Source organism: Vanacampus margaritifer, chromosome 4 (assembly GCF_051991255.1).
Source record: "Vanacampus margaritifer isolate UIUO_Vmar chromosome 4, RoL_Vmar_1.0, whole genome shotgun sequence".
Lineage (NCBI taxonomy): Eukaryota > Metazoa > Chordata > Actinopteri > Syngnathiformes > Syngnathidae > Vanacampus > Vanacampus margaritifer.
The window spans coordinates 23062553-23347970 of NC_135435.1; the positions used below are offsets into that span (position 1 = coordinate 23062553).

The 285418-nt window shown below is 39.9% G+C and overlaps 1 protein-coding gene and 1 long non-coding RNA gene across 13 annotated transcripts; both read left to right on the forward strand.

Moving 5' to 3' along the window:
* Positions 1–26054: 26054 nt before the first annotated feature.
* Positions 26055–213891, forward strand: celf6 (CUGBP Elav-like family member 6). Of its 12 annotated transcripts, none has more exons than XM_077563750.1 (13): positions 26055–26343; positions 41636–41718; positions 143570–143618; positions 158671–158799; positions 166904–166983; positions 181597–181770; positions 183185–183332; positions 187407–187553; positions 190418–190480; positions 191973–192053; positions 195012–195155; positions 202656–202805; positions 211477–213891. In XM_077563750.1, the coding sequence occupies exons 1-12, from the start codon at positions 26091–26093 to the stop codon at positions 202781–202783; spliced, it is 1479 nt and encodes a 492-aa protein (XP_077419876.1). In that variant the 5' UTR covers positions 26055–26090; the 3' UTR covers positions 202784–202805; positions 211477–213891. The 12 variants fall into 12 exon arrangements, 10 of the variants coding, with proteins under 10 accessions (XP_077419876.1, XP_077419878.1, XP_077419877.1 ...); XM_077563752.1 differs by having other exon boundaries at positions 191976–192053; XM_077563751.1 differs by having other exon boundaries at positions 183188–183332.
* Positions 213892–237864: 23973 nt separating this feature from the next.
* On the forward strand, positions 237865–248652 carry LOC144050946 (uncharacterized). The gene is made up of 3 exons (XR_013293969.1): positions 237865–237955; positions 245463–245537; positions 248451–248652. It is a non-coding gene; the product is annotated as an uncharacterized LOC144050946 (long non-coding RNA).
* The last annotated feature ends 36766 nt before the right edge of the window (positions 248653–285418 follow it).

The window sequence follows — 285418 nt, forward strand, 5'->3', positions numbered from 1 at the left end:
TCCCAAAATGTGATTGTTTTCGGAGAATAAAGAAGAAGAAGAAGAAAAAAGAAGAATTCTAAAAAACAAAAACAATAGTGACCTCACAGCGGTCGCTGCTCAAAAGAGACAATTACGGCACATTATTAAAATGTTCTACTTGGACACATTCGTACTGATGACTGCGTGATGGTTGGCCAGTTCATTACACTTGAGGAGAGCATACTTTGTAATGGCATCTCGTGTATAAATATTATGCAGAGAGTGGTAAATAATGGAACTAAAAAAAACAAAAAACAAAGCAAAGTCCTAATAAACTATGCTGAACTTGGAGGGCGACGCATGAATGAGTGTTCATGTGAATGATGTCATGACTGTTGCTGAAATAGCAATTGGAAATCTTACAGACGAATGGCATCATGTTTTTTGTGCGTATTAAAATGCGCATTATTAGGGACCAAAATTCCGCTCTGACAGAATTGCAAATCCCTCATCCTTGCAAATGTGTAAGCTGGACAGAACAAGCCCATCAATCACGTCAAACAACATCCTTCATTTGTTATTACCTCTGCTATGATCGCAGCTGTTGCTTCATACATTCCCCGGGCATTTTGCGTTTCTATTATTATAAGTTGTCAATTAAAATGTAGATATATAATTGTTGTGACAAAGCGTCCAACAAGGGGGCTGTGCCGTTGACAAATGGATAGCGACACGAAGAAGCCTTTCTTTACTGTCGTAGTGCTCCATGCTTAGCGTTGTAATCACTGCCATATGTTTCCATTCATAAGTGAGGCATAAAAATGATTGGTAGGAAAAACTAGTATGTTTTTGCATGAGCACAAACTGAAAGCTGCAGAAAATAACCTTGCCACGCACAAACCAGTGTTGTGATGCTAAGTCAAGGACATGATCGCAAACATTCATCCATGTCCTTTACTTTAAAGGAGACATAATTATATGCATGTTTATCACAATTCAAAATTGTTACCTGGTGTCTAAATAAAACATCCGCTTGTCTCACCCTCCTTGAAGTCATTCAGTTTTGGAGCATTTTGCGCAAATGCTGAGTACGTCTTTTGTTACCATCACAACCAGGGCGGGCGCTAGGCCATGTGAGAAAGTTAGTGCTAACAACTTAGCAACTTTCTTAGTTTATTTGTTTTTTATGGTGACTTTTCTGATCCCTTGAGTGACTATTTTTTTCTATCATAGCAACTTTTTGGAGAATTCTGGAAAATCCCGCCAATGTTGCAAAAGTTCACCCCAGTCTGCAAATACAGTAAATGGCTCATGTGCAAAGTCACCACTGGCTAATTTATTCCATACCATATTTGCATACCTTAATCCACAAATTTGCAGCTCCTGGCACTCTTCCATATATATATATATATATATATTGATAAAAAAACGGGACTTAGGCAATTATTTTAAGAGGGTGACAATTTTAAAATTAAAATATGACCATTAGCACTCTTATATATTTTGAACTACTTTGGGGTTTTTTTTTGTGCAAAAAAAAATGTTTTTATGAATAGTTTATTTCGGCTGTATACTTTACATGGTACATACAATGGAAATACAAAGATCATTTTGAACAAATCAATTCATAACTGAAAAGGAATATTTTTTAGCATAAAATCTGAAAGGGGTTGAAAGAGAGTAACTTCCTGGCTTGGTCTGTAAACAATCCGTTTCGAGTAAAAATAGACACAACTCGCATTCGTCTCCTCGTCTTATTAATTACCACAAATCCACAATATGATAAATACATACACAATACTACTTTGCTTACATTGAAAAAAAAAAAGAGTAATTCTTACGAATTCTATAACGTAATTTGAAATCCGACCAAACGTACATAAACATATTTTTCTAATGACATTATAAAGAAATGTACTGATAATCTCCCCAAAACTGGCACAAGTCTACCAAGTACAAACGTCTTGCAATGTACTCCAATAAGCGTGTGAGGTTTAAATGATGATTACATTTACAAGGATTCCACTGAGTGCCTTATAAAGAATCCAATTGGTGATTACAGCCTTCTGCTTTAAATGCAATGGCTGATAATGGACCCATATACTGTATTTGGGACAGATGTTTGATGAGAATGCCTGTTTAATAACAAGCGTCAACCCTGAGGGGATATTCTGTCCTCTCCTTATAAAAATGGAGGTCTACAGAAGGTTTTTCTTAGACTTTCTGGTAAACAAACTCTTAGCAATGTGCAGTTTAAATGCTACACATCATTAGGATGCAAATCGTGAGCTCAGCACTGTGTTTAGACAGCACCAGTGGACCGTGTCTCATTTGATTACATGATGTCCCTCACATTGCTCACCGGGCCCACGGGCCTTTCATCTGCCCCGTCGTTGACCCTCCGTTTCCCTCATACGACCTGGCCGTGACACGGCGGCGGTTGCTTGGCCCTCCGCTCTCTTGTTGCACCAAATTCTGACAATCCCCAGTTCTTGTCATCCCTTACATTTTCTCTGTTCTCTCTCTTGTGGGGGTCTCAAATGATGCAGAGCCAGAATAACCTTGAACCCCACTAATCAAACCCCATCTTCTCTGGTTTGGATTAATAATATTTCTTTCCAGTCAATGGAGAGCGCCAGTACAGATCTCAAGGGTTGCATCAGGAATGGCATCTGATTCTGAAGTATTCGGCTTCGGTGAACGGTATGGGATTTTTAATAGGTTTTAGGTGAATTAATGAGTACATACTCACGCACATACAGAGCGAGAGCAATGATGATGACATGTCGAATCGGTAAAATTACTGAATGAACAACAATGAGCTCTCCAAAAAAAAAAATAAAAAATAAAAAAAAAAATATATATATATATATATATATATATATATAAATAAAAGAAATGACATCTGGCACAAGAAATGAGCTGAACACATTGCACACATTGCAACATGAATCCTGATGATTAGGCAAAAATTGGTGCACGTAAGGAAACAGTCAGGTACTCTGGAGACATCATCTATAAATCCATTGCAGGGTTGTTGTGGGTTCAAAAGATACTTACACCCTCAAGATATGCCAAATCACCCAGTGGGTTTAACCAAGCAGATTTGGAATTTAATCAAATTTGGTGTACTTGTTGACAGTGATGGAACAACACTAAATCTCAAATTTGAGGTCAATTGGAACCGGGGTTTGGACGCTACGGCCCACCAGATTTTTAAGATTTGTCCCAACCATTCGAACCCTTATATCTCAGGAACTACTGGCTCATTCTTTACAAAAACAGTTATTGTTGGAAAGGGAATTCAACACGGGTTCATTGCAGCCCGGTCATCTTGGAAGGAGGAGTTCTAAATTTGCGGCGCCTTCTCAAGGTTTCTTATTTTTTCTCTGATGTTGGATTTGTTAATATTTATCAACTGTGGGCGTGTGAAGTGATTTGAGACCTTTTTGTGACTAAGGGCTACTAAATAAATAAACTTGACAACAAATTTATTGTCATGCTTTCCTTGTTGCAATTTTGAAATTTATGCATCGGCAGCCATTCCACACTCTAAAAACAGTTGTGTCAAAAGTAACCAAAATCAAAAATGGACCAATCCACTTTATGGGTCAACTTTCTGGGTTGTTTTATACAAAATGGCCCAATTTTTTGACCCAAGTAAAGGATCTGACCAATAAAAAGATTTAAAAAAAAACAAATGTGAAATAGATTTGTGTTGAGGTCATTTTTCTGCCACTAGATGGCATAATTGTATTTGTAAGACATTGATCACAGCTCAGTGCATTTTTCTTTATATCAAGAGCGTTTTAATCTTTAACATGAAGTAACTTGTGTTTTTTTTAAATGTTTTAGTCTCCACAAATATATGCATTATTATTAAATTTATTCCTGCTAAATTGTGACGTGGATGTGTCTGCTGCATTGCGACCTGGAATTTCCCCAGTACAGGCTTTCCAAGTAAGGGGCAGTCAAAAAAAATAATGGCGTTATAGGAACTTTAAATTAACGCACTAATTTTGACACCCCTAAAATAAATAAATAAATAAAAATAACTGTCTCTCATGTAATATGTTCCAATGCGTTTTCAACAATTCCCTACGAAGGCTTAAACTGTCCTTCAATCACGTTTTGTGCTTGGCGGAGGTAATGAGGGAGACATGCCCTTCCAGATGAGCGGCGTAAACCCTCCCCGCGTCTTTCACTCACAGCGAGACTGCGTCATCGCAGAATCAATTTGCGGGGGGCAAGAGAAACATTCATTTGGGGAGGGGATTCTCGGCATGGGCTTTGGTTGGCTTCCTTGGCGACAGCTGAAAATCGGAAGGACACAAAATGCCCGCTGGGCCCCAAGATAATGGTCCTATGCACATAAATTATGTCAGAAGCAGGATGGCATTTGACAAGCAGCGGTAACTTACTATTATTGCCTGCAACCCATGATGACAATTCCCGCACTAGCCAACAGGTCGGGGCGATGTAATATGCATGGGATTCATGCAAATGCTTCCAACACGTGTCAGAAATATTGCTGCCACTGGCTAGAAGCCTTGTATCTTGGAAAAGCAGCCTCATTTTCATACCGACAACCATGCATCATTATTGTACTTTATGAATAGATTTGGAGATCCCCCAGGGGTTGGGTGGGGTCGCACAGCTGGCAACCTACTATAAAGAGCCACATAAACTTTGCCGCCCAGGTAGACGCCTGGAAATTACAAGCGGGGCTTACGAGGGTGCCCTGGAACAGCAGGGATCTAATCTCCCAAAGCCAGCGTCGCCGCTCCCATGAATAGTCAACGGCATCACAATAAAAAAGTGGCATCATCTCCGCCGAGCGCATTACAGCTTAATGGAGACGCATCACTTACATTCCCTCCACAATGGGGACTCCTAACCTTGTGAGGAGAGTTGTTTTCTTCTGGCTATTTACGCCCCACTTTTTTTTCTTCTTTTTTTTTTGCGCACGGCTAGACGTCGATCCTGAAGAGCCGTCATGGCACGCCACCGCCGATATATTCCCAGCTAATGGCAAAACGGCGGGGGCACCCTGACACCCTAATGGTGTTGATGGTTAATGTTTCCATTTAGATTGAGAGGGAAAAGTAGTAGTCACATGCAAAGGGCATCGAGTCTGAAGACTTGTTTCAACAACTGCATTCATGCAGAGCAAAAACGGTCACAATGTGGCTCTGTGAATAGATATACGGATGTTTACATGATGTGTACATGAACAGACAAACTGATGTGACCGGTGTGTATGTAATTAGGCCAATATTTACATTATGTGTGTATGTAAATGGAAAGTCTGATCTGTAAATAATGAGCCTGTTTCGTAAAAATGGGCATATCTTCATTTTTGTGCCGGGGCAAGTCTCGTCACCGTGTTTGGGACCGCATTGCACCTTGCTGGGCATTCTGGCGCATGCGGTGCATTTTGCAATTCGGTGGCAAAAGGTAGACTAGATCTTAGACTCGGAAAAAGCAGGTCTAAGTGGTGGCGCAGGTGGTGTAACGTGATTTTGGTGGATTTGATCGAGGCGCAGGAAGGCATATTCAGATGTCAGATGTGTGTGGAGGAAGTCAACACATTTTATTTATAAATTTTAAAACAGTGTTGGAAATCCCACTGAATCATTGTAGAAATCAATTCATCAAATGAATTGTTATCATTATCACATTAAAAATACTAAAACATATTTTAATAGCCTCCCCTTGACCACGCGTCACAACTCTGGGGGAATCACACATACTCTAGATGCACAAACGGGGGTGCAAGGTGGTCTCCGATTGCCCACGTCACATGCGCAGCCGACGACATAATCCACAAGTCAATAATTGCTCCCGAAATGTCTGTCATGGGGGAATGTGAGTGGATGAGGGATGGTGGACCCAAATGCAGGGAAACAGGAGTCAAGTGCAATGTGTGGTACGAATAGTGGGAAAGGTGAGCAGACAATCATGACTGGACTGATCGGCATGACTGGATGGGACGTGAGCAAACTGGTCGCCATGACTGGACGGGACGTGAGTAGACTGGTCGCCATGACTGGACGGGACATGAGTAGATTGGTCGTCATGACTGGACGGGTTGTGAGTAGACTGGTCGCCATGACTAGACAGGACGTGAGTAGACTGGTCGCCATGACTGGACGGGACGTAAGCAAACTGGTCGCCATGACTGGACGGGACGTGAGGAGACTGGTCACCATGACTGGACGGGACGTGAGTAGACTGGTCGCCATGACTGGACGGGATGTGAGTAGACTGGTCGTCATGACTGGACGGAATGTGAGTAGACTGGTCGCCATGACTAGACAGGACGTGAGTAGACTGGTCGCCATGACTGGACGGGACGTGAGCAAACTGGTCGCCATGACTGGACGGGACGTGAGGAGACTGGTCACCATGACTGGACGGGACGTGAGTAGACTGGTCGCCATGACTGGACGGGATGTGAGTAGACTGGTCGTCATGACTGGACGGAATGTGAGTAGACTGGTCGCCATGACTAGACAGGACGTGAGTAGACTGGTCGCCATGACTGGACGGGACGTGAGTAGACTGGTCGTCATGACTACTGTAGAAGGGACGTGAGTAGACTGGTCGCCATGACTGGTACGAGCGTGGCGTGACAGGACCTGATTTGCCTTTGACTTGACTTGCTGTGGAGTGACTTGACTTGGCTGGGGCTGTAGCTTCATGGCTGTGACGAGGACGACCCACACCGAGTGGACAAACACAACAGACTAAGGCCCCCGTCCACACAAAAGCCAGTTTGAATGTAAGTTTCTAACCTTTTAAGCCGTTCGTCCACAAGACGGCGCAGTTTCTGAGCTTGAAACCGATCACTTTTGAAACCGGACTCCAGAGTGGAAAGATTTCAATACGCGCCGCGTACGCGTCCGTCTCAACATCAAATGCAGGAAACTCCTCCAGCAATGACGTAATGGTCGCAGCTCGATGACGACGCGTTAGCGCAGATTGATGACATATGCGGCAATTCTCGCGTGTCTGCGCGCAAACCGACAACAACAATGGCGGATAGCCGTGTCGTAGTCGTTGTGCGCAGCCTCCTCTAGCTTGCTTATGCTTTTTCAGCAAAATATCTTGCTTCTTTATTCCCACGTTCAACAAGCGGTGTTGTACTTGAATCACCCGCCATTGTCACTTCTCCTGTGCTCGTCTTTTTTATGTTGTTTTGATACATGCAAAGCCATGTTTGTTCTGTAGATTGGAATAAAGTAAAAAAAAAAAAAAAAGGGTGTATGTCTTTTTCACTGATTCTTCTTCTACGCTTTCCGTTAACTCCCTGTGGCTGCGCTACAGCGCCACTCCAGACTTGGCATATACATTACAGCCGTTAAACGTCCTCAGCATCTTCTTTTGGACACACGCAAGTCTTGAAATGCTTCTCTGTGCACGAGATTTGTTTGAGGAACAAAGCCGGCTTTGCTTCCATCTAGACGGGGTCTAAATACACCAACACTAATGAGACACACCTGGGGAAGGGAAAGACACACATAGGTGGACGTGGTTAGACATAACGAGACAAGGGAAGAAACCAAGAACACAAGACAAAAAATACCAACCACAGACAAAAACAACAAAAACACCCATAGCAAAAAAAAACCCAACCCCCACAGAACCGAAATTTGACAATGTCAAGCACTGTGTGGGCTGCCACCAACCTGATTTTAACGGGAATCAGTGGAGTCGCTTCCATTGGCTGGGAGTCGATGAACCCCCCACCACCACCACCCTATTCTATATACCAAAAGAAAAAAAAATGACTGTGCACTGGGCATGAAAATAGTGCCCGATGTGTATGTGAATAGAAATGTTCACTTTTTGTGTGAATAGACTTGCATCCATTTACATGATGTTTGCGTGCCATACATACATACATGACGTTTGTTTACATCCTATGTGCATATAATTGAACAGACTTTTAAAGTGTGTATGTGAAAGGACGTGAATGGACTGCCTGGACCTGTGTGTGTGTGTGTGTGTTTTTCCTATATCATCATCTTTACATTGCTCTCCAGTCTTTATGCTACCTCATTATTTGTCTGCAGGGTTTTCATTAGACTCCCCAACTAGCAATTAGCGCTCCTCTCCGAAGCGGAGGTGAAACAGTGGCACTGAATGCCCCTTGCCTTTATTGCATGGTTAAGTAGCCTTCATGTGGCTATTAATAACACGGCCGCTATAGCTTACAAAAATATGCACTTTGGCTAACTAGGTTACTGCAGTGTTTACTTTGCCTCAAAACATCACAATGAACAAATGTACCTCCTGTTCTTTTACTCTTATTTCCTTCCTTCTCCTCTTTCCTCACTTTGGGCACAAAGAGATGCAGAGAGAGGGAAGTTAATTAGAAAGACGTCCACAGAGGGGAGAAGGGGAGTAGGGGGGGGGGGCGTATTTGGTAATGGAAAAGGGGCTCTGCATGGAAACAGATGGGCCAGAATTTATTAACTTGCCGTAACGCTAGAAGGAAGCCGCTGTGACCAGACCAGACGCCGGGCCAGTCAGTGTCTCGACGCTCGTAGGAGGTTGGCTGCAGGTTGGGGCTGTCTGGGACCCAAAAATAGAACGCAGATTTATCTCTGGATTGTTGCAAATGACCCGCCAGTGCGGAACAATGGATGCAATCCGGCTCACTGGTTGACATCTTTTAGTACACGGCTTGACAGCGAAGACGAATAATGGAGTCTTTATTGGCTTCAAAAGTTAGTTGTGGAATGTGAGGGGACTCTCAATTTTTTACAGACTGGATGCGATAAACAAACACTCAAAGACGAGATATATAGTCATGCAATTGGGAGCGTGGAAGTGAGTGAGTGGGCTGTAAACAAAAGAATACCTTAAACAAATCACAGGTGCTTGGGGAACTTTGGCAGCATTCGGAGATCGACTGGCACGACTCCAGCCGATCTTGATGCACTGGCCCAGACAAGAACCAGACACCCTCAAGTACCAAAGCCGAGTCTGTAAAGACTGAAAAGACAAGAGGACTCTTACCTGCATACTCGGATGATGTCACGCTTTGTGAGTATTTGGGCTGCAGGATGGAACATATTCGCCTCACTGTGAAAACTTCTGGGTTTGAATCCCGACTCTGACCTTTCTTTGTGTCTGAGTACTTCAAATTCCCTAACCGTTGTTAATCATCCATTATCCATTTTCTAGTAGAGACAGACAACCAGTTCCCAGAGTGGGACGTAAACGATAATCACTGCCACCAAATCTACACCATTGGTAATGTTTATTGAAGATTTGTGGTTAACTGAAGACTCACGTCAAACTCAAGGCCAACATACGCCCTGTTTCATCATTTTACATGGCCCGTAAAAGCCAACAATGTGCATGTTCTTCATGTTTCTTGCTAAAATATAAAAACTCTAAATTGTCTTCACTTTTAACTCATTTGTTCAAAAAAACGTATAAATACGTTCTATTTTAAATGTTTTAAGTGTCTCAACGATGTATTTATAAATTTGTAATGTTTTTTTTATGCTAGAACATACAGAAGGCTTTGATGCAGCCTCTGAACTGCAGAAAACGGGTGAAGCAATGGTGGTAATTACAAAAAAGGCCAGCAGGTGGCAGCAGAGTAAGAGATCAACCAGGCCATTTAAAAAAAAAGCTCATTTACCCAGAGTTCTAAACAGTTTTGTGAATAATGATGACGCTTAGCTATATTCTAATGCTAATTGCTGCAAAACGGAAACAGGTAGAAATGAGACTCTATTCTTTTGGTAGGTTCCATGTTTTTATAGCAATAGAACACAATATTCTGTGGGCCTTGCAAAATCAGTCAAAATCCAGTAAAACAGCTGGGAGCGAAGTGGGTTGCTTCAGTGAAAACGGCTGGGAGTGAATGAGTTAAGAGCACTGAGATGCTGCAAGCATTTTTGTTACCAATCAATTTATATGGGTTCACAGTAGCGATGTATCAGACCGATATCTGTACGAGTGGTTTATGATACCGATCCCAATACCTTTTGTTACATAAAATGTCCCCAAAAAACAATGACAAATCATTTTCAACAAAGACCTATCTATCCCAACATAGCATTTGTCCAAAAATTGCACGAAATCAATGGCAAATTTCTATTCTTCTCATTTGTATTTTCTAGATCCTGATCGTAAAAGATTCTTTTTTTTTTTTTTTTTACAGGAGAGCTCAGTATTGTTCATTCGATTTGACATCATCATTGCTCTCCTTTTTAAAAAAAAAAAAAAAAATCCAACAAATCAATTAAAAAAAATATATATATATATTTTTTTTTTCGTTTTATCGTAAAAGATTCTGAATTCAGCCTTTGCCACGAGTGCCGACACCTTGAAATAAGGCCAGGTATCGGCCCAATAGCAATACTGGTATCGGTACTTGCCCATACCGAGTTCACAGTCACAGCGGCCCTCCGAAGGAAACCATAAGTATAAAGTATTAAATCTATTTAAAAAACACATAATGAAAGCAGTCACAACAATCTGAATAAAACTAAAATAAGCGGTCCGGAAAATGTGTGGATGTGACATATTGTTGGAAAGTTTGTATTTCAGAGTCAAGTATAACAACACATGGAGCCACATTTGCCTACTGGTATCCTGTAAGTAGCCGTGTACTGCATATTTATAGCTGGATACTGTCAGTAGTTGTAAAGTTTGGCAGAGGTCCTGCATGCGCTCCCTTGACGCTCTTACTGTTTACATTTGGCAGAGTGCTGGAAGCATTTATCGGCACACGCTGGCCTCAGCTCCAAAGTGTGCACTTCTACTTCCCATTTTAACTCTCCTCACTTCCTGTAAATTAGACGGCTCCACTTGGTGCTGGTCCAAGCCTTTGCCATTCGTTTTAATTGCACTTGCCTACCCATTGTATGCGAATATGCTAAACAATGAAGAAAGAAAGGTGCTGTCCTAGAGGGATTTAAAAAAAAAAAAAGCACACAGTGGAAAAACATGTTATCTCACAAGAAACTGGCTGCTGCTCTTATAAGAAATACGCGGCAGCCTGCAGCCTGCTCGACACAACAACACTCTTAATTGTAGCATCTCCAAAACATCATTTTAAGTCAATCTTATTGCCAATTCCGCTTTCGCCTTGGGTTACACATTAGCTCATCACTTCATGAAACACCCAGCGGAGCAATTGGTGTGTAATTTGCTGCCGTGGCAAGGTGTGAGGTGCTGAATTATAACCGTAATTTAGCAACACTCCAGCGACAAATGGAGTTCAATGATCTATTATAAAACTATATGTTTTGGCTTGGCACCTTTCATCAGGCGTGGAGGATATGAAAAGAAGGCAAATAAAAATTTCATAAAGAGTGAAATGTGGAAAACGAACGCTTTTTATGACCGTACGTGTGTGTGTGTGAATGCGTCGGTGAGTTTTAACAGGAGTCCGTTTAGAAGTGTGACAACCCACGTGTGTGTAAAATACATCTATTCGACAGCGAAAACAAACACTTTCAAGCTCAATAAAGACTATGCTGGATGCAAGCACGCTTCTGGGATGTGAACCATGTTTGACAAGAGGGAGAAAATGGAACGATTACGGTACACTTCTGTTTAAATGGCGGGTTTTTGTGATATCAAATTATAAGACCAAGATACATTTCAAAACAATATGTTTTTTAAAATCAGAATTTAAGTTGAAATAATGTGGTTGCAAAAGTTTGCACACCCTTATAACTGGGGATGTGGCTGTGTTTAGAATAAACTACTCACATTTAATCTTATGTTAAAGGAATACTTGACTCATTGAGCCAATTTCAGCAGTAAAATACATTTTGTCCAGAATGAATTCACCTGTTTTTTGGGTTTGGTCAGCAAACTGAGCCTGAGGTGATGTCATCTTCATTCGACAGCAAGTGGAAAAAATTGTATTTAAAGGTTTTAATTGTACATGAATAATAATCACATTAATTATAGACAAAATATGAACTTTTTGCTGCTAAAAATGGCTCATTGTGTCAAGTATCCCATTAAATGGGAGTCAGCATACGTCAGCCAGCAATGCCGGAATAAACTTCAGATGTTCTTGTAGGCTTTTCCTGCCGTTTTTGATGTTACATCTACAGTAGAATGATCCGCAGAGAGATTCTATAGCATCAGAGGTATAACATGCTTAAAGCAGGGCTCTCAAACTGGTGGCTCGGGGGCCATTTGCAACCTGCAGGATGATATTTTGCGGCCAACTACTTAACATCAAAGTTTAATGTTAGTGCGGCTCCCATCTATATTTTCTTTGTGGTTTCCCCGTGCGTTTTATGGATGTTGTTTTTTTTAAATCACTAATAGTCTACCATTACTCAGGCTCATGACAGTTTTTGGCGAAATCGAATTCTGAAGTGACATCACGTATAAAGAGAAGATATGCTGTCACCCAGTCCTCGTCATGTTTTTTTTCCAAACCTGCCATGAAGAGAAAGGTTGGTGACGAGAACAGCTCATTTCAAGTAAAACAGGGGAGGGATTTTTTTTTTTTTCGTTGAGCCGACATGTCTTGAATGCACAGTGAAAGTTGCGGTGCTCAAGAAATCAGACATTGCTACTCAACCAGACATGCTCAGAAGTATGCAAAATGTAGTTGACCCTGACTCGATCTCCAGTGGCCTCCCACATTACTTAAGTGTGAGACCCCTTGCTTAAATGAATCAGCCAAGCAGTGGGGTCCAAAGGGCATGGGTGAGTGAATGGTACTGTATGAATACTTACAGTTTTGTAGCGATACAAAAAACAAAACAAAAAAAACCTCTAAATTGCATGTCTAAGTTATATGAGCATTAACGGATTGCTTAAGCTGGAAAATAGTAAAGTTTGTGGTAGAACCTTGAATAAGTCTGTCAAGAAAAATGTCTATAGGTAAAACCGCATTTTTCGTCATTTCGATTCTATGAAGAGGCAGCTTAGACCGAGTGTTTGTAATTTCCCACAAAAAAGAATCAATTTGTCGCCAATCAGAGACACTCCTCTCATTCCCTTTGAATTTAGTGCAATGACAGTTTCCAATGGAGAGTGTGTGAAAGTACAATCAAGGATTTGAAATTTCTCACAACATTAAGCCTTAAAGTTAAACAGCCCCATCATTACCAACTGACTTGACATTTCTCACACACATACAGATTTCAACAACAACCCAAAAACCCTTGGACCATTTTAACTCTGCCATTTATCAAAATAGACGGAAAACATATCCAACTGACTTGAAATTCTTCACACAATTTCAGTGCTTTACAAAGAAGCCTATTGAAGTTTAGCATTTTTTAACAGCTTTTCCTTCCACTTCTATTCGAATCATCACTCCATCAAAAGCTTGGATGGCATGCTGTGCATCAGCAGCTCTTTTTTTTTTATCTCTATGAGATAAAACACAGCAGTCAGACCAGTTTAGTCGCTTCATCCCATTTTTAGCCTTACTAGGCATTTTGTCGCATTTAAGGTTGTTCGCATTCAATTTTAGGGAACATTCACGCTCCCACTCTTCTTTTGTCTAAAATTGTTGCAAAGTGTCAGGTGAAGAGATGAGCAGCCCCTCCGGGCACCGGCAGAAATATGTTGTTTAATGGCGGGTCTTTATGGCACCACAGCGTTGTCACCACCGTCTATTTTTACTTCGGCGGGACGAACGCCGCGACATCCAAAGCTCACGGCGTCGACACACAAACGTTGACGCTTCACATCGCCTTAGCGAACGGCTCACAAGCTGCTCTGCCTTCCTCTCACGGCGCTTGGCAGAGCCTTAAATAAAGCAAGCAGCTCCACTCTAAATCTATTTTTCATTAGCTTTTAGCACTGTGTTGCGCGCGTTGTTCGATTCCGTGCTGCAGCTATTGGATCCGCTCATCTACACTCGTCGTTTGGACGACGACAGTTTTCTTGGATAGAAACCTTTTCCACGCATATTGTGTGAACATAAAAAGAAGATAACCAGTTAATGGTACAACATTTTAACTATAAGGTAAAATCCTATCTAACATTGTCTGATTACAACATATTCCTTTTGTATTTAGCGATTTAAAAAAAAAGTTAATTGAATTCAAATACTGTAATAAAGAAGTAAAATAAACAATTGTAGATTATGTGCATTTTTTTTTAAATTGGTTAATTATAATAATTATAAAAATGGGTATTGATTATTATTTTATGACTGGAGGGAACTATTTTGCATATTTTTATATACTTTTTTTTTTATTTATTTTTTTTACATCTCATCTTTTTTTTATATATATATCTCATTTTATACCTAATCTGCAAATGCCCTGGCACTTTTTTTCTGTTTTAAAAGCCAAATGTCACTTGAAGACAAAAGTTTGCCCACTCCTGGTCTTAATTATCAACACCAGGAACAATACCGGACAAGACTGGATTGGACTGGACTGGTACAAGCACACAATCCCCACAATCACACAATAGTCAGGTTTCCATCCAATTGTTTGGAATTCTTTAAGTGAATTTAATGAAAATGCGCAAAACGGACATGCGACTTATGCCCGTTTCCTTCTGTTCTTCTTTTACGAATATTGAGAGAGGACTCCGCCGCTGTAGGTGGCGTTATACACCATAGAGATGGGATCCACCAGTAATTTAAAAGAAGAAGAAGCGACTGCGCTGTTGATGACGTCGTATGAGTGTTCTTTTGTAATTCTTGATAAGCCGTAGCATTTCTAATATTGCATTAATATTCGCTTCTTTAATTAATTCCAAAAATATTTCTGTTTCGTGGTCCCCCCAAACATATGTAACTTTATCGTCCGCCATTGCTTTTTGACTAACCGACTAACCATGACGTGTGACGTAATATCCGGTCAAAACGTGACGTGTATCTGGTCTTGCCAGCGGTTATTCGCAAAGACTGTTTCCATAGCCAAAATTGGAATTTTCCTTTTCCCTCTATGCATAAAAACTTTTTGGCGAATTTTGGGCCCTTTTTCAAATTTCTAGCGTTTCCATTCAGTTTTATTTGAGCATTTCTTGAAAATTTGAATAAAAATGGGTGTCCTTGTTGCCTGCACAATCCACAGTCGTGGTTCCACTTAACAAAATTGACACATATCCAGAACTCAGCCCAACACACCCACAACTCAAGTAGGCCCAACTACTAGATAATGCATTTTTCTTTGCCATTGCTTAGGTTCTATCATCTCTGAGCACTGATTTGCATTTGCTAGCAAAGAGCCAATCAGAGTGATTGTCACCAACACCACCGCATCTGCCCGCTGTATCCGATGGCCAGTCCAGCACTGCTCCATACTGTAGGTGTGAATGTTTGTTAGCAACCATAAGTAGCCTGTGGTTCTGTTCTAAAAACAGTTCATTGTGATTTCCTAGGAATGTAAAAGGAATCATTTGAAAATGGTGACACAGGCAGTGTTGCATATTGATATGTTTCGTAATTATTGTGAGAAACCATCGGTGTCCAAGCTATGGCCCAGGGGCCATTTGTGGCCCGCGGTCCATTTTTAAGCAGGCCGTGGCATTTACTAAAAATGACTACAGCTGCTAAATAATTTCAATATTTTCAACTAAACTAGTAGCGACATTTCTCTTCATATCACTGGAATGAATAACGAGAATTAATTTTTACAAGCAAAAATTGTTTCCTCCACTTTCAATGTCCAAATGAATGGTTCCCAAGTAACTGCTTTGGAAATGACTAGCTTACAACAGAATACTCTTGTTTGGTTCTGAATGGAGAGATGGGATTTGGCTGCTGTTCAATACCCGGGTTGATATTTTCTGGTGGTTTCCAGGGTGATGAGAAAATGAAGCTTCATGAAGCACTTGCATATTTTTTTTTATTCCTCTAGATGGTGTTCTTGGTTTAAAGAAGGGTTAGTCAGTGCAATGGAAATGGATTACAAATCAAAATGCCACTGCAACTTTAAACCAAGAGTACCATCTAGAGGAGTTTAAAAAAAAGTGCTTCATGAAGCTTCATTTTCCCATCACTATTCTCCACCACCCCAAAATATTGTAAAAAAAATAATAAAAAAATTGCCGTTTGTCTTCAAAAGTTTGGACACACCTCATACACAGGTAATGACATTATTAAAGGTACAGACGCTCCCCTACTTACGAACATTCGTGTTACGAACAACGGTACATACGAACATGTCTGCGCACATGCGCGCATGTCAAAAAATGTTCGGAAAGAGATGCTGTAAGTTAGATTTTTTATTGCGCACCTTTTTCCGAGTACTGTAGTGCTTCTTTCCGCCGCTAATACCGACGCTTGGCGCTGTGAGAGCTCACCCAGCATTGGAGGCTCAGCAACGTGTCGAGGAGGAGGAAGAAGAAGAAACGCCTGTCGCTCATAGATAAAGCCATCGCACTCTTCGAGCAGCAAAACCCAAATATTGAACGTTGCACAAAGGTTGCAAATCAATTGAATGATACCATAAAGTGCTACCGCATCATTTATGATGAAAAAAGAAGAAAACTATGCAATCGTAGTTAGATCGCTTCTTTCGGCCAGTTTCTAGTAAATCCTCCAAGGAAGATACTCATCAACCCTCATCTTCTTCTCCGCGACCCTCAACTTCTTCCTACATTGAAGTTACGGAGGAGGAAGTAACTTTTGAAGCCCATTCCAGCGACGACGAAGAACCTCTCATGATATAAAATCCTCCTCTTCCTCCTCCTCCTCCTCCATCAAATCCTTAAGCATCGAGTACATCTTCCAAAAGTAAGTTAAACTTCATTTTATTTATCTTATTACGTACATGTACATACTGTGTGTGTCTCTCGCTCTCTCTCTCTCTAACATCCGTAGCACAGTACTGTACGTATTCTCTTTAAACATCAATTATAATACAAAATATAGCACTGAAGCAACTTACGAACAAATTCACCTTACGAACGATCGCTCGGAACGTAACTCATTCGTAAGTTGGGGAGCGTCTGTATTAGGCGAATATGCTATTTCAGAAATGTGTATCAAACTGGTAGCCCTTCGGATTAATCAGTACTCAAGGAAAAGCTCTTAGTTTCAAAGTGGTTGGCGACCCGAGGTCGACTCTCTGCGTGCCCTGCAAAAGACATGGCAACCATTCCAGGTGTACTCAGCCTATTGATCCTAGTCAGCTGCTCCATTTACTCGTGACCCCGATGAGGACAAGAAGTATAAAATATAGAGGGATGTCTCCGTTTAAGATTTTAAGAAGTATCTTTTTTTGTCCATTGGGTGCGTGTCTGCGTACATTTGCATGCAGTTGAGGCGCCCGGCCCGAGTGTCGCCGCTAGTGCCGTTGACCCCTCGCTCCCTCGCCTCTGTGTAAAACTTTGTAAGTTGTCAACGTCTGTGCACCAATGTCACCAAGACAAATCCCTCTACATTTCCATTCGCAGCCTGCGGGTCTGAAAACCTTTGTACTCATAAAACTGCGCAGCCAGTGAATGCGATGCTTTGTGACTGTAAAGGCAACGGCACGGGTCCTCCAGAGGTCCTTTTAGTCGCCGTATTTCATTATTGTGTAATGATTATGATAAACAGAAAACCGACGCTTCCTCTGCTAAAAGAAATAACAGTCGATTTGAAATCCAAGGACACTGCGGTGTCTCTCCATATCGCTTGACTCTAATTTCATAAAAAATAAAAAAAAACATCTGTTTAATGATGCCTCTGCAAATTGAAACAGCCATTTTATTGGAATGCTCTGCGAATGTCGGTGACATTGCGCTGATGTTAGTGTTGGTAATGGCGAGCTCAGTGGGGTGTTTATTTGAGGAGCGCTTGGCCTGACAGCTCTTGGCAAGTGCTCTTTTTCCAAGCTGTTGTTTCCCAGAGGTTGGCCGGCGACCAAAAGAATTAAAGTCCTAAGCGACTGTATATTCAAATAAAGGCCTTGATTACAAGTACGATTTGTCATCCTGATTAATCTTTGCATGCAGTGACTGGAGGAACATGTTGTGTTTATTACATATGGTGGTAAAGGTGACGGTTGGTGGCGTGGTTGTCTTGTTGAAGCCGGTTTGTCCTGGATGGATTCCAGCTACCAAGGGCGAAGATAATAAACAAACTACAGTAAAAGATCCAATCAAAACTATCATTGGCATTTAATTGTTGCCTCTGTCTAAAAATGTATTGAGCCAATTACAACAAAATTCAACCATAGCAATATACGAAACTAGGGGTGTCAACATTAGTGTGTTAATTTTGAGAAAATTCAAAGTTCCCTTAACGCCACAATTTTTTTTAAATACACGATTAATGACCGCCCCTTACCTGGAAATCCAGTACTGGGGGAATTCCACTTGCAACACAGAAGACAGCAGTCAAAATTTAGCCGTAATACATTTTATAATAATGCATATATTTCTGGTTGTTGTATTTTACAATTTTAAAAATGTGCAGAAGTTACTTCATGTTAAAGATTAGGTAGCTCTTAATACTGTATGAAAAGAAAAACGCACTGAGCTGTCGGCAATGTCTTACAAATGCAATTATGCCATCTAGTGGCAGAAAAAGGACCTCAACACAAATCAGCATCACACTTGTGTTTTACAGTACAGTACATCTTTTTCCTTTTAACTCAATTTTAGGAATTATTATGAAATTATTGTATCAATGACTAAAAGATGCTGCCATATTTCTATTTGTTTAACATTTTTTTCCACTTTTATGTTAACAAGAGTACGGGAAAAAAAAATATTATAATTTTATTGTACATTTAGAACAGATATAAAATGTGCAATTAATCGTGAGTTAACTATTGAAGTCATGCGATTGATTACAATTAAAAAAAATTAATCACCTGACATCCCTTGACAACACAGAAATTAATAGTCAACCACTGTCCATTGTGTAATACAGTTACAGCAAAGTTACTATGGATTTTTCTTCTTCTAGTTAATTATAGACATGTTTTACTATTATTTTGTCAACCTTGGTTTGAAATATTTTGAGGATAAAATAAATCCGATCAAAGCAAGGCTATGAAGCAAGGCTCAATACGAGCGACTATGACAAACAGAGACGCAGCAACAATTTAATGCATCCCTGATATATTACACAACATTCCTCCGAGATGTTCCCTTTGTGAGTTTTGTTTATAATGCGGTTATAAAACACGGTAGGAAACAAAAAAAGGTTTAAAGAAAAAGTTGTGTGAAGTAAAGTTACAGATGCTGCTCGTAACGCAGCCGTGGGTACTTTTCAAATTCGTATCAGGGGAATTGAGGTTGACAGAAAAATGCCATCAGTTTTGCAACAACAGCCTCAGGGAAGGGGACTGGGAGGAGTGTGTGAGCTTGTAAAGGCAAAACGCACACAAAGCATACACAAAACACAACGGTGGGCCTGCCTGCTTTTGTTTGTCAGTTAGGATTATATTATGTGGTGCTTAAATATTTTAGATCTTTTTTTTGAGTGTAAGGAAAGCAAATAAGATGACCCCAGTGACTGTAAAATGTATAAATGCTGCATGTCCTCACTTTTCTGTAATAGTCGCCATACCACAGTTAGCTGCAGAATGTCATTAACTCATTCACTGCCATTGACGGCTATAGTCGTCAAAAGTTTATTTGAACTATTTCTATTAGTTTAACATTTTGTTCCATTTTTTGTTAACAAGAGTATGAAAATCTAGAATTTTTTTAATGTCCATTTAGAACAGATATAACATTTGTGATTAATCGTGAGTTAACTCGTGAAGTCATACAATTACAATTACAAATTTTAACCGCCCCTAATTTTTAATCATCTTTTCTTTTTTTAAATCGCGTGAGGCGATAGTTTTTTTTTTATTGTAATTAATTGCATGACTTCAATAGTTAACTCAAGATTAATCACAAATTTTACATCTGTTCTAAATGTACAATATTTTTTTTCTAGGTTTTCATACTCTTGTTAAGAAAAGTGGGGAAAAATGTTAAACTAATAGAAATAGTCCAAATGAATTTTTGACGTCTAGAGCCGTCATTGGCAGTGAATGAGAAAACATACAAAATGAACATGGGAATGTCTATGCTGAGACTTGAACCCAGAACCCCCTATGAGGCAGACATGCTAACCACTAGCCTTAACTCTATGGGGTTCCATGAGTATGTGCCAAAAATAAGTTGTTGCGCCTATGTCTTATGTCTATGGGCGTGTGACATGACATATGTCTGTGTTTATCAAACGTTGAACTATCCTTGTGTCCATGCTAGATGTATATGTACGTGCCTATGATGGGTGTATATGCTAGGTGTATATGCTACATGTATATGCTTCTACGTGTCTATGTACGTGTCTATACTACGTGTACATGCTACATACATATGCTACGTGTCTATGCTACGTGCTCATTATAGGTGTATATGCTAGTTGTATATGCTACGTGCCTATGCTAGTTGTATATGCTCCATGTTGTTGGACAATGTTGTTGCTACTTGTTACCTTGTGTCCTCTGGATGTGCCGTTTTGACAACGTGGTTATGCTTTGGTACCGCGGTGGCACCAGGCGCAGCACCCGTACTGGTAATCTAGCTTCCAGATTGGCTCGGAAAGCTTCGTTGCCCAAGGACGGCATGCTACGCTAGCTCTAATCGATAAATTACGTTACGTTAAAGTACGTTAATGGAAATTAACGTACTTTGTAGATTGGAGCTAGTGTAGCATGCCATCCTCGATTCCTCGGCACGTAGCATATACAACTAGCATAGACACGTACATAGACGTAGCATATACACGTAGCATATGCTAGTGCATATCATAGGCACATACAAATACACCTAGCACTGACAGAAGGAGAGTTCAACGTTTGATAGACACAGACATATGTCACGTCACGCGCCCATAGAAATAAGACATAGGCGCAGCAACTTATTTTTGGCACTCATGGAACCCCATATACTCCATCCATATCAGCAAAACTTTTAACTGAAAAATGTTTATGATAAAACACTACAAATGATCAATGCGTACAAAAGAGAAAAACATGGTAGTAAATGAGCAACGTTAACATTCAGCATAAAACATGAGTGAGCACATGTCGAGGCATATCTAATTTCAAGTCCAAACAGTGAGTGAGTAGTCAGAGGAGGAATGAGCATTTGTGTTTTGGGGATTCATTAGCAGCCAGGAAAAGGATGTCTCACTGCGATCCGCTGACCTCTCATTTGTTTTTTTTCCTTCCATTTCATTTATTACCCACCTTGCAATCACGAGCCCATCATTATTCACTGGAACGTGAACAACACACCACACAGAGCATCTAGATGAGGCTCCCCCAAAAAAGTCCAAACAACAAAGAAATGGGAGTTCATTTGTGAAAACACACTACTGCCCCAAGAAGAAACAACATCTTGTGATTTTTTTTTCATCACAAATGATGGCATCTGAGTGAGAAGTATTACATCTAGTCGTACATACGCAATGAAAAACATACCCCCCACCCCTCCCTGGGACTACGAGCTTTTCGGCCCTTCTGTTACTACAGACACTTCCACACAAAAACTACTGTTAGACCCCACAGTGCATGCGGCGTGAATATCAATTATTGCCCCTCCTTTCGAACCCAGGGCCAGTGGTAAAATGCTCGTGTATGACGACGCACCACCTGGTACCCCAGATCCATATTTCCACTTTAACGCTATAATGAAAACACAGTATAAAGGAATTGTCCGTGACACTTAGCGCATATATTGTGACGTTACAATAAGTCACCTTGACGGCACTGTGAGTGATTCTATTAATAAACACGGCGGAGTTTCGCATATTGCCAAAACGTTTTTTGCCTATGAGGCTAATGGCCGAATGGAAGTTTTCCATCCAGAGCTAATTTGAGTGAAACGCGCCTCTCGGTGAGCAGGCGCCTCGTGGGATTTCTCTTTCTTTCCATGTCAAATTCATACAAGCGTTCCGAGTCCTCTTTTTGAGGCAGAAAAGGGAAGAATTGGCACATGAAGAAGCCTAGAAAAAGAAGAAGAAGAAGAAAAAGACACGCTTGCTCGTGTTCCAACAAAGATGACACTAACACGACAGCCGCAATTGATGAGCAAACCTGCAGCTTCAAAGTCTTCACAGCTGTGAGGCCAAACCAAACTGCAGAAAGGGGGGAAAAAACAAAAACAAACAGAAAACATGTTAAACACAAAAGGGGGAAAAAAGCACAGAAGTCGTTTTTGGAGCTGCTCTACGAAAACATAATTGCATAGAAAATGAATACATTTTCAAAACAAAGCCATGGCCAGATGTTAGTGTCGCTCTGAGACTACTGTCATCCCGAAAGGCAGCTCACATTGACAGCTGACACACACACACATGCACATGCACGCATATACTAGCGTGAAATTTCATTCCAAGACACTGATTGGAGTGCAAATACCCTTTTACTTACAGGAAATGAACCCTCGTTATCTTTCTGTCTTGTTTGGTTCGCTGCGTAACAAATGGAAAGTTTTCATGGTGTGCATCAAAGCAGGGCGTGCAGGGATCACCAAAGTATTCATTTTCCAAAAACAAAAAGGCACTTTCCAATAATGAAAAATTCTACACAAACAACCAGGGAACTAAATACAAGCAAATTGATGAGATGAGGTAAACCTGGACAAGACATGAGTTGCTTGAGGGAGCTGATAAGTTGATCTAAGTGACTGGACTTGACGAGAATAGTTGGAAAAAAAACCCTAACGGGCAAGACAAAACATGACACGAAAGTCAATCGAATCAAAAGTCAACACAATGCCTTTAGGTTTTCACGTGATGCTACGCAGCTCAAACTAACACGCTTTGTGTCAGCAGTTTTTTTTTTTCAGTTATACCAAAAAAACGAATAAGAAAACATTTCGTGCTCTATTAAGTCTCCGCTGTGACTACAGTATAGATCAGAGGTGGGCATCAAGGGCCGGAGTCCTGCAGGTTTTGCATGTTGCCCTTCTTCAACACAGCTGATATATGATCAGCTCATCAGCAAGCTCTGCATAAGCCTGATAACGATCCTGCTGATTGGAATCAGCTTGTGTTGGAAGTGAGAAACCTCTAAAACCTGCAGGACTCCGGCCCTCGAGGACCGAGATTGCCCACCTCTGGTATAGATTGTAGGGATGGGTGAATACCGATACATATCGGTATGGGGCCGATACTCAGCCTTACTTCAAAGTATCAGTACTCGTGATGGCGGCCTATACCGTGGCCGTTTTATGATCAGGAAGTAGAAATTAGAATTTAGAAGAATAGGGGGAAAAAAAGCCATTTATTTCAAGCAGTTTAAAGAGCGAGGAGGCCGAGGTAAAGTCCAAAAACAAAAGGGTTTTATTAATTACACAAAAACAAGGTGGTGCACAACGTGCCGACAAAAAACAATAAAGTCCTAAATCAAAGCAAACTCAAGCGGCATGACAAAGAACTGGCAAGACATGGAAGAAACGACAAAACTTGGAAATGACAATGAACCGACCCAGACTGGACAAACACAACAGACTAAATACACCGACACTAATGAGACACACCTGTGGAACACAATAGGCTGAGGGCACCGATTGGTCAGACACACTGGGAAGGGAAGAAACACAGGTGGACGTGATCAGACATAACGAGACAAGGGGAGAAATCAGGAACACATGACAAACACCAACCACAGTCAAAAACAACAAACATACCCATAATAAACAAAATCCAACCCCTACAAGACCGAAACCTAACACTAAAACTGAGTCATTTTGGTCCCACTATAAATAGAGTCAAACTTACTCTCCAGAATTTACTGTGTATAAGTCCACATCTACGTAACATTATATCCTTATTAATATTAAAGAAAAGAAAAAAGAAAAAACATATTGTCACAGAAAAGATTTGAAATGTATTAATTTGCCTGAAAAAAATGATAGTGCCACTGCCACCTACTGTAGTGGATGTGTAATTACACTTCATTCTTAGATGGCAAAAACAAAACAAAAACAAAACACACAGTGGTACCTTGACTTATGATTTAATATATATAATCCTTTGTTGTCCTTTTCTTGATGTAAGACGTCTGATGTTAATTTGTTGCCTTCAGCGGGTCATTTACCAAATGATGACAAATAGATTTACAACTACGTCAACAAAAGAAATGTCCGCATTTGCATATGCATATAAATGACACGTTTAACGACGCAAACAACGGACAAACAAACTCAAGGATATTCAAACATCGCACATCAGCGCTTTGTAAGCTAGCATGCAACCCTCATTAGCAGCACTCTTAATTGACTTGCGACATGCAATCAATTATTGATACATGATACCAGGCCATCGCATCTAACTTAATTACCCGTATCAGCGTGGGGGCCTGGCTGCCCTTGTATTGACGCCACATTCCCGACTGTGCTAATTATTAAGCCTCTCCATGTGCGGCTCGTGCGCTCACACTGACGGGTCACGTGTCAATTTATATCACTCACTAACAATTTCTCTTGACACCATTGGAAAATAAAGCTTGCCCGCGGTGATCTCTTGAGATTTAAATAAAGGTTTGCAATTAAAAAAAGAATCATATACAAGTAAAGGTGAGGAACATATGGTCACGGCCCGACACAGCAGATGATCCGGTCCACCGTGCAAAGCTAAAAAGACGCTCAGAGGATTCTTAATTGATTGTATACAAATAGGTGCACATCCATTAAGTGGAATTTGGTGACTTGCTGCCTCCATGATTGAAAATACAATCAATGCTAGACTGGTGGCTCAGAAATTCACCTATCACCCCCTTTTTAAAATGATGACCTCTGTACAGTGAGATTCCTGTTGGCATCAAGTTATTGTGTGGTAACATTCTGGCACTCTACCCTAAAAATGTGATGCATTTTATGTGCAAACCCTCCAGGGTATGTCATTTATGAGCTCACCTTGGCGCCCAAAGTGGTCCAAACTCGTGTCTGTCTCCTCCCCTGTGGGTGTAAGCGTATGAATTGGTGTGCCACATAACCTCTGTCTTTATTTTCATTTGTTTTTAGGGGGAGCCCACGTCTGCTGGCTTGTGACTCTGCTTGCTGTGTAAACAATTGATCCATCTTTGCTTGAGAATGTCATATCAAATCCCCCAAAGACTTACTGTGTATTAAAGTCTTTTCAAAATTGTGTTGGTCCAGTCAATTGTTTATTTCAAATATCATAAAATGGCATATGGATGTTAAATATATATATATATATATATATATATATATATATATATATATATATATATATATATATATATATATATATATACACAAAATGTTGTGTGAAACACAAACTACAATCAACTCAGCAACAATATCTTCAAAATTATGTAACAAATAACTAAATGATTTGTTTTTATTTTTATTGTCCTGTCTTTTCTAGAAAAGCCTTTCATTAAGCTCACAATTGTCAATCATATAAAATATTTACCTATACTAACTGTCTTTCTATCTGTCTGCTGGTCTGGCTGTATGTTTTTGTAAAGAACACACAACAGGGTGCCAGTTTCATGAACATAATACATACTGTATACAACATTAAATACCAACTGATTAATTCCACCACTGATTCATCTGACTAGCCAACAATTTATCTATAGGCTTAAAAAAAAGATAATTTATATTTAAATTAATAAACCATTGCCAATCCTCATGTGAGGTGCAGGAGTACTCAAGCCCATTAAATCAATGTAATACTTGTATAATACAAAAACATTGTACAACAGTGTAAATGGTGTCTAAATAAATAGTTTATTGATTTTATTGTGAAATTATTATTTTTGATTTATACACATCAATAGTCTAAGGCAATAAATGAATCAACCTTTTTCATATATAAATGAAAAGAAAAGTATTTTATGCTGTATTTCAAAAGAAATGTACATAATATACAGGCGGTGGAAGTTTACACTACTGTTTGCCTTCTGTGCTAAGCCCCGCCCCTTGTGGATCCTTCCTGCTCTCCTATTGGCTCAGGAGGCGGGTGCTTGCTATATGCAAATGAGACGGTGGGTGGCCGCGTCTGTTTGTAAAAGTGACGTCACAAAAAACGACGAGGAAAAGGAGTAGGAGAGGGGAGGGGCGAGGGGAGGAGAAGGGGGGCTTGAAATGTAAGAAGAAAAACGAAAAGAGAGAGAGAGAGAGAGAGAGAGAGAGAGAGAGAGAGAGAGAGAGAGCGCCGAGCCCCGCCGGCGGCCCATTGAGGAAAGATGGCCACAGTCAGTGCAAACGGAGTGCTGCGGGAGAATGGATTCAGCACCACGGACAGCGGCGGCAGGATGAACGGGCTCGGCCTCGGTAGTCAGAACACCATCCCCATGAAGGACCACGACGCCATCAAGCTCTTCATCGGCCAGATCCCCCGCAACCTGGAGGAGAAGGACCTCAAACCGCTCTTTGAGGAATTCGGCAAGATTTACGAACTCACAGTACTGAAGGACAGGTTTACCGGGATGCATAAAGGTTGGTTCTGGACGCTTTTACTTCTTTGCCATCTTTGGCGTAACTGTGCAAACAGGAAACTGTGACCTCATTTTGTTTTTTTTTTGTTTTTGGGTGGGGTTGTAGTGGGGGGGAGCGGACCGAACTATTTAACACACGTGCATGTGGTTTTGGCGCGTGTTAATTGCACGAGCACGTGAATGAAGCAGCTACTACACCCCTTTGTGCGTGCGTGCGTGCGCGTGAATGTGTATGTGTTGTTTACATTGACAATCATGAGTGTGGAAGGGGGCGGGACCCCGCTGAGAGGCTCGTGCGGCTTCAACAACACGTAGCACACAAAATACATCAAAAATGGATAGTGGTGAACTTTTAGGACAGGGGTCCCACTGTACAACCATTTTTCGCCCCGCATACTAACACGTAGAAACGCATGCACACGCACGCACAATGAGTCAAAAATGGATGGTGGGTGAACTTTTAGTGCGGGGGGGGGGGTCTCACAACCTTTGAGTTTTTCCCCCCAGCACAAGCACACACAAACACATGCTTTTTGCAAGGCAGGCATTATGTACAGAATAAGTAGATAATCACGAGTGATCATAATGCAAACGTTATAATTATGTAATCACAATGAAGTCACTAATAAAGACAGATATTAAAGAAGAAACAATTTTTTCGGGCAAATAGCTTGACTTTGCCTGCATGGCATAAAGCGACAGAAAATAATTAATTTAGGTGTAATATTAAAAAACGACAAGTGCATTCAAAATATCAAATTAATATTAAGAAAACGATGTTAAAAAAAGAAAGAAAGAAAATGTCCACCTGTGCCTTTCTACCCGGTCATTGCAGACCCCTGTTTGAGGGCACAATACTTCCTCATATCGTGACCGCAGGTGTTCATTTACTCAACTGCAGATGGTGAAGGCATCTCCGAGGACAAATGCTTTTATTTTCATGCATTTGTCTATGGAAAAGCACCGAGAGGCAGACTGGGTGGAGCTAATACATCATGAAACTCCCTGCAGCATAAACCTGTACACACACAACGTTGTGGAGTGACGATATATACTGTTACTGTCTCTACATGATGTAAGATCACTTTTACTGTCGAGAGGAAAAGACAAAGAAATGGCAATGACTGGGGCAGACTGGGCAGTTCGAATAGGTCACGTGACTCTCCGTAACATACACATGGACACACACAGCATTGTGGAGTGAGCGAGGGAATCAGATGACAGTTAAAGGTGCCTTCTCAACTTAACATAAGACCAGGCGAGTCAATCCACACTAAAATTCAGCAGAGACTCGTTTGCACATCAGTAAGTGCTGCTGTTTTGGCTAGCAACAGCGTTCAAATTAGCTTAGCTTTGTGTGAATTTAGCATCCGAGATAATTAGACTCACTATTGTTATTTTCCCTCATTTGGGGTGTGGTATTTACTTGTCCCCTATTAGCACAGTGGCCACTATTTGATGAATGTTACACAGCACCTTGACTGTTCAGCAGTGAAGTGCTGCAAAACAGCGGCGACGCCTTCTGCTCACCGTCCCTCCCGACTGAGAGATCAGTAATCACCTCGTAATTACGACGACAAGCCGCTGATTACGCAGAGATCGATCACTTCTTAATGATAACCAAAAAGCGAGGGTGCGAGACTTTTCTAGGCACAGGGAGCCATTAAGTCCAAAGTCCATTAGGCGGAACTTTAATTGCTTTCTGCACTTTTCCTATATGTTCAACGCACGTCTTCTGCCAGGATGAATGGAATGAATGCGTTTGTTTCACACCGAGTATTGACTGGAATACATTTCGCGATTGTTTCTTAATTTAGTTCCAGTTTAAAAAAAAATATGTATATATATATATTTTTAAAATATATTATATATAATTATAATACATTTTCATTTGATATAAATATGCTAAATTTATTATAATTGTCACATTCCTTTGTTGGTTATAGGAACTCATTTGGTTCTACAGTGAGGTGTTTCTTCTGACTCAAGTTGCTAAATATAGTTAAAGAGCTTCTTATATTGAGGACATCTGCCGGGTCCTTTATAGCAGATAATGACTTTACAGGCTATAGAGCTCCAATAAATTACTGATTTACATGAAAATATACAGTCACATTTACAATTTTGCTTTATCATATTGCAAAAGATGGAATCACACTATGATACAGTAGTAAGTAGGATTTGTAAATGTACTGTTGAGGGGGGTATAAATGAAGGGAAATTGAGCCCATATATTTGACTTTATTTCAATAAGTGAATAGTTAAGGCAGATACTTATTTGAAGTAGTAATTAGGTATGTGTATGTTCTCAGAAATTAATCCCCTTTTTGAATGAGAAACTTGAAGCATTTTCAAAAATGCGCTAAAACCATATTCCCAGTTATAATTTAATTTATAGAAAGTAATTAGACTTCTTATAAATAACTTTTCTTTTTTGATACATCATTCCAATCCAATTTCCATTTCTTTACTTATTTTGCATGTGGACATTTTGATACATCAAGGTCTACAGTAGTACCAAGTTGTTATGATCAAAACTTTTATCATCATTGTATGCGCCGATGAGGAGTTCCTGTCACAATATGTGCCAAATTGGATTCAAGTCAAGGTTGCATGCAGGCTACACAGCAAGAGTGTTGAATTGATTTTAACTCCTGAAGTGTAATTTGAAACATTTTCAGAGTTAAATGGTACAGAGTAGATGTTATTTCACAGAGTTGATCACATTGTTAGATTAACTCTGCATTTAGCGTTTTCAAAAGTGTTGTTTTTGCTACATTTAGTATGGGCAATATAAACACTCTCGAAGAGTCCTATTTAACCCCGTAGGCGTCGAATGAATACATTTATTTTGCTGTGTCTGTGATTTTGAGCCAACAGGTTATTAACACTAACACTTAAATGAACTCCCCAACATTTTGTTTTTTATGAATAGGATGAATAGGACAATATTCATTTTTAATTATTAGAAATATTTTTCTTTGCCGATTGGCTAAGAAAAATCACCCGGTGAGGCGAGACTAAATGTGGTCCGTTGCCCTAAAATGGCTACTTGTCAGTCATTTATACATTAGTATTGGCATTAGCATTCACCATCATAGCCCCTCAGTGCAAGCCGTCAAATTATGTATGATATGTAAGTCGGTGGCTACAGTTCATGATCTTATTGATCGCATTGAGATGAGTTCAGCTCAGGCAGCCTTGAAAAGTCTGCCCCACCTCCCTCCCCCGCACCACCTGTTCCTCCTGCGCTCCACCTCTTTTCCCGCCGTGATCGATTAAAACAATTTCTCCTGTTGCCGTTGTTTACGCACCGTCCTCGGCCATCCCTGAATGTCAACACTGAGGATGAGGGAGGTCCGACTTGCGAAGAGAGGGATAATCCTGTTCCGAAGACCGACCTACCCCCCCCCCCTCCCAATCACCCACCCGCCCACGCTGAGGCCGCTCCCAGGCAGGCATTCATTCCTGCCGATCAGTCCCATGTGAGATTCAAAGTCACTTTGTGTGCACTTTTAATGAGATTTCTCCAATGCATTACAGGGATGAGTTTTTGCTCATGTAACACGTGTTCATGTGCTAGTACGGACCCGAGCAGGATGCAAGAAAATGGGATTAGTGTCATTAAGGAAAACCAAAGTAGGTGAAGTGAATCAGCAGCTGTGTCGCCCCAAGGGTGGGGCGCCCGCTAAGGGACAGACATAAGCTCTCATTGGATGAAAGCAATGACACTTGTAGAATACATATTAAGACCTTTGGTGTACATTCAGAGTCTCGCCAGTCGTGTTCAGTATTCAGCATTTTTTTTATTCATTTGAAATGTTGTGCCGCCCATTTTTTCCTTTTAACCTTGAAGAACTTCATATTCACTTTACATTTTTATCCTATAATGTCCTAGGTCATAAGGTGGCACAGAGCAGGTTTGAAGTCAAATTTCTTGTACATTGTAGGACCCATGTAAATGTGCTAAAATTTGAGGATATGACTAGTGAAGACTTTTTTTTTTGTACGTCTCGGGGTGCTACATATACCTAGACAGTAAATTTGACTATTTAGAGTGGCACCAAATAGACTCGGTTTTAGAGTAGTCTGATATTTATACTTGGGAGAGAGGGAAATAAAGAATTGGGAAAAAATCTAAATAAAAGTCAAGCAAGGGTTGAGGAAGGAGCTCACAACCTTCAGCTTGGGAGACTGCTACACTACCACCTGACCTATGCTCCTCCTCCTTTTTGTTTATCTCCAAGAGGAGACCAAAACATATTTTTTGGTCTATTGGAGTTAGGAAGATTCCAGCCGACACGAGCAATATACTAACACATAGCAGGAGCTGCGTGGCTTGGGGAGTAGATCGGCTGTCTGGCAAGCTGAAGGTCGTGAGTTTGTTCCTCAACGCTTGAGTGACTTTTATTTTATTTTATTTTTCAATGTTTTATTTTACTCTCTTTCAAGTGTAAATATTACTCTGAAACTGAGTCTATTCGGTCCCACTCTAGAGTCAAACTTACTCTACAGAATGTAACATTAAAATAATAATAATAATAATAATAATAGATTGAAGATTTGGGCCATGATTCCAAAAATATGTTAGGCTCAAACACACCACCATCACCACTCATAACCAAAAGAACACCTCACCTACATTGAAATATGGCATATGAGCATATGTATTTTTTGAAGCCATGAAAAGCCTACTAGAACAGCAGACATTTGGTGTTAATCAGAGGCACTTGCTTGTTTGAATGTGACCCGTTCATTCTGGACACAGCTACAACGCCGTTTATCAGCGGGCTAGATTATGCAGACTTGTTTTTGAGACTCAACCTTGTAAGGATTCTTGAGTACCACATAGTTGACCAACAAAGACACTAGAATACAGAGGACATGCAAAAGATAACTGTATAAATGTGATTAAAATAGTAAAACCTCATAGTTGGCAGGGGAGGTGCGTCCAAAATGAGTAGAGGGTAGTAAACCTAACTCAACTCAATTCAAATTGATTTAATGATTATTGGAACAAATAAAGATTAAAAATAAAATATAATGATGATAATGATATTATTATTTGTCTCCACTGTGTTTTTAGTGGAGGCCAAATTCTCATCGTCCTTTTGCTGGCTTCCTGTTGTTGTGCCAATGGCCTGTTGGTGGTCTCAAGCTGTGTCAAGTTGTGGTCAGATTCCCCAGAGGGGGGTGGGATTCGGGGAGTAAGAGCTGCATGCTTCCTTCACACTGTCATAAAGGAGATGCAGAGCTGTATGTAGTCCCTCTTTTTTTCACTGTGTACATGTTGTGAAGTTGTCGAAGACAGAGAGGAACATGGGTGATGGGAAAATGAAGCTTCATGAAGCACTTGTGATACTTTTCTACTCCTCTAGATGGCCCTTAAAGAAGGGTTAGTCAGTGCAATGAAAATTGATTAAAATTACCCTGCATCTTCAAATCGAGAGTGCCATCTAGAGGACTAAAAAATAATAAGTAAAAAATAAAAATAAATATACAATAAAAAAGTAAACAAACAACAACAACAACAAAAATATATATATAATAATAATAATAAAAATAAAAATAAAATAATAATAATGAAAAAAAATAATATATAAAAAAAAATTGCAAGTGCTTTTTGAAGCTTCATTTTTCTATCACTAGTTACAAGGGAAATAAATGGCACTGAAATTTGGGATTCATATGATTTTTTTTAATGTTATCATTAAAAAAGAGACAACATTGACAACTACGGTATATACACTAGAGATAAAAAGTTTGGATTCAAGATATTTTCTTTTTTTTCAACTATATCAACAATGTCGATACTATAGGTGAAAATATGCGATACAGAGAAACCATAAAAATAACCTCCTGTTTTATACGTGCTTTAAAGACATTTAAAGTTGTAAACCTGCATAATGACTGCGTACAACATACATGTATATTTATAATACAGGTTTGCCCTTCTCCCAGTTTTGAATAAACAACTGAAAAGTGCATTAGCAACTGTGGCTCTCCTTTCCCACATGTTTTACAGTGTGAAAAAAAAATCACTATAAATAACACTGAGTCTTCTATAATAGCCAGACTGGATGATGGACATATGAATAAAATTATTATGAAAACGCCATTATATACCATCAATCAATCAACAATTACAGATTTATGTAATTGTTATTATTAACTCATTCACTGCCATTGACGGCTAAATATGTCAAAAAATCATTTGAACTATTTTTATTCAATTTTTTTATTTTTATACTTTTGTTAACAAGAGTATGAAAACCTATATTTTTTTTATTGTACATTTAGAACAGATATAAAATTTGGGATTAATTGTGAGTTAACTAGTGAAGTCATGCGATTAATTACGATAAAAAATTTGAATCGCCTGACGCCCCGAAATTTTCATACTCTTGTTAACGAAAGTGGAAAAAAATGTTAAACTAATAGAAATAGTTCAAATGATTTTTGACGTCTATAGCCGTCAATGGCAGTGAATGAATTAAGGATGTTCGATACCACTTTTTTTTCAGACTGATACCACTACAAGTACTCAACTCTTGAGTAGTAACCGATACCAAGTGCCAATGCCGCTAACACATTTGATACACAAAAATATATATAAATAAAGAAAGACGTGTGTGTTGTCAAATATCTCATACAGTAGTTTGTAGTGTGTGTGTGTGCGTGTGTGTGTGTGTGTGTGTGTGGGGGGGGGGGGGGGGTAGACTTCACACTCCTCGAGGGCATGGCGCTCGTCAGACCAGGTTGCGCTGTTGAACATCCATCATTTTGGCCCGACACTACATTATCATAACACTTAGTGTCAGCCATGGAGCCCGTGTGCGCCCCTCAGACATGCTGAATGATGGCGGGGGGCAAATCCTTTGCTTGAGTAGCGTTATTTATCAATCCGTCTGCGATGCTGAGAGGAGCCGCACCGCACAGCACATCACAGGAGGAGCACATACAAAGAGAGCCTAAATGTCCTCATCCATTGTGCGCTCATTGGAGGGTCCACGCATGCTATAAATACACCAAGAACCGAACATAAAACCCTCGTAGGCGTACCATTAATAAAATATCACCTTTCAAAAAAAGTCACCGCATGGAATGTTTAGTTGGTGCTACTTTTTGATTCGGTGATTGACAGACGGCAGCGCTAAAACTGGAAGCGTGGCGAGTGATGGGTCATGTATGTTGCAGTCAAGTGAACTGTGTGCGAACCAGACCGCTCGCGTTATAATGCCCGGAACAGATTGTTCTAGACTGAATGATGTAAAAACACTCCACGGGCGCCGCATCACCGTCTCGTGAACGTCTGGATCTCAGCGGCCATGAGTCGGTCACGGCCATTTAAGAAGAATACGGTTAATACAGTATATAACGGTCGGCAACTAACTACTACAGACAGTACATACATTGTAACAAATTTCTGTCAAATCTACAGGAAACAAATTACAGCATTTTCATGTTTTTTTTATTTTTATTTTACAGTATTTAACTGAATACAGCAATGCATTATGGGTAAAACAAAGTGCATTATTGATCAAAACAAAGTACAGTAATTTGCTGTATAATTAGCGGTAAAATAATGTATATTTTACAGCAACTACGGGAGGGAGAGGGACAGGAGAGAGGGAGAGAGCGAGGCAGAGTGAGAGAGAGAGAGAGAGAGAGAGAGGGAGAGAGAGAGAGAGAGGGAGAGAAGCACAGAGCGAGAGAGAGCGCGTGCACGCCAGCGCGAGTGAGACCGTTGCTACAAGTCGGGGAGGTGGGAACGAGTAGTGTCCTCCACACGCGGGCATTTTGAAAAAGCTTCACGGACGGGAGGAGGAAATGACGACCGGTATTCACTGGAACTTACTCGGAGCGAAAGTTTGACCTGAGAGTCCAGAGGCATGCTACGCGCTGTAGCTTCTTGCTAGCTAGCCCGCTAGCCTACAACCATAATGTGAGTTACACCTTCCAAACAAATCTTCCTCCCACCAATTCACTATTCACTAACATCATACACAACATATATACGGCTAAACTTGTGACTGGGATAAAAGTTAATTTTGCAGTTGATGTTACACATCGTCATCCTCATTGGATGACTGACTATCCACCCATCCATCCATCCAGGTGTGGTTGCTTTCAGTGACAGTTCGAAAACAGCAAATGGCCTTCAATCAATCAATCAATTAATCAATCAATCAATCAATCAATCAATCAATAGCTGACATGCTTTTTAATTACACATGGATTTTTGCTATTTGTAGGCTGCCCGGGTCTCTATCACCTGCAAATAGCAGGGGCACATTGTATATAATATATATTGTGGTGATATTTATTTTTATTTTGTCTTCAAGAGCATACTCAATATTGGAGTAATCCAAAAGTAGGAGGTACATTACTTTAATATTATGGTACTTGGATTACGTTACTAACTACATTTTTTTTTTTTAGCAGTTAACTTGTAACTGTAATGGATTACATTTTAAAAGTAACCCTCCCAACCCTGTGCCTGTGTTGGATTTCTCCAGGTTCTCCGGTCTCCTCCCACATTACGGTTAATTGAGCACTCTACGTTGTCTCTAGGTGTGATTGGGAGTGTGGATGGTTGTTCGTCTCTGTGTGCCCTGCAATTGGCTGGCCGCTTGTTCAGGGTGTACCCTGCCTACTGCCCGTAGCCAGCGACCCTTTCGAGGAATAAACGGTTAAGAAAATGGATGGATGGATTTTACAACGACATACTACATTATGTATTTACAGGATTTTACTGGCAACTTTAGTACAATAAGTAACTGTAATTTATATACAGCAAATACTTGTAAAAAAAAAATACAGTAATGTACCGGGATTTTACAAGAATTAGCTGGCAACTTTTTTGCTAATTTGATTTTCTTCATTCTGTAGTCTAAGAATGTCCCCTGTACTACTGTGGAACGCTTTGTCACAGAGCTCGCTGCCAGCGACATTACCGTAATGCTGGCACCGTTTGTCCTATCTGAAAAATGTCAACAGTTACTGTTATTACGGTAATTTCAGTTCTGCCTTTTCACGGAAGCCAGGGAAATCACAATGAAAGAGTGCAGAGAGAAACACAGCGGGGGAATTTCAGATGTCACATTTCTACATCAATTTGACCTAAAAAATTTAACAAGATGGTATATATTCTATATCGAGACATGGTGGCTTTTTATAGAACCGTTCACCAAGTGACTTTGTAGTACGTCCGTATGTGTGGCAACCCTAGTACATAGCGTAGTAGTAGATGCTACTGCTTTGATTCCCGGCCAGTGTTCGAGTGAGTACCCAACCACCCAAATAAAAAATAAGTAGTTTGCATCAGAAAGGGCATTCCACGCTAAACTGTGCCAAACAAATCATTTGAGTGACTCACAGTCATGACCCCAAATGGGACAAGATGAAAGTCACAACAATAACAACCACTAGTAAGATACATCTACAATAAACTGGAATACTAAAGTGCTGATTCCTGTTTACTAATAAACACTATCCACCTGATGCCTTCATCCTTTTCAATATTTGTCTAAAAATCCTAAAAACAAACATACTGTGTTTTTTGCAACTTGGGTACCAAAAAAGCTTGCTAAGGGCAGGGAAAGATGACAGGAAAGGATGTGAAAAGGTGTATCTAAGTAAAGTGGAACCTCGCCGACATCCAGTTTGTTTTAATGTCACAATTTTCCCAGAGGAAATAGCTGAAAATGAAAAACTACTGATCAGACCATCATGGGGCATCATCGTAAAAGTAATTTAACTAACGGCTTAACATTCTTAAAGGTCATGCAAGTATAAATAGATGACTACTATTAGTGAAATGTGGAAAAAAAACAAAAACTTTCCGAGCGATCCTTCCATGATTAACTGGACCTTGAGATTTTGAATTAAAGAATGAATCTTTATTGACACTGTACATGCTCAAACCATCCAAGAAACATGAAAAACAATGATCAACAGAGGGAGACAGGCCTTTTGGTACTCGCTAATCAGCGCCCTGAGATTAAAAAGGGAAGACGTTAGGGAGCGGGAGGGGAAAAGGCTCGTGCCTAGTACATTACTGATTACTTCATTGTCAAAGTAAAATCTTTCAGTCATCTTTACTGGACAAAAACGCAAAGTAATGGCAATGCACCCGTTTGTGGAGCTCCTCCTGCTTCTTCCATTGTTTTGGCCGGACTCCGAGCGCTTACACATGTTGTTACACGTGAACTTTAATCAAATTACTTGTTTGGAAATTAGAACGCGTTGGATTACTCGGTATTGAAAGAAAGTAATCCGATTACAACACTTTTTATGGCCAAAAGGTTTGATACAACCCAAAGAGACCCAATGTTTCCTTTCTATTGCTTTCATTTGCATTACCTTCTCCGCCCGGAGAATACTGCAAAAAGCCAAACAAATGGGTCTTTATATGTTACTTAAGCAAATTTCAATTTCAATTACGGACACCTGCTGTCTTTACAAAAACATATACAATGTAATTACTAACTACTGTGTCTGCATGGTTGTAATTGCGAGTTCATACTTAGTTTCCATTTTGAAAAACAAGCTATTAGGAAGGAACATTTTGAAAGTAATCAAACAAATCATGTTGGAACTACTTCACTTTCCCATTTAAATACAATTTGTGGGACTTTCGTTGGAATGATGGAAAAGTAAATTGTCCCCACCCCACTTAACCTGCTCATCACAGGACGCCGCCACTTCCTCTGTTGAACAACCGCCACACTTTATATCCCTCATTTCCCAGCCTTTGTCCATTTAACGCCACCAACTTTCACGTCTAATTGCTTCACAAACTTTCAATATTGACGTGAAATACTGCTTTTTATTGCATCTGGTAGCTGAGAGAGCCTTTCCAACATATGCTTATACAATTAAGTGATTATTTTTAGTTTGGAATCAAGAATAACAAGTGTCTTCTTTTGTTCTCCCCCCTTCCCCCCAGTTTAAGGTTCTGTCTTACGAGAAATATGTATTACTAAATAGTGGAAAATAAGGGGTAGGATCATTATAAGTTCTCTGAACTTCTACCTACTCCTTTTGAGTACCACCTTTGGATAGCTTTTGTTGAAATTATTTGTTTTTTTAACTTGATGTTACTCAAATAAATGGAGAAAAAAGTGAATTACATTAAATCCAAAATAGAAAAAGAAATAAAACATTGTGTTGAAGTACTCCTCACTATTCACCATTTATTTTTATCAGTACAATATTAAACCATGTTGGACTCACTGTTTATTAATTTGCATATGATGAGTATGTTGTCTTTTGAGGGCCTAAACATGTAAAATTTTAAAACGTGTGCAACCTGGTGAAAATGTTTAGAAGAAAAAAAAAATTGGAGGTCACAAACATGACCGTGAGAATTGGCCCAAATAATCCCCAATCGGAAGCAGGCAACAAGTACTGACACTAAATTAGGTTTTCGCCTAATTAGCTTGAATTGTTTGATCCAAATAAGATCGTTTTTTTAATAAACCAACATTCTAACGTATTGGGTAGCATAATCCAGTCTACTGTATAATTGAGCCACGAGGATGTAGAGAGGGATAATTTAATTTTTGTCATTTTGCAGAGAGAGTTAGTTAACATTTTATGGCTGCAATCACATCTGGGGGATTTATATCTCGCTGATTTATATGACAATGACTACTTGTGCTGGATACTTGATTTCTTCAGATTTTGACTTTTGGTCAAATTTATTACTCAGAATTATTACATTTTTTTATTTTTTATTTTTTATTAATGATAATTATTTTTATTCTTAATAATAATAATTATTTTTTAAATTATTAATTATCAAATTAATAATATTATATACAAGAATTCCAGATGCTTTCAATGCGGAGGTCTTGTGTTATCATGAGCAATACCATGTGGATTTTATATGACTTTATGACTTAAAAATCCCATTATTATTATTATTATTATTACCAAGAGTACTATGTAATGAGATTCAATAAGGACAAAAAAAGAAGCACAGCTCCAACACTGACAGCCAGATGTGACCTTTCCACAACTAATATATATTATCATCACAGGATACATATTTACCTGTTGGAATTCATCCCGACGTGTCAGTTGTTGCTGAGGCATCGTCATTAGTCAATTCACACGTTTTACGCTGACAGCGACAACCTGCCGCCAGCTGCTCTACTCCACTTAAATGTCCCTTCTCTTCCCATCACTTCCCAAAACAAGCCTTCTCAATCAGAGTCCTTTGGGTTTAAGATACCACAAGCAGAACCACAGAACATAATGGACATGAATCTCACTGGAAGCCTTGCAGATGGTCTGAAAATGTAAATACTTCATACAAGAAGAATTGAAAGTGACATAAGAGGTAGGAAAATGATAATAGATATGGTTTGTGGTATAGTGGAGGGAATGTTCTGGAATTGCTGTTGTATATTAAATCAAGAATGCTTTGAATTTTTAATGAAGATTCAGAGAAGGTCTCAAAAGCATTTAGAGTTAATTACATCCAGGGCTTAAAGTTCAATTGATTTGGAATGATATGCTATCAGGACATTGTTATGTTGATGTTCGATACCCTTTTTTTTCCAGACCAATTTAACACAATGACAAAACATTGTGAACAAATTACAGCTGTCAAACAATTTTATTTTTTAAATCAGATTGTTGATTGATTGAATGTTGATTAATCATGATTAATCACTTATCTTTTAATCAACATTTTTCCCCCGCCAAATTCTTTCTACATTTAATGTTATAAGGATGTCTTTCTCATTTTTTGATCCACTGCACGCTCTCATCCTCCTCTTTTTCTAATCAGTTAATTACTTGCATAATTCCAAACGGGGAGAAAAAAAATGACCCTAATAGTTTGTCTAAAACAAATATGTATGTCAGACGCTAACCTTGTCAGCAAACTGAATTCTCGCGGTATTTGTGGGTCCACAAACTCCGGAGAATACATCTTGCACCGCAGCCGACCTTTTTTTTAGGTTGGACCAATCAGGTGTTGTTTAGAGCAGGACGAAACCAAGAAGCGTCGATGGCGGGTGGGACAAACAGACAAACCTAACAGACGAATGGACGCTGCAATTAATTCTGTTCTCGCAGAATTACTCACCGCTTCTTTGTTGAATGTTGAACAGCGCGAGGCACTTTGTGCATTTTTATCAGGTAAAGATGGGCGTGACAATCAGTGGTACTTTAACCTTTAAAGTGCTTTATTTTGCAGTAAAGCATATAGTTACTGTATGTTTATTGCTCAAACCCAACCTGTGCTACCTTCAACGTAACCATCTGCTGTCAAGCTTTAAAATTTGCGGGGCGCTCTTGGTCTTTTGAGCAATTTGAGCTGCCTGACATGACATTTTCATCAGTGATCAACATGTGAATCCCCTCATCGGCATGGCACGCTGATATTTACGGGTTTGTTTGTTATTCCCGGGTTGAATTCCCACCCCTGAAGTGAGGCGCGCCCTTTGATGCGTTTCCAATCATCTTATTATTGCTTGTGTTTGTCAAAGCGAAGCACGTGTGACACCAAGAGCCGGAAATCGCCTCCCGAGACGCCGACACGCCCACCCCGCCTCATCCCGAGGCCTCGACTCACAGTTTTGTAACGTGGAGGAGGATGAAGATCGTTTTCCTCCCCCCCCTGGGTGCCTCCCAAACTTTTTCCGCTTTGCTCGTACGGCATGCTGTTTCATCAGTGTCTCCCGGGGTGATTTTTCCTCCTGACTAAGTGCCCGGTAGCGGGTGAAGGTTGTCGTGAAAGGGAGCGCTCTTGGCCGGGTGCCAGTTGCTCGGCTTCGGGGGCGACTATATGCTGTGAGCGGGTTATCATCGCCGTGTGTGCGTGTTGGCGCATGTGTGTGTGTGTGTTGTGCTCCTTCTTCTCTCGTGGGAATGCTTGGCAGCCACTGTGACATGTAGTAATGGGAAATTATGCTGCACGGTGCAAAACCTCAAGCTGAATGGGGTCACCCACTGTCAGATGTGCACCCAACACACACGACACGCTCCCTGACGGAAGCTGTCGCACATTTGTTAGCGCCTTGTTTATCCGTGCATGTTTACCTCCTGCAACTTTTTTTTTTTTTTGGCTGACAAGTCTCAGGATGCAAGTTTCATGTCACAGCTGTTTTTTTCTCTATCTTATATAATGACTCATGTGTTTGAAACTACAAAGGGGGGGAAAAAAGCCAGATCTAGTTTGACCCAGTATGGAGTTATAAATAAAGCTTAAGCTCGTTATATGAAGTTATGAGGGGGTCAAAAATCAGCAGTGTGACTCACCAGCAGAGATGTGAGACATTTCTAGTATAACTTGCCCTTTTGTGTCATACAATCTATGGCTGTAACAAAAACAGCCCCAGACTATGCTCTTAGGGAGGAGCACACATAGATTTAGGAAGAAAAAAAAAGACGGACAAAAAGTATAAATCAGTTTGATACTACTGATAATTTCTTTCTTTGGATTTCATTAATTTCAGGGAGAAGTCGACCTTTACAAAAATATATTCTATGTGTCTTCGCTAGTCTAAACACAACGTTCCGATTACTCTTGCATTTGTGGATTGGAGCTTGAGAACGTCACAGGTGAGCCGTGATTAGTCGTTACCTGAGCCATTAGAAACTGTGATGTCATTTTCAATTGACAGCAAGTGGCAAAACGGCCGCCCCCTCAGGTAGATAAAAACAGGTGGATTCTGCTGCTTAATTCATATTCCTTAAACACAATATTAATCAGAATGCCATATTTATACTAATGGAGGCACATAAAACATATTATTATAAAATAAATTTTGGCTTCCCCTTTGGAGAATGATAGGAATTATTAATAATCAATAAAATAATTATATTGAACCCCAATTCAAAAGCAATATCTGATTTACATTAATTTTAATTAAATGTGTATTTCTTCTTCTTCTTCTTCTTCTTCTTCTTAGTAATAATAATAATAATATGTGTGCAAATTTAGCCTGGGTTGCTATTCAAAGTGACGGAGAGTCTTCGCCTCACGCATGCACACGCACATTTTCTCTAAATCAACCATTTTTTTCAGTTAAATGTTGTAAGATGAGTTTGAAATGATATGAAACAGTTTTGGGATCACAGTTTGTGGTATGTATTGTTATGGGTTAAACTTTTAATATAGGCTATTTTAGGACATAGAAAGGGCGTTAATTAATTAAAAATTTTCGCTATTTGTGGCAGGGCTTGACAAATTTGATGACAATGCTGCAAAGTGCATTCTTGATTTTTGATCCAGTCCTTGAAATGTTGGAATAATATTTTTCTTTTCTGTGCAGGATGTGCCTTTCTTACATACTGTGCCAGAGAGTCAGCACTGAAAGCCCAGAGCGCCCTCCATGAACAGAAGACTCTGCCAGGGGTAAGTTTATCCTCCCGCCTTATCGTCCGTGAACCTCGGGCCGAAACCCTCCCAGAGTCCCCGGTTGGCCAGGTTGACATGGCGACTTATAAAAACATCGAGCTATGTCACCCGCATAAGTAGGAGCGGTCTACCTCACCTTGTGGGCTCTTACACTAAATGATCAGAGTGAAGATATTTGATCAGCGCTGCTTCATAACATCCGTCCTTCCCCACGTCCTCTCACAATATGGCAGCCGCAAACACTAATTGCCTTGAGGAATCCCTCTCTCATTATCACATATAATCAAACAGTAAGTATAAACAATTATTTTAACCGTCTTTATCGCCATCTGCTGTTTTTGTTCTCATTTATTTTCTCCCTTCGTCCTCCCTCCGTCTTGTGTTCAGCGAATGGATAACTTCCCAATTCAAATGGATGAATGACGAAAAAGGTTAAATAAAAAAAAAAGTGCCTCTTTCAGCCGCCCTCGATGCGGGTTGTGTGTCTGCACTCGCGCGAGGACACCGCATCAGGGGAATTATCGAGGTGTGATTGAATTACGCCCGCGAGTCTTAAAGGAGGAGACGCCACCCAACCCCCACTTTTAGCCTCCCTGCCAGGTTGAGGCTTTAATCAGAGCCGTGGGATCTTAAACCACCAGGGGGCTGGAGGAGGTTGGGGACCAAAACCAATTGTGTGCAAAGAAGGGGGCCAGAGGTGTTTGATGGACTTGGGGAGGGGGTCGTCTCTCTCCTGCTTTTGGGTTAATCACATGTTTGCACTCAGCAGCGTATCGCAGGTACTTCAACCCGCAGCCCAAGAACACCCCTGGGAGGGGGCGGGGGGGACTCGCTTCTGCTGCCCAATCTCCCCACCCCATGTGGCTTTATAATGAGATGATTGTCATGATGGTTTCTGTCTTTATTGGCCTCAAGACGGGACACTCTTGTTTGTCTTCTATCTCAAAAGAGGTTAATGGCCTGCTCTGCCAGCTTTGGGTAAACATTGGCCCTGTACACAGCTCAGTGAGGGGTCAGTCCTGCAATCTCATGCAGAGCTCAGGCTGCACACTGAGGGCTAATAAAGATGTCCTGACCTTCTCTGTGTTTGTGTGTGTGTGCTGTAAAAGTAAGGCCATAAACATGGGGAGAAAAGACGAGAGGACTTCTCGACAAGCCTGATTGTTATTGTCCTGGCCTGATGCTTTGAGATGGTCGGCGCTTCAGTGGCTTCTCCTTACAGAGCATGATTGAGTCTGCTTGTGTGTGGTTGTCAGTCAACACAAAAGCCTTTTTTCCCCACACTCCCGCCTGTCATTGAACATTTTGTGAAATGAAAATAACCAGCAGTGATTTTAGTGTGATTGGCAGCTCTACTATAACCTCCAGATGTTATTATACTCGGAGTTAGTTAGCAAGTTTAAGCTAGCATGCTACTTGACTGATCTATGGAGCATTAACTCATTTTTTAAAAACTTTTCCCCTTTCGTCCTACTAAATGATGCATAAATTTTAAAGCCAGTACACAATGGCCATCTAAGGTCTGGTATACATAAAGACTTTTGTTCTGTTTTTGTCCCTGTTTTGCCTCATCCCGTCTAAGGACGCTTTTAAAAATTATCCCATGAAATAATGTTGCACTTCTGTCTGAGGTATGTTAGGAGTATATTTTTCCCCGATAATAGGATAGGCCAAGAATCTTAAATATTAAATGTGTCCAATATTTCTGACAAACAGTTCTCATATATGTGGAGAGAGCCGCCGTCCTCCTGAGTCAATGGCAGATTGTCAATATGAAGAACGCAGAATAAAGTCTTGTGAACTGGCCAAGTACGGTCTTCCTAAATAACCAATCGATGCATCTTTGGTTTGAGCTAACTGACAAGAACACCATCCGAGTGTTCCTTACGTTCCAGGTTTATTCGTAATTTCAATTGGAGCAGTACTTGAGCCGCGACTGTTGACGTTTCACAAGATCACAAGGACGTAAGAACTGAATTGAGAAACTGCTAATGACTTCATGAACTGTGATGTCAACAGAATGTAGCCAATCAAAGAAGCACCCCGACTGATTATTTCCAGCGCTTTTTGGAATCGAATGTCTGTTACTTATCTATCGCTGTCTTAGATCACATGAGATTTCTACCTTGGGGGACATCTGTGATTATACAGCTAATCGTAGCACACCACAGAGAGTACGACCAAAAACGGATTTTTAGTCTTTATGTGTGGGGGTCTGTAACCGATAAACAATCTTTTAAGATCTGAAAAATCTGTGTGCGCCTCAGACTTTCCCTATTTTGTTGTCTCGTGTATATGGTGGTATATGGGGCGAGCGTCTGTTGAAGTTTATTTGCAAAATTTTCATGCTTTAGATCTAAGCAAAATTGATGTTTACGCTGACACATTCAGAAACTGATATCAAAGAAAAATAAGCACCAACTCTACTGTTACACCTCCCATACGCTAATTTTGTTGGGAGAACAGTGTGAAATTGGCCTTGTTTGGGTACGCTACATGCAAATAACCTAGTCGATATGTTTTTGTTTCCATGTTTTTTCTTTTTCTTTTTTTAAAATAAAAGTTTAATCGTGTACAAGTGCCTTTCCTTCCGAGTCATGTCTAAATATCTAGAGTAAAATCCACATTTTTTGTATACTTTGATGACGGATACATTTTGTCAATATTACCTTCCAATAATATTAGTTTAATACGTTATGAAAAGAGCCACTGAATGTAACCGGAAATGGCCTCATAATCTCATTTAATACAAGTTTCTCTCATCATACTTCTCTATTTAGAAATTGGTGCTGTGCTGTGCTATTTTCTTATTAGCACTTTGCACGCCTCTCACAATATTTGAGGCAACTTTGGGCCAAACACTGAGATGGAAAAGAAGCAGATATATACAGTGTGCATGTACGTGTGCGTGTTTGAGTGTGTGTGCTGAAATTTGCAGGAAGTCACGATTATTACATCATTGCCATACTGGCTGAGATTCTTCAAGTTTTCCTTAATCTTATTTACTTAATCTCGCACTGTTGTGGGAATCGCACAAGTGGGAATGATGCTGGTTCTTTTGCAGCAAACTTCATTAGCGTTATTTGATGAGTTTTATGTAAAGACCATCATGAACAGTGTTGAATGAATAATTAATGTATTCAACAGTGTAGTATATAATGTTTTAAAATGTTTCTGCATTTTCTGTCTCTCACTCAAAACTGCCCAAATTAAAAATAAATAAATGACTAAAAGTGAAAATAAAAATGGATATAAAAAGTAGAATTAAAACATTTAATATAAAAAAAATATAAATGAAATAAAAACAAGTTATCTCTCTCTCTCTCTCTCTCTATATATATATATCCCTAAATAAATAAATAAAAGTAAAAATAAATGCAAAACTAAAAACGAGATTCAAAAAATACAAATAAATATACAAATAAATGTCTAAATAAATACACAAATAAATAAATAAATAGAATTAAATACCAAGCAATCAATAAAACCGCTCTGCTCTCACATTTATTTATTTCATGCTGCAGATGCTCTGTCAGGTCGAAATGTTATTCAAATGAGGGGGCGGTCCTAAGCGTGTCTTGAGTTGGGCTCTGCTGTTGCATTAGTATACCAGCTCTACTGATAACTGTAGTTTTACCCAAGCCACAACTGCAGTATTGCTTGGTATGCTATGTGAAAACCTTTATATCTATTTTGGTGAATATATCTCTCAAAGGACCACAAGGACATTAGCACTGAGTTAGCAAGCTTCTTTCTTCTTCTCGGTGATCTACATAGAATGTATGGGGCGATACGTAACTACAGGTTTGTGTGACTGATAACGAAAATGCTAAGAATAAAACACATTTGACATGTTTGAAGTCTATTTCCCCCTCCAAGTAAGTCCCAATGCCTTTTTGATTGCCCAAACATTCTACAACAATCATATCCTCTCATTCGCAACGCCATCTGGCCATAAAGGCGGCACGGAAGTGTAACTAATATTTGCAGTTGCCGCTGCACTGAAATGTTTCTTACAAGTGTTTGCCAAACACCCTCCTGACATTGGAGGAGCTAATCTTCAAATGAATGCTGCTCTCTCCTCTCGGGGGCCACGCCACCCTCTCCTCTCGGGCCAATTAGCTGCTAGTGTTTGCGTGTAACAAGCATGCTAATTGGGTGCGAGTGAAGCCCAAAAGCCAATTATAATGTTGGGGGATTAAAAAAAAAACGGCTTCTCTTTGTCTGTCTTCCTCCTCCCATCATGCATAATATCTCTTCTGCTTTTACTTCCACCCCCTTGCCTCACTTCATACTCTGTGTAATGTGATGAGTTCTCATACATGTAGAGTTGTCTTTGTTGTGGTGGGAAGCTGGGGGAACTATAATCAGCACCTGTCTGCTGTGTTGATGATGAAACCGCCAAATGAGCACACCGCAGGGGGAAATGTGTCCCAAAATCTCGGGGTTGCTTTTTTTCTTCTTCCCCCCACCATGGAAAATTCCAAAGATTGACTCATGTATGCATCATACGAAAATGGGGTCAGGAGGAGATTGGGTGTCGTCCCACAGCTCCTGTAATCATGTGCGCTTGCTGAAGAGCTCTTGGCATGTGTGCTACTGTATTTCCAAATGTCATTGTAATTGTCGTATTTTGGCTATATAATCTTACTTATTTTCATTCATTATAAAAAACATACAAATAAAAATAACATGCTCCTGTCAACATAGAACAGGTTGGGTGAATGATCCTTATATAAAATGATGTTTTAGTTTTTTGTTTTTAAATATATTTCTGTAGATAAACTTTTTTTAATTTATTTAATACAATCAATTAGATTTTTTAACAAAATATAGAATATTTAATGTACAAGAAACATGTATCATGTTAAGTTAATGGGCTACTCATGATGTTCTTGGGGCTAACTAGTACCAGCTGGCATTTTTTTATGTTGTATTTTACAAAAATTTTTTAGGGACAGTGCACATTAAGCAGAGCAAAAAAAGGCATCTGTGTTTGTAGTGTCCCGTCTTGCTCCTTTCCTCCACAGTTACGCACTGAGAAGGAGAAATACAATAATTAGAGGCTATTAACTTCAAAGGGATGGCAGGCAGCCAATCAAACTGTGCCCTGATTTGAAGTCCTCTCAAAAAAGAAAAGAAGAGCTCATTGCCAGTTATAGCCAGTATTAGAGGTTATTGAATGCTTGACTTTTAAAACCACGGTAAACCGCCAAACCGGCAATCGGACCATGCCTAGCCACACCAAAGTGGATAAGTACTAAATGTCCTGATTGATGGATTAAAATTTCTGATCTAGTATTTTGCGTGGTTCCCAAAATGTGTGAGAAAAACAAACAAACTTTTAAATCAACTTAATGTTAAAGGGCCCCCCTCAAAAAATAAAATAAATAAATAGATAAAAACCACAACAAAACAAAACCTAATGTCATTCATCTTGCCTTATGGGAGCAATTTTATCAAAACTGAAAAGAGGATTGTTAATAATTTTAGCTGTGATTTAACATCCATGATTTAGCACAATGAAACATGCAGTGTCAGGTTTCTTGTCTACAGGCTTCCAGGTGTATGTTTTACACAGAGCTCCAGTAGATCCATTTTTCCTCTTTACTTGGACACCACAAATCCTTTATGTATCCTTTTATGGGACTAATTGTGTCTGCTGCTGATCAATTTGTCCTTAGTGTGAGATTATTCCACCCCCGGAGCCCCCTGAGCAGTGGCAATTATGCTACAAAAGGTCCAGTTTAAAAAAAGAAAAAAAATGTTGAGAAACTGGATGCGAGAACTCTCCAAACGATCCCTGTGCTCTCCTAATCATCAATTAAGTCGGTATCATTTCCCTTCTACTGTCCGCTTTAGAAAAGAAATTAAAATGGCCTATTGTCTTTCTTATCCCAGCGGGATGAAGGCATTTACTCCGTCGTCGCGCTGTGCAGAGCCATTCCGCCTATTTCGGGAGCGAATGGACTCACAATTACGGTACGAATTCGGCATTGTCCCCTGTTATGTGGCCGGTGGCTCTCCTTATTGTGCAGAAATTAATTAATTAATTTTCAACATTGGAGAGTGTTAAATGGTAATCCTGACAAAAAATGGATGGGGGAGGGGGCATGACTGTTATTTTTATTTTATTTTTTTATGACAAAACAGTTGATTTTTAGAGGCAGCCAGTAAATGTGGCAGCCCCAAAGTACTGGACAGACGAGGGGGACAGATAGCGGTTTTATAGGCTTCGAGGCTGAAGAACTCTCGGGCTGGAAACGATATAGAGCCCGTACAGTAAATCCTCTTGGGTTAAACAAATGCGGAAATGAACAAGACCAATGTTTCTATTTCCACATACTCTCTCTTTCTACACCATTGGACAGAAAGCTGATAAAACTTAATGGCTATGCTAAGGAAGTATGAAGCCTTGGTAGAGGTACAAAACAGAGACAACATTAAGTGTTTTGCTGACACAGACTAGTTAGTAGCATGAATGATGTGCGATGCCAACTGTGACCTCAAGGGCCATTTTTTATGTTCTTTGGCCATACTCGAATAAAGTGTAATTGCACCTCCACTACAGTAGGTGGCGGTATTCGCTACTCACCAGAGATGTACTTATAACAATTTTGTAGAAACATTTTGCTATTTATAGTTGCGGTGGAAGGATGGCGGGGGCGCGAAATATTTTCTTCTCCTTGGGGAGGGCACAACAAAAAATAATTGAGACACACTGGATTAAACTAATCGAAACAACACCATGGATGTTTTGCTAACAACTGTTGGTGTCCATCTTCTTGCAGGAACATTTCATGAGATTTTAGAAGAATTACAAGATCTCGTGAGACTGGACGTTACGAGAATTATGCCTCAGAAGCAAAGACTAGAAATTGTACTTGATCGGAATTTTTTTATTTAGCAAAAACTGTAAGGGAAACCTTACTTATACTGTCGTATAGAAAACAAATTCTCTCAAATAAATTATAGCATCTCTCTCTTTTTTTTTTTTAATTTTCAATTTATTTTACATTATCTCCGAATCATCCCATTTTTGTGCTGTACTGTCCTGGCATTAAAATATTAAAAAGGATTCTGATTGCGAGATAGAAAAGCCCACATGTAATGTCCTTGCATAAAGAAGCAGGGTCGCAGCAGGTTAATTTATGACAAGTTCTTACCCTGCGCTTATGAGACCGACCTTCCTTTTCCCCCCCGAAATGACCGCAGGGACAAATTAAGAAGGGATTATCGACTAAATCTTTCAAGATAATAAAAAAAAAAACTGGGCCAGACACTTTTGATCGGTCAGCAAATATTGCCTCTGCTGTAGAAACGTCGCTAATAATGAAGCAGACGCTGGAAGATGAGAAGCCGGCCGGGTTTGGTTAATAAGCGTGTTCAAGTAAGCGCTTCCTTTACCTTCCCTCCCCTTCGTCGCCACCCTCTCTTCCCCTGGCTGACAGGTGCACGCTCTCCTGCACTAATTTAGCTGCTTCTTTAGCTGTAATGAGGCAGAACTGGTAAATGTAGGGGGGACAGCATTGTTAACATCCCCGCTTCACAGAGAGAGAGCGAGAGCGAAAGAGCGGGGAGAAGGCTGACAAATAGCGATGAATGGAAATGAGAGTGTGGGTGCTGTCATCGTTCCAGGAAGGAACGCTTCGAAGTTTCGTAACTTTACTTTTGCTCGGGCTGGGCCGCTGCTTCTAAGCCGGGCTGCCAGCTGGGAGAGTCCACTTCCTCAAGCAATTAAAAATCAAAGCCCGTGCTGCAGCAAGATCAGCCGGTTGTCAATAAATATGAAAAATAAGGACTTTTTATTTCTTTTCCGGCTGGAAATAAACTTGCTGATTAAGGTGAACCCAGAATCTCTTGAATCTGAGACATGCTAGCAGCATCCATGCTAACGCGCCAGTGAGATTGTTTGGTAAACTGCTGAGTCACAATGAGAGAAAGAAAATATGAAACATAATTATGAGCACAGCATCACCGGGACAAACTCCTCCATCAGCTTGTCCGAAGGATTAACCACATGCACGTTCCTCTTATCTCCCGCCGTTCATAGTAAAAGGAAGACAATGACCTTGCGCTTGTTTACGTGCTGATTAAAGACAGGAGGGCAGACAAGGAGAAATGGCGGGAAAGTCAAACGGTAATTGGGAGGAAGTCTGTTCGGGAAGTCAGTTTGTGCGGCGGCACAGCGAGCGGCCGCAACATACAACATAAAAAAATAAAAAAAGAACGCTGCATAACGAGCAATGAGTGGGCTGGGACGAAGCGCGTGTGTGCATCTGTGTGTTGTTTGTGAAAGTTGTGTGTGTGAGATTTAAAAGAAAAAAGAAAAAAAAGAAGTATGCTTTGTGTGTGGGTGGTTCCATTAGTTAGTCTGCCTGTTTTATTGCACGGGGAATAACTGCTGATGGTGGGCTCATATGAGTCACACTGTACACTACACTACATGCCAACTACAGTGTGTGTTCGTATTTCTTTCCTTAAGCACATCAAACTTTTACAGGAAAAAGCAGTTTTTGTATGTAACAGTTTATTACATTTTATTCCTTTTTATTGGGCATATAAAAATAATATATCATGCAATAAGATGAAAAAACTGCTGATAATTTGTGTGAAAGATTAGCAGGTCTGAATGAATTGAAAAGTAAATTCCTTAATCCACTCCCAGCAAGATAAAGAAACAAGTCTATCAAAAATTGTAATTTTAATTAATCGCATGGCTTTAATAAGTAGCTCGCGATTAATCACAAAATAAAAAATATTATTAAGGGGTTATTTAAAGAAAAAAAAAGAAACGTTTTCTTCCATGTATCAAAACAACATACAATAAACACTTTGAAAAGATCTTCAAATATTTCCGTACATCGGGAGTTTGAGTTTGAGAAAAAAATACAACACATCCATTTCGAAATATTCTACTTCTAATATGATGCAGTTATTTTTTGTATGGTTCATTACTTTTGTTCTCAGCATTCTCAAAAAATATAATTTTATTACAACACAATATTACAACACCATGTCCAATTGTCCACAATTGCTTGTGTGTTGCTAAGATTGTTTTGCAAGCTTAGGAATGCTAACAAAGCGTCATGTTATATGAACATGATCTGATTTTGTGCAATTTTCTATTAAATTCCCATTCCTATTCATATGGAAGTCTGTGATTCATAAACAAATAGCGTGTTTAGATTAATAGGAGCGAACATGACATTTTTTTTTTTTTTACTTGACTTCCCTTTTAACTCTTTGACTGCCAGACGTTTTCAGAAACGGGATGTCGCCAGTGCCAGCCGATTTAAGCATTTTGACTGATCTTTCAAGGTCCACAGAAAATGTTGTGTTTGGACTATGGAAACACACATACTACCAAATGAAAGATTGGACTCTCATCTTTCATCATAAAAAAAATGTTTGTTTCTACCTTATTCCGTTCTTCAGAAATCAACAATACAAAATGGTTACTTTCACCGAAATTCTCTGTTTTGAAACAAAAAGCGGAGAAAAAGAGCTTTTTGTGAAACGATGTTATTTCATGCACTCTAGTGAATTGTACACTTCTTTTTGTCCATGAATGATGCCACAAACACCTAAATAGTACTTTACTTCTGTAAAACGCTTTCACCAACAATGAAAAAGTGTTTTTAGTTTGCAAATTATGTTTATTTCCATTCAACAGTGTAACAATTTGACAAAACAATTTCGCAAACTATTTACAAATGTGTGCAACTGTGGCACTAGTTACAATTATGTGGATGTTTCAAATACAGTTTTTCTTTTTATAACGCTCTCCTGCATGCAAGGAGAGGGACCAGGATTCGCACACCAGATTAGTTTCACTTTCGCTTTGTCCGTTTCGCGTGCAGACATTACACTTTCTTGACGGACTTTTTTTCCGGGGAATGAATAGCGAGTAGCAGACTGTACACACTCCTCCGATGAATATGCATTGGACACGGGGCACTCTTCGTCGTCCGATTGAACGTCCGCCTGAGCGTTGTGCTCCGTGTATTCCGGTGTCAGCATCGCTCGCCCGCGAACCATTATAACGTCGTCATAGCCGCCGCGTCAGCGCTTCCAACTTCGGCGTCAACCTCGGAGTCACCACCATCATCATCGATGATGATCATCGTCGTCATCAATGTGCTCTTTATCGTTGGTCGATGTCTTTGAAAAAAACGGATCGACCGTGAGCTGCTTGCAAGCGGCCGCCATTATGGCTTCTTCAGCCAATGTCCCCTCAACACTCTAGCCCCGCCTCACGTCTTCTACTGACGCCCACCCAATCTTGTCAAAAGAGAGTCATCGCTGCCCTCTAGGGGCCAAAAATAGTCATTAGGCACAACAGACTTGCTGGAAACTTTCACCACAGATGCAGAAGGGTTCCCTCTACCCGTTTCTCCAAAAAATTTAAAAAAAATCGGATGACGTCTTTTAACGTCATTGGCGGCCCTCCGTAGGTTTTTACTTGACGTCTTTTAACGTCAGTGGCAGTGAAAGAGTTAAAATGGAAGCCAACCTTAAACATTTTTTGATAATAATATGTTATAGGCTATGCGACCTCACGAGTCTAAACATGACATTCTGAATAATATTACATTTGTGGAATATGAGTTACGAAGCAAAATCCAGCTGTTTTTAACCATTTTAGGGGGCGGCCATTTTGCCACTTGCATTTGACTGTAGATTACATCATAGTTGTTCAGGGCTCTGGCAACGGCCAACCACAGCTCACCTGTTTTCTCTAAGCTGCGCTGTGATTGGTTGTTGCCGGAGCCCTGAGCAACATTGATGTCATCTTCAGTCGACAGCAAGTGGCAAAATGGCCGCCCTCTGAGATGGATAAAACCGGCTAGATTTTGTGTCATAACTCATATTCCACTAATGCAATATTAACCAGAATGCCATATTTAGACTAGTGGGGCTGCATAGAGCATATTATTGTTAAAAATACAAAAAAGTGATTTGTTTTCTGTCTCCATATGTGCCCAATGATTGACTGGCGACCAATCCAGGGTGTACTTGCCAAGACATTGAACAGGATAGTAGAAAGTGGATGGATGATAGTAGTGTAGCGATACACACAAACTACTTTGGTGGATTGATTTTCAATGTCTGTCTAATATGGTTTGTGATTGATTGATCACCAATCCTGGGTATCATCTGTCTTTTGCCCCAAGTCGGCAGAGACAGATTCCAGCTACCCTGAAACAGGACAATTGGTAGATGGAAGTTTGGAGGTCTTGATGGATTGACTAATTTGACTCAATCGCTAGATTTGCACATTATTGCGCTCAAGTTCATGTTTTATTCCAATCTGAGTAAAACTTTCCGTATCGGAAGGAAAACTCTTTACCTTTGCCTGAAATCTTTTGCGAGATGGAGGTTGCAAGGGTTCGGCACATGGAGTCCTTGGTGGCGACAGAAGCTCCTGCTTTTCCATTTAAACTGTATCATTAAAAGGGGAGACGGCACCTCCATAGCTCATAAAGTGTGAGTGCCACGGCAGCCGAGGAGCCACGCACGGATGCTTTTACAGCGAGCCAAACACCCCCCACCCCCGCCCCCGAGCCCACCCCCCACTCTCAAATCGCTTTCATGGCGATGCGTTTAGATGATATTACTCACTCTCCGTTCCCCTATTTTTGTGCCCCTGCTAAGTATTGACCAATATCTCAACTGCCCCTTTTAGAGTGCTGCCTTTTTCGCTGTCAAATTTCCCACAACGAGGAGTCAGAGCGTAACATTGAAAGGGTATAATCAAGGTGTGTATGTGTGTGTGTGGTTGGGGGGATGGGGGGGGGCACCCAGGGAGCCCATTTGAAGCATGCTGCAGGGCAGAGTTGATTCAAGGGTGTAGATTGAGTCAAGCCTCATTTCGCATCCCCCCAATTAGTCATCCAGCTTGTGCCCTCATCTCCCCCTTCCCTCAGCCAGACGTCCTCCCATTTCACACTAACCTACCGACGAGTTTTATTTGAGTTATTTTACCGTGCAATAAGACATAGGCGTTTAGTTCCCCTCCTCCCGTCTCACCTGCTTCTCACCTTCGCCGGGATAAGCCGCAGCAAAACCCTCCTTCTCCACAAACCCTCCTTGACTTCCTCCTCGTTCGCTCGCACCTCTCCAACTTTTGCACCCTGCCACTCGTTCTCCCTCCGCCGTAAATCTCCACTCAAATCCTACTTAAATCTGCATCGGCAGCTGTCCTTAAAACTCCATTATCTACAATTACTCCAGCATTAGGGATCCAGAGCACTCCTGCCCCCACATAAAAGCGCCTTGCTTTACAAAAAAATGAAGAAAAATATTAAACCTGCCCAAAAGGGATTTTATGTTTTTTTTCATTATTTGTAGTACCTGGGCTGCAGGCGCCCCCGCGGCAAAGCTCGGTAACAGAAAAAATGCCAGCAGTTGGGATTAGCGTGGTGAGGAGTGGGTGGGTGCATGAGTGTGCATGCACAAAATTTAATAGGGTGTGTAGTGGGGAGACATGCACAAAACTACAGACCATAGAAAAATCAAATTTGTTTTCAGTTCAAAACGGACAGATGGATTCCTTTTAATACTTTTAGGGGTAACTTGCAAATAGGGATAGTAGCGCCGATAGTGGGCATTTTGACGAATATCGGTATTGGCCTTTTTTTCAAAATCTGATGGCCGATAAAAGGTAAAGCTAAAACCATTTTAATCTCAGGGAACTATTTATTTAAATTTTCAGTTAACTTTATAAGAGATGCTGCTGACCCTGAGAACCTTCTGAGCATTTTGTTTTTGTTCGATATTAAAGAAATGTGTTTCTAGCCTCCATTTAAGTTTTTAGGATGTACTGAATATTTTTTGGGGAAATTTAAAATGAAGTATGTTCTCTAAGGTTAAAAACAAAAACTTCTACGTTTTTGAAGTCTGAAAAATTGTTCAATAAGAATTAATGCTTTAAGACATTACAACAAAGTCCAGATTGGCATTTGTATTTTTTTTATTTTATTTGATGCCAATATCAACCCCCCCCCTTTTTTTTTCTTTTTTTTTTTTTACTGAAAATGAACATCGGCTTCAAATCTCGGTTATCGGCCTCCTTGACCAATAATCGGTATCGGCTCTGAAAAAAACATATTGGTCTATCTCTGCTTGCTAACTATATTTTTGTATGCATTTCAATTACATTATTCCTATTTTGCAAATTACATTTATTTTTCATTGATATTGTAACACCCTTGTATAGGGTTCAAGGACAATACAGTTGATGCTCTTCAGTCGCTTTATTCCCACAAATGGTAACAGAATGCACATTCATCCAATAGCCGCTACCAGCCACAGCTGACGCAAAGTCACTCCGCACATTGACTGCCTCTCTTAGGCCAACATTCAAGATTATATACCGTATTGTAGCACTCATACCCTTTCATCTGAAAAGGTCCTTTGATCATTTGATCCTTTGATCCTCGTTCCTTTTGCTCTTCCATCTCTAAAGACATCATATACACGCTTATGACAAAGCAAATAATGAGCAACTTTTAACTTATTACGATTATATACGACTATTTCAAGCATGCTGGGAAATATGTGGCTTCGGCATTGCGACAATATATTATACGTAATACGTGAAAGTTAAACACAGTGCTATAAAACTGAATACAATTTAAACTATTCCGTTTTTGAAGACGCCTTACAGATACGTAAGAGAGAAAGAACAAGAAGGTGTCACTTTTACAGGTATTGCTAGAATAAAAACAATAATAATAATAATGTAGAGGTGTATGCAGTATTGGGGAGTTTGTTGTTTAAATAAGTGATTGTTGTGAAATACACACGGGCCCATAATAAGTTTTCTTTTCCCTGTTAGATATTAGCCATTCTGCTTTCGGCTACCTGTTGTTTTCATTAACATGTTTGGTAAAATCAATTTGCATTAAATTGCTCTGATGTCCTGGCGTACACAAAAAGTTGTCTCACATTAAATTAATAACACACAAAGCAACCCCATTTTTTGGTGCTGCTTAACTTTTTTGGGTTAATTGCATAACCCAATTAATCAAAAATGACCCAACACATCTTAATGAGCTGTTTAACCCAAATTATTGGGTCAAATTACATTAATACAAATTACATTACCCATTTCAGGGTTGTTTTGTGGGTTATTCATTTGACCAAAATTTTGGGGTCAGTAACCCAAAAAGTTGGATCGGCACCTTTTTTGACCCAAGTTTAGGTTAACTTTGATCCAACTGTTATTAGTGTGAAATTTTCAGCCAATAACTAAGGAGAGGTTCAACAGAAGAAAATGCCTATTGGTGAATCTGTGATTAGCAGACCACAAATAAGCAAGTGTACATTGGACATGAAACCATTTTTAAATTTGTAAAACCCAATTTCAAAATGTTGGCAATGTTCAAAAACACCATTGTTGTGTTTTTTTTTTTTTGTTTAAATCCTTGTTCAATAGAATAAAGTAAATAGACTCTGCGGTGGTCAGGTGGTCTGATCTGCTGCGATTGACAGCAATGGTAGATAAGAAGCAGAGTGCAAGCAAAGATAACGGCCAAGATTAGCACCCTTTACCCCTCACACACACCCACAGGGCGGAAATGTCCACATTAAAAGTGACAGATTGAGATGTCGATGCAGAAAGGTCTTGCCTGGTGAACGCAACATCATGCAAGACTTTTTTTTTTATTGTACACGTGTGCTATTGTGCATCATCAGATTGTTGAGTGTTCGCTCTGAGGAGGAAAAAGAGGCTCGCTAATGAGCTCATAATCCAAGCGGCTGCCGTTTCCTAGGCAACGCTGCTGCACACTCATGAGTAGCAAACAGATGCGCTCACTCTTCTAATTCTGTCTCCTCGTGCCCCCCATCCCACTCAACCACCACCACCACCCTTCTCACCCTGTTGCTTCCTCCTTCCTGTCAGCGCAGGCCCTCCTGTCAACTCTAATTCTCGGCTTCCTCCGTCATTCCTAATGTCTCTGTTCACTTTTTCCCCTCTCCCATTCGCCTCTCCTGTGATCACAGAGGCCCCCGAGCTTGCCCTCGCACTCCCACCAATTTCCTTCCCCCATCAAAACAGGCCTCTCACCGGCCTAATTCACCTTTTTCTTCCTGTATATACTCTTTTGTCTTTGCCTACCTCTTGTCCGAGGCTGGCTGTGGCTGTGCAGGGACGCTGGAGGCATAGATGAAGGCTCACTGGGAGATGATAATGCGGTCAGGGCCCTGCAGCCTCCTCCCCCTTCCTCCCCTCATGCCCCGCACCGCTGGAGCTCAACTGGGCTTCTATTTAGCTTATTGTGTGCATGTATGCAGCACGGAAAGTGAACTTCATTTTTGCAGGCAAAATCAAACAAACATTATTTTATTATTTGTAAATGTGAGCGCAAAAAGATGCATGCTTATGCTTGGGTTGTTGAAAGGTCAGTAGATTTGTTAAGGACGGGTTTAGGTTCTTTTCTGTTTTGATGAATATAGAGATGCAAAGCATATTTTCAATGTCCTCTTGGCCGCTTCAGTCCGATTAAATGCAAGCAAACACATTGACCCCAAAAGCTTTGTTCATTTCAAATTGCTTACTCACCAGCTAAATGAGACATTTTTGATGACATGCATGTATGTTAGGGTGACTTTAAAAAAAAAAAAAATCATGAAAATGCCCTGTTTTCATTGCACGATAAATGGGAGGCGAAGTGCTCTGCGTTACCGCAACTGGTAGATCGTAGACTGCTCCCAAGTCGATCGCGAGAGGTGGTGGGGGGAAAAAAGTCGGATTTCGTGGGTGCATGTTATATATTAATTCATTCACTCCCAGCCATTTTCACTGAAGCAACCCCCTTCGCTCCCGGCTGTTTTACTGGATTTGGACAAATTTTGCAAGGCCCACAGAATATTGTGTTCTATTGCTATAAAAACATGGAACGTACCAAAAGAAAGATTAGAGTCTCTTCTTTCATCAGGAAAAACAAATATTTCTATCTGTTTCTGTTTTGCAGCAATTAGCAGTAACAATATAGCTAAGTTTCATCATTATTCACATTACTGTTGAAAACCCTGGGGAAAAGAGCTTGTTGCAACAAGGCCCTGGTTGATCTCTTATACTCTGCTGCCACCTGCTGGCCATTATTTGTAACAATTAACATTTCCTTAAGCCACCTCTTCATGTCAAAAGCTGCATCAAAGCCTTCTATATGCTTTGCTCTTGCATACCACCCATAAAAAACGTATGAATACGTTTTTGGGAGTGAAGGACAAAGTATTAAAAATCGTATTTACACATTATTGGGTTTGAATTTGTTAATTTCTAAGCTTTTTTTTTTTTTTTTAAGAAAAAAGTAGGTCAGCTTTTTATGTACCTCAATTCTTAAGCATTCAAATAGGCCCAATGCTGTGCCGGCGGCCCAGAATTTTAGCTTACTGCTAGCACTCACGGCACAGGTTTGAGTATTTTACAGGAGACGCTCCGATTGGTGTGTTCCATATTTTGTAATCCATTACATTAGATTAGATTGAGCTGGCCTACTCTGCCATGAAACATCGGAACTGTGGTGTAAATACAAGTGATATATCGTGACCGTGTTGTAGTCAACTAACTGACCTTCCATTTTTCCTCTTGGCCCAATTGCACTTTGGCCTACGGAGTAACAGCAAGCAGAGGTTGGGCCGAGCGTCGGGTGCCACACAGAAAATCGACCGTCTTTACGGAACGAGTAGTGGACATGAAAGGAGTTTGATAAACGGCCGGCTATTTGGCCTCTAATTGCAGCCCTTTAAAACGTCTCGCCGGTGATTGGAGAGAGCTTTGACTCAAGTTAGCCAGATCAAAGAAAAGAGGGGAAGATTAAAACACGGCGGGGCGGCTGCGCTTCAACTAACAGGGCATCTTCCACTGGTGACCCCGCGTGGCCTCCACGGCGCCGGGAATGGCCAATATTCCACGCCTCACAGCCAAATAAATCAATGTCTCGGCGGAAAGCTATCTTATCAAGAGTTATGCCAGATCCTGGATCCTGTTGCAGTTAATCATCATTGCTCAACTTCAGTCCCATTATTGCTTAGTAGATCTGAATAAATGTGAAAGGATGGCAGGAGGCGGAGATGGGCTACGTGAGAGTTAACTGTAAAAAAAAAAATGTAATACGGTAATGAAAGGACAAATATGGATCCATTTGGTCTCACAATAAGAATCTTGTTAACATGGACCTACTAATTGGTTATATCAAATGATGGTATCATCAAAAAGGGTTACCGGTCAATGGATTCTCACTGAAATTGACATTGACATAAACAGTAATCTAGTCAGTTTGTTGCTAATTATGAGCTTTATAACTAATAAAAGGTTTAAGAAATATCATTTATGAGACACGTTTATAAATACATAGCAAATATTGCAACACACAGACAAATGTAGGTGAGTCACCGTCCCACTTCTCGACATACCGTAATGATCACATCCAACTTCTGACACTTGTTTGTAACCAAATTCTGAAGAATCAACACAGATTTAAACCCAGGGTATGTTGGATTAAAAATCTACAGAATGGGCACCATACCTAAGTCAATTCACAGAGTTCACCTGCCTCAACGGTCTCTCCTGTGGGGCATGCCTGAAGGAACTCTGAACTATCATCCCAAATCTGAACAGAAGGCACAGTATATTGGTTTAAACAAACTGTAGACTTTAACACATGAATTTCTCAAGGTTGACTGGTCCAAATGGTCCATCAAACTGGCCCTCCACCAATGGACTCATGGCAAACCATTCCAATTCTGACACTATTCTTTCATTGAACTCTCACCCTGGATTTGAACCAAGTTCTGTTGGGTAGAAAAACCTCTACACTGGCCCTCCACCAATGGACTCATGGCAAACCATTCCAATTCTGACACCAATTCTGACACCATTCTCTCATTGAACTCTCACCCTGGATTTGAACCAAGTTCTGTTGGGTAGAAAAACCTGTACACTGGCCACAGCACCAACAATAACACAAAAGAGCCAAAGCATGAGAGCCAGATAGCCCACACAGCCGTAGTGACGGTATGCTCCGTCCAAGTTACATTTATTGGATTTAACTTTGTCCATATAATTTCCTGAAGCTCTCATATTTAATATCCACGATATGAAGGCTTCTTGATTTTAACAAATAGGTCAATGTCTATCCAAAATCCAATATCTTGCCTTGCCTCTTTCATCTTGTCAATAAATGCGCATTTACTTCCTGTGATTTGTACTGTACATACCACAGTGACTTCAATTCGCATTCCCTACTGTTGCTTTAAAAGGAAAATATAACCAGCAGACATGGAAGCTAATGTAAAGGAAAAACAAAACAATAAGAAAGACAAATGACAGTCAAACAAAGGCAACATCGCTGTTAGAGCGCTGAGTGTGTGCGTGTTGGCTTGTGATGGAGACAAATGGGGTTAGTTCACAAGGAGCCATTAGGACAATGGCGGGGGGGAGCCCAGTCGGGAGAAGAGTGAAGGGGAACCACTGCCGCTGCCGGTCCACCCTGGCGTCCCCCGAGTCGTCTCGGAGACCATGTTTAATCGGGCCCGTGAACCCGCGAGGCTGAGGTCACGGCGCAACGCTCATTAGACCTAAAGGGAACGTCGTGGCGCAATCTCCGCTCTGTTCATCCATCTTGAAAACACACATAATCACCTCCCACACACCTCTGAACTTTCATTCCATTACTTGCATGTGAACCCTGGGCTACAACAAACGCACCTACGCCTCACACATGCACACACAATGAAGCCTCTTGCGCTTTGTGGCTTTGGCTGATCTACTGTACGCACTCTGGCCAAGAGCCAGGCATCTCCAGGAAAGATGAGCCTCTCCATTGATAAAGTGGGCAAAAGGAAATTACTTCATAATGGAAGGCACAAGGCTTGTAGGAACAAATAAATACAAGGCTCCAACAGCAACAGGAAGTCACCCTGTCCAAAATGCTCGGATGGCCACGGCTAGTCAAAAAAACACACACTATGTTTATTCAATATGGTGGGCCGCATTGAAAATATTATTACTTCGCTTTGGACCCAACTGGGAAGTTGATCAAAGCGAGACGGGCGTGTTTGCACAAGCTAAGCACACACACACACGCACGCACGCACACACACACACACACACACACACACACACACACACACACACACACACACACACACGCACACACGCACACACAGTTCCGCACGCTTCCTCCACCTACGGTAAGGAGCGGTGAGATTTATTACCATGCAAATGACAGCCCACAGCGCATGCCAAGGAGTTAATTACATGCCAAGCTATCAGACGACAGACACCAAGAAAGTAGATGTGGCATTGGTAGATTACAATATAGGACGGTACTAGGTGGGGGTGAGTCATGGGTGAGTGGAAAGGATGGGTCATGGTGGTGCGACCAAAATACCGTATTTGGATGGAAGAAGCAATGACGTAGAAAGGTTAAGCATAACTTTTGACTTAAATTTCCAAACATGGTGTTGACTGAAGATGACATCACCTGTGCTGAGGAAGTAGGTAACAACCAATCTTGGCTCAGTTTACTGACCAAACCCAGAAAGTAGTTGAGCCCCAATACAGCCCCAAAACTAGTTTCGCTTTACTACCGGTAATTATTACCAAATTAAATATATGTGTACTAAAAAGATGGGTAATGCAAAATAGTGGGAGTTTTCGTTTTTCATAATTGTATGAGGCTGGCGCATGTCAACAAAGTCATTTCCCCCAGTGCAAACATCTCTCTTGCATAAAAAATACCATTCAGGGATGGCCATATTTTCCAGAAGAATAGTAACACTCAAAATTGTAATACCATTCATGTCATTCTAAATGCGCAAAAAAATGTATTAGGCCTACTCATTTTGTATTATAGGGCAATATGAAACCTGGTGTACGTAAGTGCAGCAAAGCCATGTCTGCCATCTAATGGTAAATGGTGATACTACAACTTAAAACTACGGTCGATTTATATTCACAGTTCAACACCTGCACATTTGCATATTCATATTTTTTTTCAAATTACTATATATATTTTTTTTATATATTTTTTTGTTTTCACGTTTTTTTTTGTCCAAAAAATATTTCATTTTATATTACATATTTTTCTAATTAATTCACTCCCAGCTATTTTCACTGAAGCAATCCCCTTCGCTCCCGGCTGTTTTAATGGATTTTGACTGATTTTGCAAGGCCCACAGAATATTGTGTTCGATTGCTATAAAACATGGAACCTACCAAAAGAAAGATGAGAGACTCTTCTTTCATCTGAAAAAAAAAGATATTTCTATCTGTTTCTGTTTTGCAGGCATTAGAATTTAGAGTTAAGTTTCATTATTCACAAATCTGGTTAAAACAGTGGGGAAAAGAGCCTTTTGCAACATGGCCCTGGTTGATCTCTTCTACTCTGCTGCCACCTACCGTTTTTGTAATAACTACCATTGCTTCAAGCGTTCTCTTCAGTTCAGAGGATGCATCAAAGCCTTTTGCATGCTCTAGCATAAAAACAACAACATAAAAAACGTATAAATAAGTTTTTTTTTTTTAATGTTTTTTTTTAAATATGGTTTTGGGATCATAGTAATATTTAAAATATTTTTTATTTTTTGGGAGCAAATGTGTTAATAATCAAAGGTTCACTCAGAATGTGGTCCCCTGTTGCTTATCCCTGAACTGCTGTGGGTGTGTGTGAGGGGTAAAGGGTTACTAAATTAATAAACCATTTATTGTAGACGAGGCTGGTTTAGCTACTCTTAATCTGGTCTAAAACTAACTTTCCCTTTGGATCAGGAGGAACGGTTTATCAGTGGGTTTGACAGCAAATATCCCAGAGGTGGTCAAGACAAATAAGTGGATTTGGACAGCTGTGGTTCTCTTATTACATCAAGTATTGAACAATAAGCTTTTTGGCAGACTTTTTTATTGGCCTACCTCCACTTCGCCAGCTGACCAGTTGCAAATAATAAAATCCCTACACAGCTTATTCGATCTCGTGGGGACGAGAAGTGTCAACACAATGAGACAATATTTCCACTGGGCATGCAGCGGCAAGAAACAGGCAGAGGTGAGATGCATAGTGCAAAGGGAGAAAGCAGTATTTCTCTTATGTGGTGGCGGGGAGGGGGGAGGGGGGGTGCAAAACTGCTCCTATAAATCCCGCTCATGACAAGTGTGTAAATATTTATGTTCACAAGCCCGGCTGAGACTAACAGCGGAGGACAATGCAACTGGGCGAGCCAGAAAGGAGCCCGACGCCGCTCAGCACGTTAACTCAATATTCATCTTCTTCTTCTTCTTCCCCCTCCACTCTACTTCTCGCCGCCTCATGCCTCCCGCTGCAGACCGCACATGTATATTCATTACTGACCTCCGACTGTCTCGTAAAAGTCATGAGCCCCGAAGGCTGGCTGGGACGCCGCCGAGAAGCCCATCATGAGCGCTCGGCAGCAGCGGTGGTGGCTTCACTTCAAGCTATTGTGTGCTGTAAAAGATTGTACAAAAGCAAGGTAATGGATCCCAGAAAAGATTTTCTGGAGTACTCATTTGTCTTATTTCAGTAGCTCTGTTTCCTTTAGTTAGGGTCAGCATATAAAAACAGGATATTGACGATCCTGGGGTTGCTTGGAAAGACCGAGGACATCCAGGGGTTGAAGTGGCACTTAGTGTCCCTGATCTAGTATTTACTGATGTCTTTGAGTTATTGTATTGTTTGAGGCTGAAATTAGAGAAAATTGCACATTTTACATGGGGGTGATCAGAAGTGATTTAAAGCTGCTGAACTCAGAAGATTTAATTTCAAATCGCTACTGCCACCTGTGGCCGAAAAATGAAACTGCCCACACCCTTTTTCACACACACAATGCGCACATGACGTCACATCCGCAGACATACGGCGGGAAATTCGAACCCAAATCCAGTCCAAAAACTATTGGTCAGAGGCTTGCTGGTGTACCCATTGTGAACAGCTAAGGTGTTAATCTACTAATTAGAATATGTTTCGGTCATAAATGGTCATATAAAAAGGCTATTGTAATGACATTTTTCGGCAAATTGTTACAAATAGCAGCTTTAAACACCAATTAAGGCTGTCCATCTGTTTAGTATACCTGCTTCTTGTTGGATCTCTTTTTGTGCAAATTCTATATGTGAAGTTCATCAAACAATGACTGTTTCCCCAAAAATAAATAAATAAAATAAAATAAAAAATGCAAAATTTGTAAAACGTTAATATTTTTATTATGCTGTCCTTTATAGTTGCCAAAAATGAAGCTTTTAGAAATGGGGGGGGGGGGGGGGGCGCTAGGGTACAAAGTTTTTTTTCAATAATTGCACCACATGTACATTTTTATAAAAACGTACACAATCTGTGCAAGACTAAGCCTACAACTTCATGATCTTTTTAATCTTTTTTGCTCAAAATGGCACGTATCAGAGGCTGATGTTTGCGCTAATGCATCTCTCGCTCTCTGGAGAACTACTCAAATGCGTTTTTTTTCTTTCACGTGTGATTGAATAATTAAATACATAAATAAAGTTGAAGTTAATGGGCAGAGGTTGACTGTTTGGATCATTTTAAGCTCCGAAGGGTCCCTTGTAGACTTACCAAACAAACTCAGCAAACAAAATCCTACTCAATTTTCATCTGATCTCTTTGGCCTCTAAGGTCTTTTTGTCTTTTCTTTTTTTTTTGTGTATTGTTTGTGTAAACAAACACCAATATGAATGTATAATGTAGCATATTATGGAAATTTTACTTTTCATTGTTTGTACACTAATAGTTGAAGTAGCAAAGCTTAATTTCCATTCATTTGCAGTGTAAATGCTGAGGTTACGAGAAGCGGCATTTACTAATCTATTCATCCTTCTATGCCAGCGCCGTACAGTGACAGGCAGAACAAATAAATGCTCTTCCACAACATGGCAGAAGGTACAATATAATTAACCTGCATGTCCACTTGAATGATAGATAGCATTGTGGTCCATAAACAGTCCCAGATTTCACTCAGCAGTTAAAGTGAGACGAGAGAGAGAGAAAAACAAATCTTATTTCAGTTTTGTTTCCATGAAACTCTGCTAATGTTAATTTGTTAGTATCTTGACTCAAAAGGCATAGAAACACCATGGTAAAGAATTCCAAAAGAAACTAAAAACTAAAAAAATAAAAGACTTGGGTGCTGTGAGACAGCCATAATCAATATTTGATACTTTTGTAGCGATGCTATATCTTAACAAAAAACATCATATTGCTATTTCTACTTCATCATGTGAAAATTTGAAAAACAGTCCACACATTTTGTCAGAGCAAGTGTGTGTCTGCGTGTGTGTGTCCAATCGAGTGTTCTGGAGATAAAGGGGACCATTCTGGCCGACGGGAGACAGGAGGTCTAACGAGGATGTTTGGCAGCTCCAAGTATCCACCCTATGACTTTGTTTTGTGCTGTCATTCAATTTCGGCCCTCTCACTTTCTCTCCCTCCACACACACACACACACACACATATGAACACACATGCACACACATGCACACTTGCCCCATTCACACCTGAAACCTTCTAACACTAACGTACTCACTTTTGTTTCCAGTGGTTTGGAATATAATGGCTGAATTAAGATATTTTAACCCTCTAAAGCCTGAACCATGAAATATATGAGATACAATTCGGATTCTCTGTAAATAGAGTATTAATTGGTCCTTTTCAACAAACAAAACTTTTTTTTTTTTTTAACCAACTTCCACGTACTTTTGATTTGTGTCATATTTGATACATCCGGTCACAATGGTTAAAATTCGTACATTTATAAATATAATAATAAACGGACATATGAAACTTATTAGTATTCTCAAAAATCAAAAAGAACATTTTTCCACTATTAATAATTATAGGTGTCTTGTCTTGTCAATTGGGGCATCTTGCAAGGATCAGCTGGGAGATACTGCCCTCTAATGGATTATCAGTGCAATGCAGGTGTCAGATCATAAACGTTAGGGTTTTAATGGGAAAAAAATATTATGCTCATGAAATAGAGGGCTCAAAATGTTTGGTATTTAGGTTTGCTACGTTTGGCTTTATAGGGTTAAGAGGACAATACATTTACATTGTATAATAAAACCTTGCCACTGAGTACTTTACATTATACAAATTTAGAATTTCTAACTTTTGCCATGAAAAACTAATAAAAGTACAATTGAGCACCACATATTCAAGGTTCAGCACCCACTGTTTCACCTAGTCACCCCCCCCCCCCAATACTGTAAAAAAATATATTTTAATTGAATATTTGCAAAAATGTGAGTGGTGGACTTACTTTTGTGAGATACAACAGAATTAGTCCAGCTTGGAACCACTTTTAAAAGACTCACTCTTGAATCTGGTCTTTGATGGAATATTCCAAGTTTTGTATTTTAACCCCTCAAATGGAATTGGGAAAAAGCCTTTATCAGTACTTTTTGCTGCATTTATTCATGTGTGTGTGTGTGTGTGTGTGTGTGTGTTAGCTCATAGTTATTTAGATCCATTCAGCACAGGAAGCCCAGCAAAGGTCGTATTATCATCTAATTTCCTCGAGCAGCTGATTAATTAGCTGATAGTTTGAAATTCTATTAATAGTGCGCTTGAGCTCTGTCTGATGTTTTACACGCTCACAAACCGGCAACAACATGAGGTACACCTGCACCATTTGATGAGATTCAATACAAAGGCATTTTTAAAAATGTGCCTTTGGAAAATAGGATATCTAATATTATTATGAATGTGTAGAATCAATTTTGTAGTCACTGCATCATATTGAGAGCAGTTTTTTCTTGCTTTCATAGTTCAATTGTATGAATGATAAACAGCTGTCAGTATGATGCCAAGCAGTTTTAATTTCTGGAAATATTATTGACAACTGAACACATGAAAAATGTAAACAATTGATAAACTAACATAAAGCAGGATGGAAACAAAAAAAAAATATTTTCTGATCATTTCTATACAATTTGTTATAACCACATTTATATAGCATGATTTTTTTTTGTGTTCCCTTAAAAAAACAAAAAACTAACCCGCCATTTTTAAGAAGTCAATTTATTTCCTATCCAGTCCTGTTAATTCCCAGGGGATGTTTCCAACTTTAAATAATAATAATAATAATAATCATAATAATAATAACAAATTAAATAGAGCATAAAAAAATCATATATTGACTAAGTCATGAGTAAAAATTTGTATGTTCCAAGTTGTAGACTCCATTGCAATTTTGCTACTTTCTAATTTACTTCCATAAATTCCTATAAACTGCAACCACAATCAAAAGTGAACATTACCATGTATTTAAAAAAAAAAAAAAATCACATTATAAATGTATTGAATTGTTGAATGATGTTGAACTCAAATTATGGAACTCATTTGCATGTGTTGGTGTACCTAATCAAATGTCTCATAAGATTTAATGTGAGGGAGGTACTTACTGATATTTTTCTTACTTCAGAAGTTATTTAAATGCATTTTAAAGCAAGGATGATAAGAGTCTCTTCTTTCTTGACATAACAAATGTGTAATTCTCAGCCATATACTTGAATACATCCGTGATTGACAGACTATTTATGGCCAGAGGATTATAATCCTTGCTGAGGCAATCTTTGACTTTACGAGGTCCAAAAAGGAAAACCCAGTTGATATTTTTTGTAAACACTTGTTGGATTAGTCGAGAAATTGGAGGAGCTCAAAAATGCTGCCCACGCCACATGCAGCGCATTCTCACAAGTGCCAACATTATTTGGACGGATTAAATGCATGCGCCACCTAAAGATAGACGTGGCAGTTCTCAATTAAATCCACACAAAAGTTAAAGTGGAAAATCTATTTTGACAGAAGCATGCATAAAACAAGTAATGTCACAATTGAGCAACTTCCTGCTGTTTTAAAAGTAGTTTTGCCAGCTCAGACGTGTGCTGATTTTAACAGTGATTAAATCAACTCGGTGGGGTTTCATATAAATTCACTGTGCTAAAAAAAAAAGATGCAGTACTTGCCTGCAGCCAGCAGAGGCACTGTTGACTCAATCAAGCTGGCATGATAAATGGAAGTCGAATTATATCCAGGCAGGAGGATTACTTTTCTTACTTTTTTTATTGGAAAGATGTGAGTGCATCGAACTGGCTCCAATCGTTCCACTAAAATATATCGAGATACGCATTGAATCGTCTTTTATTTGACTGCTATATCTTAGAAAGAAATTGCATATTTACAGTACTGGCAAGTTCATTCACATGTATGTAAAGTGACAACAAAATAGTAATTGCATCATACCCCCTTGAAATGAATTGTACCATATTGAATCGAATCCTAATCCCATTGAGTTAAACATGGTCTAAATGTTCGCACATTCCTAATGTATGCATCTATAAATAGCTATAATTGCAGTTTAAATTGTACAATATACTTTATTTGGTTATATTATATTTATGTCTTGATTTAATTTCTAACTCCTAACATTGCATTTTATTAGACAGCAACAATATTTAATTTTGTGCTTAAAACTCTTATATTCTTTGTCTCTTTTTTTTTTTCTTGGGGCCACGTATCAGAGGATGATGTCAGTGGAGAAAGCATTAAATGCATTCCCTCTCATTGGAGATTGAATAAATACATAAATAAAGATTAAGTTACTGCGGTTGAGGTTGGATGACGGGCTGTTTGAATAATTTCAAGCTTCACGTATCCCCTTGCAGACTTCCATACAAATTCAGTGAACAGCAGTAATAAGGTTTCACAGCGCTTCCAAGCAACAAACACTCCAATACACAACATTGCACATAAACAATTAGTGTTATTCCAATGTTTTTTCGACAACACCTATAACCACATGCAACTAAAGATGATTTTATTAAAAGGTTGGAGCTTATTTACCTTTTTACATGTATTTAAGATGGATTAAAAAAAACTTGACATTTACAGGCTGTTTATAGACCGCAACTAATCCGAATATTGAGTCGAGGGTTGTATTGTAATAGAAGCGGAGTTGTCACAGCATGGAGTTGAAAAGGCAGAAAGCACTCAGCACTCCACACCAGAGGCCACTAAATCAATAAAGGGGCTGATTTGCATCGGCTGTACAAACATGATCCATCTTGTTGCTGTTTGGGGAGGCTGGCGTGTAACTTGTGCTGCTGGGAATCGCTCGTCGTATGACACAACGATACTATTGACAAATCACAGCATTGCAGGATTATTACAATGGGATTTCTTCAGCTCTGTTTGTTTTTTCCATCCATTTTCTAAAGCGTTTGTCCTCATTAAGGTCGAGGGTGAAATGGAGTCTATGGCACCTTGTGATAGTAAGGATTTTATTTATTTTAAGTCTTATTAATGCGGTTTGCTTATAAATTGGTAGTCAAAAGCAATCCAGATGCTGGTGGAAGCGTAAACCAACTGCCTCAGCGATAACATCACATTTCTCACTAAAAGTATTAAATGCACAGAATGGAAATTCACTGTTTTGGTCATTATTTTTTGCTTGTTTGTCTGCTGGGATTGGCTTCAGTTCACCTGCGACCATAATGAGCACATGGATGGCTGGACAAAAATAAGTAATTTCTCTGATGCTGGTATGAATGTGTGGAGATTTACATAGATGCCCTGCTGCACTCCGATGCCATAAGCATTGTCATTATCATCAATTAGCCAGCATATTAGAACACAAAATGTTGCCATCTCGCCTCATCACTTCTTCTTCTCACCCACCCACATGGCGTCCTTTGGATTATTTCTCTCAGATAGCTTCATCAGAACAGGGCCAACCAATTGTTTTTTCCTACGCCGTTCATAGATATAAATTCGCCCAAAGTGTGTTTTGTTGTGTATTCGCCCGCATCCCCTCGCCTAGCCCCCAAAGCCGATTGTGCCCCCTGCTGAGAGAATCTCGCCAGCAGTCGTGATGAAACATTTCCCGGCTGAGCGACCAACGCCTGGCTGCCCTGGCCTGTGTCTCTGTTCCCATTTCCAGAAAGCAAGCAACCGCTGTTTACACCGAGACAGACCCTCCACCCGAGACAAAACCTCCATCCTTCCTACTGCCAGCGTTTGAGTCACAGACAAATTTATAGCCACAATTGTTCCTTTCCTTATGTGGATGTTTAAGTCCCCAGTCTGCTTCCTCACATATGCATATGAACCACGAGTGTCTATTTAAAGTGGAGGTTAGGGGCCGCTTCTACTCTGGAAGGCAATTAAAAAATGAGGGAGTCAAAATAGCACTTTAAGGATGTGGAAACTCAGCTGGCAAATGGACGGATCCCCTTCCTGTTCAAGTGTCCGCTGATGACTCGCAATTTTCTCAAAAAATTATACTTGCACTCATTTAGGCACGATGGGGCCCACTTTCCTCCAAAATTGTTTGAGCGTCATGAAAAGTAATTACATAAAGTGGGACAGACTTTGACTACAAGCAATATAAATATTATAGTGGACAAGCAGAATGCATGGTCGTGTCAGGAATAAAAAAATATACAAAAACAAAACAAAAACAACTATTAATCGTTTTTGATTATTCTGAGAAAAATATGACATTTATTTACCCAGAAATGCCCATTTAATAATAATAATAATAATAATAATAATAATAATAATAATAATAATAATAATAATAATAATAATAATAATAATGCATCAGATTTATATAGCGCTTTTCTAGACAACCAAAGACGCTTTACAATGGACTGGATACATTGTTCATGCACTCACACATTCACACTGTGGTGGCAATAAACTACTTAAGTAGCCTCCGCTGCCCTGGGGCAGGCTGATGGAAGCATTGCTGCCAGTGTGCGCCTACAACCCCGCCGACCACCACCAAACATTCGCACCTACCATACACCAGAGTGTGTGTGAAGTGTCTTGCCCAAGGACACGGCACAGGACTTATATCCTGTTAATACAGGCTGAGAATATCAGAACATGCTCAATAATGAAAACACAGTCTGTGTGCAAGACAATGACAAGATTGATTTTTTTTTCGGGGGTGGGGGGTGGGGGGGGGGTCTCTTCAAATGTAAAGACTCAATACTTCATGTCATAATATTCATCAGTATTCATTTTCAGACCTCAAATAAATTGGCACGTTACTCAGTTGGGTGCTTACAATCTGGCAACCTTCGATCCGTTTTAACAGTAACTCAGTAGTAGCTTAGCACCTAAAAGGTCAAAATCAAAACTCAGGACTCTATTGTGAAAACAAATAATATTACCAAAGTTAAAAATATGTTAGATTGTATTAACTCTTTCACTGCCAGACGTTTTCAGAAACGGGTTGTCCCCACTGCCAGCCGATTTAAGCATTTTGAGTGATCTTTCAAGGTCCACAGAAAATGTTGTGTTTGGACTATGGAAACACACATACTACCAAATGAAAGATTGGACTCTCGGCTTTCATCAGAAAAAAAAGTTTGTTTCTACCTTATTCCGTTCTTCAGTAATCAACAATAGAAAATGGTTACTTTCACCGAAATTCTCTCTTTTGAAACAAAAAACGGAGAAAAAGAGCTTTTTGTGAAACGATGTTATTTCATGCACTCTAGTGAATTGTACACTTCTTTTTGTCCATGAATGATGCCACAAACACCTAAATAGTGCTTTACTTCTGTAAAACGCTTTCACCAACAATGAAAAAGTGTTTTTTGATTGCAAAATACGTTTATTTCCATTCAACAGTGTAACAATTTGACAAAACAATTTCGCAAACTATTTACAAATGTGTGCAACTGTGGTACTACTTACAATTATGTGGATGTTTCAAATACAGTTTTCCTTTTGTAACGCTCGCCTGCGTGCAAGGAGACGCCAGGACTCGCACAACACTTTACTTTCACTTTCGCTTTGTCCGTTTTGCGTGCAAACGTTACACTTTCTTGACGGCCTTTTTTTCCGGGGAATAAAAAGCAAGTAGCAGACTGTACACACTTCCTCCGATGAATATGCATTGGATTCGGGGCACTCTCCGTCGTCCGATCGAACGTCCGCCTGTGCGTGCTCGGTTGCGTTCCGCGTTACGACACCATCATAGCCGCCGCATCAGCGGTTCCAATTTCGCCGTCAAGCTCGGATTCACCTTCATCATCATCGAGGATCATCACCGTCGTCATCAATGTACTATTTTAGCGTTGGTCGATGCCTTTCGTCTTGTAAGTGTAGAGCTGCTTGCAAACGCTCGCCATTGCCCGTTCCCTCCTCCATCTAGCTCCATCTAACGTCTTCTACTGCCGCGTCAATGCTTTCCAACCACGGAGTCACCACCCTCATCTTCATCATCGATGATGATCATGTCATCAACAATGTGCTTTTTTAGCGATGCTTTTGGTCTTTGAAAAAAACGGCTCTGGCGTTAGCTCCTCGCGACCGGCCGCCATTTTTCCTTTGTTTTCCATTCTGATCTCCTGCTCAACGCTCTAGCTCCGCCTCTACTGACGCCCACCCGATCTTGTCAAAAGAGAGTCATCGCTGCCCTCTAGGGGCCAAAAATAGTCATTAGGCTCAAAAAACCTGCTTAAAACTTTCAGGAGAGCTCCGCAAGCCTTCCCAGCACCCGTTTCAAAAAAAAAAAAAAAAATCATTGGATGACGTCTTTTGACGTCATTGGCAGTGAAGCGTAGGTTTTTACTTGACGTCTTTAAACGTCAGTGGCAGTGAAAGAGTTAATATATTTTTAACCTTATAGGCCGTTTCTCCTGGCTGCCTTAACAGTGTGTACCGTTTTACCGTTTAGGGAGTAGATTTTCTCTCTAGAGTCCTGACCCTTATTTGTCTGCTATTTTGTTGTTCGCAGTTGGGTGTTCTCCACATTAACGTGGTTCCAGCCAGATGTCTGTAAAAAGCTGACTCTATTACCCCAAAAACTTCATTCACACTAAACACACTAGCCATGTCAGTTAGCAATTAGCATGGCTTTTCCGTCTTTCCTCATTATCTGTTGGTGAGAATGACACTAGCTCGAACAGAAGTGTAGTTTATTTGCGACATGGAGGTGATGATTACTGACTTTGGAGGGACTCCAAGTCCACATAATTCCTTCATGTTCTATACTGTGCTTGTTGTAACTAGAGTCAGTCACTAGAGTTGAGCTGGAACCTTACCCAGATTTCTTGGGTTGAAAGGCGGACTACACTGCGGACTGGTCATGAGTCACTCACAGGGCACATACATACAAACAAGCATTCATAGGAAGCCATAGTACCCAGAAGTGCTGCCCACATACTGTAATTACTAATGGTAAATTCAGTTACATATTTCACATTCCTGTTCAAAATCGTAAGAAGTTGAGCGCTCCCTTAAACGGAAAGAGTCCACATTAAAGCACTTCCTGATGCTAGATCGTCTCTGAGACAAATCAGCCACGGTGGTCTAATACTTTGTGAAATAGCACCCTTATTTCGATTTTCAGCTACCACATCATACGCTCCCCATCAACAGTAATAGACAGCTCATGCATGCAGCGCCCACAATCCGCCAAGAGTTATTTCCACATTCTATCGAGGGCATTTTTTTTTTCTATCGGAAACCCGGGAATTAAAACTTCAGCCGGTGGCGAAGGGAGGAGGCTTGTGAGAGTGGCAATAATTGAGGGAATATTGCCTGAGTGGAGGAGCGAGCCACACTTTTTACATGAGAGCCCGCAAAGTCATTTCATATTTCTGCCCATTACTTTTTCCCCTTCACTGTTTTTTTTTTTAAGGAGAAAGCAGGAAGGATCAAAATGATGTTGAGCGCTCATTTGGCGAGGCCTAGTCAAGAGAGTAAAAAGAGGATGATATGAGTAGGACTGATGTGACCTGGGGAATTACCTGAAAAAAAGATGAAGGCGAGGCGGGGAGGGCGAGCGTTATGGGAGCCAGTAGTGGATGGGATGGACATGATGGATATGTCACGAGTATATGTGTGTGTATGTGTCCCTATTCTCTCAGACGTTCCCCATCCTGCTTCACTCCACTCATCCGTCCCACTCTTCCCCATTTGCCACTTCCTGTCTCCCCTCCCTCGCAGTTGACTCTGACAGTGATGCGACAGACGGTGAAGGCGGCAGGATAAGCGATTGTCTGGCCCGAGGAAGCGGCGGCGAGATCGGTCAAGGGGCCGACCGGACAGGGCAGTGACGAGGGGGTTGAGGCGGGGGAGCTCAGCTGTCGCTACGGTGACGCGACGTGGCGGGCTGTGGGCAAACTCGACGGCCCTGTCGGTGTTTTAGTGCATTAGCTTCTAAACTTGGTCCAGTCCTTATCACGGGGAAGAAAAAAAACTGCCTGGAGATCACCGTGACACATTTTCACCTATATATGGAGGTCCAATTATCGACATAAATTGTCACCTTCCCCAGAAAGTGCTAGAATAATATATACTTGAAAACTGGTATAATATTTTTTTCAACTTTTAACTGCTCACTCTTGACTTAACTGCATGAAAGACGCAAATAAACCAGAAAAGGTTTGCAGACTCATGCAACAAGCCTTCCTCATTCACATCCATTTTTGACAAACTCTGCTAGTGTACTCATTACACAATGCACTAAGTGCCAATTAGTTAGATTTCATGCAATGGACAAAAAAAAAAAAAAAACACACACAGACATTTTTTTTTGTAACAATAATCATAAGCATAATGATACAGACAAAACTAATACTCCAAAGCTGCAGTTGCAAAGGTATATATTCCCCATCAGAAGTCGTGCCGTACCTGCAGACACATCAGAGGGGTTTATGGGATCTTTATTTCTGATTGCACCCTTGTGAGCTGACAGCAGCATAAATCTCAGCGGCGCTTTAAGCAGAAGCATATGCAGCTATGAAAAAGCTCAGTGAGGTTGTTACAGTGGGGGGAGGTGGGGGGAGATTTTTTTACTTGGGCCTACGTGCATATCTGCGGAGAATCTCCATTGATTTGGAAATGTTGGAGCTCAATGGAAGAATTGCCTTAATCTTAAGGGATAGTGTTTCATATATTGGAAACAAATGACTTCAGACGTGCTATATTCTGGGGAAAATTAGATAAAAAAAAAACTAGAATAGTAAATAACCTGGTCAACATAAACCATATTGATGAAACCTGGATACAATTTAGTGGGATTACATCCCCCAAAATTATGCACTGAATGCTTAGAAAACAAAGATTTACGCGGTTTTGTTTGAGAATGCATAACTTCCTTGAAATAAAATGTCAATTGCACTGCACTGCACTGTACTACATGGTGGGCACGTCTTTAAATGATACCGGACAATCTATTTGACTGGTCCCTTGCCTGTGAGTCGCTCCCTATACCCCCGTAGTTTCTTAATCAACATTGAACAACATTGAGTAAGGCTAACTGATTCTGGCAGAGGTAATGACGCCACATGGGAGCATTCCCCCTCAAGTTCAAGTCAGCAGAATTCCTTCAGCTACTCGCTCACCTTGGCAGTACATTTTTGAGGCTTGGGAATATTCTAAGGTGCGTGGTGGTTAGCATGTCTGTTTTACGGTGCTGAGGTTTGGGTTTGAATTAGGGATGCACGATAATATTAGTGGCTGATAATTATCGTCAGTTATCGACCAATTTGACGTCATACAGATAAACCAGATAATAAAGAAATCAGCCAATAATTATAGTCAATTATTGACAAAGTTGATGTCAAACAGATAAACCAGATAATAAAGAAATCTGCCGATAATTATCGACCAATTTGACGTCATACAGATAAACCAGATAATAAAGAAATCCGCCGATAATAATAGACATGCCACGTTGGTCCATCTGTTGTGTTTATGGCTCCAGTTGTGCCCAACCCATCAACTCCTCCCCTCTCCTATGGTAGTGTCGCATTTGTGACATCATAATGCGTGCGACCTCGTGTACGCAGAAGATGCAACATGGCAGTCGCCAGTGTGGGCTTTCGTTACCGTGTCTCCCCAAAATGTTACCCTCACAGTTTTTTACTGGTTGTCTTTAAAGCAGATATATCAATACAATTCACCTTTATGGTGCTTTACACAATGTTTCAATTAAATTGTACATGTTATACTTGTAGTAGGACTCAAAATTATGAGTTATTTTTGCAAACAATTATTGTCTTAGTTATCGGTTATCGACATTAGCACAACGCTCTGTAGCACAGTTTCTTTATCCTTAATGAGGAAGATGACCACTTCAAAAACAGAGCTCACGAGCCATAATCCATTTCCGCTCATCTCGAGGACAGTCACGCGTCACAGCGGTGTTTCTTTGGCAAAGCCGATCCTTACCGAGGACTTAGCTTCCCTGCCCGCCGCGGCATCTGCGCTCTCGCCTTCCTGCTTGCGTACATCATGTGGCCGTCAGCGCTCCCTCGCAGGCCGTGCTTAATCCAGCCTGCCGAGACGTGGCGCCTTCTCAACCCTCTGGCCATATGTTCACCTAAAGATCAACTCTGGCGGGAAGGCGATGAGGCGTAGTTTGGCGCTTTTTGGATATCACATTTCTATCTCTGTTCCATTGGTCTTAAAACAGAGGCTGTCGTTACAAGATAAAGACGGCATCGCCATCCGAGAAATCCGAGCTGCCACTAGTGACTCGTTAATCGTGGTCTAGTTCACGAGCCAGGGTTCATCTGGGGATATGTAGATGCTTGACATTACGGATCCCCCATGCTGGGAACGGCTCCCCATAATATGGATTGATCCCATATAGAGAGAAGGTGGAAGGGTAGGGTGTGGATGCTGAGGGCCCACCGTTGAGCTATGCCCTTTCTACAGCCCCTCATCTGGTATACTGCAAACGGGCTTAGCCTCAGGGGAGGTGGATGAATTCAATGAAATTATACTTTAAATACACACATATATATTTTATAAGACAAATTATGCAACTAGACTGCTAATATAAAAATCTTCTTTTTCCTAGAAGAGACGAAGCTGTTAGAAAGTAATGCTCAACTATGAGTAGTGTGTAATTGTCAGAATGTCTTCCAGACATGCATTGACATACCTCTGGTAAAAAAACACAAAACAGCGCCATCTAAATAATAAGCCAAGGAATGCCAGTGACAACAATTCAGTCATTCTGACAACTTTTAGACACACCTTCTAGGCTTGTACATGCTAATGCAGTATGCTAATTACACCAGGAACAATTAAAAAAAATAAAAAATCTGTTGAGTTAGATTTTTATTCTGATGAAAACTAACTATTCCATCTTAGTGTTGTATTTGCACATATATAGTTATATATACATTTAATTAGCATTTTTTAAGAAAATGGGGATCCTCTAACTCAAAAAACTGTCGTTATTAGAGAAAAACTGACCTAAACACTAGTTAAAAACAGCTCTCAGACGTAACTAAAAAAAAAATCTGCGTTCACTAATGTTATGGGTCTAAAATGTTGAAGTGTGAAGTCTTATGTCAATTAACTTATTGACTCCCAACCATTTTCACTGAAGCAACCCCCGCCGCTCTCGGCTGTTTTACTGGATTAGGACTGATTTTGCAAGGCCCACAGAATCTCTGAACAATTGCTATAAAAACATGGAACCTACCAAAATAAATATTAGAGGCTCTTCTTTCACCAGGAAAGAAAGTATATTTCTATCTGTTTCCGTTTTGCAGCAATTAGCATTAGAACATAGCTAAGTTTCATCATTATTCACAAACCCGTTGAAAACACTGGGAAAAGAGCTTTTTTGCAACATGGCCCTGGTTGATCACTTATACTCGGCTGCCACCTGCTGGCCGTTTTTTGTAATAACTACCATTGCTTAGCGTCCTCTTCAGGTCAGAGGCTGCATAAAAGCGTTTTGTGTGCTCTCGCATCATTAAAAACACACACATAAAAAAAACGTAGAAAACATGTTCTGTAACATTAAAAGGCTTGAACAGAGCCTGTAATCAAAGCCAAGAATGTAGTCAGTGTCCCATTGTCATCTCCCTTTGCAGGACTTTTACCTGCTTGTAGCCCACTCAGGGGGGAAAAAAATCCCCCGTCTTTGTCTCCATCATCATCATCATAATCATCTCCCTACTTTACTCCTCCTTCAAGCTCCATTTTATCTGTTCATCAAGTTACACTGAGAGGGACAAAAGAAGAAAGAAATCTTGACATGATTACTGTACTTGCACTGGAAAAGAGTCAAACGTGTGTGTGTGTGTGTGTGTGCGTGTGTGTGGGGGAAGACGTGAACATTTTAAAGATAGAAAGGTCACGATGGTAAATTGCCTCTCAGTACATGAGTCTCACTCGTCCTTTGACTATAATGTGGGGTTTTAATCCGTCCTCCTGCCCTTTGTGTTTAGAACAAGAGATTGTAATTCCCGACGGGCTGATTTTTTAATTCTTAAAATTTTATTTTTTAGAACGATAGTGAATGTTTGCGCCTCCCCCTTCTTCAGCACTCTTTGAAAAGCAGCCCTTTGAGAGCGGAAATGAGTGGAGACACTCCCATGAAAGCTTTTTTTTCAAAGAAGAAAACCATTTAAGTCAGTGTTTCATTTTTTAAAATTCTTTATTTAGTCAACACACCGCGGCAACGTCTTTAGGCACACCTGAACTATAAGTTATAATGAGTGGTGATGCGCTATCCTCATAAATAGGCTATAAACCTATTTGGATTTAATGTTTTTTTGCAACAGTATTTGAAAACATATTTTGAATCAAGTAAATAATGTGAAAAATAATAATATGTTTTGTAATATCAATTTGGATTTAGACCCAACTACTCGACAACCACTGCTCTTCTGAAGTTTACAAATTATATATATATAATTTATTTAAGGAATACAGAGTGGCCAATTTACAACTTTTAACTCATAATAATAAAACCAAGTTGCCATAAAAAATATACAATTTTTCTCTCAACATTATGCCTTTCTTTATCTTTACAACTTTGCGACTTGTATTGCAAATGATGACTTTTTCTCCTAAAATTAAATTTTGTTTTAAATAGTACAATATATATAAACAAAATCAATGCAACTTTTCTGATTTCTTTGTTTTTCTTAACACGGTGAAATCTTTTCACTTAAATTTGCGATCCTTGTCTTGTATGAGTAGCTTGATAGCATTGATATCAAATCATTTTAACCTTCTAACTTGAGTTCTTTTTCTTACCTTTACAACTTTTTTCTTTCAACTTGTCAACATTTTAAAATAATGTTCTTTCCAACTTTATTCTTATCAAAGTATTTTTTCCCCTCAAACTTACCATGTGCTGGCTATACATAGATTGTAATGGTCATGTTTGATTTGACTGAAAAGTGTAAAAAACAATATACTTATCATTGTTGCTCTAAAAGTAGTCATACTGTGAGTTGTTTTCAATATTTTATGTTTGCTTCTAGACCTCAGTGATGCCGTATCTACAACAGCCACAATAGTGATATGTGGTCAGTGAGTATATATCAATGGCCAAACCGCAAAACCTCTGATTTGCAGGATTTTCTAAATGGCTGACCTTGGAAGATGCGGTGACTAGGAAAGCTTACCGTATTCAGTATTTATAATGGTATTCATCCATCCATTTTCTATATCAAATTACAAGCCACATATGCAAACAAACAATCATTCTCAGTCACAAGTCACGGAGACGATTTTAAAGTTTTCAATTAACCACACGTGTATGTTGCTGGAATTTGGCAGGAGGCCAGAGTACCTAGAGAAAAAAACTAAATAAAGGAAAAATAACATCCAAACTCTACACAGGAGGACTGGAGCTGTGATTTAAAACCCAAACCTTGGAACTGTGAGGCAGACGTGCTGCCAAACACTATATTATGCATTGGGTATCCCAAACAAATATCATTCTGCAAGAATAAGGGGCAAAAAAATTTGGGGGAGAATTTGGCCATCTATAGTATATACAGCATTCCTGGATGTCTTTGTCTGAGGTTGTCTTTTGTTTCTTTGCTCTCATTCTTCTCTGAGACCTATACAGGCGTCGGGCTTCATTTTCATATAATTGAATCGCGCCGCTCCCCACGGCGAGCCGGGATTCAGTTAAGCTGAGAGTCCTCCTCGACTACTGTTACCTCGGCACCGATTTGGTTACAGCTGTTACGGCGGCAGAGCAGCCTGCCAAAGCCCCGTCTCGGCGGACGCCTCCATCTAATTGCTGTGTTTATTGGAAATTAAAGATATACCAGTTAATGAAACGCGGCAAACATTAGCGCCGATGGAATGTCATTAATTCTAGGCCGGCTCCCCATCCCTCATGTGAGGCACGGGCGAGGAAGAAGAGGGATGCGAAATATTAGCATGAATATGATTTGTTTTTGTCTGTGGGAAGGCACTTGAATATTTTTTCATATTTCCAGCATGAATGTAAATAAAGTTGGTGGACGAGCTGCGAGCTCCTCTTTGTATGTGGGTGGAGAGGAGGGCATAAAAGGAAGGCCTGCAGAGTGGCGGCATCTGCGCAGCATACGGCATGGACCCCACTCACTGCCCCCCTAACCACTTTCCCACCAAGGACATATATAGAGGCTGGAGTGCCTATATCATAAACAGCCTGAGTCTCAGGAGATAACACAAGCTGCCAGCGAGCTGCTGATCGATGTTTACTGTCTGTTTGGCACTCAGTGATGCGCTATAGTGGCTCATATTCATTCTTGTCAATGAATATGCAAAGGGTTGTTATTTAAGCTGCAACACTGCTGTACATTCAGTATAAAACGTCCAGCCTGGCGAACATGAGCTTACTCCTAATAGAAAACTGTATTCCCAAGTAAAGTTTTTGTGCTGCATCTGGTCTGCAAATTGCTGCTAAGGGACCACTGTTCGATCCTTGCTTCCATTTTTGCGGCGGGCCTGTTTGTTTCACTGCCACGGCACATGTTCACGTCTCAGTTGAGTGATTCCATTTAAATGTGATTCAGCTGAGATGCGTAATTGAAAAACACAAATGGATGAAGAATTTTTTATTTTTTTTTAAACAACTTTGGTTTAACCTTTTCAGTTACTAGAGTTTTGTTTTTAATGGCAAGTCATAAAACTTTGCTGCCATACTCGGCACTACAAATTTTCACAGTTTAACGTTGCCCATAGTACGCTCTTAGTGATTTGGTGCCCCGCGCCAATAAATAAATAAATAAAACATATAGATGTATAATATTTAATAGCACATCACACAATAAATACCAAAATTCACGGACTACTACAAATTAAAAATAAAAATGTAGGACTTTACTATATATTTGTTTACATTAAACCAGCACGTATAAATTAACGTGGTTATGTAAAACAATGATTCATGCAAATCTATTTGCAGGTATCTGGACGGGACTGACTACTTTATTTTAAAGCCAACAAGCTTTACCTTGCTTTGGTGCACAGAGTAGCATGGAGTAAACAAGTTACAAGCAACCTAAGAAGCTAACGCTATTTTCATGTTTATTTTTATAGACAATGATGATTGACTGACATACATGCCTCTACCCTGGGCTCGTTTTTCCTCCTTTCGCAGCTTTCTTAATGTAGCACCTAAGGGCTTGGACCTTTTCATTGTAAATATTTTTTATATATATATTTTTTTGCCCTGCAATTTGCCGCCCCCTCCACTTTCTTTGACCATTAACTACAAGCAGGGATGTACTGGGATAAACATTGGGGCCGTGAATTTAAAACTGTGCGGATGGTACTTGTTTTGGCTTTACGGCGGAGAGGTGCAGGTTATGCTGCGACCCACATACTGTCTTGGCTCAGAGCAGCCGGACAACTGTGTGTTCTTCCGCTACAGTCCTTGGATCATTAGGGCCATTGGATTACGAGACTTTCCGATTGCCAATACGCCCCTACATACAAGACATCTTGTTGAACCTCCGACCTTGTTGAGGCATGTTGCTACAGGCAAATCATTACATTTGCGAAAATACTCTGACCACACAATTTATTAGTTGTTATTATAGAAGTCTGTTTGAAGGTCCTCTGAAATGGCCAAATTGCCCCTAAAATGTGTTTTGTTTTTTTTCAAAACAAAATGGATGACATCCGTATGGGTTCTTGAGGTTTTTTGTCGGTTTATCTATGATAGACATGGTAACCAAATTGTATGTTGCTCAGTTAAACTGGCTTCACCTGTCATCACACACAAGATGTTGGGTCGATTTCTGACCTCCTGGAGTGGTGTTATTAGTGTTGCATTTTTATGATGAGTCATCGAATTTCTCTGCCGCATTCCGCACACATTTTATATTCGGGCCCTAATAGCGAATATACTTTTAAAACGTATGTAATTGGAATGTATCTAATGCTGTGGCTGCAAAAGAAAAATATCTGTTCACAGCTTTCTAGACAAACATGCGGTACAAGGTTCCACTATTCTCCACCACTTGCCCCCTGTGTTTGCTTCCCAAATGACTGCAGAAGCATCAAAGATAAGAGCGAGATAAATGCAATGCTTTCCCCCACTCCTCCATTGCAGAGTGAATCGTGCCTTCCTTGAGGCCTTCAGCTGCGTCACTCAGAATGGACACAAGAACTCAAGAGACTTCCTGACTGTACTTCAACAAACTTGTGAAAAAGTACTTTACCCGAGAATCCCTTCTCTTCCATTTTCTTCCTTTTCATGTCGAAGACAAGCAGAAGGTTGCGTAAGGAGATTGAGATCAGAAGACGTAAGAGACAGATATGTGGAACGCTTTTGTTCTGGCAAGATTTTCACTTTCTTTTCGTTCACAATTTGATGCTTCGCTGCTAATTACGCTCCCTGTGGAAATTTATAGTCTCTCGGCGTCTTTAAACTGTAAACACAAGCAATTCTGCTTGCGTCGCGCTGTTGGTTCGCCTCCCTGTGGTGACGTATATATTTTGTTCCCTATATCACATTTTGTCCTACAACATGTTTGCTCGTGTGCAAATGTTCTCCTTTCACCTTGAAGCTCAGCTGTTATAAGATTAACACAAAAGTCGTCCCCGCTGCTGCCCGAGCGCCGCGACCGCCCTTTGGAATACCTACGATGATGGCGATGACGCCAAACACATTTGTCAACGCCGTTGGAATTAAACAGCGCCGATTTCATCATCTGACGGCCCGGCAGCCTGAAAATAACAATAATAACAGTGAAATCCAATTTGATAAAGGGATAATTGAATTTGCAAACATCAGAAGAGAGATGTGATCCCAGATTATGTTTCTTTTTTTTCTTTTTTTAATGAAGTCTAGAGATATTGGCCATATGCAAATTGTGAAACGGTGAAATGGATACATGATTAGGGTCCAGCAGTGATGAAGTTCTATCGCTTTGGATGTGAATGATGTGGGCTGCTGGGTGATGTTATAAACTGATTAAAGGTAATGAAAAAGTATATGAGCTAGGGAATGAAGGTTGTCATTCCATCTTATAGAGCAAAAGAGTAATCGTTGTCATCCTTCATGTTCCTAGTTTTATTTTCAAAGTCCATTCTGCTCCTGTCAGCTAGTTTCAACTTACCTGTGACCCAGAACAGGATAACAAATTAGTAATTTCTTGGACAAACAACCACTTAAGACATAATGGGAATCAACACACCATTAGGAAAAACTAAAATAATAAGGAGTAAAGGTTTCAGGTTAGGAGAGCAGTTTTTATGCAACTTTTTACACACTTAAAACACTGTATTCAATACAAAATACCAGAACACCATTTGCTGGATCTCGTAGCGCACTACTGCCCTCCATTTATAACCATTTTTACCTGTTACAGTCCATAGTTCAAGTAATAGCAACTAATCTGGTTTGTTTTTTTACTGCCAGGACAGTGAAGAGAGCGGGGGAAAAATACAGTGTGACATGCTAGCTCTGTCACCCAAGACGACTTTACAATGGCATCAGAGCAATTTGGTGTTCTGCCAGTCTTGAGAAAAAAACCTATTTTGATGATTTTCAAACTTGTCTCACTCCAAACACAGCAGAGATTTGCCATAGTAGCAAATTAGCAATCAATTCATTTGGTTCACCGTTTAACTTTTGAAAATAGATAAGCTAATGATTGTGTAGGCGTGTAGCATTGGTCTTATAGCATACATTATTTCAGAACTCTCTTCTTCCATTTTTTCAAAAGCTGCTCACACATTGTACTGTTTTATAAGTGTCATTAGTAAGGTAAACTGACATTATCAATTAAAGTGCTTACACTGCACAGATCAACAATCACCGTGATTGTTGTTGTAGCTTATAAAGCTAACCCTGTTAATGTCATCAGCTGTTGTCGACTGATGAAATTCATCAAAAAGATGTTTGTCATCTGTAGACTCGGATCGCTAATGAAGAGGAAAAACAATGCTAGATAACAACAGAGCATTGTGCTTCACTTACCATTCGAGTGTATTAGCATGTTCTTCATTGTGTCTGTGTTGAGAGCGGATTGGAATAACAATTGTCTTTAATTTTAGACTTCCATTACTTTGTCTTCACACGGGACAGTCTGCTGAACTGTCCAATGCCATCCATGACTATGACCACAATAACGCGACTTAACTTCACACGTCTTCATCAGTTTATCGCCTGTTCCTACTATGACTTTATTACGTTTAAAGGTCATCTGAAGAAGAAGAAAACCACAGCAGACCCTCGATTCATATCCCCTTGCTGTTGTAGTCTCTCGGCTATCCCGACAGGTGGTCTACTAGCAGCGTGACCCACTTTTATCAGCATGTCCTCATCTGACCTCCAGGCCAGACTTCGAGGGTGGCTCAAGGAATATTTGCTTGTTTACCAAAAGCATCTTTGTCTTTATTAGAGGGCATCGCAGCTTGGGCTCACTTGCCGTCGGTGCACACGCAAGGACGGGTCATTTTGTGCGATATGCTTTACGTGTTGGTTGACGCGTCGAAGATATTAAATCAACTGCATGTTTTATTGTAGTCGGACCTCTTTTTTTTTTTATCAATGGTTGCAGGCCATTCTCTGATAATATCCAGAACCACAGCAGAGCTGGGTTGTTTTTACAACAGAATGGGCTAACATTATAAAAGCTTTTGTGAGTTTTCATCCAGAAGCCTTGGTGTCCTTTTAACCTGTAAGTGTACCATTCTCATCTCCTTGACCCTCCCACTGTGCATGCCCTTTCCATGAGAATCAATAGGGCCTTGGATCAGCTTTAGCAAAAATCCCTGTCCTATTTAGAATGAGGCTGCTCTGAAAATTGTTTAAAAGTGATTAGGCTCGAATCATGCTTAGCGTTTCTAAAGACATCTTGATTTTCAGTGGTTTTGTAGGGGATTCTTATTGATAAATGTAACTGCCTTTCACCCATGTTAGTCGTTGATTATTTTGTTTGGAGGATTATGCAACAAACTGATTCCCTGATTCCCTGATTTCCTTGTAATATTGTGAAGAAGTGACACATAGCAAGAATCCTGTTAGATTAGGCATCTTGATGATTAGAAAGGTGACTTGAGCTACAGGCCGTTGTGTCACTGTGACCTGTCCTGGGTTGGCCCCTTTCTTCTATCTGCACTCTGGCACACTTAACCAGCAGAAACCAGGTAGACAGATGTGTACTCGATCTTTCTGGCATCTAGTAAAATAGTTCAACTGAGAATATGCAGACTCCTGGTTGTTATTATTATTAGTATAGTATATAGTATACAGTATATAGTATAGTGAAAGTTCCCATCTGAACTTTATAATCCATTATTACATTTTGGTGAACATCAATTTAAAAATGTGGAATTTTATTTTTTTCTAAGTAGAGCCATCCACTCTCCTTTCCCCTAAAATTCAAGCAAGTGACACACAGTCTCTTACACACTCTACCACACTATCTAGCAGCTGATATTGAAATGTGATTTCATGTGACTTTTTGGAGCAATTAGCAATTCATTAGAGTTTGAGCGGCAGGCGGTGCGGAGCGTGTTCATCATTATTAAAAAAAAAAAAAAAAAAACCTGTCGGAGGCTTCAACTTGTGTGAAAACTTTAGTGTTTATATCCTGGTGAAAATGTACTTTCAGAGTCCTGAGCACGAAACCCGAAAAATCATCGTGCATTTTGGTTTGGCATCCTCGGGTATTATACGGGTGCGAGGGCCTGTTCATAGTGGCCTGTAGTTTTAATCACACCCATGAAACAGCTGGGTCAAAAAAAAAGAGGAGAGTGGGGGGTAAAAGAAAAAAAACGTTTTTTGGCTATTTGACCCAACTTTTGGTTGTTTAGTATCAAAAAGCAACCCAAAAATTGGGTCAAATTCACCCAAATAGTGGGTAGGTCCAATTTTGATCAAAATTGGGTTATTTTTGACCCAGCAAGTTTAAGATTGTACTGTACATAGAAACTTGGCTAAGTGTTTTCATGTAATTTTTTTTCATGAATAAATGAATACAAACATTTGTTTGAAACTACTGTGAGTACTTTGTGTTGGTATGCAGACCATAATCCTTCCACCTTGGTGGAAGTCTGCACTCTGCTGTGTGACTTTCTATTTGTAACAGTTGAGCCTATTTGGAATTCAAAGAAATAGATGCATCTTATCGCGAGCATGTTTCTACCAGGACAAAGAACCTGCTCCTCGGCAACAGGATCACTTTGTCAACAGTCCCTGGCTACAAGCACAGCCTCCCCCTTCTACCGCTTTTGCTGGGTGATTTTTCAGCCTCCAGGTGTTTACCTGCAGGATACACATTCCTCTTGAGGAGCACATGAGTGTCACATACGCCAGCTGTGGGCAGACACATCGCTCAGTGACATCGAGGGAGGGAGGCGGGCTGGGCCTAACAAACAAGTGAATGGAGGGCAGCGCTGCTTTTATTATGTACGCGCCAAAAGCTTAGACTCATTAGGTATGCAGACGTCCCAGAGCACACATCCATATCTGGAAAGTGATCCCAGCAGTGGCTATAATCACATTTTTCCAAGTCCAAGGTCAAAAATAACATTTGAAGTCTCTGACTTCATAAGCTAAAGAAACAGGTGGCACTTTAGCCTAGAACTTTTAGCCAATCAATAGTTTCAGAAGGAAATTAAACTACAATGATGAAGCAAGGAAAATAACGATAATATGTGTAGATTGACAGTGAGGTATACCAATTTCCCAGTGGTTGGTTCCGGACCCAAAGATGGTCCCAGGTCAGTTTGTTCATTTGCTGAAATGAGCACAGCAATTAGTCTCAATGACCCAAAACTGAAAGTGTACAGGAAGTTGACCATTTTGCATTGACATTTTGGGCAAATTCCAGGGTGTACTTTGACAAACTGACTAGAGAATTGGGTGGAATAAGCCCAGATCAGAAGTACAGATCAGTAGGTGGGCATTCATCCATTTTGATTCAAATTTTCAAGAAATGTGAAAATAAACCTGAATGGAAATGCTAGAAATAATAATAATAATAATAATAAAAAAAGGCCTAAGATTCGCAAAAACTTTTTTACACTTGGGGGGAGGTAGATTTTTCAGCATATCGAAAAAAGGATAATGCAAATTACTAAATTTACACCCATATAAATGTAATGTACAAAAGAACAGCAACACACATAATAATCACATTATAATCATCATTATAAAACAAATCTCACTGGTGAGATATTTTAAAAACAGACCCGCAACCTACATATATGTAATTTATTAACTTGAGTTAACTAAAAGTTCACTTTATCTCAAATTTAACCAAGGAATGACTAACTTCCATGTTAACTATATTCACATGAGTCGATATTATACACATTTATTTGAGTAAGCTTTGGTTCTGGCCAAATAGTTTTAAAAGTCAAAAGGTTTTTAAAGCATTTTCTGAGGACAAAAGGTGAAAACGCACAGCACAAGATACATGTTTTAAACATACCCTTGTTGGCATGGTCATCAGAACTACTTTGGTTGACCTTTTTCAACATAAAGCCCAAACACCCACCCATCTTCTTTCCAGAGCTCATCAAAAGGCAGAATGGAAATTCTGTGCTGCTTAAGCCTTCTGCAGCTGCTTGCGCGAGACGAAAGCTAGATGTGTTTTGGTCAACGTGATTTTGCCCTCTGTGCAAGTTGCAAATGGAAGAGGGAATAATAGATGAGTATCTGCTCGCGTCTGATGAAAGGTCTAAGTGATACAAATGCGTCCCATTCCGGTGATCCATCCAGGGCCGTGTCATAGAGGTGATTTGTGGTAAAGGTCGAGCAAGAAATGACTTTGGTCGAGGAGGCGAATCCCCTTGTTTGTGTTTTGCCGGCCCCCGTTGAGCGACGGGCTGCGGCGACGGGCGTCTGGCGCAGGTGGTGTTTTCGGAGGATCGGGCCGATATATCATTTTGCCAAGGTCGTACTCAATTAGGCTATTTGTTGAGCACGGCGGCGTGAGGTTGGTTTAATCAAGCGAGGGACGGAGACAACAACGACAAAAGAGGAAATAAATTAGGCATGGCCAGGCGACGCTGTCAGGCTGGCGGCGGCCGGCTGGAGAAATGCTCCATTTAGCTGGTCTTCTCCTTTGCGAGAAAACCCAAAGTCCACACACAATTACCCGCAAAGAAAGCTTAAGAAATGTATACACATACAGATTTTAAACAATTTCACTTTTTTTTTTTTTTTTTTAATGTGAGAGATCTCAGACATGATTCGGTAAAAACAAAAAAACAAAAAAAAAACCAATCACAACCTGTTATTCTTGCTCTCAAAGTGTGATTGATGATTTTGATAAAGAATAATGGCAAATCTCCATCGGCAATTGTGAGTCTCCATTTTATGGTGGTGAATGACTTGTGAGACACATTCTGCACTCACAGCGCAAGCTTCAGGTGACTTGCTGTTTCACGTCAACCCGTCATTCATTCAGTCTTAATATGGACTCGGAAAGTAATAATTTGTGATTGTAAGTATAGAACACGTTTAACATAAATCATTGTCGCCCACCACTGAACTGAGCCCTTCCTAAAAATGATCGCAAGGGAGGGTAAGTGGTCAAATTTGGATACATTTTCAGAACATGTATAGTTTTAAAATAAATAAATAATTAATAAAAAAAAACGAATTTGATGATAATGGTAAAGGTAGTGCAGCTATATTGCACTTTATCTACACCATGTGTTGTCCAAAGAGCGTTACCAAGCCTCATATTCAATTTTCCTAAACCATATCGAAGGGTACATATGCCCCATCTACCTTTGGAAAGGTTCTCCTTTTAGTTTAAAATAACTTACTTAACCTCCTCATCTCTCGCTGTACACTGGCCAATGGCAGAACTCAGAGTGTATTTGAGTAAAGTTTTAAATCCATTTGTTTCGTCCATCCATGACGTTTCTGTCATATTAGCTAGCTAGCGCTAAGCTAACGAGGGGGGTTTCGTCTCTGCAGTCCACTGTCAAAGTTTGCTGACTCCTTTCATGCTAGGTCAGATGTTGATACACTGCCTACAGTTTAACACATGTTGTTTTCTTCTGACTCTAGAACACATGACAATCACTCAGGATAATCTTTACCATATATTTGACAAGAAAGCCTTTGCTTCCTTTAGCCGCAGCAAGTGAGGGATTGTAGGCATGCGTGCACCCCGCTTAACACTCACCTTTCCTTTTTTGTTTATCACTTTTTAATGCAGTTATAACCTTTTTTTCTTGAAGCACAACAGGCAACACACAAAAGGTTAATTACACCAGATGGGCATGATTCGTAAATGCGTTTATATAGACATAGGTGGGGGACATTTAGGTGTGACTGCAAAGAGTGGCATGCATCAAGCAAAGTGACAACAGTTGTTTACCCTGATTAAGCCGAGCCCTTGAAGGGCGCTTAAGCACCTATGCAAGCGGGTTGCAGCCCTCAAGGAGAAGAGTCAGGCTGTGTTAATAGCCAAGCAATCAGCGGCCATTCAGGTTAATGGGCTTTCAGCGAGTCGGCTCCAGCTAATGTGTGATTTGCGGGGTGAGCCCGTAGCTCGGCATTAAAGCCTCGCCACACAATCTGCCAGTCGGGCCCGGCTCTTCTTTTTCCTCGCCACGCCCTCTGGCGTTGCGGCATCTTATGGCGGTAAATATTTGATTGAATAAAAAGAAGCGGCTCGATTTGCTCGGCCTTCGCTTTCATACTAAAGGGAGCGTTTCTTTATTACCTCCTGTCTACACTGTCATCTCTTCAGGCTGTAAATAAGTTAAGGGTGAGTGAGATGGTGGGTGGTGAGGGGGGGGGGGGGGGGGGTTGATGATGATGAATTGATAGTACAGAAAGTCAATGGCGACAAAAATGGGGTGTTGCGCTTGCTTTTCTCTGCACTTACCTGTCTTTTCTCTCCCTCTCTCTCCCTCACTCGCTTTCCACGAGACCTCTTAAGCTGTGACATTTCCGTTTCCCTGGAGACAGAGCGTGCCAGGCGGTTGCCATGGCAACTCCCTGCACTTTAAGCGTGTGTGCACACCTCAGGCAGGGATCTGTTAGAGGAAGGAGGGAGATCCAGAGGAAAAGCACACCTGCTGGCTTCCTGCTAATTGGCTATTTCTCTTTGGCACTTTTTTCTTTTTTCTTTTTTTTTACACCCCGTGTCTACTTTTAACTTTGTACCCTCTCCCTGGATTGCTTCATTCCATTCCTGACTTTAGAAGTTATTTTTCCCCACCTATTGTGGCTACTTTTAAATTGCTCTCCTCTGTAAGTTCTTCTTCCTCACTTTCAGAGGCACTCAAGGCCTCTTCGTCTTTGTGTGTGTACGTGTGTGTGCATAGAGTCCAAACACAACTCCAGAATCTGGCATTTATCTTCATCTGACCTTGTCACTCCCTATCATCGCGCTCAGCTACATGCTACATTGTTGAAACTCTTGAACGCACCATGCTTTTATTATTAGCTGCTTGTCATAATGGCTTTTTGTGATGGGTTTGAGCTTTGGGTAAACCTTTTACCCTTCCATCCAAAAATTGTCGTTACATACACAGTATAGCGGGTCCTCAGTTTAAAACTGAATTCTAGGCAATCAAAACCTTAGGACCATCATAAAACCAATGGCCCTTAAACCTAAAGAAGAAATGGGCTGTTCTGCTCCACGTATCTCGAAAGGAAACATATTATGGACTTTTTTCTCCACAATTAAAAACAACCCACACTCTTTTTCAAGCCTCAAGGTTAATATATATAGAGGGCCAGTGACGACCTGCTCCTCATTTGTCCTTCCACCCAGGTTTGACTGTCATATTTACAAATGTACACTGTGTATTAGGTTTGCACTAAGTTGCTAGATCCCTAATCCAAATCGAAATGCCCAACTCAAATTTGTTGTCTTTGGTTGGCGCAAAACTCATCACAGGGAGGCTTGACAGGGGGCCAAGATAGCCTGTCATCGTGTCCGCCGGTGACATTTGAACGGTATGGAACTGACTTGGCTTGTATGACGCCGAAGCACAGCTATCCCTATTTAATTAGTCCATGAACAAACCTTCTGTGTGTTTTACTGCTGATAAAGTCATCGCTATTACTTGAGGAGGGGGTGCGAGTAACAATTATGAAATCTGTTTGCCGCCACAAAGTGAATGTTAAGTAGTTCACTATTTGCCCGGCAGGAAATAGGCAAATGAGTAATGTAATAGGATTGTGGGGTGGAAAAAATAATAATAAAACATAACAGCAAAACCTAAAAGGCAATGTGCTATCATGAAATAGATTACATCTTTTCATTGTCCACAAACTTGTCGAGCAAAGTGTTTACGCCAACAACTTTCTGCTAGTGAAAAATAGATTTAATACAAAAAAGACAATGTGGATACAATAAGTCCTTTGACCTTTTATGGACTGATGCGGATTGGGTCCAGTCCCCCTGACCCATTTAAGCTTCGCCACATGGAGCTCACAATTACACTATTGATCCGACTGCTGGCCAGGCTTCATCCGTCCAACTCATCCACCTTCGAGCACTTCAATTATCAGAGCCATCACGACCACGCCGCTGCGAGTGGCAGCTTGTCCAACACTGTAATCTGTCAGGGAATGAGATCCTGACCGCCTCGTCATATGCCAGATGCTCCCCTATATGTCACCTTGATCATTAAGGGCCGTCAAGCACTGACAGGGTTGTGAAAGGGCCTCGGGTCCCTTTAGATCAGTGATTCTCAACCTTTTTTTGTACCATGGAGCAGATACATGCACAACAATATTTTTGTTTGCTAAGCTTGGGTGATGCTTGGAAGATGCGGTCATGTATCTGACTGTACACCCAAAGTGCTGCACAGAAAAACAATAACACTATTATCAGAATCAGATTTGACCAAGTATGAAAAAACACACAGGTATTTTTCTTCACAGTCACAACCTGTCCAAGAAACACAAAAAAGCAACAATGACCAATAGAGGGCAAGAGAAGGTGAGGCCTGGCGGTTCGCTAATTAGCGCTCTGAGTTTATTGATGAAAAAAAAAAGGAAAGAATAGATTATATTAGTTATTAGACTATTATATTATTGGTGATACAAAAAAGTGTTATTTATTAAGTTATTTGAAAATGTACAGTAGAAAAAAATCAAGGTGTTGTCATGACAGTCAAATGATCAATTGAAGAAGGGAAAAAAAGCCATTCAAGGTTGTTAAAAGTATGTTTTTTTGTTTGCTTTCTCTAAAACATTTTGGAGGTCAGACTTCATAATCCTAATTTTGTTTTCCCAGCAGGCATTTTTTTTGTTTTGTTTGAGAAAAGTAGTTCCAGTCTCAAATGCTAACTACACATATAGAAATTGCATTTAGCACAGATTCATTTGCAACAAAAGTGCACTATGGTCTCAGATTGCCAACAAATCTTGTATTGTTCACTAATTTACTAAAAACAAATTTTACACCCGCCAAAGGACAAGCAGTAGAGTGGGATGAAAAACGACCTGAGTGTTTAGGACACTTTTGAAAAGCTGCCTAGGCTGAACTAGCTAGCAGGGAGGGGACAGAATATTGATCGAATATCCACTTTGAGCCAAGTGAAACAGCACGGCCTCAGCGCTGCCCACGCTGACGTACAACTCAACAGAAAGATCCAGGCTGTTTCTAAAGCCTGCTTTTCTTTGTGCAAGAACACCCTCCTAATTCCCTGCCAGGATTGCCCCTGCTGACAGCCTAAGGTCTGGAGGTCTGTGACTCAGAGATGCACAAATGGACCGAGCTGGACTAGAAGCAAGGCCCATTCAGAACAAAGAGCAGTGAATGCATGAAAATACTGCCTGTAATATTTTTTCACAGGTTGATGACTAATACACTACAAAAACACAGTTCATCCATTTGAGTTGTGATTAACTGAAGGGCTTTTAAAATGGTTTTAAAGAAAGTTTGAATGACGATTCAAGCTGTTTGTGATGAGACTTTTCACAACCCATTACGCAACAATATGTTCACATGTAGATCTTGTATCCATCCATTCCACAGTGTTTCCTTGGGAGGACTTTTTGACATGTTTTGCTTTGTATTCCTAGCCAGCTGTGTTCACTCTACTAAGATTGTGAACTAGAAAATGCAGCATTCATTTTTTTGTTTTTCTGTTTTTCCCTTGCGGATTGATCGCGGAAACTTTGGCCCATTCAATTGTTTCATCTACATAATTTCACTGAGCAGTAATTACCACAACAAAAATTTGGTGTCCTCCGGTGACATTGCTCAGACAACAAATGCCATTCCAATAGCTCTAAAATAGCATTTAATGTGAATGAGAATTGGAGGGGATGTTGACAGCTTTATGATATGCAGCAGCAGCACGCATTGGTGAGATGCGCCAAATTAGGGCTGTTTTCGCAGCAAAGCACCTCCCAAGTCTCATCTTCACCATGTCATTCCAGTTAGCTTGCGCTCACTAGGAAGGAGGCAAGTGATGCATTTGCCACATAGTGTGAAAGTTAATTATGGTATTTTTGTTCTTGTAGAATGGCCAAAAGCTGACAGAATAATCATCACTTTGTTATTATATTCTGTCCAGTTAAACAATTTAAACAAACACATTAAAAAAGTTACTTTGTTACCGCAATTTCTTGTCTGTGATTTAAAAATTGTAGAGACATTTATGCATCCAAGTCAGTGAAACATGGAAAATGTTGTAGAGGATCATTTATTATTTAATAATCAATTTTGGCCACCTAATAAATTGTTTTAATGCCTTTTCTCTTAAACTTCTTGGATTAGATGGTGCACAATAGTCGAGTGAAAATTTATCTTTTGATATACAGTACAGCCATAGTCCCCAAAAGCCCTTGAAGGGTTAGTGTTAGGACACAAATGTCCTTTGACATCCCATTATGGCAACATCATCAGGTGACCTCCCAAAAAATGTATCACATAGCTGTTGTAGTCTTTAGTTTCCAAGGAATTTTCTCAGAGACTTGACTGGTGTCTGGTTTAAGTTCACTGGTTAATGTTCTGGCCTCACAGCCATAAAGCAAGATCAGAAAGACTCATATAAGACCTTTGTTCTTGGATATCTGGTACACCAAACGGTCTGTTTACAGGACTTCATTACTTCATGCTCTGTACCAGCATATTTGCAGCTGCCGTGGGATCGATTAATTTTCAGTGACTGGTGGTGTGAATGTGAATGATTGGCTGTCTATATGTGCCCTGTGATTGGCTAGCAACCAATACCGGGTCTAGTCTGCCTTTTGTCCACCATCAGTGGGGATATGGCTCCATCTCATTTGTGACCAGAGCAGGATAGGCAGTAGAAAATGGATGGATGGATGGATGGATGGAGGGACATTTTCCATTTAGGTCTCCATGAGAAGGTAATTGTGTCATGAGTTTAGTGATGGGAAAATTAAGCATCATGAATGACTTTGGTCCTCTTTGTTTGAATATGTAGTAGAAATGTAATCAATTTCCACTAGCAATTTCCAATTGCACTAGCTTTTATCATTTAACCAAAAGCACCATCTAGAGGAGTAAAAAGAAATACTGAGTGTTTCATGAAGCTTAATTTTCCCATCACTAATGTTGTCCCAATGGTAGCCGGAGCTTTTTTATTTATCTGACGGAATTTATCACTGAATGTCCGTCCGATCTAAGACCAGAAACACCAGGACTCTTAAGGCTTTAACATTCATTCTTGGATGTACTGTAACACATAACATTCTGGTTCCAGAACTACATGAATCCATGCTTGCCAACACCCAGTGCGACAGTAACAAACTCTAACAATTCTTGTTAACTGGAAAAATAAACAAACTCTGAATATCGACCAATGGTCTAACCTCCTCATAAATCACATTTTAATGGAAAAAATATCTGCCTCAAATAAAAACCAAATATCAAAATTTATAGAAACATGGTCTACGTATATAGAATTTTTTAACCTAATTCCGGTTACTTAATTCTGTCTGTTAGCGAGAGCCACTACATCGTGATAACTTACATTGATGTTTCTGCATTTGGCAATTTATTATTATATTATATTATTAGTATGGGATTTTTTTTAATGGGCTTTAGGTGAACTGATGAATACACACACGCTCGCACGCACGCACGCACGCACACACACACACACACACGCACATACACATACTCACCCACATACAAAAAAAAAAAAAATATATATATATATATGTGTGTATATGTATATATATATGTATATATATTTAAAAAAAAAAACTTTTATTAAATTTTTTTTAAATTGATTTGTTTGTTTGTTTTTTAAAAAAAGGAGAGCAATGATGATGTCAAATCGAATGAACAATACTGAGCTCTCCTGTAAAAAAAAAAAAAAAAACAGTAACAAACTCTAACCCTTAGATTGATTGGTGACCAGTAAAGGGTGTAGTCCCACTTACATAGCTAGTATAGCCTCCAGTCCCTGCCGTGAGCCTCAATGGTTGCTTAAATATAAACTACCACATTTACTACTAGAGTCTTTTACAAACATGACGTTTTTGCCTTGATAACAATAATCCCTTCAATTTGAAATTTCCATCTGTTGGACCTTTATAAAAAGCCCTCTAACCCCTGCCAAGTCTAGAAGAGGATAAGAGGAAATAAGAAGCTACAAATTGGGTTCTCTCTCCTGTAAGTGCCTCCTGGCAAGTACAGTCAGCTACGATGTTTCCACGGGCTTTTTAATAGTTGGAGATATCAAGTAAAATAATGTAGTTGGCACTATTGGCAGTGGTAATGAGGACAGCGATTGAGTAGGTGCTCCTTCAATATGGCCACATTTACATTTGCTTTTCTACACAAACAAATGTTTCACATTTACGACTTGAACTGCCCACTTGTATAGCTACAGATGGCCCAAGAAAGATAATTGTAATCTCAAATGGAAGCAATAGTATTACGTTGTTGACAAAACTTGTTACCACTGCCCACAGCGCAAACAATAAACTCTACGTGAGTCATGTTTGGATAGCCCGTGGTACAATACAAAGCGAAAAAGATATTACAAATGCAGCTGGGATAAGAAAATAACCAAGTCAATGTCAAGAGATTAGAGAACCGCTTTAAATCATAAAACTGGAGTGACAAGGCTCAGAAAGGAATTATCAAGATGAGCAAGGCTCTCCTTTGCCCCCGCCTTTCTTAAACAGCCACTTTGCCGCGGAAATTGCTTTAAGCCACTGTATATTCAACACTATCTCCCACATATCATAAAACTGTCAACATTCAACCCCATTTTCATTCATATTGGATTTTATTTGAGAGCTACCGAATTTGAAATCCTTCTGTAAGGGTTCAAAGCCTTTGTTATGGGAAATTAATCTCGGTAAAATCACTTGGGAGAGCAATGCGGCGTAGTTAGCGCTGTCCTGTCATGGTGGATTTTACTGCGGCACTGTCATCATTACCTAGTTGTCCAGCTCTTTGCAGTCCCGGGAAGAGCAGTATTGGCTCAACTCCACTTTGCACCCCATGAAAACTCAACAGTAGAATTGAATTTAGTACCACTCTATTGTTGCAAATTGGCACATCCCCATCACAGTTGACTTGGCGAGGAGCAGTATACATTCTGAACCAGTCATCAATCAATCACTGGGCACATATAGTAGGATGACCAGATTTTCAAAACTAAAATGAAAATGAAATCTACAATAAATTGAAGTATTTAGAACGTCAATCAGGTGACCCGGTGGTTGTGCTATTGCTTTAGCTAATGCTGAATGCTATCTTGGTTGACAGTTCAACTGCGCTAAAATAAGTCACCACTCACCATTATTCACCCTTTTTTGCTCGGTCCCGGCAGCTATTGGAAACTGGCTGTGACTTTTACCTCGTTCCGGTACAACATTGTAACATTGAAAATATGCCACCAGAAAAGCTCAGCTTGTGTTGGGTCTGACCAAGGACCACATTATTAGGCCAGTAGGCCATATTTCCTACAATTCGTAGACATGGAACCAGGAAGTAGTTCTAGTTTTAGTGTGATTGACATACACATAACCCAAACAATTGGTTTGCTGACAGGACTACAAAAAAACAAAACGGACCGGAATAAAACAATGGTGCTAGCAAAATACATCGGGGCTTGGGTCTCGACTGAACCTGGATGTCTGCTTACTCAAGCATAGAGAACCATTTATACTCACATTCACACCTATAGACAATTTAGAGTCTAGAAATAAGATCATATATCATATACAGCATATCTGGACAGCTGATCCAGGATTCTTTGTTTATCATTGCCAAGTATTCTTCAGTATTTTATTTCTTTCCAAAGAGACAAGGGCCAACAAAAAAGATGTCTGACTCAACAACATAGTTACAGACAGATTATTTACAATTACATTTTAATCCAGAACTAAACATAACAATGATGTACAGAACATAGGCTCTCAGAATTTTAAAGGGTCTCCCAGTTTTAAGTCTTTTTTTAAAGCAATCCCTCCATTTTCTATTGACTGGTCTATTCATGAGTCTGTACAATCAATCCCAGCTGACCCTGTGTGAAAGACCACCACACTCTTAATTGGTCTCAACGACAATCAAGAACACATATATGATATACAGTATATACACACACCTAATACACCTATAATCAATCATACGCAGCTGCACTTAACTACTACTTTCCAAGGACCCATACAAAACAAACACCGAGAAAGTTTTGCAGCATGCTGCACGTTCTGCAACATGACGGACGTGAAATCAACACAATCCGACTCAATTACTCGAGCACACCACTAATCCCCGCCCTCCTTTACCCCGCCGCCATTATTCCCGCACATAAACAGACTCGCTTGTACGTTCACGCTTGTGTTTAGTTTACCGTTTATTTTTAGAAGCCCCGCGCCTAATTAGGGGGAGCTGGTGTAGAACACAAGCATAAACGGCAACATTAGCGCTGATGGCTAATGAGAGAAGCTATTGTGGGTATAGCTGGGGTAGTTTCATCCCATATTTTTATTATTACTCTTTTTTTTTCTTTCTTATTACTCTCATTATCATCTCAGTAGATGACTGACCCCTCTGCCTATTAAAACACAAACGATAATATATATTTCAATGTTAACGTAGATGTCACTAGTATGTTCTCATTGTTGAGTGCACTTTGGCTAACAATAAAACGCAAAAAGATAAATGACCCCCATTTGGTTAAGGGTGCAGGCCAAACTTTCTCAATTTGGATTATCATCTTGTGGTTCTTCATAGATGTCGATTACATATGCCTGAAAAAATGCAGATTTTTTTCTGCTGTAAAATTAGGAAAACATTTGACCATAAATGAGGGAGAAAAATCCAAATTATTTGCTGCACAGATGTTGATATATTTTGCAGTGTCGCTGTGAGATGGAGCGGTAGCGCAAGGTGGCCCATGTAGGCGGAGCAGTCGGACGGATTGCTTTGGGCAGTCAGCTGTGCAGAGCTTGATGTGAACCAGCGCTGTCACAAGCTTGTTATCTTTATCATTTTCCCTCATAACAGCGGCGAGTCGACTGTGTCTTCCCTGGGCCGATATCTGTGATACGTTTTCATTAGTGTGCAAATAGATGCACTCACCTCTCTGTGCTATAATTTTGTCACATAAAGATATGGCTACGTACAGTAAGCAGTCTTGTTGTCAGATGCTGGATTTGAAGAACACTAGGAAAGACGGTTAATTTTACTGTGAAGTTTACGAGGTCTGGCCCAAAGTCATACTTTTATTGTATAATGGTATTCTAACTATAATAGAATCTTAGTTACACAACTGATTTCTGCACCATTTGTTCAGTATCGAGTACTAGCCTATAACATTAATCAATACACCTACTATATTTTCTCAAGTATTGGCCATCCGTCTAATATACATACGGCACTCTAACAATTAGTTGCCCTTCTCAAATAGACGCTCTATCTAACATCAGGAAAATATATATTTATATAGTTTATTGTATATTATATTAACTCATTCACTCCCAGCCATTTTCACTGAAGCAACCCCCTTGGCTTCCGGCTGTTTTGCTGGATTTTGACAGATTTTGCAAGGCCCACAGAATATTATGTTCTTTTGCTATAAAAACATGAAACATACCAAAAGAAAGATTAGAGTCTCTTCTTTCATCAGGAAAAAAGTATATTTATGTCTGTTTCATCATTATTCACAAATCTGTTTAAAACACTGGGGAAAAGAGCCTTTTTGCAACATGGCCCTGGTTGATCTCTTATACTCTACTGCCACCCGGTGGCCGTTTTTGTAATCACTACCATTGCTTTAAGCGACCTCTTCAGTTCAGAGGCTGCATCAAAGCCTTCTGTATGCTCTAGCATAAAAAAAACATTTAAAAACATGTATAAATATGTTTTTGGGACAATGGCAACATTATATTATATATATATATATATACAGTATATATATATATAGTACTGTGTATATATGTATATATATATATATATATATATATATATATATATATATATATGTATAGATAGAACATGTTTATAGCCTTTTGAGAGCAAATGAGTTAAATATATAACATATTTACATCATTTTCTTTTTTAATATGAATTGTGTTGCATGCAACATACTGTACGCACACAAGAATGGCCTGATGAAGCCAAACACGTTGAAAGTCAATAAATTGTGGCTCAATTTTCAACTGTGTGCGGCGGACCTTTCTCTTTTTAAATATTTTTTTTTCTGTGCTGTGCGGGGTTATTTGTCCATACTGTACTTACTGTACGTGCAACATTATACATACAATTTGGGTAGTGTTTCGCTCCGATTTTGTGAGCACAAACTCTAATTTCCATTTAACTTTTCTTGGTTGGAGTAAGCACAAGACCATATCTAAAATTTTTTTGTTTTTTTGTTTTTTTTTGCATAATGTGGCTATAGTTTGCTGCAACAAAGAGTACATGACTGTGAGTTACCAGTGGTTACCTGAGGAAGGAAGCCCGAGCGCCGTCATGGCTGTCTCCCCACTGACCCTCAAGGGCCGGAGCCCCTCTGCGCACATCAGCCTAATCAGGCTGCTCAGTATGCAGAACAACCTTCCTAGACGGAGCCCTCAGTGGCTGACCTCCCCTACAGCAATGCAGACGAGTCGGGCTGAGCTGTGCCCAGTCAGCCGGTGCCAGATGTCAGACGGGATGGATAGCGGCGATAGTTATGCAGAGGAACAGGCAAGGGCCGGATCAAGTGGTACTGGCAAGAATTTTTTTTTACGCCTTGCCTAGTGGGGAAAGCAGGAAATAATGTGGCTGATAAATCAGCCCACATTAAATTCTCCCTTGGCCAGTTTGTAATGGCAATGGATTGAACTTTTTCCACGGATGTTTCATATACTGGACCAAATGTGCACCTTTTTGCATGTTTAATTAAAATGAAAGTCATATAAATATATTCAACCTTTAAATGTGCTGCAGTTGATATATTCACAGCACAACTGGTGAAAGCAACTGTATAATGAAAGCTTACATTTACATGGTCTGTTAGCAATTAAACGCGGGGACGAAAATTAATGAAGAGGAGAAACATCCAGCAAGGCCAATTATTTTAAAGTGACTTTATGGATTTGGCTAATGCTTAAACATGTCCACAGAGTTTTGGGAAAATCACCTCTGCATTTTGTTTTTGGTAGAAAGGACCAAAAGACCACATGGAAGAAGAAGAAAGAAAAAAAAATCCCAAGTTTGTAGAATATTTTTTACTAATACATACACCATTAAATTGTTAATATTGTCTTTAACTGAAAACAAACTATTACTTCTTTAATCACGTGAATAAGCAACACTTTATATTATTTATAGCAATTTTTATTTATAACAATATTTTTCCACAAATAAATCAATACCTTAATATTATGTAATTTTGTAACTGACAGAAATGTGATCTAGAATATAAATTACAAGTCAACTGGAACTCCTAAGAACTATTGTCAGAACAAATCTGCAGGCACACCGTTTCCCGGAACATAAAAATGGTTGCACACAGCACATAGTGCAGACGCAAATTGAATGCTAATTGCCAGACAATGAGCCTCCAAAAAATGTGAGAATATGTTTAACACGAGGCAGTGGACTTCTTTACAACCAGAAAGACTGCATGCACCATTTTACACACTTTACTTTAGGTGCTGCTGTTTTGGTTATCAACAGTTTTAGCAATATTCTGCAGCGTGCAGCAGTTAGCTCCGTTAATTACACCCGCAAAAGATGGGCAACAATTCCGGCGATAATTGAGACATGCCGTCTATTAGAGTGGAGGCCACTATTTGAGGAAATAAGGTTCAGTTTTCAAATAGAAAACACAAATGTTCGCTGGAGGTAATCGTGTCCTTTAGTTTAAAATGGCAACGCTGCCTTGATTGCAGTAGCAGCAATGACACATTATGTGAGCACATATTGGAACTAAGGGGGCCCCTCCCTCTGCAGGCTGATGTAATCCAAAGCAACACAGCACACACCCATATATTCTAAAATCCCCTCAGAGACAAGGGAGGGAGGAGGAGAGTATGGGAGAGAAAAATCACTTCTCCGAGGGAATTTAGGAGTAGAATACCTCGTCTGCCCCTCAACATGTCACCCTTAAAAAAAGAAGAAAAAAAGAAGAAGAAGAAGCTGGTTATTGATCCCTGAGAAGAGAGTCTGTCAGATTTCACCGTGCACCTCCTGCCCCCGGCTCCCAGCTCATGCGGATCCCAGGGAGGATGGTATCCCCTGGGGGCTGATTAAAGACGTTTTCCTGGGAGACTCCTGGGTCAACCTTTAAGCTCCTTACCCCCTTTTTTACAGCAAGCCTGCTATATTCAATACTTAACACTTGGAGAGATGACTCCATATGAAGAAAGACACCTATCCTTACAGCGATTATCCTCCAGTTGCTCTTCATGCTTGCTAGGGAGGGTCAGTGTGCCTCTAAAATGGATCACAATCTATTCCATAAGAAATAGAAAGAATAGAATTAATTGATTCCAGGCTGAATATGATTTCTTCGTATGCGTAGAAAATAAAAAACAAACTAACTCTCAGAAAAAAAGGGGGGGAAATAAAATAAAACAAAAAATATAACTCTTTCAAAGTCTTAAAAAATGAATAATTGCTTTAATGGGGGTGGGGCGGGGATCGAATCCAAACCATAACCACGTCTCCGGTTTGTGAGCACAGAGCGCTCCCAGTTAGCTCAAACTCTGACACTCAGGAAGTGAGGTACGTAAAAAGCCAATGTACTTTTTTCTTATTAAAATAATAATAAATAAATATATAAAAATAATAACACACACACACAAAACAGGCCTTCTATTGTTTATATGTTGATTTTATGAGTGCGACAGTTTGACTCAAGAATAGATTATTTCTATTTCCAATATTTCCAGGTTGGTTAACCTCAGACTTAGCCCGTGTTTGCCCTTGGCACTGCATGGATATAACCTGAAGCAGCTTTATAGGCGGCAACATGCTGTCTAAATGGCAACACTTCCAATTATGTTTTGCACTGAAATTGTCTGGATGTGAACCTCCAATCTGAGACCCCGAGGTTGCATTACGTGGAGCCTTCTGTCTCTCAGCGGGTCAGAGCTGGGACAGGACCGGTCGACCGCGAGGCCAGGCCGACCTTTACCTTATTGAGTTAACCATGATGAGATTATAGAACAACCTGAACTGCCAGAGCCATTACCAGCCTGTTGTCCATTAGTGACCTGTGGCTACATGTACACGGCAGACACACACACAGACACGGTGAGAGGAAAAAGTAATAAAGGTAATATACAGACACCACACAAGCATGCACAGGCTAATTTAGCTAATATTTGTGTGTTACTGAAATTTATTTAATACTGATCATACCTGACATCGTTTTGTTGTATGATGCAATGAACGTATCTCCAATGCCAACATTTTATGCATGTAACTTTGAGGCAATTTGTGGAAGCGTCCCAATGAAAGTGGGTTTCAATATTTATTACAGTGTTGGGGGTGCACATAATTGTCTGCATGTGCACGTGGCGAAAGCGTCGTCGCTATGATAAGTGACTCGCCGGGTGATTAAAGAGAAGTCTCTCTCTCTGTCTCTGCGTAATGAACACAGGAGATCCATCAAGCGAGCGCCTTTGAGGAGCGCCAGGCTCATCGGCAGCTAAAGAGCCTGTGATTTCTCCCCGTTCCAAGCAACCTTGATTAACTTGGCGGCATATTCAATGGCACGGTATTGAGCGAGGCAGGTGAGACCCCCCCCAAAAAAGACGCACGGCTATGGAGCCACAACACTGACAATAAAATTTGGTATTGAAAAAAAAAACACTTTTTTCTTAAAGCACTTTTTTTTGTACTATGTCTTTTTCAATGGCAATTTTTTTTTTACACTCATTTTTTTTTACAAGTGTCACGGGTTTTCAGCTTCTACGGTTTTCAGTTTCTGTTCTCTTTTTTTCGGTCTTAACTTATGGGCAGTGTTTTAACGTGGGTGTTGGAGGCGGGGCTTTGAGCACAAGAACGCCTTCTAGCTTTTCAGGAGAGGAGGGAGGAGAGCGCGGCCTCTGTCAGCTAAAAGCAATGCCTGAATTTCCTCTGGCAGATAGTCAGAGACTCATGGACACATGTTCAACTCATAAACCGCCTGTAAGTCTTATGTTTTTTCTACAAATAACCATGTGGCGTTAAAACCACCATATTTGAAATTACTTTATGCATCATGTCATGCTAATTTATCAAACGTGCTAAGTGGTTAGACTATCTGCCGCAGGGAATTCAGGTATTGCCTTTAGCCGACAGAGGCCGCGCTCTCCTCTCCTGAAAAGCTGGAAGGCGTTCTTGCACTCAAAGCCCCACCCCCGCCCCGCCCCTCCCCTCCACGTTAAAACACTGCCAACAAGTTGAAACTGAAAAAAAGAGAACTCAAACTGAAAACCAGAGAGCTGAAGCTGAAAACATGTGACACTCGAAAAAAGAGTCAAAAAAAATCTGCAGATTGGCATTGAAAAAGACATCATAAAACAAAAAAAATATGCTTAAAGAAAACAGTGTTGTTGTTTTTTTAAATATCTTTATTTTATGTTTCAATACAACTTTTACAATACCAATAATTGTTTAAATGTCAATGCAGTTTTTTCTACAATTACATTTTTTTTTCCGATACCAAATTTTATTGTCAGTGTTGCTGCTCCATACACAGCCTGTATTTTACTTTGAGCTCCACAGTGTCAGGAACTACTGGAAGGTTCTGGAGATGTTGAGGGCAAACGGGGACTCGGTGCAAATGGTAAGGTAAACTTCAATAAGGCAGCGTGGGGACCAGTCGTCTTTTAAAATTTATTGGCCGGTGCTTCCGCGGCCTGCTGGGAGTTGTCCCACTTATTCCGCCCTATACGCGCTGCCACTCAGGTGAACTCTAATATGGGATCGGCCGCTGCCTCTTGATCTCATCGCGGACCTGTGGGAAGGTTTGCTAGCATGTTCATTCCGACTACTTATCCAGAAGTTGACACCCATACATTGAACCCAGGGTCAGTGAATCTGATTTAAAATGATCTGAGAGGAAATATATGAGTCACACTTTTTTTATGCAGTGGGATTTTCCATCCCCAAATAGTGAGGAGTCCTTTGATTTGGGTTTTCTGTAGTCAGTCATGGACTGTCGCTCACACACTGTTGTGGGTAATTTGTTCCCTCATGTTTACAACATCAAACATGGCATGAGATTATGTTTTTTTGTGTTTGGAAACAAACTCATTTCAAAATGCAAAATGGAGCGTGATTTCAAGCACTTCATCATTTTATGAAATGACCTCTAAACCCTAGGCATGATTGCATCGTGTAATGCATCTGATGATCTCCCCATGGATTAAAAGTGTAATTAAGTGTGTCACTATGCCTTTCCATAGCTAAAAATAGCTGAATAGACACTATGAGGAGAGTCTAGTAGGCTTATAACCAATAATGCCGGTCCAAATTGTGCACATTTTTGAGTAACGACTTTTCTAACACGTCACTTTTTCTAGTCAAGTAATCAAATGATAGTTACTCTTCAGATATCACAAAACATTACTTTTTAGAATGTACGTACCTCTACATGTATGTATAAAATGTCAATAATTCAAAGAGCTGCATCTTTCACCACCACAAGCAGTTTGAGGTAACTACCTCAACAGTTATGAAACAGTAAGAGAAAATTGACCTCAATAAACACCCCATACTACAGCCACGGTGCCTACCTCACACATGCGTAATATTGTGATGTAAAATTACTAATTAATAAATGATACAATACACTAGTACTCAGTACAGTCACTAAATTAAAAACAAGTAGCCCATTTTTGTTACATGAAATCCAGAAAAGCCTAATTGTTTTTTAAATTAAAACAATTATGGGAAGTAAAAAAGGTTGCCTTTATTTTTAATAGAAACATACATTATTATTTATTTAGTAGCAAAAGTTTCTTTTATAAGCAACAGCACTTAACAACACTGAAAAACAACAACTTTTAAACTTACTAACTCCAACCTAAGCATTATGTCCATAATAAAATTGATAGAGTTCTAGAACTGTGTTTTTTTGGACTCATATCAAACCAACTCCACCAAATAATCAGGCTAACTGGTAATAACTCATCTCTGATATATCAAACGAAACCAACAAGTTAATTATTGTGAACAATTTCTATGTATAGTCTTTTTCCTGGATAGCCAAGAAGAGTCCTGAATCACAATGGTTCAAGTATCCATAGTAAAACATCCAGGCTATCATTAGCATACCATGCAATTGTACTCCACAGTTTGCTTTTTCCTTCCCTGACTGTAATCATGTTTAAAATTAAATAGGAGTTGAACATTTTTTTTTGTTTTTTAACAGTCAAACAGTCTTGACTGAGTGGTAAACTTGGATAATTGTGTTGTACAAAACACACTGGAATGCGACAATAGCATCTAAACAAGATTTGGAGAGGCTTTATTTCAGAGCTTGCAGCAAAAACATTCAATGATGCCATTTGCTGGTGTTGTTGAATGTCGGCCATCCTTCGTGGCAAACATTGGGCCGTCGGCGCTGGCTGCTGGATGTTGTGGGTCACCTTTGTGACAGAGACGACACGCCTGATCAAAGGCTGGCCATTTGCCGCTGGGAGTCCTTGGACTCCCACATCCAGCTGTGTGTGTACGCTTGTCTGACCTTGGCCTCGCATTGCGGAGGTTTGTGCAGCAAATAATAGCTAATCTGACCCCGTCTAATGCGCCTTCGGTGTCCCCTTCATCCCTCGTTTCATCTCGGCACTCTGCTTCTGAGTCCTGATGAGGGTTGCCAAAGCGGGAGGAGGTTGGACACTGGAGAACATTATAACAGTAACAGTTGTGCGCAGATAAAAATAAAATGTTGCCCAGACTGTGTCCACGCATTTCTGGTGCACTTTGCCCGAAAGGGGGCACTCTCAAACCGCCGCCATCTGCCTGTGACGGCTGGACAAACCGCCAACATTAGCACCAAATCTCACACCAGCTGCCTTCATCTGCACCGCTTTGTCTCTTTGTTCGTGTGAAAAACCATTTATTTTCCAAATTAAGTAGAAACAACTTGTAATCTGAGCAACAGAGGAAAAAGATCTGCTGTATGACACCGCCTTTATGTGTCGAGGCAATTCTACAAACTTCCCATGAAAAGCCCAGGCTTGTTTTTTTGTCTTTCTAAAGAACTCGACAAGTGATTCATTTGTAAGGCCTCCCATTGCAAATGGCAAATCTTTCTTTCTATGTAAACCACTCAGCCACTTTTATTGGGGATCATTGCACTGGCAGTAACTTTCGGCTAAACATCAGCATTGGCATTCAAATCTTGAAATTAATTCCACAGACAGAGTAAAGAGGTGAACAGTCATAACACATTGTGTTTTCCCGTTTATTGCCAAGAGCAGTTTTATAATCTCTTATTTGTATGAGGGGAATATGCATTAATGCACAAGTCAGGTCAACCCGGTTCGTTGAAAAGCGTAAAGCAAGATTGGCACTCAATAGAGCATAGACTTCCGCCAAGGCCAAATTGTTAATAAGTGCAGTGGAAAAAGGTGAAGTGTATTATTTATGGTGGTGTAGAAGCTGTGCTTGATGCTGGTACAAAGGATACTAGGAGCTGTTACAGGATGGCGTAAAAGCTGGTTTGGAAACTGACGCTAATAGCTGGTACTAGAACATTATTGTAGGAACTGGTGGTAGAGGCTAAGGTGGTTTAGAAGTTGGTAGTAGAAATGGGTGTTGAAATTGATTTAAAAGATGGTGTTTTAAATTTTTGCTATAAGATGGTAAATAGGCTTATGCTGGGAACTGAAACAACAAAAAAAAGCTGTGTAAAATGGTTTAAAATTTGGTGTATTAGCTGGTAGGCTACTACAAGTTGATGCTAGCAGCTGATGAATAAGCTGTGGCTAGTTGCTCGTCCTAGAAGCTAGTATGGTGCATGAGCAAGAAACTGATTCTAGAAACTGGTCTTTTGAAACTGATGCCTATAGGATTTGTCGAACTCTATTTTTCAACAGGGGTGGGCAAACTTGTCGGTTGTGTTGTCACTTTAGCTAAATGTCATCTTGGTTGACAGTTCAACAGTGATAAGCAATTAATGCACTCACCATTATCTAAAAAGCTTAGTTTGGGTCTGACTGGCGATCGCTGTATAAGGCTATTAGGACAACATTCCCCATGACTCGTAGACACGGAAGCAAGAAGTAGTTTGAGTTCCAGTATGAATGAGATGGATGAAGCTAAGAACGCAAATGTGAATATGAAATTAAATAAGAAGGAATTTAACATTAAAATTCATTTTTAAGTCATTTCCTTCACTCCCTTCTGCTTTACTGGATTTTGACTGATTTTGCAAGGCCCACACAATATTGTGTTCTTTTGCTATAAAAACATGGAACCTAACAAAATAAATATTAGAGTCTCTTCTTTCATCAGGAAAAAAATGTATATTTCTATCTGTTTCCGTTTTGCAGCAATTAGCATTAGAATATAGCTAAGTTTCATCATTTTTCACAAATCTGTTTAGAACTGTGGGTAAATGAGCTTTAATCAACATGGCGCTGGTTGATCTCTTTTGCTCTGCTGCCACCGGCCATTTTTGTAATAACTACCATTTCTTCAACCGTTCTCTGCAGTTGAGAGGCTGCATCAAAGCCTTCTGCATGCTCTAGCATAAAAAAAACATAAAAACAAATGAATGCGTCTTTGGGACACTTAAAAGTTTTAATATAGAACATATTTATACATGTTTGGGAGCAAATTAGTTAATTGGTTTATCGGATTAATCGCTATGATATCTGTGTGATTAGCATACACATGGCAAAAACTAGGATGCCGTGCTGTGTAACAGCAGTACTAAACAATAAAGTTGGTGAAATCCACCGGGACTCGCGACAAAAGGCTCAAAATTCCGAGACTTTCCTGGTTAAAACGGCACATGTGGTCACCCTATGCTAGAAGCTGGTACTGGAATCTGGTATGCGGCTTAGTTTAGTAGTAGTAGTAGTAGAAGGTACCAAGAGCAAATGTATAAAATGGTGTTAGCATCTGGTTTTGGAACTGCATTTGTATCCAACCCAGAAGTTGGCACAAGAAGGTGTAGATAGAAGCTTGAACTTCACACTGAAGGTAGAAGCTAGTGCTAGAAACTGGTTCAGAAGCTGTTGTAGAAATCGACTTTGTAACATGTGTTTAAACTGGTGCTAGAAGTTGGTACTTGAAACTGTTGGAAGTAACTAGTACTGTTAACTAGTGTTGAAATTGGTCATCTATCCACACATATTCCGATTTTCAACACAGTGTGATTACTAGCATAGTTCCGCGAGCAAACCTTCTTGCATTAGTGTTTCTGTGCTTGGCAGAGGTAACAAAGTACTGCACAGCTCCATGTGTCTCGCAGCGTAGGCACCACGGGAAGATTTATCGTCTGCCGTGTGTTTTTGCTGCCACTCCTCCTGACCGGCCAACTCTGACCCTGCCCTGCCGACACAGCAGAGACGCTTAATCTCCTCTGACAACTTCATTATGAGCACACATTAGTCAAAAAGCCCCACAACTATAGTTTGGAAGCTATTGGCCACCAGGAAGTAGCAGGCCTACGTCCAGCCTGGTGCATTGTGCTTTTTTTTACTGTCATCGGAGGAGTGTGGAAATAACAAGGTGGGATGGAGAGCAAGCGGGATGAAGTGGAGGCTTTGCCATATGGTCGTTCAGGTTGCAACAGAGACAGAAAAGAGAGCAGGTCCCAGTAGTGAGCTTTGTTGCTTCCACTGAAGTCAGATACAATGAAAACATTGTCAACTTGAAGCTATGCTGCAATGTTTCCATAGTTTTTACCTTGTCAGTGACAGAACAACACACTTGTGCTGAAATTCACAATATACCTGCATATTAGGTCTCACAACAACAGATTTCATCTAGTGTATTTGTGTTTGTGGCTGTACCATATCACTAAAATAATTGATGATAAAGTTTCTTGATGATAAAATGCTGCATGTGATAATGCAACGAGATCTCAATAGGCATTTCCCCTTTACAAATGAACGCCTCTTCTCAAATACAGATCTCACTTGATTCCTTCTGGAGAAAAAGGACAGAAATGATCTCAATTCGGACATTCATTATTTAACTGCTGAGCTATTTGGATCTCCTTTGCTAACCAAAATAGCAGCACCCAAAAAGGCATGTAAAGTAAATGAGATGGGATAATTTCTCTTTTACTGCTCTGAACTGTTCTTTCTGTTGATAGAATATGAACATTGTAATAATATTTTGCCGCACCACAGCACAAGTTCCTGTTCGATGGTTACCAAAATGCTGTTTTTAAAAAGCACCAAAAAAAGGTAATGATGATTGTGGTGTGAATGTTTTACCCCCTCAGCAAAATTATCCGGTCTAACTTTGATGACAGATGATAGACACTGATTCCTGCTTCTGCTTAGGAGGCGAGTCCCTTCACATAATAGCTAAACACACCTGTCATTGTACTATATAGAGCTGCAATGATTAATTATTCATCAACTAATCAATTACCAAATTAATTAATAATTACTTATCATAGTCAATTAATTATTTACACATATTGTTTAATTTAAAACTGTCCAAGTACAGCTTCTCAACAGTAAATAATATCCCCTTCCTGCTCTCCTTCATGAAAGTATACTTCAAAATAAAACATTTGCATTTACTTTGGAAAACAATATTTTTGCCAATTTTCTGACACGTTATGGAGCAAATCAGTAACTGAAACATAATCTGTTTGTATCTTCGCTGTCAATTTGAAATCCATCCGTCCGTCCGTCTTATTCCGCTTATCCGGGGTCGGGTCGCAGGGGCAGCAGCTTTAGCAGGGAAGCCAAGACTTCCCTCTCCCCAGCCACTTCAGTCAGCTCATCCGACGGGACCCCAAGGCGTTCCCAGGACAGCCGAGAGACATAGTCTCTCCAGCGTGTCCTGGGTCGTCCCCGGGGCCTCCTGCCGGGAGGCGTCCAGGAGGCATCCGAACCAGATGCCCGAGCCACCTCAACTGGTTCCTCTCAACGTGGAGGAGTAGCGGCTCGACCCTGAGTCCCTCCCGGATGACCGAGCTTCTCACCCTATCTCTAAGGGAGAGCCCGGCTACCCTGCGGAGGAAACTCATTTCGGCCGCTTGTATCCTGGATCTTTTTCTTTCGGTCACGACCCCCAGCTCGTGACCATAGGGGAGGGCAGGAACGTAGATCGACCGGTAAATCGAGAGCTTTGCCTTTCGACTCAGCTCCTTCTTCACCACAACGGACCGATACAGCGTCCGCATCACTGCAGACGCTGCACCGATCCGCCCGTCGATCTCCCGCTCTAACCTACCCTCACTCGTGAACAAGACCCCAAGATACTTGAACTCCTCCACTTGGGGCAGGACCTCCTCCCCGACCCGGAGAGGACACTCCACCCTTTTCCGACTGAGGACCATGGTCTCGGATTTTGAGGTGCTGATCCTCATCCCAACCGCTTCACACTCGGCTGCGAACCGCTCCAGTGAGAGCTGGAGGTCACGGCTTGAAGAAGCCAACAGCACCACATCATCTGCAAAAAGCAGAGATGCAATGCTGAGGCCACCAAACCGGACCCCCTCAACGCCTCGGTTACGCCTAGAAATTCTCTCCATAAAAGTTATGAACAGAATCGGTGACAAAGGGTAACCTTGGCGGAGTCCAACCCTCACAGGAAACAAATTCGACTTACTGCCGGCAATGCGGACCAGACTCTGACATCGGTCGTACAGGGACCGAATAGCCCGTGTCAATTTGAAATAATATCCTATTTGGAATAAAGATTACATAAATTAAAGTCAAATCACTGATTAATTGATTATTAAAATGATTTTAATGACCACCTTAGCCATATTGGACTCAGTAGCCAGGACAGAAATGTTTCTCTTTCCCCGTCAGTGAGGATATTAACACTCTGCTGCTCACCAAAACAGCAGCATCAAAGCACCTAAATGAGCAAATATAACATGTGCGCTTTATGTAATACACAGCTACGATGATGAGTGATGGACATCTGACTTTTTTTTTTTACGGTGAGCTCAGCAACAGACTGAGCTTCAAAACGGATATCGGGAAAAAAATCATGAAAGGGTCTGACAAGCCTGTGACACATGAGGGATATTTCTCTTTCTGGAGATCAGTGAGGTTGGACAAAAAAAAGAAACACGGAGCCTCAGTTGGGAGCATGTAACAAAAGCCCAGATGCAGAAAGAGACATTCAAAGGCAGGCCGTGATGAAGCTCATGCGTTGGGATCGCCGCTCCCAACGAGTCGCTCTGATGGAAGGATTTCATCTGTTTTATCTGCTTTGTCTTCTTTTTTTCGCTCCACGTTATACAGACCATGTCCCTCTTTTTTTCCCCCTCCCTTCCCTTTTCTTTGCTTCAGTGAGGCAAAAGATCTTAATCGCGGCTGACCGTAATCTAGCAGAGTGGAACGCTTTTCTTCAATAGACTAAGGGTTATTGTCTGGCAAAAAAAGGATGTGCAGTTTGTGTGTGTTTCATCCAATGTGGCCGGCGGGAATGAATAAGTCACAAGCTTTGTTTCTTTGAGGAAAGAAATGTGGCGTTTGCCATTTTGTTTGTTGTGTTCACAACAATCAGCCTGACACTTGTACAGAAAAAAACTATAAGTAGAACAATGCATAATTTGTGGTTTGCTGATGGGACTGCGCGGCTTCCTCAGTCCAGAGGTTCTGTTAGAATCTTGGCCTAGGCCTTCTTAGCCTACTGTGTGGAGTTTTGATGTCCCCCTTCTAAAAACAACCCATGAGTCAAAAAGGCACCGACCACACTACTTGGGTCAACTTTCTGGGTTGTTTAGTAAAAAAAATAAAAATAAAAATAAAAATAAAAAATTGGTTAGAAATGCAAAGATTCGACTTTCCAGGGTTCAATGTGTTTTCTAAAGTATTCATCTGGTGCCCGTAACAAACTCAAAGTGACAAGACAACAATCACAACAAAATCATCACACCGCTTTTAATTTGTGACTTTCTCCGTTGTGACGGCAAATGCCTCCGTTTCCCCTCCCCATTCCTCCTTTTTGTCTCCATCACCTCATTTTCTTCTTGTTGCCTTTTGTCACGTTGCCTCTCTGGCTCTTTGGCATCTTTCTTGTTCTCTTGTGTCGTTGTCACTTCCCATCTTAGCTGCCTCATTTGTCATTTCGTTCTCCGAGCTTGTCTTTTGTAGACAAACATGGGAAAATCCTCTTTTTTTCCCCCTTGTCTCTGATGTCAGAAAAAGAGTTTCAAAATCCACAAAAAAAGTGAGTAGACCTGGAAAGACATTTCTGATTATTAGATGATTTCATTTGAAGGTTAAAGCTCGCCTACACACTACACAGATGTTTTTTTTTTTCCTATCTGGGACCACTTGTAGCTTTTATAAAGTCCTCGAGGGCTCACACTAAATTTATGAAAAACATAACAGTTCCTCTCAGGTATTTTGAGGGTTTTACCAAATTCCAAAACTTGTGTTCATCCTCGTGACATTTGGTAGAGGTTGCAGGCATGACACCCAAAAATTGGCTCAGTAGTGCCAAATGGTTTTCTTGGAAAATTCTCTCCTGGAACCCAGTTTCAGTTAGCAACGTGAAATTACACCCACACAAAAGTTTCATGACAAAATTCCCAGAAGCGGCCGTTTTAGGGTCATTTTGGAAATTTTGAGGGTTCTTTGAAAATAAACTATTCAAGAGATTCTGTCTAATTAATCGCAAATGTTAATGGTGTTTTTGATGATTAGAGTCCGTTAAGACACTTTCACTCAGCAGCTTGAAATTTGGTAGTGATGAATGTTATGAGTACACGTTGCAGAAAGTTCCATGAAGCCATGCCGCAAAAGACACAGTAAAGCTTTCATTTTAACCCATTAAGGCCTAAAGCGCCTGGCAAAACATGCCTCTAAAACCTAAGGGAGACTTTTGAGTCACCCCCCGAAAACCTGAAGTTTTCCTGGAAATTTAACAATATTAAAATTAATTGATATCTCAGATCTTGAAACATAATTCCCAAAACATTTCAGAGCTTACATCTGTGGTGTTCACACAAATCTAAGTTTATTATTATAAACCTTCAATGTATATATTTTTTAAATCAACAATTGCATCTGCATGTATATAACTCCAAATATATTTACCTTTAACACTGGAGCGCAGTCGTAATAACCTAGGGGGATCGAGTGGTAATTATTCGTCGTCCATTCCGTTACAAATCCGTCAAAATTTTCAACATCTTTATTGTCTACAAACATATTTCTTAACAATATGTCACTGTTGACTCTTTACACTGATTCAAATTCCTCCCGCGCCGTCGTCAATCGCGCCATTTATTTCATAACTCCCGCAAATCTGCATCAACCATAAACGCTCAAATAAAATTCCAGGACATGCTACGAAGCTTACGTCACCCTCTCGTGTATATTCTGATTCATTTAATCGGCTAAGAGACCAAGAATTGGTAAAAAAAAAATGACATATCTCCCGGGTTTAAAGGGAGAAGCGCGGTCACGCGCTCCTGGCCCTAATATTTTAAATGTGATTTTCGAATATATTTTTTTAAAACTGAATCTTTATAGCCATAAAATTGGGTAGGCATGTCTATCAGGAGCTAACAAACACAAAAAAAGTCTCAAAAACTTTTCGAGTGCTCATTTTCAGGTGAATTTCAGAAGCCAGAGATTTTGGGTAGCTGCTACCACATTAGAACCACATATACGAGAGAGATAGAAATGCTAAATAAACTATTTCAATTTAGTCATTTCGTGTGGGTGGAGCATGGCAGCAAAGTGACTCACCACAAAACATGCAACTCAATTGCCTCCCTGTATTGGCTAAAATTCTGAATCCATATTCCGGTCTCCTCTCTGTAGAACGGATGGAAAACTTTTTTCTTTCTTTTATAAATCCCCAGAATTCTAAAACCACGAGTATGCAAAGGCTAACGAAACTAGATGGCAGATGGCAGACATGGCTTTGGGCTTTGTTGCTTATACAGACGCTCCCCACCTTACGAACGAGTTACGTTCCGGACGATCGTTCGTAAGGTGAATTTGTTCGTAAGTTGCTTCAGTGCTATATTTTGTATTATAATTTATGTTTAAAGCCTATATAAGTATATTGAAGGTTTATATAAGTATGTTTAAGGCTTGTACAAGTAACCTGCATTGGTTTGTACTGAAAAAAACTTTTAATAAAATGGAGAGAATACGTACAGTACTGTACTGTACTACGTATGTTAGAGAGAGAGAGTGAGAGACACACACAGTATGTACATGTACGTAATAAGTTAAATAAAATGAAGTTTAACTTACTTTTGGAAGATGTACTCAATGCTTAAGGAGATGATGGAGGAGGAGGAAGAGCAGGATTTTATATCATGAGATTTTATATCATGAGAGATTCTTCGTCTGGAATCGGCTTCAAAAGTTATTTCCTGCTTCATGGGGACCGGCGTTTCTTCCTCCTCCTCCTCGCCACGTTGCTCAGCCTCCAATGAGCTCTCACAACGCCAATCGTCGGTATTAGCGGCGGAAAGAAGCACTACGCGCAATACAAAATCTAACTTACAGCATTTCTTTCCGAACATTTTTCGACATACTGTACGCGCAGAAATGTTCGTACGTACCGTTGTTCGTAACTCGAATGTTCGTAAGTAGGGGAGCGTCTGTACTGCCCTACTGTACATTACGTGAATAGGCGTCCTATATATTTTGCGGCTATTCAGGACAAACATAGAACCTCAATAATATTAACATTTTGAGGGAGTTGATTTTTTGGTGGAAAAAAATGACACAAAATGAGTTCTTGCATTTCATGTTGGTTTGCTGTTCAGCTTTCCTTGAATTCAATTTTTTATGTGAGAGCCCTTTGTGCTGGGAAAAAAAAAATAAAAATCACAGTAAGTGGTTATTTTGTTGTTTGCTCTAAACCCTTTATTGTTGATCTTTTATACATGCAATGAAAAAATGTATTATGAAAAATGACATGTAGTAGGAGCACATATTTAAAATGGCATTTTTGTCATACAACTGTTTTGGAAGTGCGTGCTCCTTTGTGGCCCCCTCTAAGTAGCGCAGATGAAAAATTGTGGCCCCCTCCACAATTTAAGTTGTCTATCCCTGCTCTGTGAAGCATCATTTGTTACTCATATTAATGGCTACATGCTAATATTAGACTAGTGTTTGGTACCATAGCAACATATCCTTCATGTGTGTTGCACAAGTGCGCTTACGATGTTTCCTCGTTAAGCGCCGCCGCGGACCGTCCAATTGGAAAGAGTCTTATCGGGCGTAAATAATGGCATCTATCTGTACAGAGCCGCATAGCAAAAAAAAAGGGGGGGGGGGGGGGGGGGCAACAGATGCCTTTCTCCTCTTCACTGAGTCCGCTCACTGCATGCTGCCACTCACTTTCTTGGCTCCCATTAACACTCATCTGCGTTAATACCGTGCATATAAAAGGAAAAAGGGATGAATGAGGATGTTGATAAAGTAAATGAAAATATATCCCGCTGAACCGCGGTTCAATGTGTTCCTTAATGCCTGTGCAGTTACTAGCAGATCAATGAAGCATGATGGGTTGTAATGTTTACGCATCCATCCTTAAACATTTGACCTATCTTCACAAATGCACTCAAAATCGGAAGGTGAGACGACCTAAAGGCAATGAATGGGAAGAAATGAAAAGAAAACATTTTTGTAGTTCTTGTGGTATTGAAAAATAAAAATAAAAACATTGCCTCTTACCAAAATAAATAAACCTGCCCCTCGGATTATTTATCATCCATAAAAGCGTCTATTAAATGCTTGCAATTGCTTCTCGCTTCAACCACGTGAACTAGCTTCCATGTTTAATTCCTCACAAAATGTTGACTGCTCCTTCCAAGCCTCATTTCCACCAACTACAGGTCGCTAAATATATTGACAATAATGCAGTGATTTTACAAGATGTTATACGTAGTAAGTAATCATAGGAGAATGATATTGTTTGATCACAAGGGAAAGAAATACACATTTTATGAGAAAAACACATCAATTCAGTCCTCATTTTATGACACAAAATAGTTTTTTTTAGAGATCCAAATCTTTCTATTACAAGGGGAAGTCATAATTTAACAATAAGAAGGGTCTACTTTTAATATGAGAATTAGGTTGTACTATTTCAAGACAGAAAGTCATAATTTTACGTTTAGTTTTGATATGAGAATAAAAGTGTAGTTTTATGGGAAACAATTCAAATTTTAAGAGAACAGTCATACAAGAAAAAAGTGTCATTGAATGAGAATTATGTTTAAGTATGAGAAAAATGTCATTACATAAAACTTGGAATATCACATAAAAAGTAATTTTAATATGAAAATAAAAGTGTAGTTTTATGAGAAATAATAAAAAATTTAGGAAAATAGTCATACAAGAAAAAGGTGACATTTAATCAGAATTATGTTTTTTTTATGAGAAATATCATTTTACACACGAAAAAATTATATGGGAATAAAATTGGAATATCCCATAATAAAGAGTCCTTTAATGAGCGTTAAGTTTTAATATAAAGACAATAATTTTGTAATTTTATTAATGAATACATTTCGGAGAATGTAGTTACACATAAAAATGTTTGTTTTTATTTTTATGAAACTTACATTAATGAGAATAAGTAGAATACAGTTGTAACATTACAAGAAAGCAATTTAAAAAATCACAATAATACTGTTGCTCTTTACGTGAATACAAACAATTTCAAAATTCATTTTGCAAAAAAAAAAAATACAATAATGTTGCAATATAAATACACTTGTAATATAATAAATAGATGTGATATTAGGTGAATGAATCAAAAATAAAAATCCGAACCAGATCAAAAAAAGTGGCAACAACTTGAAAACTGATGTTGAATGAGACCCATTGAAACACAGACAGCTTTTGTGGAGGATTTCTACAAAAGACATGTACTGAGCTAACCAGTGGAAATGATGTTACCTTTCACTTAAGTGCAACAGCCCGGTGTGACATTGTGCACGTGTTCTGTCAACAACAAACAACCCGGTGAGCTACAGCACTTTCCGCCATGCACCTGGCGTATTCGTCAATAGCCTGAATAAAAGCCAACGCTTCCCCGTCCGCCGAGCCTTGTATCCTCTCATTGATTTCTCGCCGGCCGTTTGCTCCCCCCCCCCCCAGCCGAGGCCCGGATGCAATTTAAGTGCCGTGTGGGGACGCGTTTGCAGCATAGAAGCTGACACGGTGTGGTCAATAGCCTCGGGCGGAGAACAAGCTCTCGAGTGGCGTACGGCCGCAGCAGCTCCACGTACTTCCTCTTTCCAGCTCACCTCGCGTCTCCTTGTCAAATGATGGAGGCTGGAGAGCTTTCCGTAGGCCGTCTGTGGGCTACCGTCTCCAAGCAGACCAGGCGGGACCATGACAAACACCGCATATTCCCCCGTGGGAGAAAACTTCTTTGGTCAGACTTGATTCTGGGACACCAATTGGCCAAATTTGCAAGTAACCCTTTAAACCGAGACTATGATTAATCAAATCTCATCTATTTGCTCAATAATCCTTTCTGGAATCTAAATGAATCCCCTTGAGCCAGTTTCATGCCAGTCTGTCATGAGTGGCCCATGGCTGAAAAGACAAAGGATGTCGGCCATTTTTGGTTCATTTTGGCCAATTCCAGGGTTTCTTAAAAGACTAAAGCCGTCCGTCTATGTGATTGCTTTTTTTTTTTTTTTTTTTTTTTTTTTTTAAGGAGAGCTCAGTATTGTTCATTCGATTTGACATCATCATTGCTCTCCTTTTTAAAAAATAAAAAAAACTTTTTTATTTTTATTTTTTAAATATATATACATATATATATATATATATATATATATATATATATATATATATATATATATATATATATTTATTTATTTTCGTCTATGTGATTGCTGGCAAATTAAAATGTTTTGGAAGATTCAACTCCTGAAGAAAGTTTAACTGAGGTACATGAAAGTTGACATGTCCATCATAAGTAAAATAGTTTTAAGAACCCAGGCCCGAATAAACACAGGAGGTCGGCCATTTTGCTTCGAAAAGGCCATTTTAGCGATATTTAGGCCATTTTAGCGATATTTGGGCCATTTATAGGTGTCAGGATTGATTGATTGATTTAATTTATTTGGTGTGAGAGGAAAGCACAGTACTCAAGCATCACTGAGGATAAAAACACAATAAAGCCAGATGGCTTATTTACATTCTGGTTTCAACACAAAAAAAGACAACTAAGAAAAATACAAATCGCTTACATTTTAACCACCTTTTGGACATGGTAAAGACATAAAAAAAAAAACTCAAATGGTTGTGCCTGAAAAAAGCAGGAAGTCCGCCATTTTGGTTTGAAGCTGCTTTGGAGATTCATTAAAAATTACCTTGTTCAGGTGATTTTGTGATTACTGCCAAATTCTATCCTCGTACACTAGGCTAGTGGTTCTCAACCCCCGGTCTTCAAGTACCCCTATCCATCCGGTTTTCCATGTCTCCCTCAGCCAATACAGCTGAAGATCGTTAATCAGGCTTCATGTAGAGCTTGCTGATTGTTTGAAACACCTGTGTTGGCCGTGGGAAGCATGGAAAACAGGCTGGATAGGGGCACACGAGGACTGTGGTTGAGACCCATTGCACTAGACTAATAATGCTACACTGTGAAAAAGTTGAGCTTCTGTTGTAAGGTGTGGGCAGAGCAGGCATCGAACTTTGAGGACTCTACACCAATAATTCAGCTGAGCAAATATTTAATGTGTTGCCGCTCCATCCCCACTCTTAAGAAATACATATGCACCCATGATTAACACGGCTTGTACAGTATAGATGAATTCATTCTGCTCCTTCAAAAAAATAAAAAATAAAAAAAGGTGTTCTGCCTGGTGCACTTTCACAAAGAGGAAAGGCTGTTTGTGTGCATGCAGAACAATGTTGATAATGTAAACATAAATTCATGAATTCCGGCGTAATGGGGTAGCCGCACTGCATCTTTCTTGTACATTTATTATATATTTGCAAAGCATTGGGAAAGAAAAACAAATTTATCTAGGCGAGGATGAAGCCATTACTTTGTCTATTACTCATTCACGTGAGCCTCCAGGCCGATGGAGGGAAAAGAAAATGGAAATAGTAAACTACGCTGCCTACGAATACTGTTCATTTGACGCTGCCTCTTGTATACGTTCCGTGGCGGCGACACTGTTTATTTTATTCCTCGACATGAGCGTGCAACGCCGCTCATGCATGTGTGCTATAAACATTACACTCCAATGTGCAGCCATGCTTGTCTTGTCCGTGTACTCACATGACCCCCAACGCACACACGCACACACACACACACACACACACACACACACACACACACCCTCAAACACCAGAGCCTTTTTTCCTCCGTTCATGCCAAAGCAGAAAGCGTCTGCAATTATACACTGTGCAGCAAAATTATTCAGTTGGCATCGACGCCGCATCGCAATTCCCTCCCCCCTTCAATCTCGATGGGAAATAAAGCAAAAGCATTTAGACGGGTTTGAGGCGCAACCTTTTGTTTGTCACACCTAGGGAGCACAATTGGATTCTGGTTGTACAGAAGATTGAAATTGTATGCTTATTTACACCGTTCCGCTTTCTTTAAATAACCCAAAAATATGACAGCTAAGCCCACCCAGTGTTGTCCACATTGTCTTCACTACAGTCTTTTACAACTTTTATTGAGGTAAGGCACATATTTTAAAGGAATGTAAATATAAAACTATAAGTATCGATACTGAAATCACATTAATGTGACAACTCTGTGACATAACAGTGTTCAAACAGGTTCAATCATTCTTATTGGGATGACCACTCCAAGTAATTCTGTCATGGCGTCTACTTGAGGATATACGTGAACTCACAAATGTGCATATTTGTACCATATAACTCGAGCTGTCAAAATGAATCGATAAATCAACAAGTAATCGATTAATCGACAACTATTTTAATAATCGAGTAGCCATTTGGAGCCATTTTTTTTATTTACAAATGTCCAAATCCTCTGATTTCAGCATATGAACGGTAATTGTCTACTGATTTCTGTAGTCCTTCATGAAAGAAGCACAACATCAATCCACCTTTTTTTTTTTTTTTTTTTTTTTACTATATGAATACACACTGCACCCATCTTTCTTTTACAGAAATGTGCTATTTATGTCGTTTTCGGTTGTGGATACAGAGACCACACTAATCCAATATTTATACAACTAAAAACTTAAAAATTTTATGAATTGATGAAGTTTAACAGCCTTAAAATAATGTATAAAGCCCATAATAAAATTTTACCAACATGCAAATCAATTTTTTTTTAAAGGGAAAGTGAATACAAATTAAGAGGAACAGAACTATCTAAATACAGAACCAAACAAAAAGAACGATGTATTTCAACTCACTCTGGATTATAAAACGAAATCAACTCAGTGTATTTGTATTTTTTTTAAATGTATAAATTATTGGGAAATATATTTAGCACAAGGTCATGCTATTGAATGATTTTTGTTTAATTGTTATTTTGAAAGGGTCTTGACTGTTTCTGACTGACTCATTTATTTCGTGTTGATCTTTTTTTGTGTGTTGATTATGGGCAGATATCAAATTTGACTTATTTCTGTCCCCTTTCATTTATAGTTTCTTTTAAAGAATGAAATACATTTTTGGAATTGAATTGAAAAAAATTAATTGAATATGAAGTACAAAATAAACACCAATCACTAGTTGATAAACAGTTATCCAGGGAAAAAAAGGATGGATAATTAATCAGTTCTAAAAAATATTCTATAGTGACAACACTACATATAACCATGCATATTTTTTCATAAATTTAGAATGACCCTCTGAGAACTTTATAAAAACTGTTAGGTGATGAAGGACGCAAGTGCTCCGCATTTAGCCTGTTCCCCCCCAACTTCCTCAAGTAATGGGCGGTCCTGACTCGGACCCTATCTGTTGTCCCATTAGCTATTGTGGCGAAAGAGGGAGCGCTGCACGGACGCTTGTTTTGTTCTGACGCTCACACACACCCGGCCTAGAATCAACATAAACAATCCCAAGACGATGCGAACACACACATACAGTGCATGCACAGTGCAAAGCAAGAGCGGGATTGATTTTATGATGATGATGCCCCCGGCTGCTTCCAGCCATGGAGGAATTGGAGGCGGCAGAGCATCCGTGCGCATGTGTCGATTTTTTTTGTGTTTTGCTTTTTGAGAAAAGAGGAGCGCCGCTGCTTGCTTTTTGGAAGCAGTCTGCTGGTCAGGCGAGGCTGTGCTACTGCTGCTGGATCCACAGCTTGTACAACATGGATGATGTTGGGGAAAGACTGACGGGAACGGGGTGGGGGGGTGGTTCAGCCATGCCCAAGCCAGCCAAGCGTCCTTCCTTAGCACACACACACGCAGACCTGCAACTGCCAATCAAAGCCGCCTCGGGCGCCGCCACTGCCATGTATGCATAAATTAGCATTCATTTGCATGAGCTGCCTCTCGTTTAGCAGGCCCACTTGGAACCCCCTCCCTCCCTACACGCAAATGGCATTTTCTCCCCCCCGTTACCTTCTCCTCAATTGCTCACTTTTGCTCTCCTTATCCCATTACAAGCATCGATAAGAGCTAGGAAATAGTCTGTTAACCCTTTTCATACCAAACCGCTCTCGACATGAATTACATGATATTGAACGTGCGTGCTTGTTTGTTTGTATTCAGACTTACAAATGAGCCAACAAACAAAAAGAAACCAAACAGAGGTAAGCATGCGTTGGTGTGCAAACTGAATCTAATGAGACAAGTTCACCAGGAACTCCTAAACCGCCTGTAAGCCACAAGGTTACATGTGGTTATATATGTTACCCGTGGCGTTAAAACCACCATGTTAGAAATTACTTCATGCATCATATCTTAGCTAACGTGTAGTGATGGGAAAATGAAGCCTCATGAAGCACTTGTGATATTTTTTGACTCCTCTAGATGGCACTATTGGTTTAAAAAGGCAGTGGAAATGTACATTTCATTGCACTAGCCTTTATATTTGAACCAAGAGCACCATCTAGAGGAGTAAAAAAAATAGTAAAAGTGCTTCATGAGGCTTCATTTTCCCATTTCTACTAACGTGCTAACTGGTTTACTACAGAAATATTAACACTGACGCCTGATGTAGGAAAAAACACAGATTTACAGGCGGTTTAGGAGTTCCTGGTGAACTTGCATCCATGAGTATTGCCTTTAGCCAACAGAGCTCTCCTCTCTCCTCTCCTGAAAAGCTGGAAGACGTTCTCGCGTTCAAAGCCCCGCCCCCAACCACAACCCCGCCCCCCCACGTTAAAACACTGCCAATAAGTTGAAACTGAGAAAAAGAGAAGTGAAACTGAAAACCTGAGACACTCTGAAAAAAAAAGAGTGTAAAAAAAATCTGCAAATTGGCACTGAAAAAGTACGAGAAGAAAAATATGCTTAAAGAAAATAGTGTTGTTGTTTTTTATGTCAGTATTTTTATTTTTCAATACAACCTTTTACAATGCAACTTGTTTCAATGCCAATGCAGCTTTTTCCACGATTACATTTTTTTCCCCAATACCAAATCTTATTGTCAGTGTTGTGGCTCCATTGTTTTCCATCTAAAATTGCATTAATATTTGCTTCTTTAATTAATTCCAAAAAGATTTCTGTTTCGCCGTGACCCCAAACATACCTTACTTTATCGTCCGCCATTGCTTTGTGACTACAAACGTACGTGTGACATGTGACGTGTATCCGGTCTTTTTTGGTACGCTTCAAAATGCACCCCCTCCAAGCGTAAAAACATTTTTGGTGAATTGTGGTTCCTTTTTTAAATTTGTAGCGTTTCCATTCAGTTTTATTTTCGCATTTCTTGAATTTTTGAATACAAATGGTGGATGGAAACCCCATTAAAGGCATGCCATTCATTCTCCTGTCTTTCAATACTGTTGGCAAATCGCGGGAGCTGGGCTGCTTAAAAAGTGGATCCTGGGGCAAAAAAGTTGAACCCTAACCTCTGACTTAGAAGATTATGTCATTATTTATTTATTTGCCAAGTAAGACTTCAAAAGAGATTTATGTTGTTGTTTTTTTCTACTCATACAGAGTATAAGGCGTTTGTTAAAATACTGTATGGTCTTCTTTTATTTTAAATCAAAATAAAGTCACCCAAATTCTCACTCACGTTTCAATAAATTTGCTTTTCAATTAACCTACCATACGCGTTCTTGGAATGTGGGCATTATACAGAGAAGAACCCAGCGACCTTTGAACTTTCAATCTACGAGTCTGACGTGCTAACCACTAGAATGATGGTTCCCAAACAGGGTGCTGAGCATGAGCATCAATTTGATCATTTCCATGATTTTTCGTTACTTCTACATGAGAAGTAAAAACTATTTTCTATCACTAATTAGGTGTTAAATTCAAAAGTTTGCCGTTAACATTGTCATCTGTGACAATGTCCGTGAAAAGTGAGCATTATTAAGTTGCTTGTCACCACTCTTGTATTGGATCGCATTAGATAGCCTGTGACTTATTTTGCCAATGCAGTCAAAATTCTTACAGAAGCGCTCACATAAGACTTAAACTTTCCGCCACAGAGCCGCACAGGCACCAAAAACACACACCGACTAGGCTTCATTATCCCGAGAACTCTCAAGTCTTGTTTCACACCGGGAGCAGCAGTGCATGCACGGCTGTCTAAATTACATTTTCTCCCAACAAGAAAATTCAGCATAACGGTCAGCAACAGTTACACGGGGAAGGTAAGCCAGTCAGATCGGGGAATACGGCGGATAAGATGACATGAATTTTTCACCACGGACAGTCAAACATGACACTATACAGTGTAGGCCTGCATGGGGATTAATAAGTAAAGAACAGAGAGGGCTTACGGCTGCCCTGAGCACAAGTTTTGGGATGTAGTAATTGGCCGAGATTGTGCATTCGCAGTCAAGTCGAAGCAGCGCACGTGAGCCTAATGAAAGTTTCCTCTGCTGCTTTGTTGACCTTTATCCTCACCCGTTGCGCATATTTTCAACACGGTTCACATTTGGTAAATTATTGAAAGTGTTCTTAGGTCCATAAAGCTGCCTATGATTGCGTCCAAAAAATAAAATACAAATCTCCAGGTGACGATGGTAGCAATACGAATTTTAATTTTAACTTCAATACACTGTTATTGTCACGTTTTTTTTTGTACAGTAGGCACCTACCAACCAGAGCTACTGAGCTAATTTTGTTAATAAATGTAGTTAATAAGTGTAGAATGACATGGAAAGATTGTTTTCTGCATATTTACACAAAAGATTGTTTGGTTGAAGACATTTTTTTGTGTGTTGATTGACAACAACGATATGATGATATGATGGCCCACTGCCAAATTTCAAGGTGGCTCACAAAATGACAATAAACACTATTCACACCAAACTCTCACAAATTCACACATTCATGCTTGGTCGAGGTAATAAAAAGGGACAGTTATCTTAGCATACTCATGGTTACATTTGTCACAAATTCATAGATTCACGTTCTCCAGCACTAAAAAACTCACTTATTCCCATTTGTATGCGCTCCTTCTAAAGTTAAGATACAGAAGACACCACCAAAGCGCTGACTACATAGAAAAGCAATACAGTGTAAGGAAGTACGTTAAAATGATACATATTGACGCATTATTTTTAAATTATAAATTGTTTTGACATCATAGTTTGTGTTCTATTTACAGTTGAAATTATCAATAGGCAAGTTTATCATTTGGTTAGCTGGTGCACCCACGGATAGTGTGAGATTATGGTGTTCTATTTAACAGGTTTAACAGAAGGCATGTGGCTGGCACCGATTAGCATAAAGCTACATATGGAGCATGTATAGTGCTGTGTATACATTATCGCAAGCTAATCTGTTTTGTGTACCACACGGGGTGCTCGCATCTGCAAGCCTTGAAGACACGGATGTGTATTGCATATTGTTTCAAGTGCCCACTGTTGGTTCCAGCAAGGAGCTGTGCTCCCTGTCCCCGACCTCTTTGTGCCCCTTCTTGTAGTTGAATACGGAGAGTCACAAGCACTTAAAAGATGCACTGCCAAGGCAACGGAGCTACATGCTGTCTCATCCGATTTCCACATCACCTCGCCCGAAATACATCACGGCCTTTTCCGTCTGCACTTTCTATTTATGTTGTTTGTGTCTGCTGGGAGTGAACTGAGGTATAGTTAAGGCGGCAGTTTTGTAAGGATAGTAGGTCATGAAGTCTTTAGGGGGATATGCAAGTTGAATACGGTATTACTTCAAGGACACGGACATTCAAAGTTTACGGCTGAACCCAGTTGCTCACCAAAACAGCAGTACTTAGGGAGCCGCATAAACTGTCTATAGACGAATTAAAGTGTTCGGTAAACGGGTTCCTCATGTAGTAACAAGTGTTGAGTGGTTAACACTCCAGTAGACTTTGACAGACGGTCACTCTGCAATGTTGTGTATTTTCATATTTGTTAACAGGACGACTGTTAAGTTCCATTTGGATAGGTGGCCTGGTGGGTGGTGTCTGGTCGGTGCTGGATTTCACTTTCCTTTCTTTTCTTTGGTCCTTCCTCGGGTCTCCTGACGGCCTCACGACTCTGGCTGGAAGTGTTCGGTTTAGGTGAACGGTATGGGATGATGATGACATGTCAAATCGGTAAAATTACCGAATGAACAATACTGAGCTCTCCAGAAAAAAAGTTCCACTTGGATTATGACTAGGGTTCTAGAATTTGGAGATCACCTGTCAAGGTTGTCGTGCACTTTTTATTCATCCTGAAATTTCATCCAAAAGCTGAATATCACTATTGTTTTGGGAGTACTGTATGAGGAGATATGGCCTGGTCAAGAAAGTGTTAATGTTCACAAACAACTGCTGCCGCCTCCTGTTAAGAGTGCTAATGATGTCAGCAGAGGGGCCCCCGCTTGTTGATTAGCCTAAATGAAGGGCTAATAGAAGTTGCCCGAGCGTAATTAATGACTGAAGGGTCGCCTAACGAAGACGAGAGCACGCCGCCTTGGCATGCGGGTAGTCGCGGGGTTAAATGCGCCGATAGACAACACGGCAGGGCAAACCTCATCAGCTTGGCCATGCTAGCTAACCCGTGATGCCCTGCCACCGTGAGCTACGCCAATGCCCAAGACAAGCCCGCCATCCTGACCGGGGGCCTAATTAGCTGTCACGGCAGGTGGACCAGTGGCACTGTGTGGTCTTGTATCTCTGACAGTGTGATACCCCACCGAGCTTCCCCTTGACACTGCACCACGGCAAGTGAATGTGTGTGTGTGTGTGTGTGTGTGAACAATAGAATACATCAATTTTAGAAGAGGGGCATAATAATACTCCTTTACTGATAGCAACACAGCAAAATATACACTTTTGGTTCAATCTAGAACCAAAGGCTTTTATCTGCCGTGATTCGAACGCAACAAGCTAGATGCTACGCTAACCGCTACGAACTACCCACCCGCCCGAACTACATTGACTACAATACAAACGCACCTCCTCAAATGCCTCCCTTCGCTTTTGGTGTGGGCATTTTTCAACGCAACAGGCGCATTTTTTTTTTTTCTACAGACAGTTCTCAGAATGGACGGAGCAGATATAAGAATTTAAGAATTGGGTAGATTAAATTTTAGACCTGTGATGAAAATATGTTTTTTTTTAAGACATTTAAGGCCTAAAATTAAAGTTTCTGAATTTTAGACTTTTTAATAATTTTTTAGACCCAGTGGGAACCCTGCGTTGTGTTCGCTACTTCATCAATATGCAGTGCACAAAGGGTAAATTCTATTTACAGACGCTCCCCAACTTACGAACGAGTTACGTTCCGAGCGATCGTTCGTAAGGTGAATTTGTTCGTAAGTTGCTTCAGTGCTATATTTTGTATTATAATTTATGTTTAAAGCCTATATAAGTATATTGAAGGTTTATATAAGTATGTTTAAGGCTTGTACAAGTAACCTGCATTGGTTTGTACTGAAAAAAACTTAATAAAATGGAGAGAATACGTACAGTACTGTACTGTACTACGTATGTTAGAGAGAGAGAGCGAGAGACACGCACAGTATGTACATGTACGTAATAAGATAAATAAAATGAAGTTTAACTTACTTTTGGAAGATGTACTCGATGCTTAAGGATTTGATGGAGGAGGATTTTATATCATGAGAGGTTCTTCGTCGTCGCTGGAATGGGCTTCAAAAGTTACTTCCTCCTCCGTAACTTCAATGTAGGAAGAAGTTGAGGGTCGCGGAGAAGAAGATGAGGGTTGATGAGTATCTTCCTTGGAGGATTTACTAGAAACTGGCCGAAAGAAGCGATCGCACTACGATTGCACAGTTTTCTTCTTTTTTCATCATAAATGATGCGGTAGCACTGTATGGCATCATTCAATTGATTTGCAACCTTTGTGCAACGTTCAATATTTGGGTCTTGCTGCTCGAAGAGTGCAATGGCTTTATCTATGAGCGACAGGCGTTTCTTCTTCTTCCTCCTCCTCGACACGTTGCTGTGCCTCCAATGCTGGGTGAGCTCTCACAGCGCCAAGCGTCGGTATTAGCGGCGGAAAGAAGCACTACAGTACTCGGAAAAAGGTGCGCAATAAAAAATCTAACTTACAGCATCTCTTTCCGAACATTTTTTGACATGTTCGTATGTACCGTTGTTCGTAACTCGAATGTTCGTAAGTAGGGGAGCGTCTGTATAAGATAAATAAATTATGCAATGTGATGCAACATGGCAAGGTTTTTAGGAGTTGAACATTTTCAAATGATCATTTAAATCAGCCATATAAAAAGTTCAGCATGAGAGTCACGAGCGGGTGTGTAGATCATTTTTGCAATAGCCCAAGGCATATTTCAATAAATAACATTACACTATAGAAGCAGTTGGGTCAAAAATAATCCAATTTGGGTAACAAATGGACCGATCCACTACTTGGGTCAGTGTGATTGGCATAAATGTGTATAAAACAAACCAATAAATTGAGTCGTTATGTACAAAACAACCCAGAGAGTTGGGTCGAACTGAAGTCATGTGATTACTGTAATGCAATCTTTACTTCTTCGTGATAACTGTCCAATTGAGTTTGAGTTTATTTGAACATGAATAAAAACAATAACAGTAATAAACATACAAGAACAAAAATACAATGTATGATTTTTCTGTTATGTAGTTAATGCAATCACTTCTTTTTTTTATAATTGACACAATGCACAGTCGAAATAAAATGACTGGAAATAATGCGCAAACTATAATAAAACTAGCTCATGCACAATGCAGTCAAGAAAGTTGTAATAACACCACATCGTTAGAAATTAAATGGCCTGGTGTGAGTACATAAGTGAGTACTTATTTGTATGATGAACTAATTCCAGCCATCCATCATTGTTCGCATCAATTCAAACACAACTTTCCACCATTGCCCTGCATGCTCTGTTTGTATACTCTTCATCATTCCTGCTGAACATACTTAGACACAGTGTCAAGTGTTAAACACACACATACACACAACAGCGTGCACGGTGATGTATGGCTCATTTGCGGCGTGATATGTTCTACACGCGGTCACTATACATCAGCCACTGATGTTGCGCGAACAGGTCCATTTGATCCTCTTTGGCAGATGGATCCAATCGGCCGTATTGGCCTGTGACAGAAAGCAATCTAACGGCAGCCTCATTGATGATGATGAGTTCTGTTCCATTGCGCCCGAGATCCAGTCCAATTTCAAAAGCAAATTCAGCCATTCATCTTCCAAATAATTGTGGCACTTTATCAATTGCTCCCGGCTCTTTTATCTATCATTTCGATTGATGTGATCATTTTCCAAAACAGCCGTCTGCGCCGAGTCTGATCTTGAGACACACGTGTGGCTTTTCGGGGTTGTGTGTGTGTTTCAAGATAATATCTAATGTATGTGAATGGTAAGGATGCTTTTATAAGGGTGAGCTTACGCAAAAAACGCACAAAAAAAAAAAATCTGTATTCACCTTTTAGAAAATTTGGTTGTTTTTGAAAATTTGGTTGTTTTCGTGGCATTGATTACAAAAATATTGTCCCAGTACGATATCATTTTGGGAAAATTCAGCTCCCGAAGTCAGATTCACTTAGCATTATGAATAGTGTCTAAAAAAAAAAAACAATACTAAATAAAAAATGAACACCGTACAAAAGATACAGGAAATCTGCCATTTTGATTTAAAGCGGCCATTTTAGGGTGATTTTGTTAGATGGACGACATTAAATCACATTTAATCTTTGTGTGTGGGTGGAGCTTGGTTGCCAAGTTTGATGACTTGAACTCTAAAGTTGTGAGCAATGATGAACCGACCCTAGCATTGGATGGAGGAATGGGGTGGGAATACGAGTTTGAAGGAAATTAGAGCAACGGTAGTTGACCATGTTTTATGTTAATATTTATTTATATCTATTTTTTTGCCAACGTGTACTCTGCCATGTGTATGCCACTATATTCTGCCATGTTATAGATTGAAGTGTATTTTTTAAATTAGGTGTTAGCAGTTCAAGAGTGACCTGTTGACGATCAATGGTTTTAATTTGTATACCACCTGGCTTTGACCATTCTCAGATCATTTGTATGCACGTGTACGTTTGCTTTCAATCAACACTTTCTTTGATGATGTTGTACCCTTCCTATATTAAGATGTTACACGGGTGCCCCGATCCGACAGATCCAATTTTTGCATTGCTGTCAGCACCCAAACTACTTAGCATTCTAAGAATGTATGAGGGCTAAGACAAAACAGATGCGGTATTATATGCCCTGTCATAAACCCCACTCTCAATGCCGGGTCACAAGAGTTAAGTATTCTGTTTGAGAGAGATGCCAAATGTTATAGTCTTAGTTTTGTTGGACTATAACATAATTGGTTTATTCATTTGAATTAACATACATTTGTTTTGCTAATTAAATTGCCAAGGAGGCCGTATTAGTGTCTGTGCCATCAACATGGCTGCATGTAATCACTCCGTTTCGAGGTACGGACATGTGCGCGTAACATGTACTTCTGACAGACCCATGATACATCATTGCTTTACATTTATTATTCTCGACATTCTCTTTAAACTACTTTGGTCGTTTCACAAAGCCCGTCTGGAAAATATTTGCACTGTGGCCTTGTGGAGTGATTGATGCACCCGGGGAGGTACCAGCTTATTGTTATGGCTTCGCGTTTATGTGCAGGGCTTGTGTCTGTTAACCTAACCTTCTGTGATATGGAAGTATTCACTGGAGGGGATGTTTATTGATTTCATCTTTTCTTGATTAGTATGCATGCAGATCATTTAGACCAGTGGTTCTCAAATGGGCTTTCAAAATATATTTAAAAGGTATATGGAAATATTAAAAAAAAAATATATATATATATGTTTATAAAAGGAATTTTATATTGAGTTGGCAAAAAAAAAAAGCATTTCCCCCATACCAGAATGGTTTGACCCAACTTGTCATATGGAAGTATTCATTGGAGGGGATGTTTATTGATTTCATCTTTTCTTGATTAGTATGCATGCAGATCATTTAGACCAGTGGTTCTCAAATGGGCTTTCAAAATATATTTAAAAGGTATATGGAAATATTTAAAAAAAAAATATATATATATGTTTATAAAAGGAATTTTATATTGAGTTGGCAAAAAAAAAAGCATTTCCCCCATACCAGATTGGTTTGACCCAACTTGTCATATGCCACCTATTAATCATTTGAAAACTTTATTTAAAATTCTGTTAATTATTTATTTTTGAGAACAGAGTTTTACTATGATGCCAAAAGATGACACTTTATGTTGACAATAATCTGTAAGTGCACAAATCTTTATTTATAATTAAATTGTTTCTTTTTTTTTTTGTGTTATATTGTTTTTTCCCCAAACTAAACCACAGAGACCGCATCAATACAAATAGAGTTCCAAAGTTTAATAATAAATCCTACAATGATGGCACAGCGCGTGTTTTTATTTCTATTTTCTTTGCGCTGGTTAGGATGTACTTTACTGAAAAATATTTCTCAGGCAATACATCACTTGAAGCTTCATTTTTCCATCACTAGTAAGTCTTCACTGCACTTCTTCTAATAAAACTGCAGCTATGGCAAAGTCCAAACTAATCCCATTGAGGGTGTTCCTTGCTTATCACAATTCATATTTTTAAATTATGTATAAACTATTGGTCATTCCACATATGAGGGTGTTATTTAAAAAAAATAAATAAATACAATCTAAAGTGTTGAAAATGTCATACTCTTTTGAGCATGCAATGTTAATGGTTGAGCCAACATGTTGTTTTTGGAGTCTCCTGAAAAGTGGCTATTTTGGAAGTACAAGATTTCAGCCCAACGCCAGCGTTATAGAAATAACGTAGTCACAACAATTTGGCTTCCATGCAAGGCTATGGAAATGCATTCCAAAAAGAAAAGAAAAACGATGCACTTGGTCCCACCCCTATTATGCAAACTAATTTACTCCTCATCTCACTTCGTATGCTAATGCTAAGCAGAGGCGAGAACTTGCTCGGAAAGTTATACTTTTCCATTGTTCCCTGATCCCCAAGCTTCTCGTAACCGTGATTTCTTCCTCTAATCTCGCATCTTTAATCTTACTTCCTTGCGTTTAGTGTTCTCTCTCTCCCTTTACCCCACCACTTTTACTTCCTTTCCAGAATACTTTCTGCACGCGCCCCGGCAAGGCGTCCCCCGCGAGAATGAGGCAGAGACGGGGAAGGGAGAGCGGCCGACTCACAAGAGCAGACCTCATAAAACTCTCTGTCACTTTGACTAATTTGTTAGTCTTATCGCTCTGTGTCCAATCGTCACCCCTCCGCTACAGAGGGAGGGAGGGAGGGAGATAGGGAGGCAAAAATGGGGCAGTAAAGGTAATATAGCAGCCTGGCCATTGGGTGCGTAGACCTCCATGGCAATCCATCTCCGGTCCAAGAAAGAAAAGAGGCTTTATGGAGCAGAGGATAACATGACGGCTCAATTTCTCATTCGCTTTCTTTCTCAGGGGCCCCCACCCTCCCACCTCAAGTCCAACCAAAATTAAGCTAAGATAGGAGCTTTATGAGTGCGGGCTAGCCCCATGGTCTCACAAACTGAATTGGAAGGGATGACAGTGCCAAAGTGGGTGGAGCCTCTCACAGGGCCAACACAGATAGAGAAAGATAAATAAATGTCAACGGTCCTGCCTGGCGGGCAATTACGGCGATTGAGAGGGAGATTACCGAGACTAAACCAAAAGAAAAAAAAAAACAAGACGTGCTGCATCGCACGAGGGAATAGCGCGAGCTGGATGTGACATTTGTCACGGCATGTTGTAATATGACCTTAAAGTAAAAGTTTGAAAGTAATGTGGATGCAACACTAGCTTGTTTGAGGGGAGAATCTGTGTTCTTGCCATGACAAGCACGAATCACCCGCAACTTTGCCGACTGGCGAACTCTACCCCTACACCGTGGATGTGACCCCACCCAGTGTACATACAAGTGTGTGTGTGTGTGTGTGTGTGTGTGTGTGTGTGTGTGTGTGTGTGTGTGGTGCATTAAAGTTGGGAGCAGGTGAGATGGAGCAGTGGCCAAACGCTCTTCATATACGGCTCTGTTGAGACTAGATCAACAGCACCTCTGCTGGTTGTAGCCAAGAACTGCACTCATTTTTCATGACTAATCAACAATCATTTTCACACAATCAAAAAAAAAACACATTATTTCCGTCCGAATATGGAGCAAGTGGATCCATTGACTTCTGATCATATCTTGAACAATTACAAATTGACCACTATCCATTTAACTAACTTCCATGCAGCCAGTGTCAATTGGACTCCCATTCTATGTGCTCGTCACAATCGCCCTGGCCAATCCAGGCTTGACGACAACTTGGATAACGAGGATAAGCAGAAAATTGGATGGATGAACTTGAATTGTCACGTTTCCTTTCTGCGACTTTCGAGTGCGGATGACTTCTCCGATAGAGCCCGTCTCAAACAGCATTAAATAGCAGAAGGGGTTCGAAGCTAAGAATAGGCCAAATTTCTCCGCCGTCCACCCTTATGCCAAGCTGTCAGACCCCCATTCCCTCTCCCTGCGACTCCACACTAAGCCTTGCTCGTGTGTTTCCCATCACTTGGATTCTAACCCCGTCTGCTCCAACAAACTCCGCCGACTGAAACTCTCCCGACTTCCTGGCCTGGCGGGGAGGCGGCGGTGAACACACGCTCCAATTTGAGAGAGAGCGACGTTCCCGCTGCGCTGGCCCTGTTTCTTCTTTCACGCCGGAATGAGGGGCAGGGTGTCCTGATGTGTGAGTGATGGGTGATGGAAGGTGTAATTTGGGCCGGTACAGCGAGGCCTCTGCTCGATCTAGGAGCTTACCTGTCAGGGAAATAGTCCCTGGGGGAGATAATTGTATTTTAAACCAGGTTGGATTTTTAACAACTACATCATCTGAATGGATCCTGAAAGCCTTTTTGAGGAGTACGACACATTTACCCAAGATTTTTTTTTATGCTAATTCAGAGTAGTTTTCTCTCATTGTCATCAAGAAGAGAAGGACTTGACCTGGATCTGCCTCCAAGCTACATTTTTTAAAATGTTGCCATAACCTTTTTTAAGCAAGAGTTCTGAATCAACACTAAAAGCAAATACAGTTCCCTGGCCACAGTTAGAGAGAAATAGAATTTTGGAATGGATATATTTTTAGCTGAAAATTACAAGAACATTTGTAAAAGATTAAGCAGTTCTAGAAACATAGACACTTGATGAGAATGAGTATGTAAACGTAATAGGAAGGAAATGAACTGAAATGTCAACATCGATCCATCCATAAGAATTTTGGAGAAAAGTGAAGGATTTAGTGTGCTTTATGGTCCAAAAATATTGTAAATAATAAAAAAAAAAACACCATCATGCTTGCTAAAAACTTGTTTTGTTTTTTCCTGTTTTCTGAAAATGTTCAAAAATGCCTTTGGCAACTATGCCAACTATGCTGTTAGACTAACCAAATACAAATTCACTTTAACGCTTGATTTGGCCAGAGTATATTACAATTTCTGGAAATCATCACCGTAACCAGCATTTATCAATAAAACACAAACGCAGTATTTTGCCTTCACAAAGGGGGAATTCTCCATCTTATCAAGTGCCACGGGCTCTTTGTGGGCTCTTTAAGAAAAATCAGTCATCATTAAACACTTTTAATGAGCATTGAAGGCTGTAAATGGCACAAGCAGCTCCCAATGAAAATACAGACGAGTGGCAGAAATCAGAAGATGGATCAAACAGATGACGGCTTGTCGAGGTGGAAATATGTGATAACCTTCAAAAAGAAAAAGGAAAAAAATCATTTTTATGATAAAATTAGGTTTGTTTGTGTCCTCCATCAAGTAGGTTTTGTTTCCTCTTCAGCTTGTTTGCCAGTCTGGCAGTTGGATTGCACTGAAGCGACCACCGTGGTTTTCAATTTTCAGTGGACATAGACACAAAATAGAGGTTTATTGGAAATTTCAGTGCTCAGCGGTAGTGCGCTGCGGCAGTATTTGTTTTGCTAGCCGTTGCCGATCAGGCCCAACAGGACAGGATAACCAAGCAAATCTTTTGCTAGCTGCCTATTTCTGAAAAGGTTTTTGTCTGTGCGCAAACACTATTTTAAATTACTCGGGCCACGACTTGCCACCTTTTGGCAGGGTGAAGATACGCCATTTTCAGGCAACAGTCAGATTTCTGAAACATTCTCATGTCAAAGCCAAAAGCTAAGCACAGCTACATTGAATTTTGTTGGATGCACTGATTGGTGTTAGCTAAGTGCATTAGCTTCTGGTAACTGGATTTCATTGATTCATTGGTGAAGTTGATATGGTGGTGAGTAGGTTATTTGTGTTTTGGTGTTGTGTCCGCTGCATGCACCACATAGATCAACTACACTAATTGACAAGTTGAATTCACAAGGGGATAATTACAATTCTTGCTGTCTTTGTGGTGGTGGTTGGTGTGCACTTTGAACCTAGTCACCTCATCAACATTGTAGCAAAATCTGTATTGGCCATTGGCCCAGCAGTACATGGGAAGTGTATGTGTGTGTGTGTGTGTGTGTGTGAATGTGAATAATTTCAGCAGGACAAACATTTTATTGTGTTAAGTGTGACATAATTCTTTATCATTAGGTTATTAAAAAAAAAAAATAATAATCACATGTCACAGACATGTTATTAAGGCGCTGTTTTACAAAATGTGTCTTCTTGGTAGGATCATTTTTTATTTTTTTTATACTGCTCATTTCAAGGTTTTAATGAATGTCTTTATAGTAGTCTTTATTATTCTCAAGCTGCTGCCAGAAAGTGTAATTTACGTCTTTGAAAACTGCATTTTTGGAATGAGTAATTATGCAGTTCAGACTAATACATTTTCATATGGTTAATCAATTGATCAGCCAGGCTCCTTATTATTGATGACTTAAAGCATGTGAATTGATGAATAAATCATATAGAGGCTCATTATCTGCCATTGGCACCATATCGAGACTTTTTCTTCACTTTCTGTCCCGGGCGACGTTTTTCCTCATGGAGGAGTTTTATATTTGTCATGTCTTGTCTGTTTAAAAGATGAGTAATGTGAATGGCAGAGAAGATCTATCATGGCTCCTTTAGATAAATATAACAGTTCACAAAAAGAGACGGTTTGGGGTATGCTTGAAGAAGAATCACAGGTGTGTTGATATCCCCAGAATACAGACGCTCCCCACCTTACCAACGAGTTACGTTCCGGACGATCGTTCGTAAGGTGAATTTGTTCGTAAGTTGCTTCAGTGCTATATTTTGTATTATAATTTATGTTTAAAGCCTATATAAGTATATTGAAGGTTTATATAAGTATGTTTAAGGCTTGTACAAGTAACCTGCATTGGTTTGTACTGAAAAAAACTTTTAATAAAATGGAGAGAATACGTACAGTATTGTACTGTACTGCGTATGTTAGAGAGAGAGAGCGAGACACACACACAGTATGTACATGTACGTAATAAGATAAATAAAATGAAGTTTAACTTACTTTTGGAAGATGTACTCGATGCTTAAGGAGATGATGGAGGAGGAGGAAGAGGAGGATTTTATATCATGAGAGATTCTTCGTCGTCGCTGGAATCGGCTTCAAAAGTTATTTCCTCCTTCATGGGGACCGGCGTTTCTTCCTCCTCCTCCTCGCCACGTTGCTCAGCCTAGCTCTCACAGCGCCAATCGTCGGTATTAGCGGCGGAAAGAAGCACTACGCGCAATACAAAATCTAACTTACAGCATCTCTTTCCGAGCATTTTTCGACATACTGTACGCGCAGACATGTTCGTATGTACCGTTGTTCGTAACTCGAATGTTCGTAAGTAGGGGAGCGTCTGTACATTAGTGGAAAAAATCATCTTAATTGATTACTTAACATTAATTGAGAGCTAATCTAGGTGACACAATTTTGGTATAATTTTTATTTAACTAATGTGTGTACATTTTATATAAATTGTGATTTAAGTGCAGTTTTTTTCTTATATTTAAGCACTGTGTTTATATTGAAACCATGCAAAATGTTAAAATGGCCTACAATAATGTTACTATAAATCTTGAATAAAATGACATTCACATTTTAGGAATTAAACATCTACCTTGTTTTTGATAAATATGTAGACTTACAATGCTATTGTATTTTAATGTTATTGGGGTCATTGGGGATACTTGGGGAGAAGTTTGAGACTGTATTACCCACTGTGCTTGGGCATTACATTTTTCATGTTTTCGGACTGTCGGGCAAAATGAAAAAAAAAAATGTTGTTGACTTTTGAGTATCCCTTTAGACAAAGCATGGTCAAGCGTGGTCAAAGGCCAGCACTGACCTTGTCTTGCTTCCTCTCTGCTGCACTTGTTATCAATCAGACACACTAAGATTGAGGCATGTGCACACAAACACACGCACAGGCACACACAGAGAAGTCCTTCTGTGGAACAATGCGAGCACGCTCCACTCTTCCACACTATTGCTTTTCCAACCCTCCATGTCTTAAACACACTTTTATTCATCATAAAATAATGAAAAATATAGATTCAATGCCGCAGAGTGGGGGGGGAAAAAAAAGAAAAAGTGAATGTATAGACATAAAGCAAATAGAGCATGAAGGAGGGGAAATGTAGACGGAGATGGGGAGGGTTGTATGTAAAAAAAAAAATATTGGAAAAATGGTAGAGATGAGGAGAAAGATGGACTCTTTAAGTGCGCCTGCGTAGGCGCAGAGCTGTGAGTTCCCAGGCAGGACAGCATGAGCTGCCTATTTGTCAGCATTGATCAAGCCATTAAGGGGCTGTGGAGGGAAGCATATTGGTTTTGGAGGCCAAAAGGGCACTGAGAGACAAATATAAAGCAAGACATGGACGGGTGAGGGGGTGGGAGCGGTGGGGGACTTCTATCCCCCGCAGCCAGACGTCTGCCAGATGAATAAGCTGGACGTCTTTCTTCCGGATGTTGATGCAGCTTATTTCGTACAGACCCGACGGGAGAACGTTAGAAATCGTTTTACTGAGGCTGGATTTACACTGCTAAGTGCTTGAGTCTGATTTAGTGTCGATATCTGATTTTTGTAATACCCCTTTCTGTCTTCCTGTGTTCCTGGAATGTGTGAAAGGGACTGAGATGCAATGCGTGGACGAAAGCCACATGCAAATTTACTGCCTTCAGAGACAACGGCGACTGTGTGAAAGGTAATAGCGCAAAGCTGGGACCAGGGGTCGAATTGTTGGCCAGGGCTGATGAGGCTAGGTGTATTTTCGTCATCATGGGCTTTTATCTTTCACAGCTGTTTGAAATGTATCAATTTGGGCTGTCACAAGTAGTGATGGGACGATGATACCTCAAGGAGTGTATTGACACATTAGACAAACTGTATTGACACTGTGTTGGTCACTCAATAGTGACCTCTGCTGTAGATCTAAAATCATTGCAGATAAACAAAATGAAAATAAGATGGCAAAACGTGCATGCTGTAAACCTTAATATTAGCTTATGAATTTATATTTATAAAATAAATTTTATTTATTCACTTGCTAGTCTTTTACTTAAAATATGATCTCATCTTTGTATAATTTCAGTTGGTCCATTTGCTTGCTGAGTTAAGTTGTTTATTAGATGCTCATATGAGTTGGCTTGTAAAATATAGCAAATTTATATGTAATAAAATAAATAATAAAAGTTAAAATGTTTAACTTCTGTATGGGATTTTGTTAAAAGTTTTAAACCATATGTAATAACACACTAAAAACAGATTCTGTCATACATTTTTATTGAGAAATAAAAGTTTTTGAAGTGTGATTGCTCCAAGGCGAGTAGTCACATTTAATTAAAAAAAATAACGGTAAACAATGCCCAAAGTAGGGAAAGATTTACCTTATGTGGCGTCAAAAGATCAAAATGATTCCAGACTTGTGAACATTTTCTACAACGATCCATGAGTGGAAACAAACAAAAATCCAACAGGCACAGGTAAATTTACAGCAACAGCAAACAGTTTCATCTCCATCCAACAAACACGCAACGTGTTGATACAGTTTGTCTACCTATAAATACAATTTGGCGCGGCACAACCAAACGACACACTTCCTGTTTCGGTCACGTGATTCTTTCTTAAAGCGATACACGCGCCGATACGGGGTTTCACACTTGGCACAGTGCTTTTTATTTTATTTTTTTTATTTTTATTTTTTATTTTTTTGGGAGATCTCAGTATTGATCATTTGACATGTCATCATCATTGTTCTCCCTTTTTTTTATTTATTTTTTTATTTCTTTATTTATTTTTGGTATGTGTATGCGTGCGTGTGTGTGTGCGTGCGTGCGTGCGTGCGTGCGTGCGTGAGAAAGAAAAAAAAAATAAGAATTCCCATACCGTTCACCTAAACCGAACACTTCAAAATCCAGCCAGAGTCGTGGGGCCGCCAGGAGACCCTCGGCACAGTGCTGGCGCGCCAGTGTTGTTCGTCCCATCACTAGTCACAAGCAAATAAAGCGATTATTCCATAGAGTAATCTTGGTTTCCAGGCTACCACTTTAAGCATGAACATGAAAGGGAGGTTTGAATGTAAAAGTGAAAAAAAAAACATAAAACCATATGTGTGTCTCTTTTCAGTCAAAATTAATTTTTTAGGTTGTGTGCGCGAAAGTCAGAGTGTGTAACGCGCGGTGGCTGATCGGTCATGGACGGCGCAGCGGGACAGCAAAAAAAAAAAAAAATGGGAGAGCAACAAAAAGACTGGAAGTCCACAGATTAACTTTATTAAAAAGAAACAAAAAACAGTGGGCTTGGCGCCATCATGCGTTACAATAGTCGTACGCTTCCAAGATATCAAAAACATTGACCGCCAAAACGAAAAAGTGTTGCACATGCGCACAAAAACAAAAGAGGCGCCGCGCCCCCACACTGTGGATTGTTATAAGTGCACCAATTCCGACCCGATCTGTTTACACTGCAGCAACACTGGCAAAATATATGATTATTTAGGATATCTGACGTGACGTTTTTTTGCCTTTGTTACACTACTCTAGCCGATATCAGACTTTGGGCACATGAGAGAATAAAAACCGGAATTGTGTCACGTGAGCCATGTAGCGTAAATCCATCTATAGTCAGCACAGCAACACTAAAATCCGTATTATCCAGCTTGCCCGGGTAGACCAAATGTGACTTGTCTTCATTTTGTGTGCGCAAGGGTTGTGGTTGGTGGATGCTTGGCCCAAGGGGGAGGAAGGCTGCCTCTTCGCCCAGCCTCTGATGAATTCATATAATTAACTCAGCCTTGATCTGTTGGCTAATCCTGCACTTCGTAATAAGGGATTAAAATGTCACCTAAACCACCTGCTGTTATTGAGCCCCAAGACTTTTTGTGCTACTGTGAGAGAAGATGCAATGGAGGGGGACAGATTGAATTGAAAAAAAAAAAAGTGTAAATTTGTTTGCGAGTAACATTCTCCGCAAGGGGACTATATTAGGGGATTTATCTGCTGTCAAAAGCAAATGCGTGCGTGCTTGCAAATGACTCAATAGTTGGCCCAGAAGTTGCAGCAGCAGACTTGCTCTGAAAAGTCCTGGTCAGAGTCAGTGAAAAGGGACAGAAAAGTAGGACATGCTAGAAGGTGTGGGAGTTTACAGAATCTTTCTTGCTCACTCTCGCTACGACCTCCTTGGACCTAGCCGAGGGAGACCAGTACGACGGGCCAGCTCGCTTTGTCTGCCTGCCGGATACCTCCACTGTGTTGCCTAGCAACCCCAAGTGTACTTTTGGTACGACTAATGATTCTTGTTGCAGGGCGGCGGGGCTCAAGGCCACTAATGAAGCTTTTTGCCCGATTGTTGCCATTTAAAAGTCCTGGAAGCTGACTTATCACCAAGTGGAGAGATCTTAGAGATTTCAGGCTCTCTTTAACCTCTTATAACCAGACAAACTATGACACATTCAGGGTTAAAGCAAGTACACTACATTTAACACTTACAGTGTTACAACTGACCTACATTAGTATTGATGCATGGCGGTTGCAGACAACAACCTTTATCCAAGACATAAACAGAAACATTGCTAGGTAACATTCAGGCATAAATAGTGTAGAATAACGCTTCTGTGTCTCAGCATGGCTGCATGTGTTTGTTTCTTTTGTTTTACTTCAAAATAGTGCAGCCTCTGTACTCCGAGTAAGACTCGTTAACAAAGAACATGGATGGACTATTTACTGTACAGACGCTCCCCAACTTACGAACGAGTTACGTTCCGAGCGATCATTCGTAAGGTGAATTTGTTCGTAAATTGCTTCAGTGCTATATTTTGTATTATAATTTATGTTTAAAGAGAATACGTACAGTACTGTACTACGTATGTTAGAGAGAGAGAGCGAGAGACACATACAGTATGTACATGTACGTGATAAGATAAATAAAATGAAGTTTAACTTACTTTTGGAAGATGTACTCGATGCTTAAGGATTTGATGGAGGAGGAAGAGGAGGATTTTATATCATGAGAGGTTCTTCGTCGTCGCTGGAATGGGCTTCAAAAGTTACTTCCTCCTCCGTAACTTCAATGTAGGAAGAAGTTGAGGGTCGAGGAGAAGAAGATGAGGGTTGATGAGTATCTTCCTTGGAGGATTTACTAGAAACTGGCCGAAAGAAGCGATCTAACGACGATTTCACAGTTTTCTTCTTTTTTCATCATAAATGATGCGGTAGCACTGTATGGCATCATTCAATTGATTTGCAACCTTTGTGCAACGTTCAATATTTGGGTCTTGCTGCTCGAAGAGTGCGATGGCTTTATCTATGAGCGACAGGCGTTTCTTCTTCTTCCTCCTCCTCGACACGTTGCTGAGCCTCCAATGCTGGGTGAGCTCTCACAGCGCCAAGCGTCGGTATTAGCGGCGGAAAGAAGCACTACAGTACTTGGAAAAGGGTGCGCAATACAAAATCTAACTTACAGCATCTCTTTCCGAACATTTTTTGACATGCGCGCAGACATGTTCGTATGTACCGTTGTTCGTAACTCGAATGTTCGTAAGTAGGGGAGCGTCTGTATATCCGTCATTGACTTTATGACACGAAGCCTCGTAAAAATACACTGACTGAGATGGCCCGTCTGTACTGACCCGGATCGACGGATGTAAACCTGCTTCCGTCGGTGCTCAGTCCGTGTATTTTTGCCAAAAATCGGGAAGCGCCCACTGAAAGGTGGGCATACTGCCTCTGTAGTAGGAAACTGAAAACCACTCCGCATTGAACGCATCAGTCAGATCTAGACACTCTAACAAACAACAACGATGGAGGAGAATGTACTGTACTTTCTTAGTGGGATGACAGATTTTATTTGAGGTGAGCAAGAAAAGGGAATGCTGAACAAAAGTTTACATTGTGGAAAATAAGACTGCAGTGTCCAAACCTAAAGCACAGCAACAGGCTAAGCTTTAATTAAGTTTGTCATTGGAAACATGTATAGCTGTTTATAAGCGCCTTCACGCCTTCATCTATGCGTCATGTCCATCCCTTTTGTTCCAGTGTGGCAGCATATTGTCAGCCGAGTACATTGTGTCCCCCGGGTGTCGCCGTGTATCTGAGTCTATGCCCACCAAATTCAGCGCTATATTTAGCTCTACGGTCTCGGCTCATGTCAACCACTGTCAAGTGCTGCGCTGCCTTGGGGCTCGACACCCACCGTGCTGCCCGAGCTGAGTGATCCGAGCGGGCAGCGCCTTGTGCCGTTCACATGTAGTCGGCTAGACGGGCCCACACGTGACAAAATCACCAAAATATGACATGTGACCCGGATAAGCAAGGGGCTGCAAGAAAAACTCCAGCTGAGGGAGGGACAAGCAGACCTTAAGTGCGTTTCTGCTACCATATCCCAACTCTTGGGAGTGAGTCAAGATGAAACGGCAGACATGAGCACAAGAAGAAATGGGAGGGTGTTTTTAATCTTTACACGGCCACATTTTCCTCACACGTCTTCAAATATTGCCTATTGATTCCTTATGGTTAACCTTGTACGAACTATCCTTTGGGGCTGGGGTGATTAAACTGGTGGGATATTGGCGGCGATTCAGGGCAGAAAGGAGGAAGGGATAGTGGCAGGGAAAAGGAAGGATTGCTGAGGGTCAGGGACAGGCTGGTGACTGGGAGTTTGGAGGTGTGAGAGGACAGGAAGAGTGAGGGCCAGGCCAGAAAAAAACTCTGCCTGGAGGTGCGGCTGTGGCTGATGTAACAGCATTAATCTCCAAGAGCCATCTGACACCGTCATTGAAAAGTGCGAACTCTGCTGAACTGTGAGGGGAATTCGGGCATCTCTGGAGGCGGCACCCTGCATTAATTAAACTCACTGCCTGGGATTTTTGTGTTTAGCTAACAAAGCACTCATTGCACACCGGGGGCTACCATTCACATCTTCAGTCTCTTGATGAATTAAGTTGCTCCCATTGTTACACACTAACCATTCCTTCTTCTTCTTCTTTTTTTTTTTTTTTTTTATCTCCAGATGAATCGGCCCATCCAGGTGAAGCCAGCAGACAGCGAAGGACGGGGAGGTAAATAACCTTAAAAAAATAAGCACACTGACACACACACAGAGTGGTACGACCACAATCCTTAATATTCTCCTCTCACTTGAGACACACTGGGAGTTAGCAGCGTGGTCTGTAATATAGGTCACTTGCTTCTATTGACTTCCCATCTGTGCCGGCAAAAAGGGGGGCTGTCGCGGTTCACAGTCACTGCGAGCGGGTCAAAGACAAGCGAGAGGAACACGACGGAAAGACAAAAGAGGATGCCGAGCAATAAGTAGACACTCTTGCTTGAGGCTTTGGGGAAAAGGCGTTCACGCATTGAGAAGCCAAACAAACTTGGACAAAGAAAGTAAGACTGAGGCAGACAATTCGAGGATGCTACCTTGAGTTGTATTATTGAATTGGAAGCAGAAAACAGGACAACCTTTAAATAAAATAGGAGGTTCTGTTGTGTACAAGGACAGGCCATTTTGGGGGAAATTATGCTATACATTAAGTACCAATTTCGGTAGTTTTTTCTATCATTGACTTTTTGACTTTATTACAATTATAAAAAAAAAAAAAAGTAAATTCAATGGAAACTGAGCTTGATTCTTGTGCTCTGTGAAGATGTATTCTTATGTCATTACGCAAACTCCAGTGGGCTCCTTTCGTAACTTCGAATTGTATGTTAGGCCCGTCGTACACAGAGGAGCAACTCATGAATACTATATATTATGGGTGTGCATCTTTCTACAAAAGTCAATTTGATACGGTTTTTGCTACGTAGTACGCGAAAACGATTCAAGGACAATTCAATTTAAAAATAGAATGATTCCTTTCGGTTCGACTTAATGTGGTACGGCTCATTTTGAAAGGGTATGAGGCAATTACTTTTTTGTTGTCATTTTGCATACCCTTGGATGAACTTATTAGTACTGTAAATGTGCAATTCCCTTCTAAAATAAAAGACAAATCCATAGGTACCAATATATATTAAAAGTGGAACGGTCTGGCTTTATTCCATACACTCGCAAACGATTTTCAGTTTCGAACTGTTTTTGGTTACACCCCTAATGTATATGCAGATGTTGCTTACCTTAAAATGTGTACGTGCCCTCAAAGTATGAATCATCACCCCACGAAAAATAATATATCAATTTTCGTCAATTAAGCGCAATGTCTGGCAGAGACTCTCACAATGGCACCGTGACCGCATCATTTCCGTGACTACCATCACAGGAGGTTAATGCATACGAAGTCAGTTAAACATGTGCACACTGGGTGGAATTGGCTCTAATTGAACCAATCAGCGTCTGCTTGAATTTCTGGGTGGTGATTCGGACGGGATCAGACTGAGCCACATTGGTGATTTATCCGCCCCAAGTGTGAATCAAATGGCTCATTCCCATTGGCACACGCACCCCCCAAAGCAGGTCTTATTTTTGTCATGGAGGCACTTTAATTAATGGACATCTAAAAACAGGCAAAGTCTGACCGACAAGGCTTGTGTGAGAGCCAATTGGCATTCTTACCAAGATAAATTAGATCTCAAGGCTTAAGAGGGGAGGATGGATGGATCCCAATATCAATTACTACCCCTCTTTCACCGAAAGGAAACGGAGACGAACAGGCAGCGTGAATGAAATACAGGCGGCTCTTAGGCTGGCACAGCCGCCACTCGTCTGTTAGATGAAGTTTCTATATGGGAGGACAGGCTTGGTAACAGAACGGATTGAAATAAGACCAAGCAGACAGGCCCCAGCAGAGATATTGAGCTTTAATGGCAACAGGAAGTCGGCCGCCAAGCAAGGGAAGTAAACCACAGTCACGGCTGACAATGAAATGAGATTTACTATGAAGCCGTGCGGTTAAAGGGAAATAGACAGCCCGGGCTGACTAAAAGAATAAGGAGGAAGCACAGAATTCATTTGTCGAAGGACCAGTCAGGTGTAATTACCAGTGGGAGCCACTAGATTGTCAACTGGGACATTTGCACCTTCGGTATGAAGTCGCTTTTATTCTTTCATTTGGTGGGTGCTGAAGACCCTCTTTTGTGAGGCTCTCCCTTGGAGACGTCAGACGCCTATCGGGATATGTTGGGAGGAGCAATAATGCCAAAGTGCAGAAAGCCAAAGCTTGGCTGCCACTACAGACAATCGATGTGTCCCAATCCAGGGATTGGACCCTCCCGAGGCTGCCAATGAAGACCATAACACCAAGGAAGGCAGTCCCAATTTGAAGACTCCTTCATATGCTGCCTTCTTTTACTTGATTTTACAACACTTTGAGTGCCGTTGTAACAATATATTTATATATATTTAATGGCATATATATATATATATATATATATATATATATATAGCCACTGAGCACCATGTCTAAGGTTGAGAGTTGCCTCACCAGGAAACCTGAAGACTACCGTATCATCTGATTTACCAAGGCTTGATTTTAAACACTAACAATGCAAGTCTTTCATTTACTTTGATACTAAGGTCAACCACAGTGACCATGTAAATGCAGACAAACTTTATTTTAAGCAAAATGACGACACACTGTAGGCATTGGGTTTATAACTCATCATTATGTATGACTGGGATCCTTGGAAGTTTTGTTCTATTTCTGTTACGTGAGAAATGCTAACATATAACCATCTAGTATCATGAGATAGGAGTAAGATTAAAGGCATGACGCAACCAGGAAGTTTTCCCAGTATTAGCCCATATGATTGTAATGGCAATTTACCAGAGCACACTGTTGAACAATCATTCAAGACTCCATGTAAACAACTTTCTCTGTAATTGTAAAATGTAGTAAGTATAGAAAACATTGGCCAGTAAACCAGATAAGATGGCTCATCCAAAGGATGCCACCACTGAAATTGTTCAATACGAATGCCTCATCTTTGATTTTTGTCCATGGATTATTGAGATGGAAAGACGTATGGAAGCACAGCTTCCCATCTTCTCATCTTTGTTTCAATTTTCTCTTCCTTTGCTCAAATTCTGTCTGAGATTAACAAGTGAAGAATGGAACCTCTACTCACTCACTCTGTTGGCAGTCCAAGGATGGACAAGCTATACATCTCCATTCAAAAACCTCGATAATTTGCCACATGCCAAGATGGGGCAAGAATCAGAAAATGCCAAATCCTCTTTACACTCTCGGCCTCTCTCTCTCTCTGTCTGTCTGTCTCTCTGTCTCTTTCTCTGTCTCTCTCTCTCTCGCTATTGGCTTTCTTCTTACGCCATTTCATTGGTACGCCGATGCGAGGAGAAAGATGAAGCAAGCGATAGCGAGGCGTCCTGGGCCCGTGAAGGAATTTGAGAGATAGAAGGCGGAATGAGCAAAAGGGACAACGACAACAGGATGAAAAAGTTAACGGAGAGTGATAGAGGCAGCTGAGTGAATCTCAGTAGTAAATCATCTGAGAGCTGCCCCCATTCCCTATCGCCGCCTTGCCTTGCCCAGGAATCTTCTCCCCCTGACCTTGTCTGTGAAGAAAAGATGGGAGCCAGATTATCTATGATTGGAGATGGCCATTATCTAAACAGAATCTCTGAACCAGGGGTCCTACTTCGCTTGCCACTACTGTCAGTGATGAGGAGACTTAAGATGGATCAGCCGGCAACAGCGTCTACTTTCGTTGATAAAGGTTCTGAAATGTCCATCAATATGGACTTTTTCTCAGTGTGCCGCTTTGCCTGCTATTGTCCTGCCTATGGGCCTAAGGTACTGAAGTGGTTCGCATACTGTGCAGCCCACTGAGTGTGCCGTTTCCAATCGCTATGTGATTGACTGGTGATCAATTCAAAGTTGTCATCAACTTGACAAGGCTGTTCTTTTTATTGACACGTTTCCACGATTGAAACGGTTTACTGCCAGATACTATGAGGTGCTACTTCTAGCACCCGGTCATCTGGGCTCCAGACATGCCAAGCCAATACGATATGGTCGATGCAGACCTGCTGCTGGTCTTTCATTGGTTGAGTATATTGAACAAACATTAAAAACTTTTGGCTTACCCAACTGCAGACCTTATCTTTGGAAGCTATAAGTATTTACCAACAGTCTCCATTTTGCTGATTTCTTGCAGCCCTTAACTCATTCACTCCCAGCCATTTTCACAGAAGCAACCCCCTTTGCTCCCAGCTGTTTTACTGGATTGTGACTGATTTTGCAAGGCCCACAGAATATAGTCTTCTATTGCTATAAAAACATGGAAACTACCAAAAGAAAGATTAGAGTTTCTTCATCAGGAAAAATGTATATTTCTATCTGTTTCTGTTTTGCAGCAATTAGCATCAGAATATAGCTAAGTTTCATCATTATTCACAAATATGTTTAAAACAGATTTTTGCAACATGGCTCTGGTTGATCTCTTATACTCTGCGGCCACCTGCTGGACATTTTTGTAATAAGTACAATTGCTTCAAGCATTCTCTTCAGTATTTAAAATATTATGCATTTATATGTTTTTGGGAGCAAATGAGTTAACCTCCTCTTTGATTAAATGTGTTTCTTTCCCGTATACAGTATTCTCCCATTCTTCCGTTTTCCAATTGATGCATTTGAAGTGTAAAACCAATTCCCAGTACTACGCAGTGAAAATGTAGCATAAGTCAGCTGGGAAAGCCTTCAGGCCTTACCGTAACCCCGAACAGGATAAGCGCAATAGAAAATGGATGGATGAATGTCCTCGTTGTTTATTAGCTCTCCCATCCTTTGGCTTTATTGGATGCTTATACAGTGCCAGGAGCATCACGGCGCCTGAATTCGATTCCCAGTGGTCCGGGTGTGAGCCTTTTTAATATCTCTTCGCCTTTTGTCTGTCTAGCTGAAGGGGAGTGTCTGTGAACGGCTCACGTTTGTCCTTGCCAGCCAGTTCTTCAGAAGAATGACCCCAGTCGGGGCAGTCTGCAGATTGACAGGACCTTAAGATGTCGCGCAGTGTGCTGTCATAGCCCAGCCCAGCAGGCACGGGATAAGTGAGGGCCCGCTGGCTGGCACAGTCTGGCAGGCCACACGGGAGCGGCTGTCTGGAGGCACCTCATGCCGTCAGAGGACTGTGTTCCACTTTACATGCAAATGAAGCCAAAATATCCCTCTGTGCCCCGAAACTACCGCCTAGCAAACGCAACTGCGGTGGACAGTTCTGAGTATGGGCAGAACAAAGCAGGGATTGCAGGACATCAATTAAAGGTTTGTTAAACGTTAATTTATGGAGCTTTGAGCAATCGCCTTTGGACAAAACGGCAACAGGCAATTCTCTCAAAGGTTTCTCATTTTGCATGCAGACCAGGAAGTTTCAAGCACCCATCGATATACAAGAGTGTCATGTAGACTTGCAAGAGTAATGCATTTACATGTAGACAGCCTGTTGTTGCATCAGAACACTGACGTTTGAAATAGTTTTTTCTTTCGACCGACTATTTCCATCCTATTTTAAGTAGGATGTTACTCTCATTACGTTTATATGAAACCAATTAAATTCAATACTGCACTTGAACCAGACACTGAATAATGCCTTATGTGCACCAACTCAATGTAAGTTGGCAAAGAAACAGCATTCAACAAGAGGGATTCCAAACTCCATCAAGCGTTAATAATTATGAAAATGAAAAATAATGATTCCCTCCATTGGAAAAGTTTCATTTGGCTTTCTGTGTTTGGAGGCTGCTTTTCCCAGCTAACAACCTCATCGACTAGAACACCTCTAGAGAAATTTATCTGGAAGATTGCTCATTCAAGAAAGCAGCCATGGCAACCTTGCAGCACTGATTGTCCCTCACTCTCATCAGCATGAACCCCTTTTTTTCCTTTTTTTTTTTTTTTTAATTCTTTGTGACCTTACGATGGGCTGGATGGTGGTCAACATCGAATTTGTTTTAATTTAGAGGTAGTTTTTCCCATAGGAAATAAATAAATGAACTGGTTTTAATGGTTGTAATTACTTGGGTGGTGAATCTCTAAATTAAAACATTACTGACACAATACATATTATTATTATTATTTTTATTCATATTAATATTATTATTTGTTTTTATTTAGAGTCATAATTCAGATAATGGATGGGTGGATATTCCTGTCCTATTGGTCTTAGCAACTAGAACAGTTCTATGGTCATAATCAGTTTAATTGTTATTATTTATTTTCCATCATTTGCACCCTTTTGTGGAGGAATCAGACACATATGCACACACAAAAAAATCTCCCCCCAAAAAAGTCAAGAGAAAGAAGCCTTTGACGCTTACTCAGCCGAAGTCTCACGAGGCAGACCGAAGTCTCGTGGGATTTGCTCAAGTTTTGAGGTATGCCTCATGCGTGACGGCAATTCGTCTTAGAAGTTTTGTGAGAAACTATTTAGTCAGAACCATGCCTCCCATTTAAAAAAAAAAAATCTGACTCTGCCAAGGATGTTATCCAATACAGTAACTACTATTATGATGCTATTCAAAGTGTTATAGTGATGAAGCACACTGCTCTTATAGTGAAAAACAAGAAAGGAAAAAAATCCATAAATTGACACGCCTTAAAATACGCACCTGAATATAATTGCCTTTAAACAGTTTAAACAATAAATACAGACGCTCCCCACCTTACGAACGAGTTACGTTCCGGACGATCGTTCGTAAGGTGAATTTGTTCTTAAGTTGCTTCAGTGCTATATTTTGTATTATAATTTATGTTTAAAGCTTATATAAGTATATTGAAGGTTTATATAAGTATGTTTAAGGCTTGTACAAGTAACCTGCATTGGTTTGTACTGAAAAAAAATTAATAAAATGGAGAGAATACGTACAGTACTGTACTACGTATGTTAGAGAGAGAGAGAGACACACACACACACAGTATGTACATGTACGTAATAAGATAAATAAAATGAAGTTTAACTCACTTTTGGAAGATGTACTCGATGCTTAAGGAGATGATGGAGGAGGAGGAAGAGGAGGATTTTATATCATGAGAGATTCTTCGTCGTCGCTGGAATCGGCTTCAAAAGTTATTTCCTGCTTCACGGGGACCGGCGTTTCTTCCTCCTCCTCCTCGCCACGTTGCTCAGCCTCCAATGAGCTCTCACAGCGCCAATCGTCGGTATTAGCGGCGGAAAGAAACACTACGCGCAATACAAAATCTAACTTACAGCATTTCTTTCCAAACATTTTTCGACATACTGTACGCGCAGAAATGTTCGTATGTACCGTTGTTCGCAACTCGAATGTTCGTAAGTAGGGGAGCGTCTGTATACCACAAAATATGATCCCCAGCAAAATAAATATTTCCAGCTCATTTCATTAATTTGTTGGCAATCCAGATAAAGACTGTGTGCTCTTTTCACTAAGCATGCTATTTTTTGTGTGTGTTGGAAAAACAAAAAGTATCCTTGAACAAAAGTTCAGTCGGAGGCGGAAGCGTATGGAATGGCCATTATTCCCCCAAAACGGGCTAGACTAAAAATCAAATGGCGCGATTTAATTCCAAACTGATTCCTGTGGCTGTCACGTAATCGGGACGCCGAGTAGATGATGCGAAACAAAGCCCAACTCGATATTAAAAAAAAACAAAAACACTTTTTCACATTTTATACAACCATTCTGTGCACCTTCATGTGCGAGTGCGTCCGGTGGCGAGCCTCGCAGGCATACCAAAATAAATAAAGAAATAAATAAATGAATAAAAATCGTGCTTTGCTAATGAGTCCATAAGAAGTGCAACTTCTCTGTTATGCTGCCTGGAACATTACGCCGCATCTGAAATGCACCCGGCGGCCTGGTAGGCATCTTTTATTGTCGGGTGCAGCTGTCCATGCTTTGTGAACACTTGCTACTACCAAACCTCCTCGACAATAGCCGGCGGGAATGGTGGGATGGAATGGTGAAAACAAAAGATATTTACCACAGCACAGGAGTCATTCTTGTAAAAAAACATTGTGAGCAAAGAAACAACATTTTAATATAGGCTTTGCAGCAACTAATTATTTGCCTGGAGAGTGAAAAGAAAGCAAAGGATGGCACTACAGGATCAAGAGATGATACGATGCAAGTAGAATGTTATATTGAGAAAAGCATCAATCTTGACAGCACATGGCTTGTGTGAAAAATCTATAAATTTTTAATATACCACAGGGATGGAATGAGAAGGCATCCTTGGTGACAAGCAACTGTCAGAGATGACTGTAGTTTTCTGGTAACTTTTTTGGTCTCCATTTCTATGTACATAGCTTAGGGGAGCCATTGCAGAATTTTGTCACAATTTATAATACTTCCCTGGTTACTTCATAACGTGTCTGTGACATGCTTTTGTCAAAATACCTCAAGGATGAAGACTAATAGCACCCGTGTATTTGTTGTATATTGGCTTTATCTTATTTAAGAGCCACCACAGTGAATCATCCATCTGCCCTCTCCCTCTCCAACTTCTTCTATAACTCTGCAAGTCTTTCCTCACCATAACCATAAATCTTCTCTTTCACAGCATCCTTTTACGGATGTATCCTCTGCACATATCCAAAACCGTCTACCTCTGACCTTTCTAGCTTTGTCTCCAAACCTTCCAATCTTTGCTGTCCCCCTGATGAGCTCATTCCTAAAATGATCCATCCTCATTGTTCCCAAAGAGAAATATCAGCATCTTCAACTCTGCCACTTCAGCTTCTTCTAATATATTCTGTTCATTATTACCGTCTCCGAACTATACAACATGGCCGGTCTTACTAAGTTGTTACCTAGTTGTACACTTGTATACAGCCACAAAGCACAATGATGAATTTACTCTCACAAAGTTGATTTCAACACTTTTTCACAGTTTATATAGCTCCACACTTTCCAGAGTTAAATCAACACTTAAAATAATTAAATATTTCACACTGGGAGAGTACATTTTTAACTAGTAGACATTTAACTATTCTTAGACACTCATAAAAGTTGACTCCTAAAAGGCCTGCTATGACACGGAATCCATCCGGCGCACTCTGTTACCAAAGTGACCTTAACCTCTAGCAGGGATGTGATTTTTCCGCTAATTCGCGGAATTCCGCTTTTTTTTTATCTCCCCCCAAAAAAAAAAAAAATCAGATTTTTTTTTTTTTTTTTTAGTAGTTCATTGTGTATGCACATGACTCCGACAGATAACATATTCTGCTATAACAAAGACATTTGTGGTATGCTCTAATATGAGTTACTTTTCATTTGGTCATGATACAATTATTTGTTCATGAAATTTGAACTCTTCAACATTATTTATGTGTTAACTTAGTAATCACATTAGTTAGATATGATGATATTCTCAGTGATAGTTTTTAAAAGCAAAGGCAGTCCAATGTTTTTGAATGTGACTGATTTTGAGTTGACTAAAACTGCCATTTTATATGGGATAGTTCAATATACATTGAAAATTTATGCTGTTGTTTTGTCTATTTCTTTGTCATGTGAGTGCATTGAAAGTACTTAAAAACACGGAGACCCCCCCAGACCCCCGGCTAAATTTTCAGATAATTTCACTTTGGTCAAATCACATCCCTGCTCTAGGCTATGCAGCCACATAATATTTTGGATGTTATTAATAGATTCAATCTGTGACAATGGCCCATCACATTTACAACAAGTTCTTTTTTTCTTCATTTTTGATTATTTTGAAGAAACTAGAATCTAAAACATGTTTTCAGTTATTTCACCTTTTTTTTTTGTTAAGTACATAACGCCACATGTGTTCATTCTTAGTTCCGATGCCTTCACTGAGAATCTACAATGTAAATAGTAATGAAAATAAAGAAAATGCATTGCATGAGAAGGTGTGTCTAAACTTGGCCTGTACTGTAGTTTTTTTTCGAGGCTTCAACCACATAAAGTACTCGCTGAAATTGTGGTATGTATACATATAGGCTACATATATATTATGCATGATGTATTATTTCAAAGTATCGGTACTCGCAAGTCAAATATAAAGCGTTAACTTTGGAGGTTACATTTATAAAGTTTTATCAAATTTTAACTCAGTAAACTAAATTGTATTTACTTCCTGTGGCGGCTAACCTCTGCTCACTTTGCAGCCAAGCTTTGAATCTGGCGCAAAGACAAAGATAAACTCACTTTCACATATTTCTACTTTTAAAAGTTGCTCGACAGCTTATTGGAGAAATCCAAAATACATTTTCATCATTACATGTTGGTTCAATATGTAGGCCCTCCAGCCTCTTAATACAAATATACGAATGCACATAGGGGCTCTCTGTTTTTTTTCTCGCTTCTCTTCACTTTTAATGGATTACTCTTTAAAGTCGCGGTGTCATCCCCTTACGCAGAGGGTGCATTACATGATATTCATATTCATAAAACGCCAATTTAAAGTGCGCAAGTGGCCATGGGAGATGTGTGCGCGAGGGGTGGGGGGGTGAACTTGTAAAAATCCAGCGCGGGCAGCTTCGGAGACAGGTGCAAAGAGGACTAATTAATAGCAATCAATACTCGGGGCCAGGGCAGGCGGCTGGCCGGCGGAGACTCTCTCAGGTCAGGCAATGAAAAGATAGCAAGCACCAAATTCATTCTGCTCTCCCGGAGGACGGCTCTGAAGTACACTCACACTTCCTTTAATGCCTTCGCAGGGGTGTCATTTATTTTTGCGTTTGCCAGCACATTTGGAAAGTTCATTACCTCGCTCATGGCTTGTTAATTAGCCTTGTAAAGCCACCATTAGATCTCCTCGGGCCAGGACCAAGATGAGACTTTTTTTTTTTTGTCCCACAACATTAACACACAGTGGGGGGGGGGGGGGGGGGCTGTAAAACTGCACTCTGCCCATTTAACAGGGACCCCTCAGTGGAAATGTGAAAGATAGAGGGGCCTTCATGGCAAATTAGGTCACATGTGCTCTGGACAGGCTGTGGCCTTCCTTCATATTTCCTCTTCGCTTCCTTGAACAGAGGTCAGCTTCATTTACCCCAACACATGTTCAAGCTGAACATCCACGGATAGGCTTTCGACTACATTTCCTTGATCGACTCATCTTTTAAAGGGGACATTTTATGGAAAATTAACTTTTTAATTGCTTGTATAGAAATAGTTCTCTAGAGTGCCTTCCCAACCCTCAAGTGTGAAATTAAACAACCAAGTCCATTTTTTTTCTGGAAAAAGTGTGTTAGCGAGCATTTCTGTACGTTCATCCCACTGTAACAAAACAGTGGGGCTAATTTCCATTATAACCGCCCCCACACACAGTTTCCCTACCCGTGACATTAGCTGTTAATTTGGGTGTATATCTAGAGAAACTTTCGATCAACACTGAGACACGAGCATGCAAAAACACCTACAGGTGTGACAACAAAAACCAGAGTGCAGTTTAGTTTTGTTGCCTGACAACGTATACACACAGTGTCTTGTCAGTCTTCAAAATCATATTATATACATTTTATTAAAGCACCTGGCCACTGGTTTTAAGTCTTTAAATCACTCCGTGAATATTATGAACTCATGTTTCTATGCCTGTGACAGCAGGATAATGCTGGCCAGCGGACCCTAACAGAGGTAGATTGGTTGAAAGGGAATAATGTGATGATTCCCTGACTGACGAATGTCTCCCTCAACATATGCTTAAGTAAAATGATCATTTTTAACCTGTATTTCTCCGATGTCTTAATAGCAATCAATAGAAAGGTCATTCAGCTCCAACTCTTAACATTAGGCTCCTCTCCCGCTATGGTCCAAATATTGGTTCTGTGCTCCTGCTTTTGTTCAGCCAGCAGATATTTAATTGTTTTTGAGTATTGATCGAATTTCTTCCTAAAATGAAAACTATACTTTTGAAAAAATAGTCTAGTATAATATTTTTTTCTTCAATAAACAAAATGAAAATCTTTGTTAAAAAAAAAAAAAAAAAAAATCAACTACTGGAAACACTTTCTGCTAGAATAAAGCGTATTTTTTATTTATTTATTTATTTATTTGTTGGGGGGGGGGGGATGAGGTATTTAATATGAATATATTTTAATTCCCAATTAAATGTTTTTGTTGGTAAGCATGCCCAAAGCTATATGAAAAACCAATAAGACGGAATGTACTGGTACGTTTGTAAAATACATATTTAATGCTAGGAAAATACATTCTATTATCTTCATATATATATATATGCTCGTCCCAAAGATTAGCAGTATAACATGGATGGATGGACATTATTGAATATTTACTGCCTTCAAAAATAAAGATCAACGTTTGGAAAAAATATGGTATTCAACAGTTTTCTCGATAAAAGTACCCTAGTCTGCAATTCAATCCACGTCTAGAAAAACCCAGCTAGACACCAGGATTATAGCAGCAGCAGTAGCAGCAGAGCCCAGGCAGCGAAGCCTTATTGATTATGCAGGTGGTCATTTGTGTGGCCAAGCGGGTAGCGCGCACGTGTCTCATTTGAACTTTACAGAGATGGAACAGGATCCGATTTTCCCCGCCGCAAAGGAGGGGGCGGCCCCGGGTGCTTTATTTTTTTAGACCAGATGCATCTAATGGGGCCTGGCAGGTACAGGAGGCGTCACATCTGTTGAGGCCCAGGTGATGCTGTCGCCATCCTCACCTCCCCACCACAAGCACTCCTCCACGCTCCCTACCAGTCAAATGACTCACGTGTAAGATCAACAGTGTCATTGCCAATAAAGTTCTCGTCCTCCCGCTGCCACTTTCTATCAGTGCTGGGGACGGGCTCTTACTTGTAACCATTTTATTCCACAACACAGCTGAATTGGAGATGAATAATGTAAAAGATGTAAAATAAGATGAATGCTCTGTCTATACCAGGAGGATAGATTGGGAAAATGAATATTTCCGACTTGACAAAATGATAGTGGACTACAACTTTTATTTTGCTCTTGAAAAGAACACATTTATTAACAAGCTGGAATAGATTTAAATTGTAGTTTAAAACCAGAATAAACAGATGCATCACCGTGCTTGTGATGACGACAATTCGTAAAAAAAAAAGTGAATAGACTAAGAACGTGTTCACAAAACAGATTATTTGTTAGACTCGGTGCTATTGTTATGAAGCCTTGCTCATAATTATCTGCAATAACAGAAGAATGTTATTCATTATTCCCGCTCAGTCCCCTGCACATTCCAAAAGCTCAGTGTTTATCCTTTCTTGCACTCTAATTGACTTGTTTCAATTGTTGCTGAGAAGTTTTCCAAAGTTTGCCGCTTGCCACGCATCATGTGCGTGTGTGTTATTACTGTATTATTGCTCAAACTGATCCTATTTTGTTGATAAAATATTTTTCAGGGTCATTCAAAATTTACTTGATATTGGACTTACTTTCTATCAACTGTGCGTTTTTCTTTGTCTATCCTCAAAACAAGGTTCATCTACTTTTTTATCTGCTGATACAACAAACTATACTTGTATAACTAACCATAACTATAGCACTTATAACACTCATCATCAATAACATCTGCAAATAAAAAACTAATATTTACTAGTCCAATTAAAAAAAAACTCATTGAGGCCCCGTGATATAGATAATTACAAGCTATTCTTATAGTTTTAAATTACCTTGCAACAAACTTTCTTCTCTTCACCACAACTGTTGATCATGCCAAAAATATGAATTCGTTTTTTAACCTATCCTAAATACTTTCAGTTCAGTGAATGTTTGGTTTGTAAATATATATGAAACAGACATCTTTTGTCAAAAGGCAAACCATGCCTACAGAAAGTAGACTGTGCTGGCCGTAAAAATGGGCACACCTTCATTTTCGTGCCCGGGCAAGTCTAGTGTAGCACGTTTGTGAATTTGGTAGACGCTCTACGCCCCTGGAGCATCTAGCAATTTGGTGACAAAAAGTAGATAAGATTTTAGACTTGGCAAAACCAGGGCTAACTAGTTGTGCAGGTGGTGTAATGCAATGAAATCAATTCATTAAACAGATTATTATCTTAAAAGTATTTTAGAGACAGTCCTCCAATTAATACGACCACGTAGGTGTTAACGTATTTTAGTTTTAGCTACCTCCATCGGCCATGTTAAATATCGGAAAAAATAGTGGATTTCATGGGACTCGAACCTGTTCGATCTAGTCAGAAGACAAGTGTCTATCAGACTGAGCTATTTGGCCAGTGATTGTTTTAGTGTTGACTACATTTTTTATATTGACAACCATACTACAACCAACCTCACTGAGTCTCTTCCTAACCTCAACCATATTACCTCACTGAAAGCCTAATACTAACCCCAACCATGAGTCCGATGGCGAATTGACATACATGTCAACACAGAAAAAAACACAAAAAAAACACCAAAGTCATTACTGGCCTGTTAGCTCAGTAAGATAGACGTTTATCTTCTCACCAGACGACCTGTGTTCAAGTCCACTTAAGGTTCACTTTACTATTTTTTTGCTATTTAACATGGCCGATAGAGGTCGTTAAACTACAATACGTAACACTTGGTCGTATTTTGCTGCATGATAAAACGACTACTATGGTTGTTTATTTTGGAGGACTTGTTGGTATTTTAATAGCACTCTCTTGACTGCGTGTCACAACTGAAGGGTCACACAGATGCATGACTTGGAGTGCAAAGCGGTCTCTAATTCTCCATGTCACATTCGCAGCCGACTACATCATCCACAAGGGGAGATCTTATATTACAGCTGTATAATTGCACTTTGTGTGCGCCAATGTCACCTCTCGGACCCCAGTGAGTCGATTTCTGCTTTTCCAATGTCAAGCACAGGTGCTCTTCCACCGACCTGATTTTAATGGGAATGAAGGGAGCTGCTTCGGTTGGCCGGAGTCGGCTGCATTCCATCCCACAACGGTGCAAAACTCCCTATTCTATCTGAATAGAATACCAAAAGAAAGAACTACACCCATAGGCAGTTAGACTGTGCTTTGCACTAGGCTTGCACTGGGCATGAGAATAGGGCACCCTGTCTTTGCTTGGACTGTGCAGCACACCCTACATTACAGCGCTAGCCTCACAAATATATATATATATTTCTGCTAGAAAGCTAAAGTTGGTTGGGCACGGGGGGGATTGAGTTGCACCAGCCCCCTTTGGCTCAGCAGAACGCTCCCATCAGCTGTTGTTTTTCCCTCTCTTCCGATCCAGAAGACAGGAAGCTGTTTGTGGGGATGCTCGGCAAGCAGCAGAGCGAGGACGACGTCCGGCGGCTCTTCGAGACCTTCGGCCAGATCGAGGAGTGCACCGTCCTGCGGGGTCCTGATGGGGCCAGTAAGGGTCAGAGCACTCACACATACATACGGTCCCTTGTCACTCCTTTTGCAAGCCCGGCCTCGCTTCAGCCGCCTCTGCTGGAGCATCCTTGAGACAGCACAACTTGACGCTCGCTCGTTCCTTCGTTTCTTGTCACGGTGCTTCCAACACTTTTTTTCCCCCTCACTACTCTGTTTACTCTTGTGTCTTACTTCTTATGTACCAGCTCATTTCCACCCCCACCCGCATCGCCATCATCCCTCCCCAGACAGCCATTATGTCCTACTGTAAATAAAGCAGCTAAGCTCAGAGTTTAGCTGCAGTCACTCTCAATATATCAGAAAACATGTTCATATCTTATCACATTACTGGTGATGTTTTTTTTATTTGTTTTTTAATACTGTTCATCTTTTTAACACACCAAAATCCAATATTGAGAACTTGTCACACCAAAGTGAACTCCACTGCCAGTGCAGCATCTAGAAGCTATGACATGTCTGTCTCCACCACGACGTGTGTGATGGCAAGGCGGCGCTAGATAATGCATGCATCCTCCTGTGAAATCAATGAGAAAGTCTCGCTGGTATCGAACCACGGGCCTTTCAGCGTCTACATCGCTTACTTTCACTGTTAATCCCAGCTCTTTTTTTTTGTGTGCCCCACCACATTCGTCCACCCCACCGCTACACCCCGCCAACCGCTTGCTTCCACTTTCTTCATGCCACCTCCCTCCCTTTCTTCCTTCCTGTCTGCACAGATGCCCGGGGCTGATTGACAGCACATAAAATGAAATCGGGCCGGCGCTGGTGTGTTCGACAGGAGCTATACTTTCGCTCCTTTTCACCCTCCTCGCGCCTCCTCTCTCTCTTTGTGCGCCATATGTTCCCTCTAGTGGCATTCGTCTCTCACTCTTTCTTCACTCCTTCCATAGCGGTTCACTGTGTGACATAGTGAAGTAAAATTAGCAGTACAGCAGAATCTTCAAATGTCGAATGCCCCAAAGTCATACAAAAGTTCAGCGAACATTTTCGGGAAAAACACGTCTCAAAAGTTGGACAGAAACTTGAATGAGACATCAGCAAATGTCGTGAGACTTCAACAGTGAGCATCAAAAGGATTATCTCCATAAGTGGGTTTTGAGATGAAAGGCGTGATAACATGTCACTTTTTGTAATGTGGCTGTAGTGTGGAAGCAAAAGTTGGGAGCTGGCTGCTCAGTACAATATGGCTTAATGGGTTCAGTGAGTCAGTCTGAGGGGATCGGTGGAGGTCAAGACACACACTTGACTCAAATGATGCGTGATGATACGCCATTGCCATCATTGGTTGCAGCTGATCACGCTACACTACTTGGCCTATCTGTGCTGCAGGGAATTTGGTGCGCTCAGTCGTTGACTTGTGACTGTTGTGATGGTACGTCGTGTCATTTCTTTATTATTGTAAATCCTTCATACAACGTCGAGCAAAAAAAGTGGTCGGATGAATATGTACAATATGAATTCTCATGTATAACGTAACGTATGGTGTTCCACAGGGTTCAATTCTGGGGTCTTGGCTGTTTTCATTGTATCTCTAAAAATTTGTCTCAGGATTTTTTGCTATTTTATAGTCTTTTTTTGTTGTTCTTCTTCTTATTATTATTATTTAACAGTGATACAACTACTGATGACAATGAGTAGTCTAGCTATAGAACTGTAAATGTAGTAGTATGTATGTATACAAATGTCTCTGCCCCTGTTGCTTAGTATAATGCAGTTACAGCAACAATAAGTTGAAAAAACTAGTATCAAGTGAGTTTTGCCTTTTGGTTTGGCTTTTTCATTAGGCCATTAGTCTTAGAACAGCAATTATAATGGACTAAAGTGCTACACACACTTCTGTACTGGTTTATATAATTGAGTAAAATGGAATGTACACCATATAGTAATAACTAATAATAATAATAATAATTTGCTTCTTTTTTTTGTAATCTTTTTTTTTGCTTTGCCTGGCTTATTATTGATACCAATGACTGGCTAAAGCAGCAGTAAGGCAACATCATCAGAAAAAAAAAACTGAATGTACACTGCAAACAGCTCAATTTGATCTTTAATATTGGAATATTTTAGCTGTCCTTCAGCTCAGTGACAAGCTGAGACATTTTCAGACAACTGCTTCACTTTATGTACAAATCGGTACCATCATACACATTTGCAATCATCAAACATTGTTAAAACTAAATACAAATAGATACAGAATTAGTTCCCCTATCAGGACAACATACAGTGAATTAAACACATTTTATGAGCACAAGAAAAATGATCTCATTGCACTTGCCAGGAGAGCTGTTCTAAAATTTGAGACCTCAGCTCAGTTTCGTCTTTCGGAAGCTTTGTTCTGCCCTGGATACTGTCTTGAGATCCAGAATTTATCTTTCTATGCTTTGAATCTTGAAAGTCCTCTCTCCAAGTCTCAGAGAGAACTAGTGACTCCTTGGGATTTGTTACCCCAATTCTATGCGACATCATCTTAAAAGCATTGCAACACGGAGACATGTCATTTACAAGTATTTCCTACTAAAAGATTTTTTGATTATTCAGAGGAGGAGGTTGATGGGCATTTTAGAGCATATTGTGTTTGAGGTTAAAGAAAGACTGTCTATTTGTGTCCAATCCTGTTTCTAACTGTGCAACAGTCCCGTGCAATTATTATAAAAACATTTTATTTTACCCAGCATCAAGCTCAGGATGAACCTTATGTAATTCAAATGGGAGTGACCTTGAAACTAACTGCGCTCCACGATGCGGGCCGACTGCCATCTTGATGTAATGGGTGCTACTCGGAAGCCTTGCAGCACCCACACCGCCTTCATCACCCAATAGAAAGGCCAAAAAGTTTCCCACCCTCCCCACCACGCCGATTCTCTAAACTACTTTCAGCGTTTGCCGCCAGAATTGAATAGAGCCCCGAGTTGTCAGGAATAATAGAGAGATGGCTTTTAGCTTTATAATTAAGTTGTGTTATAAATGTCACCCATCCAGCCAGATGGAATTCATGCATACATATTATTACCCGGGGAATTCAAAAGGCAGCGGCGAGATCCCCTCACTTGAAAGCAATACAATCTCTCTCTTCGCCGCGTTCGCCCCGACTCATTCGGAAACGTCAAATTTGAGAGAAAAAAAACTGACAGGACGTGTGCTATGATTCATGAGGTTCTGGCACTTCCATTTAATTGGAGATGTTTTGGCACTGTGTTACGCTTTCTTCCTGGGCTGCACATAGGGACAAAAGTCAAAGCGAGTGGATGTTTGATATGAAAATGAAACTTTACAACATGAATGCTAACCTTTTCAGTACCATGTGAGACATACTACATTCGTGAACAAATTTGATTCAACCAAGGCAGCACTAAAGTTGAGTGTCGGCCTCAAGTCAAAGTGTTCCAAGGCTGAATCTCAGTTAGGTCCCGCACGCACGTTCATCCCCCACTTTAATTGACTTTACTTCACGTCATGTGAACAAGAATGTGAATGGTTGTTCCTCTATGTGCACCCTGCGATTGTGTTGCAAACAGTGCAGGTTGTCACTCTCCTCTCGTCTAAAGTCAGCTTTTTTTTTTACCATTTTACCCACAACCCTAATGAGGTGCTACAAAAATGGATGTCATACAAATATAACAATCAACTTCTAATAAAAATTAAGATGCTTAACTCATTTGCTCTTAAAAACGTATAATTACTATTCTTTTTTTAAATGTTGTCCCATAGACATATTTATACGTTTTTATAGGGGGGGGGGGGGGCGTTTATGCTAGAGCTTTGATGCAGCCTCTGAACTGCAGAGAACGGGTGAAGCAGTGGAGAAATTACAAAAACGGCCAGCAGGTATCAGCAGAGTATAAGAGATCAGCCAGGGCCATGTTGCAAAAGGCTCTTTTCCTCAGTGTTTTCAACACGTTTGTGAATAATGCTGAAACTTAGACATATTCTAATGTTAATTGCTGCAATTCATTCATTCCTGATGAAAGAAGAGACTAATCTTTCTTTTGGTAGGTTCCATGTTTTTATAGCAATAGAACACAATATTCTGTAAGCCTTGCAAAATCAGTCAAAATCCATTAAAACAGCTGGGAGCGAATGGGGTTGCTTCAGTGAAAATGGCTGGGATGAATGAGTTAAATGTAATACATGCATACAACACTCTTTGATCTCAAGTGAAAAGAATATAGCAGCTAACAAGCTCGCGACTAATGTGAGGGGCTAGCATAGTAGTCTGTAGCTACACGTAGTCACAAACATGGGCTCAGATGCACCACAATAATCATATGCCATTTGAAAAACAGATGCTTTGTTTACCAAAAATAAAATTACTGTGAAAATTTCCCCAAAAGCGACAACTGAAGAAATGCCTGGCCGGCCAGATTAAATATTCTGTTGGGCCATACGCTGTATGCTCAAGAGTCCAGATGCTAACTTGCATTGTGGTCCACCCAACCCTTGCTGGAGAAAGAACCAGACATTATCTTGCCCTATAAAACCAAAGGTTTCTTGAAAGAACACACTGAACCCAGTAATTTTTCCTACAAAAAGGTCAAATTTGTTTGTTCTTTCAAAGGCAGACTTCAAGTCACCGACGTCTTTCAGTCAAACAAATGAAGACCCTTCCTGCCTCAACCCCCCCTGAGAGCTGTTCGAGTGAAGTAAAAAGGCGGGGGGACAGAATCAAAGTGTTCTTTGACGTTTGCGGGTTCCTTCTGTAGATCTATTCAGCTTTAAGGACATTTGACACAACAACAAAACACACATGGCCTTTTACTGCTCACTTGAATGTCTCCACACAAACAGTTTACGCTGCTTTTGTAGTGGATGGAAAGCCTCAGGTGAAAGTGGATTTTTTCTTCTTCTATTGATTGGGGACACAGCGCAAGAGTCCCCGAGTTTTGAAACTTTTGATTTGGAAAAGTTACCTGCAAAGTCAGAAAAATAACTAACCTCCCAAGTCGAACACGATAAGATAGAGCACATTCCAGATGATTTGAGGCAAGAGGCGGGGTCAACTCTCAACGAGCTGAAAGGTGGACAATTTGGAGTCTTTGATGAGCTTGTTTTTGGAATGTGGAAGGAAGCCGATGTACACGGAGAAAACTCACTTATGCACGGTGATAACATTGAATTTAGAAGGAAACTTTTCAGTTCTTGATGGTTTCCTTGACTCTGGTTCACTTATAACGCCTCCTGTAGTTGACCCGTGGACCGTGATCGTCAAAATATACCAGTCGAGGTCAGAGAGCCACAGCCAAAAACCACAGTAAAATCATCATCAACTGACTTAAATACAAAACTATTTCAAATCCGATTTCCCAACATCTCCGGGGTGCTCGGCTCAGGAAGCATGTGCCAGCTTCCATGAGCAGAGCACTGCTTTTGCTCGATTAATGAAAAGCAGCTGAATAAATCCGCAAGGTTGTTAATTAGATAGCCTTCTAAAGTTAAAACATGAGCGACCTGAGGCCAGGGATAAAAATAGGATAGAACAGAGTAGTCAATGATGGTAAAGCTGATTAATTCAACGCCGTTTCCAAATGAACTACCGATCACTTCCATTTTAGTGTGCCACATGTTGTAGTGCAGTGCTGTATCTGTCTGTGGTTTAGACTTGCATATTAAAATCTGAACATTGATGTTAAATGTTGGTGTTTAACCAATTTATAGATGATGTCAATATCGCACGTGAGCTGTAAGCGTACCTTGACTTCATTGCACCCAGCATCAAAGGAATAACTGAAACTGAAATGGGCCAGCAGTAGCAACAGGGATGTGATTTTTCCGCGAATTCGCGGAATTCCGCTTTTTTTATCTCTCCCCCCCCCCCAAAAAAAATTTCGATTATTTTTTTTTTTTTATTATTATTTTATTTTTTTTTTAGTAGTAGTAGTAGTAGTAGTAGTTCATTGTGTATGCACATGACTCCGACAGATAACATCTTCTGCTATAACAAAGACATTTGTGGTATGCTCTAATATGAGTTACTTTTCATTTGGTCATGATACAATTATTTGTTCATGAAATTTGAACTCTTCAACATTATTTATGTGTTAACTTAGTAATCACATTAGTTAGATATGATGATATTCTCAGTGATAGTTTTTAAAAGCAAAGGCAGTCCAATGTTTTTGAATGTGACTGATTTTGAGTTGACTAAAACTGCCATTTTATATGGGATAGTTCAATATACATTGAAAATTTATGCTGTTGTTTTGTCTATTTCTTTGTCATGTGAGTGCATTGAAAGTACTTAAAAACACGGAAAACCCATGAGCTAGGACCTAGCTGGGTGCCAGCGGCCCCCAGACCCCCGGCTAAATTTTCAGATAATTTCACTTTGGTCAAATCACATCCCTGTAGCAAGTGTTTCAGTATTCTGATGTCAGAGATGATCACCAGCAGCCTTGCTTCCTAATCATGGGCAGAACCGCACATCGGGTCTCTCAACTTGTCGCCACTAGTTGGGTTTCCATCCACCCATTTTAATTCGAATTTTCAAGAAATGCGAAGATAAAACTGAATGGAAACGTTAGAAATTTGAAAAAGGGCCCAAAATTCGCAAAAAATAAATAAAAATACGCCTAGAGGGGGTGGATTTTGAGGTGTATCAAAAAAAGGAAAATGCTCATTTTGGCTATGGAAACAGGTTTTGTGAATAAACGCTGACAAGACCGGGTACACTTTGCACGGATGTTACGTCACTCGTACGTTTGTAGTCCCCAAGCAATGTCGGACGATAAAGTAAGGTATGTTTGGGGGGGACAAACAGAAATCTTTTTGGAATTAATTAAAGAAGCCAATTTTAATGACATTTTTGATGAAAAACGGTACTGTTTATCAAGAATTACAAAAGCAAACTCGTACGTCAAGGCATGGCGCAGTCGCTTCCTGGTCTTCTTCTTCTTCTTTTAAATTACTAGTGGATCACATCTCTATAGTGTATACTGCTGCCTACAGCGGTGGAGTCCTCTCTCAATATTCGCAAAAGAAGAACAGATGGAAACGAGCATAAGTCTCATGTCCATTTTGCGCATTTACTTTTGTTTTGTGTTTTTGTGTTGTTTTTGCATTTGCTGCATTTAGTGGATGGATATACTGTACATATTAGTGCTAGCTAACAATGTTAGCTTCTTATAAGAGTACTTTATTGCTTGGTGAAGTTGTCGGAGTGATGTTTGGCAGGTATTTGTGGTTGATTATGTGTCCTGCCTCAAGTAAAGATTGTTATCGTCTTTATGGGCATTTACTTTTTTTTCTTTTTTTTTTAAGGGTATAGCTATCGAGTTGCTCACTTCCATGAGACAAAATGTATTTGATTCTTTAGGCATTTTTGAATTATGAAGAAAAATGTAGTTAAGGTTTTACGATGGTGTCCGTTTGGTCTCTTGGACAAATTATTCCAAGCAATTGATCTCAGTGGGAATTTTAGGGGATAAAAAGTCCACAAACCTTTAAGGTAACACTTAATCTTGTGGTTAGCATATCTAAAGTACCAACATGCATTAATATTATCCACTTGAATCACTTTTAATATCGTTTGAAACGTTAATCCGGCAAAGCTCCACAACACTGCTGCCGACGCTTACTTCCCTTGTGTTCTGGCCAACTTCTCATGTTGACTTTTCCTTCCTGAGCTTTAACCACACAACAGATTTAAGATGATTTCAACGTCCTTTGTGGCAAAAAAAAAACAAAAAGAAAGCCGTCCCTCTCCAGATTGTGTCCTCCGCCAACACCGCCAACGTCTTAAATTTGAAGCGAGCGACGATTCCGTCGGATAGGCCGATTATAAGACCGCGCTATTGTCGTGCTAATCTCCTTTATGAGTGACTGCACACAAATCACAATGTGTAAATATTAAACAGATTAATATTCACAAACAAGTCTGTGGAATTAGTGCTGCCGGGGCGAGGGACGGGATGTTCCAGGCCGCTAATGCCTTTAGCGACGATCCCAACACACAAGTGACCAGAATATATTTATAGATCAGATAACGTGAAAACAATAACTGGTGATTTTTTTTTTTTTTTTTTTTTACTTGACAAATCCAAGGCCATCTGCCTGATGTTGTTTCTTCTTTCTTTGTCTGTGTGTGTTTGCAGGCTGTGCCTTTGTCAAATTCTCCAGCCATGCAGAAGCACAGGCTGCCATCAACAGCTTGCACGGTGGACAGACCATGCCTGTAAGTAACGCACTCTCCCAACATACAAATAACAGAATTAGCATTAATATCGATGTTAATACTTTAGGGGGTTTGAGCACCAGAAACATCCTGTTTTTTCTCCAGTCTGAACAAGATGGCTCCCTTTTTTCAAGCTAATGTGACACAGTATTGCAGTTCTGAGCTGGTTGGACATTCCAACCAAGAGTACTAACACATTTCTAAAGTCAGCTCTTTGGTACACCCAGAGGAAAAAGATGTATAACTGAACAAGATGGAATTAAAAGGATAAAACTTGAAAGGCATAGTTGTATCGACCAAGTAACCACCAGTTGTTGGTTATGCCTAAACTAGTGGTTCTTAACCTGGGTTCAATTGAACCCCAGGAGTTTAGTGAGTCAGTCTCAGGGGTTCGGTGGAGGTTAAGACACACACCCGACTCATATGATTTGTGATGTCACACCCCGCTTGGCCATCATTGGCTGCAGTTGATCACATTGCTTGGCCTATCTGTGCTGCAGGGAATTTACTGCGCTCAGCTAGTCGACGTGTGACCGTTGTAACACGTCATGTGATTTCTTTATTATTGTAATCCCTTCTTACTAATCTGTTGACCAAAAAAAGAAAGTGGTCAGACCAATATGTGCAATATGAATTCATGTATTACAGAACGTATGGTGTTCCACAAGGTTCAATTTTGGGACCTCTGCTCTTTTCATTGTATCTGCTGCCCCTGGGTTCCATCTTAAGAAAACAGCGGTGGTTGTTTTAAAGTACTCTATAAATATAGAGTTATGTTCTAAGTGATGGGAGTCCTAACTGCATGATTTGTAATGCCAATTTGAGCAATTCTAGTCCAGCACAACTTGCTATCAAGCGAAACGAAAATAACTCTTCCTTGAAGATACATGGAGATGGGGAATACAAGAACACAAGGCTTTCTGAATTCAAGGTGAAGAGAGCCAGATTTGATAAATAAATAAATAAATAAATAAAGAAGGATTTGGTGAATGTGCATAGGCAACTTGTGGGGTACAGTTTCTCCAACAAGGTTAAGAAGCACTGGTCTAAACCTATTCATACCACGCTTAAAGTCATAGTAAATTTGTATTTGTTGAATGAGTCTGGATAGACCAACGTGTTACATCAGAGATGAATTTACCCCCAAAATATATATTTTGTTGTATTTTCAGTATTTATAAAAAAATAAATAAATTATTGATACTCTCTCAATATGACCATATCCAATCTTAAAAATAATTGTTTTATTGATATTATTATTAGATTATGCTCACAATGAGCAATATTATTTTAAATGTTAATAAAATAAGTTTCCTAAAACTGAGTTAACTGACATTATTATATGTACCAATATATATATATATATATATATATGTAAAAAAATATATACATATGGAAAAGGCAAATATCCCTCAATATCACAAAAATACAACTTCTTACCATCTTGGCATTTTCGTGTTTCATTTCTATCCCAAATAAAATGAATTTATCCAGGATACAAGTAATTTGCATGTCATTTGCTAGCAGTCAAGGTTGTTCTACAAAGCCCCAATACTACGATCAGCTCACTGTCTTTTCAATGACATCAAATCTACGGTGGATAAATGTCATCAAAATGTGAGATGGACAATTTTCGACCAAGGTGCAGATCTCAAGAACTGTTACAAACACATACAATTTTAATGTAGGCCGAATTAAACTCTCACCTGCTACTAGGGCTTTTTATATCGCGCGCAATGCTCAGCTTTCCTTTAGAGAGTTGCGGTATGAGTCCTGAGGGAATATTGTATGTGTGTTCACATCGATTTTGAAGGCAGACAAATCGAGAACCAGAGGCGGGTCGCTCCCCTTGGCGGAGAGCCATTCCTGTCGGCTCCCCGTATAAAATTGCTCTTGGCAGGCAGCAGTGGCATCCATCAGACGTAAAGTGACCCAGCACAGCAGAGAGGACATGAGTGAAAAACTGAGTATAAATCAGGAGTTTTGGGACACAGTCCGGTCATCTTTGGTTGACATATTCAAACATACAATATCCAGACCAGCCATTTTGGGGGGAATGAGCTAATAAAATCGCTTGGAAAAGCGGAATGCGAAGGTGATCGGATAAAGTTGTGCGTTATGAACCTTGCTAGAAAAGGGACACACTGTTTGATAGTTAGAAACCTGACAACCTGGACTGGTGAAAATAGAGGGATGTAGTCTTGTAAGGTTAAATAGGAAAGGAAAGTTGAGCACAAGTAAATTGTTGAAATAGGTCTGAAGTTTCTTTTTCCCTAGACAGATTTTTTTTTTTTCCAGTGAAGAGCAACTTCTCTTACTTTGCTGACAGTTTTGACTGTCATTCGAGCCATCGTCGGAGCTGTCACCACATCCTCGTGTGACGTGTCTAAAAACAGCTGATTGGGTTGGGAAACCTTCAAAATGGAGTGCAGGCTGGGTCGGTTTGGGGAAGTTTATTATGAAGCTTTCCCGTTTTTTAGACACGTCACACAAAGACACGGTGACAGCTATGACGAAGGTTCGAGTGACAACCAAAACTGTTGGCAAGGTTGAGGACATTTTCTCTTTAATGGAAAAAAAAAACACTTTCCGTGTCTTTTTTTTTTTTTTTTTTTTTTTTTTTTACATTGTCCAATTCTGGTAAAACTGCACCATCTATGATCAATCCATCTTTACTGAGAGGGGAACCGATGTTTGAAAGTTTGAAGCCTATCAAACTGGTGAAAAAAAAGGTGACTTACAGTATAAAGAACACATACCTGAGTGTATAATATATGTTTTAAGTATATATTCTAGACAGACTGATAAAGACTGTCATTGGCCTAAAATATACACACAATCTACAGACATACCGCAGACAATTTTTCACTGTTATCGTCCACAAAAGATCCTAACAGTCAGCATCGGCCTCCTTACAGTGCACAAATCCTTTCATTTCTTTACACTTTATCCGTTCTTTCTGCATCTATTTAAACTAGCTTCTCAGCAAACAGATCGCCTTCCCATTTGAGTCTTACAGAAGATACGATGACTGCGCACACGCCACATGCATCCCTAAATGTGTCCCCGGGAGACATTGTGCCGCAAATGTCTCATATGCGATGTTATTTACGAGTAACGGTTCAATCACCGGTCAAAGAATGATGCAGAGGCTAATGTGATGCGGTTCTTACATAATTCATGCAAATGACAAGGATGAGACTTTGATCGGAGGGAAGTTGAAGAAGACAAATTGGTTGAAATAAATAAATATATATATAATGTAATTTTAACCCAAAACAAGTATTTCCTTATTACGGATGTTTGATTATGACGCTTCAAAAGAAGAGACAAAATGCTCTCCTGAAATGACAGCAAAACTGAAGTGCTTGCTCTCACAAAAAAAAGCAATGCACTAAAAATATTCAAAACAGCATAAATCCGTCTTGATCTTAACTATTTCAAATTACAACAAAATCACATTTTTAGGGCTGCTATATCCATGAAAACTTGAGTGATGTTCATGTCAGTTCACCCTCAAACTAAATATGCTGCTTAACCTTTAGTAGGATTTAGTACTTAATTGTCACAAGGGCTTGTTGATCTACAAAGTGCAAAGTGGGATGATGGCATGCGTGTGGGAGGCAGGAGAAAACAGTGCGCGTGAAAGTATGCGCAAGTATTCTCTTATCATAAGGAGATAGGACTGTTTTTCCAAGCAGGCAAAGAGGCCTCCGTAATATGATAAATGCCCCTCTTAACCTCCTTCAGAAAATGTAAATGAGTGTATAATTTGGGGCTTTACGTTGGAGAGTGTGTCTGGCAACAGTGAGCAACACCATTTTTGGAGAACAGCTATGCAGGTCACGCTCATAATCAAATACATTGAAACACGGGATGTAAAAAGTTACTCACCCCTGTTCTAATTCCAAGTTTTTGTGGTATACTGTATTAAAAAAGAGACCAAGATAATTCATAGTTTTTTTTTTTTCAAAAGTACTGTGACCTATAAACTTTGTGCATGAGTGGAATTTTCTTTCTTTTGGTATTTTGTAGAACAGGGCATTTTGTGCTTTTGTGAGTCATTGTGGGATGAAACACAACTGACTCCTGGCCAATCAAAGCAGCTACCCAGGGTGGTGGATACACAAATTACGAAAGGCGAAATTAATGGGCTTTTATTATTCAAATTTTCATCCATCCTTCCATCCATTTTCTCAACCGCTTGTCCTCACAAGGGTCGCGGGGGTTGCTGGAGCCTATCCCAGCTGGCTTCGGGCAGTAGGCGGGGTACACCCTGAACTGGTTGCCACCCAATTGCAGTTTGAATTTTCAAAAAATGTGAAAATAAAACTGAATGGAAACGCTAGAAATTCGAATAAGGGCCCGCAATTCGCAAAAAAGTTTTTTTTACGCTTGGATGGGGTGGATTTTGAAGCGTACCAAAAAAGGAAAATGCTAATTTTGGCTATGGAAACAGGTTTTGTGAATGACTCCTGGCCAATCAAAGCAGCTACCCAGGGTGGTGGATACACAAATTACGAAAGGCGAAATTAGTGGGGTTTTATTATTCAAATTTTCATCCATCCTTCCATCTATTTTCTCAACCGCTTGTCCTCAGAAGGGTCGCGGGGGTTGCTGGAGCCTATCCCAGCTGGATTCGGGCAGTAGGGGGGTACACCCTGAACTGGTTGCCACCCAATTGCAGTTCGAATTTTCAAAAAATGTGAAAATAAAACTGAATGGAAACGTTAGAAATTCGAATAAGGGGCCGCAATTCGCAAAAAAGTTTTTACGCTTGGAGGGGGTGGATTTTAAAGCGTACCAAAAAATGAAAATGCTAATTTTGGCTATGGAAACAGGTTTTGTGAATAAATGCTGACAAGACCGGATACACGTTGTGCATTTTGACCGGATATTACGTCACACGTTCAGTTGTAGTCCCAAAACAATGTCGGATGATAAAGTAAGTTTGGGGGGGAAGACGAAACAGAAATTTTGGGGGGGAATTCATTAAAAAAGCGAATATTAATGCTATTTTAGATGGAAAACGGCAAAGAAACGCTACAGAATTACAAAAGCTAACTCATATGACGTCAACGCACGGCGCGGTAGCTTTCTGTTCTTCTTCTTCTTTTAAAGTACTGATGGATCACATCTCTATAGTGTATACTGCCACCTACAGCGTCGGAGTGCCCTCTCAATATTCGCAAAAGAAGAACAGATGGAAACGGGCGTAAGTCGCATTTTCAGTAAATTCGCTTAAAAAATTCTAAACAATTGAATGGAAACCTGAATATCGACTCGCTGGGGTTCATGCATGATATTGGCATGTCCACAATCATAATAGTTTGACTAAATAAAATAAATAAATAATATAAGCAAGAACAAGCAGCATTTTGAAGAATCAAGAGATGTTAGTGTCATCATACTTTTCAGCAAAATGTTGCTTTTTACTAAGACTTGATCCTGCTTGTATTATGAGAGAGATGAGCAAGGTTCTGGATATGTGTGCATTTTATTTTATGAAACTCTGACAGCGGATGGTAAAACAATGACTTCATGCGCATGTCTACACGAGCGCACGTGGGCCATTGTAAGCCAAAATGTCAGGTTCGATTTTTTTGTGCCAGTCTAGCCCTGAATGATCGAGAGGCTCAAAGGGTGGAAGGACAAACCCTTGGGACTAATCCATTACTTATTTGAAGAAAAAATAATTAAGCCAGGGGCAGTGTATTATAGATGAAAGATAAAGTGCCGCTATTGACTGCTCGCAATTGAACACGTCGAAAGGTAAAAGGCTTCGCACAAGATGTAGCACTGATGGAAAAATGTCTCGCAAAAAGACCATCACGGCTGAATTATGGGTACAGTTTATCCGGTGTCAGGGAGCGTATATTAAATATTTTAAACACTTATCAACGGAGGTTTCAAGGCGGCGACTAGATGGGTTGGTTAACGAGTACGTCAATAATGTCAACAAGCGCTCTCTCGAGTTGAGATTGATCTGCAAAACAAGATCAGGTTATTAAGGTGGCCTACCTTAACTGATTCTCTAATATTTTAGCCTGGCTGTTATGAACCCATTAGGCCTTCATAATAGTGTCGGACAAGTGCCATTTATCAGTCTACCTCTGTCATTGGCAACATTTTTACACTGTTACTACAACGCAAGGACAAGGCTGCAGGAGTGGGCTGCATTGTGCAATATAATAGTTGCCCTTTTCGTTTTTTTTTTTTTAGTGGGGCTTAGCAGCAAATGCACTGTAGCAGGAACTCCGAAGTTAGAGGGTGTATTTTTGTTTACCATAACACACTGCAGTGCACTGGATGGTGTTGATTTGGGAACTTGAAAATGGGGCCACGAGAACCGGAAGCTGTCGTCAAGCGGCAGTTAATTATGAATCCGATATGCTTCCAACTCGCTCAAACAAGGCCGCGTAAGTATAAGAAATGATGTACGGCAGGACACGCACACACACACACACACAATCTTTGGCAAACACTCACTCTTCACACACTTCACTGATGTGCCGCGATAAATATGTACGGATGCTTCCTGGCAGCCATGAAACCAGATGTGATTTACACTTCTTTTTGATGCAGCCCCATTTTTGCATTACATTGAAGGCGCGAGGGAGGGAAATAAGTCAGTTTAACTTTGTGCACAGTTGCCCTGCATCGGGTTTATACGCATGTAAACTATGAGGCTCAAAATCCAACCAAATAATTATCAAACTAATTAGAATTACATTGATTTGCTTATCCTCGATATTGTCGCTGACTTTTCGCCGCCGACTTTGTGCTATTGTGCATTCAGTTAAAAGTAGTGAAGCAACCAATAAAAACATGTTTTATTTAACAAGTCTATCAAGTATCACCATTGGCCAGCAGAATTGTCCTTCAAATATTTCACACCACACCCATTTACTTTATGACAAAAAAGAAGTCAAAAGCCTTATCACCGTTATGTTGTTTTAACAAAATAATTGCAGACAGCTTTGACACAATTTTACCATCATTCAAATTTATTTGTAATATTTCTAAAATCCGATTTAAAAAGACTTAGCTAACATGTCCAACACGATGATGGCTGTGAAAAGGTTGATTTATGTGACTAAACCTGATCAACAACGGTCATTTGTGGCATGGTTTTATAAACACTTAAAATGAGGAGAAGATTTAACGCTCAAATGCTTATGATAAACACTCTTTTCTAATATTGGTTCACATTCTTTCTTTTTTTTTTTTTTTAATTGACAATGACCTACATGGTCCATTCAGTTCAGTACCCATTCCACTAGTGAGGATAAATGCCAGTAAAAATCAATGGACGGACTACATTTTACAGGCTTCTGTACAGTTCTGTCGTACATCTGCAGCCTTGGCAATCGTTGCATGAGCTTGAGCCAGTCAGCCGCTTGAGCTCTGCTGCAGATGAACTGTCCACAGCAACAAATGGCGGCACAAACAGACCTTGGGCTGATAAACAGCAGCCATCCAAAAAGTTCACTAATACTCTTTATTAACTAAATCTCCCGCCTCTATCCCTGCACCTGTTATCCTCTTTTCACCCCAAATCCAACTTCCTCCCAGATTAATAGGCACCCAAATACGGGTATGCCATCGACGGGGGGGGGGGATGCGGTTAATTTGGATAATATCGCCGCCACATGTCGTCAACAACCATCGAGCAGGAGGCATGATTTGGCGTCCTGCTGCCAGCTGTGAGGTTTGCATGAACATTGAACAAAGAAACCCTTAATGTTCTCCCTGTCACATATGCGTTACCTTGCATACACGGACAAAACTGTAAATAAATGTGACACCAAAACACAGCGTCATTAAAGTGAAGTAGAAAAATCGACTTAAGTACAATAATGAAGTATCTGCACTTTGTTGCTTCCGCAACTACCAAAATCAGGTCAAAGTGTCCCTTTATGTTTACTGCAGACTGCAGCTGCTTCCGGAATTAACTCAAACGACAGTCTTGGTTGAGTCACGCTAAAGAGACACGCGTGTGGCAGAACTTCAAAATAGAATGCGCCAAGGGTAAGGCAGGCGGGCGGGCGGGCGGGCGGCGAGCAAATTGCCGCCATTGTCATGTCGGCTGTCACGGCACGGCTGACAGGCCCCGCGGAGCCTCAGTGGCGTTGGCAGCGACAAGAGTGTACAGGTGTGTGATTGTCTACTTGTGGATTAATGAGAGATAAGACCGAGCCAGAGAGCATCGTCTTGGCAACGTGTAGTGCATTAAACGTTACGTCGAACTGTTGTGGATTTTCAAGCTGTGACATGCCGCATGAGGTTTTGGATGTCCTCGGTCCGAGTGTGGCTACACGAACACACACTTTTATATAGATGCAACATTTTCATTAGTTTGTCCTCGACTTTGTTTGATTGGCTATTTGCCTGCCAATTGTGTTGATTTGTCTAGAGATGAGCATTTGACAACATTTTGTTGGATGATAGAAGGAAAAAAAATACTAATCAAATCATCCTTTTGTTTTCCCAATTTTTGATGTGAGATGCATGGCGATTATAGTGGTTCGCAGGTCTGCCTTTAGTGTGTCCCAACTTCCTTGGTAGTTGGTAAAGTTCAGCACCTCTGTTGAGCCCTTTTCACACTGCACTTGCTCAGTGCGTAAGAGTCGCGAGGCAACGCAAAATGACCGTTTTCCAGCGTGCGCATCTTTGAAAGTGCTGATGTAGCAACATAACCTAACGACCGAAGATTTTGCCACTGGTTAGACTGCACTTTGTTCAAGATGTATTTTTCACTGCTTCAAAAGAAAGCCCTGAGTTTGTTCATTTTAAGAAGGATGAGTAGAAGAGGAAAAACTAATGGCTCGGCAGGAACTTGGACAGTTTAACAATGACGTTACTAAATAAGTCCACCAAAATAACACAAAATCACTTCGCCAGGTCCTCTCCAATTGGAAATCCTTGTCTGACGTCATGACGCCGCCAACATTTGAATAGATCATTTTCCAATTTGATGCGCCGCCCACCAACGCTCCATTCCGTGGTCCCTGCCCCTCATAACATATACATACAATGACTATAGCCAAAATCTGCTTCCATGCCAGACTTTTTTTTTTCTTTTTTTTTTTTAGAGCTCAGTATTGTTCATTCGATTTGACATCATCATTGCTCTCCTTCTTTTTTTTTTTTTTTTAAAAACCAACAAATCAATTAAAAAAAATTTAATAAATGTTTTGTTTTTTTTTTTTTTTTTTAAATACATATACATATATATATACATATACACACACATATATATATATATATACTTCTTCTTTTTTTGTATGTGGGTCCATGCCAGTCTTGAGGAATTGGTATGAAGATCAATATCTCAAAGCTAACCATGGTAACTTAGTATGAAAACTAGTAGATACTGAATCAACAGCACATGTGTAGAGACCACGGAGTCCAAATGACTACATTTCCCCAATTACTACTGAATTGGAAAAGTTCACATGTATATTGTCAGACATCACATGCAAATGACCAACGTCATTTTGTCCAAAAGTCTGAATGGCAGTATTCCTAATCCTTTGTGTTTCTGGGTTTTATACGGCTTTACTTAGCAGCTGCAGCAGTCTTTGGGGTGTAGAGCAGAAAGGCCAAACCGAGACAGCAACATGCGCCGCTAATGAGCGACAACCTTCCCGAGCGGTTTCACCAGCCGTACAACACTAGGCCCAGTGGGAGTTCACTCATTTACCAAAGAACTCGCTATCATATATTCAATTAATTCATTACACATGCTCAGTTAACACCCTGAGAGTTTAAATGTGTCAACAAACTTTCGCTTATCCTTTAAAAAGTATTTTGCTCCGCGGGGAGGTAAAACTTTGTTATTATTGATCATTTGTGTGCTTATTTTCCCTCCAGAGAACATCTTGCTGTAATATTACGTAATGTTGCTCAAGATAGACGAAAATGAGGCTGTTTACCTGTTTGCACATATTTTACACACAATTGAGTCGCAAGGACTGAGCCTAATGCCATTCCACGGGCGTAGTTGAGTTCTAATCCCTCAATTACCGGCGTGTATTGTTCCATTGCCACGTTTCCCGGCCTATATAAAATCCAATATGGGGAGATTTTCACAAGTCAAGTGTGTTGTTTAAGAAATTAGATTAGTTTTTGAACCCGTCGCAAATTCCTTCGTTGTACCTGTCAAAAGTGACGGCTCCCCGTTGGCCCTTATCAAATTCAGCAAATTCATTTTCTCTCCAGGTATGAGGACTTGTGCTGCTGGAGGTTATTATTCAGTTTGTTTGTCAGCTTGGGATTTTCTGCATCCAGTTAGGAGAGTTTTTTTTTTTTTGTTTGTCGTCGTCGTCGTCGGTAGCCACCTGTTCCTTCATTACCCGGACACATCTCGCTCGTCCTTTTTTGTTAATGGAAACTGTCGATCCACGAGATGAACCCCACATCTCGTCGGAACGCATCAGGATCCTCAGAATCGAGGGTGAAATTTAGGCTTCAGAAGGCGGGCGCCCATTTTTTTTCGTTTTCTTTTTTTGTATTCGACAGCACAAGCCGCCTCAGGCTTTGACTGTTCCAATTGTCACAACTCATTCTTCGCAAGGTATTAAACGAATATGAGAATGCGGGGGGGTGGGGTGGGGGGGGTGGGTGAGCTAAATGCCAGGCGTCGTCGCCACGGTGGGCAGGCTTCACTGGCAGCAACGCAGACGGACAATGTTTGCTCATCGTCAGCCTCATTAAACCAAACCGCCTGGCGCCTACAAATGGCCACCAAAGTTGAGAAAGAAGTGGGGAAAAAGGTCAGGAAGTGCAGTGGAATCAAATTAGAAATGGAAAATAAAACAGTTCTGTTAATGCCGCCATGTCGGAGTATTGATTTAACTAATTGAAATGGCACGGAAGGAGAGGAATCAGACGGCTTGTCTTCTTGCCTGAGGAGCAACAAACACTCTCTGCCTCCAATATAGGATCCGATGTGCGGCAAAATGTCCCCAGGGGGCCACGCTGATGCTCACAGCATTTATTTACTGTACATTTGTCAGCAGCCACCAAACTCTTTCTTTTAATAGCTATTAAAATAATATAATAGGAGGAAAGCGGAGTTCTAGTAAAACAATTACCATCTGTTTAAAGTTGAGCTTCAATCACAGCCTGTTTCCTATATGGCACTTTTGAATCAGGGCTTAATTAAAGTCCATTCAACGCGGTTGTGCAATGTACACGGGTACGAGAAGCAATTGAAAGTTCCCATAATGATTGGATGGATTTTTGACTTTATTCATCACTGTGCCTAAAGTCACGTTATGGATGTTTGTTGGTTTGTTTGTTTTTTGCATAAATATTAGCGATGAATGTTCATTTGTTACGAGCATTTATTTAGCATTAGCATTCCAGATCAAAGGACAGTTGAAAGGGCTGTTGATTTAACGGTTTGAAATGCATGCTATTGACAAAGACTTAAAGAGGAAGTCAACGCAAACATTTTCTTTACAATAATATGTCCCACGCAACCCCACTTGTCTAAATATGGTCTTATAATTAATATTGCCTTTGTGGAATATGAGTTAAGCAGCAAATTCCACCCGCTGTTCTCCATCTCAGGGGGCCATTTTGCCACTTGCTGTCAACTGAAAATGACACCACAGTAACGAGCAACTGACGGTTTAATGGATGGCACAGTGGGTTAGTGGTTACCACCTCTGCCTCGGTCGAGAGGTGCCGGGTGTCGTCTCCACGTTCTCTGGATACTCCAGCTTCCTGCCACATTCCCAAAACATGCTTGTTGCACTAATTAAACACACTGAATTGTCTAGAGGTGTGAAAGGTTGTTTTGTCTGGTGGTTGCGCTCTGTGACTGGCTGGAGATCATTCCAGATTATTCCCCACATTTTGCCCAAAATGCGCCGGGATGGCTTCCAGCTCTCTTGCAACTCTAATGAGGACATGCACTAGTATAGACAATAGACAGGACAATAAAATCACATCAAATATGATTCACATGGACTTAGACAATTCTTCAATTTCAATTGTTTATGTACCAAATAGTAATTTGACAAAACAGTCAAGTTGCATGAATCGCCAGAAAAAAAAAATTCAAAATATTCAAGAAATCTAAGTAGATGTTGTTGTTTGTTTATGTATTAATTTATCTATTTTTTTAACCAATGTTGATATCCCAAGTAATGGTGGTATAAACACACCAAGTAAAAATGTGATCCATATTAACTCATTCACTGCCATTGACGGCTATAGACGTCAAAAATTCATTTGAACTATTTCTATTAGTTTAACTTTATTTTTTTTTGTTAACAAGAGTGTGAAAACCTAGATTTTTTTATTGAACATTTAGAACAGATATAAAATTTGTGATTAATCGTGAGTTAACTAGTGAAGTCATGCGATTAATTACAATTAAAAATTTTAATCGCCTGGCGGCCCTAATTTTTAATTATCTTTTCTTTCTTTTTTTTATCGCGCCAGGCGATTATTTTTTTTAATTGTAATTCATCACATGACTTTAATAATTAACTCACGATTAATCACAAATTTTATATCTGTTCGAAATGTTCAACTTTTTTTTTTTTTATTTAGGTTTTCATACTCTTATTAACAAAAGTGGAAAAAGTGGAAAACTAATAGAAATAGTTCAAATGAATTTTTGACGTCTATAGCCGTCAATGGCAGTGAATGAGTTAAAAATGAACTGCAATCTCCACATTGGTGGACAGAAAACTATTAATCCAATGTGGACCATGGGTTCCTCCTCACTGTGAGATCCAATAAAATGAATTACTATTACCGGTAAGTATGGTTGCTGTACAGTAAGATAGTGTCCGTGTCTATACGGGAACAGACTGTTACTGCCCTGTTGCATTATTTGGTTGTCGAGGGCATCCTTGTGTCTGTGCTTTTCCATTGGGATAAAACTAGTACTCATGCTCATGAAATCTGACATGGGGAGCATCTGGGAGTAGCTTTCTCAATTTCACTTCATTCATGCGTGAGAAACAGGTGGATGGCAGCACTGGTCACTTCGCTCCCACTTTTAAAGTCCACACTCCAGGAGACAATAGAAATCTGAACCAAAGCCCCAATTTGTAGTGACTCCGTCAGCATGAGACATTTTCTAACAGAATCTCGAGTTTTTGATCTCATCTCATCACGTCATGTCTTTGCTTTTATGATCTTACTAATTATATTCCCCTGGGGTTCTTGCGTCCCGTCCTAGTGTCCTGGTGCTCTTTCCAAGCATACAGAGCTTTTAATTAAACGGTCACGGTGAACTTTCTGCGCCCTGGATGTCACCCGAGGAACTGACTCTGGTCTCTGTTTCTGAAATGATTTAATTGGATGCAAACTCAGGAGTGGTCGACATCAATACAGAACTATGTATGCCATAAGGTAAAGCCGTTAGTCAATACTTCACTCTTCATATGCCGAAGGCACTGGTCAGATCTAATTACTGGCAACTGTAGGCAGCAGAGCTTCACCGCCGGGCGACTGGAACTCCTGCGGCATCTGGTTAAGATCACAGTTCTGTTGGAGTTTGAAAGTTGGCAAAAGCATGCATCAATCACCATTGGCTTCCATTTAATACTGACAGCTAAATGACTGTGCTCATAATGGTTGCATATTCAGTTCCACTGGCTTCCTTGATGGATGTCAAGATATTCATTTGAAAGAAAAAATGCATATCACGGTCTACATTTTTACGTACACTCACATTGTTCAAATGGGATGAAAGAGAAGGCAAATCCATTGGGAGATTAGCTCATTCACTGCCATTGACGGCTATAGACGTCAAAAATTCATTTGAACTATTTCTATTAGTTTAACATTTTTTCTCACCTGAAAACGTAGTTTTTTTTTATTGTATTAGAAGAGATATAAAATGTGTTATTAATTTTGAGTTAACTAGTGAAGTAACGCAAATATTTACAAATACAAATTGCTGCCCCTAATTTTTAATCTTTAAAAAAAAAAAGAGAAGATATATATATTTTTTTTTATTTTAAATCTTTTTTTTTTTTGAAGAAAATATTATTAAAAATTAGGCCCATCAGGCGATTACAATTTTTAATCGTAATTAATCGCATGACTTCACAAGTTAACTCACGATTAACTCTTTGACTGCCAAAAACGTTAAATAACGTTTAGTAAAATCCTAGGGAGGACTGCCAAAGACGTTAAAAGACGGGTTTTTTTTTCAAAACAGAGGTGAAACTAACCATTTTCTATTGTTGATTACTGAAAAACGGAATAAGGTAGAAACAAACTTTTTTTTCTGATGAAAGATGAGAGAACAATCTTTCATTTGGTAGTATGTGTGTTTCCATAGTCCAAACACATAATTTTCTGTGGACCTTGAAAGATCAGTCAAAAATGTTTAAATCAGCTGGCACCCACGGCATCCCTTTTCTGAAAACGTCTGGCAGTCAAAGAGTTAAGGGCACATTCATACTAGGCATTTCTTACTGGGCTTGGATACACTTCCACTGGACACACATGCAAAATACAACCTTGAAAATTCAAGCCTATGGAAAACCTACAGATCTCACTAAAACGAATCCATTTTGCAGAACATGAAACCTAACATAACACATCCTATTCTAATGTGTGTATGTACCTATATAGGGCGCCTCGTCCAGCCTGGTGGTCAAATTCGCAGACACCGACAAGGAGCGGACCCTGCGCCGGATGCACCAGATGGCGGGTCAGCTCGGCATCTTCAGTCCCATGACTATCCAGTTTGGGGCCTATGGCGCCTACTCTCACGCTGTAAGTCTCAGCCCAGCGGGGGAGGAGACGGTGAGCTTGAAAACAGAAAACAAAACGCTTGTCATTGAAGGTTTGACCTCTCTTCTCTTTCCCACTAGGAATGTGATCATGTCCACTTCTTTGAGTAATAAACTCACTGGCCACGACATTGGGTACACCTGCACAGTCTATTCTAATACACGACACAGTACCAAATTTTTACCCTAGCAGTTTTATGTTTAAACATTTTCTTGTTTTGTACCAAAAAACAAAATGATTGTCCTAAACGTGATTTCAATTATTACCAAATTAATTGCGATGAATATTTTCTTCATAATCGGGCAGCGCTAATTGATTGAACAGATTATGGGGGTGACGTTCAACTGATGTCACAACGACTCTGACAAGAATAAAATATTGTATTTGCACCTTTATTAAAATTCTCACTTGCACCATAGTTGAGGCTGAATCAAGTCAGTTGGTCCAAGACATGATTAATCAACCAATACATAATTAACAGGATTCTATCAGTTAATTGGTTTTGCCCATTTGGTACTGTGCTTGTATTGCATATACAGGAGGTCTTCAGTTTTTGACTTATGAGGTTTTGCAGTTACATGCGCATAAAAACTAGTTTGTACGGAGGCGTAAGAATATGTCAAGGCATGCTAATACTTCGTTGATTGTTTTGTATTCGCAGTTTTCATAAATATGACTTTGTAGGTTTGTGATAGACTTGAAAAAAAAAAACATCTGTAAATTGAGGACCCCCTGTAGTTAGATCATGTTAAGTGTACCTAAAGTTTTGGCTCATAAATGTATAATACATTTTAGAGAATGAAACAGCACTTTTTGATTTTGTGTATTTTTAACATGTGTATGCATCGCCGTGTTGTGCATCTACTTCCCATTCAAGTCACTTTTTTAGGACTACTTCTGTGAATTTCATCCACCAACACATTTTACCTTGCACTCAAAAACTCAAGTGTGTGTCATTACCGAGAACCAACACTACCCGCGGCAGCCCCCTGCCCTCCCCCTTAGCACCATCACCACCGTTTCATATTCACACATGAAAGTCACAGCCCGAGTTAGAAGTCTGTGAGATTTTGCACTCACACGGTAGCTAACAACTCATCCTGACAGGTGAGAATCGCCCACTCACGCTTTCGCAATCGCTCCACTCCCCCCCCCCCTCCCTCATTCCAGCACATGTATAATGCTACTAGTAGATGTAGTCTATTGAATCATCCGCATCTTGATCATGAGGCAGTACAATGAGGCCAGAAGTGTTGTTATGGACTGCTAGCTGGAAAGTGATGCTGAGGGGTGATGCGGTCCAAGAACAAGGCGCGGGCCAAGTAAACAGAGATGTGAGAGTAAACACGTTCTGCTCCCGCGGCTATTTCACCCTCCTCTCCGTCCTTCCCCTCTTTCCCCCGCCCGCTGATCTCTAATCCTACAGCAGATGATGCAACAGCAAGCAGCCCTGATGGCGGCAACACAAGGGTCCTACCTGAACCCCATGGCGGCCATTGCTGCGGCGCAAATGCAGCAAATGGCGGCGTTCAATGTCAACGGCCTGGTGGCGACTCCGATGACACCATCCTCAGGTACGAGAGGGGATTTATCTTCATAAGTTTACTCGCTGCAGCCCTGGATAACTCTTATTTATTAAAATTAACTGTTTAATTGTTGTCTGCTGATAACCCTGTTAGTCTACTGTACTTTATGAACTAGTAAGATTTCTCTTGTATGCAGTGGTGTAGTAGTTTTTTGAGAAGTGTATATATTTACATACTCAGAGGTGGGTAGTAACGAATTACATTTACTCTGTTACATTTACTTGAGTAACTTTTTGAAAAAAAAAAGAAGATATTTCTAAGAGTAGTTTTACCACACAATATTTTTTACTTTTACTTGAGTAGATGTGTGAAGAAGTAACGCTACTCGTACTCCGCTATCTTGGGCTACACTAGAGTCGTTAACCGCCGCCCCTTTCATACATTAGATTTGCCATATTTTCACATAAGCGCTCCGCTTGACTGACTGTGTGGGAGCATTTCCGCGGACACTAGTGATGTGGCGTTGATGAACGAATCGACTCTTTTGAGCGGCTCTTCAATGTGAGAGCAGTTCAACCCCCTAATGCACCCCCTCCCCCGCGCACCACCGTTCGCTTATGGAGGGAGCGTCATCTTCGCATATTAGCGTTAATCAAATAATTAACTTGGCAGAAGTTAGAACAAAACATGTCACAGAGCAAAGAGGAAAGGAGGCGTACGTTTTTTTGTTTGTTTTTTAAATGATTTGAAGATGCCAGAATTGTCTGATGACATTGTTTAACAGGGATGTGATTTTTCCGCTAATTCGCGGAATTCCGCTTTTTTTTATCTCCCCCCCAAAAAAAAAAAAATCTTTTTTTTTTTTTTTTTTAGTAGTTCATTGTGTATGCACATGACTCCGACAGATAACATCTTCTGCTATAACAAAGACATTTGTGGTATGCTCTAATATGAGTTACTTTTCATTTGGTCATGATACAATTATTTGTTCATGAAATTTGAACTCTTCAACATTATTTATGTGTTAACTTAGTAATCACATTAGTTAGATATGATGATATTCTCAGTGATAGTTTTTAAAAGCAAAGGCAGTCCAATGTTTTTGAATGTGACTGATTTTGAGTTGACTAAAACTGCCATTTTATATGGGATAGTTCAATATACATTGAAAATTTATGCTGTTGTTTTGTCTATTTCTTTGTCATGTGAGTGCATTGAAAGTGCCAGCGGCCCCCAGACCTAAATTTTCAGTTAATTTCACTTTGGTCAAATCACATCCCTGTGTTTAAAAAAAAAAAAAATCTGACTTTATGTTCAAGCAGTTACTCAGTACTTGAGTATTCTTTTCAGCGAATACTTTGACGTGATTTTTTTGATGACTACTTTTTACTTTTACTAGTAATATTATTTTGAAGTAACGCTACTCTTACTTGAGTAACATTTTTGGCTACTCTACCCACCTATGTGCATACTAAACGTAACAGAAGTCAGACCGTGCCTAAGTTGACACAGCTGGGATCTGCACAAAATTTTGCAAAGAAAAATACACTTTCTCCTTTCCCTAATTCGTTGACTGAAGGATTAATAATCCACATATTAATTTAAAACAGGCTATTCATTCATTTTAAATATATCTGTAGTTAATAATTTGACAATACACCCAGTTATTATTAGGCTATTCTGGTCATCCAAAAACTCAAAAAAAAACAAAAAAACAGTAGAACTCACAGATTTCAAAGACTAATAGTGGAGTCGATTAGGTGGTGGTGGTGGTGGTGGGGGGGGGGGGGATCCATTCGAATACAACCATATTATGCTTATATAGACTTTTGGATTCCCAGTTTCACACAAATGTTTTGGGCAGAAAATGTATCATCTACAATGCAAGCACATTTCAAGCCTTGAAAAAGTTATGTTAAAAAAAAGTACTTTCAAGAATTCCAAGTAGTTGTTGGAAACCAATTTTTATTGGCAGGATTGTGAGAAGCGGCAGTAATGAATTCATCCAAGGTCTTTGTACATATGCCCTTGTTACATTTTTTAAGATTTCACTTTCCGGGCTGAAAGAAGCTTGCGTCGAAGGAGGCCAAGATGGTAGGCCATGTACGGCATTCCCTCCACATTACACTCTTCCTCTCGCTCTCATTATCTCTCACTGCCTTGCTGTCACTCGCTCTCTGTGACGGTGCATGTTTTTTTTTTTCCCATGGGAACGCGGCCAATCCTGATGACTTTGGATTCAGAGTCCTTGGTCGAACAAATACAAGAGCGATGACTCAAAGGCGATAATCCCGGACCTGGGTCTGAACTACCTTCTCAACCGTTGTCACCAAAGACTTTTTTTTGACGGCTCGACACTAAGTAGGCAGGCGGCCTGAAAGGCAGGGTCATTGCAAATACATTAAATAAAGTGCCTCCACGCTGTACGGAGCATTTGTAATCCACAAGGCCTACACATACCAGGTAATGCCTATCAAACGTAATCCCGGATGCCTTAAATGCCCTTCGCCTTGGATTAAAATAAAAATAAAAATCCATCAGCACAAAAGGGCGCTGACAAGGTGACAAGGCAGCCTCCTACATCCAAAACAATCTCCTTCCTGAGACTCATATTTGGGTCTTTGGATGTTTACCGTCTTCAAATATGCTCATTTACAATTTCTTTGAATCAGAAATGATGCTAATCCTAGTTTTCCATGTTATGATTTGGATTTGAGCTGTTAGTTCAGGGATAGTTCGATAGGATTAATATAGAGAAAATAATGAATTTGAGGCCGACTGATTCAAATGTGTAGTGATGCATTGACTAATTATAAATTATTCAAATTAACGATACATAAAATACGATTAAGTTCTGTTCAATCGGATTCGATAAGTGTTCTCAGGAGAAGTCATACTTCACTAGTGGATAAGTGGCATGTTATTGATGTGGAATTTGAGTCCACTAGATGATGGTTTTGGCTTTTTCTCACTGTCCTGCTACATAGTCATACAATTATAAAACTATAGCTAAAGAACCACATACAACATGTTTTACTAAGTGGAATATCTCCATTGGCTGCCAGTACGGTCCTTCAAAACAAGTCGTTCCTCCACAGTCCACATTTCGCAGCATTAAACTGCTCATGCCTTGCACATGGAACTTACAGAAGCGTGAAATAGCCGTGTCCATAGTTGCAGTTACGGCTTCACACATTCAGATAATTGGATGTATGGCAACATCAGTGCCAGAGTCCCGGACAATAGCAAATTCTTTGTCTGTAGTATTAAAACTCAACCTGGCCTGGTGATTTCTTGCTCTAGCCCTCTGTCTGCAAATTCAAGAGCCAACTTGTGCCCCCTATCCCACATTTGGTACTTTACATACAAGACCGCAAGCTGAGAGGAGGAATAGGAAGAAGAAAAAAAGATGGAAAACATCTCACGTGGCGGCCATTTTGCTGAGCCTGTGGGTACTGTGATGTCATTTTCAGTTGACGGGAAGTGGCAAAACGGCCGCCCCCTGAGATGGATAAAAAACAGGTGGATTTTGCTGCTTAATTCATATTCCACAAAAGCAATATTAAATCAGAATAGCAGGTTGAGACTGGTGGAGCCGCATCGGTCAACAATCGGATATTGTTTTGAGCAAATGATTGAAAGTGAAGATAGCTTTTCATGTTGGGTAAAAGAAAATCCCCGAAGCCAAGAGGGAGTGACACTGTTTACTATCCACAGCTGTTATTGGAGTAATTACAGACAGAAATAGGTTAAGCAGACAACCGCAAGCCTGCTAGCTTACATTTTTGCAAAGCTAACAAAGGAAAGCAACACACAGCTAATTCATCTTGTTATTCAGTGTGTGGTAAAATGCCCCCCCACCCACCAAAAGAAAATAGCACCTTAAGTGTATCAAATATTATACGGTGGCTAATGTTTTTCTTAAATTGCCTTGCTAGGACAATAACAATTTTTTTTAAATTGAATTGCGTGCCCCTGTCATAACACACACGCCTTCCTTCTTTTCTACAAAGATTACACACATTATGTTGCTCTGTTTTGAGACTGCAACATGTCATTTCCTTCTTTTTCATTTATTTACAACAACAACAAAAACAAATATTTTCGCATATATATTTTCAGGCACCAGCACACCCCCAGGCATCACTGCAACCGTCCCCAGCATAGCCACGCCCATCGGGGTCAACGGCTTCAGTGCCCTCGCGCCACAAACCAATGGGCAGCACACGTCCGAGCCAATTTACACCAACGGCATTCACCCTTACCCAGGTGAGATGAAAACCTGTTTTGCGGTAAGGATTCGTTGTCTAACCAAAAAATGTCACCTGATGAACAACCTGTCACATCTGACACGATGAATGGCGTCGCATGTTACGATTTTAAAAGTTCTTTTTTCCAGTTTACCCTCCTGTGACGTGTCTTTTTGATTTGAAGCCTTTTAAGCTCTAGGGCCGGTCGACTGCATCTTTGGCAGATTTCAGAGCGGCCAACCGCCATATGATGATGAATCAATCATTTCACCCTTCAATCCATTCTGGTTAATTTGACGTGCGTCAGCCTGTCCTGAGCTTCTTGATGCTGTCTGCGAATGATTCCTGGAGAAGTGACAGGACTCACGCTCCCTTGCTTGTATATTATGCAAAGAGAGCGGCAGTTGTAATGAACTACAAAGTGGTTTGTTTGGCACGTTATTAATATTTGATGCAAACATCTGGGTCGAACAGGCAATTTTGAAGAAGTGAGGGGGATGACAACCCAAATATCCGCCATTTCTCAGTGTGATCTTGCCCCCTGATGGCTCTCCACAGTCAGTTAAGCCAGATTTCCTCAAAGCGCTGCAGTTCACATTAGCTCACCACAGGTAACTTTCAGCAACTGAACTGCATGAAGGTTTACAGGGGGGGGCATGGCAATATCTGCCTCGGCTTCATGTAAATAGTGGGACATCATGGCAATGTGATGGCACAAGTCAAATTACAAAAAGAGCGATAACATTATCCCTTTTATAGTGGTTGTCCTAGACGTTGTTTTTTACTTGTATTATGAATGTGTTGGGCTAGATTGGTACATGTACGCATTTTATTTCATGAAACCATGACAGTGGATGGTATGATATAGAATGACTTCCCAGCAATCTTGTTTGCTTGCTATGCTGTGAGAGTAATTATTTTGATTGACACTGACTGTACACTAAGAACGGTTGGGTCAATAATAAAGATGTAACGATATCCAAACATCACAGTATAATTATAATATATAACAATATATATATATATACAGACGCTCCCCAACTTACGAACGAGTTACGTTCCGAGCGATCGTTCGTAAGGTGAATTTGTTCGTAAGTTGCTTCAGTGCTATATTTTGTATTATAATTTATGTTTAAAGAGAATACGTACAGTACTGTACTACGTATGTTAGAGAGAGAGAGCGAGAGACACACACAGTATGTACATGTACGTAATAAGATAAATAAAATGAAGTTTAACTTACTTTTGGAAGATGTACTCGATGCTTAAGGATTTGATGGAGGAGGAAGAGGAGGATTTTATATCATGAGAGGTTCTTCGTCGTCACTGGAATGGGCTTCAAAAGTTACTTCCTCCTCCGTAACTTCAATGTAGGAAGAAGTTGAGGGTCGCGGAGAAGAAGATGAGGGTTGGAGGATTTACTAGAAACTGGCCGAAAGAAGCGATCTAACGACGATTGCACAGTTTTCTTCTTTTTTCATCATAAATGATGCGGTAGCACTGTAGGGCATCATTCAATTGATTTGCAACCTTTGTGCAACGTTCAATATTTGGGTCTTGCTGCTCGAAGAGTGCGATGGCTTTATCTATGAGCGACAGGCGTTTCTTCTTCTTCCTCCTCCTCGACACGTTGCTGAGCCTCCAATGCTGGGTGAGCTCTCACAGCGCCAAGCGTCGGTATTAGCGGCGGAAAGAAGCACTACAGTACTCGGAAAAAGGTGCGCAATAAAAAATCTAACTTACAGCATCTCTTTCCGAACATTTTTTGACATGCGCGCAGACATGTTTGTATGTACCGTTGTTCGTAACTCGAATGTTCGTAAGTAGGGGAGCGTCTGTAACAATATTATCACGATATGAAGGTCACGATACGATAATTATCACGATATTGTGGAGAGGTTGGCAATATAAAAAAAGGTCTCGATATTGTAAAACAAATTAGCTCATACTAAAAACACAAACATACACAATATTGTGATTTTGTACATAACAGCAATGCATATAAACAATCTAATAACACTTAATATCGAGGCACTTACTTGCTAATGTGTTCACACATTGAGTTTCTCCACATATTGATTCGGTTCACAAGCATATTACATTCTCCTTCACCTGACCATTAGCGTGGATTTTAAACATAGAAAGGCTAAAACATGCCTTGTGAAAGCTAAACTGCACTAAAAAACTAGCCACCAGAGGGTGCTAGAACCGCACAAATGGAAATCAACCTGACATTTTTAAAAGATGTGCTGCTGTTAATATCGTGATATTGTGGCAGTTTTAATATCGTGATCTCACAATATTGCTGTTATCGTTACATCCCTAGTCAATAATCCAATTTGGGGCGAAGATGGACTTGATTTGATTTAACTTTCAAGGTTACTTTATACAAAACTACCCATTTTTGTTGTGTTTTATACAAAACGACCCATTGTTGGGGGTTGTTGAATACAGAACAACCAATTTTATTTTTATTTTTTTATAGAAAACGACCTAGAAAGTTGTGTCAAATTGATTCAAGTAGTGGACCGGTCCATTTTTGACCAGGGTATATGAATGAAAAGGTCTTTACGAAAGAAATGTTTGCATTGATATCAATTATAAATGTATTCTTTAAATATGCGGTTATATTAAATGATATGTGGCGGAGTACAAAGGGATCTAAAAATACTGCATCCACATGTGAAAATGTTCGAAAAGTCACATGTATCAAAATCTTCCCCTGAGTGAGAGTGACCACCACATAGCTCTGCGCCAAACTGAACTGCTGAGCGGACGCTGCTATCACATCTTCCGTCTTTGTCTCAGAGCCTCTCTTGACCGCTCTCCACCCTCTTTGTTTTCCACCTCCCCTTTTTTTCCACCCCACTGCCTCTCTTGCAGCACAGAGTCCGACGGTGACCGACCCTCTCCAGCAGGCTTACGCCGGCGTCCAACACTACGCAGGTGATCCGTCTGTTTCGTATCCTCTCGCGAAAGTCGCTCTCTCACTCCATCTGCACCCCCTCTCTTCCTCTCCCTGTTTGTCACACTAGTAGACACTCTGACAAGCAAAGATAGCAGCCACAACCGGCTAATTTCCACCAAGATTAGTCTGCTTTACATTAGGATTGCGAAAGGATTTTGAATTGACTTGATAGTACACCCACACGCAAAAAAAAAAAAAAAGGTCTTAATTCCAAAAATACACAAAGAGCTGAGGATCTGAACTTGTCATAGCCTACACGAGAGATGACACGGGCTTTTTATTGCTGCCTGGCATCGACTCTCATTAACGAGACGCAAGTCTTCATGCATGGCTGAGTTGCTGCTTATTGACAATTTGTGTGGTGCTTTAGAATACAGTGGTAAAAAAAAAAACATTCAAAAGAGAGCAATGATGATGACATGTCAAAACGGTAAAATTACCGAATTAACAATACTGAGCTCTCCCAAAAAAAGAAAAAAAAAGAATACAGTGATACCTTGAAATGAGACCACAATCCATTCAGCGACATTGCTCAAACTTTAATTTGGTCTACTTTTCCCAATGTACGGAAACATGGAAATGCCAATGTGGAGTAAACATTTTTGACTGGCAAATATGTTCAAAAGTATTTCTAAGTATGTTTGAACGTGCGTTTATATGTTAAACAGTTGTGTCAAAAGTAACCCAATTATGGATCAAAAATGGACTGATCCACTTTATGGGTCAATTTGACTTCATTTTCTGAGTTGTTTTATACAAAATGAAAAAAAAGTCTAACCCAAGTAAAGGATTTGACCAATTTTTATTTTTTACACTAAAAGACCCATTTCTTCACTCAAATTGACCCAAGTAGAGGATCGGTCCATTTTTGACCCATAGAGTGTACAATGTAATTGAAGGCTAAATGCTAAAAAGTTGCTAAATGCCCAAGTCAATCCCCCGTGGCATTATGGGTAAAATGTGGAATGGAAATCATGACTGTAGACATAATACGAAGTATTATTATTAATAGACGTATTTGAAAATACGTTTAACCGTATTTGCCCCGAGTCAAAAATGTTTACTCCACATTGGCAGTTCCACACTTCTGTAGCACTGCACTGAGATCAATTATATTTGGAATAATTTGTTCTAAGGTTAGTAAATAAATGGCAAAATCTGATCCCAAAACATTTTAATATAATTTCGAACTCATTTTACAACTTGACCCTGAAAAGTAAATGGTTTGGTTCCGTGGGTTCACTATGTATATATATATATTTTTTGCAGTAATCAATTGCGAGGTGCGCGTAAGGTCATTTATGATGATGAAATTCAAATGTTTGAGGTATGGGGTAAATTTTTCCACCAAAGTTGTGTACGCCTTTTGGGTTGCTCAATACAAAGTACCATCGTATTTGTTCCGTCAAATATGAAAACGGAGAAACGATTATCCCCCACCCCTCTTGCTTTCTCCCCCTTTTGCAACAGCAGCCTACCCCGCCGCCTATGCGCCAATCAGCCAAGCATTCCCACAGCAACCGACCATCATTCCCCAGCAACAGCGGGAAGGTAAGAGCGGGTGAACGCGCCCACCCAAGATAAAAGGTGATAATTGCTGTGTTCCATTCTAATGTTGCTGCGCCGCTTTGAATTAGCAACGGGAAAGGGGAAAGAGAAAAGGGGGTGAGGTTATGATGAGAAAAGAAAAAGGCGTCTTGGTGTATGAAGAAAAAAAAAGTGAGAAAAAAAAGGCTCTGCATTTAAAGAACATTAGCGAGGAGACGAAAGTTACTCTGTCATTATTCAAAAAGCCCACTAATTCACACTCGGACTGCTTAATCAGTCCATTACAATGTATTTAAGTGGTTATAAATATTCATCAGATTAATTATCTGCATGCATAATCATTTAGCGCTATTACTAGAAGAAGCATTCACACGCACTGACATGCACACACTCACGTGGGCCATGGCATCAAATGTAATAAAGCAAAGGATGTGCGCTGATGTTAAATGACTCTTTTTGACATAATTCCTCCATCTCAATTATTCATCTGTATGATTGTATGTAGGAGACAGCTTAGAGCGGCATGAATATTCCATGTAGGATGTACCGTATGAAATGAAGTGCTTCCAAATCCAGAAAAAGTTTGTTTACCACCATGGGAGTGCGTGTGAGGGTCCAAGTCCGGAGTTAAGTGCGCTGCTTGGCTGAAACCGGCTTTTGAATCAATCTCGAAGAAATTGCCGGGGGAAAAAAAAAATCAAGATCTAAAGAAAATTACGTCAACAATGGGAGGCTATGGGGACTGTGGGGCGGACATGCTAACAAACCACTTGGACTTCAGTAAACTAGTTGAGACAGAAACAACAGTGCTTCTGTTGGTTGTCGCCTAGTACTAAATTGAATGTTGCCTCACATGATGAATTAACGATCATCCCCAATCACAACCATACTACTATGCTAATAGTGTTCATTTTATTTTAGATTTAGTCTCAGTTTTAGTCCAGTTTCAATTAGTTTTTTATCATAGTTAGTCAACCCAATCCCGTTTTTAGTTAAAGTTTTTATAAATCTAGCATTTTAGTCTTTATTGTAGTCCAAGAACTCAACTCAACGTTTTAGTTTACCATTTGTTTTACCCCTGTATATATATTTTTTTGTTAGCAGATTATATTATTATTTCATCTTTTTTGATGAAACACAACTTCACACACACAGTATAGCAACAAGTGGCTACTATGGCTCCATGCTATGAACTAGTCAATTAGCAAGCATTAGTTAACGGTCGGATTAACATAATTGTTGGAACGTTATAGCCTACGATATATATATCACTTTTCAAAATTTTAGAAAATGTGTGCTGTTTCTAACTGGTGGTTAGCATATTTGCCTCAGCATGTTCTCCCTCTTTTTTTTTCTTCACATACTCACACTTCGTCCCCATATTCCAAAAAACACACGTTTGGGTCACCGAAGACACAGAATTGTCAGTGGTGTAAATGGGATTATTGTCAAATACTGACTATCTCTGTTAATAAAGCTCTTCTTTTTTTGAAGGGACTTCTAAGCAGAGCACAATATAATTGGCACAATATAATTGGCTGAGTAAACAAGCCTCCAATTAACCTTTTTTCCCTTCCTTTTCGACGAGCGGAGAACTGCAGTCACGCACGGATGAGGGAGGGAGCAAGACAAAAGGGACGCTGCAAACACTGATGTGTTTGTAAAAAAAAATTTTTTTTTATAAGTTAGCCCCAAGCATAGCATGAGTAGCCAATGGGTCAGTTCTAAAAATAGCTCACCATTGATGAAATACTGTGACGTACACATTTATTCCGTACCAAATAGTTAATATTTTGTTTGAAAATGAACTAGACTATTTTCAATGGAGAAAAAAATTATGTTTTACTTTTTTAAAGTTAGCCCCAAGCATAACATGAGTAGCCAATGGGTCAGTTCTAAAAAATAGCTCACCATTGATGAAATACTGTGACGTACACATTTATTCCGTACCAAATATTTAATATTTTGTTTGAAAATGAACTCGACTATTTTCAATGGAGAAAAAAATTGTTTTACTTTTTTAAAGTTAGCCCCAAGCATAACATGAGTAGCCAATGGGTCAGTTCTAAAAAATAGCTCACCATTGATGAAATACTGTGACGTACGCATTTATTCTGTACCAAATATTTAATATTTTGTTTGAAAATGAACTAGACTATTTTCAATGGAGAAAAAAAATATGTTTTACTTTTTTAAAGTTAGCCCCAAGCATAACATGAGTAGCCAATGGGTCAGTTCTAAAAAATAGCTCACCATTGATGAATACTGTGACGTACACATTTATTCTGTACCAAATATTTAATATTTTGTTTGAAAATGAACTAGACTATTTTCAATGGAGAAAAAAAATATGTTTTACTTTTTTAAAGTTAGCCCCAAGCATAACATGAGTAGCCAATGGGTCAGTTCTAAAAAATAGCTCACCATTGATGAATACTGTGACGTACACATTTATTCTGTACCAAATATTTAATATTTTGTTTGAAAATGAACTAGACTATTTTCAATGGAGAAAAAAATTATGTTTTACTTTTTTAAAGTTAGCCCCAAGCATAACATGAGTAGCCAATGGGTCAGTTCTAAAAAATAGCTCACCATTGATGAAATACTGTGACGTACACATTTCTTCTGTAACAAATATTCTATATTTTATTTGAAAATGAACTAGACTATTTTCAATGGGGGAAAAAATGCTGTTTTACTTACTATATATATATGTTTTTTAAAGGTCATTTTAGAGCTCTTATTTAAATACTGTGATACCGCAATGTTTATCATACTGTCAAAATCTAATATGGGCTGATGCCTAGTCCAAGGTGTACCCCGCCTCTCATCCAATCTCAACTGGGATAGAATCCAGCTCAAGTTTGACCCCAATGATGATAAGTGCTACAGAAAATTGTGTGAAAGTGTCGTGCAGATGTCACTCATCTCCTCCGCGCCGTCTCCTCTCTCCACCAGGGCCAGAAGGCTGCAACCTGTTTATTTATCACCTGCCCCAGGAATTCGGTGACGCCGAGCTCATGCAAATGTTTCTCCCTTTTGGCAACGTCATCTCGGCGAAAGTCTTTGTGGACAGAGCGACCAATCAGAGCAAATGTTTCGGTGAGTTCAAAATCAAGAGTGGAAGCCGATATGCGGCTGCGTTTTGTAATCTTCTCATGCCTCTTGTTTCTTTTCTGCAATTAGCATTTGTCTTTTTTTTTTCCTTAATTCCCGCCGTATCCTAATCAAGATGCAATTAACATTTTAAAGGTGGTGTTTCGAAACACCGAGCAGGGGGGGGGGGGGGGGTTCACGTTATCAATCGACCCTATGAGAGAAGGTTGGTAATACAGCGATGGGGAGGGAGGCGAAAATAAGGAACACCATAATGTGTTATAAAGGGTAATTTAATTTTTAACGAACCATGCTAAGGCAGTAAACACACATTTGTAGACAATCTGATAGAATGAATTTTGATTATGGATCTTGACGAGACTATTAATCAGTTACTGGCGATTTACATTCTGCATTTCTAAAGACTTCCTACCATTTATTTCCTTAATTCACTTGAAAACACACGTTGTGGATATCAAATGTCCTGGTGGTCCCGTGTCATAGACCAAATCAACTTTACTTTGATACCATCATGTGGTCGTAACAGACATCTGTACGCCACTGCAAAGTAAACATGGCAACTGTAAAACTGACATTTACTCCGAAGTTTGAACTTTTCTGTGGTGTGAAAATCCGGAGAAAAGGCCAGAATGGAGTTTAGAGCTGAAGAAGAAGAAAAAAAAGATAATGTAGCTTGTCAATGAGCGCAAAATATAAACAATGCATGTAAGGATACATCAGCGTGCCATTTTTTTCCCCTTCACTTTTGGAATACAGCATTCCCATCCCCCTCTTCCTGGCCTATTCTCCCACCCCTTAGCAACAGCATCCCACTTTTGCCCCCTTCTTTATGCCTCCCCCACCACAGCAACCAGTTCATGGTGGAGTCGGTGCAGGTGGACTCCACAAGCTTAAAGAGATAATAATAGACTGGTGCGGACCTTACTGTTGATTCAGTTGGACAGCAACACCCAGGAGAGCGCGCGGAAGACTCCCGGCATTGGCTTTCTTTCAGCATCTCTTCCACATGATTGTCTATGAGGCGCTCAGCAAACCCCAACTCCGTAACCCCCACGTCCTTCTCAGGACAGAGACACCTTCCTCACTGTCCGTCACGCCGTGGGAGAGGACGGCAATTCGTGTTAGTCTCAGTTGTTAATTAACCCTGGAGAACCCAAGAACCCTTTTCTTCTTTGGAAAATTATGAATTATACATTAAATGACTGCTATAAGTTCACTGAACACCAAAATATATGTTTTTTCAATTTTAACCCTTTTTTTTTTTACTAGCTCAGAGTTGCTAATTTATCAAAATATACATATAAAACTTACTCCTAGGCATTCTACAACATGATATGAAATAGATTAACAAAAAAAAAACAATTTTACCATCTGATGGTTTGCTGAGAAGATGGTTTTGTTTGGATTGATTTCCAGCTCAACAAAACAGCATGTTGCCAGCCATCTTGTCACCACCACTCTGGCTCATGTAAGTGCAATATTCATCCACTAGATGGCCCCATGCAGGGGTCAGAAGTGGCACTCTGGACTTTTGAAGTTAAATTTGTAAAAAAAAAAAAAAAAAAGGTCTTTGTTATTTGAGTAGCAGAATTTATAGGGGCCAAATTGGACCCAGTGGTTTCTCCAGGGTTAAAATATTGTCAGAAAAAAAGGTCTTTGATGGCTTACCGTGTTTTAATACTGTGGCTATGGACTGGAGGCTTTGACACCAACAAAGTAGGCACTGTCTAAAAAAAAAAAAGAAGAATATTTCCGCTTAAAATGTTTGGCGTGGTTAAAGGGCAAAGTGTTAACATGAGTGGCTATTATGCTCAACGGTACACGCGTAAGAACGAATGGTAAAGTGAGCTAGAAAGGTTTGAGAAAACTGCAGAGAATGAGGCTTTCTAAGTATGCCTATTCATGTTTGAAAGCAGGTGCAATCTTCCTTCCAAAAAAAAAAAAAGTAAATGGAAGTCTTTTTTTCTTTTTTTTTTTGGGAGTTACCAGGAAAAAAAAATAAAAAAATGTAAATGGAAGTCTTTTTTTTTCTGGAGAGTTACCAGGAAAAAAAAAAAAAGTAAATGGAAGTCTTTTTTGGGTTTTTTTTTTTGGGGGGGGGGGGGTTACCAGGAAAAAAAAATGTAAATGGAAGTCTTTTTTTTCTGGAGAGTTACCAGGAAAAAAAAAAAAGTAAATGGAAGTCTTTTTTTTTTTTTTTCTTTTGGGAGTTACCAGGAAAAAAAAATAAAAAAATGTAAATGGAAGTCTTTTTTTTTCTGGAGAGTTACCAGGGAAAAAAAAAAAAAAGTAAATGGAAGTCTTTTTCCCAGACAACGATCTTGTCTCAATTATTTATGTAATCGTTTTCTGTCTACGCCGCACATGCGGTCTTGTCGGCTGCATAGACAAAGTAAAAAATACAAACAGTGAACTCGTATTTAAAATCTCGTTTTACGAAGAGGTGGGGCGGTTGAACAATCCTGTGTTTAACATGTAGGAGCGTTACTTGTTACTTTAATACAGGGATGGGCAGTTGGTGGCGACACTCTGAATTGCGCTTCGATGAATCCCCCAACCCCAACTGGTCCTTTTTTTGCGATAGACCTTTGCACTGGGGGGGAAAATACAGTGTGTGGATATTTTGTTATTTGCTTCTTGTTGGGTTAGGATAGTGGATCTTGTATACATGCATTGAAAAATGCATTATCAAAAATGAAATATATTAACTATTAACAGCATGTATCCTGTCCATATCTAAAATAGCATTTTTGTTATACATCTGGTTAGGAAGTAGAGCTGCTTGTTATGTTTCCGTTTTCTCCCTTGCAGTTGCTGGGGAAACGGCCGGAGGGCGGATCTTGCCGACACACCTGCTGCCCATTATGTCATCAGGCTGAAATAAAAGCCTGGCAGCAACAGAGAGGAGTGTCGGGTTATTGTTCCGCGACGCTACTTGCAGTACCTGACGTTTTTTGATATTGCTACATTCCTTGCAGCAATCCTTCTTGGTGTTGTGGACACCACTAGAAATTAGACTAGTAGCGCTGTTCCCTTTTTTGTCTCCTACACTCCTCTCTGTTTTATCCGCCCTCCGGCGTGATTTTGTGTTTTCCTGTTTATGCCCACGACGTACACCTTTTTGTCGTCGTCGCCTTTTGTTAAAACAAGCCCTTGTCCACGTGTTGTGCGCTTTTTGTTATTTCATTAAACTGAGTGACTTTCGCCCTGGCGGGGTCGGTCGGCCCTTTCCTTTTGGGGACGAAAAAAACACAACCCACACGTGACACTGCTCAATTATGGAAATAAAAAAAAATCACAATTATTCAAACAATTATTTATTTTGGTACAAAACAAGAAAACGTTTAAAAATTTAAAAATATTAAGACCAATTAAAAAAAATAGAAACACTACAATTAAGAAAGGCATGTAAGAATTTATAATATTATATATACTTATTTATTTATTTATGTTGGCTTGAAGTTGGAGCGCAGCATGTGCACTGAGCAGTAGGACGATCATTTATTTTTGGGTAGAAATCAAGAAAATGTTAAAACGTAAAAAACTAATAAAAATATTAATTTAAGACAAAATTGTTTGAAACACTATAATAATGCCAGTTCCTTTTGGATTAAACAAAATTTATTAAAATAGTTATTTAAAAAAAAAAATGTGCAAATGTATAAATTTAAACATTTAAAAATTAGTATTAATAATCTTTTTTTCTTTTACGATTATGTTGATTTTGTAATTGCAGAGTGTAATAATTGAAATTGTAATTGATTGTCGATTAATTGCACAGCTCTGTTAGGAAGTATGCCCATCCCTGCTTTAGTAGGTTAAATTAAACTTGATTTTTTTTTTCCTTTATTTTTATCATTCAGTTGCACCTACTCTCAAGCGCTAAACCCTCAAACAAAAATGATAAGACAAAATAAAGCGTTAAAGCACCAAAATAAACTTGTACTGTCCTAAATATTGATTAATGAACTGATTAATTATGGAAATTGTTGATTAATCTCATCTTGGAGCAATTCATACAAACTGGAGAGCACCACTTAACTGCAATTCACTTTCAACTAATTTGCCATCTACAGAAGTACAATGTCAGCTGTGGGAAACTGAACTCAGATCCACACAGACTTCACCAATGTCACATTATCCGACTCAATACAACACTGATGCAAATCAGGCGTTGACAACATTCAGAGATTGAATGTTCATTTAGAGCTATCCAGAATATTGACGCCGTTTATTTTCCTTCGTCATGGAAATGAAGCCAAATGCCATTCATACTTTGTACGACATCAATTCTACAAAGTTAACTCTGCAGTCTCTTGGTTTGCTGATTCCTTCCCAAACAAACCACCCACATGCACCAAATCAGCCCCGAAACTATCTTGTGAAAACAGCCAATTAAATGATGTCCAGAAATCTTCCAGTAGCTTTCGACTTCCTGCCGCCCTCTAACAACACTTTGCCTCCTTCCTCCCCAACTTCCTATCACCTCTTTCTGGCATGAGGATGTAAATGTGAGGTGTGGCGATTCATTAAATGCGCTTGCTAGGATCACAAGTGCGCGAGTGGTGTGTGTGGATGGTGGGGGATTTGGAACGGGGGGCAGGGGAGGGGGGGGGGAGATCACTGCCAACTGACAGGCCCTTGCCTGCTCCGTTTGTTTAAAAGGTTTGTAAAAGCAGCAGCCTTATCTCATCCGCACTGACAAAAGCCTGCCCTCTACCCCCAAATTAAATTGGACCCGTAGCAGTGCGATGAAATCAGCTGGCAGGCGGAAAATTTGCGCCGTCAATCACTAGCGTGTCTGATAAGAACGGGCACGCAGTCCCGGTGTGGGAACCTGTGCTCTCATTGCGCCGTGACACCCGGGTGATAACTCAGTGCTGCAGGCGTCTACATCCCGTAACCCCCACCCCCAACCCGGTGCCCTTTACCCGCCTGCGCGCTTTGACACGTACGTCGAACATTTACACATCAATAACGGATTTGCAGGCAAAACGATCCCCATTCATGCTAATCTGGGAAAATGACTGACGACTCTGTCATGTGCATGCCTCGATTATATTTGCGTTGAAAAGAAACACTAGTTAATGAGTCAACTAGTTAGTTAACTAGTCCTCTTCTTTTGAATACAGGGTCAACATAGTCCCATAGTTTACAATATAGTTTCATTCCAACAGTGGTGACATGACGCAAATGTGTGCATGTGCCTGCACTCTAAACACAGTTGGGTCAAAAGCAACCCAATTATGGATCAAAAATGGGCCGATTCACTTTATGAGTCAATTTGACCCAACTTTTTGTGTTGTTTTATACAAAATGACCCTCTTTTTTTTTTTTTACCCAAGTAAACGATCTGACCAATATTTATGAGTTGTTTTACACTAAAAGGCCCAATTCTTGACTCAAAGTTGGGTCAAATCGATTTTTGACCCATTGTTGGGTTATTTTTGACCCAACTGTTTTTACAATGTAAATATGCTATTGTCTATCCATCACAACCCTATGCTTCTTAAAATGAATGGTAGTAACTGAGTGTGCCTTCTTGTGCCATGTAACATATTCTTACACTATTGCGCTAACTAGTCCATTATCAGCTATTTGTAACCAAACAGCCTAAAATACCACACGATGCCGTCGACCCCTGGCTAATGAAAGAAAAAGTAATTTTAAAGTTAATAGATAGTTTAAGGGCAGAATGCCGACTTTGCAAACTTAAAATTCGCTCCACAAACGACATACTTTTGATCATATTATTTCATTTAGGGTTAAATGTGTGTGTCTCCTGCAACTTGCTGCTCCTTCAAACGTTCAGCAATATACAAAGATTGTACACCTTTTTCATGGAAATTTGTTTTTTGTTTTTTTTGGTAGCACTTTATATGATGTGAGTCGTGATAGACCGATATGTCTTTTCCAGGGTCGATACCGATACTGATTATTACTAGTCAAGGAGGCTGATAACCGATATTTGGAGCCGATATTTAATTGCAGTATAACAGAAAATATTAACGTCAAAAATAAAAAACTTCACTTTGTTGAAATGCCACTGAGCATATTTGTTAAAGTTTTTTTTATTTTTTTTATTTGAACATATAGAGAATAGACAGTTACGTTTTTAAAATTTAACAAAACCATAAATGAAATGTCAAACTTTCACTTACTTTTGTTTAGATTTTGAACAAAAACAAAAAGTACAGGGAATTCCCTGCAGCATCGGCATATAGCAGCATCTCTTATAAAGTGAAATTTTCAATACATACATGAATAAAAAGTTGCCTGAACTTAACCTAGTTTTAAATTTATCTGTTAAGAACAATGATTGATAAATGCTTGCGAACTTTTTGGGGGTTTCTGTCAGTGTTCGTAAAAGGTTTTCAAAGATGAAAAATTGTCTGAACATGTTCAAAATTTCTTTACAGTAAGAAAAACTACTTGTGACAAGTAAAAACTGTCTGTTAAAATTTTTGCAACATTTTACGAACCCTGACAAACGCCCCAAATTCACTAAGTTCGCAAGTATTCGTTGCTCAGTGATATAGCAGCTTCATCGGCCTTCTGACTTGTAAAAAAAGGCCGATGCCGATATTCGTCAAAATACCAAATATCGGCACCGATAATCGGCCAGGACGATCATCGGTCTATCCCTAGATGTGACTTGTATAAAGATAAATAAATACTGATAATGAATATTCTATCATGTATTTTTTGAATTAGTAATCCATTTGCACATATTTTGGAAATTTTCTTTTATTTTGGAGCCATCTCTTTTTAGGGAACCGAGCCTGGTAAACCAGCTCAAAAACAAACAAAATTCCCATGATTAATGTAGGATGTATTACTTCACACTACTTTCATTCTTGTTCTTTAATAGGTTGACGGGCCAATCATTATTGACTTTGTGCAAGACTGAACTCGTTGCCAGCCAATCGTAGGGTGCATATAACCAACCACTCAAAATCACATTCAGAACTTTGGACAATGTAGAGTCTTCAATGAACATAACATTTTTGTACCCGGAGAAGTGATATTAAACAGCGAGCAAAGCCCGTCCCTAATACGAACCACTTGAAATTAATGAACACTTGGTGAAAATGTGGTTTTAACGATGATATGCTTCTTGCAAATCTCTTTACTATTTAATCTTTTCACACCTTTTTATGTTTGTTTTTTTTCTTCACTAGTGCAGTTCCACTTTGAGTTTCTAATAGCGCCTTGTGTTTGATCGTATTATCCGCCTTATTAGCCTTTTGTGCTATTTTATGTAATCTTTTCTTAATTCCCAGAATTTCAATTAATGAGCTGAAAAGACAAAACAAAGAGCTATTGTCATCTCATTGTTGCAGTTAAAAGGGGCCTCCTTTCAAACACTGTCTCATCTCATCTTCCTCCCGTCACCCCTCTCCATCCCTGCCGATATTCCCTTTTCTTCCACTCTCCCAATTCCCTTTTGTAACCCCCTCCCGCCCCTCTGTGGTCTCGTCTCAGGCTTTGTGAGTTTCGATAACCCGTCTAGCGCCCAAGCCGCCATCCAAGCCATGAATGGCTTTCAAATAGGCATGAAGAGGCTGAAGGTGCAGCTAAAGCGGCCAAAGGATGCCAACCGACCTTACTGACTGGTCTACAGTCCTGATCAAGGTATGAGGACAACCCTTATTCAAATTTGCATCTTAGGTGTCGTGCCGATGTCAACCGTGTTGAGCAACAGCAAATTTAGGATATGAAAAAAGAAAATAAATACAAATGAAAAAAAAAAAAATCAATACACCCCTGTTCCCGCGAAAGACTAAATGTTGTGAAATTTGCCCTCTGAAAAGAATCATCGTATCTGTGGGGTTCGGAATCCCATTAACAACGGCGGGATTTGCCACTGCGAAATTGATGACATCATCAATACCCAGCTGTGCATAATTACCTGACAACTGGAGACAGTGTTCACAATCAATGCGGTGTTGTCGGGCGAACAAATCCACAAAAAGCCGACAGCCCGCCGAGACCGTGTCGGGCGTTGGAAAGACAGATTACAGCAATTTGGGCTGTACAATGAGGAATTTCAATTTTCATTTACAATAAGGCAACCTGCTTGAAAATAAGCGCATATGATAGCGTTGCAGGCTCAAGATAACCAAAATAATGATCTTCTTTTTTTTCTTTAAATGTTCTTTGGATATTTAAGTTATATTTCCCCCTTATACAAAAAGGTAGTAACTTTAAGTACCTCAGTTCATATTTGACACTTTAAATATTACTGCTAACCAAAACAGCAGCACCAACATGTTTTTTTAAAATGAGAGCTAATCATCTTCAGTGTACCTTTCCGGCTAAATATTTTTGATTTCCTTTGACATAATAAATATCTTTTATCTTTATCTTTTTTCATAAATAGTTGTGCTTCCTTCTTAAGAGACTCTTTACCCTAATTAGAGACCAGGTTGTAAATTGTGCACCTTACCAGACACATGTTCCAAACTTCTAAAATATTGCTTCCCCCAGACACCAAGTCCAAAACTTCACTTCTTATACTCATAATATATATTGTTCTCCCGTTAGACACAGAATGAAGAATAAATAACCTTACCGTTATTAGAGACTTAGTACCAAAATGTTACACTTTATCGTAATAGCTAATCAGTTCAAAATTGTGTAACTTTTCCCTAAGATATAGATCAAATTTCACACCTTAATTCTTTTTTTTTTTTTTTTTTTTCTGGAGAGCTCAGTATTGTTCATTCAGTAATTTTACTGATTTGACATGTCATCATCATTGCTCTCTCTCTTTTTTTTTTTTTTTTTCACACCTTAATTCTAATAGTAGATGCCTGATTCAAAATTTCCCACCGTACACCTTGTACACTCAAAGCTTTGCATCGTTCCTTGAATAGACACCTGGTCCAAAATGGCTTTTTTTTTTTAAAGTCTATTTCAACCTTCAACTAACTTTATCCAATTTTTTCAGCAGCTGCTGGTTTTCCAGCCTTCCTCGCCATCTACATAATAATGAAGAAAAAACTATAATAAAACTTCAATGTTGTTTCCCTTTGGTTAAAAAAAGTAATAATAAAAAAACTTTCATATGACGATAAACTCTGAGGCCCATTGTGTTCCTCTCTGATACTTAATTTTGGTTGGTGAAATTTTTATTTAAAAAGGGGGAAAAAAAAAAAAAAGATCAAGCGGTGTTCTCTTCTACCGGGAAGAAGCTACTCATAAATTGTGTTTTTGTGCAGAAAAGATAAACCTAATGCAAAAATAAATAAATAAATAAAAAGAAAGAGTGCGCCCCTCACTGTGTGGCCGACCTCATCGCAAACAATGCAAGGCAAATCCAATTACTGCAGACAGGAGGGTTTTTGAAATATGCATTTCTGCCTTCAGGGTTATCTGTACAAAAAAAAAGCGGAAAAAAACATCCATTCATCCTTTTCAGACCGCGAGTTGTCTGGGAATCTGTCCTCGCCACCACAAAGAGTAACAAATGACTTTCTATGGTGATGTGATTATAATTATTTGTCATTTCTATTTAACATGTCAATCCTTTTGTTTGTTGATTTTGTTTACCTAATCATTGTGGTGTGTAGCAATCGTAACAAGAAAAGCGGCTACTTTGTGACATAAGTGTACGTGTGTCTCCTTTTCCACCAACCCGGCAACCCGATTGGCCAATTACAGTGTGAGATGCCCGTGCTTCGCTATAGCCACGCCCATCACGGGAGCCAGCCAGGTTGGCGCCATGGTGGCGTTTAACTTATGATTACATCATGTGGTGGGACTGTGACTGCGTTGCATGACATGAGCGTAGTTTAACCCGTGAGCAGTATTTTATTTTGAAATGGCTTGGTCAGAACCATCAAAAAGCCAAAAAATGGTCACAATAACGCCGAGGGGTTAAACACATGTGAAGTGCAGCATAACTGATGACTTTCTTGCATCTGTTAATATAACTGCTGCGCTAAACTCGCTCATTGGTCTTCCTTAACCCTTTTATGCTGCTGAATGGTGTGCGCCTTGTGATGCTTTAACTTTCTCCTGTAGGGTTCATGTATCGGAGGGACTTCCAAAATTGAGCACCGTTTTGCTTCCAAGCAACTTTTGTTTCCATAGGTAATAATGTAAAGTGAATTAAATTGTCAGAGGCCCATAAAATCATTGACTGTGCAGGCAGTGTTTTAACCCTGGAGAACCCAAGAACCCTTTTCTTATTTGAAAAAATATGAATTATACATTAAATGACTGCTGTAAGTTCACTGAACACCAAAATATATGGGTTTTTTTTCAATTTAAACCCTTTTTTTTTAACTAGCTCAGAGTTGCTAATTTATCAAAAATTTATATATATAACATACTCCTAGGCATTCTGCAACATGATATGAAATAGATTAACAAAAAAAATGATTTTACCATCTGATGGTTTGCTGAGAAGATGGTTTTGTTTGGATTGATTTCCAGCTCAACAAAACAGCATGTTGTCACCACCACTCTGCCTCATGTAAGTGCAATATTCATCCACTAGATAGCCCCATGCAGGGGTCAGAAGTGGCACTCTGGACTTTTGAAGTTAAATTTGTAAAAAAAAAAAAAAGTCTTTGTTATTTGAGTAGCAGAATTTATAGGGGCCAAATTTGACCCCGTGGGTTCTCCAGGGTTTAAACAATATTTTAAATTCAACTGATTAATTCAAAATTAAGTGGATTCATTCATTCTGGGTAATCATACAATCATTGTTTCTCTATATCACCATTTCCTCACGTTCAGCTTTTCCTCAAGCAAGCTATTATTTGTGTTTTCGTATGAAAGTCTTTGCAAAAAAGGACCTTCTTCCAAATGCAATCAACAGCTGTTTAGTGGCGAGATGGCTTGACGCCGAGTTGACCCCGGCGTGTTTGCGCGGCCAATTAAATCTCGCCGAGAGCGCGGGCAAATGTTGACACTCCACTTCTCGGTGGATTTCCATCTGCGCGGGCCTCGCTCGTGCAAGATTGTTTTGTTTGCCCAACACCAGAATCACTTCTCATTTATTTATTTATGAGGCTGAAAACAGATTACACTGTGGCAACAGAGCAGCTAGCGGCACCGCCTAGCCGCATTAGCAGAAAAATATCACCACCGTGCAGCCATACTGAATGGATTCTGTTGGTAACAGGATGATCCCATCATGTCAATTGTTTACGTGCCAGCATCAGATTTTCTGAAAAAAAGATTCTTACTTTGGAAGTTTTTATTCTGACCAGGTCAAACCTTGATAAGTCCATTTGAGTGAGAGTGCGTTTTCTCAAAGGCAGGTGACTCTGCCCTTCCTTTTGTCTAGCCGGATGCACCCATGGGACTGTCTGCCCCGGGTGGGGGGGGTCACTGCAGGCGCCTTTGTGGCTCTGAGTACACCTCTTAACGTTCTAGGAGCCTTTTATGGAGGTGTCTACCCAATGTGACAGAGTGAGGTGCAGGGTTCTGCAACAAATACAGTGGAAGGTCAAAGGTCAAACACAGTCCACTCCCGTTGCTGTTCTAACTCTGGCGTGTTTGCTTTTTGAAGCATAAATGGCAGTAGCAATTGATGTGAATGGAAACAAAACTGTTAATGAGTCAAAGGCTTCTTAACCCTGGAGAACCCAAGAACCCTTTTCTTCTTTGGAAAATTATGAATTATACATTAAATGACTGCTATAATTTCACTGAACACCAAAATATATGTTTTTTTAATTTTAACCCTTTTTTTTAAACTAGCTCAGAGTTGCTAATTTATCAAAAAAATATATATAAAACATACTCCTAGGCATTCTGCAACATGATATGAAATAGGTAAACAAAAAAAAACACAATTTTACCATCTGATGGTTTGCTGAGAAGATGGTTTTGTTTGGATTGATTTCCAGCTCAACAAAACAGCATGTTGCCAGCCATCTTGTCACCACCACTCTGGCTCATGTAAGTGCAATATTCATCCACTAGATGGCCCCATGCAGGGGTCAGAAGTGGCACTCTGGGCTTTTGAAGTTAAATTTGTAAAAAAAAAAAAAAAAAAAAAAGGTCTTTGTTATTTGAGTAACAGAATTTATAGGGGCCAAATTTGACCCCGTGGGTTATCCAGGGTTAAGAGATACAGTATTATGGCAAGACATCTCTAATTTCTTAACATGACATTTTCAGTGTTCTCCTATACTGTATGTAGTGTACATACAACAAGGACTCTCAATAACTTCTACTAACAAAACAACCCAAATTTAGCTCGCCCGTGACATACAGATCTTGTCACTCAGTTAAGATGTATCATGTAAACATACCAATTTCTATTTCGATGGGATTTTGCCTGCTTCTTGTGGAATCTTTGGGGTTTCAGACTTTTCGTGAACAGCATTAACTCCAGCGCAGTGTCATTCTGTGCAAAAGGCAGGTTAGACCCAAATGTTGATCATTTCACAGACAAGCAGCGAACATGAGGGTCTGCTTTGATTGGCTCTGATTGAAGTCGGCTGTGACCATTCCCAGACTGGTGCAGACCTCACTTTCTCAGTCCCGCCATCCAACCTGCGCATGTCTGCTGAAGCGGCAAATCCAGGTCCAGAAAGTAGAAGCCACCGTTTGGCTTAAGCCGCAGGTGAGAGTTCTTGGATTTCATTTACTTGCTGGTTGAGTAGAAGCAACTCTGGCTAAAGCCAATCTGTGGCAGGGTCTTTACTTTCTGGACCTGGATTTGCCACATCTGCAGACCTCTGCCGAGTCCTTATCCAGTCTGGGAATGGTCACTCACACCCGACTTCAATCATAACAGATGCTATCATTCCCTTTAAATGCCGAGCACTAGTATCTGAGCCGTGAAGTGAGACCGAACCCCTCCCCGGATCTTTATTGCACAGGATAATGTTCTGAATGACATCCTTCTTTGTACATGGCAGCGGTCTGTTGAAGACAAACAAAACATGAGGGAATCAATTTCAAAATGATCCACTTTAGGGGTAAACTAAATGAAGTCAAATAAAAAAAAAAACATCACACAAGAAGAATTACCCTTTAACCCAATTTTATACACAGTTTGAATTCTCAATTGTACGTCCTTAATAAACTTAAGAGGTTGCAATGAACGTAGAAAGTTGCTCAAATCTAGTAAGGTTTTAGAACTGCAATGTTTTCAGAGAAGTTGTTAGCCTAGAAAATAAAATAAAACTCCATTAGAGCCATTGATCTTGTGCTCTGGTAGACATTCAGCTAGAGTCAGTTGCTGCCTCTAAACCAAAATCCATAATCAGAACCGTTGGCCGTTTGTATTCTGCTAATGGCTGGCCTCGATTTGACTAACATCTAAAAAGCAGATCTATTATGGAACGATAACAAGCTCATTTTACAGGAGGCGGACGGTAGAACAAAGAGTGTCTGCCGGCGGGTTTGCATCGGCGAGTCGCGGCCTTTCATGTCCGCTCTTTCGAAGAGCAATTTGCTGTGATATCGCAGCCTTTCTTCACCCACATCATAGCTCCCAACATATTAGAGATAAACTCGATCTTTTATGTCCAAATCTCCAGCGCATGGATACATTTATCTGTAATGTGTCGACACAAAGGCAGAGCTCTGTCTCGTGGGCTGCCTCCGGTGCGGTTGTTGCTGAAATTGCTAGTTTTAGCCAACAAACAACTGAAAAAAAAGTAAAAAGGTGTGCCAGATGTATCGTCCACAAAAGGAAATCGCTAACTAGCAAAGAATGTGATACCACCTTTGCTACCTTCAACTGTTCAGATTGAGCTTTCTTCAAACTTGGCTGGGTTCTTAGTTCTCCAAGCACAGACAGGAAAGCTTGGTCAAAAAGTGCCACCTGTCCTTTTCCGCATCTCTTCCTTTGTGTCATTGAGTAACTGGAGCCCATCGCAGCTAACATTGGACAAGACTCTGAATTGGTTTATGTTCAGGTTTAACAGTCAGTCAATCAGTTCAATCTGTTGCTAAACCAAAAGTGTATACAGTGCCGTACATTAGCAACCAGAACTGTCTTTCAAACTCTTCAGACCACATCCCCCCATTTTTTTTGAAGAAGAAAAGACCTGATCTTTTTCATAAACCAAGAGCCGTCAACTTTTGGTCGGTTGGTCAACACGTTGGTCGGTTGTCCAGCGTTGCGCTCGCCGTCGCCCGCACCAACTAATATCTTGGCAGTCGCTAATTTTCACGAAAACCAAACGCATTAAAGTCACGATTTTCATTTGAAGATTTTAAGCCTACCTTTGGGCTGTTACTTCTGTCTAGTTACTTTTGTGGTGTGGTGACACAGTGACCGCTCACATCTTAATGAACACTGATCAACTAGCATGTTGTAGGCATAGGGTTCCATAGTGCTGATATTTTATAATAATTTTCACATCTAATCAGCAGTTATTTTGTATTTATTTATTTTTTTTCTGGGAAAAATCAGCAGGTATTTTTGGTGCATTTACACCACAATGTATAGTAGCTAGCACAGATTGTGGGCATCGAGGGCCGGAGTCCTGCAGGTTTTGCATGTTGCCCCTCTCCAACACAGCTGATATATAATCAGCTCATCAGCAAAGCTCTGCATAAGCCTGATAACGATCCTGTTGATTGGAATCAGCTTGTGTTGGAAGTGAGAAACCTCCAAAACCTGCAGGACTCCGGCCCTCGAGGACCGAGATTGCCCACCTCTGAGCTAGCATGTTGTAGCAGGCAGCTAGCAAGGCTAACACTGAGAAAGCAGACGTTAAGCATACCTGCAATCGATCGGTTCTGGATTTTCAGCTGCTGGCACATTGCCACCGACGAAATGTAGAGAGCACATTTTTCGCATAAATTACTGCCGTTTTAATGTACAGACGCTCCCCTACTTACGAACATTCGAGTTACGAACAACGGTACATACGAACATTTCTGTGCGTGTGTCGGAAAATGTCCGGAAAGAGTTAGATTTTGTATTGTGCGCCTTTTTCTGAGTGTAGTGCTTCTTTCCGCCGCTAATACCGACGCTTGGCGCTGTGAGAGTTTACCCACGCTGTGAGAGCTCACCCAGCATCGACCTTCCTCTTCCTCTTCCTCTATTTTTTTTCTCATTACGTACTCATGGAAGAGATGGAGAAACTTCTCACCATTTGGCTCGAGGATCAGCAGCAGCGGCGTATTCTTCTGAGCCTTATGCTCATTCAGGAGAAAGCCAAATCTATCTTTGAGGATGTCAAGGCTAAGGCTGGGGAAAGCGCTGCCGAAGAAACGTTTTCTGCCAGCCACGGGTGGTTTTGTCGTTTCAAAAAGAGGGCTAATCTCCACCATGTGTCCGTGTCCGGAGAGGCAGCATCTGCGGACAAAGAGGCTGCCGAGCGATTCCCCCAAGTGTTGAAGGAGATCATTGACGAGGGTGGCTATTCGGCTAAGCAGATCTTCAATGTCGACGAAACGGGTCTCCTCGACCCTCAACTTCTTCCTAAGTGTTCTTCTATTAAGTGTCTCTCGCTCTCTCTCTAACATTGTACTGTACGAACAGTACTGTACTGTACTGTATTCTCTCCATTTTATTAAAAGTTTTTTCAGTACAAACCAATGCAGTTTATTTGTATACAAGCCTTAAACATACTTATATAAACCTTCAATATACTTATATAGGCTTTAAACATAAATTAGAATACAAAATATAGCGCTGAAGCAAAATATAGCGCTGAAGCAACTTACGAACAAATTCACCTTACGAACGACCGCTCGGAACGGAACTCGTTCGTAAGTTGGGGAGCGTCTGTACATGCTTGAACCCAGCGGCCGGAGACATTCCTCTAGAAACTCCCTTCATTCGATCACGGTCACATAATGGCAGACACCTAAGTAGCAGAGGTTCGTTGTAATCATAATACGTCTGTTAAGTATATTTATGGTGAAATAGCGAGTCAGTACGAATACACTCCCTCAGTCGCCTGACTGTGTTTCTTGTCCGAAAATCAACTGGCCACGCCCATGCGCTGCGCACTGTTCTAAAAAATAGTAGTTTGGACGTAATTGTAAACTGCCCTATTTGAGTCTCGGAAAACTTGACATTAGTAAACTCATCTTGTTATCATGTACCAATCAACTTGAAACCCTAATTGCTTACCAAGTCCCCTTTTTAAACGAGCCTCAATTGGATCACTGCTTGGATGTGATTGGTTTAAAAAGAATCTACGCGCCACCTGAAGCTCACTTATTCCTGGATTTGATTGACACGCACTACTAATTTTATCTTCTTCTTCTTTTTTTTTTTTTACCCCATCTGTGCGTCATGTTGTTGGTAATGCCTGTCAGTCAGCCTGTGTGATAACTTCCTCGCTCTCTCCCGCTCTCTTGTGTGTCGCAGGATGAAGGGCCCACAACACCTTATTTCCACAAGTGCAGTCAAAGTACAAAGACTCCTTGCTCTGCTACATATCACGACGGACAGGTGGTCCCTTGATCCTGCTGGAATCCCACTGGAAGATTGGGTGACTGAGTGAAGGATCCCAAAGTTTTGGTTGTTTTTTTTCCCCCCCTTTTTTTGAAAATGCCTTTTTTTGTCTTATTAATCCCTTTTTCTTTTATTTATTTATTTTTTGCTTTGGCATCCGTTGGAAGCAGATTTTTTGCAAAGACCAACTTTTTTGCTGCTCTTTTTTAGACATGATGGGTTGAAAAGAAGAAGAAAAATACATTTATAGACTCATTATGCTCAAAGCATGCATACCATCAACACGCATACAGACAAGATGATATAGCTATTGAAAATAACAAAACAAAACAAAAAAAAAAAATGTTGTACATAAGTGCAAATGCCAATTCCAAGTACTGAAGCAAACACACATACGCGCGCACACATGCAAACATACACGTACACACACCAGCCTGCTGCCATTTTGGTTTTTGTGCCTACACAGACGTTATGTGCTCTGTGAAAGGGCCGAGCACTGGATGGATGACGACAAAGAAGAGGAAGAATCCAGGATAATTTACATGCATCATTCCTTGGGAAATAGGGACCAAAGGACTAAAAAAAAAAAAAAAAAAAACGCTTTTTAAAAGAATATAAATATATAAATATATAAATATATATTTAAAAAAATCTCATACCTTGTAGCTACAAGTATTACTCTTAGTCAAAAAAAAGGAACAAAAAAAATCATTAAATCAATATCCAGTGGCCTACTGTAATAAAAGAAAATGGACTTCATGTGTTGAAAAAAAAAATGGAATTGTAGCATAGGGGCTGATTTTTTTGTTTGCTCTGGATGCTAATCGGGCACGATGTTGTATCATAGTGAAGTAGGTTTAAAAAAAAAAAAATGTAGATTTGCTCATTTTTCTTGTTGTTAAAAAAATACTTGAAGTTGCAAAGATAAGGGACAAGAAAAAATGAACAATGGACAATGCTGTCTACGCCACTGGATATTACGCTCATCACGATGTCCGAGGCACCACAAAAGAAGAGACTGCTTCCCGGAAAGGGCAAAGACTGAACTTACTTGTGCCTGCGCTGGACAGAGTGCAGACCCTCAAGGCTTCTCCTTAGCCTTTATGTTCAAGCGACAATCCACTGTAATTGACCAAGCAACACGGACCCCCGGGGCGTCTTTTTTTTTTTTTTTTTTCTGACCTTTTTGTATTGCGCAACGTGAAAAGCAAAGTGGTTCAATGGAGGCTGGTGAATACAAGCGTTTTTAGGGAACAGAAAAGCTACTGAAACTGCCAGAAGAATGAACCTTAAAGTCACGTTTCCACCAGGTGGTATAGTTTAGTTTGCCACGGTATGGTTCTGTAAACCCAGGCTTCAATAGTAACCTGTGACCAGAGTCGCTATTTAACCGGGACAGTCCCGTTTTAAGCCACAGGGAAAGGATCAAGTTAAGATTTAATCCGATCCTTTTGGCAGCCGCAAAGTCCACCATTCCAAAGTGTGTCATTTTGCCAAATAAATAATCAAATAATGGTGCAGTGCCATGTGCGGACAGATTTTCAAGCAATTATTTATCTGCCTTTTTTTTTTTTTCCTGTTGGCTGTTCTGTATAAACAACATGGACATGTAATGTGGTGACCACGAAACTTCCTATGTTGTATCAGAGGCCCAACACAGCTCCGGAAAGGTGAGCCAAACTACAAACTTGAGCCTCACATCTCCCACTGCCGTTTGTTTTAAAGAATGTTGGGTCGCTTTGTAAAAATGCACGATTGCAATAATATCCCGCGTTTGCTGGGTTGTGGGTAAACAAGCAGATATTTGTTTATTCCGTTACGGCTCTGATCCGACAAAGTTTGCTGTGCAAGTGGGACGGAGATATAAAAAAAACTGTCATGCTCCATCTTACAGGAGCGTACCAAAGTTATCACATTGACACCCCCGGGAAAAGATACTCAAACGGGGGAGGGACACACCCACGGAAACAATAAGAGTCATACCAAAATGAACGGAACCATACCGCTTGATGGAAACACGACTTAAAGTTGTATAGTGTGTATGTGTGTCCGACATCCCCTCAACAACATCAAATAGTGTTATTATATGAACAACTACCTATAGATGTAAGACATAAGACCAACACAATTACTCAAAATCATGAACATTCGACTGTGAACATGTTCCTTGACCTACTTTCTTGGTAACAATCGAATCCATGTCGATTCCAGAAAAAGATGAGGACACACTCCTTCACAAAAGGCCAACTTGTAAATTAACTCTGGCCAATTTGCTCGTTTGGAACGTTTGCAACCATCCGATCCCAACAGCGGTGGATGGTAGGCAGTAAGAAGAACGGAGGCGGGTGGGGGGGGGGGGGGTGTTAGGGGGGAGTAAACATCCTTCAAAGTAATGCTTCTAGGATGAAGCCCAAACACTATAAAAATAGAAGGTGTAACCAAGCTCCTGGTGACAAGCACCATATATCTGTGCTGTGTGTTTAAAAAAAAAAAAAAAAAAGGATGATAGGATTAAAGGCTTCAGTCTGTTAGCTTGATCCAAACAATTTGAGTATTAAATCCCATTTTCTATCAAGGGAAAAACAACTAAACCAGATTTATTGCAAATAACTGACAAATGATGTGCTACAGATTTGTAGATTCATTGTGATAAAGCACAAGTTGCCAAGATAGTGTCAAAAGCGCATCCCTCACTTGTGCTCATATTATTGAACTCAACGTCTGTTCACACTACTGCTCAATTACTCAATCCTTTATAGCCAATATTGCACTGTAATCACCAGCTTTTATCCAGCAACAGTTCAAAAAGAAGAAAGTTACCGGGACCAAATGGCAAGTGGGGGGCTTCCATGGGTGACAGAGGAAAGATTAGCCAAAATGATGTTTGGGCCTCACATTGGTGAGTCCGTTGAAAGCGGACCTGGTATTTGTAACACTGCCAAAACCTCCCCAAAGATAAGAAAGCAAATGGTACAGATTGTTTTCATGTCATGGCTCAAACCGGTTTATACTGCCTGTGAACATTTTTACAAAATTCCGGCAAAAGTTTAACTCATTCACTCCCAGCCATTTTCACTGAAGCAACCTCCTTCGCTGCCGCCTGTTTGTTTGACTGAATTTGCAAAGTCCACAGAATATTGTGTTCTATTGCTATAAAAAAACATAGAACCTACCAAAATAAAGATTAGAGTCTCTTGTTTCATCAGGAAAAAAAAAAGTATATTTGTATCTGTTTCTATTTTGCAGCAATTAGCATTAGAATATAGCTAAGTTTCATCAATATTCACATTCCTGGTGAAAACAATGTCAAAAAGAGCTTGTTGCAATATGGCCCTGGCTGATCTCTTATACTCTGCTGCCACCTGCTGGCCATTTTTTTTGTAATAGCTACCATTACTTTAAGCCACTTCTCCATGTCAGAAGCTGCATCAAAGCCTGTATGCTCTTGCATTAAAACACAAAAACGTAGCAATACGTTTTTGGGACTGAAGGACAAAGTATTAAAAATGCATTTACATATTTTTGGGTTTGAATGAGTTAAGAAGAGAATCTGGGATTGTGGTGCATCTTTAAACGCATAATTGTTTTTCAACTATGCATGTAATAGTCAAACGAGGATACCATATTTTTCTTCAAATTCCCAAAAATGGAGAAATCAAGATGTGTCATCTAACTTCAAACACTAAACCTCTAATGGACAAAAGCCACCCCTCTGAGAAACGCCTAATTGATACCTTGTACTCTCTGCAGTTGAAAGAAAAAACATCCCTGGCCACAATTGGAGGAAATACGGTCATATTACTCTTCTCCCTTCTGTCTTTGATTTGCTATCAGGCGCATTCAGGAAGCAGAGAGTTGGTCATAACAAAAGCAGTGCTCGGCAAAGTGCGTCTTGTTCATGAGAGGCAGAACTAATTGATGGCAAATCTAATGTTCCATAAGCAATGAAATTCCCCGCGCTCGTCTTGGCCTCACGTTGCCGCGCACGCCGTAAGCGGATAACGAAAACCTCGCTCAACTACTCTCGCGGGGTCGTTACCAGGTGCTGTTCTCGTTCCCGGCGGCAGGTTGCGCGCCCAAGTGAGCTGACACCCACGCCAGCTTATCACGCTGCTGACTAACCAGTGCTGAATTTACGACACGTAATATCCTTACAGCGAGGTGAAATTAAACTGTTGGATGGGCAGCTGGAAACTTTCAACAAAGAGTGTATTACTTTTTCCCCTCGAGTAGTAAAAGCGATTTTCCCCCCAATGTACGATACAATAACATACTCTGAATCTGTGTTGCTAAAGATGACAAAAGATGTGTTCAATACAAAAAGGTATTTTTACAAACTTAAAAACACTTCAACCAAACTGACATTCCCTCCAAAAATTCTCTTCTAAACTATATTTATCAGGCTTCTGTAGCCCTGTGGATAAAACTTCATCTGACTAATGTGGCAAAAACTAGAGCTGGGAAAACGTCTTCAAATCGGCACATCATTGACGGATGCCCACCTTTCGGCAATACACGGACTGAGTACCGACTGAAGCAGGTTTACGTCCGTCGATCCGGGTCACTCATTGCAGACGGTCCATCTCAGTCCGTGTATTTTTCAATGGTTTTGCTCAGCTCTGGATATTTTTAAAAACTAGGGGTGAGAATCTTTGACTGTCTCACGTGATTTCTGCTCCAATTTATAGAAAAGAATGGTCATGATCTCCTCCAGTCGGACTCGCTAATGCTAATTAGTGCGCTACTCGCGGCTCTTTACTCAAAGGAACGGCTATTCATACAAAATGCTTCAGGAATGTATACAGAGAAGCATGTTAACATTAAGCATAGGCTCTTCCTACGCTGCAAAAAAAGCTAATTTTTTTATGGGAATAACTTGATAGTGACGTTTTCCTTTGACTCTCGAATGTGGCTACAACCTAAAAGTGTATCAGAACAACACGCGGAAACACAGCGCCCCTAAATGGCTAAATCGTGTACAACATGAACAGCGCTCCCAATAAAGGCACACACAAACAAGGGCGAGAATTTAAATTAAATCGATTTTGGGACATTTAAAATTGATTCTGAATCTTACGAAATGAGAATTGCGATTCTTATGAGAATTGATTTTTTTGGCACACTTCTGCTAAAAACATCAAAACCAAATCGACCACGGTGCAGGCTTCAACACTGAAATAGCATTTTCAGTGTCAGGTTCATGACAAGGCAAAAAATGTTGGTTCTAAAACCCTTTAGCCTACAGCAAGCTTTTTCCTTGAAAAAAAAACCATCATCTAGACTAAATGTAACAGGCTTTTGTAGCCCTGTAGATAAAGTTTAACCTGAATGATCCGGTAAATAGTCCACCTAGCCCCGATGCAGGTGGAGTGTAACAGCCAAAAAGGGAATACAGATCCTTCTGTCTGCGCTTAAGACTTGTAGTTGGAGCTTTGCTTAGCTGTATAGTACGTGGTTGGTCTTGTTCACAAATCAATGGCAAAAAGTCCAATTATTGGATCCAGACTATAATTTGGCTCATCACCAAGATTTATGGCCCCTACACACACAAAAGAAACCAAATCCCGGTTAGCTCATCGTGCACCTTTAAATCTCCGACACAAACCCTAAAATAGAGATTGTCAGGGAAAGGAAGTGAAATGTAATTGACTGAAAGCGTAGAGATAATTAAAGCAACCTGTTGGACAGGAGGGAAGAAATTAATGCCTCTCATTTAAGACGGCGCTTTTCCGTCATCTCAATCCAGTCGGGACAGCAAGACCGCTGTGGAAATGGGATTTTGGGGATGGAAATAGGCACTGAGTGCTGCTCGTCGGAAGGGAGGGCCGATACCTGTAAACTCCACAAAATCACTCCTGATACTCAGGGCATCAGGCGCGATGATGTCATGATGAGTGGAGAGGCCCCGCCTTACCGCCTCATCCCGAGATAGGAAATCACATCCCGTCTACGGCACGGCGCGCTAACAGGCCGATGAAGTACCTGATTCCTATCAACCGATCACAAGAGTAACAACAAACAAAAGCTAAGACAATAATGCACACAAGTCGCTCGTTTGACAATAATGACCAATTTTTGTGTTATATCTTTATGTAAATAGCTTATAAAATACAAACATTAGAGAGATTGTACAGTAGTGTGCTTTGAGAAAACCCCGCTCTGGTACGATGATGTCACTTGATACACCACAGCAGTGTTGAGTCATTTTTCAGTCTGCTCAATGTTTTGAATTTGTCTTACTCTTCCGAGTGCTGAACCGAAGCTTGAGAGAGAGAGAGTAGACAAAAACATTTCCTTCGGGATGAGTAAAGTTATCTATCATAACAAACGGAAGGCGTTTCCGCCAAGCAGTTCAGATCACCGTGGTTCGATTCCGTGCTTTTGGTCGTGTCAGCGAAGATGGTGGATCTTTTGGATATTTTGTTTCGCCTTTCACAAGTGTACCAAAGCGTACTGAAGCGTGCTCAAGCGGGTTAACTGACAAGCTCAGGTTTGGGGGCGGGGTCTCGCACCCCTAATCCAAACTGGACTGTACTGCTTGGTGAAAACAAGGAGATGGTCACAGTGAATCATGGAAGGTACTAGTTGTGGAAAATGATACCGGAACTCCAGATCATGTTCTTAATCTGCTTTGAAAGTTTGCAAAAGCAGGAATGGACCTAAGATAAGTGGCGAATGGAAGAAGTGACCGATTATCCGATAAACATGTCGCCTTCCATGATTCTTGACCACACTGCTGCCACATCTCTCTTGTACATACAATATAGCTTATTTTTTAATTTTGTTCAGCCTTCTTTATGGGCTTGGTACAATATCTCATGTAAAAAAAAAAAAAAAAAACCTTAAAAAAATAATAATAATTAAATAATATATTTCAGTCAAATAAAGAGAAGCAACCTATGGAATAATTTTAACAAAAAAATAGATAATACAATAATTGTATTTCTTGTACAGTGATTCACAAGGATTTTATACTCATGTTGGAAAATTGGTGATTTCTCCAATGTTTTTCCGAAGCTGGGATGGACTCATTATCATGAAGTTTATTATGATGTTTTATTTTTTTTGTTTATTTATTTACTGTATTTATATTTTTCAGGCTGCATATGTAACAAACAAAAAAAAAATCCTTAAGAGATTCCGCATGCTGACAGCTTTTGGATCAATAATAAAGTGGACAAAATGCACTTATGGTACTGGTCATGTGGAATCAAGGAGGAAGTCCAACAAACGCTTGATGATGTCACTTTTGGGGACCCTGCAGACTTGTCATCCAAAAAGCATCATGTTGGCTTTTATTGAAAAAAAGTTTTTCAGTCCAATTAAGGAATCACTTTTGACCCTTGTTATAGACGGGCCCTCGGTCAAAAAGGGTCCCCGAAAGGCAGCAAAGTCAAGAAACCCCACCAACATCATCGAAACAAAACCTATGCTGTAACCTTGTACTTCAACTATGGATGAAATACCTTTGTTTGATTATGTTTCATTTCTTAAGGGCTGGTGGTTTTTCACGTCTCTGTGTTTACATTCCTGTTTTGTCATATTTTGCGGCGAGGGTTTTTTGCCTCCCAACCGCAGTCCACTGGAGATGTTGATTTGCCAATGTGATGAGGGAATTCTGCCTTAAACCCAGCCTATTCCCTTTCTCTCTCGCGGTACTACCTGTGAACACTGCTTGGACACCCTGTATTGTAAAAATGGGGGGATACCAAATCCCAAGAGTTGAAAAAAAAAGCCTGCTGTTTAATTTACCTCAAGCCCATTCGTCGCATGAATGAGAACGTCTCAATCGCCATTGGTTATAAGGACCAAAATGTAGAACTCAGAAGACTGGTCGGTTTGCGCCAAGTGAGAATCCAATCACAGCCTTCAGAGAAGTCACGCTGAGTCATGAGAAATTTTTGCCTGGTGGATTTTTCTATCACGAGTCATTCCCAGCTTTGCCGTCTAATCCTGGTCATTCGCTCGCATGAATTTATTCAAATTAGCGATGAATGAAACACGCATTATTATCCTGGCATAACATTTTTTTATTTATTTTTGAAACAGAGATGTAATTTGAATTAATGTTGGCTCGGATCCGATCCCCCTGGTTTTGGAGTGATATCCTCCCCATAGTGCTCCTGAACGATGTAGTTCTCTAGTTCATTATATTCTGCTTAGACTAAAAATAAAGCACAGTCCTGTAGAAAAACGATCACCCGCTTCGTCCTTTTCATTTCTTCACATTGCTGAGCTTGTAGTGCTGCGGGTACATTGGAAATGTGGTTATTGGCCCAATTATTCGGCTGATGATACAAGCAAGGCATTTAGTCTGAATATACTCGGTAAATAAAAACTATAGCCACGTGCAACGAGGCCATCAGAGCATTAACTCGTTCACTGCCATTGACGGCTATAGACGTCATAAATTCATTTGAACTATTTCTATTAGTTTAAAAAAAAAAAACACACTTTTGTTAACAAGAGTATGAAAACCTAGAAAAAAAAAGTTTTTGTACATTTAGAACAGATGTAAAATTTGTGTTTAATCGTGAGTTAACTAGTAAAGTCATGAAATTAATTGCAATTAAAAAATTGTAATCACCTCACACACCTAACTTTTAATAATCTTCTTTTTTTTAAATAAAATAATTATTTTTTTTCCAAATTTTTAATAATATTTTTTTTTAAAGAAAATATTATTAAAATTATGGTGTCAGGCAATTACCATTTTTAATCATAATTAATCGCATGACTTCACTAGTTAACTCACGATTAATCACAAATTGTATATCTGTTCTAATACAATAAAAAAAATCTAGGTTTTCATACTCTTGTTAACAAAAGTGGAGAAAAATGTTAAACTAATAAAAATAGTTCAAATGAATTTTTGACGTCTATAGTCGTCAATGGCAGTGAATGAGTTAAACAGAAGGTTCTTGAAAAAGAACCAGTTATCTGATCGTCTCTATCTTCCATAGAGTACATTTGTGTTAAACAATGATTGAAGGATTTATTGTGTTTATAGCTCTGCTTTTTTTCAGTATGCAACTGCAAATATTAATAAAGGTTGTCTTACAATCAAGTAAAACCAAAGATGAAGCAGAGAAACGTTTGCATTTTAGGCTGTTATTTGGCTGCCATAATGAAAACCGTAGCACTTTTTTCTTATTTTTGCCTAATGCCGTGTTTTTATCATGAAAAGAATGATTGTTTGGCTCGTGTGCTCCACTTACAGGAATAACCCAAAGAAAAAAGATGCGTTGCCTCATGTCACTTATAATAATAATAATATAATAATAATTATATAATACCAAATCAGATGAGACTGATTGTTGAAAAAAGGGCAAATAAAGTATAATAAATGAGAGGGAGATTGGAAGGAGAGCAGAAAGAATTGATTAGGGGAAATGGATCTTCACCTCGTTATTGAGGCGTTACCGCAGAACCGAAAACCCGCTGCACAAGTGTGTCAATGGTCCCTACCACATAACAAGCGGGAGGTCAATTGATTAATCATGCTGCATTTTATTGATGTAGACTGCATGGCAAAAGAGAGTAAAGGTCACATTGAAAGCTTGGCCGGCATGTTCCTGATTTCAAAAAATATAAATATAGAAAAGTCATCAAGGGTAAGATTCTAATTTAGCTACTTGTGACCAATGTTCAATTCGTTCACCCGTGGTTAACTCATTCACTCCCAGCCATTTTCACTGAAGCAACCCCCTTTGCTCGCGGCTGTTTCACTGGATTTTGACAGATTTTGCAAGGCCAACAGAATATCGTGTTCTATTGTTATAAAAACATGGAACCTATCAAAAGAGAGATTAGAGTCTCTACTTTCATCAGGGGGAAAAAGGATATTTGCATCTGTTTCTGTTTTGCAGCAATTAGCATTAGAATATAGCTAAGTAAGGTTGATCTCTTATACTCTGCTGCCACCCGCTGGCCGTTTTTGTAATAACTACCATTGCTTTATTAATTAGCATGAGAATATGTCTAAGTTTCATCATTAATCACAAACCGGTTGAAAACACTGGGGAAAAGAGCTTGTTGCAACAGAGCCCTGGCTGATCTCTTATACTCTGCTGCCACCCGCTGGCCGTTTTTGTAATAACTACCATTGCTTTATTAATTAGCATGAGAATAGGTCTAAGTTTCATCATTAATCACAAACCGGTTGAAAACACTGGGGAAAAGAGCTTGTTGCAACAGAGCCCTGGCTGATCTCTTATACTCTGCTGCCACCCGCTGGCCGTTTTTGTAATAACTACCATTGCTTTATTAATTAGCATGAGAATATGTCTAAGTTTCATCATTAATCACAAACCGGTTGAAAACACTGGGGAAAAGAGCTTGTTGCAACAGAGCCCTGGCTGATCTCTTATACTCTGCTGCCACCTGCTGGTCGTTTTTTTTAATAGTAACTACCATTGTTTTAAGCAACTTCTTCAGCTGCATCAAAGCATTTCCGTGTGTTCTAGCACTAAAAAAAACACCCCAAAAATTATAAATACATTTTTGGGAGTTAAGGACAAAGTATTTAAAAACATATTTATACGTTTTGGGGTTTGAATGAGTTAATCAAAGATATCGTCAAATGTCCTTGTTTAGAGTGTATATTCCACCTCATGCCCCCAAATCAATCAGGTTAGATAAACCTGAACCCTGAATAGGAGAAACTTTCCAGGTGTAAAGTCTTGAATCCTCTGTATCACAAGGTTGGTGGGTGGAATGTGCCGGTTCTCTCCAAAACATAAATCCACCAATTCCTGCAGCCACAACTGCCCCATCACGCTGGAAACATCTAAACTCCCCGAGACAGTTATTGTTCCCTGAAAGGGTCGTTCCACCCCAGGAGACTCCAGTGGCCGAACCATGTCAGAGACACCGCTCATAATTTCTTCTTTATGGCCCTCCGAGGTGTATCTGCGCCCTAGCATTGGTGTGGAAACAGATTTACGGTTGCTAAATTTGCAGGTGATAAAAAAAAAAAAAAAGGGGCAAAGTCTAAACCACTAACTCTCGGCTATTCGCATCTCGATTCACGCGCTCAAGCCTCCCGAGAGCCGCTCCATTGTGAGGGGAGACAATCCATGATTCCACATGACAAACTGGATTGTTCCTCGAGTGAGTCTTGCTGAATTATTTTGGTCCCTTCGATTGAATCTTCCACCCCGGGAGAATTTCCCTTCCACTGTTGCCTTTGAGCCGTAAGCCTCGACAGCCACCCGATGTCGATACTCAATCTGCCGCGTAGCCCTAAAGCTGAATGAAAGGTGCTAACAGGGGGGTTTGTTTGTTTGTCTCCAGGAGAGGGGGTCGGGTGTGTGAATGGGGGAGGGGGGGGGTGGACAAGAGCCTTTTGACAGCTCCATTTTTCCAATGTTTCAGAGTTGGGGATAATCAAGGAGTATGGATTGGACAGAGGACACAGTGCCGTCTTTATACGTGTTGGACTTGTAACAAAAAAACGAGTGACAGATCGTTCCAATAGGTTATTTTGGGGGGAGTTTTACATGGTCTCAAATCATCACCATTTTGATTGAGTTTATTAGGACATGTGGTCTTCAATAGCAATTACACATCAATCACAATATAAATGACAATTATTTTTATACTATTTTAAAAGAGCCCCGACTGTAATGACAAGTTTGCTCTATATTATTTATTCGGTTAAGATAGTTTCAGTTGAATACATTTTTTATACTTTATTTGGACGTACACCGCCATTGTGATTTACGTGGCAACGTATTCCGTGCGTAGTGACGTAAAATGGCGGCTGTCTCTCTGCTGAGCAATGTGAAACGCAGATAAAGAAATTAAGGTAAGCCCCGAAGCGTTCCTAAAGAGCCTCGTAGCGTTCCTAAAGAAACAGCACGCGATTGAGAACGTCGTCCTCTGGATGGATCTCGCTCTGCTTCATCTATCCTTCCTTCCTTTCCTCAGTCTTTCCTTTGGTCTCTTGAGGTCTCCCTGATTTGTTGGAATTGAGATGTTTCTGGGGTTGGTGAAAGGTTCTGGTTGGTAACCCGGTGGGTAGTAGGTGATGTCTGGTAAGGTGCTGGATTTCCCTTTCCTTTCTTTTCTTTGATCCTTACTCGGGTCTCCTGACGGCCTCACGACTCTGGCTGGAAGTCTTCGGTTTAGGGGAACGGTATGGGATTTTTTAATAGGTTTTAGGTGAACTAATGAATACACACACTCGCACGCATGCACACACGCACATACACATACTCACCCACATAAAAAAATATGAAAAAGAGAAAGTCACCCTCTGGATGGATCTCACTCTGCTTCAGCTATCCTTCCTTCCTTTCCTTAGTCTTTCCTTTGGTCTCTTCAAGTTTCTCTAATTTGTTGGAATTTAGCTGTTTCTGGGGTTGGTGAAAGATTCTGGTTGGTAACAAGGTGGGTAGTAGGTGATGTCTGGTTCGGTGCTGGATTTCACTTTCCTTTCTTTTCTTTGATCCTTCCTCGGGTCTCCTGACGGCCTCACGACTCTGGCTTGAAGTGTTTGGTTCAGGTGAACGTTTTTTTTTTTAATAGGTTTTAGGTGAACTAATGAATACACACACTCGCACGCACGCACATACACATACTCACCCACATAAAAAAAAGGAAAAAGAGAAAGTCACCCTCTGGATGGATCTCACTCTGCTTCATCTGTCCTTCCTTCCTTTCCTTAGTCTTTCCTTTGGTCTCTTCAGGTTTCCCTAATTTGTTGGAATTTAGCTGTTTCTGGGGTTGGTGAAAGATTCTGGTTGGTAACAAGGTGGGTAGTAGGTAATGTCTGGTCGGTGCTGGATTTCACTTTCCTTTCTTTTCTTTGATCCTTCCTCGGGTCTCCTGACAACCTCACGACTCTAGCTGGATTCTGAAGTATTCGGTTTAGGTGAACGGTATGCCATTTTTTAATAGGTTTTAGGTGAATTAAAGAGTACACACGTCCAAATAAAGTTGATATAAATGGAAATGATTTTTGAGAAATGAATCTCATAGTTATGTTAGTAACAGCTAAATAGATAATATAGAGCAAACTTGTCTTTACAGTCGGGGCTTTTTAAAGTATAGTCTTGACACAATTTTGGAGTCAGGCCATCACATTGTACTTTAGATGTTAATAGCAATCGGCATCAATCGTACTGGGCTTATACAAGTGTCAAATTTGGACTCCACAGATGTAAACGATAAAAATAGATGTTACATGTACTAGTCTGGACTGAGTCTCCCCCCCATTAGTTTAAAGGCACGGTATCATGTCCTACCAGCGGCCGTCCATTTTTTTCCATATTTAATGGAATATGCTTTTCATTTACGATGATATTTTTTTTTACATTCACCGCAGTTGTTTTGTTTGGTTGGACATCATCGATGACGTCAGTCTCAATGCATACGAGTTGGCATTTTGCAATCACGTCAGCTGATAACAGGTTCTGGCACGATATTCGATCAGATATTCGATTCCACAGGTATTTGGTGTTGTTTTTTCCTTTTTACGTTTACATAGGACATAATCAAGTAGTTCCATATGGGAGAAAGTTATTGGAACCGTATCATTAGAACCATGTAATATAAGTACAGCCTTCACTTGAATTTTGGGAAAGTTAGCCAATAATTCACACACAAGAAGCTTTGCATCCAGTTGTTATGTAAATTCAATGATCTTTGTGTCAGATAGAACCGCATCATTTCAACTTGTGAGCAGCATTACCAGGAGAAATTGTTTATGGTGCAGCAGACTGATCCGTCATCCATTTATGATTTGTTTGATGCTAACGCCAATATAACCCAAATGTGCCCGAGACGATTTCATCTGAATTCATGCCTCGTGTTTCATGATAGCGTTGGATGTCTCGTTTTTAGGTAATCCTGAATAACGACCTTTCAACTTCTTAACTATGTCCTATGCAAATATTTACCACATTGACTTATCACTTGTCACTTAGCGCACATTTAGCGCTTGACTTTTATCGTCCATTAATCTATCACGGCATCCATTAGGGACACTCAAGCACTCGGAAAGCCTGTGCACTTTCCAGAAGGCCCTCTTTGCTATTCTCTGCTTTAATGGCCAAGCAGCTCGCAACAAGTCAAGCATAAACCAAGCCACGGCCAGAACTTAAATTGGAGATGATGCATAGATGAGACTCCTGCATGCATAGTGATGTTCTCCCAAAGGGCTTTTGTGCGGCGAGAGGTCCCCAGGCGGAGAAAACGGAGGCTCTCAACAAAAGGGTGGCAAATTCCAATTTCATTACATGCAGATTCTCGAAGTAACAAAGGATTATAACTAAATGAAAGCACGCGCAAGACGTCGGTAAGCAAAAGCAGCAGAATCCCCGGGATCCCATTATGTATTACAAAAGCTTAATCAATATCTAATCAAGGGGAATACAGCACGCCGTGTCTTATGGAGGTCTTTGTTGTCGGAGGTGAGGGTTGCCATGGCGATCGGACAGGTGCGGGGGCACCTTAGTGCTGCAGGAGTATTGATGGAAATTAAGAAGCATTGATGAGACCTGACGAGGGCAGGATGGAAAAGGGAGATAATTAAACGGAGATGCGGTGGGGGTGGAGGGAGGGGGGGGGGCACAGAAAAGACTCAGATGGGGCCAACTTGGGAAAATGTGGGCAGTGTAGGTGTTCAAACCAAAAAATAATATTTTGTAGTAACACAGAAGTCTATCTATCTATCTAGAGTGATTAACTCATTAACTCCCAGCCATTTTGACTGAAGCAACTCCCTTCGCTTCTGTTTAATATTGTGTTCTATTGATATAAAAACATGGAAACTACCAAAAGAGAGATTAGAGTCTCTTCTTTCATCAGGAAAAAATTTATATTTGTATCTGTTTCCATTTTGCAGCAATTAGCATTAGAATATAGCTAAGTACGGTTGATCTCTTATACTCTGCTGCCACCCGCTGGCCGTTTTTGTAATAACTACCGTTGCTTTAAGTGACAACTTCTGGTCAGAAGCTGCATCAAAGTTGTATGCTCGAGCATAAAAAACATTAATTTTTTTAACACGTATAAATACGTTTTTGGGACAGGTAATATTTAAAATAGAACGTATTTATATGGTTTTGGGAGCAAATGAGTTAGTCTCTTGTTACACTTACCTGACACTTAACTCATGACTCTGCGCATGACTTTGACATTAAACATAATTTTAGGGTTCACTTAGTTGCACACTATTGTTCTTATTGTAAAGTGGTAGTTACAATACTTTATTATTATTATTATAGCTCCACATATGGCCAATTTGCATCCATTTTAACTTATGATTGCAGTGTAACGTGACCATGAGTCAATTATTTGTTAAAGTTCGGAATGACATAAAGGCATGATTGACACCTCTGAATGACTTTCCGGCGCCAATAAAATTGCCGTATTTCTCAGGGTTCAAATGGGCCTTCTAGTCTAAATTTATTAGGCTTGCATGCAGGCTATGGGAACATACAAAATGACTCGATGTTTGTTCCTTGTCCCCTCCGATGTAATTCATAGGGTGATAAAACTGTAAGAAAAGATTGAAAGGGAGCCGACAATTAAAAAACGGTCCGACTTGGGGCTGAGTACCAATTAAGGTGTTCTCGGTGCTCATCCCGCAGGACTTTTTGTCTGCTCATACCGCATTTGTGTGTCCAGTCCGCCGACACCTGATTAACACTTGAGATAATACGGTCATTAAAGTTAGCCCTCGATCAATATGTCCGATAGAGTAATCAAGGCAGAGATCGAATGAACTCGGACCACCGCGGAGCACATCGGAGAGCTTTTAATCAAAAGACAAGCGGCGCGTTATACTACACTGTGCGTTTCCTTTTGTTTAATTGACAATATACCGTGTGATGATTTGCCATCATGATCCATTTACAGACGAGTAATGAATGAACAAATAAGTAGTAAATTGACCTTGAAATAACATTGGATGGGAGGCCGGCTTGCAATGAGGAGCAGAACATCTCCGGCACTGACACGGTGAACCCAGATGACCTTCTTTTCATGTGACGGCAGTAAAAAAAAAAAATATTAAAAAACATTGACGACTTCGGCTCTGTGACAATTTAAAGGGTTATTGTATTTTGCAAAGTCCATTTAGAAACATTACTGCCACCTGTTGATCAAAAAATGAAACTGCACACACCCTTCTTCGCGCACATGATGTCACGTCCGCAGACAGAGGGCGAGAAATTCGAACCCGAATCCAGTCTGAAAACTATTACCAATAGGCTTGCAGGAGTACCCATTGTGAACAGCTAAGGTGTCAACTCATTCACTGCCATTGACTGCTAAAGACGTCAAAAATAAATTCGAACTATTTCTGTTTTTTTTCCACTTTTGTTAACAAGAGTATGAAAACCTAGAATTTTTTTTATTGTACATTTAGAATAGATATAAATTTTGTGATTAATCGTGAGTTAACTAGTGAAGTCATGCTATTCAATTACGATAAAAAAAAAAAAAGCTTATTGCCACGACAGTGTGAATTTAGGGTTAGGGTTACGAACCCTAACCCTAACCCGGCATATTTTATTACATTTTGAGGCGTGTTTACTAAAGATAGATATGGTTTTGTCAGGGCCGATATGATACAGATTATTAGTAGTCAAGGACGCCGATAACCGATATTTGAAGCCGATATTCATTTTCACTAAAAGGGAAAATATTTTAAAATATCTAAATTTGAAAAAATAGACACTCCAGCTCTCATTTTTGGGGAAATTTTAATATTTAATTTATATTTAATAGACATCTTTCTTTTAAGGGATCTCCTTGGAGCAGTAGCATGTCTTTAAAAGTTAAATAAAAACGTAAGTAAATCTCCCTATTGTTTTCTACAGTCAATAAAGTTTTCCAAAATTTCAAAATATCTCAAATATTAAAATTTTACTTATCTTAGTTTTAATTTTAAACAAAAACAAAATAATGTGCAGAGAGTTCCCAGGGTCAGCATCACCTCTGAAAATGTAAATACCCGATAATTAGTTCCCTGAAGTTAACACTTTTTTAAAAATGGGTCTATTATCGGCCATATGATTCTTCAAAATGGCCGATATTCGTAAAAATGCTCATCCCTAGTTATTACTTTTAAAGGAAATTAATACATGATAAGGTTATTCAATGACGAGACCGCAAATATACGGGCTTCACTACTTTTACTGTGCATGACCAAAACTTCTTTCTTTCTTTCTTTATTTGCACTTTTCACCCAGAATAAAAGTACGCCGGAGAAAGACACGAGAAGATGAACAAAAAAAATCAAAATAAGTCACCGCCATCACTTTTACCAACGCCAGCCACTCTAGGAGTGAATTAAGCCAGCTGTGCTATTACATCACCTTACAAGCAACAAAAGGATCCGCAAAAGCATCTCTCCTGGCAATTTAACAGCGGTTTGCCCCTGCAGGAGCCGGCGCACACGATGCCGGTGCGGTTCATAAAAAGGCCCATCACTGCGGGGAAGTCAGGCTAATTCTTCTCCGAGAGAGCGGCTGTCGTAAAGAGACATTGCGGCGAGCCCCCCCTGCTTTAATGGAGCTGATGCAACTCGGAGGCAACGCTTTGGCTTTTTCCGCCCTGGCTTCCCCGCGCACGCGTCGGGCAAGCAGGCCGCCGCCGATTGGCCCGCCGCCGATTGGCCCGCCGCCGATTGGCCCGCCGCTGATTGGCCCGCCGCGTGGGCCAACCGCTCGCCGGGTCGTCAGATTTAGCCAATTTGTTGTCATCCCTCCCCGAGTGAGGTCCGTGCAACGGCTTGTCTTACTTTACATTGCTGCACAAGTTGAAAGTTCATTGCCATAAAAAAAAAAAAAAGTGCAGGATGCTGCTGGTATCTTAGCAACCTGTGCAGCAACTGAGGGGGGTGTTATTAACCTGTTGCTATGACTACAGTGATAGACAATAAATCTCCCCTGAGCGCCACGATCAGAATAGCTAGAAAAGGAAATATGTTTCCTTTTCACATGCGCGTGACTTTGCTGAATCGTCGTGGCTTTGTGTTTGCTCAGCAAACTGACGCAAACCGCAGCCAACCAACAAAAGTGAAAACAAAAGAAGAAGAAGAAGAAGAAGAAGGAAAAAAAAAAGCCCTGCCCTTTTTTGTGTTCCTCGTCTGCACGGCGCATTTAACGCCTTGCCGTGTAAATGCGGCGTCCGATCAAGGCTGATTTGAATTGATGTTATTCCAGGAAAGGAGAACGGAAAAATCAATGTATTTGTTTTCTTTTCTTTCTCCCGCTCTCTCTCTCTCTCTCTCTCTTTTTTTTTTTTTTTTTTTTTGCAATTACGCCCCTTGCGTCAATTCATCAAGAGATTTGCATGAGGTAATTGTCAGTTCGCTGTCTACTGATGCATTTTTATTATGTTTCAATTAGGGTTTGAATCCAATTAGGGCTGTCATTCCCATCAACCAACAAGGGGTCTCTCCTTTGCCAAAGACACCTCCGAGGCTGAAGGACGACTCTTGTTCTTAAAGCAGATCATTGCAATCCAATGACAGCATTGACAACAAAATGAAATCAACATTAACAGCTTCCGTACGTGATTGTAGGTTACATTTTTTATAATGTTTATGCGAGCTTGTTCTTCGATTATTAGGAAGAAGAAACTATTTTTCACCCCCAAACTCTTTGCCGCCACTATAAATAGTACAACTTGTTGATAAAATTGTTGTAAGTAGGCTTGGGGAGTAACGGAATACATGTACCTTTTCTCCCGGCTGTTTTCTGGATTTTGGCTGATTTTGCAAGGCCTACGAAATATTGTTTTCTATTGCTATAAAAACATGAAAAGAAAGATTAGAGTCTCTTCTTTCATCAGGAAAAAAAAGTATATTTCTATCTGTTTACATGTCTACAATTAGAATATAGCTAAGTTTCATTATTATTCACAAATCTGTTTAAAACACTGGGGGAAAGAGCTTTTTTGCAACATGGCCCTGGTTGATCTCTTATACTCTGCTGCCACATGCTGGCCATATGCTCTAGCATAAACTCATTCACTGCCATTGACGGCTATAGACGTCAAAAATTTATTTGAACTATATTAGTTTCACATTTTTTTCCCACTTTTGTTAACAAGAGTATGAAAACCTATAATTTTTGTTATTGTGCATTTATAACAGATATAAAACTTGTGATTAATCAATTCATTACAATTTAAAAATTTTAATTGTCTGACGCCCCTAATTTTTTATAATCATTTCTTTCTTTTTTTAATTAGAGGCATCAGGCGATTACAATTTTTAATTGCAATTAATCACATGACTTCACTAGTTAACTCAAGATTAATCACAATTAAATGTACAATACAATGTTCTAAATGTACAATACATTTTTTCTACGTTTTCATACTCTTGTTAACAAAAGTGGAAAAAAATGTGAAAATAATAGTTCAAATTCATTTCTGACGTCTATAGCCGTCAATGGCAGTAAATGAGTTAAAAACAAAAACAACAACAACATGAAAAACGTATAAATACGTCTAAATATGTTTTTGGGACCATGCCAATACTTAAAATAGAACGGGTTTTTTTGGGAGCAAATTAGTTAAAAATAGTACATTCCTAATCCAAGGTTGCCAATGATTTGGGTCATTTAAACAAAGTTAAACAAAAAAAATGTAAGAGCAGGTCTGGTAACAAATGGACATTCTTGTAACATGTCACTATAAAAAAAATGTAGCTCATTTCTGTTCCCTAAACAGAAAAAAACTGTCAAATAAAACTGAAAAGTAAATGATGCAGTGATCCTGTTTTGATAAGCAAGACAAACCAGAACGGATGATGATCAAATTTAAGTGCACAAGTTGATTCTTCAAAGACAAAAGTCTGCATGTCGAACGAGAGTTAATGCGAAAGCTTGCCATCGTTTTTCTAAAGCTCAGCACATGAAAGCGCTCACCTCAAACCAACCCCGACATGTTCCATTCCCTCGCCAGATGACACAATACCAGCGAAATACGCTAACAATCAACCAATCTGAGAGGCAAATTCACACGGGGTGTTATTTTTTTTATTTTTTTGTGCCTGTTTATTCGCTTGTGAATTAACATCCTAATAATAATGTCAGAAGCGAGGCGAGGAAAAAGAAGTGGACGTTCATTCAAAGTGAGCCTTTCTTTTGGAGGTCGGCCTCTCATCCGGTGACATTGTGTTAATGTCCCCTTTCCTTAACAAAAAGAAAAAAGAAAGAAAAGAAAACTGGAGAAACTAGTCTTGAAATAGATGGGAGAGGGTGTGTGTGTGTGTGTGAAAGTAAGTCTTGGACAAGTTTTTGAGCACTGTCATACTGCCCCCTAGGGATTAGGTGATGAATTTCAACCCGACGCTTCAGCACCAAAGCACAAGGACAGCTCATGAGGGAGCGCTCCCATGGGTGTCAATCATCAACACACTAATTGGGTCTGCCTTAAGAAAATAATGATAAGGGGGGAATAAAACAGTGGCAGCTTGTCTAAGGCAGGTGTTTATGTAGCTAAAAGCACTAAAAGAGTAGGAACAACAAGGTCAACTCAATTCCTTTGCTTTCGTTGTATACTGAAGATTTGGCTTTCAGCTCAAAAGACGAATATGAGACATATATATATATATATATACACACACACATTAGTGTAACATATTTAGACTACATTTATTATCATTTAAGGGAGGACAGCTATCTTGCAAAATGCAGGCCATGCTAGAAAGTTTCTGAGCAACATTACACTTTTTGAGGAAGACCCACAAAGGACCAAGTGATTGAAGTCATCCGCACCTTTTCCGACCATGATAGCGGCATTACTTTTCATTTCTCTCGCTTTTTTTCTTCTTCCCCAAATACATTCAGCATGTTCAACTCTGATTCAGGTCTTGTCTTGCGCACAGAGGTGGCAAATCCAGTTCCAGAAAGTAAAAACCCAGCCACAGTTTGGCTTTAGCCCCTGATGCTAGCTAGCTAGCTCCCAAAAAGGTAAACAAGCACCATGGGAACTAGCTAGCTAGCACCTGGGGCTAAAGCCAAACTGTGGCAGGGTTTTTACTTTCTCCAAAAAGTAAAAACCCTGCCACAGTTTGGCTTTAGCCCCTGATGCTAGCTAGCTAGCATTACAAGGTCGCAAATCCAGTTCCAGAAAGTAATTACCCTGCCATAGTTTGTCTTTAGCCCCTGATGCTAGCTAGCTAGCATTACAAGGTGGCAAATCCAGTTCCAGAAAGTAATTACCCTGCCATAGTTTGGCTTTAGCCCCTGATGCTAGCTAGCTAGCACCCGAAAAGGTAAACAAGCACCATGGGAGCTAGCTAGCTAGCACCTGGGGCTAAAGCCAAACTGTGGCAGGGTTTTTACTTTCTGGACCTGGGATTGCCACCTCTGTTAAGTTGCGCAAATGAAATGCAGCTGTAGCAGATTGCCCACTTTAGAGGCTGTATTTTTCTTCCCTAACTGTCTCTCAAGCGTGCATTTCGCACCACTGCCTCACTGTCCCACCTCTTGTCATTCTTCCACCCGTCCCTTCATCTCTCGGTGCCATCGGCCAAGACCCTGCGGCCTCCTACGTAGCGCCGGCGGCAAATCCAGGGGTCGGTATCTCGGCAACGCACCTAGCAACTGCTCCTTGTAACTATGGATGATAACCTGTTGCCAAGGGAGACAGAGATGGAGGATTGATTTTTGTTTTTTCCTCGCCAAAGCTTCAAGTTCAAAGTGAATGAGATATTAATAAACAATACAGCAACACAGCCAACCATTCATGAAGTTATTTGTATTAGTAGTGCCAGAAGTAGTAGTAATAGTAAGAAAGTATTTTTTTACAGTACTCACTGGCTTATATATGCTTCACATTTAGTTAAAGAATACAGTCATACATTTAAAGAAAAATACAGAAACAACATTTTTAATTTTAAAGTTAAAACAACAAGAAATATATATTTTTTATGTAGTAGTAAGAGGAAAAGCAATATGTATTTGTAAAATTTCCCAATTTTTTTTTTTAACATTTTAAGTTCTTATAAGTTGTTTCAGCTTTGATTATTAAATGTTGAATTTAATGTTACATGGATCCTTAATTTGTGTGTTTAATTCTTCATGGGGAGTAGATAACACTTGCAATACATTTTATTTACGTTTTCCCGTCTGGCTCTAATCAGTATGTACTTGTCAAATTAATTTCAATTCATAAAAAAATTAAATTAAATTAAATGACGGTGTGTAACAGACCAACTAAAAAAAACAACATATGAATAATTATCTAGTTGGACACCTTAAAAGAAAATTGCTTGATTTTGTTGTCATGAAATTGTAGTCACTATTACATAATCAATTTTCAGGTTTTGAATAACTGTGATTTTTCTTTTTCTTTTTTTGTTTTATTAATATTCATGATACTTTTTTTGTACTTTTAGCTTGTGATGTTTCAGAGTTGCTTTGAACATGAAAAAAAAAAAAAGCTCAGTCATCCAACAGTTGATCATGCTCCTTGGATTGCAAGCGTTCATCATCATTTATTTTGTATTTACTGGTATATAAATTGTGTGTAAGGGGTACAAACACAACGTGTTGGTTTTGGCATGTGGACAGCCCACTCACCGATGAGTGCTTTTGGTGTGAACACAATTTAACGTTGAAAGTACAAACCAGCCTTTTCCACGAGCTGAAATCGCCACACTTTGGCCTGGCGTCCCACAGACGGGCTTTTGTGGATGACAAAGCCCGCAATTCCCCCCCAATCTCGCAGGCCCCGGCTAATGATAGGCTGCCACCGGGAGCGGGCTGGAACTGAGCCGGAGTGTCCTTGGAAAGTGCAAGCTGGTGAAGCCACCTGCTCCGTTTAACCATTTAACTCGTGTCTCGTGTCCATTTTAATAACAATCTTCTGACTTAAGCCTTCACTTGCTATTAAAACATGCACTTTAAAGTCAAATACACCAGACTTTCATATTTTGCATCATAGTCTACCAATGACAATTTGATAATGATAATTTGACTCATGATATAATATGTTATCATTTTAGGAGTTGGATCTACAGTATTTCATAGCATTATTGTGGTGCTCGCAAATTAGAAAAATGTAATAACTTAGAAGAGACTTCAACACAACAACAAGTTTGACTTGGAGACTGCAGATCTTTTAATCACACATCTTGATGAAAACTATTGATTTTTTAATGGAAAAATATTATATTGTAATATTTGTCAGTCGTCATATCTATCTGTCTGTCTGTCTGTCTATCAATCATGTTTGCCGGTTTACAAATTTACAAAAGGAAAAAAAGTATTTTGGCACCATCTTGTGGTGTTTTGTATATCCACAGCTACGAGTTGCTACACAGTTACTAGTTGTATAATAATGCTCATAATACGTGTGTGTGTGTGTGTGTATAAAAGTATTTTTAATGCAACAATATGCTTGAAATTTGTCAGTAATGTCAGTCACGTGCACACACAAACACGCGCAGGCACACACGGACGGACGGATATATGGATGGATAGATAGATAGATAGATAGATAGATAGATAGATAGATGGATAGATGCACATTTTAAAAATCAGTTTGAAAAATAAGAAAACTCACTAAATTAAATATTGTAACTAATATGTTGCTTGTTTGTTAATATTTCGAAACTAAGAAGATTTAGGAATGTGTAAAACATTAAGAAAAAATACATCTATTACTGTGCAATATTGTATCATATTGTATTATATTACATTATTATGATTTTTCATGCAATGCACAGCAAAAATCTTATGGACACTGACATGTAGTGAACTTTTCTGCCACATGAGGGTAGTCTAAGTCTGTTACAGTAGAGCCCGTTGGCACAAAGGAGGAGTTGGTGGTCCAAAGCTAGGCAGAAAGTGTTGTATGCAAATTGCGTGGAGGGTTTATGCCAGTCTAATTTCATGGCCAGTCAATCCACTGGGAATTGGACCTTGAGCCAGGAGAAGGATTGTTGGAAGCAAAGCATTGTAAAAACAGACAAAGTGTCATTTTTTCCCCTGCATTTCAATTGTTTTTATATCATCATCTGTCTTTGTTTGCGTGTGTGTTGATGCTAGCATGTAAAAGTTGATGAGGCACTCTATTTTTTGGGCGTGATCGGTCGCCTGAGGACATACATCTTGTGGAATGTGTTTGGAATTCATTTGGAAGAGGAGCAACGGACACATGTAAATATTGGCACTGCTCAACACATAAGGGGAGGGGCTGGGGAGCCTACTCTACACAACTAATTGATCAATTTGGTAAATAGAGGCCTCTTCTGGATGGGGGTGGGGGGAAGGGGGGATGGGATGGGATGGGGGGGATGTGTGGGTGATAACGCTAAAGTGCTAATGACTCATCTGTGGCTAAATGGAGTCAGGAAATGAGAAGGCAGCAGAGGAACAAAGCAGCTGGTGGTCAGTGTGGACGCACAATAGTGCCAAAAGGCTTGTGTAGGAAAAAAAATGGACTTAGCGGCACTCAATAATAGCATGCTTGGAATATCAAATTGGGGACCATGGCATTAGGAACACCAGACCAATACTTTGTGAAACCCTGCATATTTGTCCTTCAGCATTTGCAGATTGAATTTATTTCCTCATTTTTGGGGGACCCCATATTCTTGTTATACGTGAAAAACTCATCAATGTTGTCTTTTTGTTACACTATGTTTAATGTAATGTTGAGTAAGGGGGAATAATTCATACTCACACTTATGGACAATTTGAATCATTAATTTGGACACATTTTGCTGATTTAAAAGTGCAAACATTGTAGGCATTTATTTGATTTGGCTGTTTTCCCCAGGCGACAATGACCAACACTCAACCTCTGACCTCCACCAATAAGTGGTATTAAAAATCATTACCAAAAGGTTGATTAGCTTTATTTTATTTTAGTTTTATTTTATATTGGTTAACTTCTATTTCCACGTGAAACAAAGTTAAAATGTTGCCTCTACAGTTCATGCGACAATTTGATCCTGGGGGGGAAAAATACAATCATAATTAACTCATTTGCTCCCCAAAACGTATAAAAACGTTATATATTGCCATAGTCCCAAAAACGTATTTATATGTTTTTTAATTTTATTTTTTTTTTAAATGCTAGAGCATACAGAAGGACTTGAAGAGGTTGCTTAAAGCAATTGTAGTTATTACAAAACCGACCAGCAGGTGGCAGCAGAGTATAAGAAATCAACCAGGGCCATGTTGCAAAAATAATGATGAAACTTAGCTATATTCTAATGCTAATTGTTGCAAAACTTTTTTTTTCTGATGAAAGAAGAGACTCTAATCTTACTTTTGGTAGGTTCCATGTGTTCATAGCCATAGAACACAATATTCTTAACAGCCGGGAGCGAAGGGGGTTGCTTCAGTGAAAATGGCTGCGAGTGAATGAGGTAATCAATTATATAAATCGACAACAGAAAAAAGAAAACAACTTTTTTAAATTAATTAATTAATTAATTAATTTCCTGCTAACTGTATCTGTCCTATTATTTACTGTTTTATTATGTCAAAATGGCTGCCGTGAAAGAGCTCATTAAAACCACCAAGATATTGTTGGCTTTGTGCCTTATGCGCATAAGGTATCTTATTAGCTAATACCTTTTTCATAATGTGGTTCATTCAATTTGGCGCATTGTCACCCTGCAGGAGTGGGGACGTGGTGGTGCGGGGGGGGGGGGGGGGGTAATGCATTGACAAGAAGCACTGTGATGTTCTCAATGTGCCGAGTAAGTGGTGCTGAACGAGACGAGCTCGGGAGTCTGACAACCAGGTGGATTGGGTCCCCACCCTCATTCCCACCGTCTTTCATTTGAATAATGCATGCTAATTATCTACTTGCCAGAGCACAACTGTCACCCCACTAGGCCCCAGAAGACATTCTCACATACACACACGGCATGTATAGCGGACACACACTCCGGAATGTACAATCACTGGCGCACACTTGCTTAAGCGCTGGCACGCCAGCCACCGGAACTTCGAGAGAACCCAACAAAAGCCGCTGTCAAGTTAGCACGTAGGCTAATGATAGCGTACGTCCTCCCCTTTGCTGGAAGAGCTCAATACGGGACTTATTACACCAGAAACCAGCAGCAAAAATAAATTCTATTGTTCTTGTACAACATTTATTAAGTAAGTACTGTGTTGCCCTGAAGGCAAAATTGGTTGATATTTTTTCATCTGTTCTTCCTTACAAGTATTTCTCTCTGTTTTGGTAGTTAAAAGAAAGGAAAATAATTATTTGCAAGTTTAATTAATTAGTAAATGTAATTTTGAGAGGCTGTCATTCATGACGTCATATCCGCAATGTGACTTCCTGTTTGGTTGTTTTCCGGTTTGACCGCAAGAGTACAGAAGACACGTTTTATGTTCCGATTAGAATCTTAACTCAATCTGTCAACATCCATGTTTAGCATCAGAGAAGCAATGCTGTAAGTTTTCTAATATCATCTTAGAGACGTTTGATATCTTTTATTCTATACTTTTGGTTAAAATGTAAATTTTGTTAATACATCTGATTCTGAATGTGTTTGTTTTTGTTGTATATTAATTCTGCGGTTGAGTGAAGTGATTGAACGACGCCCCCTGTTGGCCATTTGACGACGTTTTCTTTAATTAGTGATTTGCTTAGGAGCAGATTGTTTACTATTTTTTTGTGCATATTATAAAGTGGATTCATGTTTCTCAAGTAAGTGATTTTTTTTGGTATTGTTATTTTCACCAGCATGTCTGAAGACTTGTGGAAGTAAATGTTCAACTTACATCAACTTTGTCTTCATTGGCTCCGATCTACCTTGGTGTTAGGTCAGCGTTAAAGAACACACTGCATGAGAACATTTCAAGTACAGTAGAATTAAAAGATGTGTTTAACTAAGGATGTAGCAAGTTTGATCAAATTTATCAAGCATCCTGAGATGTTCAATTTAAAAAAATGTTTTTTTGGGGGGGTCAAAATATGACTTGCGTCCTGGTTTTAAGGTGACAATAGGCACCCTTAGTCCGTAGTCCAGAAAGACTTCCATCGCACCACACCATCTTGTTTTTGTTGTGTTTTAATCCCCAAATTTGAGCCTCGCTCCCACGGAAAAAATCGTTTTGGCACAACCTGCATTTCCACTGATGAGCTTCCTGGCTGCAATATGCTGAGGTAAAACTTGGCAAACTGTGTGTGTGTGTTGCTCAACTTGTATTCACCCAACAAAAACTGCGGCGGCCGTGATTTGCGGATCATTTGCCGCCCCCACTTTTCGTCCGCCAGTGAACGGCCTGCCATTGGTATGCAAGGCGTAGCGTGTCCTCAACAATAATTTGAGGATAAAATCAATGACGCCGTCAATGAACGCTCTGTGGTTTTTACGGCCGCCATCAGTGACTTTGAGGAGGGCGGCTGTGCCTCGCCGTCGACGCTGGGGCCGAGGCTTTTTGACGGATCTTCAACAGCTGGGGGCCCGTGTGTGAGCAGGGGGCTGAGCATGTTGACAAGGCTGTCCATTAACGCTACGCCTGACACATGCGAGCGAGATGCACTCCGGCCCGTCTGTGCCATTTGGGTCATTATGTCACCGCTTTGCCACTGCGGTGGGCCGCGCTCCGCCATAATGGACCCCCCACCCTCAACCCCATCACGTGATCCCATCCCACTCTGATCGCCATTAAGATGTCAAAGCAGCCGTTCATATTTTTGAGACAGCCCCCTCCCCGCCACCCCTCGGCCTGCTAAAGCGTTATTTATGACGCTTATTAGCAAGTGTAACCCAGCCATCAATTAATGTCCTGCAGGCATGCTCAGCAATCGGGTCCATTGGCGTCGGACCAAATGTACTGGAAAGTCCATTAATACTTGAAATCCACATGCAAGTGCTCATTTCAAGGAGCGCATTTAGGAAGACGCGAATGTAAAGCTTTGAGGGTGTTGACACATCTGCAGTATTTATCTATAGCAGGGGTGCCAAACATAAGGCCCGCGTGTCTTACATGTTTCGGTTCTATGGGGGTTGGGTTTTTGTTTGTCCTGTCTAGTCAAGGCGACCAGTCTGCTCACGTCTTGCCCAGTCAAGGTGACCAGTCTACTCACGTCCAGCTGTGGCGACCAGTCTACTCCCGTCCACTCAAGGCGACCTGTCTGTTCGCGTCCCGCCCAGTCCTGGCGACCAATCTGCTCGCGCCCCGCCCAGTCCTGGCGACCAGTCTGCTCACGCCCCGTCCAGTCGCGGCGACCAGTCTACTCGCGCCCCGCCCAGTCAAGGCGACCAGTCTGCTCGCGCCCCGCCCAGTCATGGGGAACAGTCTGCTCGCGCCATGTTTATGTGTTCACCTTTTTCCCTATGCTTCATTAAAGTTCCACGCATTGCACTTGATTGCTTCACTGCATTTGGATCCACCATCCCGCAACCACTCCTCACCTTCTACCCTGACACCGCGGACCACAACCGGCCCTTCATGGTGTCCAATCTGGCCCCTAAGGACAAAACCCAAACTACAGTTTTTCAATGAAATTAACCACTGTTGCTAATAGAGCTGTGATGTTGCATGACAGGCCAAATTTGCCAATTTGTTGTTGCTGTTTCTTTGCTAGCGAAGTTGCAAGAAACTAAACAAGACATTTTTCTCCAAAATCTCAACGATTTCATCACAATTGACTTCTGGTAAATGGGCTGAGCCAGCGCCAGTGTGAAAATTGCAGTCTACCTTTGTTATTGTTATGTGACCATTTGTCTCCGAGCAGACAACAAAACAATTATTAAATCAAAAAAGGTGACGCACGCCATCGCTCATACGAGATGGCCAATTAGTCAAACGCTGCGCGCTGGGTCTTATCAGCCCAATTCCATAGCCCCGCAGATGAAGGACAGGAGTAAACACATCCTGTGTATTGAGCAAATTGTGTTTTCTCATTATGTGTGTGCGTGTGTGCAGTGCTGCGAGAGAAAGTCTTTGTGTCGATGAAGTGGGGAGTCTACAAAGTTTGCAAACTAAATCTCTCAAGTTTTCTATTTGTACGTGAGGTCAGAAGCTGGAATGTAAATAAGAAAAGGAGACCCCTGAAACAGGCTGACCAATACTACAGATTTGTGGGAAAAATATGAAATTGACCAAATTATAACACAGGAGTATTCAGCCTGACGCCAGTTGTCAGGTTTCCATCCAATTGTTCCGAATTTTTTTAAGCGAATTTACTGACAATGCGCAAAACGGACATGCAACTTATTCCCATTTCCATCTGGGCCCTTTTTTGAATTTGTAGCGTTTCCATTCAGTTTTATTTTCGCATTTCTTGAAAATTTGAATAAAAATGGGTGAATGGAAACCCAACTATTGACATTGTATTTAAAAAAAATAATAAAAAATACAGCATTATTCACTGCTCTTTTAAACTGTTCATAATTCCGTCTCTTTTAATGCCACAGTTCCAGCTGAAAAAAAAAACAGCTTCAAAGCATGATGCTGCCATCGCCATGCCTTACCGTCGGTACGGTGTTCTTTTGGCGATGAGCAGTGTTGTTGTTTGCGCCACACATACCTTTTTGGAATTACGGCCAAAAAGTTCAACCTTGATTTCACTGGACCTTTTAACTATGAATGAGGAAGCTGCGCGTCAAAAGTCACATAGGGGTGATGGAACAGATGCTTCCTTGATATTTATCGGCGGAATACAACTGGCGGCAAACATTAGGCTGAGCCACGCCGATCCCGGGGCGACAAATCACATCAAGAACGGTCAAACTGGGTTTCACAAGCGCAGACTTGCAGGAGCAGGCCTGCATTTCAAATTGAGGCACTGTTGGAACCCCTGAAGGATTAATTTAGGACATGCTGGTCTGTTTGCAAAAGGCAGATAGAGTGGCAGACGTCCATAGAGGATATAACGACAACAAATGACAGACTCGTGAGGATTACTACATGCGGACAGGCTCAATGCCAGGCTAGAAACTATCCATTGTTACTACTGGACAAATGAAAAATAATGTTCGTTAGTTTGTTTGTTTTTAATAAATAACGCTCATCAATGCAGTTATCTAGAGTTATGGATTCTCAAAATGTCATTAATTGCTAGAATTACTTCGAATGGGTAGAATTTATTGTGGTTTATTTATTGTGTCTTGAAGCATTTGATTCAAAATAGGCTGCACTATTTGACTAGGGCCAACAGAGGCGCTGTTGATTCAGCTTTAGTTTGTTGTCTAAAGAAATAGAGAGTAAGCCCTGGATGCAGAGCGCAGTTCGAGGTGTGACGCCATGTCGGGTGGACCTAAACGTTTGACTCGGCCCTCACCGCCTTGAAGCTTTCTTTCTTCCTATCTTTCTTTCTTTCTACCACATCACGATTACAGTACTTTTTGAACACTTTATTCAACAACGAAAATTTAAAACTGACCGAAACCCAAATACTAATCTCAACAGTCCAGGGATGCGCTATTTCTATCTCTTTCCATTTTGCAGCAATTAGCATTAGAATATAGCTAGGTTTCATCATTATTCACACAGTTTAAACAGTGGGGTAAACAGCTGTTTGCAACATGGCCCTGGTTGAGCTCTTATACTCTGCTGCCACCTGCTGGCCGTTTTTGTAATTACTACTGTTGCTTTACGCGACCTCTTCAGGTCAGAGGCTGCATCAAAGCCTTCTGAATGCTTTAGCATAAAAAAAATCTTTGAGAGCATAGTAATATTTAAAATAGAACGTATTTATAAGTTTTTGCTAGCAAACAAGTTAAATCAACAATTTTTGTTGGAAAAAAAATTGGTCTAAACCATTTTGAAATATCCGTGTGGGCGGAGTCAAACGTTTAAATCCACCCGACGTGGAGGCACGCCTCAAACTGCACTCTGCGTCCAGGGCATCTAAAGACAACATCCACATTATGGCAACTTGTCAGGTTTATATATATATATATATATTAGAATCTCATATCTGACCAAGAAAAATGAGTCAAATGCCCACAACAGAGTTGCATTCGAATTTGTACTTAAGTCAGAATGCATCAAAATTTCGTATGTCGGGATGCTGTGGAGTTTTTTTTTTTTTTTACCACACCGATGTAGTGTTTTTTTTTTTAAGTGTCCTTTTCGAAGGCAACGGTGCACCCCTGAGAATAATAACAGCTTGTCTTCTCTTCTTTTGCGAGGTGACATTTGCCGCCTATGATTACCGCCCAGCGTCTGCAGCCACTTCCAAAGACAAACTGCTGGTGCAGAATAACAAAGCCGTTCGAAAAAAATAAAAAGCGCAAGCGTCCCGTGTTAAAGCCTGGTAATTTCACATTTGACATTGGGCATGTAAATGTAGGTCAACGCACAATGGTTTGACGCCTGCTCCGCTCTTTGAAAGTGACTGACATAACAAAGTTAATAGACTTTTTTCCCTTGTTCTTTTTAAGGCAAAATAAATACAAAATCTAAACCTTTAAAAACAGACATGTTTTCTCAAAACATTTTTTTACTAAAATAGTTGCTTTTCTACCGCTTTTGAACCATTTCAACCAACTATTCAACTCAACTATATTTATAGATCAGTTTAAAACCCAAACTTTCTATTACTATCCTCCAGACAGGACAAAAAATATTTATTAGTAAATGTCCTTTTTGCTTAGTGGGATACAGATCTGCACATCCTCCATATAGCAGTGAAAGGAAATACCATGTTTTTTTAAAATGGAACCTAGAGGGTGCAAACACAATGAAAACATCAGGGTCACCAAAACGGAACCCTGTGGAACACCATACGATAGTGAGGCAGAGAAACATTTCAGAGCAATCAAGGCCAACACAAAAAGTCCTGCCTGCCAAAGTAGTGTGTCAATATGTTGGCCACTGTGAATCAAATACAAAGATTACTTTGCCGGCCATCGTAAGGAGCAGAGTTGGCAAATCCAGGTCCAGAAAGTAAACACCCTGCCACAGTTTGGCTTTAGCCCCAGGTGCTAGCTAGCAAGCACCCTAGCTAGCTAGCTAGCACAAGGGGCTATAGCCAAACTGTGGCAAGGTTTTGGCTTTAGCCCTAGGTGCTAGCTAGCAAGCACCCTAGCTAGCTAGCTAGCACAAGGGGCTAAAGCCAAACTGTGGCAAGGTTTTTACTTTTTGGACCTGGATTTGCCACCTCTGGATTGTATCCAAGAGGAGACTCTGGGCAGCAAGAAAACAGATGGGCCACATCAAATGTTAAACTTGAGGCACAATAACAGGGTAAGCAATGCTGATGCTGTACAACAAATGAGCGACTAGAAGCGGTACGAACAGTACCTTGCGGTGCCTGATTTTGTTGTTGGAAAAGACCCAAAAACCAGTCGAGTATGGAAAAATGTGTCTGGTGACCATTACGCTTGATTGTAAGATCCAACTTTTTAATTAAATAGACCACACTCTTATCTATCTAACTGCTTTTAAATGTAGTTTTATCTACTGACCACGGCAAGCTGCAGTATATTCCCCACGGTATCATTGTTTCACTATAAATAAACACACTCGTCTATTGCCAACTCGCCATCTTTTGTAATTAAGTCTTTTAAAGCCGAGATAAAGACCCCTGCGTTGGAAAAAGTTCTCCACTTCAGATGATAAGGCTAATTACTTTCTTTCAAATGAAGGTGGTGCCCTGACTTGCGCAGCTCATTTAAATTCAAATGCAGTTGTTCACTCCACGCACACACACGTCGCTGTTAAGCTGGATTTATTTTGGACCACACAGAGACGGTATTTTATTGTAAAGTATGCTTTTAATCGACCAGGAGCTGCTCAATATAGAAGCTGGGGGGAATTTTAAAATTATTTTTACCCTCCTATAATCTGCTTTCATAATGTAGCGGTGTATAATAATGTGTTAAAAATTAAGGGTGCTGTATTGACTACCAAAATGGCAACTCTTAACAATGCTGAGGCCCGAGTGTATTTTAACAATTTACTGCACTGACGAAGACAGTGGTTCGTAACCTTGTTTTAACCAGTTTCCATTGCACATTCACCGAACCCTTCTTTATTTAAAAAAATATTATTTTTTTCCTTCAAATTTAAGACATGGGAGTAGGGTTTACTGTAAAAACAGAATGAACAGTGAGAGTGGCCTTTTTATTGAATCTGTCTCTCTTCACCTTGAATTCAGAAAGGGTTGTGTTCTTGTAGTCCCCATCACTGAAGCTTATGGAATTGTTCCTTTAGTTTTGCTAGATAACTAGTTGTGCTCAACTAGAATTGCTCAGCTTGGCATTGAAAAGCATGCAGTTAGGACACTGACTGCCATCACTTAATTCAACAATAGAGAAATTTAAAACAACCTCCGTTTTCTTAAGATGAAACCCAGGGACAGCAGAAACAATGTAAACACAAGAGGCACCAGAATTTAACCCTGTGGAACACCATATGTTCTGTTACAGGTTACATGTGAATTGATATTGCACATATTTGTCCGACTATTTGCATTAATAGGATAAAATAATAAGAAATCGCATGACTTGACCGCCGCCGAACCCGAGACTGACTTACCAAAGCCCTGGGGTTCGATTGAACCATTTACATAAGTCATGGTCATTTATAGAAATAAGTACATTATTTTCTTATGATGTGATATTTCTACAAAACAGTTTAATATTTTAAACATTACAACATTGCCACATAATGATCTGTGCATGTGACATGTCTTTTTTCCAGGAGAAAAGCCAAAAGGTCTATTCAATAAAAAATAAAAAATAAATTCAGAAGAGATCGACGGTCTTCTGGAATGGATCGAGGTCGTCCATTTTCCACATGGTTTATCTCTAGCTGATGCAATTTAGTGTCTGATATTACCCGTTTGCAGCTTTAGGTCATTTAGGATACAGCGTAAACATGTTTGACTGATAGTGTATGTTTATGGCTCGCGGGAAGTTACTTCTGCTTCTAATGTGTGTGTGTGTGTGCGTGTGTGTGTGTGTGTGTGTGTGTGTGTGTGTGTGTCATGGCCTGTAGGGTAGAGGCTTCAGTCAGGCACATGGCTGAGTGATGAAGGTGTGTCTAGCAAGAGGAACCCAGCACCAACTGCCTGTACGTGCGTGAGTTGCGCAAGGCACAGACTGAACACAATGCTTTGTTTAAGCGAGCATGACTAAGTCACATGTAGAGATGCGTATATAACCCCCCCGAGAGCACGAGATCCAGCCTGCCATGCAATGCTAAAAACAAATGAAAGCTGCAAGCAATAACGAACGGCCCCTTGCACACCACTTTTCATGGAGGATACGCATTAGATTGCGTAGGCAAAAAAAAAAAAAGCTTCACAGAATTGATTCCAACCATCTGTCTAGGATGCCAGCAACTGATTTGGGCAAATTTCTAAGTAGGCCTACAAATCCTGAAATTTGCCTAAAATGTCCCATTTACTGTTCGAATTTGGCCATAGGTCCTTTAGACTTTGATGCACGTTCAAATGCGTCCGATTTAAGAAAGTAGTGTCGAGGGCCGATTTTCAAATTCTTCTGGTTTGGTTATTACAGTTCGTGTTTTGATCCCACGTTCCAACCACACATAATAACAACAAATTCATATCTTATCAAATTAGTATCATCCATATGTCTTGCATCATCATGAGTGGTTCAAAAGAGCAGAAGTGGTTGAAATTGGTACGAGGAGCAATCAACGTACATTTCAAGAATAAATATGTCTTTCTAGGACTGCTTGAAAAGCCAAAAATGATGCTAAATTATGGAAAATTAAAACAACATGGCAAACTTCCTGTGCTTTTTCTTACGGCGTTGGTTCCTGAGATTTTTTTTGATCGACATGCCTACTTAATTTTAAAACTCGCTTAGGTGGATAGAGCACCCCCCCCCCCCCCCAAAAAAAAAAAAAACTTATAGGGAATCAATCAAAGACTATTTTTAGACTACATGACCGGGACCAGGGCTGGACTGGCTCTCCGGCATAGCGTGCAGTTGCCTGGTGGGTCTGCTTCTTCAGTGCAATAATTAATTTTTCCATTACCTTTTTGCAATTCATTTATTTTAAAATATTTGTTTTACTTCTATATTTCCCCATGAGCCCACCCTGCAAATCAGTAGCCTATTAAGCTATTTATGAAATAAAATCAAAACCACTGGCAGATATACACGGTGGCACTGGCCAGTGGGCACAGCAAAATGTCATCAGAATATATATTTTGAAGAAAATTATTTGCTTTTTATAGTCAGTAGTGGGGTTTCCATCCATTTTTTTAAGAGAATTTACTGAAAATGCGCAAAACCGACATGTGACTTATGCCCGTTTCCATCTGTTCTTCTTTTGCGAATATTGAGACGGGACTCCACCATAGAGATGTGATTGCTTTTGTAAATCTTGATAAACCATAGCGGGGTTTTTTTGTTGGTTTTCATCTACAATTGCATTAATATTCGCTTCTTTAATGAATTAATTCAAAAAAGATTTTGTTTTCTTCTCCCCCAAACATACCATACTTTATCATCTGCTGACAACAAACGTACGTGTGACGTAATATCCGCTCAAAACATGCGACGTGTATCCAGTCTTGTCAGACGTTATTCACAAAATCTGTTTCCATAGCCAAAATTCGCATTTTCCTTTTTTTTGATACGCTTCAAAATCCAACCCCTCCCAAAGCGTAAAAACTTTTTTGCGAATTTTGGGCCCTTTTTCGAATTTCTAGCATTTCCATTCAGTTTTATTTTCGCATTTCTTGAAAATTTGAATAAAAGTAGATCGATGGAAACCCCGCTCTATTTATCTTTAGTAAACAAAAAACATCAAAATAGTGGCTGATGTTTGGGCCCTAATGCAAACTACAACAAAGCAGACTAGACGTTTGCTGAAAAAGTTGCAGGATCGAAATGGCGCCTGATAGGACAAAAGGTTCCCCACCTCAGTTGCATCGCACAAAAGTGCATAAAAAGCCACACGGCGTACACACGCACTATTCTTACAGCATGGCGAGATAATGCTTCTCCCCGTTCTCATCTGCCTCATCCTCGCTCATCCTGACACCCCCCCCATGCCCTCTCCGTCACACTGCTGCTTCTCATCACAAACCTAATCGTCTCACCCCCCTCGGCAAGTACGTGCTGTGCGAATTAAAGTGCCCTTGCCCTCTTTTCTGTGTTTCTTCATCCTCTTTGTCTTCTCTCGTCTCCTCCTCCTCCTCGTGTTGCTCTTTCTAATAATTTGCTATTTTTGTATGGAACGAGCGTCCGACTTTTAAGTGGACACAGCATTTAAATAATGCGTTTACTTATCTCCATTTAAGCTATTGAGCTCCTGACATTTTCAATTTATGTTTACAAATTGCCGGCATTAACATGTAAATGCAGTGGCGGGCGCCTGACGGGTACTCGCGTGCGCGGGCGAGGACGGGTCACAGAGTAGGACAACAAACCAGTAATGGCACAGCTTGTTACGAAGCAGTCGCGCTAATGGAATCGGATGTGCACTCAGAAGATCTGGTTAGCGCTGCGTAATTTGTAAAGTCCTGTTTTTAGAGGAAATGTATACAATTAGTCGTTACATCAGTTGCACCAGCGCAACTCGAGCGAGATAATGCTGTCGGAGATTAGTAGGTTATTTAAAAGTAAAATTCAAATAAATTGTGGGGGGAGGGAACAAACAATAATTACTTATTTCTTTATAAAAATGTGATTGGAGAAGTTCTCCGTGAATATTCTGTATTACACTATAAGAAAAATGGCGTCTGGATGAGTTATAGCAATAACTGGATGTATAGCATAGCTTGGACAGGGCTCCTAAAATTTGAGGCCGTGCAACATTTTTCATCTACTCTTGCATGTGTGACCTTAATAGTTGCAGATTTATATATACTGGGTGTCCATAAAGTCTCTTTACCATTTAAAAAATTTATTAAAAATGCAATTGATTAGATATTGTATGCAGATTTGTTCTATTTAATTCAGTCTTTATTAAAGTTTTTTATCACACTGCATTTGTGTGTTTCAGGGATCCTGTTTGTCAAAGAGGTGATGTTGAATGAACCCCTACAAAATGGCTAGCCCTCAAGAGAAGGCGCAATGTGTCTCATGGTTTATTGAAACAAAATCGGATAGGCAGACTCAGCGAAACTACAGAACTAAGTATGGAAGAAATCCACCATCACGTCCGTCAATTCGTGCATGGCAAAAGAAATTTATGGAGACAGGGACAGTGTTAGATAAAGGAAGGAGTGGGCGACCTTTGACAAACAGGATCCCTGAAACACACAAATGCAGTGTGATAAAAAAAACTTTAATAAACGCTGAATACAATAGAACAAATCTAAATAAAATATCTAATCAATTGCATTTTTAATAAAATTTTGAAATGGTAAAGAGACTTTATGGAAACCCTGTGTATATTTTTTTTAATTTGTGAATATTTTTTGTTTCTGACAAACCTCTGCTTGACACTTCTGTTTATTTATTCACACTATAATTCAAATAGAACGAAATTCGGGTTACATCGCCAGCGTAGGAACGGAACTCCTGCCGTAACTCAAGGACTCCCTGTAGTTGAACTTTCTTTGAAGGACATTCATTTTCAGGAGGAAAAAAAAACATTTAGTCCTGGTCGGGTCGAGTCGGAGGCGAGTCAGAGTCAAATGCAAAGGAGTCAGAGTTATTGGTTTGAGCCAACAACAACAAAAAAAATCTGTTGAGTCTGGACTCAAGTACTCCAGCCCTGGTAAAAACAAAACAATTTCTTTTCATCGTCATGTGGTGTTTCTGCCATTTTACAAATGAGTTCAGATGTTAAAAATCAGTCATGTGACCACCCCAGCAAAGAAGATTCCTCTGCATGCATACGGCTTCTATCAGCGGATATGCTTGTTTCTCAACTTAGAAAGACACTGGAGGTTGGGGTAGGGGGGGGGGGTGTTGAGTTTGAACCTAAATGAGCCGCACAGCATCCATCCCAAGCGACAACAGCGTTATAATCCAAAGAGAATGGCTATCATGAAGCGGCAAGCAGCAACCCCTCTCAGAAGGCTTTTCAATCAAGCCAGACGCGCTAATTCACTTTCTCCTCCGAGCCGCAGCAGGTCGCGCTTGAAAGTTAAATTACACGGACAGACAGAAGGACTAAATGTTCACGAGAGGGATAAAGCAAGGCGAGCAAAGTCCATATTGCGGGACTTCAAACTGTGCTTGCCGAGCGCTAAGAAGAGGAAGCTGCCTGTAGCTAAAGGGGGGGGGGGGGTACAGCAGGAGTCATCTATAACTGAGAGGCTCGTAATGAGAAAGATGTGCCAGCCGTCTGCTCGCTGTGATAAGATGCGGAAGTTCCCCGGGGAGCCGAAAAAGCATCGCTGACCCCAACAACAAAAAAAGACAACAAACGGGTGACTGCCCAGAACCGTTCCCTCCTATTTCCATTCTCTCTTAAGCACCTTTTGTTTCCAGATCCGCGTCCTTCTGCCCAAATCCAACTTGGCACAAAGGCCCCGCCGCCACTTAATCGGTTTCATCAGCGCTTTTTTTTTTTATTAGCTTAAGAAGAAGAATACACGGTAATTAAGGGGAGGGCTGCAAAGCGTGACGGCGGGGTGGGGGGGGGCTTCACTCGGCCGCTGATGTGGAACAAGACGGGAAGAAAAGGGGGGAGGCACGGGACCAAGGACGGACGGGAGAGAAATAGCAAAGACAGCAGCTGAAAGGGCAAGAGCAAGCGATAAGGCAGGCTTGAATGGTAACAGGAAATGAAAGGCTCGGAGCACGAAGGGTCACAATGATTTTTCGCTCTCCTGCCCGGCGCGGGCGCTGCACGTCGGCGGAATGGAAATGAGCCCTAATGTCCTGTTAATGCGGTCCGAGAAGAGTCACACTGCAGTCGATACCAGGCCGGCGTCTGCCTAATCCCCTGTGTCCACTCCAATGGCCCATTCAGGACGAGTGCGCCGTGAGGGGCGCTATCAGAGCGTTGTTTTCATGCTAGGTGGGATTTTATGTTCTTCGCACCCTCCGAGTGATACTAATGAAGTCGACAAGAGATGCTTCTGGCAGCTGAGGAGCTCCGAGGACCGATCGGATCTGACTTTAGATTCCCCTGATGGGCTTGACATCTTAAAAACGCAACGTCTTTATGAGGGTCATTAAACTTGCAATTAGAAAGAAATTAACCTTGCAGCGCTGCTAAATTGTTGAGAATACTGCAGGTAGAGCGAAAGGCTTCATCAGGAGTTGGCACTTTACTTAAGTTATTCATGAAATCTCATATCTAAAGGAAAAGTCTACTCGGAGATAAGGACAAAATTAAAAGTCTTATTCTTAGCGCTAAAATGTATATGTAAAATCAATGTATTCAACTTAGGCGGGGCTTCATGTGTGGCAACGTAAGATGGCCGCCGGTGGCTTCACTTCTACCGACTGTGAAGATTTTTTTTTTTTTAAATTGTAATTAATCGATTAATCACAAATTTTATATCTGTTATAAATGCACAATCAAAAAAAAAAATCTAGGTTTTCATACTCTTGTTAACAAAAGCGGAAAACAATGTGAAACTAATATAGTTCAAATGAATTTTTTGACGTCTATAGCCGTCAATGGCAGTGAATGAGTGAACTTTTGGATTGAATTTCATTTTAAAGGGGAATTATGGGAAAAATGTCTTTTAAACTGGCTGTATAAGTATCCATCCATCCATTCATCATTTTCTTAACCGCTTATTCCTCACAAGGGTCACGGGGGGTGCTGGAGCCTATCCCAGCTGGCATTGGTTGCCGGCCAATCGCAGGTTACTCAGAGACAATTTACAGACACACGTCGGGAAAATTGAGACCGTATAAGTTTCCTATGTCAGAAAATGTGTCTGTACAATTGCTCATTCTCATTGACTGTTTTTAAAATATGTACATGACATGTTTATCTTATTCGTCCGCTACAGCCACTTTGTTACTGTAAAACTATCGCGGCAATAAGAAGACCAAACTCGGAGTAAATACAGTATCCACCAAGCTGTGCTAACATTAATTTTCTGCTGAAACAGCCAGTGGCCAGCAAGCGCAAGTTTGCCTCGAGCTGAAATATCAATTATAGTTTTCTCCTTGGCAGAGAGTGCAAAGCTTTAATCTTTGCACGGCCAATCAAAACCTTGCCTAGACTTAAGTGGAGTGAAAATGGGCAGTGTATGATTGTGGGAAGGGGGTACTTGGATGTTGGAGGGGAGGGGAGAAGGGGGGGGGGGGGGTTGGCCACACTTAAAAAGAACAGCGGTTTCAACGAGTTTGTGTCTCATGTTGACACTCGAGCACACAATGACTTGCAATCAGAGTAGTGCAAATTCAGGGTACGTAAATTGCAAACCATTAAGTCTTGTATTGTACTATAACCAAATACTTGATATTTGCTTACGCACTCTGTAAGGGCTGAACTAACCCCCCCCCCCCACCCCCATTTATTTATATATATATATATATATATACTGTATATATATATATATAAGGGGTGTGAATTGCCTAGTACAGACGCTCCCCACCTTACGAACGAGTTACGTTCCGGACGATCGTTCGTAAGGTGAATTTGTTCGTAAGTTGCTTCAGTGCTATATTTTGTATTATAATTTATGTTTAAAGCCTATATAAGTATATTGAAGGTTTATATAAGTATGTTTAAGGCTTGTACAAGTAACCTGCATTGGTTTGTACTGAAAAAAACTTAATAAAATGGAGAGAATACGTACAGTACTGTACTGTACTACGTATGTTAGAGAGAGAGCGCGAGAGGCACACACACAGTATGTACATGTACGTAATAAGATAAATAAAATGAAGTTTAACTTACTTTTGGAAGATGTACTCGATGCTTAAGGAGATGATGGAGGAAGAGGAAGAGGAGAATTTTATAACATGAGAGATTCTTCGTCGTCGCTGGAATCGGCTTCAAAAGTTATTTCCTCCTTCACGGGGACCGGCGTTTCTTCCTCCTCCTCCTCGACACGTTGCTCAGCCTCCAATGAGCTCTCACAGCGCCAATCGTCGGTATTAGCGGCGGAAAGAAGCACTACGCGCAATACAAAATCTAACTTACAGCATTTCTTTCCGAACATTTTTCGATATACTGTACGCGCAGAAATGTTCGTATGTACCGTTGTTCGTAACTCGAATGTTCGTAAGTAGGGGAGCGTCTGTACCTGGCGATTCATAGGTCATGATCTGATACGATACCGATTAATCCCGATACGAATCTATAAATTATTGCGATTATTTTCAACTCAAATTTAGAAAATACTTATCAGTAAACTTGTACATGTACACTGTAAGATTTGTATGAAAATGTATTTATTTATCTGAAAATTCAGGTTGGAGTCTGTTTCATGTTTGAACAGCACTGAAATCAAATATGAAGGCTTAATGTTCCATTAATATAACATTCTTCCATGCTTAATGTGTAAATCCTAACCCTAAGTAAGACGGTTTTTTTTCGTATTCCCATAAAAAAAAATTATGTTTAAAAATCGATTCGGCCGCATAATGAATCGCTTTGAGAATTGCACGCTGTAATATCGCGATATATTGCCTAATCGATTTTTTCTAACACCATTAATATATATTTATATATATATATATCGGCCCTAGCATTTTGACATCATATGCAGCTTTTCAAAATGGAGATGCAAGGTTTCATATACATGCAAATTCTGATAGTGTATATGCAGACCAAGCTCGGGGTTACTCTATTTCAAAAGAATTAAGATTCAAAACGTAATTTCACACTAGCTCCTTCAAAGTTAATAATGTGGCAAAAGTGTTGAGACACACGCAGTGGCACTTGTGCCTCCTCACATACATCATACGATAAAACGTCTGCCTGATTCCTCAGCCGAGCCGCAGCAGCAGCAGCAGCAGGCCTCCCGGCCGGCATGTGAAGGCTGTAATTTTCCGCCACGCTTCCCCTGCTGTTTCTTCCTTCTCCTCGCCGTACGGGCCGGAGTGTGAAGATAGCGAGCGGAGAACAAGGTGCGGCCTTCGCTAGCTCCAATCCCGCCTCTCCCTGTGATGGTTAATGCAGCGCTAGCCTGCACGGCCGACAGGTTAAAGCGGAAATCGGCAGGCGCGCTAAATAAGATCGTTCACGGCCTCTTTTGAAGACAGATAGAGCTGCGTGGCACTCGCACGTGCACGTTTCTTTGAACATGCCTATGAGTGGGTGCGATGCACACATAAGGGGTAAGATTTAACGCCTACTGGAGTTAACTGGAACCAAACGGGTTATGTTACTTTGCAAAGACAAATGCGCTAAAATCTAAAATGTTGCGAGAGTCAAACCAAATATGTGTGATGTCAAGTGAGACTTTTGCTCAGTAGGCATGTAAAGCGGGGCTGATACTTTTTTTAGCTCAGTATTGTTCATTCGGTAATTTTACCGATTTGACATGTCATCATCATTGCTCTCTCTCTTTTTTTTTTTTAATATATATATATATTTTTTTATTTTTTTATTTATTTTTTTCTTCTGGAGAGCTCATTATTGTTCATTCGGTAATTTTGCCGATTTGACATGTCATCATCATTGCTCTCTCTCTTTTTTTTTTTTTTTTTTTTTTTAATATATATATATATTTTTTTTTTTATTGATTTTTTTTCTTTTCTTTTTTCTTCTGGAGAGCTCAGTATTGTTCATTCGGTAATTTTACCGATTTGACATGTCATCATCATTGCTCTCTCTTTTTTTTTTTTTTTTTTTTTTTTTAATATATATATATATATATATATATATATATATATTTTTTTTTTTTAATTTTTTTCTTCTGGAGAGCTCATTATTGTTCATTCGGTAATTTTGCCGATTTGACATGTCATCATCATTGCTCTCTCTCTTTCTTTCTTTTTTTTTTTTTAATATATATATATATATTTTTTTCTTTTCTTTTTTCTTCTGGAGAGCTCAGTATTGTTCTTTCGGTAATTTTGCCGATTTGACATGTCATCATCATTGCTCTCTCTTTTTTTTCTTTTTTTTTTGATATATATATTTTTTCTTTATTTATTTTCATTTTTCTTCTGGAGAGCTCAGTATTGTTCATTCGGTAATTTTACCGATTTGACATGTCATTGCTCTTTCTTTTTTTTCTTTTCTTTTTTTTCTTTTTTTTATTTTTTTTATTTTCCATGTGGGTGAGAATGTGTATGTGTATGTGCATGTGCGTGTGCACATGCGTGTGAGTGTGTATTCATTAGTTCACCTAAAACCTATGAAAAAATCCCATACCGTTCACCTAAACCGAACACTTCAGAACCCAGCCAGAGCCGTGAGGCCGTCAGGAGACCCGAGGAAGGACCAAATAAAAGAAAAGGAAAGTGAAATCCAGGACCGACCAGGCTGATACATTTTTTATTGTCGTGGGCCACATTGGAGAGTTTTTTTTTTTTGTGATTTAACCTCATCATACAGAGCTGTCACAATCGCATCTTTTTAGAATTGATTATCCAGACTTTCCCATAGGAAGTTTGCTTAGTCTGCCGTCGAAAAAATATTCGTCGGCGGGGGCGGGGCCTATTTAGGCGACTTCGGCTGACCGCGGGGGTAAAGAGAAACCTGATAATAATAATCATAATAAAATGGTGGTGGCTTATTTTATTGAATAATTGATTAATTGGATGGGTTTGGACCCCCTAATTAAGGAATGTTCCCCACAGACTTAGACTTTCTAGGTAGCAGCACATCATCGCAAATAAGACCCTTATTTGCAAAAAATTGTTGGAAAGTAACGCAAGACAATAGAAAATATTTTCTTATAAATGTATTTGTGCAAAAACAAGAGTGCACCTCAGATGGCCGATTGCAAAAATCACATTGCTTACACTGACGTTTGATCTCTGATTTGGGATGTTTGTTTGCAGGCAACAAGCTATGCTAAGATAAGTGTTCAGCGTTATATTATATTATATTATATTATATTATATTATATATGTAACTAAAATAAGAACAAATCTATTTCACAAGAAAGATGACGACAACAATATTTGCTTTTTTTTGGTAGACATTCTAGTTAGTTATTGTATAATTTTAGGAATGTTAAATATTATTTAAATAAATATAAACTACCCGTACATTAAAAAGTTTTATGACAGCAACAGTTTGGACCTGGAATTTAACTCATTCACTTTACGTTATTTCCCAAATTTACTTTGAAGTTAGAACAACTTGGAAGTCAACTTAATGTCAATGTTTACAATCCTCCTGGTACTGATACAAATTGGAATTGTTCAGCCTTGAAAGGTCTTGTCTGATTGTCTGCAAAAACGCTTCAAATAATGCATCATAAACATGCAGCAAGTTAGAAAAGTCTGGAATGAGTCGAGTTTTTTCCAAGCGCCGTTTAAAAACAAAGAGCTATCAGTGTGCCCGCAACTAATTAATTTCAAATTAAAGTGAAGTAAATTAGCATTAAAAGTGTGAGGTTACAAAAGATGAACATAAAATGCTCTTTGTAAACAACTTTGTTGATATAGAAAAACAATGCAATCTTCTTTTTTTTTTTTTTTTATCATTTAGGCAACTCACATCAATTTATTTTGTAATATATATTTTTTATTTGTAAAGGGACTTTGTCGACAACTTGTATTGCCCCAAAACAATAAAGCATATATAATATTCACATTTCCTTCACTGAAAATGTCTAACCCCGAGCATGTGATGCACGGCACCAATGGAAATCAATGTCAAGTGTGTGTGTGTGTGTGTGTGTGGGGGGGGGGGGGGGTGTTGTGTAAACAGATTATTATCGCTGTGTTGTACGCCCATTCCACTATATTACATGCCACTAAGATTCTCGATATACGACCCCCAAACCCCCCATCCCCCCCCCCCCCCCCCCCCCACACACACACACAGACACACTTCTGAAAGCACAATGGATTCTTAAGCGCAGGCTCTGGAAAGAAATCCATTGGCAATTTCAGTCCGATCAATTATCCGCTCGAGCTCGTCACATTCTCCAATGGGCTCGTACCGATGCGGGACAATGCAAAAGCCACTTATTGCGGCTGAAAAGATTTTTTTTGCCTCCCAACTCTAACGTCCATATTTGCACCCTATATTCTTGTGCTACAACATTAGGCACACCTGTTCAATGTAATGAGCTCAAATACAAAAGCTGTATCAAATATCCTCCCTTTAAAATGATGCCAATGCTCGGTTATGCTTTTATTAATAACTCATTCACTGCCATTAACGGCTATAGACGTCAAAAATTCATTTCAACTATTTCTATTAGTTTAACATTTTTTCCACTTTTGTTAGCAAGAGTATGAAAACGTAGAATTAAAAAAAAATTGTATTAGAACAGATATAAAATGTGTGATTAATCGTGAGTTATCTAGTGAAGTCATGCGATTAATTACGATTAAAAATTGTAATGGCCTGATGCCCCTAATTTTTAATAATCTTTTCTTAAAAAAAAAAAAATAATAAAAAACATGAAAAAAAAGAAAAGATTATTAAAAATTAGGGACATCAGGCAATTAAAATTTGTCATCATAATTAGTCGCATGACTTCACTAGTTAACTCACGATTAATCACAACTCATAAATATTGGTCAGATCCTTTACTTGGGTGAAACCAATGCGGTCATTTTGTATAGAACAACTCAACAAAATTAACCCATAAAGAGGATCGGTCCATTTTTGATCCATAATTGGGTTACTTTTGACCCAACAGTTTTTAGAGTGTACTGACCAAGACTTTTGATGATCGGTGGACATATTAACTCATTCACTGCCGTTGACGGCTATAGACGTCAAAAATTCATTTGAACTATTTCTATTCGTTAAACATTTTTTTTTCCCACTTTTGTTAACAAGAATGTGAAAAATAAAATAATATAAAAATTTAAAATTTGTTATTAATCGTGAGTTAACTAGTGAAGCCATGCGATTAATTACAATTACAATTTTTATTGCCTGACGCCCCAAATTTTTTATAATCTTTTCTCTTTTTCATTCTAATTAATCACATGACTTCAATAATTAACTCACGATTAATCACAAATTTTATATCTGTTCTAAATGTACAAAAAAAATAATTTCTATGTTTTCATACTCGTTAACAAAAATGGAAAGAAAATTTAAACTAATAGAAATAGTTCAAATGAATTGTTGACGTCTTTAGCCGTCAATGGCAGTATATGAGTTCGGTTTTTAACTTTATATCGCCCTTCACCTCCGAGTGGGTCAATACCAAGCAGGCCTTTAGGCAGCCTGCGTTGACAGTGACTGATCGTCATCTCATCTGGTTTGCTCACGCCTTCGGGAGCCTTTAAAAAGTGGTTGTGCATGCCCAATCTTAAGCTCCGCCTAAAGCGCAAATCGCTGGTTTTGAATGGTTTAGAAGCTGTTTTTTTTTTGTTTGTGTATCACACCAGATAGTGGAAATAAACACAATGTGCACTTAAATGATTATTTAGAATTTGATCGATTGTGTGGAATTATTTGTTGATTAATCGTGTTGCAAAGTAATTGAGGTAAAATGGGGTGCAGTGCTTGGCTGCAACCAGCAGAGGTGCTGTCGATTCATTCCCAACGAGTTTGCTGTCTCAATCTAATCTAAACAAACATCTAAAACTAGTCAGTGACAGATAAAGTAGTTACATGCCATGCCTTTCTCCGCCCCGGTTGTCACGGTAACCAAAGTTGTACTGCTCATTTACAGACAAAACCACTCCCCAAAACCTACCCATGTAACTTGTGTTCGTTTTTAAGAAAAGAATATCAGAGACTTTTCATAAGGACCACCTGGGAACGGTTTTAAATTGTGAACAATGTGCATAAAAATAACAGCATGTCTCCTTTAAAACAAGCAGCCAGCTCGTGCGTATTTACGAGTGAGAGAGTCATGACTACGCCGGCAAGATCAGTGCGTTTGGCAGCAGAGGCAAGTAAAGAAAAGAGGGGACGGGATTGCGCGCGCGTGTGTGTGTGTGTGTTTGCAGAATTGTCCAAGTGTGGCGGTAGTGGTCCTCAGTCACTTTATCAGTGCCACAGCAGCACTTTTTCCTTTCATCCTTTCATCCGTCTGCCCGGCGACTACTCCCCCCCCCCCCCCACCCCTTAACAGAGCATGACAAAAAAAGAAAAACTCCCTCCCTCACCAGAGGTGGCACATGCACACGATCCCAAAACCACTTTGTCTAAACACACACACCCTTTCCCCATCGCTCAATCCCGTATTTGTGGATTTGCCAAGAACTGAAGAATTACCACACTTGACCTGTTCGTGCTCTATCTATCCACTTGCTTAACATCAGATGCTACGCCTGGTTATCATTATTTATTTATTTTTCGAAAAGCTTTCCAGCATTGTTACTCGAGTGTAATTCTTAATGTGTTGTTGCCCACATTCAAGCAGCCATTGCGGCTTCATGTCTTCAGATAATTACACGCTTGATGACATTTTTCTCAGCGTCGAGGACCGCGACAACTGCCTTTAACATCCAAGACTCGTCAGGAAATATGGGGGGGGGTCGACCTCGACACGCCATCGTGGTACACTGGACAACTAGGCAAAGATCAATGGCATAGCTTCTTTAGTGGCTCGTTAACTCGTTCACCGCCGTTGACGGCTAGAGACGTCAAAAATCCATTTGAACTATTTCTATTAGTGTTACACTTTTTCCACTTTTGTTAATAAGAGTATGAAAACCTAATATATATATATATATATATATATATATATATTGTACATTTAGAACAGATATAAAATTTGTGATTAATCGTGAGTTAATTATTGAAGTCATGTGATTAATTACAACGAAAAATTGTATTCACGATTTAAAAAAAAAAAAAGAGAAAAGATTCTAAAAAAACTTGGGGCGTCAAGCGATTAAAATTTTAATTGTAATTAATCGCATGACTTCACAAGTTAACTCACGATTAATCACAAATTGTATATCTGTTCTAAATATACAATAAAAAAATTGTAGGTTTTCACATTCTTGTTAAACTCTTTGACTGCCAAAAACGTTAAATAACGTTTAGTAAAATCCTATGGAGGAGTGCCAAAGACGTTAAAAGACGTTTGTTTCAAAACAGAGGTGAAACTAACCATTTTCTATTGTTGATTACTGAAGAACGGAATAAGGTAGAAACAAACTTTTTTTTCCTGATAAAAGATGAGAGTCCAATCTTTCATTTGGTAGTATGTGTGTTGCCATAGTCCAAACACATAATTTTCTGTGGACCTTGAAAGATCAGTCAAAATGCTTAAATCGGCTGGCACCCACGGCATCCCTTTTCTGAAAATGTCTGGCAGTCAAAGAGTTAACAAAAGTGGAAAAAAATGTTTAACTAATAGAAATAGTTCAAATGAATTTTTGACGTCTATAGTCGTCAACGGCAGTGAATGATTTAATATCATCAAAAGTCTTGCTCAGTATACTCTAAAAACAGTTGGGTCAAAAGTAACCCAATTATGGATCAAAATGGACCGATCCGCTTTATGGTTCAATTTTGTTGAGTTGTTCTATACAAAATGACCCAATTTTTTCACCCAAGTAAAGAATCTGACCAATATTTATGAGTTGTTTTACATTAAAAGACCAATTTCTTGACTCAAAGTTGGGTCAAATTGACTCAAATAGAGGATCGGTCAATTGTTGACCCATAGTTGAGTTATTTTTGATCCAACTGTTTTTAGAGTGTAAAACATAGCATGGTGTAGTACTCAGAATGGCCTGTGAGGGGCAGCAGGTCAATCAGACTGCTGGAAAAAAATTTACAAATCTATGTTAGTCAAGTCAAGTCATCTTTATTGATTAAGCGCATACTAGCTGAACTAGCGGTTATTTGGTCACGCCAATGCAGTAATGAATGCTTCAGCATTGTGATTTTTATTTGAGGATGCATTCATAAATCAGGGTTTGTGGAACTTGTAGCGTGCCCTTAAGGGTAACGGATGTCTGTTTTAATACTTGCAAGAGTGTGTTTTTTCACAAAATAAAAAGGTTCAAAATAGTATTTCTGAATAAATCAATCCTCCTAGCATCATTGAGAAAAATGTAGTTTAACTCAACAGCCATGTACAAAAAAACGACTTATAGCAACTAACATCTGCTAACAATAGCCATGCTAGATGCAAAGTGTCATCACTCAGTGTACGTAAACAAAAATGCAGACTTTTTCAATTAGAAGAAAATGGTAAGACTATTCAAGAAAACGTGTTAACTTTTTTGTCATGACTATAACAGCAGCATTCTTTTAAAACCTAGTGAGTCAGTAATGTCCAAAACAGTTCTTACAAAACAGAAAACGATTAACCCCATTATGGGAGCCACAGCGTGTGACGCTGTGAGTTTACAATCAACATTGAGAAGCGTTACGTCCGAGTAGTTTTCTCATGTTCCCTCGGCCAAAGTCGGTATTTCTCCCGTCCTTCTCCCAACAATACATCAGTGGTGGGCATTTACTTTGTCGATCCACTCAGAGGCGGAGCGATCAATAGGAGTCACTTGAATTAACAACCCTGTTTATGGATGGCTGCGATCACCAGGCGGGCCGCCGACTTGAGTGTCGTGTTCACGTGCCCGCACATAAACAAAATAGATATCGTACCACAAACAGGCACGCAACTTGTAAGGAATCATATTATTGGATGTGTGTAGAACATATTCAGGCAAACTGTTCTAAAAATACAATTGCCTAAAAGAAGCAGAGGAGCATAACATATCTCAGATATCGTTTGACCAATACATGAAGAGGGTCAATAATTTGCGTCTAATAACATGACACGCCTCATTTTGCACGACCTGTTTCATTTGGCTCTAGATGCTTTTCTCTACAAATGCCACTAGTGGGCTTTCCATCCAATTGTTTGGAATTTTTTAAACAAATTTACTGAAAATACGCAAAACAGATATTTCCATCTGTTCTTCTTTTGCGAATATTGAGAGGGGACTCCGACGCTGTAGGTGGCGCTAGACACCACAGAGATGGGATCCTCCAGTACGTTCAAAGAAGAAGAAGAAAACCAGAAAGCACGAGTTTGCTTTTGTAATTCTTGATAAACCGTTTCTTTGCAGTTTCCCATCTAAAATTGCATGAATACAGACGCTCCCCTACTTACGAACATTCGAGTTACGAACAACGATACATACGAACATTTCTGCGTGTACAGTACGTCGAAAAATGTTCGGAAAGAGATGCTGTAAGTTAGATTTTGTATTGCGCGTAGTGCTTCTTTCCGCCGCTAATACCGACGATTGGCGCTGTGAGAGCTCATTGGAGGCTGAGCAACGTGGCGAGGAGGAGGAGGAAGAAACGGCGGTCCCCATGAAGCAGGAAATAACTTTTGAAGCCGATTCCAGCGACGACGAAGAATCTCTCATGATATAAAATCCTCCTCTTCCTCCTCCTCCATCATCTCCTTAAGCATCGAGTACATCTTCCAAAAGTAAGTTAAACTTCATTTTATTTATCTAATTACGTACATGTACATACTGTGTGTGTGTGTCTCGCTCTCTCTCTCTAACATATGTAGTACAGTACAGTACTGTACGTATTCTCTCCATTTTATTAAGTTTTTTTCAGTACAAACCAATGCAGGTTACTTGTACAAGCCTTAAACATACTTATATAAACCTTCAATATACTTATATAGGCTTTAAACATAAATTATAATACAAAATATAGCACTGAAGCAACTTACGAACAAATTCACCTTACGAACGATCGTCCGGAACGTAACTCGTTCGTAAGGTGGGGAGCATCTGTATTTGCTTCTTTAATTAATTCCCAAAATATTTTTGTTTTGTTGCCTCCCCCCCATACCTTACTTTATCGTCCACCATTGCTTTGTGACTACAAACGTACGCGTGACGTAACATCCGGTCAAAATGTGCAACGTATATCCGGTCTTGTCAGTGTTTATTGGCAAAACCTGTTTCCATAGACAACATTTGCATTTTCCTTTTTTCGATACGCTTCAAAAGCATAAAAACAGTCTCAGTCTCTCCTTTGGTCTCTTGAGGTCTCCCTGATTTGTTGAAATTTAGATGTCTCTGGGGTTGGTGCTGGATTTCACTTTCCTTTCTTTTCTTTGGTCCTTCCTCGGGTTTCCTGACGGCCTCACGACTCTGGCTGGAAGTGTTCGGTTTAGGTGAACGGTATGGGATTTTTAAAATTGGTTTTAGGCGAACTAATGAATACACACGCACACACGCACATACACACAATCACCCACATACAAAAAAATAAAATAAAATAAAAAAATAATAATAAAAAAAAGGAGAGAAATGATGATGACATGTCAAATCGGTAAAATTACCGAATGAACAATACTGAGCTCTCCAGAAAAAAAAAAATAATAATAATAAAAAAAAAATTTAAAAAGATAAAATAAAATAAAATAAAAAGCATAAAAACCTTTTTCTAGCGTTTCCATTCAGTTTTTTTTTCTTTCGCATTTCTTGAAAATTCAAATAAAAATGGGTGGATGAAAACCTGACTACTGACACTGAGCAGGATGAAGAGGGGTCAGGGCTGAAATTGTCGCAAGAATATTCCAATTTAGTGTCATAGCTGTGGGGGTTCCCCAAGGGTCTGTGCTTTTGCTTGTGGATGTTTTACGATCAGGGTTCATAAGGCACACATGCCTGTCAGATGTCCATGAGGAATGAATGTATTTACTTAAATTCGTTTTACTGTGTATTCTATACAATTTATATATTATATGAACATGGAAAAAAAATAATAGAAAATTGCAATTGCATGCAATTTTAAGGGAAAAAATGCTATATTTGGATGTTTAGGTCTTTCTTAAAAATGATGTCGTTTTGGGGGGGGGGGGAATTTTATGTATCAAAAGTACTTGTGGTATCAGTAGGCTACTTGGTATCGGTGACTAATCAAAATTTGACTAATGCAATGACAAATTCACTTAACTCATTCACTGCCATTGACGCCTATAGACGTCAAAAAATAATTTTAACTATTTATATTAGTTTAATTTTTTTTCCCACTTTTGTTAACAAGAGTATGAAAACCTAGAATTTTTTGGGGAAGTTTTTTTGTTTTTATGTTAAACTAATAGAAATAGTTCAAATTCGATTTTGACGTCTATAACCGTCAATGGCAGTGAACGAGTTAAGATGGGAAAAATTGCAATGTCCATAACTGGCTTTACATTGCATCACAGCCCTGCAAGGGGAGGCGAACTCTTAAAAAAAAAAAAGTGTGTTTTAGATCTGCACATTACTGGGATGTAAAAAAGAAGAAAGAAAGAAAGAAAAAAAGTCTGTACGACAAGCCCAGCCAAAGGAAGGACGAGAGGGGGGAAAAAAAAGACATTAGCACAAAAAGCTTCACAGTTGACGGCTCGCAGATTCGCTGACGCCTGTAATAAAATAAGGCCATCCGGGTGTGCAAGAGTTGACATTGCGTGCAGGTGTACAGTCAGGCATCTGCATAAAGAGCCTACGCTTCTGCCAGCAGCCATCATGGCCTCGGCAGATTAGAAATTGTGCGCGCGTGTGTACGGATTCGCCGCAAATAATGAGAAATGAGTTTTAAATTGTGGCTCCGGCAGCAATGGGGGAAAAATGGGCCTTGTCAATATGTGGCAAACGCGATGCAGCCGGTGAGCAAGAGGATTTAAGGGCGAGCCAGATTGGGGGAGACAGACAGACACAGAGAGAGAGAGAAGGGGAGGGAATCAGGGGATGACTTTGTTTTGGTTTACTGCTTATTACCATCATAATCCTTTGTCCCGTTTCCCCACTCTGCAGTCTGGGCACACCTCTCTCGCTTCGCCGTCAGTCGCCGTGATTGCCTTGTATTTAAGAAGCCTTCTGTGAGCCTCTGTTCCGACAAATGCCTTTCCAATACCAATCACAGCTGAGTGCGCCTCATTTGAATGTGTGAAAGGGGTTTTGATTCCATCAGCAGAATGCGCCGCCAAGCGCGGCGCGGATCATTCAATACCAAGCCTGCAAATATTTTCACCTAGTAGATATATATATAAATATATATATATGTATACGGGTGTATTGTAAAGGGCTCGGCTCTTCAAACACATTGTTCATTAATCCGTCTTTTATCCTCTACATACGGCCTCATTAGCTCTTCTCCTTTATGGCGCTTGGAACTTGTCGCCGGCGCACCAAATGTGCGATGAAACAAGTGGCGGAGTGGTCGTAAACCCCAACGAGGAGGGAAAACAGGCTAATTGCGCTCGCAGTTTTGCTCTTTGAAAATGTTTTCGCCACCTGGTCACCGCCTAATGCGTACATGCGCTCGACTTTGCAAAACTGATACCACGTGGGGGGGGTGGTGGGGGTGGGTGGGGGGAGCCCCGCCTAAGCAGCTGGTTGACCTTCATACTTATCGGTGCATATCGTTTGCCTGCTTTTCGGGTCTGTGAGGGGTTGGGATAATGCATCCCAATTAAAATCTTTAGCAAATCCCATTGCTTTATTAGTCAGAGCCACTGAGAGTTACCCAACATCAATGTTAAAGAGCTTCCTAAATCCCAAAGTCATTTCCTTTGACAGACGTGTATTGGAGATGCACAATTAATCCTACACTTCAGCACTGGCAGATCTTGGTTTGGTCCTTATGGTCTGTAATGTCATATCCCCAAAAATAAAAACTTCTAAACTTCAGTGTTACTTTTCCCAGTGGGATTGTTACCAAAATGTCATCCTTGGCATAATCAATGGGAAAGTTGCATGCCAGAGACAATTGTAGGTAGGCTATACATTTTTCCCCAAAAAGGAATTGACCCCAGTCAAATCCGGAATGGCTGTTGTGTCAAATGGTGTCAACAGTGGAATGGTTCGTCAAGAGGCCATCATTGGTTAGCCCAATGAAAATGATCCATTTCAAAGAGTTCTTTTAACCAAACATACCTCACTTCAAATCCAGAATGAGTGTACTCTTCCTCAGAATTCTTGCCAAGGAGTCAAAAGTGAAATGCTTATTCAGTCAAGAGGTCATTCTAGGTATGGCCAATGAAAAACGATCCAGGTAAAAGAGCTTTTTGGTATTGTGGTCAGTGTGCAGGATTTTCAACCCAACAGACCCCACTTCAAATCCAGAATGACAGGGTTTCAAATTTCAAATTTTCAAACTAGAGCTAGGGTTTCATATTAGGGTTTAAAACGAGGGTTTCAAACTAGGGCTAGGGTTTTAAATTAGGGTTTAAAACTAGGGCGAGGGTTTCAAATTAGGGTTTTAAACTAGGTCTAGGGTTTTAAATGAGGGTTTCAAACTAGGGTTAGGGTTTCAAATTAGGGTTTCAAACAAGGTTTTCAAACTAGGGCTAGGGTTTTAAATTAGGGTATCAAACTAGGGCTAGGGTTTCAAATTAGGGTTTAAAACTAGGGCGAGGGTTTCAAATTAGGGTTTTAAACTAGGTCTAGGGTTTTAAATGAGGGGTTCAAACTAGGGTTAGGGTTTCAAATTAAGGTTTTAAACTAGGGTTAGGGTTTTAAATTAGGGTTTCAAATTAGGGTTTCAAACTAGTGCTAGGGTTTCAAATTAGGGTTTCAAACTAGTGCTAGGGTTCAAAATTAGGGTTTTAAACTAGGGCTAGGGTTCAAAATTAGGGTTTCAAACTAGGGCTAGGGTTCAAAATTAGGGTTTCAAACTAGGGCTAGGGTTTCAAATTAGGGTTTCAAACTAGGGCTAGGGTTTTTAATTAGGGTTTTAAACTAGAGTTAAGGTTTTAAAATAGGGTTTCAAACTAGGGCTAGGGTTTCAAATTAGGGTTTCAAACTAGTGCTAGTGTTCAAAATTAGGGTTTTAAACTAGAGCTAGGGTTTCAAATTAGGGTTTCAAACTACGGCTAGGGTTTTAAATTAGGGTTTTAAACTAGGGTTAGGGTTTTAAATTAGGGTTTCAAACTAGCGCTAGGGTTCAAAATTAGGGTTTCATACTAGGGCTAGGGTTTCAAATTAGGGTTTAAAACTAGGGCTTGGGTTTAAAATTAGGGTTTTAAACTAGGGCTAGGGTTTCAAATTAGGGTTTCAAACTATGGCTAGGGTTTCAAATTAGGGTTTCAAACTATGGCTAGGGTTTAAAATTAGGGTTTTAAACTAGGGCTAGGGTATCAAATTAGGGTTTCAAACTAGGGCTAGGGTTTCAAACTAGGGTAAGGTTGGAATTAGGGTTTTAAACCAGGGCTAAGGTCTCAAATTAGGGTTTTAAAATAGGGCTAGGGTTTAAAATTAGGGTTTTAAACTAGGGTTAGGGTTTTAAATTAGGGTTTCAAACTAGGGCTAGGGTTTAAAATTAGGGCTTCAAACTAGGATTAGGGTTCAAAATTAGGGTTTAAAACTAGGGCTAGGGTTTCATGTTAGGGTTTAAAACTCGAGCTAGGGTTTCATATTAAGGTTACAAACTAGGGTTAGGGTTTCAATTTAGGGATTCGAAGTAGTGCTAGGGTTCAAATTAGGGTTTCAAATTAGGGCAAGGGTTCCATATTAGGGTTTAAAACTAGGGCTAGGGTTTCAAATAAGGGCTTCGAAGTAGTGCTAGTGTTCAAAATTAGGGTTTAAGGCCCCCACAAACTCACTCTAACACATCCGCACATATGACTGTTGTACGAATTGAAGTTTTATTTTTCCTCCACCTAAATTCCAACCTAACCCCTCCAAATCTCCCCAAAAACATTCTCAGACATAAGAACGAATTCAATATAGAGGATAATGGCTATAACCCGTAGGACAAGGGGAGAAAACAGAATGTTAAGACTGAGCAAGGGTTAAAAACAAAAATTGCTATTGCTATTTTCAGTGTTCATCTTCAACTCATTCGTATCCACATGTGAACTTGGGGCAAATCACTGCAACAAAACCATTACCGTCATTCATCTTTCAGGCATTGAACAATCATCATCAAGGAATTGTGTGTATATGTCTCAGTTGGGGAGTGTGTCTCCTGAAAGTCTGTACAGTATCATGTGAGTATGCCAATCAGAAGGAAATGCAAAGTGATTCTAGAATGCGGATGCATCAGCTGATTGAGCATGGTTTTGGTTCTCAATGCTCATAGCAGCTAACAAGTTAACATATATCTACTACACAAAAAAATAGAATCAGACTCAGTTCTGTGGCCTGTTTTTCAATGTTCCATTTTTGGAGTGAACCAAAAATGGAATCATGAAAAATTTGTCTCTCTCTCTCTCCTCTTTTTTTTTAACAATCCTTTTTTGATCTTCAATTACTTAGTCGTGAGGTTGTCGGGAGACCCGAGGAAGGATCAAAGAAAGGAAAGCAAAGTGAAATCCAGCACCGACCAGACATCACTTACTACCCACCGGGTTATCAACCAGAATCTTTCACCAGCCCCAGAAACATCTAAATTCCCAAAAATTAGGGAGACCTCAAGAGACCAAAGGAAAGACTGAAGAAAGGAAGGAAGGATGGAAGAAGCAGAGTGAGATCCACAGACATCAACCTCCACCGATTCAACCACAAGATTGTGTTTGAATTTCGATAGATGTTGGTGTGGTGGATCTGGCACGCATGAATGAAAACCTCCACCAAGGAGGGGAACCGTCGACCCCGGCCAGAGCAAGCACAACCCCCCCCTGGGCCCCCCAACCACCGGCCGGAGAGAAAACCCAGGAGCGCCCTGCATCTTCAATTACTAATTGAAAACGGAAATGCGTGTAACATGGATTGACATGGACCCTAGTGTTTATAATGTGTGTGCCAATAAAGAATGTTTGATACTTCAAACATCACAGTTAATAAAGGTTTTATTGGGGAAACTTTCAACCAGGGATACAATCGACCAGTGTCATGGAACAGATTGTTTGACCTCCGAGTGCACGGTTGTGCGATTTCATTTGAACAATCATGACCTGTAAGCACAGCCAAATAAGATCTCTGTAGACTTGATGAACTGCAGCCCAAAACATTGTTCTTTCTGCCCAATACTTATCTGCCGAGTATTGAAGAAAGAATAAATGAACGCTGAATCCCAATGTTCAAGATTAGTGAGTTCACTTTGGCAAAGAATTGTTTAATCTCCAAACGTGCGCATGTTTCGTCGGGATTTTGCAGAATACGCATTTCTGCTTGGCTTAAGGCGGAGATTAAGATGTGGCAAATAGCTGAGACATTGTTTTCTTCCTCTGTTCAATGTTCAAATTTACTAAACGTATGCAAAATGCAAAGCAGGCCTTATCAATCTTGTAGTAAATCTTTGGTTGTATGCTTTAAGTGCTGAACAAATAATACACACTACAACTTCAATACATTACAATGAAAATCTAGTGCTAGGGAAGTATAAATACACATTCCTGTGCATTATTTTTCTGTTACATCAAACCCAATTTCATGGGTGACATGGTGAAAAAGGATTAACGCTCAATTTATATACCTTTAAAGGGGAAACACGGGGCTGCAAATGCGCTCGCGACTAATCCTTGCAGCACTCCGGGGTTGGGATGGGCTCGGTTTGCGAACCCGTTGGTCTGTCCTGATGACTAACGTGACAGAAGCAGTGCAAAAGGCTAGTGGGGGAAATCAAGAGTCGTCGTACCCGGCAACGAAGTGCGGCGCGACTTGACGATGTCAAAGGATCATGTTGTGTGGGGCTAACAATACTAATGGCACTTCTTTTGCATTATGATAATTGCCAAGACAAAATTGCTGCCTAATTTCTCCCTGTTTCTAATTATTGGGCTCTTCAGCGCTAGCAGGGCTGCGAGCAGAGCATTGGCAGGCAATTAAACTCTCGCAATTATGCCTCTATTGTAAAACTCGGCTTTACCAAGGATTTGTAGGGCACCGAGTGATTGCTCGGTGACGCAATTAAATCCAGGATGAATCTGGTATTAACCTGTGAGAAGATCCTTTAAGTTGACTGCTACTGTTCCAAACAGGCTGTCACCACGACTGGCAACAATCAGAAAAAAAAAAAATGGATTTACACATTCTAGCCTAAGCTAACATTCGAAATAACAGATTCACTTCCCATTTGAAATTGAAATCATTCAACATGCCAAACTTTAGAAATGAAAATGTTGAATCTTTGGTCAGTTGCGAAATAGCCACTATAAATTCCCTACACATTCAACAAATCAGGTTCATATTGTTTCCATTTGAAATTTAAATAATGCAGCTTGAATCATTTTCAACACAGAAAATAAAAAAAAATCCCAATTTTTTAGCAAAAAAATTCCCACAAGAGGACAAATTCTATAATAATAATATAATAATAATAATAATAATATATGATGAAGAAAATGGGACTCTCAGACTCCGACATTTGTCTCCAATGTTTACAAAACACTACAGACACTTATGTTCATGCTGTACTCCGGTTATGTATTTCTGGACTAAAGTCTTAGAAAAACTTTCCGCTATTTTGGACTGTAGGATACCTTTATCTCCAAACTTGTGTTTGCTAGGTGACCTAACAACAACTGACTTACCACATAAACAATTTCAATCTACACTTGTGGCCCTTACTATCGCTAAAAAAACAATTCTTGTTAACTGGAAAAATAAACAAACTCTGAATATCGACCAATGATCTACTGTAACCTCCTCATAAATCACATTTTAATGGAAAAAATATCTGCCTCAAATAAAAACCAAATATCAAAATTTATGGTCTACATGGTCTACGTATATAGAATTTTTTAACCTAATTCTGGTTACTTAATTCTGTCTGTTAGCGAGAGCCACCAAATCGTGATAACTTACATTGATGTTTCTGCATTTGGCAATTTATTATTACATTATATTATTAGTATGGGATTTTTTTTTAATGGGCTTTAGGTGAACTGATGAATACACACACGCACGCACGCACATGCACATGCTCACCCACATACAAAAAAATATATATATATGTATATATGTATATATATACATATATGTGTGTATATGTATATATATGTATATATATATTTTTTTTTTAAAAAGAGAAAAAAAAACATTTTTAGAATTTTTTTATTTATTTATTTGTTTTTAAAAAAAAGGAGAGCAATGATGATGTCAAATCGAATTAACAATACTGAGCTCTAAAAAAAAAATTTAAAAAAAGAGGACATATTCTACGTTAAACAGTACTGGTCCCATTCAAACTATTCCAACTTCATCATGTTCAGATCATTCCATGACACACACACACTCGCACGCACGCACACACGCACATACACACCCACATAACAAAAAAAAAAAAAGAGAGAGAGCAATGATGATGACATGTCAAATCGGTAAAATTACCTAATGAACAATACTGAGCTCTCCAGAAAGAAAAAAAAAAAAGATCATTCCATGTCATTCAATATTATTCCACATCATTTCATATCATTCCAAATAATTCCACATCTGTTTAAAATTCCCTGCACAAAATAGATATGAATAGTCTTCAATTACTAAAAAATAACAACCAAAGAAGTTCATCGATGATAATTACTGTGTTTGTCTTAAAACACTGCCAGTACAGTTAATAATAGTTGGCAACAATTTGTTACTGCTAAACCGCTGAGTTTCCCTGATCCCCTGTGGCACAAATGGTTTTGAAACGTGCACAAATCGAAAAGGTTGACCAGCGCCCCGGAACGGATTGCGATCGACCTCCCGCTGTACTTGCAAAGAGAGCATTTTCAGGGTGGCAAGCTCGGCAGGATTATCGTACTCGTGGAAGCGAGCAGTGACCTGATGCAAATGTGTGCTCCGGGAAGTTCTGAGCCAGGAACCGTGGGATGCAGAGGAGTGAGGCCATCTGGAAAACTACAAAAGCAGGAGGATGTTGATGAGAGACTAGACGGCGGAATGGGGCAAAAAAGACCACCTACTTTGTCTCTATTTGTCGTACACAAGTCACTGATCCGGTACAGTGCAGTCAAAAGGCTTTTGGAGAGCCAAGGTTGAAAAGCTTACACTAAGGCTTGAGTGGGTGGGAGGTGTGGGTGGGGCGGGGGTGGGGGGTGGATGGGGATCAATATCCAAGTAAATGATACGGTGTCTACACTCAGATGGAAGACAAAAACATGGACGCGGGTGATTGGGCGAGCAGTCAGAACCTGCGAGGATATAGAATGTAAAGTGTGATACCTAAAAAAAAAAAAAAAAAAGGCTTAAATAGTTGTTTTGATGTTTCAATGTACAAATTTACCAATGCGGTTGTGTTTAATAAGATTTTTTTCTTTTCTTCTAAATTTCTGTTGGTCAAAATGCAAACTACTTTGATGCTTTGAAACACAAGTTGATCATGATCACGTTCGTAAGTCAAAACACTCTTAAATCATCTTTCCCCATTGAAAAGAATGCAAATGGCATTAATCTGTTCCAGTCCATTTTTTATCATTTATTTTTTTAAATAATAAACACTATACTTATATACACTAACTGTACTTGATAACAACATACAGTAATGGCAAATAATGCAATGGGAAAAAAAAAACTTAGTTCGATATATTTCTGTTGTGCGCAACTTGGACAGATGAGGGCAGTATAATACAATTATACAGACAGCAACACACATAAAGGAGGTTAGAAAAGACTGTTAGCTGCAGTAATTGTTTTTTTTCTTTTCTTTTTTTCCCCCGCAAAGGATAAACAGTTCATTATAAACGGTTGACCAGTGAACAGTATATCACTTTGTGGTTCAGTCAACTTTTAAGGTTCCATGGAGTGTTTAACTTTGTACGAATTCCCTCTAAATCAAACCATAAGTCGGATCCAGGCCTCACACAGCAGAGTCATCACAAATCAGTCAGGGTTGTTGAAGAATTTAAATTCCTCACAGAAGAAGAAGGGTTTGATTGGAGAGCAAACGTCTACATAATTACAGATGGTGGGAAAAATGTATTTATGATGAGTTAGAAGCCACAACATTTCTGAGACACAAATTGAGGCCAACAGATGCATAAGAAATGATTTGTAAAATAACATTTTCATTCTCCCGACACGCCTGCCTTTGGGCTACAACAACTACATGGAATTTTCTTGTCTATTTGTCATCACGATTGTTGATCTTTGCATTCAGGTGTAGTGTTGTTTGCCTGCACGTGTACAGTGGAGAGGCACAACATTTCCAAATTGAAAAGTAGAGGTGGTGGATCGTGGCTCTGAGGCATTCATTATGCTTTCCGAATTTGCCTCCGCATGGTCTATTAATTCACAATATAATTGATCAACATTTTTCTATAGCGTCCATTAACTTTTAGCCCGGGGGCCAGTCAAAACAGATGCAGACACAAAAGGCCATTATCAGCTGCTGCCGTTCATGTCAATTTAAATGGGCATCATTCATCAAACCGCCTGCAATAACAAATAAAATCATCTGCAACAGGTTCCTGCTTTGTTCTATGTCCAACTAAAGAAAAAAACTTGCATCACCTCTTCTAGAATTGGATGTGCCGTCGATCCTTTAATGATTAACTCATTCACTGCCATTGACGGCTATAGACGTCAAAAATTCATTTTAACGATTTCTATTAGTTTAACTTTTTTTTGGGTGTCTGTTAGCGAGAGCCGCTACATCGTGATAACTTACATTGATGTTTCTGCATTTGGCAATTTATTATTATATTATATTATTAGTATGGGATTTTTTTTAATGGGCTTTAGGTGAACTGATGAATACACACACGCTCGCACGCTCGCACGCTCGCACGCTCGCACGCTCGCACGCACGCACGCACACACACACGCACATACACATACTCACCCACATACAAAAAAAAATATATATATATATATATATATATATATATATATGTGTGTATATGTATATATATGTATATATATTAATAAAAAAAAAAACATTTATTAATTTTTTTTTTAAAAGGAGAGCAATGATGATGTCAAATCGAATGAACAATACTGAGCTCTCCTGAAAAAAAAAAAAAATTTCCATTTTTGTTAACAAGAGTATGAAAACCTAGGGGGGGGAAATACTGTACATTTAGAACAGATATAAAATTTGTGCCCCTAATTTTTAACAATCTTTTCTTTTCACTCTGCTTCGTCTGTCCTTCCTTCCTTTCCTCAGTCTCTCCTTTGGTCTCTTGAGGTCTCCCTGATTTGTTGGAATTTGGATGTTACTGGGGTTGGTGAAGGACTCTGGTTGGTTGCCTGGTGGGTGGTGGGTGGTGTCTGGTCGGTGCTGGATTTCACTTTCCTTTCTTTTCTTTGGTCCTTCCTCGGGTCTCCTGACGGCCTCACGGCTCTGGCTGGGTTCTGAAGTGTTCGGTTTAGGTGAACGGTATGAGATTTTTTAATAGGTTTTAGGTGAACTAATGAATAAACACTCACACGCACATGCACATACACATACTCACCCACATACAAAATAAATAAATAAATAAAAAAAGAGAGAGAGAGAGCGATGATGATGACATGTCAAATCGGTAAAATTACCGAATGAACAATACTGAGCTCTCCAGAAAAAAATAATTAAAATAAAATAAAATAAAATAAAAAAACTATTTTAATTGTAATGAATCGCATGACTTCAATAGTTAAGTCATGCTTAATTACAAATTTTATATCCGTTCAAAGTTCTGTTCTGTTTTCTATTTTTTTATATTCTTGTTAACAGAAGTAGGAAAAACGTTTAACTAATAGAAATAGTTCAAATGAATTTTTGACGTCTATAGCCGTCAATGGCAGTGAACGTGTTAATCTAATGACACTGGATTGCACAAATCTTTCCGTTGTCATCAGGTGAGACGTCACCGTACTTTACAAGACCTCATTTCAGCGAGCAAATGATTGACTATGCGTAACTCAACATGTATTTTTGTGACGGTTTGTTAAAACGACGGGTCAGCCCCAAAAATATCTGCTTATAATGTTCGTCTTCAGACCACAAACTATTGGGGACAGCGTCTTTGCCATCTGTGGCTAAACAACTGATCACCACACAATTGTTACTACCAACTAATAGAACAACCGATTTCACCGTCTTTAACAATTAGGAATGTAAAAAGGGAAATGTTGCGCCTAGATTATGGTCGCTAGATAGAAGGGGTTGAACAGTAAATGGTTTTTAGTTTGGTTTATTAATGTTGAATATTTGGAAAATCAATTAAAACCCAACGAATGAGGTTAAAAGAAGAGAAGACATTTTTCATCTCCACATGCTTTGCAAATATTTGACAAAGAAATACCTTTAAAAATGCAGATGCCGTTTCATACATTCATACACAACCGGGTTCACATCAGTACGCTTTCCATGTAAACACGTTGGTCAGACGGAGAAGATACACATGAAATATCCCAAAGTACAGCATATAACTCCATCAGTCGAGTATTTTGAGGAAAGCCAAAAAGCGCATGAAAGCCATGCTTTGCTTTGCGTGTGTAGCTTGAGTGCAAAACCGAGCAATTGTGGTCAAAAGGTCATGCAGCACATACACGACAGTACCCAGCGTTTACATTTTTTTTTCCTGTTTCTGTGTACCATGCGTACCCTACAGTAGGTTGACAGGGTGCCTGGTTGGGTTGAAGTATTTACTTTGGTATTTGAACATTACTTTTAGAGTGAATGGACGATTATATATTTATTATTTCCATTATTTCCAATGGGGAATTCAATACAAAATGGAAGACGGGCGGGCAAGCATCCCGGAAGACTGCGTGTCCACTTCTACCTCTGTCGCCATCTCTTTCAAACTGCCTCATGTTGCGTGCGTCTTCAGTGAAACTTCCAGCTCACTGTGTGAGACGCATCTGCAATGCAGTGCCGAGGGAATGGTCGCACCCGAGGGAGCAGGATTGGTGTGTGTGTGTGCGTGTGTGCGCGCGCACGTGCGAATAGTAGGAGAAGACAAGGAAAGGCAAAAAAGAAGAAAGAAGTGAGTGTTGTCAACCAACATAATGGATGCTCGGGGGACAGAGAGACATTACCTTACATGTCATGCAATGCTTTTATATACAGAATGTGCTGCACTGTAGATGTCATTACGTGCTTTAATGTTGATACGGGAAGGGCCAGAATTCATGACTCACTTGATAGATTTATTAACACAAAATCTTTTTTTTTTCTTTAAGTATATCAATATCAATCTTTGAGCACTTATAGTTTTAGTCTTAGTAACCACACTTGAAAAAACAAAAAAACATGATCATGATTGTTTCAACTGCTTTCCCTTCAAATATATGATTTGATATACAAATATTTGGAGTTAAGCGCTTGCTCATGGAATGAATTAAACGCATATGCCAAGGAATCGGAATCTTCTTTTTTTTTTTGCCATTGCTGCAAAAACACGGCCCATTAAAATGTCTAAAAATCAAACGCAGCGACCATTTGCACCTCAAAGTGCTGTCACACAAATGGCGGGGAGGGTCACACACACCCCCCCCCACCCCCTTCCGCGAGCATTATTAATGGCGTCATCATTTTACCTTCACTCACTCTATTTCCCCTCTGATAGTGCGGCCCTGCTCGCTCGTGTTCTGCCATGTTTTTGTAATTGCTCCAACAGCCTCCCTTATGCTGAGTGTATACTTTTTTTGTGTGTGTCCCTATCCAGAGGCTGTGTGCATATGCATGTGTGTGCGTGTGTGTGTGTGTCGTGACTCCCCCCCCACCCCCATTTTGCCGCTCCAACCGGGGGGCCGGCTGTGAATTTGTGGGGCAGAACCGAGCTGCAGGGCGAGCGCCACACGGAGCGAAAATGAGCGCCTCCAGGCCACCGTTGTTTGATGACCGTGAAAACACTTGCGGTTAACGCAAAGTGAGTGACCGGCTGTCGGGGGGCGGCACATGTGCGTGTGTGTGCGTGCGTGTGTGTGTGTGTGTGTGAGTGTAGCCCTGACTACGCAGCACGACGACGGCACTCAGCAGAGTGCAAACAAACAATAAAATGTACACCTTTGCAGTTCCGTCAGAAAAATAAATCGATATGTGTCAAACCGGTTAGCAATTATGCCCAGCGCCCCCACCCGCACCCGCACCCCCATTCCCATTCCAGTTGACGGAATACGTACTGTACGTGACTTGGTGCAACATGGTACCTACTGTTACCATGCATCAGGATCACAAACTTCTCAAGGACAAAAAATCGGTGAACTCGCCATGGCACTGCACAATTTCTGTTACAGCTAGCATCAATGCTAACAATTTGAGTTGTATGTACAGAGGAATCTATATTCACAAACGTATTTTGTTCTTAACTAATGCATTCTATTTTAAATGTTCTAAAAGGAACCTTGACTGTAATGACAAGTTTGCTCTATAGTATTTATTTATATGAGATTCGGTTTTCAAAAATCATTTCCAGTTTAACACGTTTAGTAGAAACTTTATTTAGACGTACGCCGCCATTGTTATTTACGTCGCAACGCATTCAGTGCGCAGTGACGTAGAATGGTGGCTGGCTCTCTGTCGAGCATCGTGAAAGCAATGTAAGTCTCCGTAGCGTTCCTAAAGGGACGATCAAAACTCTTGAATGCGTCTGGTGAATGACGAGAGCGCGGCGTGGGGGAGGGTGACTCTCCCGTGCGCGTGTTGTTTCTTTAGGAACGCTACAAGGCTTATTTTGCTTTCTTTATCTGCGTTACGTCCAAATACAGTTTCTACAAAATATATTAAACTGGAAATGACTTTTGAAAAATGAATCTCATAGTTATGTTAGTAACAACCAAATAAATAATATAGAGCAAACTTGTCATTACAGTCTGGGTTCCTTTTAAGAGTCCCAAAGACGTATTTATACGTTAAAAAAAAATAAAAATAAAAAATAGTTTTTATGCTAGAGCATACAGAAGGCTTTGATGCAGCCTCTCAACTGCAGCGAACAGTTGAAGGAATGATAGTTATTACAAAAACGGCAGCAGAGCAAAAGAGATCAACCAGGTCCATGTTAAAAAAAAAAAACGCAAATTTACCCAGTTCTAAACAGATTTGTGAATAATGATGAACCTTAGCAATATTCTAATGCTAATTGCTGCAAAATGGAAACATGATGGAAAAAAATGAGACTAATCTTTCTTTTGGTATGTTCTATGTTTTTTTTAGCAATAGAACACACTATTCTGTGGGCCTTGCAAAATTAATCAAAATCCAGTAAAACAGCCGGGAGTGAAGGGGGTTGCTTCAGTGCAAATGGCTGAGAGTGAATGAGTTAAGCTCTGTTTGCAAACTGAATAAAAGTTTTATTGAAACGAATGAAAAGAGAATTACAGTGTTCCCCACTATTCACAGGGACGAGGGACAAGAGGCCCGCTGCAAATTTGTGACAATATGCAATTGACAACCCTCTGAAAAGGTTTACAGTTGCCTATGAATAGCACAGTTTGGAGCCAAAGGACTGCGGTTTCTCTTATTGAGCCTATGCTGATGAAATAAAGCATGAAAACACGTAATATGTTTTTCAGTGAATAACAAAGGGCAGGTTCCAAAAATAATCTGTGAATTGGCAATTTTGCAAATCGCAAATATGCAGCGGAACTCTGCAATCAACTCACTGAATGTAGACAATTTTTTTATTTATTTTTTTTGATCTTTGAAAAGGCCATGGTGAAAAAAGTACTCGTAATGGTTGCTTTCAAATCTGTGCAAGTCCAGATGAGTGAAAAACGTTCGTTAAAAAAAACACCCAAGAAAGCCCAAGTGGATAAAAGAAAATGTAGTCTTTTGTATTGTTATTATTCAATTATAGGTTTGATTGTTTTTTTTTATAAAACATAAGGTAAGAAAGTTTGGGTGTCTTAATGTAGCTTTAAATAAATTCCATGTGCAGTCCTTGTAACTTGAAAACAATACATATTGCTTTTTGTTGGTTTATGTGCTTTTCTGATTAGTGAAAGACATAAGGGAAGCGGGTTAGGAGAACTCATCGGAGAGAAGCTTATTATTGCTTTGTATTCCAAAAAAAAAAAAAAAAATGTGTTGTTTTGTTTAATGAAGGCCCAGGAGGAAAAAGAATAATATTCCTTATCACTGATTTAAGTTCTCAATGCAGTTCTAGTTACTTAACAACACAAGGGAAATGCAGGAGAAAATAAATAAATAAAAGCATTTCATATTATTGCTTTAAAGTCAACGGCCAGTTTTGTTTATTGAAAAAGAAGGTAAAGTGACTTGCAGCTTTCAACTCAATGACAATTGTATTTACTGAAAGACCTACGGGAAACAGACGACAATTAAAAGGAATAAACAAACTCATATTTGTTATCATTGCTTTAGAATTGATTCACTAAAGTTCTTCTACCAATTTTTTTTTAATCACGTTAACGTAATTAACACGTCATAAAATTATTTCTGTTAAATCTGTGAGAAAGAACAAATCCTTATGAATGCCGTAAATTCCAGGTCAGGTGAGCAAAACGCTTTTTTGTGTGGCTTTCTTGTACAGTCTCTGAGGACTGAATGTCACAGATATAAACCAAGGTCAGGTGTAAGTGCGGAGGAATTGCGAAAGTGCAAGTGACCAAGCGTGAGTGCCCGTCGCCGTCCCCGACACGGCCACCGCCTTTTTTCCCCGTCATTAAATGAAGGCACTTACAAGGGAGGGAGGGAGGTGAAGAAGGGAAAAAAACGTCATTCCATACCACTTCAGAGTCCTGATGCTTTTTTTAAAAAAAACTAAGTGAAGAAGAATACGATGGAAATTGCAAAGACAACCAACTTAAAAGGCTGATTGATGAGAAGGAGCACTAAGTAAAGATGTTAGCTTCTCGCATTAGCCGCTGACAGATTAGCTTGCTTGACACGTCATGTGGATGGATCTTCTGTAACCAGCACATTTGGATCTTCTGTGGCTGCTGTTGTGCATTTGCCTCAACGAATTGGAAAAGTATGGGTATTTTTCTGCCAAAAATCCGTAACCAATTCTTTCAAATTCAATCCAGTGATATCCACTATTTTGATATACAAGTGGTTTTATTTTTGATTTTTTTTTTATACCAAACCTTCAGTGTCCTTCATTTGAGTCTATCTGTTTGTGCTAGCAAGTTAGCCGCAATGAGTTATCTACCATTTGCTGTTCACTTGATTTTGATTTTCAGTGACCAGTATCCTTCCTTTACATCCATATGTTATGTTTGTACATTTTGACTAAACTGCTACTTTTGTACATCGCTTTTCGGCATTGACGGGTTAGCTACGCTTCAAACTTTATGTGAATCTTCTGTGATTCAACTGTTTGTGGCCTTTGTCAAGAAAATGCGCTGAATAATGACTTAGGCTGCTATGTTAGCTTCTCTTATTAGCCGTAGCCTGATTAGCTATCGTCTTTAGCCAAGATTTTCAAAACAAATGACATCCGTTTGTGCTATTTAAAGAAAGGACGCTCCACGCAAAGGTGCATGCTACGCTATGTTAGCTTCTCGCGCGTGTTTTCCTCTTAACACCACAGTGCGCTGTCTCTAATGCACCGAGTTTGTTAATCAATCTTGTTCCAGACGCAACAAGCAGTAAACTACACGGCGTGATGATGTGGTAAATACAGATGATTACAGAGCAGTCTTCATCATCAATTTAAAGCTCTCTGTGGTTAAATTAGACTTCTCTCACCCGCTGCCCTCCTACATTTGCACCAAACCACCCACCCAGCCCCAAACCGAACCTTGCACCCTCCCCCCATTGCTATGTTCACGCACACACACGCTTTATTACACAGTGACATTACCACATCCCTGTAGGCAGCTGTGCATCTCCGTATGACTGATGAGAGTAATTTCTCCCAAACAACAGAATGATCACTTTGGTGGCGAGCGCTTAAAAACACCCCCTTCTCCTCCTCCTACTCCTCCTTCTCCTCCTCCTGTCCTTGCTCTCGTGTTTTCTTTTCAGCCAGGAAAAATAAGAGGCAACAATAGAAAAATTTCTTCTCCTCCAATGGAAACCCATGGATGCGGAATTATTCCTCGTGTTCTAATAATGCCAACAACCCCATCTAACACCTTTGGGATGAACGAACAAATTTAGAGCCAGGAAACCCTTGCGTTTCATTAGGGGCAACAGTGATGATAATAATAATAATAATAATTAGGGGGAAAAACTACGAATATTTTGCGTATACTGTATAATGATTATTAACATAAACAGCACTAATAATGTTTGACTTTCATCTTAGTCCCTGTCAGTCAAAAAAAATCATTATAATGATGATGAAAATGCCATAAATCAAACTAATTATAACCGTGAAAAATGCCCTGTATTCTAATATATGCCCCCAAAATAAAAAATAATGAAAAATGGTTAAATTATAATAATAATAAATAATAGGAGGAGGAGGAGTAATAAAATAAATTACAATTAGCTTGAACTTGCTAGGAATGCATGGTTATCGGGATTATTATAGTTTTGGAATTTTCATTTTAGTTAGTGCTTATTTTGTTTTGAGTTTTGTTTTTTAAATTTAGTTAGTTTTAATTAGTTTTCAGGGTGATTCTGTTCGTTTTTATTAGTTTTAGTTTTTTTATGCTTAGTTTCAGTATTAGTTTTCTTTTTTTTATGTGTATTACTTGTGCACAATATTTAATTAATACCATGGTAAAATGAAAAAAGTAACACCTTTCTTACCTAGCATTGCATTTTGGCTGATTTAAATGAAAAAGCAGGCAAGCCAAGCCATTGGAGCCAAAAGTCAAGCAGGCAAATTTGACGCATCGGAGCGACGTCATCTGAAGGTGCTTTTCTATTGGCTGCTGCGAGATGACATCACTTTTGTGTGACACACCATCAAACGTCTTTATTTCAGTTAATATCAAAATAAATATACTTGAAATCACATTTAAAATCATCCCCAAAGGCTCATGTATTAAATTAACTACCAAAGACTAAAACGAAGGGCATTTGCGCTATAATTATAGTTCGTTTTTGTTAGTTTCAGTTAGTTCGTTTTTATTTTATTTTGTTATCAAAATTGTTTTTTGAATTTTTGTTTTTTCGTTCGTTTTCGTTAACGAAAATAACCTTGATGATTATAGGCAACCACCAACTGGTCATTTAATTTCATGATTCTTTATCCTAATAATATTGTTTTGGGCACCATATGGTGTAGAGCGCTTTATAAAAAGCAGTCCCTAATAGTATATACAGAGGGTTCGAGTTGTCTGGATCAGAGCCGGTTTTTGCTATGGGCAATGTGGGCGACCGCCCAGGGTGCAATTAATCTAAGGGTGCACACGGGCCCCCTAAAAAAAACAAAAAAAATCGCTAGTTTACTTGCTAGACTACCGCAGGTTTTTTTTTTTTTTTTTTAAAGAACTTTGTTTCCTTACAGAACAATTAGAAAACAAACGCACGTTTCCGTGCTTGGGCACCTTCATTGTCGCGTCAACTTGCTATGAGACTCAAATTGGAAGAGGCAAAGTGGAGGGGGGTTAATGTCAAATTGCAACTGCGTGCAGATGCAGGTAATGTAGAGTGGAAAGATGGGAGAGGTGAAAGAAAACGGTTCCAAATAAATTGTATTTTATAATTGATGTAGACCCATATGCTTACACTTCATTGATGGGTATGTGAAAAACATGTATAAAATAAATAAAGTATTTAAAAAATAAAAATAAAAATTAACGTCACTCCGAACTCCGTTTGACTGGCGGGTGAACGCCTGAACGGACGGCAATGATGTCATTACTGAAATGAAGACGATGGATCAAAAGTACAAAAGAAGCCATCAGGTGCAGCAGTTTAAAAAAAAGAAGTGGCCAAACGGGTGCGAAAAAAAGCTAAGCAGAGGGAATCTTTCGCCCAGGGCGCAAAATCTAGCAAGAACCGCCTCTGGTCTGGATGGTGATCAACGATGTAAAAAGGAAACATTTGAAAGTGACAAAGTGGAAGCTCTCCGAAGAAGGTCAAGGGGATTCCCGTATTAGCATGAATCCTACACAACACACAAGTCTGTATATTAGCCTCATATACCTGTCTGGACACCACTGTTTACTGGGAGATATACCGAGTGGAAGGCTAGTTACGACCCGTCGGTCTCTCTCTCTCTCGGCCTTATAGGTTCAGCCTCAGTGGGCTGTCCTCACGCATTCTCTCATCTGTCAGTCACACGGAGAAAAAAACAAATCCACCTGTCCACTGAGCTGATTAGGTGGACGCCGCAACTGTCTGGGGCGCAAGAACCGAGTCGGGCAGCGCCACCCACAGGTGATGGAAAGCCCATTAAGATTCCTATACACTCTTCATCTATCCATCCATCCATCCATCTACCTGTGTGCATTACATTAGACGGAAATTTCTGAAAAGAAGAAGCCACAAATCCTACTTGGAGCTGCTGACATCAAACAAGTCTCTTTAATAAAACCATGGATTGGTAATATCTTGCTTCTCCGAATCTGATCCGTCATTGTCATTTATGTTCCCTGGTTCACGTTCTTCCTTACTTCCCTATGTTTTTTTTTCTGCATTATGCAACCCAAAAATGTCAGTTAAAAAAATCTGTCAAGATCTCAAGCACGGTTGGCTTTACCTTCTCTCGGTGGCTTTTTATATTTAAATGATGTATTTATTAAAGTAAAGACAAGAAAGTGCAGGTACAAAAAATAAACAAGTGATCCAAAAAATAAATTCTCAAGCAAAGTGCTGATACCTAAAAATAATAATAATAATATATATTTTTTTTTAATTAATTTTAGTACAATATAATGCTGGTGCCAAACCAGCATCAACTCTTTGCCTATGAAAAGGAAAGCCTCCTTTGACATTAAAGGCCAGACGACAGGTCCCTGGTGCGAACATTTGACTGTTATTTTATTGCAAAAAGTCAAGCAAACTGTTGTCGTACACTGCTTTGCTGACTCATTAAGTCACATATGGACATTAGTTTGGTGAGGTAGCTCTGGGTTGGCTTGCCAGTTGAAACAAACTGCGCTGGCACCAGAGGCGAAGCAAGCTGCTCAAAGGAGTAGGAGACATTTGCTTTGTTTTGTTTAAAAAAAAAAAAAATGTTAAACCTATTCATCAGGAAAAGTGTGGGTGTTTGAAGTACTACACCTGTACCCAACACTGGCATCAGCTCAATGTCCACACAGAGGAACCCCTGAGTCACATCGATTAGCATGTGGAATGTTGCGATAGCCAATCAGGGAGCTGGACGACTTGAAGAAAATAAAAGCATCATAACAGATGGTAGATGAAGTTTACAAATGGTGGAACAATTCTTACCATGACAGAAATGACAAGAACAGTAAGAACATGTGTCACAATGGAGTTACCACATAAGATAAGCGCTAGCTTAGCATCTCTGCCATTGACAGCTATAGACTTTAAAAAATTCATTGGAACTATTTCTATTAGTTTAACATTTTTTTCTATTTTTGTTAACAAGAGTATAAAAACCTAGATTTTTTTGTACATTTAGAACAGATATAAAATTTGAAGTCATGCGATTAATTACAATTAGAAATTTTAATCGCCTGATGCCTCTAATTTTTAATAATCTTTTCTTTTAAACAAAAAAAAAATCTTTTTTTAAGAAAAGATTATTAAAAATTAGGGGCGATTACAATTTTTAATTAATCGCATGACTTCACTAGTTAACTCACGATTAATCCCAAATTTTATATCTGTTCTAATACAATAAAAAAAAAAATCTAGGTTTTCATACTCTTGTTAACAAAAATGGAAAAAAAATGTTAAACTTATAGAAATAGTTCAAATGAATTTTTGACGTCTGTAGCCGTCAATGGCAGTGAATGAGTTAAATGAGAAAAGGCAACAACAGTATATGATAATTCCTGTACAAAACAGTTCTGTTGTGTGGGCTCAACATTAAGGATGTAACTTAAAAACAATTGCCGCCAACGATACGCAGATTTTTTTCTATTTGTGGGCCAACCCTAAATTATGGAGCTCAGCTGTAATCAGATTGTTCCACAAATGCAAATAGGACGCGGCAACACTTTGCCTGTATGAGTTCCGGACGTGTTAAATCTATTTGCATATATATTGTTCCCAGAATGCATTGTGTGGCGCAGTTAATTAAGTTATAAGGACGTTAATCCTTGATATATGCATTTGTATGACCAGTTATTGAATTTGTGTCATATTTAACACGTTTATGTCTGTCTATGATTTAAAAATGTTTTAAACAAACCCTCAATTTAAATTGTGTGTAAAATAATGACATTCAGGACGATTCTGTGTACACGTTGCATTGCTCATCTGAGGACTGCTTGTGAAATTTGAATTTATGTGTTTTGATTGTGACGGCTGATTAATTGGTCCGACGTAACACTTTTTTTTTTTACTTTACAAAATTGTCTTGCGGGCCTGATACGGCCCCCGCGGGACCTAAGTTTGACACCCCTGGTCTATGAGGAAGCAAGCAAACTTGTAAATGGAAGCAGAAATTCAAAGATAGAAAAAAAAATCTGAACGATTTTCTGCATGACAATGGTTTTAAATTGCAAACAAAAACAAATGACTCAGCAGAATTTCAATCCAAGGGCTGCGCCACTCGACTAAAGCTCTTACTGTTGTGTTACTTACAAGCTAATGGTCGCTAGGGGTGTTCCATATCATACCTTCTACGAGATTACCGGTGTATTTTTTTAGGTGATAAAAAATTCAAATATCGCGAAATTGACGTAATGCGTAACATCATACGTCTTCGTGTCTATTTGAAACAAAACAATGTCGGCGCATGTGAGGCTGGAAGTGGAAATGAGCTACCTTCGTCGTGTGGAGGTTGTTTGGTTACAAGAGGTCAGATGTGATGCAAAAAATACAATCGTTTTTCAAATTCTGCCGGACTTTTGCCGTTAAAGTGAAAGAGGATGCGCAGGCTAAAGATTTGCGAGGAGGACATGAAAACAGCTCGTGAACAAAAAATCATTACTGAAACACTCTTGAATAGACGCACTCCTTATGAGAAAAAAACAGACGGTGGTTGGATAATACTGAAGCGATGGCGTACTGTTTGGCCAAGATAAACAATCCGCGGTGGTTATTTTACTGTGACCGGTAACTCTCCTCATAGTTGCCGGCCACTAAACTAACGTGCTCGCAATCACGGCATTTTCTCGCTCCTCTTATTGACCAATCAGAGACATTCACGGCAAAAT

Excerpts from the sequence above, each read along its gene's own strand:
- celf6 (XM_077563750.1), top strand. The coding sequence starts at position 26,091 with ATGGCCACAGTCAGTGCAAACGGAGTGCTGCGGGAGAATGGATTCAGC. Across the intron at positions 181,771-183,184 it reads GCCCAGCGGGGGAGGAGACG|CAGATGATGCAACAGCAAGC; the intron begins GTGAGCTTGAAA and ends CTAATCCTACAG. Across the intron at positions 195,156-202,655 it reads CAATCAGAGCAAATGTTTCG|GCTTTGTGAGTTTCGATAAC; the intron begins GTGAGTTCAAAA and ends GTCTCGTCTCAG.